The 288,358-nt window shown below is 34.1% G+C and overlaps 2 protein-coding genes across 2 annotated transcripts; one reads left to right on the top strand and one right to left on the bottom strand.

Moving 5' to 3' along the window:
- Positions 1-68,549: 68,549 nt before the first annotated feature.
- On the bottom strand, positions 68,550-125,040 carry LOC126881584 (uncharacterized). The gene is made up of 7 exons (XM_050645930.1): positions 124,856-125,040; positions 118,096-118,346; positions 113,798-113,940; positions 113,510-113,737; positions 73,000-73,504; positions 69,581-69,710; positions 68,550-68,647 (listed from the first exon to the last, which is right to left on the bottom strand). Exons 1-7 carry the CDS (start codon positions 124,944-124,946, stop codon positions 68,598-68,600), a joined length of 1,398 nt encoding a protein of 465 aa, XP_050501887.1. The 5' UTR covers positions 124,947-125,040; the 3' UTR covers positions 68,550-68,597.
- A 61-nt stretch (positions 125,041-125,101) lies between these two features.
- On the top strand, positions 125,102-287,388 carry LOC126881583 (ankyrin repeat domain-containing protein 50). The gene is made up of 16 exons (XM_050645929.1): positions 125,102-125,232; positions 140,046-142,534; positions 224,049-224,168; positions 230,135-230,224; positions 230,321-230,724; positions 238,965-239,155; positions 241,689-241,787; positions 245,488-245,671; positions 254,611-254,791; positions 260,272-260,488; positions 262,705-262,914; positions 264,486-264,685; positions 267,368-267,521; positions 270,453-270,639; positions 275,385-275,600; positions 287,109-287,388. The coding sequence occupies exons 2-15, from the start codon at positions 140,303-140,305 to the stop codon at positions 275,554-275,556; spliced, it is 4,641 nt and encodes a 1,546-aa protein (XP_050501886.1). The 5' UTR covers positions 125,102-125,232; positions 140,046-140,302; the 3' UTR covers positions 275,557-275,600; positions 287,109-287,388.
- Positions 287,389-288,358: the final 970 nt, after the last annotated feature.

Below are 288,358 nucleotides of genomic sequence, written 5' to 3'. Positions count from 1 at the left end.
ACGCATAAATTCATTATTTCGTAAACCGGAGACTTTAAGGAAAAATCCCGAAATAGGTCGATTTTTATTTTTAAATTACGATTTTTTGGCATACATATTATACTAGTGACGTCATCCATCTGGGCGTGATGACGTAATCGATGATTTTTTTAAATAAGAATAGGAGTCATGTAATAGCTCATTTGAAAGGGTATGTAATTCTCTATTCAATAATATAAACAATAATATAATTATTTATACAGGGTGTCCAAAAAATGTTCTTTTAAATTAAATTAATTGGTACAAAAAGATGAATGTATGTAATTTGTTTAATTCTAAATATATTTTATTAGTGCCAGAAAACATAAAAATGTTTTATTTAAATATAAACATTGATTTTCGCATAAGCGTAATGTTAAACTTCCAAGAGGTAGTGGCAATATATAATAAAAGCAATATTTATTATTTTTCAAATAAACATGTATTCCTGTTTTCTGACAAAAGTAAAACGAATTTTTTAATTAAATAAGTTACATACATTCTTCTTTTTGTCTCAATTAATTTAATTAAAAAATTCTTTTTGGACACCCTGTATAAGTAATTATGTTATTGTTTGTATTACTAAATACAGAATTAAATACCCTTTCAAATGAGCTATCATATAACCCCTAATCTCATTTAAAAAGATCATCGATTACGTTACCAAGCCCAGATGGATGACGTCACTAGTATGATATATATGCCAAAAAATTGTAATTTAAAAATAAAAATAGACCTGTTTCATAATTTTTTCTTAAAGTCGCCGGTTTACGAAATAATGAATTTATGCGTTACTTTATGGACGCACTGTATTATTCCATAGGTAGTTTCCCCACTGAATAATGATTTGACTAAAGAACAATTTTTATCAAATAAAACTGTTGTAAGTCCACCCCTGTAGTGTTGCTCTAACTGCGATTCATGACCACGCACGATTTACATACAAAGATCCGTCAATTTATCATCAATTAGAACCCTTGAACCCTTTGGCCCTTTGTGTTTTCTCTCCAATTTTCAACACGGATGCTTCCGAAGAATAAACGATACTCAAATTATGTAACATACCGAATGGGATCGAGATCTCTTTAAAATAATCTGCCAAGCACGTTTTTTTATAAAAATATATTGGACCCCTGGAAGGGCTCGTTTTTGTTAGGTGGTTTGTTAAAAGGGTAGACAGCTACGAAATAAATACTGAGATATGTTTTTATGTTTAAATTGCGTATCTGAATTCTCCAATTAAAAACAAGGTAATTGGAATTTGACAAGGCAGTAATAAATTTATTTTCGAATGTTATCGGTATATCGCTATTATCACTTTTTATTTGTATATGTATAATATGTACATATCGCGTTAAAACGTGCGCCGACGTCTTGCGATTAATAATCTTCATTCTTCCCTATTTGTCCAGATGTCATCCTCCAGGCCAGTGGCGTAGCGTGAGTGTCGGCTGCCCGGGGCGGAGGACAATTTTGCCGCCCTCTTATTAAGGTATTTTAATTTAATGTATACTATACATGACATACATTAATTATAGAAAACTTTTCGGCGAGAACAGTCATCATTATTTTGCATTATACAGGTTAGATTTTAAATAAAAAAGGTTATCTAAGTTTTACAATCACGTTTAATAATTCTCTGTCAATATGACCTGTAAAGCATTTACTTTCTGAGCGCACAATTTTATGCCAAGTCTCCTTGTTTGTACATATTTTTGTGCATCATTCACTTCATGTAGCACCGGTTGCCACGGGCCGAAAAAACAAAGAAATGAAAATGACTGTATCGAAACTAGTAAATTACGGCATCGCCTCTTGCACTCCACCGCGTGTCTTGAACCCTTTTTAAGAAGCTTTTGCCTGTAGCTGCTATCATAACTTCTCAACGATGTGCCGATGAGGAAAAAAATAGCAATGTTCTAAAATGCCGAAAAAAATTACTGAATCCACCTCAACTGAGGCAGCGTGTAAACAAACTAGGTTTAACGAATGATTTGAGCAAAGTACGAATTCAGTTTTGGGGTTTATTTCTTGAATTCTTTGCTGAACTCCTGAATACTTTCCAGCCATAACAGCAGCATTATCATATGCATGGCCTCTACAGTTGCTTATATGTAGGCCATCAGCTTGAATCTAGTCCCAAATCATCTTTGAAATTCCTTCAGCAGTTTTGTCTTTAGTTTCAATGAAATCTATAAAATATTCTTCTTTTTCTTCATGTGCTATCTCCTCTAAGAAGGTTGGCAACCATCACGGCAATTCGCATTTTCGATACCGCTGCTCTAAAGAGATCAGCAGAAGTGCAATTGAACCAAGCTCTCAAGTTGTTTAACCAGGAGATGCGTCTTCTTCCGCGACTCCTTCTACCCTGTATTCTTCCTTGTATTATTAATTGTAACAAGTTATAACGCTCGCCCCTCATAACATGTCCCAGATATTGCAGTTTTCTGACTTTAATTGTATTTAAAACCTCTTTATCTTTTCCCATTCTTCTCAACACCTCGATATTCGTGATGCTATCCACCCAACTTATTCTTAATATTCTTCTGTAGGCCCATAACTCGAAGGCTTCTAATCGGTCCGAAACATCCTTTTTTAATGTACAAGTCTCCAACCCATAGAATAATACGGAGAACACGTAGCATCTCAGAAGTCTTATCTTTAAAGAAATTGTAATGTCCCTGCTACAGAGTACTTTTTTCAGTTTGTTGAAAGCATTTCTTACCTGTCCTATTAGATTCCTGACTCGTTTAATCTTTATGAGAAAGATCTGGAGTGCTGTCGAATATAATTGAATAATACTTAGCCTTTTTTATTCGCCCGATGATACGTTGGCGAACATTATTTCCCAAAATGGCAATAAATTCGTTTTGTATTTGTGGTGACATATAAGTGATTGAAATTTTGCCATACATTTTAAAACTTACAAGATGTTCAGGAAGTACAGGAACGTATTTTGCAATTAAATTAATAAATTCTAAACAGTTTCCTTTATTAGTACTGGTGTCGTTTTCTATATGTCCACGTAAAGCCAAATTTTGTTGGGCAAGGAATCTTATAATATCAAACATTCTGATAAGAATTTTCTGCCATTTCTTTATTTCTTTTGCCACTATGTCTTGCTCTTTTTTGTCAATAGTCTGTCCTTTTTGAAGTCTGCTCTCCAACTCCTTCCACTTGCAATACTTTTGGATGTGTAGTGCACTTGACTCGTGACTTGAAACCTTAGGATTTAATTTACACCAAGTATTAAATCCATCAGATGAGCAAAATTTAGATCCATTTGGTGTATTACGTGTTCTCAAATAAACGACAACAAAAGCAAAATAATGATGCTTTAGATGGAGAATAAGCCATCCAAGTACGTAAAACTTTTTCGCCGTTAGTCAATGTACGGTAAAACCATTCCTTAGTAAGCCGTCTTGTCTCTCCTTTTGATTTTAAAGATTCCGTGCTCCTTTCAATCGGTCCGAATTTGTAGTTGCGATAAAAATATAAAATGGTTCAAATATTTACAAAATATTTTTATTATTTATTGTTAAATTTTGCCGCCCCCTAAAAAGTGTCGCCCGGGGCGGACCGCCCCTGCCGCCCCCACTACGCTACGCCACTGCTCCAGGCCTCCTTCTATCATCTCCTTGTCAATACCTTCTCGCCAACTCTTTCGTCGTCTTCCTCGTCTTCTTTTGCCTCTTGGGCTGCACTGTTACATTTTACAATGTAAAGTAGAAATGGCACTTAGAAATTCACTTAAAACATGAAACATAAAACGTGAAACACGTTTCATGAAAATAAAACAATGCTGAACAAATAGAAGTACGCATATAAATGAAACCAGTGTGATTCATGCGTGTGAAACATTTTTATCTTCCGAAGGCGCACACCAAAGAAACATGAAACGTGAAACACGTTTCATGGAAATAAAACACTGCTAAACAAATAAACGTCCGTATATCTATGAAACGAATGTGATTCATGCCCATGAAACATTTTTATCTTCTTGAAACATGTTTCATGAAATAGGACGTTTTCTATTTTTCGATATCAGTTTCATTGTTTTGAATAATTAATTACGTGCGTAAAATAAATGCCGACCAAGAATTTAATATTGCATTGGTTTCTGTGGTGGAGCAGAACGAAGAGTTGTACAATTATAACCTGGAGTGGTACTCGAATAGACAATAACAAGAAACCATCGTTTTTTTTAAACCAGGACCCACAATTAAACAATGTAAATGTTTGAATATTCGTTCGATAAAATTATTGAAATATAGCAAGATGATTATTTAATTCGTTTGATTCGTTATGATTTTTGGACAGTAATAAAAGAGTTTCCACAACAGCAACGACCTCATCACCATCACTTTCTATTATTTACTATACACATTTTATTTTTGTTTCTTTGATTAGTATATTAGTGTAGGCAACAGAGGTTAAACTTCCCAAACTCGACACAAGTCCGGTTTTACTTTTTTTTCTGGTATATCAAAGGGTGTTTATTATGAGACTAACATTTTCTTAAAAGATTTGCCCCGGAACACCCATTTTCATTCCTTTAAAGGGGGTAGGGAAAAATCCTACTCCATCAGTAGGATTTTTTATAAATATGTATTGTGGTTATTGCAGCATCCCTGCGGAAACTACCCTTATCCCTGAAAATAAGTTTGGCGAGCATGTTTTTACGAATTTTCCATTACCTACATATTTTTTGAAACAACGCTTATATACAGAATTAAAGACCACTATTTGCTCTACAAATAAGGTCCTATGCATTTTTTTCGTATAAGCAACCGTTACGGCACAGTGGAGCCGCAAACCTCAGAAATGCTTTGGCGGGCTCCAGTTTTTGTTTTTATTTTCGTCGCCTATTAATTTTATTAATAACATACTTATGACAAATAAAAGAACACACTGTCTGCTACATATTATGACCTATACATATTTTACTTTCTTTGCACCCTAAAGCCGCAGTGGTGACCCAGAATCAATTTTTGCATATTTTCTTTATTCATTTTGATTTGTTTTGGGGTGGTTTCGGGGAAAATTTGGGGGTGAATTATACAAATTTTTAAATAACACTTATACATGGGTAATCATTGAAAGTTTTTTTACGTTAGCATAAGCGGTTCAGATGGTATAAAAAGGGACATTTTAAAATTTAACAACTTGTAAAAAATGGACAATGCCCTTAACCTTCCGATGGCCAACCTTTTTTTGTTACAAGGATGACCAAGAAGGGGAAAATGACCCCAGGTCAAAAATGCCAAAAATGACAATTAACAAAAACAGAAAGTTTTTTTTTTAATTTTTAATTTTTTTTTTTGGTATGGGCTTTATGTCATTCAGCCAGTCACAACATGAGTATTAGTGTCATGTGTAGTGTGTATGTTGAGTAAGTGTCTTGTTACTTTGCAAAGTTGACGTCATTAGCGTAAAACTACTTGTAATTACACATAATAGACGCTATTTTACTAAACATCAACTTCAGAATATATTTTTTATTCGTAAAATATAGGGAATTTTTTTTATTTCAAAATATGAGGATATCTAGAATGATATTAAAGTCAAATAAAAAAATAATGAGTTAAAAATTAAAAATACTTTTGAATTTATTAAAGAAAAACATACGCTGGGGTCACAATTTCCCCCGCTTGGTCATCCGAAGATTAAATGAAACCTATACCAAAAAATCAGACATTTATTCGTGATTAATTGCCGCTGTGATTCCCATTACGGTTAGGAAAAAAAAATTTTTTTTAAAACATCTTTTTTAAAATATTGTCAACTTTAAAGCGCCACTTCCGCTCAACGGTGTGTGATAGATATATGCTGTCGCGGAATAAATTGTAGGAAATATAGTCCTCTTCATATTTCTATTAAGGAATTTTTTACAATAACGTACAGGAAGGGCTACGTTTCGCAAAAACCACAAACTACCCACTTTAAAGGGATGAAAATGGGTGTTCGGGGGCGAAATATTTTAAGGAAAAGTTAGTCTCATTAAAAGCACCCCTTCATATACTAGAAAAAAAAATTAAATCGGACTTGTGTCATGTTTGCGAAGTTCAATCTCTGTTTCCTACACTATATAACGTGAAACGGTTTCGTTCTTCACAATTTATTTGTTTCATGTTTCACGTTTTATGTTTCACGTTTCTTTAATACAGTGGAACCTCGATTATCCGTCTCTCCATTAACCGTCACCTCTGTTAACCGTCAGGGTACATACATACGTTGTATTGACTACATAAGCAAAAAATTTTAATGTAAAAAAATATAAAAAAAAGTTAATTTGATTTGTGATGAGGACACAAACGGCTATCCATTGCTGACAGATAAAGAAATCGTTGAAGTGGCAACAAAGGCGGACCAAACAGATTCAGAAGCTGACACAGACTTGGAATTTGACTGTAGATATTATTATGTTGGGTTGGTGAAACTATTGTAACTGACAAAGATTTGCGTAAATAATCTACAGAAGCTGCATCGCACATGCAGTAATTTATCGAGTGGTATTCTTAACAAGAAGAATCCAATAAAGTAGATTGCATGATCTTATGCCGATTAAGAAATTCAGCCGTCGCAAAATGTGAAGCAACAGTAAAACAAACAAAGATTTCAGAATATTTTAAATTGATTCGATTGTATAAACGGTTAATTTTTTTACAATAATTTATTTGTTTCATGTTTCACGTTTAATGTTTCACGTTTCATGTTTATTTGATGTGCGGCCTGCCATAAGGTTCCTACTGAATTGCTAACGATCTTGAATGATGAATCAATAGGTATAATATTGCACTTATTAAACACAGTATACAATACTGGTATTATACCTCAAGAGTGGCTGTTGCCTAAGTACATTCGTTACACTGCCAAAGAAATCCAATGCAAAAGAATGTTCAGAACATCGAAAAATATCTTGAATGGGCCATCTACTAAAGATATTTCTAAAAATCATCTACAATCGAGTTTATCAGAAGTTGGAGTCAGATATTAGTAATACACAGATGGGGTTCAGAAAAGGACTAGGTACTCGAGAAGCTCTCTTCGGTTTGAATGTTCTTACACAAAAATGCCTAGACGTTAATCAAGAAGTATATGCATCTTTTATCGATTTTGAAAAAGCGTTTGACAGAGTTCGCCACGATAAGCTAAGAGACATTATTGAAAGGAAAGACATAGATAATAAAGATCTGCGAATAATTCTCAATTTATGTTGGAATCAGAAAGCTGACATCAAAATAGAAAAATGAGACATCACAAGCAATAGAAATACGTAGAAAAGTACGAGATGGATGCATTTTGTCACCACTGCTATTTAATGTATATAGTGAAAGCATCTACCAGGAAGCCCTTTTGCAAGCCAACAAAGGAATCGTAATCAATGGAGAGGTTGTAAATAATATTCGATACGCGGACGACACTGTACTAGTTGTAAGAACAGTAGAAGAATTTACAGCGATTACTTACAAACAAAAATATTGCTTGCAACAATTATGGCATAAACATCAATATAAAAAAACCAAATATATGGTCTTCAGTAAAAACATGACACAACCAGCACATATTAATCTAAACGGCATTCAAATTGAAAAAGTATCAAGTTACAAATAGTTGAGAACTTTAATAAACGAAACTGGAAACCAAAACAATGAAATAAAAAGACATTCGAAATTTCCAGGGCCACATTCATAAAGATTAGACAATTCTTCTGCAACAGAGATACAGTAAATCCCCACAAATCCGAACCCCGCTAATCCGAATGTTCGGCAAATCCAAACCAACGGAAAGTGAAAAAAATTTAAAAAATTCAGGACAAAATTTTTTTAAAAATGAATACTAGGTCTGGATCCCGCGTATGAAAAAAAAGTTGATTAATAGCAAGCTGATTTGTTAATAGCTTAAGGGTGTCTAGTCGGACAAACTTTGATATATTGGAACACTGGAAGAGGAAAAGTTTTAATTGTGGAACAGGTTAAAAATTTGAAACGGTCAGACCACGAAAACGGCACATGTATTTTGTCCGACAGAACAGACTTAAACTCTCCGAACAGAGATTAAACTCTCATGCAAAAGTCAGACTGCTATTTATCACCAAATGGGCGTTTTAATGAGTGGAACATTTAGAATATGTCAAATGACAGGAATTATGACAGGTGATAAATAGCAGTCTGATTTTTGCATGAGAGTTTAATCTCTGTTCGGAGAGTTTAAGTCTATTCTGTCGGACAAAATAAATGTGCCGTTCTCGTGGTCTGACCGTTCCAAATTTTTAACCTGTTCCACAATTAAAACTGCCCCTGTTCCAGTGTTCCCATATATCAAGATTTATCCGACTAGACACTCTTAAGCTATTAACAAATTTTCAGCTTGCTATTAATCAACTTTTTTTTCATACGCGGGATCCAGACCTATAAGTACTTGATACGTAGTGCTTATAAAGCTTAAATATAAACTTACGTAGGTTTTCTTGTAGACAACTTGAGTCCAAAAATATTGTCGATACTCTTGCCAGAACATTTCCAGTCCTAAGGAGCATTCTTAAAGAAGTCGGTCACTTTCTTCTGACACACGGAGGTGTAGAGAATTGACGTAGCTATGTTAAACCATTTACGTATAAGCATTACATCGACCTGCAACGCAGCAGATTTCTGCTACACGTAACGTAGACCCACATCCAGAGCTTTAGGGCATCTGCGTGTGACACTCGATATGGCAGGGAAACTTCTTCCTTGCTTTCTTCATCTTCATTAGGGTTGCCTTAAGGTTGAATTAAGTCTACAATTTCTTCAATTCTTGGTGGACAGTGTCGTCAGCTTCAATCCATTCTGTAGTTGCACTTTCTTCTATGCTTTCCCATTATGTTATTATACGACTTTTAGGAGGTCACCTTGTAATAAAGCGTTGAAAAATGGAGCTTCTTCAAATTGTAAATCTAGCCAGCGCGTTAGCGACTAAATACAAACAATGACACTGCCTCGGCATCAGTGACATCAATCTAAGATGGGTGGAAGAGGGAGAGAGTGAGACAGGTGCAGCGACTCAAAATAAACGACAACAAAAGCTTTGAATTATTAGTTAGGCTAACTTTCGGCTATCCGAACTTTTTGGAATCCGAACAGGCTGTCTCCCCAATTAGTTCGGATTTGCGGGGTCCTACTGTATAAGCATTCCTCTACGATTAAGAATGCTAAGAAGCTACGTATTTAACACACTATTACACGGTGTAGAGGCCTGGACTCTCAAAGAGAACAACTTAAAAAATATTTAAAGTTTCGAGATGTGGTGCTACCGTCGAATGCTGAAGATAAGTTGGGTTGAAAGAGTCGCAAACCTTGAAGTAATACGAAGGATAGGAAAAGACCAAGAAATTTTGATAACGATAAAATAAAGAAAACTCGAATAATTAGGTCACCTGATGAGAGGACATAAATACGCATTACTTCCAAATATAATGCAAGGAAAAATAGAAGGAAAACGAAATCCAGGCCGTAGAAAAATGTCATGGTTGCGGAACTTGAGAGTGGTTTGGCTGCACCACTAATGAAGTGAGAAGGATTGGTCCAGAGTCCAGGTGACCTCGTGGGATTTTGCTTTATTTGAACATCCAATGGAAATGTCGAACATTCCTAGTTGTTCAGCTGGTACGCCGCGTTTTCTTCTTAAATATCACTGCTTGGGGTTTTCGAGATCTACTGCAATTTTCCAATGTATGCACCATTCTTTTAGAGCGCCTGTCTGAAGGTTTCTAGTTGCAATGTCTTGTTCAATGTGCTTGTCCACTATTGACCTGTTGTCTGTATAAAGGCCAATCATGGTGCCTGGTATTCAGGGGACATCAACTGTGTATATGCTATACAGAAGCGGAGACAGAAGAGCTCTTTGTGGTACTCCTGCTTTTGGACTTCCGACTTCGGATAGGACTTGTCCTATGCAAGTCCTGATTTTTGGTTTGCAAGATACAAGGAGAGTAGTAGAGTAGCTCTGTCATGCCATTGCTGTATCCATAGTTCTTTATTTTATAGATCAATCCTTTGTGCCAAACTCTGTCGAATACTTTGCTTACATCTAGGAAGGCTGGTGTACTCTATATCGTTGAAGCTTCCTAGTTGTTTCTGGGATTGTAGTGCAGGCTATGGTATGCTTTCTCCGAGTCGATAAAAGTCATATATGTTTCAATATTTTTCTCCTTGTTCTTTTCTATCACTTGTCTCATGATGAATATATTATCCAGACATGATCTGGCTTTTCGAAATCCAGCTTGTTCTTCACCGTAATGATCCATGTGCTGCTCTATTTTTCTTATATCTGTGGAAAAGATTATTGCTATTGAAGGCATTACACTGGTCCCTCTGGTCAATTGTTATTTGTATACCTTTTGTCACCTTTGAAATGACAAGTCTGATAGATCCCACTCATATGAAATTTCCTTCCCTGCTTCAATTTTATTGAACAAACAAACAACGAAGATGAAGCTATTATTTTGTTTGAACTGTTCCTATTCCAAATAGATTTGGGTGATTCCATTTCAAATCACTCAATTTTGGATCAAAAAAACTTTTGGATCTCCGATTTGTCTGAAAATTGGTATATAGCATCTGCGGGATGTAGAATTAAAACATTTAAGGTCGAATTGTCTTCTTCTTCGTCTTCTTATTTTTTTTTTCTCAAAATATTATTTTAAGCGATTTTACAGTGATTTGGTACAAGGGCGGATCCAGGACCGATTTTCGGGAGGGGCCATGAACTTTTTTTGGGGAGGTGGACCGGGGGCCAGGGGGTAATTTTTAAAAATTACGGTTAAAATGGTGAGTTTGAAGGCACTTTTTACACACTTTTGAGTTCTATAAAGACATTCAAAAGGCATCGTTATTAAAGTATTATTAAAGTTGTTACCGATTCATCCACATTTCTTCGGATCCAAGTGCAGTTCTTTCAACAACTTTAATACTATTTTTTCCAATGCTTCTCCTGTCACTCTGTCAGGCCTTGTTCTTCCCCTTTTTCTTGATTTTCACTAATAATTGTTTTTATGTTCTCATACGCGTCAATTAACTTGACAAAGTTTTCACCAATGTTGTTATTGTGTATGTATTTCAAATTTAGATAAAGCTGTTCTACGTGGGATACGTCGCGCGTCGGATATTTCGTCAAATATGACAGAGTAATAATTTACACTTTGAACCTGATTCATGTTTTGTTCAATTATTTCTTCACCACAACATGTTATTAATTATTGATTTTGACTGGTGTTACTAATTAATATATGCTGCTGTGGATAGGTGTCGTTGAATAGTCTTATCTTCTGATGAGATTTTAAATCTTAACAAGTCCCCTCACTGCTAGGTCCAGCACCTTCGTCGAGAAGCAGAAGGCCATCATCACGACAGCCTCTTAGAGGAATATTTTGTCGACCTAAGAACACTATAGACTCTACTATTGGTCGTAGTCTTTCTTTATTTTCTTGTATCTGTTTAGACCTTTGAGGGTCTTTCTGGTTTGACTGACTTTTGCGGGTTGTGATAACTTTGTAGAAAATCCACCTATACCTCAACGCACTCCTTGTGATATGATGTTTTTTCATGGATTTGTATGGCTCCGTCTTTGCCCATGAGTTTGGCGAAAGATGTTTAAGGTTTCATGACAAGGCTTTCGGCTGTCATCCCTTTATTATGACCATATTTTTCATTAGAAAAATAAAATTCAATACTTGTAAAACAATCCCTTTTGACTGTTCGAAAATACCAACCAACTCCTTTGTTGTAAGTTCTGGTGATCCAAGTAACGCTTCATTTCTTTTTAATTCTTTGTGTGTATAGAATATGGAAATTGATAGGACTCTGATAGCTGCCAAGATCATTCTAATAATTGGCACTTATCTATATTTTGATTTATAAAACATCCTATGTCATTCTTGAAACTTCTGTTACTGCTTTTAATCAATTCTAGTCCAGAAAACATATTTATCCCCTGTTTTATACATATTATATGTGTTTGAAACTATTAAGAACATTTGAACTGCCAATATTTAAATTTATATTTTTTTAAATTCTTGGAGGGGGCCATGGCCCCCGTGGCCCCCTCCCTGGATCCGCCCTTGATTTGGTATTTTGTTAATGCAAATTTAAACAAATTTGCATTTTCTATCATAAAGTTTCAATGGAAAACAATATTTTAATAGAAGGGACTCAAAAATGTCATTATATGGCATTATATCAAGCTTTTTTGATTCAAAACACGTTTTTGATCAAATTTTATAGTGTAGAAAACGTTAAAATACATTTTCCTCCATTCTCAAAATACATCATAATCGATTTGGCTGAAAATTTTCCCACAGATAGCCAAAACATAGGACTTTAAGTAGTGAGAAGAATTTGAATTATATTACAATACCAAAAAAGTTACATGCAATATCATAGTTAAAAATATAGGCATCTACTGTAAGTACAATTAACTCGAAAAATATCGACCTCATGAAAAAAATTGTTAAAAAGAAATTGTATCTAATAATTGTAAATACGATTTATTTGGAACAATTTCAGCTCCTACCATTTTTGTCGAGAAGTTAAAAATGGCGGAGATACTGAGCAAAAACGGTTCTTCTTTAAAATCAAGATGGCGGCTAACGTAACGAAGGAATTCATTCACAATTTTAAATTTAGGCTACTATTGACCCACTAAAGATTCGAAAAATAAAATTTTGGGCAGCTCGGCATGCAAGGTCAAATGCTATCCCGACTGGACTAATAGATATATTTTTGAGTCTGATATTATTGCATGTCCCTTTTTTGGTATTGTAATATAATTCAAATCCTTCTAACCACGTAAAGTCCTATGTTTTGGCTATCTGTGTTAAAATTTTCAGCCAAATCGATTATGATGTATTTTGGGAATGGAGGAAAATGTAAAAAACGGTATATTAACGTTTTCTACACTATAAAATTTGATCAAAAACTTGTTTTGAATAAAAATAAATTTTTTCCATTGATACTTTACGATAGAAAATGCAAATTTGTTTAAATAAACACCAAATCACTGTAAAATCTCTTAAAATAACATTTTGAGAAAAAAAGAAGAAGATTTTTGACCTTAAATATCTTATTTTTAAGTCCCACAGAAGCTGTACACCAAGTTTCAGAAAAATCGGAGATCCAAAAGTTTTTGCCTGAGTGATTTGACATGGAATGTACTACCATTTACAAAATATTATGTTGGTTCTCTTCATATTTTTCCATTTAAATAAAAGAAAATAATTAAATATCTTTAATGAATTACTTATTTATATTCGTTAAATTTGCTCTCGTTTAAATATACGAAAAAAGTACGACAGACATCGTTAAAATCTCGGCGATTTTAAGTTAATTGGATCCGAAAAGAACTTTTCCACTCAGCGATTTTTCCGCACAGTTTATGTCAAGATAATTAAATTTTTAAACTGTTTTCCTCCAGCCAGGAGGCCTGTCACTTTCTTTTCACTCTTTTCATTATTTCGATCCGCGTCTGACTTGTTTCCTGCCTACAAATCTTAATCATTCTTTGCTCCGTGCTTTATTCTTTCGTCCAATAAAGATGATTAAACGGTTTGAGAGTTTTAAGGAAAAATGCATTGTACAAATTAGATTTTTCTGAATTTTGGACCTAAAAGCGTGTTTTGATTCATGCTATATTTGAATCGTTTTCATTTCATTTTAAAATTAATTTTAATATATTATGATTGAGATGGCAATTTAAAAAAATAATTATTTACCTAACAAATTTGATGATATAAAAACAATTAAACATCAAAAATATTTTGGATCACTTTTTGGAAACTTTTACCACAGAACACAGATAATCTGTGCTTATAATAATATTTGGAAACAACTTGAGTGCAAAATCACCAGAACCTGATGTAAGTAATAAAGCCATATATAAAACCATAATAAACCAATAAAACAAGATGTAAAGCGCACATAAAATAAAGCTTATTTTTTCAGTTTTCAGTAGTTGTAAACTAATAGGTCTGGATCCCGCGTATAAAAAAAAGTTGATTAATAGCAAGCTGAAAATTTCTTAATAGCTTAAGGGTGTCTAGTCGGATAAACTTTTATATATGGGAACACTGGAACAGGGGCAGTTTTAATTTTGGAACAGGTTAAAAATTTGGAACGGTCAGACCACGAAAACGGCTCATTTATTTTGTCCGACAGAACAGACTTAAACTCTCCGAACAGAGATTAAATTCTCATGCAAAAATCAGACTGCTATTTATCACCTGTCATAATTCCTGTTGTCATTTGACATATTCTACATGTTCCACTCATTAAAACGCCCATTTGGTGATAAATAGCAGTCTGATTTTTGCATGAGAGTTTAATCTCTGTTCGGAGAGTTTAAGTCTGTTCTGTCGGACAAAATACATGTGCCATTTTCGTGGTCTGACCGTTCCAAATTTTTAACCTGTTCCACAATTAAAACTTCCCCTGTTCCAGTGTTCCCATATATCAAAGTTTGTCCGACTAGACACCCTTAAGCTATTAACAAATTTTCAGCTTGCTATGAATCAACTTTTTTCCATACGCGGGATCCAGACATATATTGCCTTTTTCTTTCATAGAAAATTTCAGCTTCCAGTATTTCATCAAAAAGGAAAACGAAACAAAAAAATATGATAACTTATAGTTTTTCCTGCTTTCACCAAAATCCTCATAGACTAGAAGCACACTTAAACCGGCATACTGCAAATCGGATCTTTGAAGAATATCTGGCCGGCAAATATTTGATTGCGTCGCACTATTTTGTTGACTGCATTGCATACTATCACCGTACAACACTGCTGCCACAGATACGTTTAATCTCCAAAAACATACTCAAACATCGCTGTACATCTCCTGTATAGCGCCGCTTGGTACTATTGTACCTCGGTTAACAGAATACTGACTCGTGGTCGAAATTATTTTCACTCATTTCGTCATTCCCCGTTAGAGGACAGTCTAACCACACTCTGCTGCAGTTCTTCTTCGTTTCGTTATGGTTCAATTCAGTCTCTTTGCAAAGCCTCTTTGAAAAAGGGTAGACCCCGAAACACGGTGTCAGAGGATGGCAAGAGACTCGAATTGAATCAAAACGAAAACGATTATTTTCTTTTCTTTTTTTCATACCTTACTCGGTTTAGAGTACAAAATGACCACGTTTCATTAAAGTAATCTGAGACGCATTATAGGAGTGTTCTCCTAGCGGCGCCGCTTGGTACTATTGTACCTCGGTTAACAGAATACTGACTCGTGGTCGAAATTATTTTCACTCATTTCGTCATTCCCCGTTAGAGGACAGTCTAACCACACTCCGCTGCAAATATTTTAATATTTGCAGTTCTTCTTCGTTTCGTTATGGTTCAATTCAGTCTCCTTGCAAAGCCTCTTTGAAAAAGGGTAGACCCCGAAACAGGTGTCAGAGGATGGCAAGAGACTCGAATTGAATCAAAACGAAAACGATTATTTTCTTTTCTTTTTTTCATACCTTACTCGGTTTAGAGTACAAAATGACCACGTTTCATTAAAGTAATCTGAGACGCATTATAGGAGTGTTCTCCTAGCGGCGCCGCTTGGTACTACTGTACCTCGGTTAACAGAATACTGACTCGTGGTCGAAATTATTTTCACTCATTTCGTCATTCCCCGTTAGAGGACAGTCTAACCACACTCTGCTGCAGTTCTTCTTCGTTTCGTTATGGTTCAATTCAGTCTCCTTGCAAAGCCTCTTTGAAAAAGGGTAGACCCCGAAACACGGTGTCAGAGGATGGCAAGAGACTCGAATTGAATCAAAACGAAAACGATTATTTTCTTTTCTTTTTTTCATACCTTAATCGGTTTAGAGTACAAAATGACCACGTTTCATTAAAGTAATCTGAGACGCATTATAGGAGTGTTCTCCTAGCGGCGCCGCTTGGTACTATTGTACCTCGGTTAACAGAATACTGACTCGTGGTCGAAATTATTTTCACTCATTTCGTCATTCCCCGTTAGAGGACAGTCTAACCACACTCCGCTGCAAATATTTTAATATTTGCAGTTCTTCTTCGTTTCGTTATGGTTCAATTCAGTCTCCTTGCAAAGCCTCTTTGAAAAAGGGTAGACCCCGAAACAGGTGTCAGAGGATGGCAAGAGACTCGAATTGAATCAAAACGAAAACGATTATTTTCTTTTCTTTTTTTCATACCTTACTCGGTTTAGAGTACAAAATGACCACGTTTCATTAAAGTAATCTGAGACGCATTATAGGAGTGTTCTCCTAGCGGCGCCGCTTGGTACTACTGTACCTCGGTTAACAGAATACTGACTCGTGGTCGAAATTATTTTCACTCATTTCGTCATTCCCCGTTAGAGGACAGTCTAACCACACTCTGCTGCAGTTCTTCTTCGTTTCGTTATGGTTCAATTCAGTCTCCTTGCAAAGCCTCTTTGAAAAAGGGTAGACCCCGAAACACGGTGTCAGAGGATGGCAAGAGACTCGAATTGAATCAAAACGAAAACGATTATTTTCTTTTCTTTTTTTCATACCTTACTCGGTTTAGAGTACAAAATGACCACGTTTCATTAAAGTAATCTGAGACGCATTATAGGAGTGTTCTCCTAGCGGCGCCGCTTGGTACTATTGTACCTCGGTTAACAGAATACTGACTCGTGGTCGAAATTATTTTCACTCATTTCGTCATTCCCCGTTAGAGGACAGTCTAACCACACCCCGCTGCAAATATTTTAATATTTGCAGTTCTTCTTCGTTTCGTTATGGTTCAATTCAGTCTCCTTGCAAAGCCTCTTTGAAAAAGGGTAGACCCCGAAACAGGTGTCAGAGGATGGCAAGAGACTCGAATTGAATCAAAACGAAAACGATTATTTTCTTTTCTTTTTTTCATACCTTACTCGGTTTAGAGTACAAAATGACCACGTTTCATTAAAGTAATCTGAGACGCATTATAGGAGTGTTCTCCTAGCGGCGCCGCTTGGTACTACTGTACCTCGGTTAACAGAATACTGACTCGTGGTCGAAATTATTTTCACTCATTTCGTCATTCCCCGTTAGAGGACAGTCTAACCACACTCTGCTGCAGTTCTTCTTCGTTTCGTTATGGTTCAATTCAGTCTCCTTGCAAAGCCTCTTTGAAAAAGGGTAGACCCCGAAACACGGTGTCAGAGGATGGCAAGAGACTCGAATTGAATCAAAACGAAAACGATTATTTTCTTTTCTTTTTTGCATACCTTACTCGGTTTAGAGTACAAAATGACCACGTTTCATTAAAGTAATCTGAGACGCATTATAGGAGTGTTCTCCTAGCGGCGCCGCTTGGTACTATTGTACCTCGGTTAACAGAATACTGACTCGTGGTCGAAATTATTTTCACTCATTTCGTCATTCCCCGTTAGAGGACAGTCTAACCACACTCCGCTGCAAATATTTTAATATTTGCAGTTCTTCTTCGTTTCGTTATGGTTCAATTCAGTCTCCTTGCAAAGCGTCTTTGAAAAAGGGTAGACCCCGAAACACGCTGTCAGAGAATGGCAAGATACTCGAATTGAATCAAAACGAAAACGATTATTTTCTTTTCTTTTTTTCATACCTTACTCGCTTTAGGCCCGGTACTTTATTAGTATTATTATAATTATAAATAAGTATAATAGACACAATAACAGAATTCGAAACAACTGAAGGACTAAGGCAAGGAGGGGTCATGAGCCCAACCCTCTTCAACATCTTTATGGACGAAATCATGATAGAGTGCACACCACAACTAAAGAAATTGCATGTAGGGTACAGGAATCTCCATAGCGTAACCATTTCGGAATGTGCATTCGCAGATGATGTAGTAGTTATCTCAGAAAAAGAAGAAGACCTGCAAAATAACCTGCAAGCATGGAATCACGCATTATGTAAACAGGGTATGAAGATAAATACACATAAGACGAAGACCATGGTAATATCGCAAGAACCAGTCGTAATAAATATGCAAATTAATGAGGAGGCAATAGAACAAGTAAACCATTTCCAATACTTGGGCGTTACAATCGAAAATAATGGAAGGCAGGACAAAGATGTTGAAGAGAGGATAAGTAAAACATCAAAACTATTTCATGCAATAAAAAATAGCTTCTTAAACAAAAAGGAAATCACAAGAAAAACCAAACTAACTGTATTTAACACCATATATAGACCAGTGCTTACATACGGCTGTGAATCATGGATACTAACTAGAAAACTAAAAAGCAAGATACAAGCCCTAGAAATGAAGTATTTACGAAGAGTTAGAGGAGTGACAATGAGAGACATAATAAGAAGCACAGATATACGCACAGATCTTAAGACGAAATCTGTACTTGAGTATATTGAAGAAAAACAACTAAGTTGGTGGGGACACATGAAAAGAATGAAAGACAACATACCGGTGAAGAAAATATGGGAAGCCAGGATACAAAAGAAAAGAAGTAGAGGAAGACCTAGAGAAGATTGGGATACAGTAGTCGCTAACATCATCCAAAGGATGGGGAAAACAATAGCAGAAGCAAGCCGATTAGCATACAATAAGAAACAATGGTCAACATTTGTACACACGTGAAAGGATGTGCCAGTCCCGACACTGAAAAGTAAAAGGGACTCAAAAGACTATATATATATATATATATATATATATATATATATATATATATATATATATATATATATATATATATATATATATATATATAAGTATAATAATAATTATAATTGCATTTATTACAACGCAAGAGACCCTAAAGAGGTCCCGATTAAACCTCCGTTAACTAACGGGCTGTTAATCGAGACATAAAGTACCGGGCCTTAGAGTACAGAATGACCACGTTTCATTAAAATAATCTGAGACGCATTATAGGAGTGTTCTCCTAGCGGCGCCGCTTGGTACTATTGTACCTCGGTTAACAGAATACTGACTCGTGGTCGAAATTATTTTCACTCACTTTTTTTATTTGTGTTCATTCGCACACCGTACGTTGCATTTTCTTCTAATGTCTTTACTCCTCTTTCGATCTCTCAGCGTATCCATTTATTGTAATTCTTCTCAGTGTTCTCATCCCTGTCGTTTCCAATAGTCTTTGTGTTGTAGCCATATAGTGTTATTATACCTATTATTATACCTGTATAGGATGCCTTCTGCCAGTATATTTTCTTTTTGTACTTGATTTCTCACTTCTTTGTCCAGATCTCCAAAGCTGAACAGTGTAATTCCAAGGAATTTTATTTCTATTACTTGTTCAATACTTCTTCTTCTTCTTTTTCTTTTATATAGGCAGTACTGCATATTTTTCTTCAACGGTGCCTTTCATTCTGTCCCTAAATTGCCATTCCATCTTTTCCCTGTGCCTTCTTCTGCCTAACGGTGACTTGTACCTGGCTATTCTTACTATCCTTGATTCAGACATCCTGCTTATGTGTTGATTCCCCTCTGGTGTGATTCTGGTTCAATACTGATTCCATCAATTTCTATTTTACATCTGAACTGATTGTATCTGAATCAATAATATGAGTGGCGGAAATTACAGACAAAGCCTCGTCAAATACCAGATCTCCACCGAGCTTAATAATATCTTTAAGCCGACAATTTGATTCAATTTCGCTCTCTGTGAATTTTAAATAAACAAATACTTTATTTGTGCTAGCGACAACTCTCATATAAATAAATGATGATTTGGGTCCCGGTGAATTCGTAACTATTTTAATCCCCCATCCTAATTACAGGCCAACTGGTAACTCTTGCGCGCAGGTAATTTCGCGGTAACCCATCAAGTACCGGTGAATTTGTAACTTACTTTTCTAAGTAATTACTAACGATGTTGATAATCTAATACCGGTATTCCAGGTATGTACCTGTATAAATTACCCTCTGTGAAGGTGGTGTAAAAGTTATTTATCATTTATGTATTATGTATTATCTCTTGGACGAGTTACATGAAAAAGTCGAAATAAATTTTGTTAAAATGGCTGAAATACTTGTAGCAGATTTCGTAATGAGTAAACGTGGATAAAGTTAGGTGACAACTTCAATAATTATAATCGACTTATGATCCTTCTCAAATATGCTGGGAACATTAATAAAAAAATTAAAATATTAAAAAATTTTGAAAAACATCGATTTTTTTCTACTTTCATTACTTATAACTTTAAAACGATTCATTTTGGAACAAAGTCGTAGTGAAATAAAATAAAGATAATTGAATTTTGTATGATATACGACTGGTTAAAAATGTCTTAAATTATTACCCTTAGTGCAAAATAGCAATAAATACAAAGTAAGGGGGTAAAATAAGCATGTTTTTATTCAGTGTTTTTCAACAACTTTGGTTGCATTTAGAACCTTATCATATCTGTATATCATACAAAATTCAATTATCGTTATTTTATTTCCCTACGACTTTGCTCCAAGATGAATCGTTTTAAAGTTATAAGCAAAGAAAGTAGAAAAAATCAATGTTTTTCGAAATATTTTAATTTTTTTAATAATGCTCCGGGCATATTTGAATTATTATTATTGAAGTTGTCACCTAACTTCATCTGCAAACATCCGAATGACACCTCGCTAGACAATGTGCAGTCACTCGAGCGTTATGGGTACCTATTGGGTTGTGAAGAGTACGTCCTAAAACCAAAAAAAGTTAAGTAAAGTTTCCCATTTTAGTGGGGACTTTTCATTTTTAATTAAATTTTCCATTTCCAACAATCGTTTTTTTTAGCTCATGGGCCATCTATCCATAATTCAAAAAAATATCTCGAATAAAAGTTACTTATTTTTACGTAAGGAATCCAAATCTGCAATAAAAAATGGGGGATCTGCAATAAAATATTGAATGTGTATTTTTCAGTTTTTCAATCTGATGTTCATTTCGCGAAATATCGCGGGATTCGCATTTGAAATATTTAATTTACCCCCGCCCCTCTCCGTGGGAAGTCTTGTTTGGCATCATTCGATAGATTTTTAAAGAATATGGAGCACGCATTTTTTAATTTTTCGATCGGTCATTCATTTCGCGAAATATTCCCATTTTTCTTGTGAAACTTTGGAACTCACCCATTTCCTTACCCCGCTCAAATCGTCAGATTTTTGAAATATACACTGTTTCTCATGTACTTAACTTACCTTATCTTAATCTGACGATTTCGAGTTTTTCTACGGATAGATTTTTTTCGGCTCCCCCTTAACGAACTACCCTGCATTAAGAGCCAATATATGGCAGAGGTACATTTTCAGGGTACTAGGTTTCTCCCCATGTAATAATCTAATGCACTCGAGTAACTACAAAAATCACGCTTGGGCTCCCCTACTATGTGTTTTTATATGTCTTCAACTTAAAAATAAATAGGTCTGGATCCCGCGTACCAAAGAAAAGTTGATTAACAGCAAGCTGAAAATTTGTTAATAGCTTAACGGTGTCTAGTCGGACAAACTTTGATATATGGGAACACTGGAACAGGGGAAGTTTTAATGGTGGAACAGGTTAAAAATTTGGAACGTCAGACTACGAAAGCGTCAGATGTATTTTTTCGGACAGAACATGCAATTGATTTGTTGCCCTTTCGTTAAACTCTCATGCAAAAATCAGACTGGTGTCTATCACCAACTGGGCGTTTTAATGAGTGGAACACGAAGAACATGTCAAATGACAGGAATCATGTTGGTTAGTATTAGCAGTCCGATTTTTGCATGAGAGTTTAATGAAAGGGTAACAAATCAATTGGATGTTCTGTCGGACAAAATACATCTGACGTTTTCGTAGTCTGACGTTCCAAATTTTTAACCTGTTCCCCAATTAAAGCTTCCCCTATTCCAGTGTTCCAATATATCAAAGTTTGTCCGACTAGACACCCTTAAGTATTAACAAATTTTCAGCTTGCTATTAATCAACTTTCTTTTGGTACGCGGGATCCAGACCTAAAACTATCGTGTATGAATAATTTACAATTTGAACAAAATATCCGCCTACGCCGCAGGCTGTGTGTTATCTTGCTTTTGACTAAGAATTAAACTAATCTCAATGCTTTAGCTTTGGTGTTTTCTCTTCCAATGATACTAATAGTAAAACACACATTAAAAATAGGGATATCATAAGATTTCCTTCCGGTTAAGACGCACCAAACAAACGTTGTTTCAAAGGCTCCTGTCTTCTGTTTGCTACATATATAATTAATTTAATTTTGTGAGAGTAGAAAACGGATTGCTGGGTTCCTGCATCTCGTAGTATCGTCATCTTGGGAGTGAAATGGGAGAAACAGAAATACCTTCAGGAAACAATTTAATCTAGAGTAAGCGGTATATATCGAGATCGCTCTGAACGGATCATTTATTCTTGATTTGTTATTCGCCTTTTCGCAGTGGCTCACAAGAAGGAATTCTAATGCGTTGATTTGTTGTAATTTGTAAAAGACAGGAATCAAAACAAGTCAAGTCGTGACTGAACAATCAGAGAGACGTTAATTCGATAATTTGGCTGCTAAAAAGTTAATTGGAACAGCTAAAATATTGAAAGCCATGCGTGAACCATTTGAAAACCATTCCTGAATATAGCCAAAGGAATTATCCAAATGCTGACATGTAATCAACAATTTATAATGGGAAATAAGCCACAATTTTACCAAAAAAAGATTTTATTAACGTTTCCAAGCCCAAATCGGGTTTCGTTGTCAAAATACAAAATACTACTAAAATAAACAAAAATTTTGTTGCTAAGTAAAAAAATTTTTCTAATAATTTATTTAATCTGACTCATTTATATTGGCAATTCAGACGTATATTATACATTTTAAAGTAGAAAACTTTAAAATCATATCGTCAATATTTATGAGTTGCGTTTCTGGGACGACTTTACTAAAAGATAGTTCATTCGATTACATGAAATCAATCTCAACTCAAGAATATCCGTCACAAAAAAATATCATAGCATGTGATCTGTCTTTAAAAAGATAACCAAATGCAACGATGACAGTAAAATTCTTGCGTGAGAGATTCCATAGTAAATCACGAGGGAAAACCAGGAAAAAACGTCGTGATACTATCCCGACATCGTAAGTATTTGGTCTTACATTTAATTTACTTTCAAAAAACTAATACGAAATTCTGACTTTAATAATATGTTTAAATTATAAATAATATTAATAATACATAGATATACAATAAGTAAAACTAAAATATAAAATTTGTACTAACTCGATATGTTATTGACTTACTGATCGTGGTATTTTCTTTCTATTGACTTCCTCTTTCAGTATGGGTAACCACATCCTACTACATTCTACCGAGGAATTTGCGACACAATTGGTTTCATTTAGCATAATTAAAGCCGCTTCTTTGATTTTTCTCTTTTTACTATCTGATTCTTTCATAGTCCAGAGAAATAAGATTTTTCTCGTGACATATCCCCCTCCAGGCCGAAACCAAATTTTTTGAGTAGTATGGACATCTATATTAATAACCTATATGTTTCCTGCAGCCGAGTTTGATGATATACATAGTTATAAACAAATGAAGATCAAAAAACGCTAAATTTTCGCTTTTTTCGTCTATTACTAAAAAGTGAAGCATTTTAAACAAATTTGAGAGTAGGAAACTGATAAACCATATAAAAAACTTCAATATGGCGTTCACTGCATATGTATACCCTTATTTGTTGCTTAGAAAATTGCAAAATAAATCATAAATTTTGAGATTTTATAAATGTTCATAACTTATGTAAAAATTAAGTTAGAACTTTCTTATTACACGAAATGCTGAGACTTCTGGTGCTTAAATTATATTATAAATTTCAAAGGAATTGGTCAAATAGTTTAAAAGTTACTTAATTTGTTTATTAATTTTTTTTGCAACACTATAAGTCAGAAAACGATGAGGCTACAGTAATACTTCGGACAGTTTATGAAAGAAGAAGATTTATACTATTACCTTAATTTAAAAAAAAATGACAAAAAATAATTATAAATAGTGTAAAATTATTTTGCAAAATCATGTCGATTTTTTGCTTATAAACAATTAGAATAACTTTTTAACCGTTACCCGTAGAACAATTATTTTTCCATATTTAGAAAGACTAAATTTTTATACACATTTAGAAAGAAAAACAATTGTCCTAGGGCAATTAGGGACGAAGTTAGCCCCCTTCTTTTTTAATTCACAGCAGCTTTGTTTATAACAATTAAGAAATAAAATTAGCCGCATTTGAAAGAACATATTTCAAAGTTTTAACATACCAAGTATACAAAAGATTTGCTTTCAAGAAAATCGTCCACAAAGCTTAAAAATGTGGCCCTTAAAATCGGCCGGCGTTGAAACTTGGGATAGCGATGAGAGGGGGGAAGGAGCTGTTAACTGTATCTCTGGTTCTCGATTATTTATTTCGTTGTTTCTTTTTTTAATTTGTATGTACTTTTTACGTACATTACGAATATGCGTTATTTAAATAAACTAATTGTTATTAGTCCTGTCGCCAGGGGGGGTACAACGGCCTCGTTAATTCAGATGGACTTACCCAAGTTTTTTTTATGTATTTTGACCCGTAGAACACGAATTTTTTGGGTAACAGTTGATCCGGATGTCGATAAGATTGTTATAGACCAAGAACTTGAGGAATCAAATAACAGCGATTTTTGGCAAAACAAAACAATATTTTGTATTTTTTGGGTCATTTTAAGCAAAAAATATTTCTACAAGTTTTTTAGTAGGATGCACAGTTTTCGAGATAAACGCGGTTGAACTTTCAAAAAATCGAAAAACTGCAATTTTTAAACCCGAATAACTTTTGATTAAAAAGTAAAACAGCAATTCTGCTTAGCGCCTTTGAAAGTTCAAGTCAAATTATGTCGGTTTTGATTATTTGCATTGCTAAAAATTTATTGTGTTACTGTTAAACAAAGCTACAAACAACTAGTGCGTGAGTGATGTTTCTATGATTTCTCATTTAAAATCGAACGAGTAGGTAGAATAGGTACTAGTGCAATCAAGACTATTTCTACGTTACATGCGTTAAAACGCATGTAAAAGCACGGGAAACCCTACGTGTTTATAGCTTTGTTAAACAATAAAAAAATAAATTTTTACCAATGCAAATAATCAAAACCGATATAATTTGACTTAAACTTTCAAATGCGGTAAGCAGACTTGCTATTTTATTTTTTAATCAAAAGTTATTCGGGTTCAAAAATTGCAATTTTTCGATTTTTTTAAAGTTCAACCGCGTTTATCTCGAAAACTGTGCATCCTACGAAAAAACTTGTAGAAATATTTTTTACTTAAAATGGCCCAAAAAATACAAAATATTGTTTTGTTTTGCCAAAAATCGCTGTTATTTGATTCCTCAAGTTCTTGGTCTATAACAATCTTATCGACATCCGGATCAACTGTTACCCAAAAAATTCGTGTTCTACGGGTCAAAATACATAAAAAAAACTTGAGTAAGTCCATCTGAATTAACGAGGCCGTTGTACCCCCCCTGGCGACAGGACTATATATACAAGATCAAAGTTTAAACAATTTATTTTCAATTTTTTTAATAATATTTGATGTAACTTTTATTGTAAAACGTACATATTAGTTATACAGGGCGTAACAAAAATACAGGTCATAAATTAAATCACATATTCTGGGACCAAAAATAGATCGATTGGTCCTAACTTACCTTAATACAAATGTGCACATAAAAAAAGTTATCGCCCTTTGAAGTTACAAAATGAAAATCGATTTTTCCAATATATCGAAAACTATTAGAGATTTTTTATTGAAAATGGACATGTATCATTCTTATGACAGGAACATCTTAAAGAAAAATTATAGTGAAATTTTTGCATCCCATAAAAATTTTATGGGGGTTTTGTTCCCTTAAACCCCCCAAAATTTTGTGTACAACCCAATTAAATTATTATTGTGGTACCATTAGTTAAACTCTCTGTTTTTAAAACTTTTTTGCCTCTTAGTATTTTTTCGATAAGGCAGTTTTTATCGAGTTGCGGCTTCTTTTTTAATATGTTTACATTAAAATTTTATGGGGGTTTGTTCCTTTACACCCCTTGTGTACGTTCCAATTGAACTATTACTGCGGTACCATTAGTTAAACACAATGTTTCTAAAACTTTTTTGTCTCTTAGTATTTTTTCGATAAGGCACCTTTTATCAAGATGTGGCTTCTTTTTTAATATGATTCAAAATATGTCTAAAAATGTAAATTATAAATAATAAATTTTCATACGATTACCAAGTCTTCATAATCGTACTTAACCATATTATACAAATATGTGGTGGATTTGACGAATATTTAAAATATCTCAATAAAAACTGACTTTTCGAAAAAGTACTAAGAGGCAAAATATTTTAAAAACATTGTGGTTAACTAATAGTACTACATTAATAATTTAATTGGAACGAACACAAAAGTTTGGGGGAGTTTAAAGGAACAAAACCCCCATAAAATTTTTATGGGGTGTCAAAATTTTACTATAATTTTTTTGTAAGATGCTCCTACCATAAAAATACCACATGTCTATTTTCAATAAAAAATCTCTTCTATATATTGGACAAAATCGATTTTCATTTTGTAAATTCAAAGGGCTGTAACTTTTTTTAAGTGCATATTTATACTAAGGTAAGTTAGGTTCAGTTGAACTATTTTTGGTCCCAGAATATGCGATTAAATTTATGACCTGTATTTTTGTTACACCCTGTAATTATTATATTACTAATCTTATTCAATTATTCCTAAATCTAAAATTGGCTTATAATATTAAATTGAAAATAAAAAATCTCAAATAAACTAGGATTTATTTCTTGATAAAAATGCTACTAGATAAACGAAAAATGAAATGTAACAAAATTAGAGAGAGGATAAAAAGAACAAAATTATTTTCAGAAATTTTCTACAATATTGTAATAATTGTATCTTACAACATTGAAAGTTATAATTTTAAGATTGCCAAAAAAACAAAAATTAAGATATTTCATACATTTTGGTATGACAGCAAGACTATTAAAATAAAATTAAAGGAGGTTTATCTAGGAATACTTGTATTTTTATGAAAAACGTAACAATTATCAGTTACCCATTTATTATAAGTTTTTGTAAAGTCAAGTGCATATGATCCACTCCTATAATTGCCAACAAAGTCATCCTAAAAATATCGTAAAAGAATTTCCAAAAATTGTTTACACAATTTACATAGTTAATTAAATAACCACTTTATTAACAAAAAACATATCCGAAACGTACGCAAAGAGTACATACAGATTAAAAAAGGAACTCCAAAATAGATAATAGAGAAAGATTGAGGTTTTGATAATCGAAGTCCATAAACAATTTATATATCTGTACTAACAAGTACTCGGTGCAACCAGTTTTGCAAGAGTTTATTTTTATTTTAATAAAATATCTGATATAAAGAAGATCTGTTGATCGGATCGGCACTAACGGTTCTTAGCTTAATATCCAACCCCAATCAATTACGTTTATCTCTTTTTTGGTGGTTCTGTAACTTCAGTTTTTCATTCATCTAATAGCATGTTTACTAAAAAAATAAAACCTAGTTTATTTGAGATTTTCTGATTTCCATAGACCAATACTATTTTTAGAAACCATCGAATGGGATAATTTGTTTTTTCATACTTTAAAATATTACTAAGTTTAATAAAAACTATGTATTATTATATTATTTATAGATATGTATGTTTTGTGATTAAAATTACTTCAAATTTTATCAAAAAAAATTGAAAAAAAAGTTGTTTAAACAAATTTGATGGTGTATATAACAATTAATTTATTTAAATAATGCATACTCGTACTGTACGCAAAAAGTACATACAAATTAAAAAAAGAAACGTCGAAATTCATAGGCGAGAATAAGAGATACAGCTAACATTTCCTTTCCCCTTCTCATCGATCTCCCAAGTTTCGAAGCCGGCCGATTTTAAGGGTCACATTTTGAAGCTTTGTGGATGATTTGTTTGAAAGTATGTATTTTTTATATTTGGTACATTAAAACTCTGAAGTATGTTCTTTCCAATGTGATTGATTTGATTTCGTAATTGTTATAAAGAAAGCTGCTGTGAATTAAAAAACGGGGGACGGCAACTTCGTCCCTAATTGTCCTAGGACAATTTTTTCTTTTTTAAATTTGTATAAAAATTCAGTCTTTCTAAATGCGAAAAAATAATTTTTCTACGGGTAATGGTTAAAAAGTTATTCTAATTGTTTATAAGCAAAAAATCGACATCTTCTTGCAAAATAATTTTGCGATACTTAGAATTATTTTTTGTCATTCTTTTTTAATTAAGTTATTAGTATGAATCTTCTTCTTTCATAAACTATCCAAAGTATTACTGTAACTTCATCATTTTCTGACTTATAGTGTTACAAATAAAATTAATTTGGGATAAACAAATTAAATAACTTTTAAACTATTTTACCAATTATTATGAAATTTAGTGTATAATTTAAGCACCAGAAGTATCAGCAATCCGTGTAATAAGAAGATTCTAAGTTCATTTTTACATAAGTTATGAATATTTATAAAAACTCAAAATTTATGAATTATTTTGCAATTTTCTAAGCAACCAATAAGGATAGACATATTCAGCGGGAGCCATATTGAAGCTTTTTATATGGTTTATGAGTTTCTTACTTCCAAATTTGTTTAAAATGCTTAGCCATTTGGTAATAAACGAAAAAAGCGAAAAGTTACCGTTTTTTGATCTTCAATTGTTTATAACTATGTATATCATCAAAATCGGCTGCAGGAAACATATAGGTGATTATTATAGATGTCGATACTACTCAAAAAATTTGGTTTCGGCCTGGAGGGGGTTGTGTCACCAACAGGCTATTTTTTTTTTCCTTATTTCTCTGAACTAACAGGACTATACTTGAATCTCTTCATTGAACTCTATGTTCATTATCCCATGCGTGTTGACATATTTAAGATCTATCGAATTCTCTATTTTTAATATAAGACTGATGTTCATTTATTCTAACGTTTAATGGTCTTGATGTTTCACCTAAATAAAATTGTTCGCATTCACAAGGTTTTTTATAAATGCAATTATTTGTTCTTTCTTGTTCATTGTTAGGTTTAGTTTTAGATAGAATAGATCTCAATGTATTTGTTGTTTTGAATGTTGTTGAAATGTTGAATTTATTTCCTATTGTTTTAAGTTTCTCGGATAGTCCTTTTATATATGGTATATCAATACCATATTATGGTATTGATATTTTCCTCGTATTATTTCTCGTGAATGTTGTAGGATCCCGTTCTAAGTTGTTCTGTTCCATTCGATCCAATCTTGACAATTCCTTATTTATAAACGATAAAGAATAATCATTTTTTAATAAAACAGATGTTAACAATTTTTTTTTCTTCTAAAAATGAATTTTCGTTAGAACAAGTAATTTTGGCTCTATCATATAAGGATTTAATGATTCCCTTTTATATGATCAGATCATAATCCCGTAGTAGCCAAAATCAGGGTTAAGATGAAAAAGATAAATCGGAAATTAAAGACGCACTAATTGATACATATAAATTAAGGAAACCAAGTATAAAACAACGCCTGGAAGAGGAAATAAACGATTTCTTCTTCTTTAGGTGCCGCGTCCATATTCAGACATTGGCCTCATCATATTTACAATTTCCTGAAACCTGTCTCTATTGACTGCTGCGCGAAATAATTCTTCTACTGCGGAACCCCACTATTGTCTAACATTACACAACCATGAAAGTTTCTTTCGAGCAATACATCTCTTTCCTCCACTATTTCTTGTATTATAAGGCGAAGTAGATGGTATTTAGGTACCCTAATTATACGGTCGAAGTATATTTTGCTTTCTCCTCTTATGATGTTTATGAGTAGACGTTATGAATTCACCATTGGAATTGTACGAAACTCACGATATATGTAGGATCCGTCGATAGCATCACAATTCGAATGCTTCTAATTTATTTAGCATTATGGTTTTGAACGTCCATGGTTGTCCATGTCTCACAACCATATAATAAGATAGACCATACACAAAAATTCAGGACCTTCTTGCAATTATGTATCGACAAGTTTCATCTAAGTTACATAAAACTATTTTCCAGGCATAAAATATTGCGAGATATTTCAGTCCTAGTTGTTATTTCTTCATTAGTCACAATTTTTAGACCACTCCGATAATTTTGTGTAAGAATGGCCATATCGTCAGCGTATTTGATATTGTTGATTAGTTATCCGCCTAGTCTTACTCCCTCTTGTCTGTCATTCAAAGCCTCTCTGAAGGTTTCTTCAGACTACACAGACAGTCTCTTCAGACAAAACACTATGCTGTCGTACTTCTTGATGGGTAATTTTTCAGTATAACTATTTCCAATTTGGTTGGAGGCTAATTGATTTTAATATAAGAATTTTAGCAGACTTATATCGTGAAGGTCAATTCCTGCTGCTTGTAGGCAATGAAAAAGTGTTGTGCTCGGTCGAATGCATTCTCGAAGTTAATGAAACAAACATAAACGTTATTGTGGAACTTGGGAAAAGTGAGCAAAACATAGGTAATTGTCAGACTCTGACGCAGAAATATACAGAGAGAGTCTGTAAAGTGGAATAAATTCAATATCTCAAATACTAATTGTTTTTTTGGAAAATGCTCAGACCCGTCGATTAGTATTTCAAATTGTCCTTTTTGACATTCAATAATAATGTATACAGGGTGTCCCAATTTAAAGATATGACGTCATCGTCGATTTTCTTAAATGGCAACACTGTCATTTTGATAGCTAATTTGATAGGGTTTGTAAAGTTATACACAACTGCAAAATTTCAAATTTGTATTCTCTACCATTTACAAGATAATAGAAAATAACAAAGTTATATCTGTAATTTGGAATATATTCAATAATTAAAATACTAACTGTTTTTTTGAAAAATTCTCAGATCCGTCGATTAGTATATCAAATTGTCCTTTTTGACATATAATAATAATGTATACAGGGTGTCCCAATTTAGAGATATGACGTCATCGTAGCTATTTTGATAGGGTGTGTAAAGTTATACACAACAGCAAAATTTCAAATTTGTATTCTCTACCATTTAGATGATAATAAAAAATAACAAAGTTATGAAAAAGAAGTAATCAACTAATAATTGAATTTAATTATTTCAATAAATTAAGCAAAAACTCATAATGTTGCCCTCAATTATTGTCAAATTGTCAATGGGCAACGTTATGAGCATTTTCTTAATTTAAATAAATAAATTCAATTATTGTTTGATTACTTTTTGTTCTTCATAACTTTGTTATTTTTTATTATCTTGTAAATGGTAGGGAATAAAAATTTGAAATTTTTCAGATGTGTATAACCTTACACACGCTATCAAAATAGCTATCAAAATGATAGTGTTGCCATTTAAGAAAATCAACGATGACGCCATATCTCTAAATTGGGACACCCTGTATATATTATTATTGTATGTCAAAATGACAATTTGAAACACTAATCGACGGGTCTGAGCATTTTTCAAAAAAACAGTTAGTATTTTAATTATTGAATATATTCCAAATTACAGATATAACTTTGTTATTTTCTCTTATCTTGTAAATGGTAGAGAATAAAAATTTGATATTTTGCAGTTATGTATAACTTTACAAACCCTATCAAATTGGCTATCAAAATGACAGTGTTGCCATTTAAGAAAATCGACGATGACGTCATATCTCTAAATTGGGACACCCTGTATACATTTTTATTGAATGTCAAAAAGGACAATTTGAAATACTAATCGACGGGTCTGAGCATTTTCCAAAAAAACAATTAGTATTTGAGATATTGAATTTATTCCACTTTACAGACTCTCTCTGTATATTTAAATTGAACATTTGAGAGGACTATGTTTAGATCTGTCGAGTCTGTAAGCTAACCTATCCTTACTCAATAGTCTATGTGTACTAGAATGTAGGTGAAACAGAAATAAAAGCAGTCATTAAAAATTCATTAGCATTTGTTTTCGGAGAAAATGTATAAAAGGGTACCATGATGCTAGTTCGAGTAAGCTAGTTCCAACATCGCATGCTAATCCTGGGTTTAAACAGATGAATCTTTAGACACAACACCACATGGTGATCCTGTTCCTAAATAATGAAATTTTCTGAACCGCAAGAAAAAAAGGAAAAGAAATATCCAGCAGCAAACCACTAACACCCAGACTTTATGGTTTACCTAAGATACACAAAAAGGGAACCCTCATTCGTCCAGTTGTTAGCTTCATACGAGTAAGTACTCCAGTTTCCATTCTTTTAAAATGTATACTCAATTTTATTAACAACATGACGAACTTCACCCCTCGTTTGTCAGTCAAAAACACTACTTATCTTGTCAATAATCTCCAACAAATCCAGCTTTATCCAAACACTATCTTGCTTTAATTTGATGTTAGCAATCTTTTGACCTCAGTTTCAAAACAAGAAACTATTAATCTGATACACTCTCTTCCAAGAGCATGTTATATTCCTATTTCCACCACTAATTCAATTAGAAAAAAATACCAAAGTTTTCAATCTAATAGCACATAAAACAACATCCAAAAATGTCATTCTACATCCTACCACACTGAAAACAATGGGAATCTTCTCTGGTAACACCTCCGAGGCTTTTACAATTTGCAAGCCATAACGGATGCTGAGACTAAGGAAGATGAGGGAATTTTACAATTTATAATTCACGTCCCATCTGCTCAGCGCGGTAAAGTTCCAACGAGAATAGTTCCCTTCGTACTCCAATCAGAGTAAACATGTAAATCAAAAATGAATAACCATTTTTAATTTCGTTGCAACACGAAACTACAGCCGCAACATTATTCCAATTCAGTCAGAGAGTGCAGCAAGCTCCTCTACCGGTTTCGAAACTTATTAGTCTCTCATCAGGAGGCACATATGCTGCTCTCTCTGACCCAACTAGGACAAACCCCGGCGTGCAGTCACGGATTGCAACGAACAAAATGGCAGGGATGTCCTAGGCCCTAGAGGCAACTGCTAGCAAAAAATCTAAGTTTTCAATCTAATAGCACATAAAACAACATCCAAAAATGTTATTCTACATCCTACCAGACTGAAAACAATGGGAACCTTCGGTTCCCAAGCCATAACGGATGCCGAGACTAAGGAAGAGGGAATTTTACAATTTATAATTCACGTCCCATCTGCTCAGCGCGGTAAAGTTCCAACGAGAATGGTTCCCTTCGTACTCCAATCAGAGTAAACATGTAAATCAAAAATGGGATGTGAAGATGGGACGTGAAATCTAAATTGTAAAATTCCCTCATCTTCCTTAGTCTCAGCATCCGTTATGGCTTGCAAATTGTAGAAGTCTCGGAGGTGTTACCAGAGAAGTTTCCCATTGTTTTCAGTCTGGTAGGATGTAGAATAACATTTTTGGATGTTGTTTTGTGTGCTATTAGATTGAAAACTTAGTTTTTTTTGCTAGCCTTGCTCCTAGTTGCCGCTAGGGCATCCCTGCCATTTCGTTCGTTGAAATCCGTGACTGCACGCCAGGGTTTGTCCTAATTGGGTCAGAGAGAGCAGCATATGTGCCTCCTGATGAGAGACTAATAAGGTTCGAAACCGGTAGAGGTGCTTGCTGCACTCTCTGATTGAACTGGAATAATGATGCGGCTGTAGTTTCGTGTTGCAACGAAATTAAAAATGGTTATTCATTTTTGACTTACATGTTTACTCTGATTGGGATACGAAGGGAACCATTCAAGTTTGAATTTTACCGCGCTGAGCAGATGGGACGTGAATTATAAATTGTAAAATTCCCTCATCTTCCTTGGTCTCAGCATCCGTTATGGCTTGCAAATTGTAGAAGCCTCGGAGGTATTACCAGAGAAGGTTCCCATTGTTTTCAGTCTGGTAGGATGTATAATAACATTTTTGGATGTTGTTTTATGTGCTATTAGATTGAAAACTTAGTTTTTTTGCTAGCAGTTGCCGCTAGGGCATCCCTGCCATTTCGTTCGTTGCAATCCGTGACTGCACGCCGGGGTTTGTCCTAGTTGTGTCAGAGAGAGCAGCATATGTGCCTCCTGATGAGAGACTAATAAGTTTCGAAACCGGTGGAGGTGCTTGCTGCACTCTCTGATTGAACTGCAATAATGATGCGGCTGTAGTTTCGTGTTTCAACGAAATTAAAAATGGTTATTTATTTTTAATCCAATTAGGTGTTCAATTATTGCAACTTTGTCTAGTTCAAGACTTCTTTGTATTCAATAATAAATATTATAGACAACCTGATGGTTTAGCCAAGGGTAGCTGCCTATCTCCTCTCCTAGCTGACATCTTCATGGATCATTTAGAATCCGTACATATCATGAAAAATCCTGAAATTCTCCATTGGTATCGATATGTTGACGATTGTTTGGTCTTCATTTCAGGTAACTCGAACTCAGTTGATTTATTACTTTCTAAAATCAATCAAATTCACCCCCATATTAAGTTCACCATGGAACTATAGTCATCCCAATAAATTAATTTTCTCGACCTCATTATCACTAGATTAAACGACCACTTCGATTTCAGTATCTATAGCAAATCGGGAAATCGACACACACCGATCATGTCATATTACTATCATTCAACCACCCCATGTCACACAAATTTGCGGCCTTTCATAGTTACATACACCGTCTTGAAATCACCCCCTTATCACAATCTAACTACAAGAAAGAATTAAATATCCTTCGTCAAATAGCCTTCAATAATGGGTATAATCCAAACATCATAAAAAAGCTCATTTACAAAAGACAGATTAGGGTCTTAAGACAAGCTGCGTTACCTGGGGATTTGTCAACCAAGGCAACTTATACATCTTTACCTTTTTGCCAAGTTAGACTATCTGGGGATATTGCAAATATTATCAAAAGATCGGATGATAACATTCAAATTTCTTTTAAAGCATCCAATAAATTAGGACAATCTTTATATAACTCAAAAGATATTATCAACTACATGAATCGTAGTGGTGTCTACAAATTGCAATGCTCTGATTGCGATGCTATGGATACAGTTAGAACCGGTAGATCACTTGCTTCTCGCTCTCTTGAACACACCAAAAGAGAGAACACATCTACTTTCTCCCAACATCTGAAACAAAAAAATCATACTCTGAATATGCCAGATGTCTCTCTGCTTCACAATATCCCACAGAACGACTTCTTAAAATTGGAACTGTAGGAGGACCTAGAAATAATCAAAGAAAAGCAAAAAGTCCTAAATTTGTTAACCGCCATGTATCTTTCAATAGGGACTTTCAACCACTTTACCGACAACTTTTTTCTTAACACTTATTACAATTACACTCTATTCTTTTATTGCTTTCTTTCACATTCTCCATCTACTTATGTACTTATATGTAATTGATTTGCTGCAATCCACAATTATTTACTTTCCATTATTATTCACCAGTTTCAGTTTTCCAAGAATATTTTGGCAGCCAAAAGAGATAGGAAGGATTGTTGGAACATTTGACCTAGGTTCCGTGTAAACAGAACAAAGAAAGGAGTTTTTACTAGAGAATTTTAATAAAAGAACATTTCATATAGAAAACAGGGGACAGGGACAGTTTAGAGTTGAAATAATAATAATTGTTAACTGGTTTTTCGAGACCAATGTTGCAAAGGCTTAAAATTTTGAAACGAAACAATAGAATAAAGTTATAACATTATTTTGTAGCTCGTAGAGGACATTTATGTTAAGTATTCACAGAGTAAACGGAAAAAAGGTCAAGCTACCACTGTCTTTTCTGCTCTAAAACACATCTCTGATATTTGAGTGAATCGCACTGAGAAAAACTAAAACATATATTCGAATCGTTTCAATTTCTGTTTCTGGCATATTTGAACGTTAACTCTCTATATAATATGAATGCTTTAACTTTAGCGGGGCTTTTCCAGTTGTTCAGTTCATTCTTTCTCTCGCAGACCGAGATCCTCGCAAATCAAGTGCTCTGGACCGCATTATAATGCATATATAATGTTATATTGCAAAAAAGTTTGAGGCTGTGTTCCAACTCCATCAAGGACATTTAATGGAGTCGGGCATTACGATAGGAGGAAGAAGCTGCCGTTTAATATTCCGGAATTGTGGTTGGCTCGTTGTTATTGCGAATTGCGATGGTGATGGTGATGCTGAATGGCGAATAGTTAAAAGCACATTTCATGGCTGTATTCCTATTGTGTATGAGCATAATAGAGCTACCGAAACAGTAGTAGATGCATTCGGGTTGGTAACGCAAATTAATTTATCCTCATTTAATCTGTTTATAAGTTTACAATTATGTATCCAGATTATCTGATGATATCTAATATACTATTTTTTCTAGGACTTGTATCAGGGAAGAGAAAATTTTTATAGTTGCTGTAGAATTTTTTCCCAGTATTCTTTATTTGTCTTCGTATCCAGCCTCTTAATCGGTCTCTGATTGTACTTCTGGGCACTCCCAGTGCCGGTTCTGGATCGAAGAATCTTGTTGCTGATCCTCGTCTAGCAAGTTCGTCAGCTTTCTTATTGCCAGCGATCCCTTGATGTCCAGGCACCCAAATGAGTTTTACTTCATATGTTCCGCCAGGGTGTCAAGTTCTTCGCGGTATTTCCATACAAGCCTTGAGGTTATCTTTAGGTTCTTTAGAGCCTTCAAGGCCGCTTGGCTGTCTGAAGAGACATTGATTCTCTTATTAGTATAAGTCATCACTATGTTTATCCGCGCACAGTGCAGGATTGCATATACCTCTGCCTGAAATAGAGAGGTATATTCTCCTAGTGGGATGGAACCTGATCCCGAACCATCTTCTGTCTTGGAACCATCTCTGTACCAGATGTGGCCCTCATATTTCAGATGTCTGCCAGGATCTCCCCATACCTCCCTGGAGTGTATTTCCAACTGGAAAGGTATTTCCATTTTATATTTGGTGATTGAATGGTCTGCTATCATCTCAGATATCAGATCACGCATATATTCTTGATGCTGCAGTGTTCTTTGCCCACTGCAATTTTACTTTGATTTTTACTTTTTTTACTACGTTCAGGGCCTGTTGCATATTATCCCTGACCGTTGTATTGAACTTGCCCTGTGCCAGAATTACGAAATCATCTGCATAGCTCAAGAAATTATATCTTTTCCTGTTGAGCATTCCAATAAGTCCGTCCATAACCAGATTCCACACTAACGGAGATAATACACCTACCTGTGTACATCCTCTGGCAACCCGTGCTGACATGGTCTAGCCCATTAATGTTGAATATACCACGCGTCTTCTATCCACCTGCAGCTTATTTCATCCACTCCATTCAGACGAATGGCCTTTGTGATTGCATCGAATGAGGTGTTGTTGAGGCTTTTACAGTTGTTCAGTTCATTCTTTCTCTCACAGACAGAGATTCTCGCAAATCAAGTGCTCTGGACCGCCTTATAATGCATATATAATGTTATATTGCAAAAAAGTTTGAGGCTGTGTTCCAACTCCATCAAGGACATCTTGTCGTCCCATCAAGCAACTCGAAAGAAGCATAACTAGAGAGAAATCGAGTCGTCAAGATGCCAAAATTTTACAGCCTACCCAAGGTACATAAGGCAGGATTACCACTGCGGCCAATTATATTAGCTCCATCGGATCTCCTCTACAACCACTGGCAACATTTCTAGTTGGACAGCTACAACTATACGAAGAGGAAGCGGATTCTTACGTCAAGAACGCGAGCCACTTCATCGAGCGAATAAAAGATATGACCCTTCAGCCGGGACATTTGCTAGTCAGCTTCGATGTGATCCCACTTTTCACGAATAGAATCACTGGACATCATAAACAAAAGGTATCCAATACTACAGGATACTCCAAACCTAACCAAACACTGCTAAAATAATACACATTTTCTCTATAATGAACAAAGATATAAACAAACTAAAGTAGCACCGATAGATTCCCCACTGTCACCAGTAATAGCGAACTTATTTATGAAGGAAATAGAACAGCGGGCATTAGAAACAGCTGAATACAAACCCAAACTTTAGCGTAGATACGTGGTTGACACTTTTCTGATCTGGATCCACGTAGAGGAAAAACTAAAGATATTTTTAGAACACATCAACAATATCCACAATAAAATTCTGTTTACAATGGAATTGGAAGAAAACAATCAAATACCATTCTTAGATGTGTTAATAATAAAGAAACAAGACGGGCACATAGGCCGTACAGTGTATCGGAAACCGACACATACCGACAGATATCTAAATGCTGCTTCACATCACTATCCTGCACAATTACATTCAGTCATCAAAACCTTGACTACAAGATCCAAAAAACTGACAGAGCAAGAACATCAAAATAAAGAAATGCATAATGTGAAAATAAAAGAAATGCAAACAGCGTTAAGAAAAAAACGGCTTCAACATGCAGAAGCTACTCGCAGATGAATTAAGTATCCAACAGAAGACGAAAAACCGATTGGCAAAACCATTCTACCATATGTGAAGGGTACAACAGAGAAAATAAAAAGAATACTGAGAAAACACAAAATAGAAACGATATTTAACACGGACAGAAAAATCTCAACTATTTTACCAACAGCAAAAACCAAAATATTGTTGAAAAATCAAGGAATAGATGAGGGAATTGTGAAAAGTCGTACATCGGGCATATCAACCGAAGAATTCATATTAGACGAGAAGATCACCGAAATGCCATCGAAAGGCGAGAAACAACAGCATCCCTAGCACAACATGTTGCAAATACAGGACTGTATGTGCGAACCTGATATAAACCTGAACCAAACGGCGATGCTAGCTAACATAGAAATCAAAAGAAAGCATGAAATCAGATAATCGATAGAAATAGAAAAGAAGTCTAACAGTCTAAACCAAAGAGACGATGCTCAAAGGCTTTCTACAACATGGAAAACGGTACTGAAGAAAAAGAGCAAAGTAACTCAGGCAAAGACATCGACACGTATAACCCCTCCTGCCCCTCCAACTTATACAGGACCAATAACAGGAACCGCGCGTGCGGAGGAAGCGCATCACGGTCGACTATATAAGTGACCGTATCGTGAATAAAAATTCATGTACCGTCCGCTCTAATGCAAACATGCATTGACGAACTCCCGGTGGAGTACGAAAACATCCTTGAGGCTACCCCGTTAGCCTACCGTACCCACCTCTAACATTTCCTCTTCCCTACCCCGAACAGGGAGAAGTTGGTTTTTTGCGGTTTCCCAACTTCATTGCACAATTATACCTGTTCGACCCAAGAAAATAGCCGCAACTATTTTCTCCACTCGAACGCTCACTGTCCACGCTGCGCTCAAAGCCACCTCCTGACCGCCGACGAGGGACGCAGGTTCGCCTGTCGTTGTACAATGGTTTCTAGGGAGACTGGTCGAGAGCAAAGCACGGACAGTACACGTAAATGTCTATGGAACCAACAACAACCCACCAAACTTTCTTCTCTGTTGTCTTCTTAGCCTTCTGGACACCACCGTCCGGCATAACCAAGGACCCAAGAACACCAGGACACGGCGCTTGCCCCAGTGTGTTTTTCGGACTGTTTGCTTTTGCTGCCAACACTAAACATTCACCACAAACCCTGAAGAGGACAAAATCCTAAACAGGGACACACATTGTTCGCATTTCTTCTAAGCATTTTTCTAGACAAGCAAATCAAACAATGAGATGATGATGAATAAAAATTCAGTTTACTTCAAGCAGAAACGAGAAGCGGAACTACCTGACTCGACAAGGGCAAGTGACACCTTGCCGAAACGTCGTAAAAATAATGGTTTATCTAAAAACCAAAACTATTCAACGCAGAGTCAAAGTCAAAATATAAACAATGCGGCTTGTTGGCACACAGCCTTGCGTTCGCCTTACAACGAGTATGATATTAATCTTCAAGCTTCTGCGGTTGATGTATATTATATTGGATATTATAACCGAGGAAAAACCAAAGCTGGAGCTATAGGTATATAATGCCGTCTCCCTCTCTCGTCGCTCGTAGTCCTGCTTTTCCTTCCTTCCTGCATACATATACAACAGACAAAAGCTCTCACTTAGTTTTATTGTGTCTATATTAATTAACAGCTTTGTAATTGAATAAACTGCGAAGCTTTTAGAACAGAAGTTCGAGGTATACAGGGTGGTTGTTTGTTTCAACGATTTGAAAACTATCCGATCTATTTTTACCACAATTTATTTTCAGTACTTATTAAAAATGTAGTTTTATTACAAAATATTCAGTGCTAACTCCCTGTATGTTATAACTAATCATTATTTATTATATTGTATGTTCATATAAAAGATGTCTATTTTTCTTGAAAATCCATTGCAATTTATTTGTCAATTATATTCTCTTTTTATTATTTACTATAATTTTATTATACTTAGTGGGCGTGGTCCATTGTGTTCTATTTTGAGCACTTTGCATCCAATTTCTTGACATTTTCTTGAGATCGTCATTCCAACGAGTAGGGGGTCTTCCTCTACTTCTTTTGTCTAATCTCGGCCTCCACTCAAGTAATCTCTTCATCCACCTCCCATTATTGATTCGGTTGACGTGTCCGGCCCAGTCCCATTTGAGGGTGGCAATTCGAGAAATTACATCGGTAACTCCTGTTCTTCGTCTTATGTCTTCATTTCTAACTCGGTCACGAAGCGGTATACTCAGCATTGCCCTTTCCATTTTCCTCTGAGCTATTTGCAGCATTTTACAAGTTGCTATTAGTGTAGGAAACAGAGGTTGAACCTTGCAAAATGGACACAAGTCCGGTTTTATTTTTTTTCTGGCATATCAAGGGGTGCTTATTATAAGACTAACTTTTTCTGAAAAAATTTCGCCCCGGAACCCCCATTTTCACCCCATTAAAGGGGGTAATTTATGGTTTTTGCAGAACGTAGCCCTTCCTGTACCTTTTACAAAAAATTTCTTTTATAGAAATATAAAGAGGACTATATTTTCTACGATATATTTCCAACAGCATCTCTCTATCATCCACCGTTTAGCAAGGGTGGCGCCCCAAAGTTGACAAGTTTTAAAAAAAGATGTTTTTAGAAAAAATATATTTTTCGCTAACTGTAACGGAAATTAAAAAGAAATGCTACGGAGATTATTCACAAATATATGATTGATTTTTTCGTATAGGTTTCACTTAAGGGTAATTGCCCTTTTTTTAATTACAGGGTGTTACATTTTAAAAAACCCCTTTTTATACCATCTGAACCGTTTATGCTAGAGTAAAAAGACTTTCAGCGATTACCCATGTACTGGTGTTATTTATAAATTTGTATAATGCACCCCCATTTTTTCCCCGGAACCACCCAAAAAAGAAGAAGAATTAATAAATAAACTGATTTTCTTGGAATTCTTCACACACAATGCCCTTCATTAATATGCTTCATATATCATTTTGTGCAAGTTATTATTACCCATGCATGGACACTAAACGCGATTTCCTAGTGCAACCCTTGTAGCCAAAAACAATAAATAAAATGGGGGGTTAAATTTCTTTTTTGTTTTTTGCTTTTTGATCCATATGGGCGTATGCTTCATCAATAGTGCTTTTCAAAAATATATATAATTATTGCAACATCCCTGCGCAAACCACCCCTATCCTTGAAAATATACTGCAGAAACTACCCCTATACCTTATCCAGCATGTTTTTACGATTTTCTCATTACCTATTCATTTTTTTTAAACAAAACTTATACAAGGTTAAAGATCACTATTTACTCTAAAAATTAGGTCCTATTCATTTTTTTCGTTTAAGCAACCGTTACGGCACAGTGGCGCCGTAAACCTCATATATGCTTTGACGGGCTCCAGTTTTTGTTTATTTTTTCGTCATCTGTTTGTTTTATTGATAAAGTACTTATGTAAAATAAAACAACACAGTGTAACCTACAAATCATGACCTATGCACATTTTACATTCTTTGCTCCCCAAAGCTACAGTGGTGGCCCAAAATAAATTTTTTCATATTTTCGCCACCTACACGCATTTTATTGCGTTAATGCTACCTTAATAGCACAATATTCACCCCTAAGTGGTCGCTAAGCAGTGGCGGATCCAGGGAGGGGTGATGGGGGCGATCACCCCCACCCCTCTCAAACCAAGTGATATTATATTTGAAGATTATAAAAATATTAATTTATTTTTATAGAAATACTTATATAATATTAATATTATTTTTATAAGAATGACTTTTTATGCTTTAGCGACAGTGGCGGATCCAGCATCGTTAAGAGGGGGGTGCCAATTGGTTAAATTTCTATAAAAATAAATGAATATTTTTATAATCTTTGAATATAATATGACTTGGTTTGAGAGGGGGGGGAGGTGTTCACCCCCATCACCCCTCCCTGGATCCGCCACTACGTAGCGACCACCTAAGGGTAAATATTGTGCTGTTAAGGGAGCATTAATGCAATAAAATGCATGTAGGTGGCGAAAATATGCAAAAATTTATTTTGGGCCACCACTGTGGCTTTGGGGAGCAAAGAATGTAAAATGTGCATAAGTCATAATTTGTAGGTTACACTGTGTTGTTTTATTTTGCATAAGTACTTTATCAATAGAACGAACAGATGACGAAAAAAAAACAAAAACTGGAGCCAGCCAAAGCATATATGAGGTTTACGGCGCCACTGTGCCGTAACCGTTGCTTATACGAAAAAATGAATAAAACATAATTTTTAGAGTAAATAGTGGTCTTTAACCTTGTATAAGTTTTGTTTAAAAATAATACATAGGTAATGAGAAAATCGTAAAAACATGCTCGCCAAGGGATAGGGGTAGTTTCTGCAGTACATTTTCAAGGATAGGGGTGCTTAAACGAAAAAAATGAATAGGACCTAATTTTTAGAGTAAATAGTGATCTTTAACCTTGTATAAGTTTTGTTTAAAAAAAATGAATAGGTAATGAGAAAATCGTAAAAACATGCTGGATAAGGTATAGGGGTAGTTTCTGCAGTATATTTTCAAGGATAGGGGTGGTTTGCGCAGGGATGTTGCAATAATTATATATATTTTTGAAAAGCACTATTGATGAAGCATACGCCCATATGGATCAAAAAGCAAAAAACAAAAAAAAAAATTTAACCCCCCATTTTATTTATTGTTTTTGGCTACAAGGGTTGCACTAGGAAATCGCGTTTAGTGTCCATGCATGGGTAATAATAACTTGCACAAAATGATATATGAAGCATATTAATGAAGGGCATTGTGTGTGAAGAATTCCAAGAAAATCACTTTATTTATTAATTCTTCTTCTTTTTTGGGTGGTTCCGGGGAAAAAATGGGGGTGCATTATACAAATTTATAAATAACACCAGTACATGGGTAATCGCTGAAAGTCTTTTTACTCTAGCATAAACGGTTCAGATGGTATAAAAAGGGGTTTTTTAAAATGTAACACCCTGTAATTAAAAAAAGGGCAATTACCCTTAAGTAAAACCTATACGAAAAAATCAATCATATATTTGTGAATAATCTCCGTAGCATTTCTTTTTAATTTCCGTTACAGTTAGCGAAAAATATATTTTTTCTAAAAACATCTTTTTTAAAAACTTGTCAACTTTAGGGCGCCACCCCCGCTAAACTGTGGATGATAGAGAGATGGTGTTGGAAATAAATCGTAGAAAATATAGTCCTCTTCATATTTCTATAAAAGAAATTTTTTGTAAAAGTTACAGGAAGGGCTACGTTCCGCAAAAACCACAAATTACCCCCTTCAAAGGGGTGAAAAGGGAGGTTCCGGGGCGAAATTTTTTCAGAAAAAGTTAGTCTTATAATAAGCACCCCTTGATATACCAGAAAAAAAATAAAACCGGACTTGTGTCCATTTTGCAAGGTTCAACCTTTGTTTCCTACACTATATCAATGTTACAGTTTAGGCACCATAAGTCATCACAGGCAACACACATTGGTCAAATGTTTTACGTTTTAAGAGAAATTGGTATATCGCTTTTAAAGATGTCTTTGACTTTTCCATAGGCTACCCATTCTAGGTTTATTCTTCGTCGTAGTTCGCATGTTTGGTTGTCTCTTGTGATCTTTATTTCGTGTCAAAGGTATATGTATTTTTTCACTAGCTCTACTTCGTTGTCTCCAATATTGATATTTTCGCTAGGTACTAGCAGTGGTGTCATGGTGTGGGAACGCGTGGGAACGCCGTTCCCGCACTGGTTAAGAAAAGAAAAAAAAATAATAGAGAATTTAGGTTTTGTAAACAAAAATTAGCAGTGCGTTCCGGCACTGCGTTCCCGCACTGCTAATTTTGCCATGACACCACTGGGTACTAGGTTTGTCATGAATTTTGTTTTGGAGATCTTTATTTCACTGGTGAAGGAGAAGACTTACACTGGCACACACTAACTGAAGTTCATGTAGCATTGTATATATCTCCTTTAGGTTGTCAGAGAACAAAACTATATCGTCTGCGAATGATTAGGATGCAGGGAGAGAATTCTAGAAATTTTTAGATATAGGATGAACTCAGACAAGTTAATACCCTGGTTTGCCTCCTACAGAGGCGTAGCTACCGCCGTATCAGCCGTATTAATTATACGGGGCCCCCGATATTCAGGGGCTCCAGCGCGACATGTCGAAACAAAATTCCATTTAAAAAAATTTCACAAAATATTCTACAATTATTTCACTATTAAAACGCTTTGAAATAGTGTATATTGTTTGGATATCGACATTTTTGTGTAATGGATTCTTTATCTATATAAAACTATATTTATGTACAGGTACCTATCTATTTTTTGCCGTTTGCCTTTATTCCATAACAACAGAGCTTTTTTGTTTTCAAGCTAATGTTTATTGTCTCTTCACCTTTGGCTGTGTGTGAGACATTATACAATAAAGTATAATGCCAAATTGCAATTTTTGTAATCGCGTTGTGTTTGAATACATGAAACCTTGTGTATTGTTTGCGTATAATTTCGTGTAATCGGTTCTTTATCTATAAATTGTATTTAGCTATATCTATTTACCGGCCGCTCGCATCGTAAGAACACAGCTTCTTTGTTACGCTTATTTCCAATGTCCAATAACTCTTGGCTTGAAAAAACTGAATCTATTTTCAAACAATGGATCTCTACAATTTAAATCTATTTTTCGACTTTGGTATATTGAGTTTCTTAGCTTAATTATTTATATCTATATTTGGGTGTTATACGCAGAAGTTTTTAGTTCCTAAGGTTGTATGCATTATGCAATTTATTTAAATTTTGCAATATGTATACGGGGTGTTTCATTAATAATTGTAAATATTTTAACTGCAGATTCCTGGGCTCAAAACATTAAAATTTAACCCAAATCACCTAGTCCGAATATGCTTCCTAGGGGAGATAGAGCTCTTTGAAGAAGGCGCCTTGTAATTAGTTTTTTTAAATACCTCCAGAACGCTTCAATTTAGAGAAACGAAAACTGGTACGTCTATTTATCTTCCAGAGATAAATCGATTCCATAAATTTAGAATTTCTAGTGCCGGTCATAGACATAAGTTTTGGGTAGGGCAATGATTATTTTTTTATCGATAACTTTTTTGTCTTTAACCTTGAAGTCTTTTTGACACTGGATTATTAAATTGTGAGGCATTTTAGTAATGAATGGTACTCTTGCGTCGGCATCGGTAGTATACATCGTTTTCTAGAACCGTCGATTTGAAAATTTTGCGTTTTTTAATTTGAAAAAAGCTATGAAAAGAAAACGGAAACTGGTACTTTTATTCCAGAGATGAATCTATTTCATCAATTGCGAATTTCTAGTACCGGTTGTAATCGTCCTTTTTGGGTAGGTCCACGGTTATTTTATCGCATTATTTTTTGTGTCTTTAATTTTTAAGCATTTTTGACACTAGATTATTCAATTATGAGGTATTCTAATACTAAAAGTTACTCTTGCTTTAAGTCGGTAAAATACACAGTTTTTTTTAATTTTTTTTTTTTTCAAATTTTGTTCAAATTCAAAAAACGAAAAATTTTCAAATACATTTTTCTAGAAAACGGTGTATTCCACCGACTTAAAGCAAGAGTAACTTTTAGTACTAGAATACCTTACAATTTAATAATCCAGTGTTAAAAATAAAAGTTAAAGACAAAAAAGTTATGCGATAAAATAACCGCCGCGCTACCCAAAAAGGACACATATGACCCGTACTAGAAATTCGCAATTTATGAAATCGATTTATCTCTGGAAGATAAATAGACCAGTTTTAGTTTTTCTAAATAGAAAGCGTTCTAGAGGTATTTAAAAAGAAACTAATTAAAAGACACCATCTTCAAAGAACTTAAGTTCCCTTAGGAAGTATTTTCGGAGTAGGTGCTTTGGGTTATACCTTAATTTATTTCATTATATTTTATTTTGTAATAATATTGACGATTTATGTACTTTTAGTAAACTGTACTTGTTGTTCTTTTTTTTCGACTCTTTGTGAGCTTTCTTTGTCCATAAAATTGTAAAATTTTCAGTGACAATAAAGTATATTTCTATTATATTCTATACAAACGTGTTTGCTTCTTTTGTTTAACATTTTTTAGCACTATCCCACATCAGTCGTCGAAAAGGGCCCCGCAACAAGCCTTGATATGGGGCCCCTGTGGGGCTAGCTACGCCACTGCTCCTATTTAATATTGCCTTGGAGAAGGCAGTTCGAGGCACACGAATGAATTAGAGACGGCAGTACTATTTACAATAGATCGATACAAATCGTAGCATACGATGATGACATTTGCATAATAAGGCGTAGCAAGCGAGATGTTGATCATTATTTCCTAGCATTGGGAACGGCAGCAAAACAGATCGGTCTAGTCATCAATTTAGATAAAGCCAAGTACATGTTAGTTACTAAGGATCAACTAGCAAATGAGGAATGAGAAACAGTCTTTGGAAATTCTATCTTTGAACTTGTTGAGCTTCATACACCTTAGCTCGCTTGTGACTACTCCCAACACAAAAAGCGAAGAAATTAAAAGACGAATAAACTTTACAAAGTGGGTATACTATTGACTCCAAAAACAGTTCCATTCAAGAAACATCCATAAAATTATTATATACAAAACACTGCTGAGGACGATGTTCCTATATGGGACAGAGACATGGACCCAACGCAGAAGGATGAAAGACTTTTGAGAATATTTGAGCGTAAAATACTCCACAGTGTATTCAGAACTATAAACGACCAAGGACAAGTGGTGAAAAAGATATAACTTCGAATGATACCAAATCTTTAATGAACTAGTCGTTCACTAAAACATAGAGAGGGTACGAACATGCCAAAGATACATATGGATGTGCGCGGTGTAGGTCGCGATCGCGGTCCATAGATCGATGTCAAAACAAACCTTCATTTTGTTATGAGATCGCACATACCAAGGATGCGTCACCCGTTCATCCTCGCGAGTGAAAGGGCAGCACGGGAACGGGATATTTTCTCATGTAAAATCCCATAAGAAATCGCTAAGGTCCATTCTAGTCATTTTTGACGCATTTTGCGCAAAGCTGACTACAGGCTGACTCAACCTGACTACAGGCTGACTCAACCTGACTTCAGGCTGACTCGACGCCGACTCACCGCTGACTTGACTCAGCGTCGAGTCAGCCTGTAGTCAGGAAGGTATCTTCGGTATGTTCTGCCCGTCATCGATGTAAATCTCGACCGCGATCGCGACTTACACCGCTCTCATCCATGTATCTTCGGCATGTTCGTACCCTTAAATGGGCTGTGTACATAATACACCTGCAGGAAGAAGAAATATAGGCCAACCGCGTATTAGGTGGTTAGATGAAGTTAAGACCGGATTGGGATATTATAAATCGGAAGATGGCAACATGTCGCCAGAAACCTAGAGCAGAGCAGGCCATGATTCACAAAGGATTATCGAGCCAAAGATAATGAGGATGATAATTATTGTATTTAGTATATTTTAAAACAAAAGAGAAAAATTCCTGAAAAACAAAATTTGAAAACTTGAAAAACAAAATAGTACAATCGAAGGATGTGAGTTTATACAGAGCGTTAAGAACGAGAAGATTCGCAGATTAACGGGAATAGAGGACATAGAGAAAATGTCAAGGCTAATATGCAGATTTGCAGAACATGTATCATGGCTTAGAGACAATAGATGGAGTAAGATATTGTTGGAATAGAGACCCCGTAAAGATACGAGAAGCCGGGAAAACCACGACGTCATTTACAGACGACAGGAGACAACGGAGAAGATAGAAGAAGAGCATAACTGGATGCAACTTGCGCAAAATAGAATTTCCTGGATACATATGGAGAAGATTTATGGCCATCAGTAGACGTGAGAAGCTAGATGATGATGATGATGATGATGATGATGATGAATCTAGCGGAATATGAAGCAAAAATACAAAAATAACGGAACGATAGCACAACGGAACTTTAAGAATTTTTCGACTAAAGAGCCAATTAAGTCCGTATCAAACCTAAAGGTAAAGGTATATAGTGATGAACGTGCTAATAATCTGCAAACTAACGCAAAAATGAAAAACAGAATACGTTGTGAAATAAAAAGAGATAAACCGTCAAAATATGGCAAGGTAGTAGCTGAACTTTTTTGCCTTAGGGATTGGGAAAACTGTGTCTGTTTAATTTTTAGGGCCGGTTGTTCGAACGCTAATCAAAAATGGAATCAACTAATCATTATCAAATATTTAATTACTATCACCAACTGTCAATGTCAACTTTGAATGGGTTGCTGAAAACATAATTGATTACAATTATGTTAATAATTGTTATGTTAATTACTAATTAATAATTAATTATTCAATCAATTATGTTAATTATCATAAAGATAATTGGTTACAATCAACTGATTGGAGTACGAACAACGGATTTTGTTATTTGATGGTTGTTAAGAGAACTTAATTATAATCAACTTCTTGATTAGCGTTCGAACAACCGGCCCTAAAATTAGTTTTTAAATACAAGTATTTTAAAAATAAAAGTAAAGTCGTCGTATAAAAAAGGTTAAGACTCTATTAATCATTATCTTTGTTTTTGCTTTATTTATGAACAGCCTTGCTTCCAAACTCACATACTCTATTCGTTCTAACAGCTCTGTTAAAATTATTTCAAATTAAAAAAATGATGATGATGATGATGATGATGGTGATGTTTGGCATGGAAAGTAGTCCATTTGCCAAAGATTTTTGAATGTTTAGGTATATTATCATATTTTATATTATGGTATATAGTCCAGTATAAAAATATTCCGATCCGGATTTTTTGCACAATCTTACTCAAAAAGACCCCTTTTAACAAATTTGCATGTGGCCAGGACCAAAAAGTGGGCCAAAAGTAGGTTTTTTGGCCAAAAGTTCTTAGTTTTTGACATATAAGCGACTAAAAATTGAAAAATTGCGAAATTTACCCTCAAAAACTATGTGAAAAACTGAAAATTTGAATGTTGCCAAGGTAGGTAGATATTCTTTAAACATCGATTGATGAAATCCCGAAGAGTTTTTTGCAATACAATATTCAAAACTCCTTTGTTTTTTAATTGCTAATCAAGCGTGCGCCACACTATTTTCCACCGTTGCATGTGTATACAGTATGATGAAAATGAAAAGAATAAATTCGTTATTTCGTAAACCGGCGACTTTAACCCAGATATGCCCATTATGTCTACTTGTGATTTTAATTATTTTTTTTCTTATAATTGTTTAATTTAGGGTAAACTAAAATATATTAGACGAAAATAAAATTTATTTTTTTGATAAATATACAAAATTTTGGGTGTCCTATATGTAGGACGATGGGCACTTAAGGGTACCTACATTAACTATACACTTTTTGTATGGTATACCAAAAAACATTTTCATGGCAATGTTCACAGCGTGTTTGCTTATTTTGAGGAATAACCAAATGATCCATACGATCAAACCTAATGTCTAAACCTTCGGTAGATGACTTATTACCTTTAGAATGTGTTTCTTTTTTTTTATTTTGTAATAATAGCGTAGTTGCTACTCGTCTTCGGAACCTTAACTGATCAAGGTCCCCACCTCTTTGTCTATGCAACTGCCAAGCATTTTGCAGAGCTACATCAATACAGTGTGCCACTAGCGGGAAATACCATTTCTTGCTCCTCAGTGAAATTCTATAAAGACTCAAATTTTGGTCACATCTGTCTACTCTGCCCATGTTTGCATTGTACAAGTTTATCATATGTGGCTGCGACACCTAAAATATTATAAAATGTCATGAAACTAAGCATGTTGTTGAAAATAAAAAATAAATGCGTTTGTAATAATAATCTAAAAAACTATAACTTACCTGAATATTTGTCCGTTCTTTTCGTGAAAATCTTTTCACCCTATGCAGGGGGTTTACGCCTACTGCATTTGAGCACAGGGTGACAATGCTGTTGTCATGCCACTTCACGACAATAATGTTCTGGTTTTCTGTTTTTTTTTGAAATCGAAAACGCCTCGAGCTTCCTTTTTTATTTCTTTTGAGTTTGTCAGTGGCCCATTAGATATGCGATTTTCACGTATTGTTCCGGTAGCGTTAAAATTTTTCTCCGATAGCAATTCTAACAAAGATAACGCGGAAAAGAAATTATCAAAAAATAGGTGCATCCGTTTATTAGGCCACCTAGTACTTAAAACGTCAGCATACTCCAAAACAACAGATGGCCCTACTCCATAATCAATATACTTTTCGCTAATATTTGTGGTAGCACCTTGGTAAGGTTCCATCCAATTTACGTAGCCTAATCTACTTGCTCCTACCCAAAGTTTGTAACCATAGCGAATTGGCTTATTGTGAATAAATTGTTTGCAGCCATGGCGGCCGTAATATGGTACCATGGCTTCGTCAACACAGTGCATTTCCTCACATTTACCAAATTTCAAAAATGCAGCATTGAGGTGATCGAACAATGGCCTAACTTTAGCAAATTTGTCGGATGTATTTATAGTGAGGTTGTCAGTTAGGTGAAAGTGAGATAAAATATATTCAAATTTATTTCTTGACAAAGCTTCAGAAACCAGTACATTGTGACTGTCTCTTTCGTTTTCCCAGAACATTCTCCGCCTCGGAACTGGCACATATCCACTGAGTAATAACACTCCCATGAATGCTTTTATATCATGTTTTTCTATTTTCAGGCAATGGTTTTGTTGCCCTGCATATCGATTTGATTCGACAACTATTAGTTCCAATATTTTGTCATCAAAAAATAAAGAAAACATATCTAAAGGGGTTTGCAGAGGCATTTCTTCTTCATCGTTACTAAATTCTTCACCATCATACACCAAATCTTCGGTTTCCCATTTATAAATCTTTTTTCTCTTTATTGTTTTTGTTCTCTTTGATGGCGTTTCATATTCTTCCACTGATGGGGCATTTTTGTCATCTTTTAGATTAGAGGAATTAGAGGAATTAGAGGAAATGTTTTGCCTTGTATTATATTTATGAAAATTCATTTCAGCAGTCGCTCTAAGCTATTTAGCAGGTAGATTATTTATGGTAAGCGTGTCTTCGTCACCAGAATCTTCATCAGTTTGAGAATCCGTGGCATTTTCGGGCGGAGAAATAGTCAATGACTCAACGTGCTCTATCATATCTTCCTCCTCCTCCAGCATAGCCAGTGCATCATTTAAAGAAAAACCCCTGGAAGTGTAAATATACATGACATATGCTAAAATATTGATATATTTTGTATAAAAGCATGTAATTTACGCAAAAATAAAGTTATGTATGTAGTACTGTTATGTGCCCAACGTCCTACATGTAGGACGCTGTGGAAAAGAGGTTCAAAAATATATTATAACATATTTGTACATTACGGTTGATCCTATATTGCTAAATATACTTCTTTTTACGTTAAAATGCACATATTAAAATATTATTTATATAGTTTTAAAAATACAAATTTTGCTTACTTTGCGAACGAAACACCATACTCCGCCATTTTAAAATTTACACAATTTTTGATGTTAACTACACAAATATTATGGTGTGACTAAATAGTCGTTTTATATTTTATTACATCGGGTGGTTCCTAGAGATCGATTACCTGTTTTCAGCATTTAGTTATTGGGCAAGAATGAGACAGGATCGGACTTGCTTCAGGCGTTCTATATGTAGGACGTTGGGCATATCTGGGTTAAGGAAAAATCCCGAAATAGATCGATTTTTATTTTTAATTTATGATATTATGGCATATATGGTATACTAGTGACGTCATCCATCTGGGCGTGATGACGTAATCGATGATTTTTTTAAATGAGAATAGGGGTCGTGTGCTAGCTCATTTGAAAGGTTCTTCAATTCCTTATTCAGTAATATAAACATTTACATAATTATTTATACAGGGTTTTAATTAAATTATTTGAAAATAAAAGAAGAATGTATGTTATTTATTTAATTCAAAATACATTTTACTGTTATCCGAAAACTAAAAAATGTTCATTTCACAAATAAACATTGCTTTTCGATTATATTCAATGTTCAAGCCAGCTCCCGCCAGCCACCTGCCTCTTGGAAGTTTGAACATTTAATTTAAGCGAAAAGCAATGTTTATTTGTGAAATAAACTTTGTTTTCTGATTTCTGAAAGCAGTAAATTGTATTTTGAATTAAATAAATTACATACATTCTTCTTTTTTTGTCAAATAATTTAATTTAATAAACATTGTTTGGACACCCTGAATAAATAATTATGTAAATGTTTATATTACTGAGTAGAGAATTGAAGAACCTTTCAAATGAGCTAGAACATGACCCCTATTCTCATTTAAAAAAATCAACGATTACGTCATCACGCTCAGATGGAGCCATATATGCCACAATATCATAACTTAAAAATAAAAATCGACCTGTTTCGGGATTTTTACTTAAAGTCGCCGGTTTACGAAATAACGAATTTTTTCCATATATGGAACCATATATGCCACAATATCATAACTTAAAAATAAAAATCGACCTGTTTCGGGATTTTTACTTAAAGTCGCCGGTTTACGAAATAACGAATTTTTTCCTTTCATTTGCACCATACTGTATACACATGCAACGGTGGAAAATAGTGTCGCGCACGCTTGATTAGCATTTAAAAAACAAAGGAGTTTTGAATATTGTATTGCAAAAAACTCTTCAGGATTTCATCAATCGATGTTTAAAGAATATCTACCTATCTTGGCAACATTCAAATTTTCAGTTTTTCGCATAGTTTTTGAGGATTAAAAACGGCCGATTTCGCTTATATTATGTCAAAATCTATCAACTTTAGAGAAAAGTCACTAAAGACCTTTTCTGTTTGGAATGATCCAAGAAACCTAAAAAAACTTTGTTCCATGCAAAAAAACATTTTTGGTCCTGGCAACATGCAAATTTGTTAAAAGGGGTCCTTTTTGAGTAAGATTGTGCAAAAAATCCGAATTTGAATATTTTTCCTAGCGGATGCGCCGTGGCTTTCTGCACTAATATTTAGGAATTGAAACATGACTGTTACAAATTTAAATTATTACATGCTAGTTTAAATATTGATTTCTGATTAAGTGACAGAAATTTAAAAAATGTTAATGTCACATTAACGTCATACGTATGACTAAAATAAGCCCTTAGCAAACGTCTAAAGGTGGGAATCGTAAGTGGTCTTGTTTTATAGGTCAATACCGATAATTTCCCACCTCCACTATTTTCATCCCCTTTTATTTCACAACGCGTTATTTTGTCCATATTTCGCGTTATTGTGTCGGTTTAGGTATAGCGCGCTCATTACTGTATTAAAATGACAAAATCTAGTAGGTTGCGTTACAAATTTGAAAAAACAAATTATAAAATTAAACACTGGAAATATTACCAACAATGGGAGTTTAAACTGTCAATTTAAATTAATTTAGTTTTAATTTACAAAAAAATTAAAATGCAAAACAGGATAATGTAATTCTATCGTTATATAAATATACTCGTTTTGGATTTTGTTTTTTAGTATTCGTTATGAACATGTGTTATACAGTCTATGCTGTGAGGTCACTCACGTATGAAAAATTTTCTGATTCGGTTTCTTTGCGGATATCTCTTCAAAAATGTCCTCTTTAAACAACTCAGAAGGGTACCAGGCAGAGGCGTAATCAGGGGGCTTTTGGAGGTTGTAAACCCCCATTGGCCATTACTATTCCATACCTCTCAGCGACCCTCCAGTAGTTGTAACCCCCCCCCCCCTTAGGATCATCCTGGTGACGCCGTTGGTACCAGGCGACATTGTCGGGCAGAAATTGCTTAAGCAATATTTTTAAATAAATTCAAAGTATGTATCTCCTTTTTTTTCTCTGGAAACCACCTGGTGGACGAAACGTAAGTTAACGCTATCAAAATAAGTCACGCGCAAGTTTTCCGCTTCTCCAAAAAAATATATCATGCTCTGTGACTGGCGAATAATTAGTATCCTTTTGTTGATTGTAGGAACCACATCGCGATGGCAGCGCAGCTCCATCGCTCCCAGAATTGATAGGGAGAAGACGCACAATTGAATGGCCCGCGCGTTCACCAGATTTGTAGCCCTGTGATTTTGCCTTGAGGGAAGTACTTAAAGATAAAGTTTTTGCCACCCCAATACGGGATATGCAGCATTTAAAAGACAGGATTGCAGAAGAATTAGAAGTTCTTCGTGCCAACTTGGAATTCTGTAGAAAGACTTGTTTTACTGTGTATAAGCGTTGCCAAAAATGTATTGATGAAGATGGTTAACACTTTGAACATAAAATGTAAAACATGCACTTTTTTGTACCTATTTAAAAACAATACACTTTTTTTTACTCTAGTTATTTTTGCTTTTATTAATGTACAAAACGGTTAACTGACTTTTGGTCCACCTGGTATTTAGGTTTTTTGGGTAATTTTAAACAAAAAAGGTCTCTTGTTATTTTTAGTTATAAGCACTTAGAAGCGACGAGTGGCACTATATGGCATATATAAGGCATATACATATATATATAATCTGTGGCATTACAAATATGATTGTCGTATTTAATTAGCACATTGTCAAGAATTAATTGAATAAATAAATAAATTATAAATAAAAAATTATGTTAATAATAGAGACCTAAATTATAAAATTTTATTAAATGTCACGAATTTGTTGGGAATTTTCTTGGAAATGTAAGTATATGTATGATTTATGTATAAGTGCAACAGAGACACACCATATAGTGCGACGCGCGGTGACAAGCAGCTGCGGCGCGGTAGGCGTCGAGTGGAGGCGCATAATTAACAATTAAAAAACAAAGCTCTATAAAGAAGCCCAGATTATTCGTCAGAATCTTGAAATTGAATTACCTTTTTTTTATTTTTTATTTGATACACTGCATTTTTACGATCTACTCTATATACAAAGTAATAAGTAAATGGTATTTAAGTCAATTAAAATGAGTTAGGTACCATCCAGTGACGGTTCTCTAAGTATGATTGTGGTAGGTCGTCTGGCCATACTCTCTTCAGTCTTCTTTCGGCAAGTTGTTGGGTGAATAAATTATTTATCAATTCGTTGGTGTAGTCAGTGGTGCGATTTTTATATTTTATTAAACGATTCTTTATTATATCCTTGATTAGTGGTATGTCCAGATCATTGTGAAGTGTCTGGTTCAATACGTACCATGCAGCTTTACTTATCATACGGAGAATTTTGGACTGGAATGTTTAGAGTATCTTCGTATTTGAAGGTTTACTTCAGCTCCATAGTTCTATTCCGTATGACCAAATTCGTATGAGTATAGCTTTGTACAGAAGCAGTTTATTTTCAAGAGATAACTGAGACCTCTTGTTAAATAGCCAATTCATATTTTTTAGTTTAAGATCTAATTCAAGCGTTTATTTGAAAAACAACACTTGTCCAAAAATTAAAATTTTGGCAAATCAAGAAAAACTTCCCAGACATCCGTTGTTTTTCTAAAACTATCCAAATGTTCTATGTAGTTTACTCCGAACATCTGAGATTTTTACACAACTGAATGTGTGAGAGTGAGATAGATAAACTACTATTCTATGAGAATAATAATGGTAGGAGAGCCCAAGCGACAATTTTTGCAGTTACTCGAGCGCGACAGATTATGGTGTGGGGAGAAACCTTGTACCCTGTAAATGTACCCCTACCATATATTTAATCTTAATGCAGAGGCGTTGGTTAAGGGGGGCCCGAAAAAAAAATGTTAGCCTTAGAAAAAGTCGAAATTGTCAGATTAAGATAAGGTAAGTTAAGTACATGCAAAACAGTTCATATTTCAAAAACCTGACGATTTGAGCGGGGCGTAAGGTAATGGGCGAGTCACAAAGTTTACAAGAAAAAAGCGAATATTTCGCGAAATGAATGACAGATCGAAAAACTAAAAAATATGTATTCAATATTTTCCAAAAATCTATCGAATGATACCAAACACGACTTCCCAAGGAGATGGGTGGGGGATTAATTTAATATTTTAAATACAACTCCCGCGATATTTCGCGAAATGAACATCAGATCGAAAAACTGAAAAATACACTTATACAATATTTTTGAAAAATCTATCGAATGGCACCAAACACGACCCCCAACGAAGGGGGGTGGGGTGTTACTTTAAAATCTTAAATGGGAGCCCCCATTTTTTATTGCAGATTTCAATTTCTTGCGTAAAAATAAGTAACTTTTATTCGAGACATTTTTTCGAATTAGGGATATATGGCGCTATAATCTAAAAAAACGATTGTTGTAAATGGAAAATTAAATTAAAAATGGAAAGTCCCCACTAAAATGGAAAACTTTACTTAACTTTTTTTGGTTTTAGGACCTACTTGTCACAACCCAATAGGTCCCCAAAGCGCTCGAGTGACTGCACATTTAGCATACTTTGCTCCCCTACTATAAGTCGAATTTGCAAAAAATGGACATGTGTTGTTTTTTAAATAAACGCTTCAATTGGTTACGTTTAGTTTTAATGTGCATTTTCCATATGAGTTTTTCATCCAGATGCAATCCCAAATATTTGACAACTGGTTCGATGGAAATCGGAGTATTATTTATAGAAATTTGAGGACATGCAGATTTTATTGTTGTAAAAGTAATTTGTACTGATTTGCAGACATTAACATTTATTTTTCATCGCTTAAGCCAGTTTTGTAATTGGTCTAAGTGATTTTGTACTTTTTATGATGCTACATTAGGGTCGACATCCACTGCTAAGATTCCCGCATCATCGGCAAAAGTAGCTAAATAGTTATCATTTGTGGTTGGAATGTCAGCTGTAAATATCAGTAAATAATTGAAATATTAAACTTGATCAAAAATGAATAACCATTTTCAATTTCGTTTCAACACGAACCTACAGCCGCATCATTATTCCAGTTCAGTCAGAGAGTGCAGCAAGCACCTCTACCGGTTTCGAAACTTATTAGTCTCTCATCAGGAGGCACATGTGCTGCTCTCTCTGACCCAACTAGGACAAACCCCGGCGTGCAGTCACGGATTGCAACGAACGAAATGGCAGGGATGTCCTAGCGGCAACTTCTAGCAAAAGACTAAGTTTTCAATCTAATAGCACATAAAACAAGGGGTTGCTGCACTCAGAGGTGCTTGCTGCAATAAAGATGGTTGCTGCACTCTCTGATTGAACTGGAATAATGATGCGGCTGTAGTTTCGTGTTGCAACGAAATTGAGAATGGTTATTCATTTTTGATTTACATGTTTACTCTGATTGGAGTATGAAGGGAACCATTCTCGTTGGAACTTTACCGCGCTGAACAGATGGGACGTGAATTATAAATTGTAAAATTCCCACATCTTCCTTAGTCTCAGCATCCGTTATGGCTTGCAAATTGTAGAAGCCTCGGAGGTGTTACCAGAGAAGGTTCCCATTGTTGTCAGTCTGGTAGGATGTGGAACAGCATTTTTTGGTGTTGTTTTATGTGCTATTAGATTGAAAACTTAGTCTTTTTTATTAAACTTTAATTTAGACACTTGGCAATCTCAAAAATAATAATTTAAATAAAATAGACGGTTTCGTTTTGATTAAATTCTAGTCTCTTACCATCCCCTGACACGTGTTTCTAGGTTTACCCGTTATAAAAGAGGCTTTGCAAGATGATAAAATTTACATATGAGTTTTGAAGCCTCGAATGTACGTATTTTTGCATTTATCAGCTTTTAAATCGTTTATAACTCGAAATATATCAACTTTCGAGGAAAATGAAAAGATACCTTTTTTCTGGTCCAACATTTCGCCTGACACCCTTCTTTAAAAGACACGATGAACAGGAATCTGCAAAGAAACCTTCTTCTTCTTCCTTCTTGTATGTAGGCTTTAAAGCCTGTTTCTTCTTCAATATTAGCCTCCTAAATTATTTAAGTTATCGCACCATCTTTTTCTTGGTCTGCCAATACTTCTTCGTTCATTTGGTGACTTATCTCGTACTATTCGTACTATCCTATCCTCTGCTATTCTACTACTGTGTTCGTTCCACTCCTGTTTCCGTTTTGTCACCCATCCATTTATGTCTTCTACATTGCATGATCTTCTTATGTTTCCGCTTCTCTCCCTATCCAACAGACTTTTCCCTGATATTCGTCGGAGTATTTTCATCTCTGTTGTTTCTAGTAGTCGTCTCGTTTTAGATGTGTCAGGTCTTGTCTCCGCCGTGTATGTTAATATAGGTCTAATTGCTGCTTTATAGATTCTTGCTTTTGTGTCTTGTCTTAGGTGTTTGTTCTTCCAGATTGTGTCATTAAGGGATCCCGCCGCTTTACTTTTAAGCTTTGTTGACGTACTTTCTCTTCAACATCTCCGTGACTAGTTATACTTATCTATTCCCAGATATCTAAACCTTGCTTCCTGCTTTATTATTTTCCCATCAATTTCGATTTTACATCGGAGTGGGTATTTAGATGTTGTCGTACATTTGGTTTTTTCTGCTGATATTATCATATTGTATTTCTTAGCTGTTGTATTGAAGATGTGTGTTAATCTTTGGAGATCGTCTTCTGTCTCGGCGATTATTGCGGCGTCGTCTGCATATTTGGATTTCTTTGTTCCTCATTCTATAACCATGACCTTTACGTACTGCTTCTATTATTTCGTCCATTATTATATTAAAGAGCAGTGGGCTTAACGAGTCACCTTGTCTGACTCCGCTTTGTACTGGTATAAACTGCGTTAGTTTTCCATTTATCTTTGCCTGTATTCGATTATGAAAATAGATGTTTTCGATGGTTTGTATAATATTGATTGGTATGTTTCTTCTATACAGTAAATGTAAGACGTCTTCGACTTGGATGCGATCTAAAGCCTTTCTCAGGTCTATAAAACATAGATATGCTGGTTTATTGTACTCAATGGCCTTTTCTGTGATTTGTCTCAGTACAAATAAGGCGTCTACGCAGAGTCTTCCGGATCTGAATCCTTTCTGTTCATCTGATAAAGTTGTTAGTTTATTGATTTTGTTGGTTAGGACTTTTGTGGTTAGCTTAAGTGCGGTGTTCGGTAGATTTATACCTCTATAATTGTTGGGGACTTCTTTGTCTCCTTTCTTGAACATTGGTATCATTATGCTGTTTCTCCATGGGTCTGGTATCTTGCAGTGCAATATTAGTTTTGTATAAGTTTTGTCATCTCTAGGGTTATACTTTCTACTCCGTATTTTAGAAGCTAGTTGGTTATTCCGTCTGGTCCTGGTGACTTTCTGTTTTTGAGTGAGTTTATGGCTATCTCTACTTCCTGAAAACTGATTTCTATTTCGTGTCTTAATTCAGGTAGATTATTGTTTTGATTATTCTTTTGCTGGTATGTTATTGTATTCCTTCAATTCTGCCAGTTCTTTCCATTGGTTTCTTGTAAATCTCCATATTTGTTTTTGTGTTCCATAGAAGTCACAAAAAGAAACCGAATCAGAAATATTTTTTCATACGGGAGAAATCTCACAACATGGACTAATATAAATGTACAAAACATGTACAAAACAAGCAGTATTACTAAATCAGTGATTTTCCCCTTTTTTGTAAAATGGCTATTAAGGGGCGGTAACCGATATGATGAATCGTCTCCATAGTATACAACTGGCCCCATTTAATTGAAAAAATGTTAGATTATGTACATATCTTACCCACGTTTTTACAAAAGAACGTGTTATTTAACTGTATTAATAAACTACGCCTTTTCAAACATTTTTAGGGTTGCGGTACAATAGGTTTCCTAAAAAATTTCCATTCAATGTCGTTGCATAAAAACTGGAAGAATTGATGAATACAAAAAATGACAATATACTTATTAAAACGGAGAAAGATTATGAGAAAAATCAGAAATTTTACATAATTTATTTATTTCCGTAGTATTATGCTTATGATTTCGAAGGCATCTGGTACACATTGTTCAATCATATACTCCAATTAACCATAAAAATTTCGAATATATCTTATATACAGGGTGTCCCGAAAAGATTGGTAATAAATTATACCACACATTCTGGGGTCAAAAATAGTTCGATTCAACATAACTTACCTTAGTACAAATGTGCTCATAAAAAAAGTTACAGCCTTTTGAAGTTACAAAATAAAAATCGATTTTTTTCAATATATCGAAAACTATTAGAGATTTTTTATTGAAAATGGACATGTATCATTCTTATGACAGACACATCTTAAAACAAAATTATAGTGAAATTTGTCTACCACATAAAAAATTTATGGGGATTTTGTTCTCTTAAACCCCTCAAACTTTTGTGTACGTTCCAATTAATTCATTATTGTGGTACCATTAGTTAACCACAATGTTTTTAAAACTTTTTTGCCTCTTATTATTTTTTCGATAAGCCAGTTTTTATTGAGATTATTGATATTCAATATATTTATGTAAAAATTTTATGGGGGTTTTGTTCCTTTAAACCCCCCAAATGTTTGTGTACGTTTCAATTAAACTATTATTGTGGTACCATTAGTTAAACACAGTGTTTTTAAAACTTTTGCCTCTTAGTCTTTTTTTCATGTCACCTTTTATCGAGATGTAGCTTCTTTTTCAAAATATACCTAAAAATGTAAATTATAAATAAATTTTCAGATTATTAACAGGTCTCTATAATCGAACTTAACCATAATATAGAAATATATGTGGTGGATTCGACAAATATTCAAAATATCTCGATAAACACTGGCTTATCGAAAAGGTACTAAGGGGCAAAAAGTTTTAAAAATAATGTGTTTAACTAATGGTGCCACAATAGTAATTTAATTGCAACGTACACAAAAGTTTGGGGGGTTTAAGGGAACAAAACACCCATAAAATTTTTATGGGATGCACAAATTTTACTTAATTTTTTTTAAGATGTTGCTGCCATAAAAATGCCACATAACCATTTTCAATAAAAAAATCCGAGAGTTTTCGATATATGAAAAAAAATCGATTTTCATTTTGTAATTTCAAAGGGCTGTAACTTTTTTGTGTGCACTATCGTATATAGGTAAGTGAGGTTCAATCAACCTATTTTTGACCCCAGAATCTGTGGTATAATTTATGACCAATCTTTTCGGGACACCCTGTATAAAATCCTGTTTCAACTGGAGAAACAAAATTCTGGAGTAAATTCTCAATATAGACGAATGAATTAGTTTTCTTCCGCTTAGCCTTCTCTCGTCCATTTTTGGACATAGGTAGGTATCTCCCAACTTCTTCGATCCACTTCTATCCTGAGCAACAATTTCTTCCGGCTCTACCAATCTCATGTGTAGTCCTCCCCTTGGTTATCTACATTTCAAAGATATAGCCACAGAAGGTGCTATGTCAAAATAATAATAAGTTTCGAGAAAATGGTTTTAAAGGTAAAGACTCTCTTGTGTTTGTTTATTATTTATGCACTGACGAAAACTCTTTTATTATTTATTAAATTGCATTTTTTTAGCATTTTTTTCACCGGGACCGCGCGGACTAGGCACCTTCTTAGCCTGACTAGAGAAATTAAAAAAGCTAGGACAAATAATCCCCGGACAAATAATCCCGGACAAAAAATCCCCACAAATTATCCCTGGACAAAAAATCCCCAGACAAAAAATCCCCGGACAAACAATCCCCACAAAAAATCCCGGACAAATAATCCCCACAAATTTTTTTGGACAAAATATCCCCACAAAAAATCCCGGACAAAAAATCCCCAAGAAATATTTGTTGTCGAATAGTTCTCTAAAAGTTCTCTAAAACGCGCGTTAGCATGTGAACGGTCTTCAGTAAAATGTATGTAGAGGCCTTAGCTCATTCCCCATATCTTCCACGAATTTTGAAAAAACTTACACTCTTTTGTCATGTAAAATTTGAAGTTTTCAGCTTGGAATTGGAATTCTAAATTTTTTAAAATTCCGGGAAAACTTTTAGATAGCTATTCGGCAGCAAATATTTCTTGGGAATTTTTTGTCTGGGGTTTTTTATGAGGATATTTTGCCCAAAAAATTTGTGAGGTTTATTTGTCTGGGATTTTTTGTGGGGATTTTTTGTCCGGAGATTTTTTGTCCGGGGATTTTTTGTCCAGGGATAATTTGTGGAGATTTTTTGTCCGAGATTATTTGTCCGGGGATTATTTGTCCGGACCCCCTGGCTAACAGAGGGGACCAGAAACACATTTTCTGCAAAAATTGACATAGCACCTTCTTAGCCTGTACCCTTCATTTGTAAGGACTCCAATGGTTTATTGTGACAACTCCAACGTTGGTATTTTTGTCTAGCAGTGTGATCTGCGAAGCTTCATTTGAATTTGACAATTTTTGTACTTGGGTTTTTGCACTTTTGTATTTGGAACTTTGGTTGTATACCTAATTTTGCCCTTTCCATTGCTCTGTCTGTTGTGGCTACTTTGATCGTATTTGCCTTGGTTAGGGTCCATGTTTGACATCCATATGTCATGCTAGGTAGGATGCACGGTTTGAGCATTTTGCTCCTCAGTTATTGAGGATTTTACGGTTTTTAAGTATTCAACTGAGTTTTCCAAATCCTGTCCATGCCAGTCTAATTATTCTAGTAATATCTGCACTTTGGTTCTCTTTGTCAAATTTCAGAATTTGACCTAGGTAGATATATTCTTGGAACTGTTCTATCTCATTGCCATTTATGGATATTTTCATTGTCTTTGTTTTTGTCATATTCATTTTTAGTCGAACGTATTGAGTTACGTCACCATAATTGGTAGTTCCTTGATTGGGCTCGCTATAATCATGATGTCATCAGCGAATCTGAGATTGAGATGGTTTAACTTATTGTCAATAACGTTGATACCTTATGTTGACCAATTTATCGTTTTTGAAAACGTCGCCGTCGTCTAGGGCTAGATTAAACAGCTTTGGCGATATTATCAGTGGCGGATCCAGGAGAGGGCGATGGGGGCGATCGGCCCCGCCTCTCAAACCAAGTTTTACGGGGTAGCGAGAAAGTATGGAAACACGATATTTTCTCGGGAACTGCTTGAACGATTTTTATAAATTTTGGTGAGTAAGAGTGTTCTAATGCGGCCGATATTATAGTGGTAATTACATTTTTGTCAAATCTTCCGTTTTTCTGGAAATCTAATGAACTTTCTTATTTTTTGCGTTTTGAAGTCCCTAAGAAAGAGTGACTATTTTTCATAATATAAGTATTCCCTATACCTAAATGCCATAATTTCGGAGTTATTGCTACATTTATAAAAAAAATTATCAAATTATAAAAATCAACTTTTTCGGCCCGAGTAGACATTATTTTAGGTCCTTTGAATCATTGGGAACAAAAAGGTCTTTTGTAATTTTCCTCAAAAGTTAATCGTTTCCGAGTTATAAACAATTTAAAACGGAAAAAATCGAAAAATAACGATTTACTAGGTTCAAAAACATTAGTAAAAAATATTATTTTTGAAACTACGAAGTGCCTAAATTCAAGTTCAAACCTTATTGAAGTTATACTTCTTTACCGGCGATAGAGGGTGATTTTTTTATATGTTAAAACCTATCAGCCCGGCGCATGCGCATTATAACTTTGTTCTGATTGGATGTTCAAATGACATGTCAAAAATTATCCGATATGGCAGCTGTGGTTTGGAGGTAAAGGTAAACAAATGTATAATATATTAGTTTTATTGTTGTGAGGACAGAAACAAAAAAGTTTATAATATTGTAGTGACTTTTAAATAGTTTTTAAAAGCAACAGGTACGTAATAATTATTAATGTATCATGGGTATAAACCTACCTATTTGATCTGCCAAAATACATAGTATGTAATACTTTTATTTATATAATTTGATTACCATCAAAATTTCTATCAATATTCACCTAATATATTGGTTTTTTGCTCTATGTTTTGTTGTATTTTTTCAATTCTAAATCATTTCAATTCAAAATTAAAATAATTTGATCAATTTTCAAAATATCAAAATATCACAAGTTTAATCCGTTTAGTTAGTCGATCTTCGTAAATAATGACACATAGTGTCCGTGGCTAAGCGGAGAAGGCGAGTGAATTCCAATACCAACCGCTCTTATCAGCGCTGGTTCGAGTCCCAATAGAAACTTTCTTTTTTGTTTTTTTTAATACATTATATGATTGTAAGTATATTTATTATATAATTGTATTTTCAGAAAATACGTATTTAGTTCAAAAAAATTTCGACAATTAATTTTCAGACATCATTTGTGGCTTGTTTAATGTGTTTGTGTGTGTTTTATTCTTTTATTATTTTAATTTTTGGCACTGTTCTAATAAAAATGTTTGAGAAGTAGTAAGTATAAATTAGTTTAATATTTAAACAAAATATAAATAAAAAGTATATTAATTTCGTTTAAATCATATAATAGAAGTATAACTTCTTACGTGCGTACAAAGTACACACACATTCTTTTTTGTATCAGATACCTATACCTAAGTGATTTCGTCTTGTTTTATATTAAAATATTATTTTTTAGTTGTTAATGCAGCCCGATCGCTCGTCCTCTCATATGACCTTTATTTATAATTAAAAAAAAACAATGTTTTAAAATAAAATATGCCAAAACTGATAGAAAAAGGTTTTAGCTTGAATTTATATACTTCCTAATTTTTTTTTTTTTTTTTTTTTTTTTTTTTTATTTAATGTTGTAATATTTACAATCTGTCCTCAACTGAGAACAATAGGTAAATTATTTGACAAAAATTGAAAATTTTGTCCTGTAGAGGGAGATCCAGTGATCACCCTCTTTACATAAATTAAATTAAAACAAATTAAAATAAGTTTAGTTATCACAGATTATTCGAATCTTCTTGCTAGATCCACTACTTTGAATCTCTTCAGGCGTCGTACATCATTGTGGTCCTCAGTAAGGTTGCTGGCTAACTCATTTGGATGAGATTCTAGTCTCTTGGAATATTTTTTGTAATATTCCGTTATTACTGTTTTTATGGATGGCACATTGAGGTCTTGCTCTATCACATAGTTTGGCACGTACCAAGGGGCATTCAGCATTGTTCTAAGGACTTTGTTCTGGAATCTCTGCAATATTTCTAGGTTAGTTTGACTGGCTGTCCCCCAAAGTTGGATACCATAGGTCCACACTGGTTTTAATATAGTTTTATATATCAGCAGTTTGTTTTCAAGTGATAGTTGAGATTTACGACCGATGATCCAGTACATTTCTCGAAATTTTATTCCTAGTTGTTTTCTTTTTGTAAAAATGTGTTTTTGCCAAGTTAATCTCCTATCAAGATGGATTCCTAGGTACTTGACAGTATCGGTTTGTGGGAGACGAGTTTCATTTAGTGTTACAGATGGACATGTTTGTCTTCTCATGGTGAAGGTTACATGGATGGATTTACTCTCATTCGCCTTTATCTTCCATTTTTTAAGCCATATTTGTATATTATTAAGGTCTTTCTGAAGGGTTCTGGATGCTGTATTTGGATCATGGTGAGAGGCTAGTACAGCAGTGTCATCAGCAAAAGTTGCACACGTTGTTTTGTTACTTGTGGGTAGGTCAGCAGTGTAGAGCAAGTACAATATCGGTCCCAAGACACTTCCTTGTGGTACTCCGGCTTTTATTGGTCTTAGGCTTGTGTATTCATTATCCTGCTTGACTAGGAAATGTCGGTTGGAAATATAGCTTTTTAGGATTTGATAAAAAGGATGAGGAAGGTTTTTCTTTAGTTTAAAGAGCATACCAGCATGCCATACCTTGTCGAAGGCCTGACCAATGTCCATGAATGCAGCAGAACAATACCTTTTATTTTCTAGATCACTTCTGATGTGTTTTACCAGTCTATGTACCTGTTCTATCGTTCCGTGTTGTGTTCTGAACCCAAATTGGTGTTGGGGAATTAGTTTCCTTTCTTCTATAACTGGGGATAATTGTTTAAGGAGAAGTTTTTCCAAAATTTTTGATAGAACAGGTAGCAGGCTTATTGGTCTGTATGAAGTCACCTGAGTTTTATTTTTCCCTGGCTTAGGTATGAGAATAATTTGAGCAACTTTCCATTGTTCTGGGTAGTAACCTAGCCTAAATATTGCATTAAATACTTGCGTTATCATTTTCAGACCTTTGCATGTCAATTGCTGCAGTACTTTCCCGTTGATCAGGTCATACCCTGGAGCTTTTTTTGGACTGATTTCATGCTGGATCATATTTCTAACTTCTTTAGTGGTGATTTTTTGTATAGGTAAATCCATCTGGTAGGGCGATTCCAGGAAGTCATTTATTTCTTCCTCTGTGTCACCATCTTCCATGGGATGTGGCTGGAATACATTAGTGAGGTGATTTGCAAATGCTTCGGCTTTTTCCTTATTATTTCTACACCAGTTTCCCTCTTGGTTTCGTATTGGTGGTATTTGTTGTTTCGGGTGTTTGATTTTTCTCGTGGCCTTCCAAAGGGTATATTCACTATCTGCGTTTGCTGATAAACCTGTAAGATATTCTTGTATTTTGTTATTTTTGATATTATGCAATTGTAGTTTAATTTCCTTAAATAAAATAAAAATAAAAAAAAAATAAATAAAATTATATTAATTTCGTTTAAATCATATAATAGAAGTATAACTTCTTACGTGCGTACAAAGTACACACACATTCTTTTTTGTATCAGATACCTATACCTAAGTGATTTCGTCTTGTTTTATATTAAAATATTATTTTTTAGTTGTTAGTGCAGCCCGATCGCTCGTCCTCTCATATGACCTTTATTTATAATTAAAAAAAAACAATGTTTTAAAATAAAATATGCCAAAACTGATAGAAAAAGGTTTTAGCTTGAATTTATATACTTCCTAATTTTAAAAATGATTTTTTTACTTGTGGTTTCGAACCTAGAAAATCGTCATTTTTCGATTTATTTCAGTTTTAAATTGTTTATAAGTCGGAAACGATTAACTTTTGAGGAAAATTACAAAAGACCTTTTTTGTTACCAATGATCCAAAAACCTAAAATAATGTCTACCCATGCCGAAAAAATTGATTTTTATAATTTGATAAACATTTTTTTTAATGAATGCAGCAATACCTTCGAAATTATGGAATTTAGGTATAGGGAATAAAACAATATAGAGTGTTCTATTTAAAATAAGAAAGTTGATTAGATTTCCAGAAAAAGGGAAGATTTGACAACAATGTAGTTATGACTATAATATCGGCCGCATTAGAACACCATTACTTACCAAAATTTACAAAAATCGTTCAAGCGGTTTCCGAGAAATTACCGTGTTTCCAAACTTTCTCTCTACCCTGCATATAACGATTATAAAAACATTAATTTATTTATTTATTTTTAATGGAAATTTAGCCAATCGGCCCCCCTCTTGACGATGCTGGATCCTGCTGGATCCGCCACTGGATATTATACTTTATCAAACGCTTTGTTATAATCTAGAAAACAAACTTATGGATCTGATGGTATGCTGTTAGGAGCTTGCTTTGCTTGTGGCTTTTTCTTCTTCTTCTTGTAGTTCCTTGCTCTATCGGAGGTTGGCTATCATCACAGCTATCCGTACCTTATTGGCGGCTGCTCTGAAATATGTATGGCTTTTTAAGTATGGTTAATATCGTCATTTTTAACCATTAATTAGGTTAATTTAGGTATGATTAGGTATGAATAGTTCCACTTTCTACATAAATATTTTTAATGAGATTTATTATTCCTGTTGCCAAGGAATCTGGACCTGTAGCTTTGCGATTCTTGATTCCTTTATTTGTATGTTCCACTTCTTACTATTTTTTGTCATATCTAACTGTCCATACATTTGTTATCTGCTCATGACGTTGATAGTTATACAGTGTTTGTATCTAATTTTCTAAAAGCTATAACTTTTCTATATATCTATCTATGTAAGAATTTTACAGCTGTATTCCCATCGCTTCACATTTCCTTTGCTAAGGAAATATTTTTTCTTTCGCGTCAAATATAATCTTTCTTTTTTCATGCTTGTGTATTATGCTATGTGAAAAAACACCATCAACCTGAAAAAAAAACTGAATAACGCGCATATTTTTATTGTCATTACAATAAGGAAGAGAGACTTTACTTTTAAAACAGCTTTATTTATTTTGTACAGATTAACAATATTGTCATGATCCATATCCATAATATTGATTGCCCGTAAAACTGTTATAACAATCTAAAACAAAAAAAATCAACAAGTAACATTAAAGCTACAATTTTTAGAATATTGATAGTCCAATTAATAGCCTTTTTTGATGGTCTTTTTGATGTATTAAGAGCTTTTTAGTTTATAATTGTTGCTGTATTTGAAATTGTTCGTTCCATCTTCTTCTTCTTATATTAGGCCTCTTGACCTGTTCTTAACCGATTTTGAGCTTGTATTCGTAACTGTGATGTTGACTGCCAGCTATCTCTCCACCTTTTCAAGGGCCTTTCTATTGGCCTCTTGCCTGTTGGCTTGAATCTCTGCCTATACGAGCTATTCTCTCGCTGTCCATTCTCGTCACATGCTGATTCCACTCTCGTCTTCTCTGTCTTCCCCACCGTACTATATCTTTTACAATGGGTCTTATACTATGTCTTTACATAGATCTCTTATTATGTCTTTCGGTATTCTATCTCTCAGTGTTTGTTTTTCCAGCTAATGAAATCAACTTTCTGATGTTCTCAGTATCCTCTTGCTGTCTGCTGTATCACATCTTTTTTCTATCTCGTACGCCATGATCGGTCTTACACATGACTTGTATATGTGTACTTTTCCTTCCAGTCTCATATCTTCATTCCTTAATATGACATCCCTTAGACATCCTAACACGTAATTGTCTTTATTTGCCTTCTTTCGGCCGCTCTATTTACCATCTCCATAACTAAATATTTCGACTCCCAGATATTCGCATCTCGAGACTTGTTCAATTAGTTCGTATTAATTGACAAACGGTTTGTTCCGAACAAATAAATTGTATTACAATATTATTTTTTTAACCCGTTTTCAGCTCTTGATATTGTATTTGCTAGACTATTTCTAAAATCATTGGTTACTTTGGCACTAAAATATGCTTTCAAAACTAATTAAACACCAAGATTCTAGAATAATTTTTTAAATACTTACTTTTACAATATATTTCGCCTTTATGCTCATAGACATGCCTAACATCCAACAACTTATTGCAACAATAACAAGAAAAACAACTGGTATGAAACGGTCCACTAGATATATAGATTTTTTCTGCAGCGTAAACCTGAAAGAAGATATATGGATACAATTTACATTCTAGTCTAATATTCAAGTATAATTAAACCTTGTTTTTAAACTAGGAGGAGTAATTCAAATTTACCCGTAAAGCTTGTTTGTAATTGGTCCAACCGCAGGCAAGTTTACTCCACTAAATTGTACATTTTTGACACTATTGACATTTATGAAATTTTGGCACTATTAGCAATTAAAATTCAGGGGTTAATTAAGATATATCAGCGATTTTTTGTGTTTTATACGTTATTCCTTTAATTTTTAGATTTTTAGTGTGTATTTATATAAAAAGAACAGTTGTTTTTAGAACTCTTTAGCGACATGACCAATCAAAAAAGAAGACGAATCTGATGATTTTTCTAGTAATTATATTGGATGTGAATCTATCTTTTATGTTTACTCCTCCTAGTTTAAAAACAGGGTATAGGTAATTTTGATTCTATTAGGTATAGTCTAGATACCTAATAGAATAAGACATATTACAAAGTAGAAAACCACGTGTATCTCTAATCAGACCGTGTGAAAACTATATATGTCTAGGCATACGTAATATTACTAATGATGGCACAACGGGCCACGCAATATGGTACAGAAACATACAGGGTAGGAGAGCAATATCGATACTAAATCAGATCCTTTGGGTTCACATGATATCGAAACCTAATAAACAAAAAATATGTAACGCCATAATCCGGAGCATTCATTATAACTTATGGAAGTGAAGTCTATCAAATAAAAACTAGAACAGAGAAATGCTAAAAGCCATAGAATTGAACTTTTGGCGAAGATATGCAGGAAAGTCCAGGAGGAGAGAACGAATAACAAATGACTGTATCAGAGAAATACAGAAAGTAGATCACACAATTGTAGACGATATTAGGACACAACATCTTATATGGCACTGTAATGTACAGAGGATGATAGAAGATAGACTAGCAAAGCAACTGTTCAATTGGGTACCGCTGGAACCCAGTAAATGTGAAAGATCAAGAAGAAGCTGGAGAGAAGGCGTAGTCAGAGAAATTTAGAGACAGCAACTTAGATGAAGACGCATGGAGGGATAGAGATGGATGGCGACTGGGTATCGAAAGACATCGTAGAACGTTGTAAATCGATTTATTTATTTTGCATGATGTGATGGCCTGGAGAAGTCATTATGAGAAGCTATTAGCAGAAGCAATCTCAGAATGGGAAGGGGACATATCCATTGGCGGCAGAATAATCATCAACTTAAGTTATGCAAATGATACAAGGCTTTTCGCCGAATCCTTGGCATAATTGACAGCTGTTAGATTGAATAGAACGAGTGAGTTTGGAAGCAGGGCTGTCCATAAATAAATTAAAAACGAAGATTATAATCATAGATAGAAGAAATAATAATTAAACAGACATTGTCAGAATCAATGACATCGAAGTGGTAAATCAATTTCTGTATCTAGGCACCCTCATAAATAACCAATTCCGAAGCATGCACCAAAGAAATAAAAAGAAGTCAGCCGTGGCGAAGGGAGCAATGACAAAACTCACCAAAATGTGGGAAAGCCACAACATCACCATGGATACAAAGATAAGGCTTGTAAAAACAATAGTCTTCTCCATTTTTCTATATGAATCTGAATGCTGGTTTTTGAAGGAAGTTAATAAACGGACTGTAGACGCGTTTGAAATATTTTGCTGACGAAGAATGTTGCGAATACCCTGGACCGCTAGAAAAACCAACGAGTCTATTCTTAGAGAGCTACACGTTATAAGTAGGCTTAGAAACATTTTGATCAAAAAAATCATAGGGTTCGGAGAGAGGGTCTGGAAAAGCTAACATTGCAGGTGATGGTTCAAGGAGCGAGAGCACGGGGAAGATCACCAGCAAGGTATTCACATTAAAAAAGAGGCCGGAGCACCAGTAAACCTTTGCTTCAGAGTTGCAGAGTATAGAGACAAATGAAGACAGATGGAGACAGTTTAAAAGAAATCATTAAAAATTCAAGGTGGCCAATGGTGTAGTGATGTTGAAAAAGTAACTATTCGTTACGAAGTACTCGTTACTTACGAATAACGAAAGTAACGATTACTATACAGAGAGGTAAATCGTTAGGTACTTTAATTACTTTGATTACTCTGATTACTTCGTTACTTCGTACCAATCGTATCCGAGTGAGTAGGTACCTATTTTGATTTTGAGTATTGTATCTACTCGGTTGATATCGGTTGATGTCGGACTGGTATTCCACGAGTGTTCGGTATCAGTACACTTAACTAAAATTTTATCTATGAAGGACGAAGGCTATGAAGAGTTTTACAGGATTACAGGGCGCTGAGAAGTAGCTGAAACAGAGGGAGGTATATCATTTAACAAAGCGTGCACCCAGAAACAGATGTCTATACGGCAGATAATTCATAGAATTTCACAGATGTTAGTTCTTTTGAAAATAAAAATGCAACACATTAAATTTTAATAATAAATACACACTATTCTTATTAGGCCTAGAAAAAAAATAGCTTAGATTGGCCGGAAAATATGTAGAAATGATAATATTTCTAGACTATGATCATCAACTTTAATTTTACATGTAGGTATGGCATTGTTTTTATTAGACCAGGGCATTTAACACTAAAAACACAGGAATAAATATATTTTTAAATATAGTAGATACATAGAGACTTGCAACTTTTTGCATTGTATTTAGGATTAAGATGACGTCTGGAAAAAAGTTTGCAATAAAAAAATAGATGGAAATGCATTATTAGATTTTAAAGTGTATAAAACGCATTGAAAAATGCATAAACTATAAACATGTTAAAATCAGTATATTAAGGGCCAGATTTTCTTATTTCGGGGTATTTGGGGTCACTGAACACGAATTTGCAATCAGAACCGACCTCCGAAGCACCTGGGTGCCCAGGGTTACTGTCAAGGTACGTCATCTAGAGTTTCGAGGGTTTGTTTTTGGCACAATTGATGCAAACAGATTACTCGAGATTACTGATATTGTGCAGCAGCAATGACAGAACATTACATATCATTTAATTTTTATCCATTAAATAGATCGGTGAAGATCGTTTATATCGGATCTTATACGAAATGCTGAGAAATGTGATTCTCGATATTTTACCGGTACTTAAATACATAAGTAACAAAAGTAATTAAGTAATTAAAGTAACGAATACTTTAAATGATTACTTTATACAAAAGTAACGACTTGTAACGAATACTCGAAAGTAACTATAATCAACATCACTACAATGGTGGCACAACGAAGTGTGTTATATTATAATGCTATTACCTTTCTTTTGCACCGTACACAATTTGATGTACATTCATCTCTAACTTGACTAATTTTACAACGACAAGGCATCACATTGCCACAAAAACAAAAATTGCCATTACGATCAATGTTTTCAAAATTATTGTATGGTTTTCTATTGTGTATAGGACAACACAAACATTGTACACCACTTGGATATTCATTGTCATTCTTTTCTTCTGCATGGCCTGGAAAATTCCTAAAAATAGGACATTCTTCTTCGTGATTCTCTTCTGTATAATCCGAATGTTTTGTAAATACGGGACAATCGTTATTATTACGATGATATTCTCGGCATTTTGGGCATTTGTGGTAATTGCAGCATATCTTGCAACCTGGACAAAGTTCGCAGTTATCGTGGCTAGCTTCATCTGTATTGCTGTAAAGTTCTTGCTCAGGAAGACTTCTTCGGAAAATCTGGCGATGATATCGAGGTTCTAGATGGCAATTGCACGGTGGATCACGCTTTGAAGGAGAATGTTTCCTAAAACAATAACATAAATGCTATTGCTAACAATTTTTTTTGTATCAATATATGGAGCAAAACACATATCTAGTTTTTGATGCCAAAGACAGAGGAACATTTAAATCAGCTGCATGGAAAAAAATATAACCCAGACAGGCGCGGATACAGAGGGGGTCAAGGGGTCCATAGACCCGCCTATTGTATTTAGTTTATAAGTATTATCCTTTTTTTATTATTTATTATTGTTTTGTGTCAATCAGAGCTTAATTCTTTTGATACCATAGGTATCTGAGATGACTGAATTTTATCCTTAGAGTAAGTGTAAGTCGTATGGCTAAATCTGGACAAAAAAATATTTGCGGTACGTCTGACCCCCCAAAGTTTTGTCTCAAAAGATACCAATGACAGACCACTAACAACTGCGAGAAGTGTCCTTGCAGACTTCCCACATACTCAACGACCTGTGCTTACCACCATCGGAATATCAATTCCAATAAATAGACCATATCCTCGACACAGATGGAATCTTAGAAAAGCCAAATTGGAAGAAGTTTTCTGAACAACTAGACCGGACCTTGAGCTGGGTCCCACCAACCAGCAAACATTACGAGAGGTTTGTGGGTGCAGTAATAAGCGCTGCCAAGGAAACCATTCCTAGGGAGTATCGCAAAGAATATGTGCCCGGATGGACTGAAACATGTGAAGACTTATACGCGAAGTTTCTCGAAAGTTGTGACCGAGAAATAGCCGACGGGCTTTTACACAACATCGATACAGCTAGACGCCAAAAATGGATAAAGACTCTCGAAAACCTTGACTTCAAAAAATCAAGCCGGCAGGCATGGTCCCTGTTGCGGAAAATTGGCGGAGCTAAGCAGCTGGAATCCAGAGGGTCTAAAATGGCTCCTAACAAAGTTGCCTCCCATATAGATACTATCTCTATCCAGAGCTCCACGAGATCGAACACATACTACCAACGTGAAAAGAGACTTAAGGGCATTAAAACAAATGAACAGAACGAACTCCGAATATTCAGCAAGAATACTTATTTCTGAAATCACACATGCGCTAAAAGAAATGAAATCAGGTAGAGCACCTGGGTTTGATGGTATCCATCCTGAGTTCTTGATACACAGTTGCATACACGAAACAGTGGATTGCAATGTTCTTTAGTGATATACTTCAGTCAGGTAACATTCCTTTCTCACTTAAGCGAACAAAGATAATTGCAATTCCGAAACCGGGCAAATCAAACGATAAGCCAGAAAACTACCGCCCCATAGCTCTACTCAGCATGGTATATAAACTATTAGAAAAGCTTCTCCTCAACAGAATTGGTCACTGGATACTAGAAAACGTCCCCATTGAGCAAGCTGGCTTCCGCCCTCATCGAAGCTGTACGGACCAGGTGCTGTCCGTACAAAAAAAAAACAAAAGACAGCAACAGTATTCATAGATCTAACAGCAGCATATGATACTGTTTAAAGACAGGGATTAATATATAAACTGGCCCGTATTATCCCCTGGAGAAAGATAATTAACATCATTGACAACATGCTGACAAACAGAGCCTTCCAGGTTATAATGGAAAAGGAGACGAGTAGACAGATGAAACTTAACAACGGCCTTTCACAGGGTTCTGTCCTTGCCCCTTTACTTTTCAGCCTCTATATTGCTGACATGCCTGAAACCGAATCTCGGAAGTTTTAATATGCTGACGACTGGACCCCTGCAACAAGCCACCAATCTTTAGAAACTACAGAAATCACTCTCACGAATGACTTATCCATCCTCAGCGAATACCTTAAGAAATGGAGACTACAACCAAGTACTACAAAAACTGAAGTATCAGCTTTTCATCTCAACAACAAGCTGGCAAACAGAGAATTGCGAGTGTATTTTAATAACAAGCTGTTGAAACACAATAAATACCCGAAATACATTGGGGTTACTCTAGACAGAACGCTCACATTCAGAGAACACCTGACGAAAACAGCAGCAAAATTGAAAACACGCAACAATATAATACAGAAACTCTGCGGCACTACATGGGGTCCACAGCATCAACTTTAAGATCCTCTGCTCTTGGCCTGATATATCCGGTGGCAGAATACTGTGCACCAGTGTGACTAAATAGCAGGCATACCCACCTGGTCGACACTCAACTAAACTGTGCTATGAGTATGATAACAGGCACAATTAAGCCCACCCCTACAATGTGGCTACCTACCCTTAGTAATATAGCACCACCCAACCTACGCCGCGAACATGCACTGGTTAAAGAATATAACAAAATAATGAACAGTCGCCATCTTCTAATCCACAACGACATCCTCGATATTCTTGGAATCCGTCTCCGATCCAGGTTACCCCCCGCGCTGCAGCGCTGCAGCAATCCAACTTTGACTTAAATACCCGATGGAGAGAAGATTGTGAAAGTACGACAGATCCGCATTACCATAGTCTACCGGACATCATAGAAAAACCTGGCGAATTTGAACGTCCCGTAAGATTTGGGCAGCCCTTAATCGAATTCGAACAAACTGTGGAAGATGCGCCGACTCCCTCTACAGATGGGGTAAACTTCCCTCGTCTTCTTGTGACTGCGGCGCTGTAAGACAGACGATCAGTCACATTGTTCAGGACTGCCCACGCAGAGCATACACAGGCGACCCTATAGACTTTGTAATGGCAACCGAAGGGTCAATCGAATATATAAAAAAAAACTGGACATCTGTTTGTGATTCATTGTATAACGCATACTCTGTGATGTACTTAAGCCATACGCTAAATAAATAAATTGTTTTATAAAATCAGAAAATTATTTTTACTTATCACAAATGGAGAGTTTGATTGGAAATCATAATTATAAAGAAAGACAGTTAAGATTTAATTTCGATGTAGAGTACCACCATTCACTTATGAGCATTTCATCCTTTTGGAATCCAAAGAGGGAGCTGTGATGTGCTCTCTGGATCACTTCGATTCTCTCAATTTTTAGATTCCTCGCGGCAATGCATTTATCGTTTGTTTGCTTTGCAAATTATAGAAAGCACAGAGGTATATCCCAGTATAATGGAAATTATTTTATGCGGGCTGTTTCTTAGCTCTAAAATTTTCCATATAGCAGCATGAGATAAGCTGTCAAAGGCACGTTCGAAATCAACAAAAACCATGTATTAGTCCAAGTAATGAAGCTAAAATAGTACAAAACCTCGCAATTTTTACAGAATGGATCGATTTGCTTGAACATTTTTGAGAATAAGTAGTGGATAGTCCAAGGATCAAAATCTATATTATACCGAAAGGCGCTTTTACCATGGGGGTGGTTGCCACCCCATCTCGGGAGTGAAAATTATATTTTGACCACAAAAGTTGGTAAAAACATTAATTCTAAGCAAAACATGTTCTATACATTTTTTTGATAAAATTAATAGTTTTCGATTTATTTGCTAAGGAAAGTGTTAGTTTTATATCAAAAAAATCAATGTTTTTAATAACTTTTCTGCTAATAACTCCAAAAGTTTTCGTTTTATCAAAACAACTTTACTTAACAAAAATGTAGCTTTTGAAAAAATAAACAAAACCGTATTTTTTAACTTTCTTTGACCAATAGTAATCGAGCTATAAATATGTTAGCTCTTCTTCGTCAAATGCTAAATATTGTAGTATCAAAGTCAAAACACGGGAAAAGTATGCATTTTTCGAGGATAACTTATTCAAACTAATTTAAAGTATTTAAAAATATTTATCTCCAGAAATAAAAAAAGTCTTTAGCTCAAAAATTGAGTGACTTATAATGAAAATAGTGTCAGTCCCTATTTTTTTCAGCGAAAAAGTGACCGGAAGCAACCTCCTAATCAGCACCCTAATTAAAATTAGTCATTGACCTTATTTGTTCTTCTTTATTTATGTATTATTAACAGGTTCTAGAAGTTTGACCGGCTTAGAATGATTAGTTTTTTAAAAAATAGAGTTAAAAGTGAATATCGAATTTTTGTAGTTTGGAAAAAAAATGGCATTTTCTTCAGAATATAAAGATTAGCATCAGAGATAGGAAAAAATGTTTAAATATGAAATTGTAGTTTATTTAATTTGCAAGAACCTGGTTTGCAAAAATTTTTTCTATGGCAAAAATTGAGTCATCTATTGACAATCAAAACTTGTAATAACATGCAAGAACCACCAAGAACCATGCAAGAACCAGAGTTAAAAGTGAATAACGAATTTTTGTAGTTTGGAAAAAATGGCTTTTTCTTCAGAATATAAAGATTAGCATCAGAGATAGGAAAAAATTTTTAAATATGAAATTGTAGTTAATTTAATTTGCAAGAACCTGGTTTGCAAAAATTTTTTCTATGGCAAAAATTGAGTCATCTATTGACAATTAAAACTTGTAATAACATGCAAGAACCACCTTTACTAACCCTTTCAAAGTCACCTCTTTTTGCGACTGAGAATTTTAACAAGATTTAATATTAATAGTCTTATAGATCTTTTAAAATCCTACAAAATTCTCTTTAACAAACTTTCTAAGATAAAAAATAATAAAGTTACAGTTAAAAGTCTATATATTTTTTTGAAAAAAAAAAGGAGAAATCCAATTGGAAGCATAATAATGTAAGTTAGCGGTGTTTTTAGTCATTGGCCTTATTCATTCTTCTTTATTTATGTATTATAACAGATTCTAGAAGTTTGACTGGCTTAGAGTGTTTAGTTTTTAAAAAACTGGAGTTAAAAACGGATAACGAATTTTTGTAGTTTGGTAAAAATTGCCATTTTCTTCAGAATAGAAAGATTAGCATCAGAGATACGGAAAAATGTTTAAATATGAAATTGTAGGTTATTTAATTCCCAAGATTTTGGTTTGAAAAAAATTTTTCTACGGCAAAAATTGAGTGAATCATAAATGACTATTATCGAAAAACATTGATTTTTTCGATATAAAATTAACTTTCGATAGCGAATAAATCGAAATCTATTAATTTTATCAAAAAAATGTATAAAACATTTTCTGCTTAGAATGAATGTTTTTATCAACCTTTGCGGTCAAAATATAATAAAAAATTTTCACCCCCGAGATGGGGTGGCAACCACCCCCATGGTAAAAGCGCCTTTCAGCATCATATATATTTTGATCCTTGAACTATCCACTACGTATTCTTTTAAATTTTCAAGCAAAAATTGCGCAGGTGAAAAGCTTTGGTTCCTGGAATATATAGGGGTGTGTTCCATTCTTACCCATCACAGTATTAATGTGGTCTATGCAGGAGGATTCTGGTCAAAAGCCTGCTTGATTAGCTCGAAATTTAACCTTGTTTATTAATCTTTTAAGTATGATGACAATTTAATTTATGGCGGTAAGCAAGGTTATTCCTCTCTAATTTTTGCACAGTGTGAGGTTACCCTTTTTGGGAAAATTAATAATGTTACCTTTTTCCAGCCGCTGAAATGCGGTTTGTTTCCCATATCTCTCGGATTATGGGGAGTTGGGTAGCAAAAGTTCAGCAGTTATATGAGGATCAGTTTTAAGTTGTTAAGATGCAGAACAAGTATCAAATCTCTGAGAAATAACAGATACCCAGGAATCGATAACATTCCTGCCGAAATACTTAAAACTGATCCGCATAAAGTAAATTTTTTAACGTTTTTATTGTTTGTATTATGTAAATCGATTATAGATTTGTATAAATAAAATTTTTTTCTAATGGACAATGTCCGTTGAAATGATGTATTTCTAACAGACTAAGAAATAAAAGGCAAAACTATTCTAAATAATATTTATTATTGCAAAAATTAATTAATATAAGTAGATTAATCGTTTTTCCAATGCCTCCACCAAAAGAGATAATAATGGTTTTCGCTTACAATCAAACTATCCACACCTGAAACACATAATTATAGATATTCAGTTTCGATAATCTGGCCTATTCTGTAATTTTTAAGAAATCAAATAGAAATGACTCAAATAGAAAAAGTCGAATCTTAATTACCCGAAATTGGAATGCTGGATATACAGGGTGTCCCGAAAATAATGGTCATAAATTCTACCACACATTCTGGGGTCAAAAATAGTTCGGTTGAACCTAACTTACCTTAGTAGAAATATGCTCATAAAAAAAGTTACAGCCCTCCGAAGTTACAAAATGAAAATCGATTTTTTTCAATATATCGAAAACTCTCAGAGATTTTTTATTGAAAACGGCATGTATCATTCTTATGGCAGGACCACCTTAAAACAAAATTATAGTGAAATTTGTCCACCCCATAAAAAATTTATGGGGATTTTGTTCCCTTAAACCCCCCCCCCCCAAACTTTTGTGTACGTTCCAATTAATTCATTATTGTGGTACCATTAGTTGAACACAACATTTTTAAAACTTTTTTGCCTCCTAGTATTTTTTCAATAAGCCAGTTTTTATCGAGATGCGGCTTCTTTTTTACTATATTTACATAAAAAATTTATGGGGGTTTTGTTCCTTTAAACCCCCCAAATGTTTGTGTACGTTCCAATTAAGCTATTATTGTGGTACCATTAGTTAAACACAGTGTTTTTAAAACTTTTTCGCCTCTTAGTCTTTTTTTGATAAGTCAACTTTTATCGAGATATGGCTTCTTTTTCAAAATATACCAAAAAATTTAAGTTATAAATAAATTTTCAAATTATTAACAGGTGTCTATAATCATACTTAACCATATACAAATATGTGGTGGATACGACAAATATTCAAAATATCTCGATAAAAACTGGCTTATCAATAAAGTACTAAGAGGCAAGAAAGTTTTAAAAATATTGTGTTTAACTAATGGTGCCACAATAATAATTTAATTGGAACGTACATAAAAGTTTGGGGGGGTTTAAGGGAACAAAACCCCCATAAAATTTTTATGGGGTGCACAAATTTCACTATAATTTTTTTTTAAGATATGCTGCGATAAAAATTCCTCATGTCCATTTTCAATAAAAAACCTCTAGGAGTTTTCGATATATGAAAAAAAATCGATTTTCATTTTGTAACTTCAAAGGGCTGTAACTTTTTTTATGTGCACTATTGTATATAGGTAAGTGAGGTTCAATCAACCTATTTTTGACCCCAGAATCTGTGGTATAATTTATGACCAATCTTTTCGGGACACCCTGTATATCGCGTCGTTTTGTGTTTAAATTGGGATTTTGTAACTCACATCGTAATCATTGTAAATCGAAAACGCTAATTTGACGCGCTCAGGAGGAGGTGGTAACACCGCACTGAAAAGTAAAATAAGTGTTCTGTTCGAGGAATTCATCAAGAAAAGAAGAAATTTTGGTTTGTTTTGGATGGTTTTGGTTAAGTTTGACAAATTCAACAAAACAAGAATAAAAGTGGCAAGTGGAACACCGATTGGGAACACGAACACCAAAGAAAAAAACTGCTAAGCATTTAAATTACATAGCAAACTTTATCTCTGAACATAAAATATTGTTGCACCGTAAAAGTAAGTCTCTTCTCTAATAAAAATTTTGATTTTTGTGTGAAACACACTAGATACATTCAAATCTACACATTCTTCCAGTAAATTAATTATTAGAGTCTAGAGTAGCAATTCTTAAAATGTCTAATGATTTTTATTAACCTTGATGCTGTATAATTATTGGTATATAAAATTAAATATACAATTATCTTATATAAACGAACTGTATAATGATGATAGACCCGAAGAACTGGAGACTCTAGATGAAGGTGAAGGACCAGAAATACTAAAACCAGAAATACTACATGCTATAAAATTGGCAGAAAACAAGAAAGCCGTTGGTCCCGACAACATACGTACAGAAATGTTAAAGCTCATAAATAAGGAAAACATTGGAATACTAGTCAAACTTTTCAATGATGTTTATTCGACTGGTGATATCCCTGAAGATTGGTTAAAGTCCGAATTCATAACCCTACCAAAAAAACAAAGTCCGAAAAACTGTTGCGATTATAGAATGATAAGCCTTATGAGCCACACTTTGAAAATCTATCTACGTATCATCCACAGTAGAATCAGAGATAAATGTGAAGAAGACCAGGATGAAACACAATTTGGCTTCAGAAATGGACTGGGAACCCGGGACGCACTCTTTGCACTGAATGTGTTATTGCAGAAACGCCGAAATCAAAGGAAAGACGTCTTTGCTGTATTTATTGACTATGATAAGGCCTTTGATCGAGTACAACATCACAAATTAATTAAAATATTAAAGGATAAAGGAGTTGATAGTCAAGATGTACGAATCATAGAAAAATTATACTGGCGTCAAACACCGACAGCTTGCATAAATGGAAAATCAACAGAAATATGCAAAATACAAAGAGGTGTCAAACAGGGTTGTATGCTGTCCCCACTGTTATTCAATTTATATTCAGATAGAATATTTTAAGGAAGCGCTGCATAATTTGGAATGGGGTGTGAAAGTTAATGGAATTCTGATAAATACAATCAGATATGCAGACGATACAGTTATTCTAAGGGATGATATGAATGGATTACAACACTTTTTAAATGCCATTGACACAGTGGGAAGAGAGTTTGGCCTAAATATAAACTGTTATTTCAATACATGGTATTTAGCCGTTTGGCCCATCAAGATTCACGGTTATATGTTGATGGTCATATAATTCAAAGAGTACCCAGTTTTAAATATCTTGGTTGCCATATTACTGAACAACTAGATACAGATAAAGAGATAAAATGTAGAATCGAGATAGCCCGCACGACATTTTTAAAAATGAGGTCATTCTTCTGTAATGATACCTTGCAACTTCAACTTCAAAAGCGCATGATTAAATGCTACATTTGGTCAGTCCTCTTGTATGGTGTCGAAGCATGGACATTAAAAATATCCACCATTAACCGTTTGGAGGCCTTTGAAATGTGGCTGCACAGACGTATACTGAAAATACCATGGACGGCTATGCTGACAAATGTGGCAGTCCTTAAGAGAGCAAATGCTACCCACGAGCTGCTTGATAACATCAAATATAGAAAGATGGCCTATTTTGGACACGTAGTAAGGGGAGACCGGTATAATATTCTTCAACTTATTATGGTGGGTAAAATCGAAGGACGCAGAGGAATTGGTAGAAAGCAGGCCTCTTGGTTGAAGAATATCCGGGAGTGAACAGGAATAAAGAAAGCAGAACACCTATTTAGAATAGCTCGAGACAGAGACAGTTTCGCCATGTTAATCGCCAACGTCAAGGGGACTTGATAGGGCACGTTAAGAAGAAGATACAATTATATAAACAAATAACAACACAAACTAAAATCGCTAATTAATTTAACAAATAAACATCAAAACAACAATAATAATGCAATTCGCAAGCGTCAAGATAAGAAATGTGATGACAGGGTTTGTGTGGTCGAAATCAATTTCTACCCAACGTTCCGATAGTAGAGGTCGAGATGAGACAGATGAGTTGCATAATACCAATTCCTACAAATTCCCGATCCGACTTGCTTACCTTTATTCGATTTGACTCATTTTTATTCGATTTGAAGTTACAGAATAGGCCTGAATATTTCGAACAATCTGCCAAGATGGACGACGGCAGTGGGGTGCAAGGGGATGCAATTTAGGGATAGGAAAAACCTACCGGTTATAACCTAAAACCGGTTTTTTACTTCGCAATAAACGGTTTTGTCGGTTGTTTTTTGTCCCGGTTATTACCGGTTTTTGTCTTTTTAAAGGAACAACCGGTGAAAAACCGGTAGTTAACTCTGAAAAATATTCGTTTTTTTTTTAGAAAAAACATTATTTGCTTAAATTCATTAATAACTTTCGCTTTTTTTAATGTTTATATTCGTTAATGACTCTCACACTCACTGATATATATGTTTAAACTGAATTGACTGTTTTGATGAACTCGAGAATAATAATTTACGGCCACACGGGCGATAATTTACGGCGCCGTAAGAGCAGTAGGTCTGGATCCCGCGTATGAAAAAAAAAGTTGATTAATAGCAAACTGAAAATTTGTTAATAGCTTAAGGGTGTCTAGTCGGATAAACTTTGGTATATGGGAACACTGTAACAGGGGCAGTTTTATTTGTGGAACAGGTTAAAAATTTGGAACGGTCAGAACACGAAAATGGCACATTTATTTTGTCCGTCAGAACAGACATAAACTCCCCGAACAGAGATTAAACTCTCATGCAAAAATCAGACTGCTATTTATCACCTGTCATAATTCCTGTCATTTGACATATTCTACATGTTCCACTCATTAAAACGCCAATTTGGTGATAAATACCAGTCTGATTTTTGCATGAGAGTTTAATCTCTGTTTGGAGAGTTTAAGTCTGTTTTGTCGGACAAAATACATGTGCCGTTTTCGTGGTCTGACCGTTCCAAATTTTTAACCTGTTCCACAGTTAAAACTTCCCCTGTTTCAATGTTCCCATATATTAGTGTTTGTCCGACTAGACACCCTTAAGCTAATAACAAATTTTCAGCTTGCTATTAATCAACTTTTTTTTCATACGCGGGATCCAGAACTACAGTAAACACGAGGTATTGGTTGACTAACTCCCTATTTCATCTACAACTGGTTAGTCAAATGCCTCGTCAGGTTTACTGCTATTACGGCGCCGTAAATGATCGCCCGTGTGGCCTTTCGCTAAGCACGTCTTGTTTGTTGAACTGGGGAATCTTAGTAAAAATAGATACATATTAGTATAATATATCAATCATCTAATAATCTAATCTATGCACTCATAGCTGTATTATTATAATATAATTATTGTATAGATGCTGTACTACACAAACGAGAATAAACTTATATTTTATCATTAAGAGGAAACAGTAGCGATCAACAGGTAGCAAAAACGCGTTCCAAGATTGCGGCTGTAATTTTGAATATTTTTTTGAGATATTTGGCACACGTATTCGTAATATAATAAAGAATGGCGGTACAGAGCCCAATTTGAAAAATATATTAATATGTGGAAATTACTCTGTAATTAAATACAATATTAAAAAAAACGAGCCTGTACCGCCATTAAGAAGCACAAAAAAATACACTTTCTTCAAATAAACTTTTTTATCCGATCTAGATTTTGTGTCATTTTGGAACTACTAAAATTTTTTATTTCATTAGTAGTTCCAAAATGACACAAAATCTAGGCATCGGATAAAAAAGTTTATTTGAAGAAAGTGTATTTTTTTGTTTTTCTTAATGACGGTACAGGCTCGTTTTTTTTAATATTGTATTTAATTACAGAGTAATTTCCACATATTAATATATTTTTCAAATTGGGCTCTACACCGCTATTCTTTATTATATTACGAATACGTGTGCCAAATATCTTGAAAAAATATTCAAAATTACAGCCGCAATCTTGGAACGCGTTTTCGCTACCTGCTGATCGCTACTGTTTCACCTTAATAAATCCAGGAGAAAAAATCATTCCTGTGGAATCACTAAAAAAAATGAAAAAAAAAGTTTTGTGTTTGTTGTGTAAAAAGGAGTTTTTTTTTCAGAAATACAAGTTACGTATTTTACGTAATTTACTTCATATTACGTATATGTATTAAATATTCTAGAAAGTGGAAAACTTCTATATATTGGAAAAAACATGAAATATGTTTTTTCCAATATATCGGGATTTTCTATGGAAAACCTATTGGGTATTGAATACCTATTGGTTCAAAAAACCGAAAACCGGATTTTGAAACAACCGGTTTTTTGACCGGTTATAACCGCCAGGTTAAACCGTAAGTGAAAAAAACCGGTTTAACCGAAAACCGGTGTTTTGTCAACAACCGCCATCCCTAATGCAATTGCACCTCTCTGTCCGGAAAGAAAGTACACAGTTACACATGTCAGTCCGCTATAACTTTTTTTTTCCAAGCGGTACGATTCATTTTCAATCAAATTAAGTCAAAAAACAAAGTGAAACGTACGCCGATGTGTGTAGTATATAGTATACAGTATACAAAATGTATATACACATCGACGTTCGTTTCAATTTATGTTTTGACTTAATTTGATTGAAAATAAATCGTACCGCATGGGAAAAGTTATAGCGGACGGACTATATAGTTCGATATTTTGTAATGTATACCGTATATCCTACTAAATTCTGTTAAATAAACGATTCTGGGTACCTACTACCAGAGTCGTACGACAGGTGAAACTAAATGGTTGACCTTTTGCAAATTCTACGCCACTGGCGTAATTGTTATTTTAGTGCAATTTTCCGATTCTCCAATACTTTCTATGTAAATAATATACTCTTCATTCTGCTTGAGATGCAGGGGAATCTCTTCTCCTCTGAGAGCGAACTTCACTTCAGGTGGTTTCGTTTTAATTACGCAGTAAAACTAACGAATAAAACTTTTAGCTGTTTTTTCCTGCTCTTAATTTAGCAAGTAATTTATGAAAAATTTTTTATTATTTTATTCTAGTATTCTTACATTTCTTTAAATGTTTACAGGTACACTTACAAATGTTACCTAACTGTGACATCAAGTGACTTGGAAAAAACTGAATAAAGTATGTGGCCTTTTTCCAAGTTTTGTGTAACTTAAAGTTAAATTATTAGAACATACAATAAGAATAAACAATTAAAAACAATAGAAAACGTTACATGGAGTAATTTATAAACGATCTTCTAATGATCAACATGATCAAATATTTTCGGTCGTATTCAGAAACTCATCAAAAATTCCAGGGAACCGCTTTGTATGTTCTACTCTCTACTGGGTATTATTTAATTATTCATTATTATAAGGTGACTTGCCCAGCGCAATCTGTATTTTTGAATAATTTGCTATAGAGGATTCTTTGTAATATTGGTATAACTCGCGGATGAACCTTATTCTCCATATAACGTTGTCGCAAATGGGTCCCAATATCCTCCTTAACACATTTAGCGCCACGCTGTAATTGGTTATTCACTCCCTGGGACCAAACATATGAAATGCCTTTTTTTCTATAAATCTATTTTGTAAATGATAATTATTATATTTTAAACCATACTTTCTTTTTCCAACTCTGTTTTTTGTGATTTTTTTAATGTCCACCTTTGGTCACGTGGTCCCAGGATGTAATTTTACAGTGTGGGACCAAATGTCCACCAGTGGTCATGCATTTTATTGTTTCTTTTGTTGCAGATTTTAAACAATAATGGCAAAAAGAGGTCTTACAGAAGAAGAATTGCTTCGGGAGTTGGAAAATTTGTCTGATGTTGAAGCAGAAGACTATTCCGACGACGACTCCACTGCAGATCGGAATTACTCATATGAAGGAAGCTCCTATTCAAGTGAGGATGAATTAGCTGTATCTGATGTCGAGGACGAAGCTGCTGAAGTTGTTCCTCTGGCCGATATTATAACCGAGAGTAAGTGGGAGCCTGTGGCAGGAGACAGATTGAAATTTAATTTTCTTGCTGCCCACACCGGTGTACACGAAAATATAATCCAGAAACTTAGTGGTGCATCTCCTATAACTTATTTTGAACACTTCATAGACGACGAGATTATCTCATTGTTAGTGGAAGAAACCAATAGATTTGCTGCGCAAAGAAATACTGCGAATGATGCTGCCACAGCAGGAAGCCGAACTCCAAGACTGAATAAATGGGTTGACACTGATCCTATAGAGATGCGCAAGTTTTTGGGTATCGTTGTATGGATGGGACTTATGCATTTGCCAAAATTGAGGGATTACTGGAGCACAAAAAGAATTTATGAAAATGGAATTCCAAAAATAATGAGCCGCAATAGATTTGAGATGTTACTTTCGATGTTTCATCTATCAAATAATGAGCAGCCAATTAATCCAGAAGACAGGCTTCACAAAATTTCAAATTTTTTGAACTTGCTAGAAAAGAAATTCAAAGAATCTTATAATCCCGAAGAAGTTTGTATTGACGAAAGCAACGTACCATTTCGAGGACGTATTTACTTCCGACAGTATATTCCTAATAAAAGGCATAAGTATGGGATAAAGGTTTTCAAACTCTGTGTTTCTGGAGGCTATACATGGTCGTTTAAAGTCTACACAGGCAAAGAAAGAGCAGACGATGTATCAGTTGCCGAAAAAATTGTCACGACACTGATGGAGGGACTTTTTGATACAGGTAGAACTTTATATACCGATAACTGGTACACTAGTGTTTCGCTGTCTAATAGTCTTATTCAACGGCAAACACATTTAGTAGGAACCCTAAGGACAAACACAAAATATAATCTCCCAGATATGGTAAAAACTAAACTAAGAAAGGGTGAAGTCGTGGCCCAACAAAACGAAAATAAAACAGTTGTCTGCAAATGGAAAGATAAAAGAGATGTTCTTATGCTCAGTACCAAACATGACGACTCTATGGTGACAGTAACTCGCAGAGGAGGACAAGAAGTTAATAAACCAGCGATAGTTGTAGATTACAACAAAGGAAAAGCTTTTGTCGACCAGTCTGACCAGATGTCATCAATGCGCCATACGTGAGAAGAACCGTCAAGTGGTATAAGCGACTCGTTTTTCATTTTGTTACTGCAACAGCTATGGTAAATGATCTGCATCTATATCACAAAATTAATAATAACAAAATGGGCATAATAGAATTCAAAGAAAATATCATCGAGGCTCTGGTTTATCAAGATTTAAATCCAATTCTATCAAGGCCTTCCACTTCCAAGATAAAACACTTCCTGAAAGAATACGAGGGACAAAAGAGGGTTACCAGAAAAAGGTGCAGTGCATGCTACAAGACTATGTCTCAGCGACAAAATCCAGCTTATGCTCGTAAAAATGCAAAAAAATAAATACATATCGCGATACATGTAACCTGCCAATGTGCCTCGAATGTTTTCAAAAACATCTGGCAACTATCTCATTTCCAGAAGTTTAATTTTTATTATTTTTGTTGTATTACGTTAACATTGCTGGTTTTTTAATATATTGCTCACTTTGTTCGTTTATTTGTATTAATATTAGGATAAAATTCCATTTATTTTTGTAATATACTATCTAAAAATACAAAATTGTATCAGTTTTTTGCACTGTTCAAAATCACAACTGATATATTCATTCTGCTCGGTCCATGTAAAATTCTGTTATTTCCTGGGACCACTGAATACGTCAACATACGTCAAACTAATATAAATCGTGTCCACGGGTGCCCACGGTGACTTGAAGCAACCGACATCAAATGCTCACCGGTGGGCACTCGGTCTTAATGGAAATAATGAAAATGCCCACCGGTGGGCACAAGGCACTAAATGTGTTAATATCTTTCTTTCAAAAGTATTAATAAAGTTTATTGTCTTTTCTGTCATAATCCATGTTTTATACGCCATAGGTTGATATTGGTCGTATGGTGGTATTATATTAAACTTTACTTCTATATGTAATATCTTTGGAGCCAAACACCTGTGACAGAGAGAAAGAAGTATGCTTTGTTAGCAAGCATTATCCGTTTCCGTATTTCCTCCTCCTCGCTGCCGTCCTCACTTATCTGTACAATTACGTAGGTATGTGAATGTGAGTTGTTTTATTACTTCAATATTAGCGTCGTCTATAATATTAATAACTGAGCCGGAGTAAGTCGGGTCAGTCCATCTACCTGTTTTAGCGCTTTAGTTATCTAGAAGGCATCTGTCAATAATTGATTTTGAACTCGTACTTGAGCTTCTATGTGAGTCAACGTGGCTTGAACTAACTTTACCAATTTCCTTGGTATACCAAATCCTTGCATAATTAAATATATTTTATCTCTATTTATGTTATCATAGGCTTGTCGAAAATCTACAAATACGCCAGTAAATGGCAGCAAGGATAGGATATTACCTCCGAATTCTATCCTACTGCATGAATTTTAATGAAATTTTGGGCCTAGCCTCTACTTATCTCCCAATTCAAAGTCTACCCTATACCTACCGATGTGTGCTTTTATCTTGGGGCTGGTTTATTTTTTGGTTAAAATAGCCACGGAATATGCTAGAGACCTAATTCTAAGCAAAAACTGTTCTATAATTTTTTTAAACTCAAAACTTTTTGAGATATTCGTGGTTGAAAAATGGTTTTTTTATTGAAACATAATACCTTTTCGAAAGGTTTTTTGAGAATACCTTAAAAACTATGCATCTAACTAAAAAAAAACTATATTCAACATTTTTGTAAGTTATAAAAAAAGAAAGAGACACTTGCCTCCATAACTCTTCTAGTTATAATACAAAAAGAGATATGGTAGGTGAAAATAGTTTGTTTTTCGGTACATTCTCAAATTGGTGTATTCACCTTGAAATAACAGAGAAACGGTCGATTTTAGGTGTATAATGCTACCAATACCTTTTGTAGTGCTTGAAAAGATCTTTAAAATGAGCTACATTAAATGTCCATTACATTAAAACTAAGCGAGATATGCTGCAAACAAAATTGATAACTAATGTGTTTTAAAAAAAAAATGAGAAGTAATTTTAACCCCCATCCACCACAATGTAAATGCATCGTTTTCCTTCTACAATGCCTTTTACTATAGCGTTATTTCTATGTTCAGAAAGTTGGACGGTTTAAAATGAATGGTTGTTGAAAAAAAAAAGATCAAATTATAGAGAGCATTTTTAAATTTTCTTAAAAATCTTTTTTTCTCCATGTAACTTGAAAATAATAAGAGATACAGTGATGACAAATAAAAAAGAAGTTTTTATTTATCTGAAAAATCCCTACATTTTTGTGTGGTATCTTTTTTTGTGTGGTATCTCTTATCATTTTCGAGTTACATGGAGAAAAAAGAAGATTTTTAAGAAAATTTAAAAATGCGTTCTATAATTTGATCTTATTTTGTTAAAAAACCATTCACTTTAAACCAGTCCAACTTTTTGAACATATAAATAACACTATAATAAAAAGTATTGTAGAAGGAAAACGATGTATTTAAATTCTGATGGATGAGGGGTTAAATAATATACTTCTCATTTCTTCTTAAAATGCATTTGTTATCAACTTTTTTGCAGAATATCTCGCTTAGTTTGAATGTAATCGACATTTAGTATTGCTCATTTTAAAGGTATTTTCAAGCCCTATAAAAGTTGTAAGTATCATTTTACACCTAAAATCGACCGTTTCGGTTATTTTAAGTTGAATACACGGATTTGAGCATGCAGCAAAAAAACAAACTCTTCTTACCTGCCATATCCCTCTTTCTGTTTTAACTAGAAGATTTATGATGGAACGAATCTCTTTGTTTTTTTATAACATACAGAAACATTTTATATAGTTTTTTTGTTAGATGCATAGTTTTTAAGGTATTCACAAAAATCCGTCCGCAAATTTTTCAATGAAAATGGTCAATTTTCGACCACAAATAACTCAAAAAGTATGAGTCGTCAAAAAATAATTATAGAAAAGTTTTTGCTTGAAATTAGGTTCTCTAGCCTCTTCCGTGGCTAATTTAAGCAAAACATTTTTCACTTCCGAGAAAGGGTGGGAACCACCCCCAAGATAAAAGTTCACATCGGCATAGGGTAGACTTTGTTTTATGAGCTATTCGCTACTTACTGTGAAAATGTCAAGTAAATCGATGTAGTAAAATGGAATTCGGAGCCAAATACCCTCATTGACTGTCCTAAAAAATTTGGCAGATATCTATGTCGTGTTCCAGGCTTTAACTGTTTGTTTTCTTCACTCTTGCTTAAACTATTTACCATACGTAAGTATTTAGTACTAAAGCAATGTTATTATGGCGGCTAATGACATATCAATAAAATGTGATAATTTTGATTTCATTAACAATAATCTGAGTAATGTTTTTGGTGAATCTTCTATGAATATATATTACAATAATATTAGACTTACCAACTGGAGACAGTTGACATTCCGTTGGTGGATTCCTCATATCAGGTGCATCAGTTAGATTGTAAATAAACCAATATATATTCTCTTTTACATTTTCACGAACTCCAGCTATTTTAGTAATGTAATGGCCAAACGTTGTATTTGTTGCCTTAAACTTAAAAAACCTATTTTGTTTGGCCGCTATCAACATGATTTGGTAAAACGTTGAATTTGGTTCTGCATACACTTCTATTGTTGACCCATAGTTAATTCCATCGCCGATCCAGACTGTGTATGGTATCTTTATGGTGTCAGGCTTGCAGTTTACTTTAAAAATACATAATGTACAGTTGAGTCCCTGATTCTTTACCCGTGCGTCATCATTTAAAGCCTACGGAATAAGTCGATGATAAGTCGGAAATTGAAATTTACTCAACGCAAAAGCAAGTGACAGTAACTGACTTGCTGTTGTGTTTAGTAAATTTCAATTTCCGACTTATCATCGACTTATTTCGTATGCTTTAAATGATGACGCACGGGTAAAGATTCAGTGACTCAACTGTAAATAGACAAATGTTTTAATAAGTCTAAATTATTGTTTTATACAAAAAAATGGTGCAAATTTTAATATCGGTATACATTCCCAAAATGACACTTATTTTTCTAGACACCGACCATGGTGATGAATGGATAATTTTGGTCTTACTTATTGTTTTTGAAGGTGGTGAAAACGAAAATGAGGTTTATTTTGAATTTTAAGTGGGTAAACATTGTTAAAATCGCAATTTACCCTAAAAATAAAAAATATCACGTTTTTCTTCATCTAACTCGCTGTAACTCTGTTCGGTTTGAATATTTTTTTCTTAAATTTTTACAATATATACTTTTCACCTTTCTGAAGACTATTGGGTATGTTGCAAGGCTCCATTTTTATTATAATAAAGGTTATGATTTTTTTTAAGTAAAAGCTGCAGATTCGTGAATTGTAAAGTTTAATCGCAAAAGTTAAGTGGCAAAATTTGAAATTTACGTTTTTAATCACGTTTATATTAAAGTATAGATAGAGTACAAGGAAGTTTTGTAGGGAGTTTTAGATCAAAACGTTTTATAGAAAAAATAATGGTGTGATTTTGACAATGTTCCCACTTAAATTTTTTTCGTTTTCAGCACCATTAAAAACATAAAGTAGATAAGACCAAAATTAGCCATTCACCAACCATGGTCAGTATCTCGAAAAATAAGCGTTATTTTGGGGATGTATAAAGTCGATATTAAAAGTTGCACCATTTTTTTCTATAAAACATATTGATCTAAAACTTTCCAGAATTAGTTATTTGTATAACAAAGGAGGAAAGTGCTACTTTTCCTTCCGAGAATGAAGAAGTTTACTGCCCGACGCGTAGCGGAGGGCAGTAATCATTCAAGGGAGGAAAAGGCACTTTACTCCCATGATGTGCCTCGCTTGATTTGTGGCAACAAACTTCTGCGCTCGTGAGAAATATGTATTTTTTCTCACTTGTACAATATACTGTTGTTCTCTATGTTTTAACATAAACATGATTAAAAAGCTAAATTTCAAATTTCACTCAACTTTTGCGATTAAACTTTGCAATTCAGGAATCTACACTTTTTATTTTAAAAAATTAATAACTTTTATTAGGAAGATAGACTTAAAACAGGTCCAATTATCTTCAGAAAGGCGAGAAATATATACTATAAAAATTTCAAAAAAAAATATTAAAATGGAACAGAGTTATATTAAATTTATACAACTTATACAACATTATTAAAAATATTAAAATAGAACGCAAAAAAACGTGACTTAATTTTTTTATTTTTAGAGTAAAATTGTGATTTTGAGAATGGTTCCCCACATATAATTTAAAATAAACCTCATTTTCAGCAGCACCGCCATCAAAAACATAACGTATGACCACAATTAGCCATTCACAACACCGTGGTTAGTACCTGAACCCCGATTTTTGACCCTTCGCTTCATATACAGATAGCGAGTGATCGATAACGAAGCGAAGGGTCAAAAATCGGGGTCCTGGTCATTTTGGGGGTTCGTGTCGTTCGCCTAAAGAGTTTTGAATGTCTAGGTCTAGCAATGGACTAAATTGTAAATTTGACTTACCTGTATTATCAGTATTTCCGAATACGAATACCGCAATTCCTGACAGCAAGAAGAAAATAGCGACTCGATACATGTCAATGGTTCATCACTAAATAACACATTATTATTTCACGATATAAAGTTGCAAACCAAAAACAAGTTATACGTTATCTTTGAATTAATACTTGAGATTATATTCCGATGTATGTAATGACGCTTAAACAAGTCATGGGATTGGTTGGAAGAATTGTGTAATACAAAATACAATAATTAATACTAATATAATTATAATGTATGTAATATTATACAAAATACTAACTTATCAATAATAATCAACTTTTAAAAAGTAAAATTTTAATTCGTGAGATATATTAATAATTTATGGCTAGCTTACTTAAATACACCTTGACTTTTACTGATGATTTCTATAGAATTATTTATTGTAAAAAATCACTTACAAGTTTTTTCATAAAAAATAATCAAATACGCAACCCAGGGATGGTATTAAAGGTGAAAAATTTGACCTAAGACTTTCGGTTTTATTTGACCAAGTTGCAACCGGAAGTAATGTTTTAAAGTCGCGTTTTAAAGTACTGTTATAAAGGTATATTATTCTACGCGCCTTAGTAAGACGAAAACAAATATGTATATACAGTTGAGTCCGCGAATCTTTACCCGTGCGTCATCATTTAATGTATACGAAATAAGTCGATGATAAGTCGGAAATTGAAATTTACTAAACGCAACAGCAAGTGACAGTAAGTGACTTGGCATCGACTTATTTCGTATGCCTGCTTTAAATGATGACGCACGGGCAAATATTCGCGGACTCAACTGTAATTCCGGTTTCATGCCTGTCTGTCCATCTGTCTGTCTATACGCGAATATAACTCCTACGTTATTAAAACAGATAAAATGACAAATGAAGTGTCGAATGAAAGCCCAAAGATGGTATTAGAGGTGAGAAATTTGATCTCGGACTTCCGTTTTTTAGATGTACAGCTGGTTCCTAAAAAAACTGATACGACTATTAGAACGCTATTAGTAAGATTTGATCATTTTGAGCAGTGTATTTGATTGGTTTGACATTATATTATATTTATTATGACAGACAAATAGTAAAATAAACAAACAAACAAACAACAAACAACTGATTACATAATGTTAATTCATAAATTGTAATAATTATTAAGGTCTAGAATTTGATATTATTTTGAATTCCTGCATTGTATAAAGAGTATACCTACCTATAAATGATGGTTTTTACATAAATAGGTTTGTTATTATTATTTTTTGAGGTTGAACAGAATAAGTTATCTGACAAATTTTAAAATTTGGCAGTGACAGTGACAGTAGGTAAATAATAAGTATTTATCCTTCAAAATATACACTGCACAATTTTCTACAAAATACGCTTTAAGAGTAAACAGTAGCGATCAACAGGTAGCAACAAAATATACCATCGGGAAATAGTATCATAAACTTTGGCAACAGTGGTAATCTTTGACATTATCTAAGATTAATATTTTGACAATATCATAGTCGCGCTAAATGGAAGTAATAGAAAACGATTTTATTATTAATAAATAGATATTTATAAAAATATACCAAAATGGTTGAAAATTTTATGTTAAGATAGTAGCCCAGTAAATGAACGGGAAATTCGGCGATACCGTGTAATTTTCAGGGGCAACTCCGAATTGCATGAAAATTTGGATTTAGGTTCTACTTACCCTCCACTCCAAAGTTGAAATTGTACCGTTGGCTGCTTTTACTTGGGGGTGCCAGTCACCCCTTGTCGGGGGTGAAAAAACATACGTTCAAGGTAAGACCGAAAATGGATAAATTGACTGATTTTAAGCAACTTTTGTTCTATAGAGCTTTTTACGTAAGTCAATACTTTTAGAGTTATTTGCCATTGAAAATGTTGATTTTTCGACAAAAAAACTACGTTTTCAAACCGTTTTTCGCAAATAACTCAAAAAGTAAATATTCTATCGAAAAAAATACCCTTAGCAAAATTGTAGTTTATAAAAATCCCAAAAAAATGGTGTATCAGTAAAGTCTATCAATCAAATAAAAACAAAGTTGTAGCTCATGAAAAATACGTTCTTATTCTTCTAATTCCAAATCGAATATTTCAAGGTGAAATCACCGAAAAATTAAGCACTTTTCGGGAAAAACCCATTTAAACTTTTTTGAAGTGTTTCTAAAAAGCTTTGATTTAACTGTTAACAAAAGTTTTAGCATTAAAAATAAGCGAGTTACGCTCAAAATAAAATTTGCCCTCTTTTTTTTTGTAAAAAATCATGAAAATCTCTCCGTGTTTAGCTCCCCAAATGAAATGAATCGCTACCGCTTTACAAACAATATACTTACCTATCTATTTTTTATATGATCTGTCAGTCCCACCGGTTTAAAGTGTTTATTTTTGAAAGGGTTATAACTGAGAAAGCTTGAATGGGTCACTAATCACGAGTGTATGCAAATTTTGAACAGCCATATCTTAACCAATTTTTGTCTTACAGAGAAACAAAATAAACTAGCATATTTACAATAGCAAAACCTACATTTTTTTACACTTTAAGATTTTTCTTATCACTAATACTTTTTAAGTTATTTTGAAAAAATGAAATTTTTAGAAAATTTGTTTTTACTATAAAACCAAATGTTTTCAAAAATAAGCACTTCAAACCAATCAAACTTACAGATCATATAAACAATACACATTTACACATTTTACACATACAGTTAAAATAGATAGTAAACTCAAACGATGAATTTCATTTAGGGTGCTAAATAGAGGGAGGATTTACGATTTTTTTTACCAAAAAAAAAGGGGCCAACTTTTTTTTTGTGTAACTCGTTTATTTTTGATGCTGTAAAATTTTGTAAAAAACAAATAATAAGCTTTTTGTCGATACTTTAAAAATGTTAATAAGGTTTTCCCGAAAAACGCTTCTTTCTTTGGTGATTTCGCGTTGAATTATTCGATTTGGAATTAGACGAATAAGAACGTATTTTTCATGAGCTACAACTTTGCTTCTACTCAATTTGTAGACTTTACTGGTATACCATTTTTTTCATTTTTTTATAGGCTACACTTTGCTAAAAATATTTTTTTCGATAAAATATTTACTTTTTGAGTTATTTGCGAAAACGGTCTGAAAACGTGGTTTTTTGTCGAAAAATCAACATTTTAAATCGCGAGTAACACGAAAAGTATTGACTTACGTAAAAAACTTTATGGAACAAAAGGTGCTTAAAATAAGTCAATTTATCCATTTCCGGCCTTATTGTAAACACGCGTTTTTCACCCCGCGAGAAGGGGTAAATGTCACCTCCCAAGTAAAAGCAACCAACGGCACAAATTCAACTTTGAAGTAAAGGGTAAGTAGAACCTAAATCCAAATTTTCATGCAATTCGGAGTTGCCCCTGGAAATTACACTCCAAAACGGTCATTTATTGGGCTATAGGTATTTAGAAAGGTATTTGCATGAAATATCTAATAATAAAACAATAATAAATAATCATTTTTTGTTGTGAAGCGAAACAAATTTCGATTTTCGCATAATTTTGGCACGGTTTTTAATGGACTTTTTCTTGGAAGGTTTCACGTTATTTTTCGTTTGATTTACTTTTTCCATTTTGTTAAACTATTGATAATATTTTTAGAATAAAAAATCCTCCTAGAGCTTTATATACTCGCATTAGAATTCGAAATATGTTTACGTAAAATATACTTACCTACCTACATATAACTAAAACTCACAATTAACAACAATCTATTCTTTCAAAGAGGCGAACAACTTATACAACAACAACAAATATATAATACATTAACTATCAATAAACACTACTTTCCTATGAAACAACAAAAACGAATTCTTAAATTAACACACTACTGCACTGAACAGATATCGAAAAAGATGACAGAACAGACTAGAGAAAATCTGACGCAGGTTTGTTAAAATGACAGTGATTATTTCATTTATAGGAGATTCTGACCAATATAAAGCTACATAAATCTAAATTAAATGGATAATTTTTGATAATTTCCCGTCGTCAAGTATATTACGTCAGATGCCCTTCGTTGCTACGAAAAAATACATTCAGTGACATTAATGACAATTAATGTTTTAAAAATTATAAAAGTGATGACTTTCAACCGTCAAATTAATATTTATAACAACTGTGTGTTTAATTGTACTAATTTGTACTTACATAAATAAATTACAATAAAATTTTGGTGTTAACAGTTTTATTCATGAAATAATCGCAACAAATTGCACTCGATCTCTAAAATTAATATAGAATTTTAGAGCTCTTGTGCAAATACTACTGATAATTTCTCTATGTTGCCTAATTAGTTATTTAGTTATAATATGTTCGATTTCTTGTTAAAAATAAAAAAAAATTAGTAGTTCCAAGATTACACAAAATCTAGGCATGGGATAAAAAAGTTTATTTGAAGAAAGTTTTTTTTTTCTTCTTAATGGCGGTACAGGCTCTTTTTTTCAATATTTTATTTAGTTATAAAGTAATTTCCACGTACTAACATATTTCTGAAATTGGGCCCTGTACCGCCATTCTTTATTATATTACGAATATGTGTGCCAAATATCTCGACAAAATATTCAAAATTAGAGCCGCAATCTTGAAACGCGTTTGTTGCTACCTGTTGATCGCTACTGTAGCCTCTTAAGAGTCATATCAGTTTTTTTTTAGGAACCAGATGTACAATCCAAGTCCTGTAAGTCCAGCTTGACTCAAAATTAGTGAAATCGTATATCAATCGACGCAAAGTTACACGAATAGACTTCCAATTCTACTTCCGATCACGTTGGGTAAAAACCAAACACTTACGAAGTCCAATTGCTTGTAATTCAGAGAAATGAGAATTCCTATACCTAAACAATAAATCTGAAAATTCTCTTGGAACCACTTTCTACTAACATCCTTAATCTGCCCTTTTACAATTTATAAGCCAAGGAGACGACGAATAAAGAAGACGAAAGGGACTCTACAATATGCAGTCACATTCCGTCTATTCGTCTATAAAAAATTCAAACCAAAGTTGATTCCGTGTACTCATAATAATATGAGTAAAATAAAAAATGTAATAACAGCTTATGTTTCAAATAAAATAAAAATTCCATTTTTATTCAGTTGCAATGCGAAGACAAAACCGTCTTATTTTTCACTTAGAACAGGGAGCGCAGACCAGCACTCTAAATCGACGATCTTCGACTCTATTTGGAGTCATCATCAGAGAGGCGTAGGCCTGCTGCTCTCTGCCCGAAGTGACAAAATCACGAAAGCTTATCCCCGCATTGCAACTGACGTTTATGGAGTAGGTGACTAGCGTCATCTGGCAACTGAAAGGCAAAGTAAGTTTTCAACTCCATTTCCCTGGTAACACCTCCATGGCTTCTAAAAATTGCAAGCCAGATGGATGGTGAAGCGAAGAAGACAAGAGGGAATTCAAAAAATTTACAATTCACGACCTCGTCTGTTCAGCTGGTAAATTCCAACGGAAAATGGACCTAGTTACTCAAAGGAGTAAAGACCAATATAAAAATAAAATAAAAATTCAGCACTCTACATCGACGATTTTCGACTCTATTAGGTTGAAAACTTTAGGTCTATTAGGTTGAAATAAGTTTTGACGAGAGGCGAATAAGTGAGATATATTGTATGAGACAGACTGTGGGAAAGAAGCTCTAATTAAAAAAAAACCCAATCTTGGGACCAAAAAAAAAGGGGGGACGGGGAAAATGAAGGGCCTCCTTGCTTACAGTCTGTGGATAAATGAAGGTAAAGTGCTTCGGAAGCGATGTCGACCTTGCAGCTGCCATTCCGCTGTCGGAGCGCTGGATGAGAGAGGAGGGTCTGGTTTAGCAGGTAGGCATTCGGCGTAGCCTCGGCGACGAGAGAGCGTTTTAAAGCACCTCGGGAACTATCGCTGGTACCACGAAGAATGAATCCTGCACTAAGGTCAGTCAGGCGGCGTTCTGGACTGAGGTGTCTTTTGAAGATTCCAGACCCCCCTCTTTAAAGACGAAAAAAAAAAGGTTGAAAACTTACTTTGTCTTTCAGTTGCCAGATGACACTAGTCACCTACTCCATAAACTTCAGTCGCAATGCGGGGAAAAGCTTTCGTGATTTTGTCACTTCGGGCAGAGGTCATCAGGCCTACGGCTCTCTGATGATGACTCCAAATAGAGTCGAAAATCGTCGATTTAGAGTGCTGGTCTGCGCTCCGTGTTCTAAGTGAAAAATAAGACGGTTTTGCCTTCGCATTGCAACAGAATAAAAATGGAATTTTTATTTTATTTTATATTGGTCTTTACTCCTTTGAGTAAGTAGGTTCATTTTCCGTTGGAATTTACGACCTGAACAGACGGGGTCGTGAATTATAAATTTTTTTTAATTCCCTCTTGTCCTCTTCGCTTCAGCATCCATCTGACTTGCAATTTTTAAAAGCCATGGAGGTGTTACCAGGGAAATGGACCAATAAGTTTTCAATTAGAAATATTTTAGTAATATTTTTCAATATTATTAATAGACCTGGATCCCGCGTAAGAAAAAAAAGTTTATTAATAGCAAGCTGAAAATTTGTTAATAGCTTAACGGTGTCTAGTCGGACAAACTTTGATGGACGGGAACACTGGAACAGGGGAAGTTTTAATTGTGGAGCATGATAAACGTGTCGTCCTGACAAGTTTATGATTGTGAAAAATAGCAAGTTGTTTTTAAGTTTATTCAATAACCAACGTTATATAATATACGAAAAAATGTTTGTCCGACAAAAATGTTGGGCATTTTAACGAGTCCGACACGTAGAAGATGTCACATCACAGGAATTATGTTGGTTATAAATAGCAGTCTGATTTTTGCATGAGAGTTTAATGAAAGGTTAAAAAATCAATTGAAAGTTCTGTCCGACAAAATTAATGGGAAGTTTTCCTAGTCCGACGTTCTAAACATGTAAGATATAGACAAAAATGTTGGTGATAAATAGCAAGCTAATTTTGATTTTTTTATGTACAAATTATATTTTGTAACGCAAAAAGTTATATGTCGGACAAAAATTTTGGGAAAATCCAAGTACTCCATTCTTTCACGGTTTTTGCTCTAAATTTTAAAGAACCGCTTGGTTTGACATGAAATTTGGCATACGTATAGCTTACATGTCAAAGAAAAAAAGTGATATTGTGCCGATGTGTGCTTTTGCCCTGAGGGTGACTTTCACCCCCTTTTGGGGGTGAAAAAATATATGTCCAAAATAAGTCCGGAAATGGGTAAACTGACTAATTTTAAGTAACTTTTGTTCTATAGAGCTTTTTCGCCAAGTCAACACTTTTCGAGTTATTTGCGAGTGAATATGTTCATTTTTCAACAAAATAACCACATTTTTGGACGGTTTTTCGCAAATAACTCAAAATAAGTATTTTGTCGAAAAAAACGTTCTTAGCAAAATTATAGTACATAAAAAAGTAAAAAAAAATGGTATACTCGTTAGGTCTCTGGATTTCGTAGAACCAGAGTTATAGCCAATGAGAAATAGATTCATATTCACCAAATTTCAAATAGATTATTTCGACGTGAAATATCCAAAAAATTAAGCACTTTTTGAGGAAAATCTATTTCAAATTTTTTAAAGTATTTAAAAAAAGCTTTATTTCTGTTTTTACAAAAAGTTTATAGCATGAAATTTAAGCAAGTTACGCTCAAAATAAAGTTGGTCCCTTTTGTTTTTGCAAAAAAAATCGGGAAGACCACCCCCTAATTAGCAACTTAAATGAAATTAATCGTTACCGCTCTACAAATTATTTTACTTATATTGTGTTTATATGATCTGTAAGTTTGATCGAGTCAAAGTGCTTATTTTTGAAACAATTTGGTTTCAAAGTAAAATTTTTAAAAATTTAAATTTTGAAAAATATGCTTTTTTTTCAAAGTAACTTAAAAATTGCTAGAGATACCAAAAATCTCGAAAAACAAAAAAAGTCAGATTTGCCTTTCTGAATATCATGTATTTTTTGTTTTTCTGTTAGACAAAAATTGATTAAGATTTGGTGTTTCTAAATTTGCATACATTCGTGATCAGTGACTCGTTCAACCCCTTTTAACTACATTCCTTTCAATAATAAGGACTTTGAACCGATGAAACTTACAGAGCATATAAACAATATATACACGAGTCAAGAAACTTGTGAAATCGTAACGATTAAGTTCATTTAAGATACTAATTAGGGGGTGATTTTCTCGATTTTTTTACCAAAACCAAAAGGGACTAACTTTATTTTGAGCGTAACTTGTTTAATTTTGATGTTAGAAATTTTTTTTATAAAACAAAAATGAAGCTTGTTTGAAACACTTTAAATAAGTTGTAATGAATTTTCCCCGAAAAGTGCTTAATTTTTGGTTATTTCACGTTAAAGTATTCCATTTGGAATTTGACGAATATGAACCTATTTTTCATTAGCTATAACTCTGCTTCTACTAGGTGCAGAGACGTGATATATACACCATTTTTTAAAATTTTTTAAAGGCTATATTTTTGCTAAAAATGTTTTTTCGACAAAATACTTACTATTTGAGTTATTTACGAAAAACCTTCTAAAAGCGTGGTTATTTTGTTGAAAAAATGAACATAGTCACTGTCAAATAACACGAAAAGTATTGACTTAGTGAAAAAACTCTACAGAAGAAAAGTTACTTAAAATTAGCCAGTTTATCCATTTCCTGACTTTCTTTGGACGAATATTTTTTCACCCCCAAGAGGGGGTGAAAACCACCCCCAGGGCAAAAGCACATATCGGCACAATATCACTTTTTTTCTTTGACTTATTAGCTACGTGTATGCTAAATTTCATGTCAATCCAAGCGGTTCTTTAAAATTTAGAGGTTTTACAATATTTTACCGTTAAAGAAATGGCTAAAGGAAATAAATAAAAAATCATTTTTTCAGAATGACTTAGTCGCATATTGATAAAGCTATTTTAGTTGTATATTATTATTTATATTCACATACTTGCACATGTATATATACATGCACATTCCAAAAACAGTGAGGTATTCTAGATGTGTTCTAGATATTCTCAAAATGATAATAAAAAAATGTTATAGAACATATTAAAGCAACGACTTACGGTTTTCTTATTAGGCGCATCAGAAAGTATGGAAAATTTCCTACAAAAAACGTTGTATACATTTTTTTCCATATCCAAATCTTAGCCCTGTAAAATGACGTTGAAAAATGTGAAGAGTGTAAAAAGTCGGTGCTTATAAGCATATTATAGACGTAAGTATGTGTATGTAGAAGGCTGCATTATTTGTCTGTCTGACATTTTGTACTCTGTACAAATTATTATTTGAAAGCACATATTATGGTCTCTGACTTTCTGTTTGCCTCGTGTGTTGGAAATTAAAATTTATATTAACTATGGAGTGTTTTGTGTTTATTTTTGAGTGTGAACAGTTTAAATTTTAAGAAATCAAATGAAAAAGTGAAACAATTCAACGGAACATTTTTGAGTGATTGTCGAACATTTTACAAAGTTCGTATTTACAAAATTCTATTGGATATCATTCTTCATGCTATAATGCTTTTTGAGTTAAAAAGGGCTTCATTGAAGTAGGGTACCTAAATAAATTTTTTATTAAAATTGTTTATCTTAATTTTTCTCAAATTTCTACAAATGAGATATACAGAGAGAGTCTGTAAAGTGGAATAAATTCAATATCTCAAATACTAATTGTTTTTTTGGAAAATGCTCAGACCCGTCGATTAGTATTTCAAATTGTCCTTTTTGACATTCAATAAAAATATATATACAGAGTGTCCCAATTTAGAGATATGACGTCATCGTCGATTTTCTTAAATGGCAACACTGTCATTTTGATAGCTAATTTGATAGGGTTTGTAAAGTTATACATAACTGCAAAATATCAAATTTTTATTCTCTACCATTTACAAGATAATAGAAAATAACAAAGTTATATCTGTAATTTGGAATATATTCAATAATTAAAATACTAACTGTTTTTTTGAAAAATGCTCAGACCCGTCGATTAGTATATCAAATTGTCATTTTTGACATATAATAATAATGTATACAGGGTGTCCCAATTTAGAGATATGACGTCATCGTTGATTTTCTTAAATGGCAACACTATCATTTTGATAGCTATTTTGATAGCGTGTGTAAAGTTATACACATCTGAAAAATTTCAAAATTTTATTCCCTACCATTTACAAGATAATAAAAAATAACAAAGTTATGAAGAACAAGAAGTAATCAAATAATAATTGAATTTATTTATTTCAATTAAGCAAATGCTCATAACGTTGCCCATTGACAATTTGACAATAATTGAGGGCAACATTATGAGTTTTTGCTTAATTTATTGAAATAATTAAATTCAATTATTAGTTGATTACTTCTTTTTCATAACTTTGTTATTTTTTATTATCATCTAAATGGTAGAGAATACAAATTTGAAATTTTGCAGTTGTGTATAACTTTACACACCCTATCAAAATAGCTATCAAAATGACAGTGTTGCCATTTAAGAAAATCAACGATGACGTCATATCTCTAAATTGGGACACCCTGTATACATTATTATTATATGTCAAAAAGGACAATTTGATATACTAATCGACGGGTCTGAGCATTTTTCAAAAAAACAGTTAGTATTTTAATTATTGAATATATTCCAAATTACAGATATAACTTTGTTATTTTCTATTATCTTGTAAATGGTAGAGAATAAAAATTTGATATTTTGCAGTTATGTATAACTTTACAAACCCTATCAAATTAGCTATCAAAATGACAGTGTTGCCATTTAAGAAAATCGACGATGACGTCATATCTCTAAATTGGGACACCCTGTATATATTTTTATTGAATGTCAAAAAGGACAATTTGAAATACTAATCGACGGGTCTGAGCATTTTCCAAAAAAACAATTAGTATTTGAGATATTGAATTTATTCCACTTTACAGACTCTCTCTGTATAATGTAATATGTAGCACGGCTAGAAATAATTAGCTGCCAAAATAAATCGATTAATTTAAATTTGAAGTTACGATTGCAATTTATTATGAATTATTGTCAAAAGTGACATTCTTAAATGGCAATGTATTCATAGACATATTATTAAGGGTAGACACGGAATACAGAGCAAACAGTCTGTCGGTGGTCTATCTATCTCTTTAACCAAGCGATCCCGCGCATGTGACAGACAAAGATGGCATAATATTGGCGTTACACCGGTTACACCTAGATGCACAGAGTGGCCCATACTTTGCCTAATCTACTAGTTAGAATGTATTGCAGTAAGGTAACTAACCCGTTGTCCTAGGTGAACGACAAACGCGACAACGCGACACGACGCGACGCGACGCGAAAATATCAAGTAATGGTTGTATGTGTGTATGGCCTACGTTTTCGGGTTAATCAGTCTACGACAAGACGCGACGAAGTGCGAACTTGATTTGTTCGCGACGAGACACGACACAGTGTGACGCCCCATTGCTTTTTTCAATTCAAATTATGCTACGCAATAGTTTATTAAATAAATAAAAACTAATAATAACTATATAGTACCAGTGTTTTTTCATTAACATACCTTAAAGTCAGTAACAGCCTCTCCTCAATAGAATTTGGTTTTTGAAAATTACTTATTGATAGCTCAGTTATTAATACTGAGTTTAACAGCTGCAATGATATAATCGAAAGTGAATAAGCCACAATACTCTTTAAACCAACGTGGATTATTTCATTAATTTCGGATATAAATTATTAAACTCTCCAAATTTACTCGTTCTAAATATATGACATATGTTGTCTTTCTTTTTCGTTTATGGAATTTTTTAGTTAAGTATTTAAAATATGAATTTTCTAGTAACACTGCCGTATACTTCCCCACACTTAAGAATAGGAATGAATAATTGACATCGTCACGTTTGTCCTGGTTTGAGTGATGGAAAGCGACGCGATGCGACGCTACATAAGCCACACGTCGCGTGAATTACTGGTCGCATCGCATCGCAACGCATCGCATCGCGTCGCGTCGCGTCGCGTCGTTTTCCGTCGCTTACCTAGGACAACGGGTAATAAATGATGTTGAAATAAATCGAAAGATATCGACTGTAATTGATTGTAGGTACTTTTGACATAGAATAATCACCCATTATTAAAATTTCAAAAATTATTTTTTTAAATTGTCCGACCACGAAATCTACCCCTTAATTTTTTCCGACAACAGTCATTCTTTGTAAGGAATAATTTACTTAATTTAATTTCGTTTTTGTCGGAAAGCTATTTATCACCAGCATTTTTGTCTATATCTTACATGTTTAGAATGTCGGACTACGAAAACTTCCCATTCATTTTGTCGGACAGAACTTCCAATTGATTTTTTAACCTTTCATTAAACTCTCATGCAAAAATCAGACTGCTATTTATCACCAACATAATTCCTGTGATGTGACATCTTCTACGTGCCGGTCTCGTTAAAATGCCCAACATTTTTGTCGGACGAACATTTTTTCATATATTATATAACGTTGGTTATTCAATAAACTTAAAAACAACTTGCTATTTTTCACAATCATAAACTTGTCAGGACGACACGTTTATCATGCTCCACAATTAAAACTTCCCCTGTTCCAGTGTTCCCGTGCATCAAAGTTTGTCCGACTAGACACCGTTAAGCTATTAACAAATTTTCAGCTTGCTATTAATCAACTTTTCTTTCTTATGCGGGATCCAGGTCTATAATGTTTCTATTAGGTTGAAAACTTACTTTGCCTTACTTTGCTTATGTTTCATTTTGGTTCAGAGGTGATCCACCATTCCCATACACACATTTCTGTCTCTCCAGACGTCTTCTCTGCCTTTTACAATTTATAAGGCAAGGAGACGACGAATAAAGAAGAAGAAAGGGACTCTCCAATATACAGTCACATTTCGTCTATTAGTCTAGGAATATCTTCTGTATTCGTCGTGTCCTAGCCTTATAAATTGTAAAAGGCAGAGATTAAGGATGTTACCAAAAAGTGGTTCCAAGAGAATTTTCAGATTTATTGTTTAGATCTGGGAATTCTCATTTCTCTGTAATAGATATCGCTACCCCTTGAGCGTCCGATACGTAGAATTATTTTTACAATTCTGCTTAAATAGGCAGCTTGGTTTCGTTTCGATTCATAGGAGTTTATGTAGCCCCACTGAAGACGTCAAGTGAGACAGAAACGTACGTATGGGGATGGTGGATAACCTCTGAACCGAAATGAAACATAATAAGCTGTTTTTTAATTTAAATAATGCTTGTAATTCAATTACAAGCTACAAGTTAATTTTAGCTACCTTGAAATAATTTATAACTCTAATAAAGGCGTGCCTTAATAAGACAAGAATTAAACAAGCTGAAAATGCGAGCATTATCATAACGAAAACTTTGTTTATATACGTATTTAAATTCATAATATGGAAAATTGCTATTACGAAAAGTTGTTTAGAATTAAAAGTTATGTTTTAATGTGCAAATATATCATTCTAATTTAAATGTTGTGAACTACACTGCGCGTCATAGAAAACGGGCACCCCAAAAATGGGTCATTTTTCATGTCTCGTATCTCGTAAACCTGTGGTCCGCTTTAAGTAATTTTTTCAATATCTTATGGCTTTATTCTTTAACAATATCGCTGTATATAGTAATAATGTTGTTGCTAAACAGGTAAATTTTCATTGTATACCTACCGGGTGTACCAATCAAACTGTGTTTTTTCCTTAAAGTTTGCAACACCCTGTGAAATATTCTAGTATTTATAAAACACTGAAATTAAAGCCCTACAATAGCCTCAGGTTTTCTTAACATTCTGTTTCATGATTCATTCGCTTATGTTGGATATTACAAAAGTTATTAGGTACTTTAATAATTAGGCATGGTCTTTATCAGTACAGGGTGTTTCTAAATGCGAGAACCAGTGCGGCAAACTTTAAGGGGTAATTCTGCAATAAAAAATAATGACAGTTTGCTCTACAATCGTATGCCCGCAAATGCTTCGTTGCCGAGATACGGGATGTTGAATTTTTTCTTACAAATTGACGATTTATTTATTGCTTAAAAATTGGTTGAAATATTCAAATAAAATTTGGTGGGTTTCATGACGTAGTTATTGCACATTTTTTAACATAGAATTAAAAATTTTATATTCACCATTGGCGTGCATACGTGAATATAAAATTCTTAATTGCATGTCAAAAAATGGGCAATAACTATTTCTTAAAATCCACCAAATTTCATTTGCATATCTCAACCGGTTTTAATGCAATAAATAAATAGTCGGTTTGTAAGAAAAAATTCAACATCCTGTATCTCAGAGGCGAAGCACTTGCCGACATATGTTTATAAAGCAAATGGTCATTATTTTTTCATGCAGAATTACCCCTTAAAGTTTGTCGTACTTATTTAGAAACACCCTGTACTGATGAAGAACATGGCTTGTTGTTAAAGTACCTAACTTTTGTATTATCCAATATAAGCGAATGTATCAATAAACAGAATGTTAAGAGAACCTGAGGCTATAGTTGTATTTTAATTTCAGTATTTTATAAATGCTAGAATATGCCACAGGGTGTTGCAAACTTTGAGGAAAAAACACAGTTTGATTCGTACACCCGGTATACAATCAAAATTTACGTGTTTAGCAACAATATTATTACAGCGAAATTATTAAAGAACAAAGCTATAAGATATTGAAAAAATTAGGTACTTAAATCGGACGACAGGTTTAGGAGACACTTGACATCAAACATGACCCATTTTTTGGGGTGCCCGTTTTCTATGACGCGCAGTGTATAAAGATACTTTACTCGAAATTCATATTTTTTATATACCTCGTATAAAATTAATAAAATTTGATTCGTGATAGTTGCATCATAAATCTTAGACCAAGAAGAGCTTTTTATGAAGAATAACTTTTCTTCGTCAAATTAAAAATACAAGATTTATAAATGAAAATGATGTTGGTATCCATAATTTGAGAAAATTCGTCAAATTTTATAATTTTTTATTCCAAACAACATTTTAAGAACAATTTTCAAATATTGTGAAATACATAATACAAAGATACTTTTTACTGATGAACTGTAGTAGCGTAGTAGTACTTATGGAACAGTCTATTTATCATTAAAGGGGAGGCCGTATACTTACTCGTACAAACCTTTTGAAAGTTATTAATACATTATTGCTTTCAAAATATACTCAAATTGTATTTTTATACATTTATTACACATATTATTTTATATAATAATTAAATTCACTATAAAATGTTTATATTTTATTAATAGCTAAATAATTTAAAATTTAGTTTGACATTCACGAAGTGTCAAACTCAAATGTAAATAATAACATTTGCTTTGCTTAACATATTCAGATTAAAAAAAAGTAGCCTACTTCCTAATCAAAGATTTCAGCTGACGTTTCGTGCGTGGTATGAAATAACCGGATTGTGACGTCACATTTTAGATTTTGAGGTCGATTATCTCGAAGACGGTTAGAGATATCGAAATGCCGTTTTCAGATTTGGATTCAGAAGACAAAACTACATAAGAATCCATCGATACATCTGCTCTAAGTATTGCAGTAGCGGCAACGCAATAACACACAGACTTTTGCAAATTTATTAACGAAAAGTTTTCGTTGAAGACCGCTAAACGCCCTAAAAATGAGTGGCGCATACAATATTCCAGCTACAAAATAGCTGATATGAATATTACGTGGCGCGAAAATGTATTTTCATTTTGATGCAAAACAAAATTCTAGTTTTATTTTAAAATATTTTTCCATAATATTTGCTAAATTTGAAGTAAAACGCGCCACAAAAGAGTAACTTTGATACAGTTTGAATTTTGAAACTCTTTTGTGGCGCGTTTACTTTAAATTTAGCAAATATTATGGAAAAATCTTTTAAAATAAAACTAGAATTTTGTTTTGCATCAAAATTAAAATACATTTTCGCGCCACGTAATATTCATATCAGATCTTTTGTAGCTGGAATATTGTATGTGCCACTCATTTTTACGGCGCTTAGCGGTTTTTTATTCTTGTATCAGGAGTTTTTCAAAGTTTTTTATAAATTAAATGTATGAAGTTAATTGCAATGTTTCTCGATTACACGTTAAGCTTTATAAATGGTCTAGTTATCGAATGTACGCTAGATTAATTTTCTATTCGAAATAGATTGAAAAAAAAATATTGGGATGGCCGGTAAATGAACTCGGATTACCCGTTGCCAGATCAAATTTAGCGTCGTAATCACTACAACTACTTTAAAATAAACAAAAATGTTTATTATGGAATTTGCTATGAAATTTCTAACGCGAGAATTTTACTGTCATCGTTGCATTTGGTTGTCTTTTTAAAGACAGATCATATGCTATGATTTTTTGCGACGGATATTCTTGAGTTGGGATTGATTTCATGTAATCGAATGAACTATCTTTTAGTAAAGTCGTCCCAGGAACGCAACTCATAAATATTGGCGATATCATTTTAAAGTCTTCTACTTTAAAATGTATAATATACGTCTGAATTGCCAATATAAATGAGTCAGATTAAATAAATTATTAGAAGAATTTTTTTTACTTAGCAACAACATTTTTGTTTATTTTAATAGTATTTTGTATTTTGACAACGAAACCCGATTTGGGCTTCGAAACGTTAATAAATTCATTTTTTAGTAAAATTGTGGCTTATTTCCCATAGAAATACTTAATTATAAAAATGCCACAAGGATATAGCTTCAGAACAACACTACAACTACATAAACCATTTCGGAAATAATCGTTAATTGGATTATACTTTTGTAGTTTAATAACTTCTAAACGGTTTAACCGATTTGATCACTAAACATAAGTTTGAAACGTATTGAAAAGTAGTATCTGATGCATATAAGGTCGAGTATGATAACTGAAGCTATTACAGGAATTATTGAGATTGAAAAACAGTTTTTTCCCGTAGGAAATAGATTTGATCATACTTATGAAGCCTATAACTTAAAAATTCGAATTTTTCCGGATATGAGGTATACACAGTTAGATTCGTCTAGAGTCTTTCTACAAACGCTCAGTTATTGACGCAATTCGTAGGTTGAAATTTTGAGTAATTGTCGAAAAACCAAAATTTTCAAAGTTTAGTTTTTCAGTTTTTCGGCTATACTGAACCATGTGTATGTCTGATCCTTACGGCTTAGACACCATTTAAAAGCTTAACTCAACACATTTGGTGTATTTGCGGTTCTCTTGTCTCTTCTTGAACCAAAGATATATACCCCCAAAAAATATGCCGTTTTGTACCTACCAAGTCCTATAGCTGGCTTATGGGTGGTCAAAAGTAACAAACTACACCGGTTCTGAATCGGCTCTCACCCCCTCTTCACACAGAAAAAAAAATTTTAATCGGTGTAACTTTTCCACACACATACATACATATCCACAAACATTTTTCCCTTTTTAAATAAAAATTGAGTCATATTTCTGAGCACGGTTACTTTTGAATGGTATAACCGATTTTCAAAATTAGACATGCGTTGGAAAGGTAATGATCAGTACTATCAGAAGCCGAAAAGATCGGACTTAAATTTTCAAAAATTTTGGGAGTTTTGGGGACGAGAACGAAAAACAGACCATAAATAGAAAGGGTCGTAAAATCCACAGCCTTGGACCAAAATGGATAATTGACATATGGATGGGTGAGTCTTTTCCTGAACTTTAAGATGGGAGTTGGCCCAATTTTCAATTCAGTCAGATTTAGAAAATCGAAAGTTTCAAAAAAAATACAATACAATACAAAAAGTTTATTTTGCCAAAAAAACAGAATATTACAATATACAACAGAGAATATACAAAACTTTTTAGACAAAAAAGGATCTTCTCACGATTATAAAACCGATTACAAAAAGTCCACCACAAAGGTAGACCTTTGCGAAAAGACCCCAATGAGAAGTAATATTTAATATAAGACAAAAGAAAAAATTAATAAACTAAACCAAAACTGAACTGTGTTGAAGGAGAAGGGCATTAACAAATCAAATACGATAATATTTATAATATAACTTCTAGACCCAACGAAAAAGTGCCAAGGACAAGAAGCCGGACAGTGTGCAGATTCTCGACAGCTGGATCGATGGTAGAAAAATAGTTGTTAATAATTTAATTTAGTTAAGTTGTTCTTGTAATAACATGTTTCTTATATACTTTCTAAATTTAACCAGAGACAAGTTTTTTGTTCTTTTTGACAGCCCGTTCCACATTTTGACAGCTAGATAAGAAAATGATTTTTGGAAAGCCGCAGTTCTGTGACGCGGAAGAAGAAATGTTCCAGTGTTCCGTGTAGTATGTATTCTAGACAAATCTGAAAATTTTTCATTTAAATATGGAGGTTTCCCAGTCTTAACAATTTTGTATATAAAATTATACATATGTTGCCTCCTTCGATAAACCATTTTGAGGATGTTATGTTGATTAAGGTAAGGTGTTATATGGCGATTATACGGAATTCTATATGAAAATCTTACACAACTATTTTGGATTTTTTGGATTGACTTTTTAAGTAACCAAGATATAGAGTCGCCATAAACAACGTCACCATAATCAAACAGGGACAAGACAAGAGTATTGCAAAGATAATATTTTTGTTTAGATGTTAAGTATTTTTTTATTTTATATAAATTTTTTAATCTGAGATATCCTGCAGTTAACTTTTTCTTTACATGTTTTTGGAAAGAAAGTTCATTATCAAAGATAATACCCAAATTTTTTGCATGTTTTACAATGGGGATTGGATTGTTATTAATGTTAATTTGTAATGTATTTTCGATAAGCTCTCTGGCATTTTTATTTTTATTTATAATTATTATTTGCGATTTTCTGCATACGAAGATATACATTTAAGGTCCGCATTTAATTTATTTTGAGTGTCTATTATAGTGTGTCTATTTATAGGTATTTTTAACTGGGAGTCATCAGCAAACTGCTTAAATTTGCAGAATTTAATGCAGTTTTTCATGTCAGCAACATAAATGGAAAATAACAGAGGTGAAATTACCGAACCTTGTGGGACGCCATTTTTAACTAATTTAAATTCTGACTTATCAACACTTGAGTCTTTATTAACAAGAACACAACTAAATCTATTCGTCAGTAGGTTTTGCATGAGATTGACTGCACTGTTGGAAAAGCCAAAGTAATGAAGTTTGGCCAACAGCATCTCGTGACCAATAGTATCAAATGCTTTACTAAAATCCAAAAGTGTCATGCAAGTACTATTTTGTTTTTCTTCATTTTCTCTGATGTCATTCAAAATGCTGACAAGTGTTGTAGTGCTACTAAAATTTTTCCGGAAACCCGACTGGCAATCAGGTATTATTTTGTTAATTTCAACAAATGACTCAATTTGATTATATAAGTGCTTTTCAAAAATTTTAGATAAGACAGGAAGTATACTTATTGGTCTCAGATCTTTCAGCTCCTTTGGTTCAGGTATTTTAGGTAATGGTTTAATTATAGCTTTTTTCCAGACAGATGGATAGAATGAATTCAAAATACACGAATTAATTATATTCAATAATGCATCTGCACAAAAAGGGTAGCATAATTTTATATCTTTTATTGTTAACCCATCATCACCAGCTGCATTAGACGATATTTTGGAGACGATTTTATTTAAATTTTCCCTGTCCAATAGTGTAAAATTAAACTCGTCAGTATTGTCTGTAAGCCTGTTGCTTTTATAAAATTCTATCAAATCTGTAGAAACTGTGTTGTTTTTGTTATCGATTTCTGAAAAAAAGTTGTGTATATTTGTCGCATTGTTAAGATTATCTGGTATATAGAAAAGATCTGTGTGTGTATACACACGAAAATATATACACACGAAAAAATTTCGTGTGTGTATATAATGTCGCGTGTAGGGGGTTGTGCGCCACTGGCGAGAACTACCGTTCTCTGGTAATGCGTAGCATATTGTTCTATCTTAATGGTAATAACTTTCTTCAAATATTTTTTTAATATAGGTACAGTACCTTCTACGATGTGGAGAATGTCTACGACTATGGCAATATCCAACTGGTCCAGGAGTTGAGTCCGTACAACGATCACACTGAACAAACAAACGTGGAGGTGAATTTTGTGTCATAAAGCAACAACCACGTCTTGGTGGTGATAAAGTACGGACAGTAATTCTTGGACACCTTCCACCCATCCTGAGAATTGAACAAGGTGTTTCTGCTAAATTACTCGTCTTATGATACCTGTAATAGATATAGAAACGTATATATTACATGGGTAGTCATAAGAAATATCGTATTTACTCGTGTATGGCTTTCTTTTTCATGCCGTTTCTGTTTAAATAGTTTGCTACCTCTCTTGGAAGAGGAAACTCACAGCAATTGTGCCTATCTTCACTAATATCTGGTGGACAACTACAAGATTTAGTTTTCTCTAAAACACCTTGCTAAAACAGTTTGGTATCTAATAATATAGATCAATATTTTGTTGAATATAATGCATCAGAGGATAGGTTTAGCAGATGAACAACACGGTTTCGTACTGGAAGATTGTGTACAGATGCAATATTCGAGATAAAGTAATTTACTGAGAAATCACTAGAGTATAATAGACCAACATTTACATGTCTGATTGACTTGAAGAAAACATTTAACGGAGTAAGACTCAAAGATGTAATCCATCTTATGTATAATATAGAAATAGAAGTCACACTAGATATCATAATAACCATTGAAAACATCTACCAAGACAAAATAATGGAAGTCAGAATAGATGGCCAACTTACAGAACCTATAGACATAGGGCAGCGGAATAAGACGGAGACTCATTGAGTTCTGTGCTCTTCAATTTAATCATGGATGAAATAATCAAAAACGACAACAAACGAAGATGATACAAAATGGGAAACAAATAAGTAAAATTACGCAGACGACGCAATTTTGATAGCCCAAGATGAAGGTAGTCTGCAATGATTAGTACACAAAGGACCCCGCACAAACCTTATGAAAAATAGGTCCCAGTGGATTTAGTTCATACTTTGGGAAAATACTCTTTGAAGCATCCTGATAAAAAGTTCTCATGGGCTCAACTCAATCGTATGAAGGATTTTCAAGATATAGAGGCCCAAACTCGGAAAATTATAAGATTTACGGGATATTCCAATTCCGTGAGTTACTGGTTATTTGGCAACATGTAGAAGTTTGGATCAAGGAAACGTACTAGTAGTCGATGATTTTTTCCTGGCTATCAACCATATATACCTTGACCTTCAACGGACGTCATCTTCTAGAGTTTCGAGGGTTTTCGGCATTCAATTGATATAAACAGATTACTCATGGGTTTTTAGGATCGCTAAACACGAATATGCCATCAGAATTGCCCTCCGGATGACGTGGTGGCCAGGGCCTCTGCAAGGGACGCCATCTTCTAGAGTTTCGATGGTTTTCGGCATTTAATTGATGCAAATGAATTACTGGAGGGTTTTTTGAGGTCGCTATACGCGAATATGCCACCAGAACCAACTCCCGGAGCACCTGATTTCCAAGGTCAATGAAAGGGGCTCCTGGAGTTTCGAGGGTCTTTGGTACTACATTAATGCAAACAGATTAGTTATAGGTTTTTGGGGTTGCTGAACACGAATACGTGATCAGCACAGACACAGGAGCACCTGGTGCCTAAGACAGGTTATCTTCTGGAGTTTCGGAGTAATCAAATTGATTACTCTTAGGTTTTTGGGGTTGCTGAACATGCATACATTATCAGACCCGATCCATGAATCACATTGTGCCTACGGCACAATGTGATCACGTATTCGTGTTCAACAACCCCAAAAACCTATAATTAATCCGTTTGCATCAATGTAGTACCAAAGACCCTCGAAACTTCAGGAGCCCCTTTCATTGACCTTGGAAACCAGGTGCTCCGGGAGTCGGTTCTGGTGGCATATTCGTGTTTAGCGACCTCAAAAAACCCTCCAGTAATTCATGTGCATCAATTAAATGCCGAAAATCATCAAAACTCTAGAAGATGACGTCTGTTTAAGGTCAAGGTCAAAGTAAAGGTCACCATTGGATAGCCAGGAAAAAATCCTAGGCTACTAGTACTTTTCCTTGATCCAAACTTCTACATGTTGCCAAATAACCAATAACTCACGGAATTGGAATACCCCGTAAATCTTATAATTTTCCGAGTTTGGGCCTTTATATCTTGAAAATCCTTCATACGATCGAGTTGAGCCCATGAGAACTTTTTATCAGGATGCTTCAAAGAGTATTTTCCCAAAGTATGAACGAAATCCACGGGGACCTATTTTCCATAAGGTTTGTGCGGTGTCCTTTAACATAAAAACCAAAAAATTCAATATGACAATTCCATCTCAGAAAACTAAAACAATAGTAATCAGTAAAGAACCAATCAGATGTAAAATAAAAATTTATGGTATCAGTATTGAAAAAGTAATGGAAATAAAATACCTTGGAATTGCATTGTCAACATAAGGAGACCTAACCTCAGGGGTGGGCAAAAGCCGGCCCGCGGGCTGGATCCGGCCCTTTTGCTTACTTTATTCGGCCCGTTGCCCTGCCAATTTTTTTAAGAGCATAGTCGCAATGCTTTTTAAATGCATTCATTTTTTTTTCGAATCCTGAGAAAACTAATAAGTACCTATTTCTGAAAAATTTAACCGCTGAATAAAGATATTAAATTATTGTCTAGGGCCGAAAGACCCTGAAAACTTCTATGTTTATTTTAATAAGTCACAAGTGTGAAAAAAAGAGAAAATTTAATGTGTTTTTTAATTTAAAATATCTCATTCAAAAGAAACTGTTTGTTTTTTCTAAGGGATTTTCGACCCTCGGTAATAATGTAATCTTTCATTCTGCGTTTAAATTTTTCAAAAATATTTCTTAGTTTTCTCAGGATTCGAAAAAAAGTAATGCATTTAAAAAGCATTGGCCCGAAATTTTGCGCCTCTCTTAGCTTCATCTCTTTTATGCGATTTTGTTGAAAACAACAGTATTAGTATTCGTAGTGTTCAATGAAATGAATCTCTATCTTCTGATTTTCTTAAAAGAATCTATGTTTAACACGGTCCAGGCGCGAATATTTTTCGGCCAGGGTATTTCTCGTCTACCAGGACCCTTTTCTGTCGATTTTACCCTTCATAATCAGCTGCTGCCATAACTTACAACAACGTACTTATAATTTCTAAGTATTATTTCTCACCATTTCGTTCGTAATATGATCGGTCCATGGTATTTTCAAAATTCTCCTAAAAAGCCACATCTCAAAAGCTTCCAGGTTTCTCATTAAGTCAGCAGTAACAATCCAATAAACGAGAATAGAGTGGACATACCATTTTTATTATTATCCCGGTTTTTTATAGGGTTCACTGCCTTCCGGTTCCCAGTTTCCAGCTTCGTTCGTCCGTCGTTGCGTTCGCCAGGGTGAAGGTTCCTTTTTGACATTACCCTCTGAATGCCACAGAGCTAGGATTGTTTCGGCCCTCCTCTCTTCATTCCCTTGGCGTCAATTTTAAAATTTGTTTTGGCAGCCTGTCGTCGTCCATTCTTGATACATGACCATACCAGATCAGTTGCCTCCTTTGAATTTCGTCGATGATGGTTGACTTGACATAACGTTTTACCATTCGATGTCAGATTTGCAGATTGAATCTTGGGTTACTCAGAAATTTCCTTATCTTCATAAAGGCTGCTCTTGAATTTCTGAATTTCATTTTTTATCTGGATCCTTGTTATGGCTTAATATAATGGACCACATTAAAAATTTCGTAATTTTACTGGGAACAAATGGTTCGCATGTACACCCACACCTAACTATGACAATTTATTATTAGTATTATCTATTATTAATAGTCAAATGTCTTTGTCCAAATTCTTTAAAATGATACTTATAGTATTGTTGTCAAAAAAATTTCTTGGGCAGAGAAAAACATCCACCAAAACATTAGCGTGTGCGCAGCGTACATACTGGTTATGGTATAGGTCTCCGGCCCGGGAGAAATTTTGAAAATTTCATTTTGGCCCGCGCTTGAAAGTATTTGCCCACCCCTGGCCTAACCTGGACAAAGAAGTGAGAATCAAGTACAAAAAGCAAATATAATGGCAGGATGCTTTAAAAACACTATATGGCGAAACCGACATATTAACATTGAGATGAAGTCAAGAATTTATAAAGCCAGTGTACGACCAATAATGACATATACATCAGAAACAAGACCCGATACAGCCACAACACAAAGACTACTGGAAACAGCAGAGATGAGAGTAATGAGAAAAATTACAGGAAATACGCTGAGAGATCGAAAGAGGAGTGAATGCATTAGAAGATAATGTAACGTACTGTGTATAATAAACGAATGGACACTAAATGAAAAAAGAATGGAATAACCACATAAGCAGAATGGCAGAGACACGTGTGGTCAAAATAGCGAGAGATAAATCACCAATCGGCAGAATAAGTATCGGCCGACCGCGCAAAACATGGAGTGACAACCTTCCATAGAGGTATCAAGCCGCCAATGAACAAGCAGAATTGCTTATAAATAGAAAGATAAAGAAGAATATTTTGTTAATTTAGTTACTTTTGCTTCTGCTGAAATCTCAATATCATTCGGCTTGTGGCTATTCACTGAAGGCACTGTCTTGATTTTTATTTGTTTCTCATCGTCCGTGCATGTACAACTGGGTAAAGATACTGCTTTATGGGGCCTGCATTCGGGGTTGGATGTAAAGTTTTCTAGGTCATTCAGGACCAAGCCATGGCATCTCTCGCAAAATAAATCCCCTTGAAAAAACCTCGCTGAGCTGGTACTCAAGATATTACCGCAATTACCTAGATAAGAAATATGTCACTAAAAATTTGGAGAAATTATTAAATAAATGTCACAAGTCTGTCTTTATCAGTAACGGATCTACGGGGAGGGAAAGTGGCGAAATTTACCCACTAGCAAGGTTCACTTTTCAAACACGTCTGAAATTTTATTTTCCATTTTAATGGCACTTTTTGCATTTATGTACATGTTCGCTATAGCGTTGATGTATGCATTACTTAGACCTGCCTTCGTCAATATTTCAAATAATCTTTACTCGATACTATACTACAGTGGTGCACTCAGAATTATCCTCTAGGGGGGGTTGGCTTGGGCGGGGTTCGGACAAAAAATCCCCACAAATTATCTCTGGACAAAAATTCCCAGACAAAAAATCCCCGGAAAAATAATCCCCACACACTTTTTTCGACAAAATTTCTCCATAAAAAATCCCCATGAAATATTTGCTACCGAATAGTTCTCTAAAAAAAAATACCAAGTTTTTTGTAAAAGGTATATATTAAAATACCCTAAATAAGGGTCACAATACAAAACGTTTTCGGATTAAGGAATCCATCATCAGTGTTTAAAAGCCAAAATTTGCATGCCTGAGCCACCAAAATGTATAGGGTAAAAACCCTTTAAATGTAAATCATAAAGTTATTTTACATATTTATCTAAAATTCATCGGATGTTATAGATAAACTTTGATGTTACCCAGGGCAACACAGGACTCTTGAGAGTGTTGCCCTGGGTAACATCCAGGTTTATCTATAACATCCGATGAATTTTATAAAAATATGTAAAATAACTTTATGATTTACTATTAAGATTAAAAAGGGTTCAAGGCAGGTTTTGTTTATATTCGATTCAGAGTTGGACTACCATCTCCATATAGCAACTATTTCAGCATCCTTATGCATCATCAGTGAAGTTTATGCAGTCACAACTCTGAAGGGAATACAAACATTCTGCCTCTTTTAAGGCAAACCATTGCGATGCACAGTGGCGGCTCGTGATTTTTACAATAGGGGAGGCTATACCTAACTGTAAAATATCTAGACAAATTTGCACTAGCAAAAAAATGCGCCAAAAAATGTAATTTAAGGCTCCATTTTTTGACCATTTTTCATAATATCATCCTAATTCATAATTTAATGATATCATATCATTTTAAAAATAGTTAGTCTAATTGTAAAAGTTTAATACCAAAGTTTGTGTCGTTTATTTGTTAACAATTCCATCTATTTGTAAATAGATACCTATGCATATCAAAATAAATACAGATTTGAAGTTTTGCAGTCCATACATAATGAAGCTTCAATTTTTTTAAGATACTCAACTGAATTTTTTTAATTCTAAACGCGGTCTACTGCGAATTCAAAAACACGATAAATTACCGATATTTTGCTTTGAGTTAGAGATATCGGAAAAAGTTATTTGAGCAAGTTGTTCCAAATATTGTTATAACTCCACATACCAAATTTCATAACAAAATTCGTACTTTTAGATTTTTCATTATTTTTAGTCAGGACCCTAAAATTCGTTGTCCCGAGACGCACGCAACCACGCAACGGAGCCAAAAAGCTACTCTGCCTCCCTTGGTATATCTCCGGGCAGCGTGTGATGGCGCCGGAGATGCCACTGTTAGGAGACCGGGTCTCCTTAAACGCCTGCTGCGCTGCACGGAGCATTAGCAACGGAGACTGCTGGGATTCTCGGCTCCGTCCATGCATCTCGGGATAACCCAGGGTCTTGCTACAATAATATTTAATAAAACTGAGACGCGATCATGCGTTCTAATGCTAATGCTCCGTGCGTATGGATATTTAGTGATAATATGGAATTTACACGTTGTATAATAGTGAGAGTGCTTATTGTTTTCGCGATTCATGATAAACAAAACAGTGTAGAATGTGTAAAAAATTTATGGGGAGGCTGAGCCTCCCTTGCCTCCTCTGACGAGCCGCCACTGGCGATGCAATGAACCCACCTTTTGAGACGCAATACAGCGACATCTCTCGTATTACGAGGAAAACAACGAAAAGCCCCAGATACAAAGTTTACTACTTTTTAAACAATTAGAATAATTGAAATAAAAATATAATAAACAATATTTTAAATCTAAGACTTTTCGTATTGCGTCTCAAAAGGTGGGTTCATTGCATCGCGATGGTTTGCCTTAAAAGAGGCAGAATGTTTGTATTCCCTTCAGAGTTGTGACTGCATAAACTTCACTGATGATGCATAAGGATGCTGAAATAGTTGCTATATGGAGATGGTAGTCCAACTCTGAATCGAATATAAACAAAACCTGCCTTGAACCCTTTTTAATCTTTTTCATTTTACTCAGTTTTTGAGTATTTAGAAACTGTCTTTCGGTCCTTTTCCTAGACGAAGAGAAGGTAAATGCGTGGCCTAAGTGTCCTCTATTTGCTTTCTCCTATTTTCGTCGTCTCTACGTGATTATATATTGTAAAATCCGGAGATATGGGATGCAGCCAGAAAGCAGTTTATTAACGAACAGTCTTAGATTTAAAATATTGTTTATTATATTTTTATTTCAATTATTCTAATTGTTTAAAAAGTAGTAAACTTTGTATCTGGGGCTTTTCGTTGTTTATGATTTACATTTAAAGGGTTTTCACCCTTTTGGTGGCTCAGGCATGCAAATTTTGGCTTTTAAACACTGATGATGGATTCCTTAATCCGAAAACGTTTTGTATTGTGACCCTTATTTAGGGTATTTTAATATATACCTTTTACAAAAAACTTGGTATTTTTGTGAGTTATGGTATACAGCCAGCTACAGGAAGTTTATTTTCCTCGTGGAGTTCTCTAAAAGTTTTCCCGTGAACGCAATCGACTCAAATGTTATTCAGCCTCAGTGCATAAGAGTTATAGCAATGGCCATGAAACAGCTTTTCGGCACTACAATATTGATTAGTATGTAATTAAGATTAAGCATGAATTATTGTAATTTCGATTAACAAATTTCGAATTCCAATTACATGCCGAAAACTTCAAATTTTACATGACAAACGAGTGACAGTTTTCTCAAAAATCGTGGAAGATATGGGGAATGAGCTAAGTCTGTGGGAATAATGTAATTATTCGCTTAAATCTTTTGCTCATTCTGCCTTGAATAACTAATTTCAAAACATTGCCTATTATCTGTGTGCATCCACGAAAAATTTTTGAGTTATTAAGGATGTTTAGCTTTGTTATGAAAACGCAGAACACAGGTTTTTGACATAGCTTTTGAAAGCTTTTGAAGCAGGTTTCTGAAATTTCTAGCATCAAATGTAAGCAAGTTACGCTCAAAATAAAGTTGGTCTCTTTTGTTTTGGCAAAGATCACCCCCCTCAGGGCCCCCGTAAGAGGTACTGGCGCCTGCGTGCAAAAAAGGATTTTGGCGCCCCTTAAGGCATTTTGGATCATGTTTTTTATTTATTTTTTGAAAGGTAGGTAGGTGCTTGAAATAAACCAGAAAACTGAACTTTAGAATGTGAGTTTCACCCCTTCTCGGGGGTGAAAAAACATACGTTCAAAAAAGTCCGGAATAGGATAAAATGACTAATTTTAAATAACTTTTCTTCTATAAAGATTTTTTTCTGTCAGTACTTTTCAATAGTTTTCAAGTTATTTGCGAGTAAATTTATGTTCATTTTTCAACAAAAGAAAACAAGTTTTTAGACGGATTTTCGCAAATAACTCAAAAAGTAAGTATTATATCAAAAAAATATAGCTTATAAAAAAGTGAAAAAAAATGGTGTAAGTACCTATGTATGAAGTCTGCAGACCCAGTAGAAGCAGAGTTGTAGCTGATGAAAAGGGGGTTGTTATTCGTCATATTACAAAACAAATATTTCAACGTAAAATAACCAAAAAATCAAGCACTTATCAGGGAAAAATCATTACAACTTTTTTAAAGTGTTTAAAAGAAGCTATATTTTTTTAACATCAAAAGTAAGTAAGTTAAAAATAATGTTGGTCCTTTTCTTGGTAAAAAAAACATGAAAACACCCCCTAATTAGCCGTTTAGCTAATGAAAAACCGTCTAAAAACGGTTTTTTTTTTTAAATGAACATACTCACTCGCAGATAACTCGAAAAGAATTGACTTAGTGAAAATCTCTACACAACCAAAGTTGCTTAGAATTAGTCAGTTTATCCAATTCCGGACTTATTTTGAACGAATGTTTTGTCACCCCCGAGAATACCTCCAGGTGTATGACAAATTGTATGTCAATATAAGCGGTTCTTTAAAATTCACAACAAAAACCGTGAGTAAATGGACTATTATTAGTAGGCTAAAATATCAAAATGAAACAAACAGAATAAAAGCATAACAAAATAAATTAAAATGCCTGACTACCTGAGTTTACTAATAAAATTTCGTGTTTGTTTAAGCTGAATCCTATTTAATTTCTCAACTTTTATTTTAAAATTATTTTTTTTTTGTTTCTTTGCTTTTTTTGTAATTTTTGACGCCGGGTTTTGGCGCCCCTAAAGGATGGCGCCCGTGTGCATTGCACACTTTGCACATATGGTAGCGGGGGCCCTGCACCCCCTAATTAACAACTTAAATGAAATTAATCGTTACCGCTTCACAAATTATTTTAATTATGTTATGTTTATATCATCTGTAAGTTTCATCGATTCAAAGTGCTTATTTTGGAAAAATTTGGTTTTCAAGTAAGATTTTTAATTTTGGAAATAAAAGTTTTTTTTTCAAAATAAATTAAAAATTGTTAGAGATACAAAAATCTCAAACAACAAAAAAAGTCAGCATTGCCTTTCTGAATATCTTGTATTTTGTTGTTTTTCTGTAAGACAAAAATTGATTAAGATTTCGTGTTTCTAAATTTGCATACACTTGTGGTCAGTGACTCGTTCAAGCCCATTTTAACTACAGCCCTTTCAAAAATAAGGACGTTGAAACGATGAAACTTACAGATCACATTAAACAATACATACGCGAGTAAAGAAACTTGTGAAGTGGTAACGATTAAGTTCATTTGAGATAATAATTAGTAATTAGGAGGTGATTTTCCCGATTTTTTTACCAAAAAAAAAACGGGACTAACTTTATTTTGAGCATAACTTGTTTACTTTTGATGCTACAAATTTTTTTTATAAAACAAAAATTAAGCTTTTTTAAACAGTTTAAATAAGTTGTAATACGTTTTCCCCAAAAAGTGCTTTATTTTTTGGTTATTTCACGTTGAAGTATTCCATTTGGAATTTGACGAATATGAACCTATTTTTCATTACCTATAACTCTGCTTCTACTAGGCAATGAGACCTAATATATACACAATTTTTTTCAATTTTTTACAGGCTATATTTTTGCTAAGAATGTTTTTTTTTACTAAATACTTACTTTTTGAGTTGTTTGCGAAAAAAAAGTCTAAAAGCGTGTTTATTTTGTTGAAAAATGAACATATTCACTCGCAAATGACTCGAAAAGTACCTATTGACTTAATGAAAAAACTCTATAGAACAAAAGTTACTTAAAATTCGTCAGTTTATCCATTTCCGGAATTACTTTGTACGTATATTTTTTCACCCCCGAGAAGGGGTGAAACGCACCCCCAGGGCAAAAGCACACATCGGCACAGTATCACTTTTTTTTTCTTTGACTTGTTAGCTATGTGTATGGCAAATTTCATATCAATCCAAGCGGTTCTCTAAAATTTAGAGGTTTTGAAATACTTATTTTACCGTTAAAGAACGTACGTACTATGGTTACATGGACGCTACACCAGTGGAAACTAAACTCAAATCCGACACCTGAAAGGGTATAAGGAATGGGAGAAATAAAGAATGTCTTTTGGTTGGTGTTTCATTGGAAGTTACTTATTTACCCCCTAAATGTCTAATTCCGATACTGCTCTTTATAGGTATGATGGAAAATATTTTAAAATTCTAAATGCCATCTTTGAAAAAATCGTTTATGATTTAAGGCACATTTGAGAATAACAATTTCGATATTCTGGAAGTAAAAAAAAGAATAGGAAAAAGGGAAAATACATAATAATTTTAAATTACTGTTCAAATTATTTACGATATTACCTATAGCAGCGACATCTAGAATAAAATAGTTAAACTTATGTAGTTTCAAATACAGGATACGACACTTGGCAATATTTTCAAACATTATTTGAGATTTAGTCATTGTTAGACAATTTAATAACACACGAAAATAATAATAATAAAAACATTGTACTTTTAAATAATTCAGACACAGATTCAGATATCGCCCTGCAGCGAAGCCATGAAAAACAATAATAATTATTCATCTATTTCATAGCTATTTATTGTTGACTACTGCCCTCTGTCAGCTAAAACAGAAATCTCAGCTGCCTTCTAACGCCATATTTTATCCCGAATAAATAAACATTTAGCAAAAAGTGAAAGGTTGTGAAAGTATTGATTTATTTATTGTTACGTTAGTTAGTTAATTAGGCAATTAAGAGAAAAACCTTTCACTGAATTGTTTAAAGTTAGGATGATATTAAGCAACTTACAACATCGGAAACAACATTTATGCCATACTTTGGTCATTACAATTTGATCTTCTGCTTTAAGAACTCCATAGCCACAACGAGCACAAGTCATTTCTTCATAAAAAAGACTATGTCAGGAAGTTTAACAAATGTTATTGTTTTTGTACTTCAAATTTGGATACCAGAAACTGACATAAGTTGAAAATCCCGCCGTGAACGTCAAATTATTCTTAAAAGCGACATCTTCTGGTGAACTTGGTGAATACACATTGACAGTGAATTTTGTCATAACCATGAAATAATAAAACAATCTGAACTAAAAGTGCTCGTTTTCCTCAAAATACTGTGATTTATTGGTGTTTTTTGTGTTTCAAGTGACCTATATAAATGTTATTTAGGTAAGTTTGATACAGAATATCACATTTTATTTTATAAAATTGTCTTGGTGTGGGTGTTGTGGATCTGTTCTCCTACAACTGCAAGACAAGACAAAGTTATTTTTAGATTGTATTTACGTTAAATAGACACAATTTATTTACTTGTTATATTTTCAATGAAAACACCGAGCAGTGGAATCAGTTTTCATTGCGGAAGTTCCGCAAAAATATAAGGAAAGTGTGCCTGAAGTTTTGTTTTTCCCCAAGCTGCATAAAATAAACTTTATTTACATTAATAAGTTATGTGGGTATCAACTTCACTCATCATATGTTTTTAAAGTGACCAAGTGCTAGGACAATTGCCTATTTTGGACTGAATAATTAGGTAATATTTGTTTGCTACACATTGAGCTTTTTTCTGATGTGATGACTCATATTGACCTAAAAAAATACGTTTTCACAATCATTCTCACTGCAGCTCGTAAATCAGAAAGTTTATTGCCACTAAATCTTCATTTATTGGAATTTATATCAGCAACAAACTGAGTGTTACACTGTTTACTTAATATTTTAGTTTTTACAGAAATTTTCCTCACTACACTGTTTTATTTTCAAAATTGTAACATAGAATATTTCCAGATATCCAGATGACATGTTTAGGTGTTAATATTATTATTATTCAACCTTATATCTTATAATTTTATGCCAGTTGTGTTTAGAGTTATTCATATACTGAAGAAATCAGCAGTTTTTGTGATTACTATAGTTAACACACAGACAGAGAAACTTTTAAAATATTTGCATAAAAACAATTTTATATTGTGGGAAAATTGAATTGAAAAGCTTAAAATAATTTTACTATTGTTAGCATAGTTTGATCAGTCTATGAGTGCTTCTCTGTTCTTTGGAAATTTTCTATACAATACTGTCCTAAGCAAAATTGGATTAAATATTGAGAATGTTTGTAATAAAATGAAGAGAAATAGTAAAAATCTTTTAAAATCCCTGGGGCCAGATAGCTCAGGCTGTAGGATGTCTGACTTCCACACAGAAGACCAGGGATCGAATCCCAGCACTAGCGAAAACATCTAGATATTTTTAAAAATGTCTACATGCCCCAGGTCGACTCAGGCTGAATAAAATGAGTACTGTTGCTAAAACCAGGGGTAATAATAGATGGTTGAAGCGTAGTTGGCCCTCTTACCTTCCTTGGATACCATAGGCCCAGAGATAGCATACTTCTTCTTCTTCAGCCTGTTTGCTGCTAGATGGACACAATGGCGGATCTAGCAACCTTGCAAGGTGGGGGCAATGAAATAAAAAATTTCTCATCACTGGCGTACGCAGAATTCTTTTTCGGGATTGGCTGTTATTTTCTTCCTCCTGTACCATATCCTTTCAGAGAGGTGGCTACTGTCATAGCTATCTTAATTTTATTCACTGCCACCCTAACCAACCATGAAGTTCTTCTTCGTTTGCGTTTGCCTGCTATTCTCACTTGCATAATATTTTGTAGCAACCTATATTTGGGACCTCTCATTACATGTCCTAAATACTCCAACTCCAACTTTCTCTTCTTGATACTTTTTATAATCGCAGTAGTCTTGCTGAGAGGTTCTAGTATTGTGGATTTTTTAATCTTCTCCCATCATCATCATCATCATCTTGGTGCTACAGCCCTTAGAAGGCCTCGACATTCTCAAGCTTTCTATGCCATTCTGTTCTTCTCCTATCAAGAAACTCTTAAAATTCTTCTGTAGCACCACATCTCGTGAGCCTCAAGGCGATTTAGATCGATTTTATTCACAGTCCAAGACTCGACACCATACAGTAAGACCAGTACCGGCGCTAGGGTATAAGGCGCCCGCCTGCAAAACTAGCATAGGCGCACTTTAGTCTCTTTTAAATTAATATTTTGTATCGCACCAGCAGAAAAAAGGTCATTTTGGCGCCCCCCAAACAGGAGCGCCCGCCTGCAGTGCATCCCTTGCAGGCCCGTTATCGCCGGCCCTGAGTAAGACCGAGAAACTTAGGTATACTTAATGCCAATTTTAAGTATCTATTACATGATACTTTGGACATCCTTCTAAAAGTGGCTCTTATTAGGGCTCTTTGTTTTAGAATTACAATGATGCTGTACGCAGCCTACAGTGTCTATTGGAGACCACCGGCTTACTTTATTGCAGTCAACAATACAAACCTTTCTAGAAAACAATTTACCATAACATAGCAGCGGAAATTACTATTTTTATCTGGTCTTTGGCATTGAATAGATGGTAATAAACAGATTTATTGTGGAAATTTTTCATTTGTTATGTTCCGTAGACTTTTAATAATTTTTGATTCCAAGGAATTCTGCCATATTTTTAAGTATGTTATTTATTTATTTATTTATTTATTTACGGGCCTTACCCATTATTACAGAATAATTTAAGAGCTAAAATATACATTAAACCTCAAAATAAATTATAAAAATATGTAAATATACTTAATTACAATCACAAAATGGTAACATTACACAGACATTATCACAGGTAATAAATTGACAAATATTATTTGGACACTAAACACTAAATCACCTAGCTACCCATAAATATACTTATAAGTTTATAAATTAGTGTTCTTCCCCAAGCGTTAAATCCTTAATAAAGCACACAAAGCGACTTTGACTTATACTGAAATCAATGTTCGGAGATAAGTTATTGGCTGTCCTTACAGACCTTGAACTAAAACTATTAAAGGTTGTTGAAACATGAGGTGAAATCTAGTATTCCTTGACGGCACTGCCAAACCAATACAGTACAGTAGATCTGGGCAATCAGCAATACCATTAAAAACTTTGTATAAATTCTGTAAGTCCCTACATTGCCTGCGAATCTGGAGAGGAGGGAGAGAAAATCTCGTGTGAAGTGAATCATAGTTGTAATGGTAGTTGTCAGGGGGATCCACACCAGCCTTAAAGGCCAAATACCGCAAGAATCTTCTTTGCACTTGTTCTAATTTGTGTACATGGCATGTATAGAGGGGATTCCAGACTGAAGAAGCATACTCCAATAGGGGTCTGACCAATGAACAATACAATAGGCGGATTGCCGAGAGATTTGTGAAATCTCTTGTAGATCTCTTGACAAAGCCAACCATTTTAAGGACTCTAGAAACAATCTCTGCGATATGAAATCTGAAGGATAGAGCATTGTCAAATAAGACTCCAAGATCCTTAGTAGCTGACATATTGATCAAGATGGTGTTAGAAATTTCATAGGGAAAAGCCAAGGGGATACGCCTTTTAGAGAAATACATAGTGAGGCATTTTTTTGGGTTTAAATCCATGCAATTTCTTTCACACCAGTCCACAAGTCTGGACAAATCTGACTGCAAGTTGATACAATCAGTGGTAGAAGAGACAGTTTTGAAGCATTTTAGGTCATCAGCAAAACATAGAAATTCGGAATATTGAAAGCAACTCGATGTCATTTATAAAGATGTTAAATAACAAGGGTCCCAAATGAGACCCTTGAGGCACACCAGAAGGTACTTTTATCTCCTTAGATTTAAAGCCTTTGACCTTTACTATTTGAGATCTATCAGACAAATAGCTGCCGATCCAGCTCAACAAACTACCACCCAAACCTGCTGTCCTCAGCTTATCCAATAAAATTGTATGATTTACCCTGTCAAATGCCTTAGAAAAGTCAGTGTATATACTGTGTACCTCACCACCACCATCCAAGACACCTGACAGAAACTCACTGTAAACTAGTAAATTAAGCTCAGTAGACCTTCCATTTAGAAATCCATACTGCTGGGGTATTATTGTTGATGATAACACTGATGTAAGATATTTTGTTACTATTTTTTCAAATAGTTTTGGAATTACATTTAAATTGTAAACTGGCCTATAATTGCACACATCAATTTCCTGATTTGTATATGGGGGTCAAGAAGCTAGTCTTCCAAAACTCAGGAAAATAACCAGACTTTAAAGAAGAGTTAAATATCATATAGAGAGGACGAGAAAGTATGAAAATACATGATTTTAGAATAATGGGGGGTATTCCATCTGGCCCTGGACTCTTGTTGGTATTTAGATTACAAATCTCTTCATAAATTGTTGAAATACTGATTTGAAGATCATTTATGCTGATATCATTAAAAGATAAAGATTCAACCGCCTGACAAACTTTTGTTGAGTAAACAGTTTTAAAATAATCTGCAAATAGATCTGGAAGATCAGGCCCCAGTTGGCAACTCACCTCGTTGTAAAACATTTCAGATGGTAAATCATTAGATTTTTGTTGTGAGTTGACATAGGACCAGAATTTTTTCATATTACTCTCATTGACAATAGCATTTTCCGAGCTGGACACAAATTCATTGTAACAAGTTTTAGATAGGACTTTACATTGTGATCTTAATCTTGAAAAAGTAATATAATCATACCTACTCCCAGATTCTTTAAATGCTTTGTGTGCTTGCTTTTTTAAAATAATAGCATTTTTTAATTCTTGAGAGAACCATCTTGGAAAGTATCCTTGAGACACTTTCTTTTGTGGTACTACCATGTGTATAACTGTGTAAAGAACATCATAAAAAATATTAAGCATGTCATTGATAGAATGTTTTAATAATATCATGTACCAATTAACCTCTCCAAGATAGCTATTTAACAAATTAAAGTCTGCTAACTTGAAGTCATAATAATATTCATCCTTGGTTGCAATAACTAAATTAGTACGACTATCTGATATTCTTAATGTTATATTCAGGGGTGGATGGTAACTATCCTCGGGGACCAGAGCATCATCTGCCAAAGTCACAACTACTGAAAGGGCATTCGAACCAAAAACCAGGTCCAGGGTTTTGCCCAAATGGTTGGGAACATTGTTAAGTTGGTACAAATTGTGAAAAGCACATAAGTTTGACATTACTTACATTATTTGATGTTGCAGTTATTCAGTTATCAGCAGGACACAAAACTCACTATTATTTTTTCAACCTTAATCTCTTTCTTGAAAAAAGTGTCAGTAGACACCAGGTGATGTCTCAAGGAGGGGGCAATTGACTCCATTGACCCCCCTTGGATCCGCACCTGGATGGACAAAGGCTTCCCCATGAGTTCTCCATTCTTCTCTGTTTTGTGTTATTTGGTGCCAGTTTCTCCCCAATTTGCTTTGATCCCATCTATCGTTTTTGTGGTCTTCCTCTACTACAACTGTTCGCTTGGTCTACAATGTACAATTTTTCTTGTCCACCCGTGGTTGGTTTGCCATGCCACATGTCCTACCCAGGTCCATTTAATTTGCGCAATTCTTCCAATTACATCTTCCACCTTTGTCCTGCTTTGCATATCCTCGTTTTGTATATATGATCTCTCAGAGCTACTCCCAACATAGCTTGTTCAATGGCCCTCTGTGTTGTTCTCAATCTATGGCCCTCTGTGTTGTTCTCAATCTATTGGCTTACAACTCTGTAAGTGTCATGATCTTCATTCCACGATTCTAGATCAATTGCTCGAAATCAACTACTCAAAAATGAACTGCTTGACATGAAAATTGCTCGAATAAAAAAGAAAATTATATATCCAAATATTTATTCACAATAGTGCAAAATATATACATAAATATACATAAGAAAGATACTTTTAATATGACAAATTATGTGATATTCCAGGTATATAATCACAGATATTAATTTGTGGTTCATATTTGTTTATTACTTGCAATAACCTATCAGCACTATATCTATATCTTCTATATCAGGGGTCACCAATTAGCGGACCGTGGTCTGGATCCGGACCGCGAGCTAGTTTTGTGCGGACTGTCAATAAATTCAGAATAAACCTAGTTTTTGGCAATTTTGAAAATGTTTAGGCATGAAATTGTGTACTATTTTGGGCTCATGTGTGCGAAGCCGCTTTATCAAGAATGAACTTTATTAAAAAATCGGTAGAGATCTCACTTAACAGATGAATATCTCAAGTCCCTAATGAGACTCAGCTGCACTAAACTCGCTTTAAACTTCAGACAGGTTGTACATAAAAAAATGTCATTTTTCTCTCTGATAATTTAATTTTGTAAAGAGTTTTCCCCCTTATTGTTTTACTTCCTAATCATTAATTTTGAAATTAAGTAAGCTGTAATATAAAATTGTCATGTGCATTTTTTTATATTCATTTCCTCTCTACTATATATTAAGTAGGAGTACTTTTCAGATGTACATTTAATTAAAATAATTTTCAGATTTAATAAGTTTGCAACAAACACCTTGCATTGAAACATTAGTTTTCTTTATTCTTCAGTTTCCTTTCTTCAAAATTGAAGATGTCTAAAAACTGCATTAGCATTCAAAATATAAATTCCTAATTTTTAAAATATGCTCAGTAACAATTTACAATACTGCTGTTTTCAAAACATACTGATGATAGGTTTGTTCTAGCAAACAGTCAAACTAGTCAGAAACCGTCAGCAAACAGTTGGTCAGTGAGAGAACATAATACAGTCACCAGTGCTATCCCCTCTACTCGCGCTGGTCGACTATTCGCTGATGGTTTCAAACCGTTTGAAACTGATGCTAGAACAAACCTAATAGCATCAAAACAATACACAATGAATTTATATTTTATTTATTGTACCAAGAAAACTTACAGAAAAGTATACAGTAACCAAAAAACAATCAGATATTATTAGTTTTCCTTTCCATATTAGTCCATGTATGAGGACACTTTCGTATGAAAAATGTTTCTGGCTCGATTTCTTTGCAAATTCCTGTTCAAAAATGTCCCTTTTAAACAAATCAGAAGAGTGCCGGGTGAAACCATTTTTTAAGCAAATTCAAAATTACTTTTTTGCCTGGAAAAATGGATTTTTAGGTTTCTTTCTATAAACAATAAAGGTCTCTTGTCATATTTCTGAAAAGTTGATAGTTTTCGAGTTATAAGCGATTTAAAATCTGAAAAATGCGAAAATATGCATTTGCGATGCTTGAAAACTCTTAAGTTTTAATAAAATAACAGATCTTTTTTATTTAAGATGACCCAAAAATGCTAAAAAAATATTATCGCGGTCAAAAAGGTGATGTTTTGAATTTGTTAAAAAATATATTAAACAATTTCTGCCCAAAAATTTCGCCCGGCACCCTTCTGATTTGTTTATAGGGGATATTTTTTAACAAGAATCCACAAAGAAACCGTATCAGAACAGTCAGACACAGGCAGCATAAATCCGGACCCCGGAAGTGTCATAGGTTTTCGAAACGGACCCTCAGGGAAACTAATTGGTGACCCCTGTTCTATATGACCCACTTAAGGTTGTTCTAAGGTTGCTCTAAGTTGAATTTCCAAATGCTTGTATGGTCAGCACTTATTTGCATTTGGAATCCGTGATGCAAACCTTCGTTAAAATTATTTGTTTTAGGAAGTCCATTCTGTACTCTTTCTTATGTCTATATTTTGTATTATTGTGAATAAATATATGGATATATAATTTTCCTTTTTATTCAAGCAATTCGTTTTTGAGCATTTGATTTCAAGTAATTGTGTTCGAGCAATTCACTGTTACCCCATTCCATAAGTCACAACTGGTAGAATACAACTGTTGAACAACCTTTTCTTTAGATTTATTGGTATTTTTTGTTTTTCAACACATCACTGAGTCTTCCGAGACAAAAACAATTATTTTGTTTAAGTTTAATTTCATAGTCTACAACTGCAAGACAAGACCAAGATATTTTTAGATTGTAATTACGTTAAATCTCTCTTTTTTGTCGTTTCCCCATTACTGAGGATCGTGATTTCTTCCAATATTCCTAACAATGTTTCTCCATTGGTCTCTATCTTCAGCGGCTCTAAGAGCTTCGCAGAATGAGTTTCCAGCTGAATTCTTTATTTGGTCGGACTATCTAGTTGGCGATCGTCCTCTTGATCTTCTCCCCGGAACGTTTGCAGAAACAATTAATCTCTCCAAACTGTCGTCACCTCTGCGAACCACGTGACATAAGAATTGCAGAATTCGTTGCAGACATATTACGTTAAATAGACCCAATTTATTTACTTGTTGTATTTTCAATGAAAACACCTAACAGGAGAATCAGTTTTCATCGCAGAAGTTCCACATGAATATAAAAAAAAGTGTGATTGAAGTTTTGTTTTTCCCTAAGCTGTATAAAGTAAACTTTATTTACATTAATAAGTTATGTGGGTATAGTTGATTCGGTAATCTGAGACACAACTGTCTACACTACAATGACAATAAAGATGCACTAGAAATAAACAAGCACGAGGAGCACCCCCCAAGTCATGATTTGGGAGTGCTCCTCGAACATTCAACGTGTCTTGGTTTGTTTATTTCTATATAAGTAGTGCATTTTTATTGTGATTGTAGTGTAGACAGTTGTGTCTCAGATTAGCGAATCGACCATATTAACTTCACTCATCATATGTTTTTAAAGTGACCAAGTGCTAGGACAATTGCCTATTTTGGACTGAATAATTAGGTAATATCTGTTTGCTACAAATTGAGTTTTTTACTGATGTTATGACTCATATTGACCTAAAAAAATACATTTTCGCATCATTGTTACTGCACCTCATAAATCAGAAAGTTTATGGCCACTAAATCTTCATTTATTGGAATTTATATCAGCAACAACCTGAATGTTACACTGTTTACTTAATATTTTAGTTTTTACAGGTTTATTATTACATCTCCAGTTTTGTTTTGAAATTGTTAAATAGAAGTTTCCAGATATCCAGATAACATATTTAGATCCTAATTTAAATAATTATCAATCAGTCTTATTTCATTTGTGTCTAGATTTATTCATAATGCTAAATAAATGAGCAGTTTTAGTGATTGTTAGGTACAGTTAACACACAGACAGAGTAACTTTCAAGACATTTGCATAAAAATAATTTTATACTTACTGTGGGAAAATTGAATTGAAAAGCTTAAACCAATTTTTCTGTTGTTAGCATAGTTGGATCATTATATAAATATAATCATAAAGAGATATTGTATATATCTGTTATACAGGGTGTCCCGAAAAGATTGGTCATAAATTATACCACACATTCTGGGGTCAAAAATAGTTCGATTGAACCTAACTTACCTTAGTGCAAATGTGCTCATAAAAAAAGTTACAGCCCTTTGAAGTTACAAAATGAAAATCGGTTTTTTTCAATATATCGAAAACTATTAGAGATATTTTATTGAAAATGGACATGTATTATTCTTATGGCAGAAGCATGTTAAAACAAAATTAAAGTGAAATTTGTCCACCCATAAAAATTTTATGGGGGTTTTGTTCCCTTAAACCAACCCCACCCCCCCAAACTTTTGTGTACGTTCCAATTAATTCATTATTGTGGTACCATTAGTTAAACACAACGTTTTTAAAACTTTTTTGCCTCTTAGTATTTTTTCGATAAGCCAATTTTTATCGAGATGCGCCTTCTTTTTTATTATGTTTACATAAAAATTTTGTGGGGGTTTTGTTCCTTTAAACCCCCCAAATGTTTGTTTACGTTCCAATTAAAGTATTATGGCGGTACCATTAGTTAAACACAGTGTTTTTAAAACTTTTTTGTCTCTTAGTCTTTTTTAATAAGTCACCTTTTATCGAGATGTAGCTTCTTTTTCAAAATATACCTAAAAATATAAATTATAAATAAATTTTCAGATTATTAACAAGTTTCTATAATCGTACTTAACCATATAAAAATATGTGGTGGATTCGACAAATATTCAAAATATCTCGATAAACACTGCCTTATCGAAAAAGTACTAAGAGGCAAATAAGTTTTAAAAACATTGTGTTTAACTAACGGTGCCACAATAATAATTTAATTGGAACGTACACAAAAGTTTGGGGGGTTTAAGGGAACAAAACCCCCATAAAATTTTTATGGGGTGCACAAATTTCACCTTTAATTTTTTTTAAGATGTTGCTTCGATAAAAATGCCACATGTCCATTTTCAATAAAAAATCTCTAAGAGTTTTCGATATATGAAAATAATTAAACGATTTTCATTTTGTGACTTCAAAGGGCTGTAACTTTTTTTGTGTGCACTATTGTATATAGGTAAGTCAGGTTCAAACAACCTATTTTTGATCCCAGAATCTGTGGTATAATTTATGACCAATCTTTTCGGGACACCCTGTATTTTAAGATTGTGGTATAAATAAATATTAGTATTTTCCTCAGTTGGGTGCCTTTATTCATTTATTAATATTCCCGGCACTAGTGTATATAAGGTGTCCATCGTCAAAACTAGCATAGGCCCCCTTAGATTTGTTTAAATTAGAATTTTGTATAACACCAGCAGAAACAAAAGCTAATTTTGGCGCCCATTATCTTCTGCGGTATCTCTAGCTCAGGAGATTGTGACAGTTATATAATATGTTATTTGTATTAGAGCTGGAGATTATTTTGCTCAATGTTTTTAAAATTCTTATCTGCTTTTTATGTTTTCATTGTTTCTTCGTTTTTGGGCTATTTATCTGCTATTGCTCATGGTTCTTTTTTAATAAATATTTGCAATTAACTAGTTTTGATGGGAAGTAAGCCACAAGTTTACTAAAAAAATGATTTTATTAACGTTTCGACGCCCAAATCGGGTGTCGAAAAAATTAATTAATTAATTCACCTAAAACTAATTAATTGCAAAAAAATACCACAAGAAAATAGCTTCACAACAACATTAAATAAATAAAGTAATTTATTTTTTTATTTAGCGTATGGCTTAAGTATATCACAGAATATATTTAGATTTATGCATTATACAATGCATCACAAACAGATGTCCAATTTTTTTTATATATTCGATTGACCCTTCGGTTGCCATTACAAAGTCTATAGGGTCACCTGTGTATGCTCTGCGTGGGCAGTCCTGAACAATGTGACTGATCGTCTGTCTTGCAGCGCCGCAGTCACAAGAAGGCGAGGGGAGTTTACCCCATCTGTGGAGGGAATCGGCGCATCTTCCACAGTTTGTTCGAATTCGATTAAGGGCTGCCCAAATCTTACGGGGACGTTCAAATTCGCCAGGTTTCCCTATGATGTCCGGTAGACTATGGTAATGCGGATCTGTCCTACTTTCCCAATCTTCTCTCCATCGGGTATTTAAGTCAAAGTTGGATTGCTGCAGCGCTTGAGCAGATTGTAGAGGGGGTAACCTGGATCGGAGACGGTTTCCAAGAATATCGGGGATGTCGTTGTGGACTAGAAGCTGGTGACTGTCCATTATTTTGTTATATTCTTTAACCAATGCATGTTCGCGGCGTAGGTTGGGTGGTGCTATATTACTAAGGGTAGGTAGCCACATTGTAGGGGTGGGCTTAATTGTGCCTGTTATCATACGCATAGTACGGTTTAGTTGGGTGTCGACCAGGTGGGTATGCCTGCTATTTAGCCACACTGGAGCACAGTATTCTGCCACCGGATATATCAGGCCAAGAGCAGAGGATCTTAATGTTGATGCTGTGGACCCCCATGTAGTGCCGCAGAGTTTCTGTATTATATTGTTGCGTGTTTTCAATTTTGCTGCTGTTTTCGTCAGGTGTTCTCTGAATGTGAGCGTTCTGTCTAGACTAGAGTAACCCCAAGGTATTTCGGGTATTTATTGTGTTTTAACAGCTTGTTATTAAAATACACTCGCAATTCTCTGTTTGCCAACTTGTTGTTTAGATGAAAAGCTGATACTTCAGTTTTTGTAGTACTTGGCTGTAGTCTCCATTTCTTAAGGTATTCGCTGAGGATGGATAAGTCATTCGTGAGAGTGATTTCTGTAGTTTCTAAAGATTGGTGGCTTGTTGCAAGGGTCCAGTCGTCAGCATATCCAAACTTCCGAGATTCGGTTTCAGGCATGTCAGCAATATAGAGGCTGAACAGTAAAGGGGCAAGGACAGAACCCTGTGGAAGACCATTGTTAAGTTTCATCTGTCTACTCGTCTCCTTTCCCATTATAACCTGGAAGGCTCTGTTGGTCAGCATGTTGTCAATGAGGTTAATTATCTTTCTGCAGGGGATAATGCGGGCCAGTTTATATATTAATCCCTGTCTCCAAACAGTATCATATGCTGCTGTTAGATCTATAAATACTGTTGCTGTCTTTTGTTTCTTTTGAAAACTAGCTTCTATAAAAGTTGTTAATGACAGCACTTGGTCCGTACAGCTTCGATGAGGGCGGAAGCCAGCTTGTTCAATGGGGACATTTTCTAGTATCCTGTGACTAATTCTGTTGAGGAGAAGCTTTTCTAATAGTTTATATACCATGCTGAGTAGAGCTATGGGGCGGTAGTTTTCTGGCTTATCGTTTGATTTGCCCGGTTTCGGAATTGCAATTATCTTTGTTCGCTTAAGTGAGAAAGGAATGTTACCTGACTGAAGTATATCATTAAAGGACATTGCAAGCCACTGTTTCGTGTATGCACCACTGTGTATCAAGAACTCTGGATGGATACCATCAAAGCCAGGTGCTTTACCTGATTTCATTTCTTTCAGCGCATGTGTGATTTCAGAAATAAGTATTCTTGCTGAATATTCGGAGTTCGTTCTGTTCATTTGTTTTAATGCCCTTAAGTCTCTTTTCACGTTGGTAGTATGTGTTCGATCTCGTGGAGCTCTGGATAGAGATACTATATGGGAGGCAACCTCTCATAATGTTTGCTGGTTGGAGGGACCCAGCTCAAGGTCCGGTCTAGTTGTTCAGAGAACTTCTTCCAGTTTGCTTTTCTAAGATTCCACCTGGGTCGAGGATATGATCTAATTATTGGAATTGATATTCCGATGGTGATAAGCACCGGACGATGTTGAGTATGTGGGAAGTCTGCAAGGACACTTCTCGCAGTTGTTAGTGGTCTGGCATTGGTATCTTTTGAGACAAAACATAGGTCTGGGTTATATTCTTTTCTCCATGCAGCTGATTTAAATGTTCCTCTGTCTTTGGCATCAAAAACTAGATATGTGTTTTGCTCTTCGGACCATTCTACTAGTGCCTCCCCATTTTCATCATTCGTGGTGTACTTCCACATTTCGTGGTGGCTGTTGAAGTCGCCGATGTATATAGTAGGATGTGGATGAGTCTTTAGCACTTCTGGGTTCCATGTAGTGGCTGGAGGTTTGTATATGTTAACTACGGTAATATCTCCAATCTTGGTGACTACTTCATGTATATTATTTTCATTGGAAGCAGAAAGTAGGAAACCATTTTCTATATTGCAGCGAATGTAGGTTGCGACGCCGTAATGTTTATCATAGGTGGCTCCCAGTAAATCGTAGCCAGGTATCTTTCCCCTTAAATCAAGCTGGACTTTGTCTTCAGTATGGGTCTCTTGTATGGCAACCAGGTCAATGTCGTTATCGTGTAGGATTTTTTGCAACACTTGGCATTTTGCCTGGCTTATGCCCTCGATGTTAATGTGACAGACTCGGATACACGGTCCGAGATCTCTAGTCAGTTGGTTCTGAGAAGAACCTTTATTTGTTCCCATCGTATGTTTACGTATAGATAAGATTTCTGTTTGTGATCTGTGATGTTGGCAGGATATTGTTTTTTGTTTTTCGTTCGTCTGCCGCCAAATTTTTGCTAGTTCATTTAGCGTTACCCAGGGTGCACCACATGGAGGCGAACTAGCATTACACCCCTAAATAAAGTAAAGTAAGTTATCAATCGAAGTAGCACAGAAAACGACAATAAATATCGTCTCCATACCACCAGATTGACAACAGGTGGAATACTTTCTTTGGTTACAACCTCCTGAGATTTTCAAAATTTATAAATCATACAGGATCCCGAGGAAATTAAGATGAGAGAATTTTAAATAATTCACAACTCATCTGCCAGCTTGGTAAAAGCTCCAACAAGAAAGATTCCTTAATACTCAAACAAAATAGTAAATGAATTAAAAATGTATGAACATTCTCAATTTCTTTGCAACACGAAAATGCAGCAGCTGCATAATACTATTGTCAAATCTGAGAGTGCAGGAAAAGTCTATACCGGTTTCGGGGGTTGTTCCCCCGCGGTATAGACTGTGAGATATGTGAGACGCAAAAGTCGCTGTAGGAAAGATGGGCAAGATATGGAAGAACTCTCACATTTCATGAACACTAAAAATCAGGTTGATCAACTGCTTAATATTCCCAATACTGGTATACGGATGTGAAACTTGGACCATAAGACAAGTGGAAAGAAGAAATATAGATGCCACTGAACTATTCTGTTATAGAAGAATGTTGCGAATTCCGTGGACTGAGGACAAATAATTTAATTTTAATTAAGTTAAAGGTCAGACAACGTCTCTCTAGCAAAGTCATCTCCAACAATTGAAATACGTTAGACATATTATTAGAGCAGACACAGAAAATATGGAAAGACTTACTATCGAAGAAAAAGTATAAGGCCGAAGATCACGAGGAAGATCCCATCAAAATGGATCAAAAAAATTACAGGAATATGTAAAAGATCTGTGTATGAGTTAAAAAAAATAGCCGGAGACTGAGATCTTTAGAGAGAGACAATACACAATACAGGGGGTCAAGACAAAAGAGAGAGATCTGTTTTTATTTTCCTGTGAATTTTTTGCACCTCTTTGGGATTTATTTCTTTAGCTTTCAATTAACTCGCTCGCCATCAGACTAAGAAATTCGACTTCGTGGGTGTGACTTCGGAATGAAAAAGGGGCTTCGAAAATTGTTAATTATTATTATTTTAGTCTGTTTAAGTCTTCATGGAAATAATTTTGAAAAGTTATAACTCCATTTTTAATGATAAATATCAATGTTTACTTGTCTGTATCAAATATAAATGTCTAAATATATATTCTTCTTGTTTCAGATCAAATACAATATCGAACCGATCATGGCAGCATTTCAAAAGAACGGAAGTCAAATTACAAAATTTAATAAAGTATGCGCTAGTAGATGAAAAGTTGATCTAAAAAAATGTAGTTTGTTACACATCTATCTGTTAGTTTTCATGAAATACGTAACAGAAACGTTAAGACTGTACAAAAAAAGAAAAAGATTGAACCCAACGTCCTATTAGAGACAAATAACATTAAGTAAATATATTTTTCTGGAATACTTCTAGAAATGGCGACTCAAGACGACAAGAAGAAGTTTTATTGCAGAGAGTGGGCGTTTCAAAAGTTAGCGCACTGCTTGGACCAACGACCAGTGTCCAAGACGTGTGGGGCTCTACTTCTCGGAGGCCCTGGATGTGGGAAAACGACATTTTGTTCCGAACTTTGCTGGCCGTCGCAAGGACCGGCTAGCAGGCAACAAAGGGCCTTAAATAGACGCCTATTATGTTACCACTTCCTTCAAGGCCACAACGAGAAAAGTCTATCGTTGAGCGAATTCGTACGATCTCTAGTAACTCAAATTCTGAATCATTCCACAGAAAGCCACAGGGAGCGCAGCATAAGACGTAGAATAGCTCAGGAAGCACAGAAAACGGACGAAGCTGGCAAGTCTTTGAGTCCCAAACTTGTTAAGAATATATCCTATGAACAGAACCTATCGGATAATTGTAGTTTACCTCCTGAAAATCTATATAGTAATGTTTATTCGGAAAATCTGCTCTCGCCTTCGTTAGAATCTAAAAAATCTCATGAAACTCCACCTATACCGAGTCTACCTATAAATCCGCGAACTGTTATCGCGGACGCGTATTTAGAGAAGCTAAAATCGGATCCTGAAATCCAGATAGCTCTCAGAGCCAAAAACATCGAGCTCAACCCAGACGACTGCCTTAAAAGAGCACTATTATTTCCCCTGCTCGAAATAGACCCTCCCAAAACGTCCCTATTTATTCTTATAGACTCTATAGACGAACATTCCTTTGTGTACTCAAATTCCACTCTGACGAGATGTAAACCACGCGAAAGGTCGTCTCAGAGCAAGACGATCGCTGAATTGTTGGCCAACCATCACCATCTCTTTCCTCAGTGGTTGTTGTTAGTGTGTACGGCCAGGAAACAATCTAAAAGTATCGCGAAAATGTTCACGGGTTTCAGGAAACTTAGTCTGGACGATTTACGAAAATCTCAGGTTGTTCGTGATGTTCAACAGTATATTTTAGCTCGACTAGACCAGGAGAATAGCCTAAGACAACACATTAGTCGAGATACTGCAGAAATGCTCAATCAACTACATATTAAAAGCAACGGATGTTTTCTTTATCTAGAGAAAGTGCTAGATGGTGTCTCGGATAATTTTATCGTTCTAAGAGAAGTGAGGGAAATACCCGGTACGTTAAATGGGCTGTATCTATGGCTGTGTCAGAGGCTATTTAACAGACGACAGTTCGCAAAAGTGCAACCACTATTAAACGTGATTTTAGCGGCTAAGTGTGCATTGAACGACGCGCTTCTCTACGACATCATAAAAGTTTATAACCCTAAAGTAACTTCGGAAGATTTCAAAAAGAGGTATCATTTGTTGAGAAGAGTTGTTGTAGTGTCAAAAGGAGGTACAATAAGATTATTCCACCATTCGTTCGCCGAGTGGCTATTAGATATCAAACATTGTACTCAAAAGTATTTATGTAATATTTTTCACGGGCATTGTATACTAGCGATGTACTACACCTTGCACGCCAAAGTCTTGAACAATCAGGAAATCTACGACTACGCGTTTCATTTGACGAGGATGGAGCAGTATTTATCGGAAAAACCGAATCAAAAGTGTCCCACTCTCATGTGTAAATTGACACAAGAAAAAAACAATGCAATCTCTCAGGGCGATAATAGTTTAGAAAAAACTTCAACTGAAATATATTCAGACTTGAAAGCTTTACAAGAATTAACGAAAAATTACGAACGAGAGCTGAATCTTGACGGCGATAATCTAGAAACGAGCTTTGTAGAAACTGAAGCCAGCCAAAACAACTTAGATGATTGTCAATTCAATTTAGACTTAAGTTTAAACAAGCTGGAACAGAAATACGAAAATATAAACATTAAAAGTCCGGTTTCGGACAAGAACCCGATCTACGCCGAGATCAACAAGAGTAAAAAGGGTAAGCATCATCCCAAAGGCAAAGATATGGCTCAAAGCATCGAGAATAACGCTCTTCAAAACGACTTGAGCTTGAGCACGTCCCAAGACGCGGCTAAAAGTGCGTTGGATAACCATACGTTGACTGTTCTTTGGCTTATCAACAGTGGGTGCAATGTGGAGGAGTGTCTGTTAGAAGGTAACGAAATGGCCGGAGTGAATTTCGGAGCTTTTCTTCCCACCGACCAAAAAGTGTTGAAGCTACTGCTGGAGGCTGGAGCTGTGGAGCAGTCTGATGCAGATGGGTGCGACTATGAGAGCCAGGTGAGTAATAACTTTTCCATTTAAGAACTGTGTTCTAATCGGTTGAGCTTAAGTTTGAGTTTTAAAAGAAATTACACTCGGAAAAATGAAAGAATACCCATGAACGATCACATCAATCACTTATTTTGTATTTGCTCTCTTTTTCTATAACAAACGTTTGTTATTTATGAAAAAAGACAGCAAATACAAAATAAGTGATTGATATGATCGTTCATGGGTATTCTTTCATTTTTCCGACTGTACTTATTTTATTCCTTTACTCTTGTTTCCAAGATACTTATTCTTAAGATGCCGTGCATTTCTGCGTAGGCATCCATCGTAGATCGTCTTTTCAGGTGAGATGTTAGATGATCAGGATTGAATTATCCTATTTATAGCATCTATAGCGGTACGCGTACGCTTTAATTACTATTTTTGCTAATTTTATTTTCTTAATTTTTAATAACTTTTCTCAAAACGAAATAATATGGGTCATATAGGAAATTCACATGTAAAATACAAACCAGATGCTAAGAGGGGCACGGTTTTACGAAACGAAATGTATCCTTAACCATATGTTTTTGGTGTGTTCAGTTTAACAAACTGAATTCCCCATAAATCAATTACCTTATCAGACCTTATGTCAATAACTCACAATTGGACATGCATTCGAAAACGTTTCCTAAAACTGCAGAAATGTTTCAACTTTTAAACGCCAGATCTAAATAATTTATTGCCTTCTGGTCAGATGGTAGAAACACAAACATATTAGCGTCTGTGGTTTATTTCAGCCACTCAGTCGGTTACCACACCCCAGCAAGCATCGGCCGCTCGCTGGGCTGAAACAATAACAAACCCTCTTTCGAGATATAAGCAAACACACCGCTTGTTCACACAAAATAAATAAATATATTACTGTTCGTTGTTGTTGTTACACATTATTTTTATTATTTTTAATTAATTCCGAACACCCACAAACGGAATACATCATTGCGAAGCATTTTATCATTGTAGAATCATTTCCATTGGTGAATATTACGCAGCCATGATATCTTGTTACGTGCTAGACCACTCTTAACCTTTATCTGTCCTTCTAGTACTAGTGACTGAAAAGTGTATCGTTCTCCTCGAAATATGTGCCGTAAATATGCAGTCTTCTTACTTTTGACATAATCAAAAAGTTCCTTATACATATTAAGTTCCCACTCTTCTTAATAGCTCCTCATTTCTGACTCTTGTCTTTCCTTGGTATTCTAAATATTCGGCGCAGGCACTACATTTCAAAAGCATCAACTTTGTTTATGGATTAGGTATTTAATGTCCACGCTTCCATTCCGTACAAGAGAACAGTCTAAACGTAACACGTAACACTTTAACGTCTTGTATCTCGGGTTGAAATTCATCTTGTATCATTCAGAAATTTACGAAGTTTCAATAAAGCATTTCTGGTTTGTTCCACTCTGCTCCGTATTTTAGTCTCAGAGTTCCAACTATCGTTTAGCAGTCAACCTAAGTATTTAAGGTGCCTGACTTGCTCGATTTCTTCTCCAGCTACATATATTTTTGCATTAGGTAATTATTTCTACCTATAATCATTGTTTTGTCTTCTTAATAATGTATTTTCAAACATAAAGCTTCATTTGCAAGAGTTAGATAGTTTAAAAAACATTGACGATTTTCGATGTTATCTGCTGTTAATAATGTTGTTATTGCTCTTCGATGTTATTAATGTTCTTAATAAATATGCCGTTTACTTTAACCCATTTGATCCCACGACATTTTTTTTTCGATAATACAAGATTTTTTTGAATGTCCTTTTAGTATCGTATAACTAGACCCAAACCCAGACATCCAAAGTGAAAGTTATCCTCCAACACCAAATTGTTCTATATGGTCCACATAATGTTCAGAAAAAAGTCACACCATTTTGGGCGTCGGGTTTGGGGGGGGGGGGGGAGAGGGGGAGAAATCGGTAAATTCGTAGTTTTTTGCGTTTTTCGTCAATATTTCTAAAACTATGCGGTTTAGCATGAAAAACCGTCTATACAAAAATGTTATACATTAAACTTGAAATAAAAAAGACCCTATGGATAATCCTTCTAAAATGAACGGTTCCAAAGTTACGGAGGTAGTATAGTATAATTGGTCCAAAAAAAGGCCTAACCCAGACATGAAAAGTAAAAGTTTTCCTTCAACACCAAATTGTTCTATATGGTCCACATATTGTTCAGTAAAAAGTTACACCATTTTGAGCGTCCAGTTTGGGGGGGAGATGTCGGTAAATTAGTAGTTTTTTTACGTGTTTCGTCAATATTTCTAAAACTATGCTTTAGCGTAAACAATGTTTTATACAAGAATGTTCTACATAAAATTCAAAACAAAAAAGGTCCTATACATAATTGTTATAAAATCAACGGTTCCAGAGTTATGAAGGGTAAAAAGTGGAGGTTTTCGATACTTTTTATATTTTTTTGGCCAATTTATAATATTATTACTCATGAAAAAAATTTTCTTTATCAGGATTGTGTTTTGTAAATAAAATTTGCTATTTCAGTGGCCGATGGTATGTTAGTGATAAGCCCTTGTAGAAACGTCAACCTCACCACCCAAAATCATCATCAATTGCCCAAAAAATATAAAAAGTATTGAAACCTCCACATTTCACCCTCCGTAACTCCGTATAGAACCTTTTTTGTTTTAAATTTCATGTAGAACATTTTTGTATACAACATTGTTTATGCTAAAGCATAGTTTTAGAAATATTGACGAAAAACGTAAAAAACTACTAATTTACCGACTTCTCCCCCATCTCCCCTCCAAACCGGACGGTCAAAATGATGTAACTTTTTACTGAACAATATGTGGACCATATAGAACAATTTGGTGTTGGAGGAAAACTTTTACTTTGGATGTCTGCGTTAGGCCTTTTTTTGGACGAATTATACTATACTACTTTCGTAACTTTGGAACCGTTTATTTTAGGATTATGCATAGGGCCTTTTTTATTTCAAATTTAATTTAGAACATTTTTGTATAGAAGGTTGTTCATGCTAAACCGCATAGTTTTAGAAATATTGACGAAAAACGTAAAGAACTACGAATTTACCGATTTTTCCCCCGTGTCCCCCCCAATCCCGACGCTCAAAATGGTGTGACTTTTTTCTGAACATTATGTGGACTGTGGACCATATAGAACAATTTGGTGTTGGAGGATAACTTTCACTTTGGATGTCTGGGTTATGCCATCTTTTGGATCAATTGTATCATACTATTTTTGGATATGGGTTATTTGACATAAAAAAATTACATTTTTAGCAAAAAGTAGGTGTACTCATACGAGTACAATGGGCTGATCGGGAGTCAAAAATATAAAACATTGTGTAAAAATGAAAATATTTTATTTTCTTACATTATAGGTATATACTGGGTATATCCTGTATTATAATCTAACTAGTATGAAATTGCACAAAACAATCACGTTCAATACACAGAGTAACTTCACACTTTATACAAGTCCAACGTACTCTTTGATGGCATAAGCGACATCGAAGTTGTTTGTCTATTTTCTTTGGAAAATGACCGCTTCCATCCATTTTTAGACTAATTGGTACATATTCTGCTAGTGGTTTTCTAGAATAAGTAGATTTCCCGAAACTTCTTAAATAATGACGTACTACATCCTACGTCTCCTTGAAAAGCCAAAAGATTCATTTCTTTATTTCCAGCAAATATTTGTAACCTCCACGAGTTAACAAGAGCTGAGTTGAGCATGTGGGTAAAAATGGGCCACCACCATTTTTTACCTTGTATACTGATTCGATCATTAACCGATTAGTCAAAGAGATCAACACCGCCCATTGAAGCATTGTATGATGGGCATTGGGGTACATCAATTTTTCGTTTGGCAGCAGCACACCAACAATTGACTTTTGAAAGTGGTTCAATACTATCGTAATTTGATGCCATTGTGACCACGTTGTTGTCCTTCCATTTTACAAAAAGTAGTAGACTTGTTTTGTCAAAGCGGTATTCGAAATATCCACGATTCTTCTTTTTCATTACAGCGCAAGGTAGCAAAGGACATTTTTATACTATTTTCTCTTGCTGTGCCTGTTGCTCTAAAGCCCTTCTCTTTTAAAGTTTCCATCAAATTGTAACTAATAAAATAATTGTCAAAAAATACTTCGTGGTCAGTAGGCACATCAACGACATCAAGCATTTTTAGAACAACTTGTGATCCTAAACGCAACGCCGCCGCGACTTTCGATTTATCCACTGATGCTCCACAATATGTGTCAAAATTGTAGCAATAACCAGTTAAACTAAAAAGCATCCAGTCATTGTACCCAAATCTTACTGGCTTTCCCCTTGTGAACTGTTTAGATGAGTGATGCCCAAAATACTTTATCATCGCTTCATCAATTGATAAGTCTTTGTGGAATATGCCAAATTGTTGAAATTTTTTATTTGGTTTGTTCATGAAAGGCCATTGTATGATTGAAATAATGGGAACCTTCTCTGGTTACACCTCCGAGGCTTCTAAAATTTGCAAGCCATAACGGATGCTGAGACTAAGGAAGATGAGGGAATTTTAATTTTATAATTATTTATAATTCACGTTCCATCTGCTCAGCGCGCTCAAGTTCCAACGGGAATGGTTCTCTTGAACTCCAATTAGAGTAATCATGTAAATCAAAAATGAATAACCATTTTCAATTTCGTTGCAACACGAAACTACAGCCGCATCATATTCTAGTTTTATCAGAGAGTGCACGTTTTTTTAACTTAAGATAAACTGATAGAAGGGGAGTCAAGTATGCTAAATGCAGTTACCCGAGCGTTATGGGGACCTATTGGGTAGTAAAGATTAGGTCAAAAACCCAAAATACATTGTTAAGTTTTCCATTTTAGTGGGGACTTTCCATTTTTAATTTAATTTTCCATTTCCAACAATCGTTTTTTCCGATTAGAGCGCCATCTATCCATAATTCGAAAAAAATGTCTCGAATTAATGTTACTTATTTTTACGTAAGAAATCCAAATCTGCAATAAAAAATGGGGCTCCTGTGTAACATTTTAAAGCAACCCCCCATCCCACTTCCGTGGGTGGTCGTGTTTGATGTCATTCGATAGATTTTTAAAAAATATTAAACGCATATTTTTCAGTTTTTTATCTGATGTTCATTTTGCGAAATATCCCCGGGTTACTATTTAAAATTTTAAAGTTGCCCCCCCCCCACTCCTCTCCATGCAGGGTCGTGTTTGGTATCATTCGATAGATTTTTGAAAATAATTGAACACGTTTATTTCAAGTTTTTCGATGTGACGTTCATTTCGCGAAATATTCGTTTTTTTTTTACTTTGTGACTCACCCATTTCCTTACGCCCCGCTCAAATCGTCAGATTTTTTAATACACTTTTCTGTATGTACTTACCTTACCTTAATCTGACGATTTCTAGCTTTTCTAAGAATACATTTTTTTTTTCAAGTCTCCCTTAACGAACTCCCCTGTATTAAGAGCCAATATATGGTAGAGGTATATTTACAGGGTACAAGGTTTCTCCCCATGTGATTTTCAACAACCCTAAAATATACTTTATAATTACAGTAGAACGTCGATAATCCGGACGTCAAAAATCCGGATCGTCAATAATCCGGATTTGTATCTAGCAGAAATATCTGATTCTTTTAAAATAAATTAAGAACTTCGCTGCGAAAAACGAACCTCTACCGCAGTTCAAAAATATTTTACACATTTTTTTAAAAGCCCAAATTGTGTCTGATGTTTTACTGTACACATGGTGCTATTATAAATTAATTACAATACAAAGTTTAAACATAAAAAAATGTTTTGATTAATTTCACCTCTAGACACTTTACTGTACAAGAGAAAACATAAAATTTTAAAACGTTTGTTGTACTTTAATGTGTATACTGGCCTTTTTTTTTAGGTAATTTCGATAATCCGGATAATTTGATAATCCGGATGGGACCCGGTCCCAATTAATCCGGATTATTGACGTTCTACTGTAATTGAATGCTTAATTCTACGGGAGTACTAAAACTATAATCACGTCAGATACCATACAACAAAGAGTATAACTATTTCAATATCGTTTCTTATTTTGTTCATCATCATCATTCTCTTTGCCTTATCCCTATGCGGGGTCGGCTTCCCTAATTGCATTTCTCCACACAATTCTGTCTTGGGTCATATCAATGTTAATCCCCTTTACCAACATGTCCTGCCTTATCGCCTCCCCCCAGGTCTTCTTTGGTCTTCCTCTCCTACTCCTTCCAGGAATCTGCACTTCAGCTATTCTTCGTATTGGGTGATTAACGTCTCGACGTTGAACATGACCGAACCATCTTAACCTATGCTCTCTCATTTTGGCATCAATTGGTGCCACACCTAGACTTCCCCTAATATACTCATTTCTAATTTTATCCTTCTTTGTCACTCCACTCATCCATCTAAGCATTCTCATTTCCGCCACATGCATTCGTTGTTCCTCTTTCTTTTTCACTGCCCAACATTCAGTTCCGTACATCATAGCCGGTCTTATGGCTGTTTTATAGAATTTTCCCTTCAGCTTCATTGGAATTTTTCTGTCACACAACACACCACTCGCTTCTTTCCACTTCATCCATCCAGCCCTAATTCTACTGCATGCATCTCCATCTATTTCTCCATTACTCTGTAATACCGATCCTAGGTACTTAAAACTATTGCTTTTCACAATCATTTCACCATCCAAAGATACCATTTTATTTGTAGTAGCTCCATCTTTAAATGAACATTCCAAATACTCTGTTTTTGTCCTACTAAGTTTTAAACCTTTTTCCTCCAGAGCTTGTCTCCACTGTTCCAGTTTTTGTTCTAAGTCTCTTTCACTATTTCCTACTAACACGACATCATCAGCATACATTAAGCACCATGGAATGTTACCCTGTAGTTTCGCTGTTATCTGGTCCAAAACTAATGAGAATAAATACGGACTAAGCACAGAGCCTTGGTGCAATCCTACTTTCACATGAAATTTATCAGTCTCTCCCACACCTGTCCTAACACTAGTCGTTACTCCCTCATACATATCCCTCACAATCTTTACATATTCACCAGGGACTCCTTTCTTATTGAGTGCCCACCACAGAATCTCTCGAGGAACTCTATCATATGCTTTCTCAAGATCAATGAATACCATATGAGCGTTTGTTTCTTTACTCCTGTATTTTTCCATCAACTGCCTTATAATGAAAATTGCATCTGTTGTTGATCTACCCTGCATAAAGCCAAATTGATTCTCGGATATTTCGGTCTCTTCACGTATCCGTCTGTCAATTACTCTTTCCCATATTTTCATGGTGTGGCTAAGCAGTTTTATAGCCCTGTAGTTTGTACATTGTTGTATATCTCCCTTGTTTTTGTAAACAGGTACCAGTATACTGCTTCTCCATTCGTCTGGCATTTGTCCGACTTCCATAATTCTATTAAATAGACCTGCTAGCCACCTTGTTCCTGTCTCTCCCAATGCTCTCCATACTTCCCCAGGAATATCATCTGGTCCTACCGCTTTTCCTTTCTTTATTTTTTGAAGCGCTTGAGCCACTTCCTCGTTGGTTATTTTGGTGACCATTGCTGCTACTGTCTCCGTTGACTCTACAGGCTGTCTGTCAAATTCTTCATTTAATAAGCTGTCAAAGTACTTTCTCCATCTCTTTTTGACTTCCCTTTCGTGAACTAGTATTTTATTATTTTCATCTCGGATACATCTAATCTGATTAAAATCTTTTGCTTTCCTTGCTCTCTGTTTGGCTATTTTATATATCTTCGTTTCGCCTTCCCTGGTATCAAGTTGATCATATAGGTTTGAATACGCTTCTGCTTTGGCTTTTGCTACTGCTACTTTCGCTTCCTTTTTCGCCACCATATAGTTTTGAAGATCTGTGTCGGATCTGGTTTCTTGCCACTTTTTATATAATTTTCTCTTCTCTTTTATTTTTCCTTGTACTTCGTTTGACCACCACCAAGTCTCTTTATCCTCAAACTTTTTTCCTGACGTTTTCCCAAGTATTTCAATAGCAGTCTCTCTAATACTACTGGCCATTTTTCTCCAAATTGTATTAGGGCTTCCTTTCACGTTCCAACATATTTTTTCTACTATTCTTCTCCTGAATAGACCTTCTTTCTCATCTTTCAGCAGCCACCATTTGATTTTTTGTGGTCCTCTCCGATATTTTTGTTTAGTTTCGCTTTTTACTTCGATGTCCAGAACAAGCAGCTTATGTTGTTGGCTTACTGTCTCACTCACTATTACCTTGCAGTCCTTGCATTCACGTATGTCTTCTTTTCTTATCATGAAGTAGTCTATTTGGGATTGATGTTGTCCACTTTTGTAGGTAATAAGTTGAGTTTCTCTCTTTTTAAAGAATGTGTTAACAATCGCCATATCCAATGCTGTTGCTAATTCAAGCATGTCATCTCCAGCTTCATTTCTAGTTCCAAAGCCTAATCCCCCATGTATTGTTTCATATCCTGTCTTGGTTTGGCCCACATGTGCATTGAAATCACCTCCTATTATAACTTTCTCCTCTGCTGGAATATCACTCAGTACGTCTCCTAATTGATCATAGAAAGCTCTTCTTTCATTCTCACCCAGACCTGTTTGGGGAGCATACACACAAACAACATTCAATACCTCTTTATCAATTACAAATTTCACTGACATCATTCTATCACTCGTTCTTACAACTTCTACTACGTTACCTTTCATTTCACTATCAGCAATTATACCAACTCCATTTCTAGTGTTACTACTCCCTACATACCACAATTTGTATCCTTCACCTAGTTCTTTCGCCCTTTGTCCTTTCCACCTAGTTTCTTGAATACAAGCAATTTGAACTCTTCTTCGTTTGAGCGCATCCACTAACTCCAGACTCTTACCTGTAAGACTACCAAGATTCCAAGACCCTATCCTGATTTTTCTAACCTGCAATGGTGTTCCCCCTGAGATAGTCCTCACCCGGAGATCCGAACGGAGGCTCATTTTACTTCCGGAACATTTTACCTCAGGAGATGCCATCATTTCAGTATAAGTTTTTACTGCGTTTGGAGAAGGTCTTTTCATTATTATGGCCTGAAAAGATTTTTGGATATTTGATGCCTGAATGCCTTTTCTATCAGCACCATACCCTGCCCTGCACGTTTAGCCAATACACCACCAATGCAACCAAAGTGCAGTATTACCCCACACCCGCCTGCATTTTTCTGTATAGGCCAGGATCCCTACTGTAAGGACTGCCCTATAAGCCAATGTATTGTTGCCCGTATCCCGCCGCTAGGAGGCACGTACTTTGGTTATTTCGGGATACCCCGAAATTTATATTTTGTTCATGTTTATTTTAAATATCCAATTTACATAATTCATTTTACTTATACAGTGCAGTCATTGTTGGAGGCTAAAGGATGTATTCGGAGACCATATCGTTAAGTTTTACTGAATTAATCATTACTGGTTCCTTATTTAAAAATAAATAATTTGTTATGATCAATGAATAATTCAAAAGTTGTATGATACCGAAGTTATTACTATCTATTAAGAGTGTAGGCGCAAATATTTTACGGCTATCCCTACGTTTCTGTCTTTACACGACAAATTACGTGTAGTAAAATTCTCACTGGTATGGATATGTAAACATTACTTGACAATGTCATTATTAACTTTAAAGAGATGGCTTTTGAATGTTCTTGGATAATTGTTATTAGTATAATTGCTTCTTCTTCTTCTTCTTCTTCTTCGCGCGACTAGGATTACTCGTATTTGTCTGCCTCTTATTCTGTTTCAGTTGTTGTTGACTGTACATTGTCTTTCCACCTTTTCGGCGGCCTTCCAACGGGTCTTCTGCTATACGGCTTGTTGTTTTTACAGATGTTCGTTAATCTATCTGGTTCCATTCGGTTTACATGTTCGTTCCAGTTTTTCTTTCTTGTTTTTATCCACCTGTTAATATTTTGAATTTTGCATCGTTCTCGTATACTTCTGTTGCTTTGTCTGTCTCTTAATGATATGCCCGCTATTGATCTTAATACTTTCATTTCGATGTTGTTGATTTGTTGTTTCGTCTTTCTTGTATCGGTCCTTGTCTCCGCTGCATATGTTAGGATAGGTCTTAGCCAGGGCCGGATTTAAGGAAGGCAGGCTGGGCAGCTGCCTGGGGCCCCCACAAAGCCACAAACTAAAAAAAATTAGCACATTATTCACATAGAATAATTTTTCAATCAATTAACTGTGATATTTTATTACATGGAAGGTTTCACTCATGTTTAAAGGTTTCTCTTATTTTTGTAAAATCACGGTCATAAAGCAGAAAGATATATTTAATTCTCTCATGACATTATTGCAAGAAGATGATGTTGATATGAAAAACTGCAGGGGACAGTCCTACGACAACACGTCAGTTATGAGTGAATAATACAATGGTGTTTAGACTAAAATTAGAGATAGCATAATATCCTGGTGTTGTGCTCCTGCCATACCATTCTTTGATTTCTTGGAAGAACTATAATATGAACTATATGTATTTTTCAATTCCTCTACATATATATACAACTTGTTAATCAAATGTTTAAAAGCTGCATCTTTAAGCGAGAGGAACGCTCAAAGAGTAAATACTACTAGATGGTTTTCAAGAAGTGACGCCGCAAAAGCACTAGTTAAAGGTTGTAATCAGATTAAAGGAGCATTATCCGAAATTTCAACAACAATTTTTTTAATGGTAGGAGGTAGGGCCCCCACACCAATTCTGCCCAGGGGCCCCCACTGCCTTAAATCCGGCTCTGGGTCTTACTGTTGTCTTGTATACTTTTATTTTGCTTTCCGTGGTCAGATATGTGTTTCTCCATATGGTTTCTCGGAGGCAACCACTTACTCTTGCCGCTTTTGTTGCTTGTGTTGTGGTCTCTGTTCTTATATTCCTTTCACTAGTGATCTCTACTCCTAGGTAATTGAATTTCATTACTTGTTCTACAATTTTGCCGTCTATTTATAACTTGCATCTACGCGGCTCTTTACTTATCACTATATATTTAGTTTTTTCTACTGATATTCTCATATTAAGTTTATTTGCTGTGATGTTGAAAGTGTGGAGCTGCCTTTGTAGGTCATCCTCGTTATCAGCAATTAGTACTGCATCATCGGCATAGCATAGTATCGTGATTTTATGCGCTCCCATGTGGTATCCATGTCGTTTTCTTACTTCGTTAATTATTTGATTCATCACCATATTGAATAACAATGGGCTGAGCGCGTCTCCTTGACGGATTCCTCCTTTTAGTTCTATGCGTTCTGTTTCTCCTGTTGACATTATAACTCTGGTCTTGTTGTTCTTGTAAATTTCATTAATTGGCCTTATTATCTGGTGGTCTATTTGTTCAGCTTGTAATAAATTTAAGATATCATTTCGCCTCACCCTGTCAAAAGCACTTTTTAAGTAGTATATATATTTTAGTATAGACTTCTTCTCATGAGCATTTTTCAGTGCGTCACAGTTTTTCGATTTCTTTCTAACGCATTAAATTGTATATGACAGAAAAAAAGGCACGTCGGTGATTACTTTGGTAATTATGCTAGTTCGGTGATTATTCTAGTTGTCGATAGATGGCGCTATAATAGAAAAAAATTTATTTACTAATTATATAATATACCTATCTACGAATATAATCTGTACAATTTATAAGACTATACAAATAAAAGAAAATACTATTTTATAAATGCAATTGATTTGTTTTTATGCCCAATTGCAAATAAAATTTGACAACTGTCAGATTTAACTAAAATGTCATGTTAGAATAAATCTAAATAAATGTATATTATCACGGACTTACCTTTTTTTCTATCATTTGTGACGCACTGAAAAATCCTCATGAAAAGAACCATATAATTTTAGTATAATTGCTAAATTATTAATTAAGTTAATTAATATAATAATTTTTTCACTATGTAATCAGTGATTGTAATAATTTATAATCGAGAAAAAGAAAAATTTATTATCAATCGAGAAAAGAGGAAAAGTGATAAAAGTGATTTTTTAATAATATATTGTTATTGTGGAACGCCTAGAATTTTGAACATCTTTAACAACAAAATACTTGGATCACAGAATATATCCTGGTGTATTCTCTGCTTGGATCTTCCATAAATAATAAACAATAAATAACTTTTTATTAAGTTCACGTCTTAAATCAATTATTTATCAAATACACTATAAATATTATTTAATCAACAACTCAAAATATTCCCGATGCCATGTCAAATATTTAAAATTGTCACTGTCTTGTCACCATATTCTATTCGACGGTACCCCGTCAAAATAGCCCCGTCAAAAAAGCTCCGACAAAATAGCCCCGACATAATATCCCGCACACAAAATAGCTCCGACAAAATAGCCGCGGAATAATAGCCCGCCGACAATATAGCCCCGACAAAATAGCCCCGACAAAATAGCCCCGACAAAAAAACTCCCTTCAGAATTCATCATGAAATAATTCCTTAAAAATAAATTTTTTCGGAAATGGTAATTATCCTCTATTCAGATGTTTATCTTAACCACATTAAATAAAAATGGTCTTTTCAGAGAACTCGAGTCCTGTCTTTAAATACATTCTTCCTTTTTGTCAAATAATTTAAATAAAAAAAAAGTTTTTGGACACTTTGTATAAATAATTATGTTATTGTTTATATTACTAAATAGAGAATTAAATAACCTTTCAAATGAGATTAAAAATAAAAATCTATTTATTTCAGGATTTTTCCTTAACGTCGAGGGTTTACGAAATAACGAATTTATTCCTTCCATTTGCACCATACTGTACGTTTGAGTTGATGATATGAATGAGTCAGATTAAATTAAATTATTAGAAGAATTTTTTTACTGAGCAACAACATTTTTGTGTAGTTTATCAATATTTTGTATTTTGACAACGACGTCTGAAGTGGAAGTCGAAACTTTAATAAAATAATTTTTTTAAGTAAATTCTGGCTTATTTCTTAATTATAATAGTAATTTAAAATAAATGGTACTCCGTTAAAAGGTAAAACTTTTTATTGGAGGTGTTTTCTAAGAGGCTGTTTTAGCCGGGGCTGTTTTGACCGGGGCTATTTTGTGTGCGATCTATTTTGTCGGGGCTATTTTGTTTGCGGGCTATTTTGTCGAGGCTATTTTGTGTCCGGGCTATTTTGACGGGGCTTTTTTGACGGGGCTGTTTTGACCGGGCTATTTTGACGGGTCACGCTATTCGACTCAGTGCGTTGTATGGCAAATATAGCAAATGTTCGATTTGGAAAATAGCACTACGGACATGGTGTCCATTTTTTTCGATTCCTGAAAAAACTAATAATTTATTTCATGTAATGTCGCTAGAAAAATCATTATTTTTCAAAATATTCTTACAATTTTTTTATATAAATAGTCCTCTTACATGAACAATTGAAGAACAAGAACAGTGTATATTATTTCAAAAATCTGACGATTTGAGCGGGGGTAAGGAAATGAGTGAGTCTCAAAGTTTCACAATAAAAAGATAATATTTCGCGAAATGAACTCAGATCGAAAAACTGAAAAATACGTGTTCAATATTTTGAAAAATCTATCGAATCACACCAAACACGACCCTCAGGGAGGTCGGGTGGGGGTTACTTTAAAATCTTAAATAGGAGCCCCGTTTTTTATTGCAGATTTGGATTCTTTACGTAAAAATAAGTAGCTTTTATACGGGACATTTTTTCGAATTATTGATAGATGGCGTTATAATCGGAGAAAACGATTTTTGGAAAAAGAAAATTAAATTAAAATATGGAAAATCCCCACTAAAATGAAAACTTAACTTTTTTGGTTTTAGGACCTAATCTTCACAACCCAATAAGTCCCCATAACGCTTTAATAATTGCAAATTTAGCATCCTTGCCTCTACTACTATTATATATTTTCTTCATATACTTTCTTGAAAATATCTTTTTTCTACGGCCGTGCTAAAAGAGCCACTTTCCCGCACGCATTTCGTGTCCGAAAGTTGCACTTTACCACACGGCGTGCGTGGTAGTAAATTTTCCCGCACAGCGTGCGGGAAAGTAAAATACCTTGTAATATGGCATACCTTGTAATATATTATAATACATACAATAAACCAATATTTAGATATTATTTACTAATTTATTTCAAATGTATCTTATTGTGTTCATGTTTTAATGAAACAAGTGCGATTATTTCATTCATAGGAGATTCTGACCAATTGCACATACATAAAAATTAAACTGATAATTGTTGATAATTTCCCGTCGTCAAGTATATTACGTCAGATGCCCTTCGTTGCTATGAAAAAATACATTCAGTGACATTAATGACAATTAATGTTTTAAAAATTATAAAAGTGATGACTTTCAACCATCAAATATTTATTACAACTGTGTGTTTAATTCTACTAATTTGTACTTACATAAATAAATTACAATAAAATTTTGGTTTTGAACAGTTTTATTCATGAAATAGTCGCAACAAATTGTACTCGATCTCTAAAATTAATATAGAATTTTAGAGCTCTTGTGCAATTACTACTGATTATTTAATTCTTGGAGATTCCGACCAATAGAAAGCTACAGGAATAAAAATTAAACTGATAATTTTTGATAAATTCCCGTCGTCAAGTATATTACGTCAGATGGCCTTCGTTGCTACGAAAAAATACATTCAGTGACATTAATGACAATTAATGTTTTAAAAATTATAAAAGTGATGACTTTCAACCGTCAAATATTTATAATAACTGTGTGTTTAATTGTACTAATTTGTACTTACATAAATAAATTACAATAACATTTTGGTTTTGAACAGTTTTATTCATGAAATAATCGCAACAAATTGCACTTGATCTCTAAAATTAATATAGGAATAATTCCATTTCAAATCACTCAATTTTGGAGCAAAAAAAATTTTGGACCTCCGATTTGTCTGAAAATTGGTATATAGCTTCTACGGGACGTAAAAATAAGATATTTAAGGTGATACAGTAGCGATCAACAGGTAGCAAAAACGCGTTCCAAGATTGCGGATGTAATTTTGAATATTTTTTCGAGATATTTGGCACACGTATTGATATATATAAAGAATGGCGGTATAGAGCCCAATTTGAAAAATATATTAATATGTGGAAATTACTCTGTAATTAAATACAATATTAAAAAACGAGCCTGTACCGCCATTAAGAAGAACAAAAAAATACACTTTCTTCAAATAAACTTTTTTATCCGATGCCTAGATTTTGTGTTTTGTGTTTTGGAACTACTAAAATTTTTTATTTCATTAGTAGTTCCAAAATGACACAAAATCTAGGCATCGGATAAAAAAGTTTATTTGAAGAAAGTGTATTTTTTTGTTCTTCTTAATGGCGGTACAGGCTCGTTTTTTAATATTGTATTTAATTACAGAGTAATTTCCACATATTAATATATTTTTCAAATTGGGCTCTGTACCGCCATTCTTTATTATATTACGAATACGTGTGCCAAATATTTCGAAAAAATATTCAAAATTACAGCCGCAATCTTGGAACGCGTTTTCGCTACCTGTTGATCGCTACTGTTTCCTCTTAAGGTCAAAAAATTTTCTTCTTCTTTTTTTCTCAAAATGTTATTTTATGCGATTTTACAGTGATTTGGTGTTTATTTATACAAATTTGCATTTTCTATCGTAAAGGATCAATGGAAAACATAATATTTTAATAGAAGGGACTCAAAAATCTCATTATATGGCATTATAACAAGTTACTTTGATTCAAAACAAGCTTTTGATCAAATTTTATAGTGTAGAAAACGTTAAAATACCGTTTTTTACATTTTTCTCCATTCCCAAAATACATCATAATCGATTTGGCTGAAAATTTGCCCACAGATAGACAAAACATAGGACTTTAAGTGGTGAGAAGGATTTGAATTATATTACAATACCAAAAAAGTTACATGCAATATTATAGTCTAAAATATAGGCGTCTACTGTAAGTACAATTAACTCGAAAATATCGACCTCACGACAAAAATTGTTAAAAAGAAATTGTAATAATTGTAAATACGATTTATTTGGAATAATTTCAGTTCCTACCATTTTTGTCGAAAATTTAAAAATGGCGGAGATATTGAGCAAAACAGGTTCTCCTTTAAAATCAAGATGGCTGCTAACGTAACGGAGGAATTCATTCGTGATTTTAAATTTAGGCTACTATTGACTCCCCTAAAGATCAGAAAAATAAAATTTTGGGCAGCTCGGCATTCAAGGTCAAATGCTATCCCGACTGGACTAATATATACTTTTGAGTCTGATATTACTGCATGAACTTTTTTGGTATTGTAATATAATTCAAATCCTTCTAACCACTTAAAGTCCTATCTTTTGGCTATCTGTGGGCAAATTTCCAGCCAAATCGATGATAATGTATTTTGGGAATGGAGGAAAATGCAAAAAACGGTATTTTAACGTTTTTTACACTATAAAATTTGATTAAAAACTTGTTTTGATTCAAAATAACTTGTTATAATGCCATATAATGACATTTTTGAGTCCTTTCTATTAAAATATTATGTTTTTCATTGATACTTTACGACAGAAAATGCAAATTTGTTTAAATAAACACCAAATCACTGTAAAATCGCATAAAATAACATTTTGAGAAAAAAAGAAGAAGAAGATTTTTTGACCTTAAATATCTTATTTTTACGTTCCGCAGAAGCTATATACCAATTTTCAGACAAATCGGAGATCCAAAATTTTTTGCTTGAGTGATTTGACATGGAATGCACCATAGATATTTTGCCCTCGTGACACTTTGACATAATTTCAAATTTCCCGCACGCTGTGCGGGAAAATTTACTTTCACGCACGCCGTGCGGGAAAGTGCAACTTTCGGAAACGAAATGCGTGCGGGAAAGTGGCATTTTTAGCACGGCCGTAGAAAAATAACTATTGTTTTCATTTAAACTTTGATATATAATTTGTTCCAACCTGTAACAATTTACATTTTGATTTACGTATATTGTAATTTTATTTGATCAGACTATAAGACAGAACCTAACAAAAGTATGGATATTCCGGTATACGCTGTGAGCTTCGCTGGTGTCGCTCCTGGCGGATTACTAATCAACTTTCACTGGTAATTCTTAAATTTATTATTTAATTGTTATCGCTTAATATTTACAACGCAAAAAAGTAATTAAATTATAATCGATTTTTTTAAGATTTTGCTAATCATTTTGACGTTCTATTGATAAAATATGAATTTCGTACTTCGGATACTTTCACAATTATCGTGTAGATGGCGGTAAGATTAATATATTAATTTATAATTAGATATTACGGAACATTAAAAAAACTTAAATTCAGTATTTAAAACGTATTGTATATTTAAGGTAAAAATATATAACACAGCTTTGACAAACTAATACTTTTTATAATTAATGTTTTTAATTTTAATTTTAAATTAATCACTTTGACATTTACGTCAAATTTCCAGTAATCGTTTACAGACTTGTCACTACTGGCGCTCGCGAATTTGTAAATATCCCTTCTACGTACGAGCTCACAGCGTATACGCTGTGAGCTTCGCTGGTGTCGCTCCTAGCGGTTACTAATTCAACTTTTACCGGTAATTTTTAAATTTATTATTTAATTGTTATCGCTTAATATGTACAACGCAAAAAAGTAATTAAATTGTAATCGATTTTTTTAAGATTTTTCTAATCATTTTGACGTTCTATTGATAAAATATCAATTTCTTACTTCGGATACTTTGACAATAATCGTGTAGATGGCGCTAAGATTATAATATATTATTTATAATTGGATATTACGGAACATTAAAAAAACTTAAATTCAGTATTTAAAACGTAAGTATATTTAAGGTAAAAATATATACCACAGCTTTGACCAACTAATATTGTTTATAATTAATGTTTTTAATTTTAATTTTAAATTAATCACTTTGACATTTATGTCAAATTTCCAGTAAACGTTTACAAAATTGTCACTACTGGCGTTCGCGAATTTGTAAATATCCCCTCTACGTACGAGCTCACAGCGTAAGAAATATAGTTCACATTTAGAAATAGTCTAGTAAAATAAAATTACACTACATGTAAATCAAAATGTAAATTCGTACAGGTTGAAACAAATTTTATATCAAAGTTTAGGTGGGTACAAAAGATATTTTCAAGAAAGTATCCAAATCATACAAAGGGATCATTGTTTAAATAATTAAAAAGGGGTCATTTTTGCAAAAAAATTACTTTTTTAACTGCTGAGGTCATTCAATTACTAATGAAGGTCTATAGTAATATTTTCTGCAAAGTTAAAGGGTAAATCTGTCACATAAGACTTACTAAATTAAATTTGACCCCCTATTTATTTAAATAATTATACATAAAACTTTAAAAACAAATTTGCAAAAAAATATTTTTAGCGTTTTAAATAAGCACTATAAAATATCTTATTTTACAGGAGAAGTTGCGCTATGTTATCAGTATTAATCAAAAAAAAAATTGGTCCAAAAATATTTAATATTTTTTAAGATATGGAATTTGTTTCTCAAATGTTACTCTATTTTCAATCGCAAAAACGCGGTTGTTGCCAAAGAAATATTCACCTGTATTAAATCTTATTATTTTTATTCTTATGTATGTTTTCGATAAATGTATTGATAAATTCAAATTTTAATTAAACTTCCCCCTAAAATGGCATTTGAAAATTATTCAAATTTGTTTATAATTTGTTTTTTAATAACGTCACGGGTATTAAATATTTTGAAATGCCGTTTCGATAATTGGGTTCCTGGTAATTTTTGACTAATTAACAAATATTTTTGTCTTTTTTTCCTCTTCTTTTTTTTTTCTTGGAGTTATATTACTATGGGCCCTTTTAGGGTTAAGTTTCATTAAAAATGTCGAATATCTAAGTTGTAGATTCTATACCTAAAAATATTAAGATTGGTCTAAAATCACTTAAATAAAATGTGACTACTTACTGAGTTACAGGGTGTTTTATTTAAAAATTTAAAAATTATTTTTACCAAGTACTTTCAAACTATTTGACGTATCCTTATCATACTTGGCAAAAAGTGTGGGTACTATGCAGTCTACTAAATTGTGATAAATAAAAGTTTCTAGCTACTACCAGAGGCGTACGACATAGGATAGTTAATGGTTAACCCTTCCCAAATTCTACGCCACTGAGGTAATTACTATTTTAGCGAAATTTTTCTATTCTCCAATACTTTCTAAGTAAATAATATACTCTTTACTGGTAACGCTTAAGTCATTAGTTTTCGAGATATTGGACGTTAAAAATGAAACGGCATAGCTATTTTGATTCATTCATTCATTCATTTTAAACTTCCAATATCTCTCAAACTGATGACTTTATCGATACCAATAAAGCTACTTACATACAAAGTATTGGAGAATCGAAAAATTTCGCTAAAATAGTAATTCACTCAGTGGCGTAGAATTTGAGAAGGGTCAATCATTCACTATCCCCTGTCGTACGCCTCTGGAACTAGCTAGAAACGTTTATTAATCACAATTTAGTAGGGTGTATAATAGCCACACTTTCTGCCAAGTATGATAAGGATACGTCAAATAGTTTTAAAGTACTTGGCAACAATAATTTTTAAATTTTTAAATAAAACACCCTGTAACTCAGTAAGTAGCCACATTTTATTTAAGAGATTTTAGTTAAATCTTAATATTTTTAGGTCTACAATCTACAACTTAGAGATTCGATATTCTTAATAAAATTTAGCCCTAAAAGGACCCGTAGTAATATAACTACAAGAAAAAAAAAGAAGAAAAAACGACAAAAAAATTTTGTTAATTAGTAAAAAATTCCCAGGAACCCAATTATCGAAACGGAATTTCAAAATACTTAATCCCCGCGACGTTATTAAAAAAAAACAAATTATAAACAAATTTGAATAATTTTCAAATGCCATTTTAGGGGGGAGTTTAACTGAAATTTAAATTTATCAATACATTTATCGAAAATATACATAAAAATAAAAATAATGAGATCTTAAGCAGGTGAATATTTCTTTGGCAACAACCGCGTTTTTGCAATTGAAAATATAGTAACATTTAATAAACAAATTCAATATCTCAAAAAATATTAAATATTTTCCGACCAATTTTTTTTTGCTTAATACTGGTAAAATAGCGCATCTTAATCTGTAAAACAAGATATTTCATAGTGCTTATCTAAAACGCTAAAAATAATTTTTTGCAAATTTGTTTTTAAAGTTTTATATACAATTATTTAAATAAATAGGGGGTCAAATTTAATATAGTAAGTCTTATGTGAAAGATTTACCCTTCAACTTTGCAGAAAAGAATCCCATAGACCTTCATTAATAAGTTAATTACCTCAGCAGTTAAAAAAGTATTTTTTTTGCAAAAATGACCCCTTTTTAATAATTTAAACAATGATCTCCTTGTAGCCCAATAAAATAAAATAAAATCAAAATGTAATTCCGTACAGGTTGGAATAATTTTTTTTTTTTTAAGTTTAGGTCAAAACAAAAGATATTTTAAAGAAAGTATATGATTCATATGAGGGGATCATCGTTTAAATAATTAAAAATTGGTAATTTTTGCATAAAATTTACTTTTTTAACTACTGCGGCAATTCTTGTTTTTATTAAGGATTTTATAATTTTTTCCTGCAAAGATGAAGACACAGTCTTTTACATGAGACTTACTAAATTAAATTTGACCCTTAATTTATTTAAATAATTGTAAATCAAAATTAAAAAACAAATTTCCAAAAAAATATTATTTTCAATATAAATAAGCACTATAAAATATTTTGATTTGTACAAAAAGTTGCGCTAAGATATCACTATAAATTGTCAAAAAAATTGGTTGATAAATATTGAGTAGTTTATAGGATATTTAATTTGTTTATAAAAAATTACCATTTTTTCAATTGCAAAAACGCGGTTGTTGCCGACAGAGTATACAAGTTTTTAAGGTGTCCTTTTTTTTTGCTTTTATGTATATTTTCGATAAATGTATTGACTAATTAAAATTTTAATTAAACACCCCTTCAAAATGGCGTTTGAAAATTGGTGTAATTTGTTTAGAACTTGTTTTTTTTTTTAATAACATCACCGGGATTAAAAATTTTTGAAATTATTTTTCGATATTTGTGTTCCTGGTAGTTTTTGACACATTTACAAAAGAAAAAAGTTTTTTAGATCCAATTTTTTGATAGCTTTTCCAAGTTTAAAAATTCATAATTTGTTTATTTATCAATGTTAACATTTAAGTGCGTGACTATATCTATCTACGCTACTACTTAACAATGTCATTTATACATAGAGTTAAAATTTTAGAATATTTTAAAAAATAATATTTTTCGTAGCGACCTTAACGGAAAACCTTTTACATAAAGAGTGGTGCAGTAGTACTTTGCAATACCTTCGTTAATAATGGACCAATTTCAATGTTTTTTTTTTTTAGTTTATGGTAGCTTATAAAAATAGTAAATGACACTTTTAACAATAAAAATATGCGTCAATTTGTTATAAACAACTTTTTTTTCATTTTTTTTCTATAGATGTGATAAAAAAAATTGAGACAAAAGATTTTTTATAAAAAAAATAAAAAAATATTACTGAATTAGCATTAAAAATTTATTAAAGACTTTTTTCTGTGTAGAATAATAAAATATATACAGTGTGGCCCAAAGAAAACAATCCACCTTGATATTTGGCAGTATTTATTAGATTTTAAGAAAATGACGAAATAGGTCGATTTTTGATCTAAGGAGGACAAATTTTTACGGTACATACATCTGTCATTTGTCAACCCCCTCCCTTCCACATCCCCCACCCGTTATTTTTAAATAGGGAATAGGGATCGTGTTCTAGCTCATTTGAAAGGTTATTCAATTCTCTATTCAGTAATATTAACGTTGACATAATTATTTATATTGCAAATAATATTTTTTTGGAAATATGTTTTTCAATTTTGATTAACAATTATTTAAATAAATTAAGGGTCAAAATTAATTTAGTAAGTCTCATATAAAAGACTGTTTCATCATCTTTGCAGAAACAAATTGTAAAATCCTTAATAAAACACGAATTACCGCAACAGCTAAAAAACGTAAATTTTGTACAAAATTACCTATTTTGAATTATTTAAACAATGATCCCCCCATATGAATCATATACTTTCTTGAAAATATCTCTTGCTTGGACCTAAACTTTAATAAAAAAATTATTCCAACCTGTACGGAATTACATTTTGATTTACATGTATTGTAGAGGAAAGGCTGCAAATATGGGCTTGTCTTGTAATATGGGCTAGGTGGGTTTCACAGCTATTCGTTGCAGATCTCTACATTTTGACTATTGCAAACGGTATTTGACGAAGTTAAACTATCACCGTAGCGATGGCGCCACTGTGGTAGATATTTCCCAGTTTATAATAATTGTTTGTCGGTTGGTGTGAGTGTCAAAACTTTTTCAGGTAAGTTGATAAATTCCAGTATTTAAAAATAAACACGAATTTTAAAAAAACATCTGTGTCACGTTGAAGCTCTATTATTAGTCTTTGATATATGCTAATGAGTTTTCTTCAAATTGTCTGCTTTTAGACATAACTTCTTTTGTTGTGCAAAGCAAGAGTGTTTACAATATGGGCTATGACTCTGTTTTCATTATGGGCTAGTGGCCCATATTTAGAACAATGTAGCAATGTAGGCAAAACGAAGTAGGAAAAGGCAAAGAAAAAAGGAAAGGAAAAGAAATAAAAAAAGGAAAACGTAAGCAGGTTACCAAAGTCACAAAGGACCAAAAAAAGAAATCGGGTTCTAGTAGCGAGGATGAGGAGGAATATGTGCCTGCAGATGATGAGAGCGATTACAATGAGTTTCCTTCTACACAGCCTCCACAAGACGCAGCTGACGTAACGTGTATGTTTTGCGAAGCACTTTTTTCAGAGGATAATCTTGGTGAAATATCGGTCAAGTGCTTCATGTGTCATTTTTGGGCACATAACGAGTGCGCTGGGGCCGAAAAAGAAGAATACCTATGTGTGTGACTTTTGCAAATAGTTTTAGCCTATGAGTTATTTAATGGACTTTTTGTATTTTAGATATTAAAATATATTTGTCACGCATTTATCTCACTTCACACAAATTTAAGACACATTTTTCGGGGTAGCCCATATTTAGGATCATTATTCAAACGAGGCAAAAGTACAATTTTTCATTATTTGTACATTTAAAACAGTTGTATATTTTTTAATCAATTTGGACTTTGGGCAGGTTATAAGTAACTAAATGTAGGTATTCTTACGTACCTTTGGAAATAAAATAGAATTTTTATTCTTTTTTACAAAGAAAAACAAAATGGGTAGCCCATATTTGCATCCTTTCCTCTAATTTTATTTGATCGGTCTATTGTATGATTTGGATACTTTCTTGAAAATATCTTTTGTACCCACCTAAACTTTGATATAAAATTTGTTTTAACCTGTACGAATTTACATTTTGACTTTTTTTTATTTTATTAGGCTAAAAGTAAACTAGACACAGACACGAGAACAGAACGATTTTTTTCCTTCCCTTGAATATCGGCACTTTAATAAAAGCAGCTCGATTCGACGATCGCAGATAATTACAATATCGACGGGAATTGTAGCCAGAATGGATAGCAATATTCGACTTTGTGTATTATTGCGCGTACTTACTGCAAGTGCTTTTATGGCAGGATGAATATGAAGTGCATGGATAGAGTATGCATATTCTGATGAATATTCATTACTTCGTCAGTTCAGTTTGTAGCGAACTTTGTAAACCAGCGAAATAAAGTAAACGTCATGGACAATAATTGTCAAGTGTTGTTAATGTATGAAGTACATGGCATAAATTTGTATCATTTCTTTTTTGTATGATGGGTTCTTTTTTGCACCAGGTTGGTAAAAATATAACAAATAGTTCCTATTGTCGATATTTACGAATAGTCCATGAACCGAAGCTTTTCACCTCGCAATTTTTACAGAATGGATCGATTTGCTTGAAAATTTGAGAATAAGTAATGGATAGTCCAACGATCAAAATCTATATGATGATGAAAGGCGCTTTTACCATGGGGGTGGCTGCCACCCCATGACGAGGTGGAAATTTTTTATTATATTTTGACCGTAAAAGTTGATAAAATAGTTATTTTCCTAACTAGTGCGGAAAGTGATACTTTCACGCACGAGACTATCGTTGACCCGAACGATGCGACAGCGGAGTTCGGGCAAGCAGTCGAGTGCGGGGAAGACACTTTCCGCATGAGTTAGGAACAATATTTTTTCTAGGGCTGTACGTTTGGAAAAAAGCCACAACAAATAGAGTTATATCAATTTCTATTTAGGAGTGAAAATACACAAATTAATTTTTTGACAAGGTTGTCAAAACCGAACTTTCAATATAATGGGTTACTACGACGACGATATTGGTTTCCATGACGACGATTCAAAACCATTGTAATTGTCTACTTAATAATATGACTTTTAAATATGTCAAAATAATTTTATTTCATCGAATTATCGCGCTGAATTATTTATTTCATTAAAACATGAACACAATAAGATAAATTTGAAATAAATTAGTAAATAATATCTAAATATTAGTTTATTACATGTATTGTAATATATTATAATGTCATATTACAAGGTATTTTACTTTCCCGCACGCCGTGCGGGAAAAACTTTCACGCACGCCGTGCTGGAAAGTGCAACTTTCCGAAACAAAATGCGTGCGGGAAAGTGGTTCTTTTAGCACGGCCGTAGAAAAACGTTTATTCTAAGCAAAAAATGTTCTATACATTTCTTTGACAGAATTAATAGTTTTCGATTTATTCGCTATCGAAAGTGCTGATTTTACAATATATCGAAAACATCAATGTTTTTCGATATACTCATTTACGATTCATTCAATTTCTGCCGTAAAAAAATTATTTTTTAACCAGGTTCTTGGGAATTAAATAACCTACAATTTCATATTTAAACATTTTTTCGTATCTCTGATGCTAACCTTTCTATTCTGAAGAAAATGGCATTTTTTACCAAACTACAAAAATTCGTTTTTCGCTTTTAACTCCAGTTTTTTTTTAAACTGATCTTTCTAAGCCAGTGAAACTTCGAGAATCTATTAATAATACATAAATATAGAAGAATGAATAAGGCCAATGACTAAAAACAACCGCTAACTTACATTATTATGCTTCCAATTGGATTCATATTGATTTTTTAACCGTGACTTTTTTATTTTTTATCTTAGAAAGTTTGCTTGAAAAGGCTTGTGTAGGTTTTTAATACTAAATTCTTTTAAAATCCTCAGTCGCAAAAAGGGGTGACTTTGAAATGGTTGGTAAAGGTGGTTTTTGTATGATATTACAAGTTTTAATTATCAATAGCTCACTCAATTTTTGCCGTAGAAAAAAAATTTGCAAACCAAGTTCTCTTGGGAATTAAATAAGCTACAATTTCATATTTAAATATTTTTTTCTACAACCGTGTTAAAAATGCAATTTTTAGCACTTTATACGAGCGTTAAAAATGCTACTTTAAGGCACTAGTGCTTTAAAATATTTTTAAGGCACTGTAGTTCGTATTGGGCAATTTTGATGTAATGTCAAAAAAATATAAAAATGGAATGTCAGACAAGTTGAAGTAAAAGTTTTTGTAGATATTGTCCTGTAATTACGTTTGTAGAAAAAATATTGTATGATATGCGTGTTAAAAAGTACATTTTTAAGGCACTCATGTGAACTGCAGAACTCGCTATCGCTCATTCTGCAAACTTTCACATGCGTGCCTTAAACGTGTACTTTTAACACTTATATCATAAATAACTATTTCGTATCTTTGATACTAATATTTCTTTTCTGAAAAAAAAAATGTATTTTTTACCAAACTATAAAAATTCGTTATTCGCTTTTAACTCCAGTGTTTTAAAAACTAATCAATCTAAGCCCGTCAAACTTCTAGAACCTCTTACCAATACATAGATAAAGAAGGCCGAATAATATCAATGACTAATTTTAATTAGGGTGGTGATTAGAGGGTTGTTTCCAATCACTTTTTCGCTGAAAAAAATACGGACTGACATTCTATTTATTATGTCACTTAATTTTTGAGCTAGACTTTTTTTATTTCAGGAGATAAATATTTTTAAATAGATTAAATTAGTTTAAACAAGTTATCCTCTAAAAATGCATAATTTGCCCGGCTTTTGACTTCGAAACTACAATATTTAGCATTTGACGAAGAAGAGCTAGCATATAATATAGTATAGCTCTGGGGTGGGCAAATACTTTTAAGCGCGGGACAAAATAAAATTTTTAAAATGTCTCCCGGGCCGGAGGACCATAACTCAGTATGTACAATGTGCACATTCGAATTTTTTTGCTGTAGTTTTTTCCCTGTCCAAGAAACTTTTTTGAGAAATACTATAAGTATCATTTTAAAGCAGTTGGACAAGGAAATTTGACTTTAGTAGATAATAATGGTAATAATAAATAATAAATTGTCTTACTTGGGTATATGTACATGCGAACAATTTGTGCCCAGTAAAATATGTCAGTAATTTTTAAAGAAATATGTTCCATTATATTACTCGTAACAAGGATCCTGATAAAAAGTAAAGATATTGAACAAGTGAACAAAATAAAATACTTACGAACCTGGATTAGGGAATATCTAATTTCGAAATCAGACATTCGGTCAAGAGAAGAGCAGTCTTTTTGAAGATGAGAAAATTTCTGAGTAACTAAAGACTCAATCTGCAAATCCGATATGGTAGAATGTTATATCTACTCTATTCTTCTTTATGATGCCGAAGTTTGGACTATTATGTTAACTTAATGAGTAGCACAGAATGGGAAGAGACAGATCACCATTAAAAGGAGAAAAACAACATATTTGGGGCACATACTTACAAATGATAAGTACGAGTTGTTCCAGGAAGGAATAGGTCCTGGCAGACGATAAATATCCTGGTTGAAAAACATTCGCGCCTGGACTAGGTTAAATACACATACACTACAAGAAAACCAGAAGATAGAGACGGATCTGCCACGAAGAGAAATGCACGTTCTATTCTATGTAGTGAGTCGACCCCCGCTTTATAAAAGTATGTTGCATATTTTAAATTAGGCTTGTGGTTACAGATATTCTGAATTGTAGTACTCTCTGTTGTTTATATATCTCATTATTTATATGAACACTACATACACTAATACTGTTTATTTCAACAAAATCGCATCAAAAATATTAAAAAAAATTGTTAGCTGGTATTTTTCAACGGGCCGGATAAAGTAAACAAAAGGGCCGGACCAGGCTCGCGGGCCGGCTTTTGCCCACCCCTGGATAGCTCAATTACTATTAGTCTTAAAGAAAATTTAAAAATGCAGTTTTGTTTATTTTTTCAAAAGGTACATTTTTGTTAAGCAAAGTTGAAACGAAACCTTTTTGACATATTAGCAGAAAACTGAATAAAAACATTGATTTTTTCGATATAAAACTAACACCTTCGATAGCGAATAAATCGAAAACTATTAATTTTATCAAAAGAATGTATAGAACGTTTTTTGCTTAGAATGAACGTTTTTATCAACTTTTGTGGTAAAAATAAAATAAAAAATTTCCATGGTAAAAGCGCCTTTCGACCTCATATAGATTTTGATCCTTGAACTATCCATTACTTATTCTCAAATTTTCAAGCATATCGATTCATTCTGTAAAAATTGCGAGGTTTTGTCCTATTTTAAGCTTCATTACTTGGACTAGAAGGGCAGAGAAAAAGTCTCATCTCGAAAAGTAAATAACAATGAGTTTTTTATTTAAAATAGTTATTTATGTATTAAGAGCGAAAAGTGATACATTATTACTTGAGAGTAATAGTTACCGCGCGACGTGTAGCAGAGCGCGGTAATTACTCGAAAGCAATAATGTAACTTTATGCTTGTAATACATACAACATTTTTTCTACAATCACTTAATAAAATGAAACTACTCTTAAATCATTAAGTTTATGAGTTTGAATATTCAATTTGTTTGTATTGTACGGATCTATGGTTGCTACGGACTACGCGCGTTTATGTTTAATTTGTTTGTATTGTATGGTGGTATGGTTGCTACGGACGACGCACGTTTTTTAAACTTCAACGCGCTAGAGCGATAAAGTGACGGTACTCAGTAAAGGGACGTTTCCGAACAAGACCGCAAACCGCAGACCGCAGCAACAGACCTACTGGTTCATATGGTTTCTTATGAGCTGTATGTCGAGAAGAGCGGCACTGTCGCCGCCGCACGCAGAACGTCGCCACCGCAGACCGCAGTACTGCACCAGAACAGAACCAGGAGTGTCGCTGACCGCAGAGCGACAACACGTATTTTTGCTGTTTCCAAATTGACTGAAAAGTGAAAAGAATTTAATTTCTTTTGAAAATGGGTATTTCAAATGAATAAGAAGAGCAATTAATTAATTATATAGCAAAATATTCAGTTATGTTCGACGCAAGCTTCCTTCAAATTGTCTATTTTTAATAGAGACCTAGTTGACTTCCTTTTTCTTTTATAATGCAAAAGTAAACGATCGTCGTCATCTTCTTCTTCCTTAAAAAAATATAATATTAATTCATCGTTGTTCATTGCGTCTGACGTCATACTGATACGACTTTTAATATTATACTATTATAAATTCCCATCGTGCAATGCTGTTGTCGCTATTATGTAGATGCAGTGCAGTTCTGCTCGGAATTGGTCTGACCGCAGACGACACTGTCGCTGCAGTCTGCGGTTTGCAGTCTGCAGCCACTTTCGGAATCATACCTTAAACGTCAACTTTTCGTTGCCATTGACAAGCGAAAAAGTCTTATCAAGTGATTGTATACTTTGAGAAAAAATATACAGTTTGATTCGTACACCCGGTATACAACGAAAATTTACCTGTTTAGCAAAAATATTTTACAGCGATATAGTTAAAGAATAAGGCTGTAACATATTAGAAAAATTACTTAAATCGGCCAACAGTTTTAGGAGATACGAGACATCAAAAATGACCCATTTTTTGGGGTGTCCGTTTTCTCTGACGCACAGTGTAGAAGACGCCTGTAGATGCAAATTTTTCTTGAGAATATGGTTATCGAAAGCTTCAAAAATTTGCATTTCTTAATCGCCGTGTCGAGTATATTTTTGGTAACTCTTATTGATCTTTTCCGAATAGCTTTGATGTTTGGTAATGAACAAATATAAATATTTAAATTAAGAATTAAGAAATTGTTATATGTATAAATATATTATAAATGTGCCACGAATCGGTAATTTATTTAGTATCTCTAGAGTGTTCTGTGAAATCTTCTCATATTTGATGAAATTAAATAACTCTTTAGATCTCATTTCATACGAAAATAGATTATGAACTGTAGCTGCCAAACTTTCATTATTTTAAAATTATTACTCAACAATGAAAATGCGTTATTTCAATTATTTTAAAATTATTGTAGACCAGTAAGGATCTGTTTATGGGTGGATGTGAGAGGTGGCATTCAGATTTTTGCGGATAAAGTTAGGTGATAACTTCGTTAATAATAATTGATTTTTGCTCCTTCTCAAATATGCCCGGAGCATTAATAAAAAAAAAATAAAATATTTAAAAATTTCAAAAAATTTCTTTTTTTTCTACTTTTTTTGCTTATAACTTTAAAACGATTAATTTTGGAAGAAAGTCGTATATGAATAAAACAAAGATAATTAAATTTTCTATCAGATGCGATTGGTTAAAAACGTCTTAATTTATGACCCTTGCTGCAAAATAGCAATAAATATAAAATAAGGGGGCAAAACAAGCCTGTCTTTATTCAATGATTTTCCATCACTTAGGTTACACTTGGAACCTTCCTAATTCGCTTAGAAAATTTTTGTAATGTGCTAAAACCGTACACCAAATTTCATTAAAATTGACTTACTAGATTTTGAATAATAATTTTGCAATCTAAACTTTTTTTACAAAATTAAAATTTTTAAAATCTTGCACAACAAAAACTAGAACATACAAAGATTTGTCAATTTTTTTACATATAAAGAAGCAGTCCACCTATCTAATGCACTTTACAGAATTGAAATCGGATTGTTTAAGCAGCCTCAGCAATGTATTAAAGTTATAAACAATTTTTTGGCTTATAAACAAATTAGTCCTGTGGCCAGGAGGGGGTGCTACGGGCTCCTTTATTTAGATGGACTTACCCAAGATTTTCATGTAATTTTTGACCCGTGGAACACGATTTTTTTGGGTAACAGTTGATCCGGATATCGATAAGATTGTTATAAACAAAGAACTTGAGGAATTACATAACATCGATTTTTCGCAAAATAAAACATTTTTTGTATTTCTTTGGTAATTCTAAGCAAAAAATGTTCTTACAAGTTTTTTCGTAGGATGCATAGTTTTCGAGATAAACGCAGTAAAACTTTCAAAAATTCGAAAAATTGCAATTTTTGAACGCGAATAACTTGATTAAAAAATAAAATACCAATTCTGCTGACAGCTTTTGAAAGTTTAAGTCAAATTATACCGGTTTTAATTATTTGCATTGCTAAAAATTAATTTTTTTATTATTAAACAAAGCTATTTGTTTATATGCCAAAAAATTGTTTATAAGTTTAAAACATTGCTGAGGCCCCTTAAATAATCCGATTTTAATTCTGTAAAGTGTATTAGATAGGTAGAGCACCTCTTTATATGTAAAAAAATTAGACGACTTCTAAATGGTCTACTTTTTGTTCAGAAAGATTTAAAAAAATTTGAACTTTTTTAAAAACATTTAGATTGCAAATTTATTATGCAAAATATATTAGGTCGATTTTAATGAAATTTGGTACACGGTTTAATTATGTTACAAAGAATTTGCTAAGCGAATTACTAAGGTTCTAAGTACCACCAAAGTGGTTAAAAACATTGAATAACAACAGGCGTATTTTGCCCCCTTATTTTGTATTTATTGCTATATTGCAGAAAAGGTAATACGTTAAGACATTTTTGACCAGTCGTATATCATACAAAATTCAATTATCTTTACTTTATATCCATACGACTTTGTTCCAAAACGAATCGTTTTAAAGTTATAAGCAAAGAAAGCAGAAAAAAATCGACGTTTTTAGAAATTTTTAAATATTTTAATTTTTTTATTAATGTTCCGGGCATATTTGAGAAGGAGCGTAAGTCAATTATTATTACGGAAGGTGTCACCTAACTTTATCTGCAAAAATCCGAATGCCACCTCTCACATCCAAAAATAGACGTTTTTTCACAGATCCTTACTGGTCTATTGCTCAACAATGAAAATTCGTTATTCTTTCGTGTAGCACCTCATTTGTAATAACCCTGAACTATCACGCTGAATTTATTTTGTATTTACATTTACACGCAAATGGCGCCAAAATCAAGTCTTGCGTGAATTTTGGGACACTCTTAATAAAAATTCACAATAATAGTACAATCTTCGTTAGATGATATTATTGCAGAAAAAAATATATACGGGGAGAAGGGAAAGTTTTTTGTTTATTAAACTGTATATTATACTTTATCAAATGAAATAATATGTAATTGATGGATTCGATCGTTACTTGATGGAAGTTCATTTTATCTAACAATAAAACACTAAAAACGTTTGTTTTCTATACTTCCACAAAATTTATTACAACTATGTGACTACAGCTGTTTCGGCAGAGTGCCTTTCTCAAGTGATTTAGATTACTATGGGTTTGCCTTTTTAAAGTCTTTAGCTGAAGAGGTTGAGGATTGGGGAGCTGTTTGTCTCGAGTTGGTCATTCAGAATAATATCTGTATTTTTCAATTTATTAATTTCCATAGATTCTAATAAAGATAGCTTAAAGCCTTTATTTTGAATATGCAGAATTTGAAACTGTTCATTAAAAGAATGATTATGATCTAGAAGGTGAAGTGCGTATGTAGAAGTGTCTGTTTTTCTATTGTTGAAAGCCGTTTTGTGTTCTGCTATTCGTTTGTCAAAGGTTCTGCCAGTTTGATCGATGTGAGTTTTCGGACAGTCACCACAAGTTAGTTTGTACCTAAACACCACTCTGTAGTTGTTTTCTCTTTCGGCTCTTATTGTTCTTAATATATTTGCTTAAGTTGTTGTTAGTTCTGAAAGCTGGTGTTATTCCTTTCTTTTTTATGTATCTGGCTATTTTTGTTGTTATCTTGCCAGTATATGTGATAGAGTAGAATGTACTGGGTTCTTTCTGTGGTGGTGGATAAACTAATTCCAGGGCTTTCTTATGGAGTGTTTGGTTTAAAATTTTGTTAATTGTTTGTCCCTGAAAGACAGCCCTGAAATTAGTCTATCCACCACCACAGAAAGAACCCAGTACCTTCTGCTCTATCAGATATACTGGCAAGATAACAAAAATAGCCAGATACATAAAAAAGAAAGGAATAACACCAGCTTTCAGAACTAACAACAACTTAAGCAAAAATATTAAGAACAATAAGAGCCGAAAGAGAAAACAACTACAGAGTGGTGTATACAAACTAACTTGTGGTGACTGTCCGAAAACTTACATCGGTCAAACTTGCAGAACCTTTGACAAACTGATAGCAGAACACAAAAGGGCTTTCAACAATAGAAAAACAGACACTTCTACATACACACTTCACCTTCTAGATCATAATCATTCTTTTAATGAACAGTTTCAAATTCTGCATGTTCAAAATAAAGGCTTTAAGCTATCTTTATTAGAATCTATGGAAATTAATAAATTGAAAAATACAGATATAATTCTGAATGACCAACTCGAGACAAACAGCTCCCCACCCCTCAACCTCTCCAGCTAAAGACTTTAAAAAGGCAAACCCATAGTAATCTAAATCACTTGAGAAAGGCATTCTGCCTAAACAGCTGTAGTCACATAGTTGTAATAAATTTTGTGGAAGTATAGAAAACAAACGTTTTCAGTGTTTTATTGTTAGATGAAATAACATGTATTTTGTTCCTCAAAAATATTCGAAAAAAAAACAGGTATTCACAATATTGAATTCATAATATTGAATCGTCTGCTATATCCTACAGTTTTGATGACTGATTCAAAAAATATGCTTGACGAATTAAATAGTTTAAATAGCTAAGACGAAAAAATAGGTCTTAGTAACATGGCGATTGTGAAAACACAATATGATAGCAAGTTGTTTATCTTTAAAGCTCTATAAATAAGCCTCGTACATGGATTATCTGCTAGTTTTTTCCTTATACTCCTCTATTTAATGATTTTTTATATTTGTGGTGGGGGATGTCTATATTATTTTTATGTAGCCTTAAATATGTTAATAAATATAGGTAATAATAATAATATCGTATGGCATTTTTGCCGGGGAGATCCTTTCGGACAGGTTCCAGCGCCATTTACATCTTAACCCTGTTTTAAGTAACTAGTGTTGATGTACACTAGCCCAGGGGCACCGACGGATTAACGTGCTCTCCGAGGCACGGTGAAACGGCTCGTATCATTTTTAGAAATGAAAAATTGATTGTCGTTGGCAGGGCTCGAATTCGCGTGCTCTGGCGTATTAGGCCAGTGATCATGCCGTTGAGCTACGACCGTTCACATAAATACTGTGTTATGTAATATAAGAATCATCATGAAATACAACACAACCAAGAGAGCGGCACCTCTAGGAATAATCGAAAATATATACAAGAACGGCACAATAAAAGTAAAAGTAGAAAAAGACCCAACCCAAGACTAACCAACCCAATTGAGGCTGATAATGAGATAAGACGGTGATTTTCTGAAAAAAGAGAAATTTTAACCAGAAGAAAATTTAAAGCTATTGCTTTCAATTTTAATTTTAATTGCCATAATTTCACCAAGAAAGACAACATGCAAGCTGGAGGGACGGATAATAGAACATTAGATGATGGTTATTAAATGGTCATCACACTGTCTAATTACGGAAACCTCGAAACGGAAGTGGACGATCAAGGGAATAGAGCAAACAGAGCCGCAGGATGCCTGAGGTAAACAATATAAATTAATACAAATATTGGGAAAGAATGGGAAAATTTAAAAAACAGTTGTTAGACCAATAACGAAATACGCGACAAAAACACAATCTGATACAGAGAGAACAAAAAGAATGCTACAAACAGCAGAAGTGAAACACGAAACACCCCTTAGAAAAATTGATGATGAACCATTGTGGAACAGAACTGGTACTACAGATATTCGACAGAGATGCAACGTGGACAACGTAAAGGACTGGATAAGAAACAGAAGAGTAGAATGGAACGAGCATATAGGCAGCATGACGCTTCTCTGATAGGAAAAAGAAAAAGTATTGTAAATAGTGCATATGGGTAAGGGTCTGTCATAATTGAACATAACTGAGGTGATCTAGTCGTTTCCTGGAATTTTGTTAGTTTTAAGTCTTTGTATTTCTTCTATGCCCTACCTGCGAGAGGAGGTGTGTTGCTGTTTGGTTTTGATTTCTAAAATAAAAAAAATGAACGCATTATATAAGAAACAAAATCATAAGAGAAAAAAGAAGACTTTAAGAGAAAGTGGTAAAACAAATGGACTTACTTTAATTTATCGTGTCCGGACTTGTCATTTATAAAATTTCGGCCCAGTATCGGGCTACGTCGGTTCCATGTTCGTTGGCGAGCCACAAATCTTCGAGGGTACACCGATAAGGACAGTTCCTGCATGTAAAAAGATGTTCCATATTCTGCGTTTCTCCACAGTCACAGTTCACATCATCTTGGTCTATTTTCCCCCATTTTACCATGTTTGATTTCACTGGAGCGACCCCCGTTCTTATCCTATTCATAGTTTTCCAAGTTTTAAAGTCTAAAGACTGGCCGGTCCATTGAACCTGATGAAGAGGAAAATACTCAGGCGGTTCATCCTGCACTGTTCCAAGGAAGCTTTTTCTGGATTTTAATCGCTTTCGTGGTGTTCGAGCTTTGTATAGGGCATGCCGCTCGTCCGCAATCTGTTTAATTTTCTCTATAGTCCATTCTTTCACGGTTTGTGCTCTAAATTTTAAAGAACCGTTTGGATTGACATGAAATTTGGCATACGTATAGCTTACATGTCAAAGAAAAAAAGTGATATTGTGCCGATGTGTGCCTTTGCCCTGGGGGTGATTTTCACCCCCTTTTGGGGGTGAAAAAATATATGTCCAAAATAAGTCCGGAAATGGGTAAACTGACTAGTTTTAAGTAACTTTTGTTCTATAGAGCTTTTTCTCCAAGTCAACACTTTTCGAGTTATTTGCGAGTGAATATGTTCATTTTTCAACAAAATAACCACATTTTTAGACGGTTTTTCGCAAATAACTCAAAAAGTAAGTATTTTGTCGAAAAAACGTTCTTAACAAAAATATAGCCTATAAAAATGTAAAAAAAATGGTATAGCCAATGAAAAATAGATTCATATTCACCAAATTTCAAATAGAATATTTCGACGTGAAATATCCAAAAAATTAAGCACTTTTTGGGGAAAACCTTTTATAACTTTTTTAAAGTGTTGAAAAAAATATTTATTTTTCTTTTTACAAAAAGTTTCTAGCATTAAATTTAAGCAAGTTACGCTCAAAATAAAGTTGGTCCCTTTTGTTTTTGCAAAAAAAAAAAATCGGAAAGACCACCCCCTAATTAGCAACTTAAATGAAATTAATCGTTACCGCTCCACAAATTATTTTACTTATGTTGTGTTTATATGATCTGTAAGTTTCATCGATTCAAAGTGCTTATTTTTGAAAAAATTTGGTTTCAAAGTAAAATTTTTAAAAATTTAAATTTTGAAAAATATGCTTTTTTTCAAAATAACTTAAAAAATTGTTAGAGATACCAAAAATCTCGAAACACAAAAAAAGTCAGATTTGCTTTTCTGAATATCATGTATTTTTTTGTTCTTCTCTTAGACAAAAATTGATTAAGATTTGGTGTTTCTAAATTTGCATACATTCGTGATCAGTGACTCGTTCAACCCCTTTTAACTACATCCCTTTTAAAAATAAGGACTTTGAACCGATGAAACTTACAGATCATATAAACAATATATACACGAGTCAAGAAACTTGTGAAGTCGTAACGATTAAGTTCATTTAAGATACTAATTAGGGGGTGAATTTCTCGATTTTTTTACCAAAACCAAAAGGGACTAACATTATTTTGAGCGTAACTTGTTTAATTTTGATGCTAGAAACTTTTTTTTTTATAAAACAAAAATGAAGCTTTTTTTAAACACTTTAAATAAGTTGAAATGAGTTTTTCCCGAAATGTGCTTCATTTTTGGTTATTTCACGTTAAAGTATTCCATTTGGAATTTGACAAATATGAACCTATTTTTCATTAGCTATAACGCTGCTTCTACTAGGTGTAGAGACGTGATATATACACCATTTTTTTAAATTTTTTACAGGCTATATTTTTGATAAGAATGATTTTTCGACAAAATACTTACTATTTGAGTTATTTGCGAAAAACCGTCTAAAAGCGTGGTTATTTTGTTGAAAAAATGAACATATTCACTGCCAAATAACTCGAAAAGTATTGACTTAGTGAACAAACTCTATGAAACAAAAGTTACTTTAAATTAGCCAGTTTATCCATTTCCTGACTTTCTTTGGACGAATATTTTTTCACCCCCAAGAGGGGTTGAAAACCACCCCCAGGGCAAAAGCACATATCGGCACAATATCACTTTTTTTCTTTGACTTGTTAGGTATGTGTATGCCAAATTTCATGTCAATCCAAGCGGTTCTTTAAAATTTAGAGGTTTTGCAATATTTTACCGTTAAAGAACGGACTACTATGTGCTCTGCAACGCCTCTGCGTGTTGGGGGTTTTGCAAAACCCGCTGCTTTATACAAGCTTGAGAGTGGTGTTGGTTTCATGCACCCCGTTACTATCCTGCATGTTTCATTTAGCGCGGTATTGAACTGTTTAGCGTGGGTAGATCTGCCCCAAACTGGGCACGCATATTCAGCAGTTGAGAAACACAGTGCCTGTGCCGTTGTTCTTAAGACAACAAGACATGCACCCCATCACCGGACCAAACCAAAACAAATGGAGATTTGCAGACCATACCATTTGAGACAATGTGGAGAGAGGATAAGTATTCTATTACTGCATTGACTAACACGAAGGCCTCAGGTGGATTACAATAATTGCACTTGATACTTGATAAAGAGCAGCGGAAAAGACAAGGCAATACCTATTTCCAGAAATGGATTTAATAAGACCGGGTAGAAAGAAGTACAGAGAATAGAAAGCTACATAGGCAATTTTTTTTTGTAAACTCATGTAACTTTTAAGTTACATGAGCCTCTGTAACTCTCATGTAACTTTTTTTTCGTCTTAAAATCCCAATGTCTAATTTTTTTCTGTAAAATTCTTTCCTGGCACTACAAACATTCATATTACAAAACATAGCTAACTAAAATTGTATCTATTTATATCCTTTCGATTTGAATATAACCCTGATTCTTTAAACATTCAAATGTTTGGTTTACTAATTAGCAATATCGGAACACAATATGAATGAGTGTTTTTTGTTTGAATTTGTCATTAATTTAGTCAGTAAGGTCAAAAACCTACTCCAGCTGCTAACCTTCAAAAACTATACCTGTAGTATTATTCCAATTATATTTCTAAAAATATAGTCCAGACTTTTATGAGAATTGGTAGACGATAATAAATTAAAATATTTGACCTAGTCGCATGCAAAAAAAAAACAAAAAAAACTTAGAATCACATACAAGCGATGAATCATTTATGAACTTTATATACAGGACGTGCAAGAAATATATTTACAAATTCAAAGAATCATTAGCCTGATCAAATAAAATAAATTAAAATGTAATTGGGTAGAGGTGTTTATTTGATAAATAAATATTTCTTTTCGATTAAATTCAATGTTTAAGCTGTCACCCTGCCCCTTCGCCGGCTTACGGCATAACGAATGTATTCTTTTCATTTGCACCATACTGTATATAATTATACAGTGAGGAGGTAAAGGTTTTCATAAATTCATATTTTTACGAATGGGTGATTTTGAAAATAAATCCTGAAACAAGTCGATTTTTATTTTTAAATTATGATTTTTTGGCATATTTATCATACTAGTGACGTTATCCATGTGGGCGTGATGACGTAATCGATGTTTTTTTAAAGGAGAAAAAAAAATTAAAAAGTTATTCAATTCTCTATTCAGTAATATATAGTTCAACATGATTATTTATACAGGGTGTCCAAAAAATTTTTTGAATTAAAGTAATTGAGACAAAAAGAAGAATGTACAGTGAAACCTTGATTATCCGTCTCTCTATTAACCGTCACCTCTGTTAACCGTCAGGGTCCATACCTACATAAGTAGTTATATTGACTACATAAGTAAAAATTTAGTCATCAATTCAGTTTGTTTGAGCATTGCGATAAGCCAAACGAAATTCGTTGAAATGTACAAATGTACACGTGCAGTTATGCCACCACCGCATTTTTTTATGTAAATAATTTTTGTTCTTATTCAGGGCTCTGGATTAAATTTTAATTTAAATAGGTGATAAATGATAAGGTGCTTTTGAAGTTCTATTTTTAGAATCGCAAGCCGAAAATAAAAATGCACAGCACAATAATTATTTCAGTCGCAGTCAATATCTGTGTGTCACCATAATTAAGTTTGATTCAAATTCGAACATTGTTTGTTCACTTACTTAGTCGTTTGATCAATTAAGTTTTGTTAGGCTAAGGCTCCACGGGCGAGAAATTGACGCTAGCAGTAGCCGTAAAACGAACTTAAAGTTCCGCGGAACGGAATAGGAATAGGCGAACTGAACCGACTACGCACAAGTCCTGTAGTCGGTACAGTTCGGCTATTCCTATTCCGTTCCGCGGAACCTTAAGTTCGTTTTACGGCTACTGCTAGCGTCAATTTCCAGCCCGTGGAGCCGTAGCCTTAATGTTCTGTTAACCGTCTTTTCGATTATCCGTCATACCCTTGGTCCGGTGCCCTGACGGATAATCGAGGTTCCACTGTATATAATTTATTTAATGCAAAATACATATTACTGCTGTTAGAAAACAGCAAAAAATGTTTATTTGGCAAATAAATATTTATTTTTGCTTAAATTTAATGTTAAAGCTGGCACCCACCTGCCTCTTGGCAGTTTGACCATTTAATTTAAGCGAAAAGCAATGTTTATTTGTGAAATGAACATTTTTTTCTGTTTTCTGACAGCAGCAAAATGTATTGCGAATTAAATAAAAATTAAATACATTCCGCTTTTTGTGTCAATTAATTTAATTTAAAAAAAAAATTAGGCACCCTGTACAAATTATTATGTTAATGATTAATTATAATATATATAATATATGCCAAAATATCGTAATCTATAAATAAAAATCGACCTGTTTCAAGATTTATTTCCAAAATCGCCGATTCGCGAAAAAATTAATTTATGCCAACCATATCCTCACTACATAGCAAAAATTGTACAATATTTCGAAAAATAATGATTTTTTTTTTTAATTTGGGGTTGCCTATAAAAATAATAGCATCAACTTCAAAACTCCAACTTTAAATTCTTTGTGCAGAACACTTCATTCTTTGACTGTGCATTTTATATGCTGATTTTGATTTCCTGGAAATAACCATTTGTGGAGTTAATCATTGTTCCAAGATATGAATATTTTTCCACTCGTTCCACATTGATTCCGTTTATTGGAACATTCTCATTGTTTCTTTTTGAGTTTTTGATATATGTACTCATAAATTTAGTCTTTTTGACGTTCATTCTTAGATTGTATTCTTGTAAATAAATACTTCGCTGAGTCAATGAGAGCAAGAAGATATTACCTCCGAATTCTATCCTACTGCATGGATTTTAATGAAATTTTGGGCCTAGCCTCTACTTATCTCCTTATTCAAAGTCTACCCTATGCCGATGTGTGCATCTTGGGGGTGGTTCCCACCTCCTTCTTAGGGTGGAAAATTTTTTGGTTAAATTTTTCCCGGAATTCGCTAGAGAACCTAATTCTAAGCAAAAACTGTTCCATATTTTTTTTTTTTTGAAAACTCAATACTTTTTGAGATATTCGTGGTTGAAAATTGGCCATTTTCATTGAAACATAATACCTTTTCGAACGGTTTTTTGCGAATACCTTAAAAACTATGCATCTAACTAAAAAAACTATATTAAACATTTTTGTAGGTTATAAAAAACAAAGAGACACTTGCCTTCACAAATGTTCTAGTTATAATACAAAAAGAGATATGGTAGGTGAAAATAGCTTGTTTTTTTTGGTACATTCTCAAATTGGTGTATTCAACTTGAAATAACAGAGAAACGGTCGATTTTAGGTGTATAATGCTACTAACACCTTTTGTAGTGCTTGAAAAGACCTATAAAATGAGCTGTATTAAAGGTCCATTACATTAAAACTAAGCTAGATATGCTGCAAACAAAATTGATAACTAATGTATTTTAAGAAAAAATGAGAAATAATTTTAACTCCCATCCACCCAAAATGTAAATGCATCGTTTTCCTCCACAATACCTTTTATTATAGTGTTATTTCTATGTTCAAAAAGTTGGACGGGTTTAAAATGAATGGTTTTTGAAAAAAAAAAGATCAAATTATAGAGAGCATTTTTAAATTTTCTTAAAAATCTTCCTTCTTCTCCATGTAACTTGAAAATGATAAGAGATACAGTAATGAAAAATAGAAAGGAAATTTTTATCCGAAAAAGCTCTATATTCTTGTGTGGTATCTTTTTTTCGTATCTCTTATCTTTTTCGAGTTACATGGAGGAAAAGGAAGATTTTTAAGAAACTTTAAAAATGCGCTCTATAATTTGATTTTATTTTTTTCAAAAACCATTCATTTTAATCCAGTCCAACTTTTTAAACATAGAAATAACACTATAATAAAAAGTATTGTAGAAGGAAAACGATTTATTTAAAAATTCTGATGGATGAGGGATTAAATATACCTCATTTCTTCTTAAAATACATTAGTCATCAACTTTTTTGCAGAATATCTCGCTTAGTATGAATGTAATCGAGATTTAGTATCGCTCATTTTAAAGATCTTTTCAAGAACTACAAAAGTTATTAGTATAATTATACACCTAAAATCGACAGTTTATCTGTTATTTCAAGTTGAATACATCGATTTGAGTATGCAGCAAAAAAAAACAAACTCTTCTTACCTACCATATCCCTGTTTGTATTTTAACTAGAAGATTTGTGAAGGAACGAATCTCTTTGTTTTTTAATAACCTACAGAAATAGTTTATATAGTTTTTTTGTTAGATGCATAGTTTTTAAGGTATTCGAAAAAATCCATCCGGAAAGGTGTAATTTTTCAATAAAAATGGCCAATTTTCAACCACGAATAACTCAAAAACTATTGCGTTTACAAAAAATAATTATAAATCAGTTTTTGCTTAAAATTAGGTTCTCTTGCCTGTTCCGTAGCTATTTTAAGCAAAACATTTTTCACTCCCGAGAAGGGGTGGGAACCACCCCCAAAATAAAAGCGCACATCGGCATAGGGAAGACTTTGTTTCTTGAGCTATACCCTACGTACTGTAAAAATATCAAGTAAATCGATGTAGTAGGATGGAATTCGGAGCCAAATACCCTCATTGACTGCCCTATATTCTGGCCACCAGCCTCTGATAATCTTCAATATTTTCCCTTATCATGACATTGTCATCTGCATAGCTAATGGTGTCCATAAGAGCTTTTATTTACCGAAAATATATTAATATATTGTGTGACATTTTGAATGTCAGATATATCATTAACAATTGGAAATAAAACAATGCTTTGAAGTTTTTGCTTTTCTCTTATTAAAATTAGACCATTGAACCATCGTAACAATCATCGTAACTATCGAAACCAGATAAATTGATCGTTTAATGCATTTACAATGAACGAATATGTATGCAAAATTGAAATAATTGAGCAACTAAGCCAACCAACATGCATGGATATTATTTATTGTTTAATAAAGCTTAATAATCAACCTTCGCACATTTTATTTCTGTCCAACGGCCTTCGTTCATTGTTTATAGATGTGTATATCTTTCTTCCATTCAGTGTCATCTAAATTTAATTCTAAATTAACGTTGCCAAGTTTGCAGATCTTGCCGAAGATACGCTGTATATTACGCGAATAGCCAAGAAAAACATAATTTAGGTTAACTGACTAACAAAAGATATGTAGAATTTATATTGTGGGAGTTATAACCGTTATACCTAATAGGTTACTTTTCCAAGTGTCATCTTCGTACGAATATTTCAGATCATTAAATTCGTATAAACAAAAACCACAATACAACTAAAAAGTGTTTAAAATATTTGATAAATACTATATTCGTGCGCAAATATCGGAGAAATCTTCTGAAATAATTCATATTGTCAATTGAAATTGTCAAATTGACGTATATTTCATACCTACTGTCATTGAAGAAGAAAAATTATATGTTGCTCCACAATATTGATATGATATGCAAATATTATATAAAATTAAATTTAATTAATTGTATTTTGCTTGCAGTACTGCATTCATAATTAATTTTGTTTCCTACATACAATTGTTTACCTTTTAATAACATAACCTCAGTCTTAATTTTTCTTCTTATAACTTTTTTGGGCTGTGGCCTTGACAATTATCCAGCAACCAGGACTAATGCAATTGGCCAATACAATTAAAAGTGCGAAAAAAGTTGCTGAGCTATGAAACCAGGTATCGCTTTTCCGAACTTGCACTGTCCCAATAGACTTCAACATTTTGGTATTCTCTTCCTCATATTCTTCTGGTGTTTCTATGCTACTGAGTAAGCACTCAACCAATATTGAGTCAATGACTCAATGAGTCAATGAATGGCCGTCAATGACTCAACATTGATGATTTCAACTTTGATGATTTCCCAATTCCAGTAACTAGTGGCTACTCAATAAGTTTTGCGGTTAGATAAGAAAGGGCGTTGCTGCTAGGCTAATTTTTTTATTGCTAATTTATACGCAACTAATAACTATTTTGGCAATATCATTTTAAAGTCTTCTATTTTAAAATGTATAATATATGTCTGAATTGCCGATATAAATGAGTCAGATTAAATTAAATTATTAGAAGAATTTTTTACTAAGCAACTTGTTTAATTTAATTTAATTTTATTTCATTTGATTTAATTTTTTCATTTTTATTTAAGTTTATTTAGTTTTATTTAATTTTATTTAATACCGGGTGTCCCCTTATATTTTCCCCCATTTCAACTGCCTATAACTTCTAAACGGCTCAAGATAGAAATATGCGGTTTTCGCTGAAATGTTTTATTTTAGTAAAAGTTTTGTCTGAATGGATTGAATTTTTTATATCGCTTTCAAATACGAAAAAAATGGCGGATTTTTGAAAAAAACGTTGTTGACTTTTTTTTAATGGGACACTCAGTATATTTTTTTGTAAATTGAAAGAAAGGTCATTCACATATCCAGCGATATAAAGTTTTTTAAAATCGGTTGTCAAATCACTGAGTAATTAATTTTTAAAATGAGGGGTGCAACGTGGATATCACATACCTAAATAGCATAACTGAGCAAAATGATATTATGTTATGTGATTTCCACATTGCATCTCTCATTTTTGTTTATGCTCCCACTACAGATGCAGATGAGCAGAAAATGGAAGAATTCTACCATCAAATAGAAGAAGTGCTAAAAACAACAAAGAAACACGAAACAACAATAATTATGGGAGACTTTAACGCTAAAGTTGGACAAAAGATGACACAAAACATCACCGGAAAGTTCGGCTTGGGAGAGAGAAATCAAAGAGGTGAGCGTCTAATAGAATTCTGCCAAGAAAATGACTTCGTCATTACAAATACCTGGTTTCAACTTCCAGAAAGGCGTCTCTACACGTGGAAATCCCCTCAAGATGGACATCAAGGTAAAATAGTACGGAATCAAATAGACTACATCCTAATAAACCATCGATTTCGGAACAATATTAAAGATGTAAGAACTTACCCCGGCGCCGACATAAACTCAAATCATAATTTACTCTGCTCCAAAATACAAATTAAATTAAAGAAACTAACAAAGCCAACTAAGCCTAGTAAGATATATCTCGACCCCCTTAAAAACACCCAAACGCGCGAACACATAGCACAGCAGATAAATAGTAAAATGCACAGAATATCAAATATACCAAACGAAAACAGAACTATTAACGAATGTTGGTACGATATTCAAAACTCGATTTTAGAGGACGTAAGGGAATCTTTAAAAACACCTACAATGTTGGCAAAAAATGAATGGATGAATAGTGTGACCAACTCCAATTCAGTCGAATTCGGGACAAGGCTAAAAAAAATACCTGAAATCCGGGACTTTTCAATGAAAATCGGGCCATTGCTTTTTTCAGGAGACGACAATTAAAATATTTTTCTTATTCTTCTTCTTATCGTTATATTCTTCTATATATTCATATATATTCGTATATATTCTTCTTCTTCTCGTTGTCCTCATGCCCAATAAGAGCGTCGGACTTTAGTATCACTTGTCTTTTACCCATTTCTTCCACGCCTTGCGGTCTATTGCCATTTCCTTCATCTATTGCACTGTTTTCCCTCTCTTTCTCCCGATTTCCTCGATTTGTTCCATCCACCCCTTTCTTGGTCTGCCCCTTCTTCTTTTCCCCTGTCTTTTGGCATCTGTCACCTTCTTTACTAGTCTGTTCTCGTTCATTCTAGTTATATGTCCAAATCAATTCAGTTTTCTTTTTTCAATTTTTTTCTCTATTCGTTCCTATCTTAAGACATTTCTGATGTTTTCGTTCCTTTCCCTGTCCAGCTATGTCTTTCCAACTATTTTTCTCAGCTGCTACATTACTGCTGCATTTATGGCACTTTCATGTCTTTTATTTGTAACCCATGTCTCGCCTGCATATAGAAGAGTTGGTACTGTGATTGTATTATATACAAGTATTTTTGTTTCCTGGCGATTTACTTTTTTCCCAGTATCATATTATTAATCGCATAATAATATATTCTCGTAGCTTTCTTTGTCCGATCTGCCATTTCTACATCTAGCTTTCCGTCGTTCGATAAAAATTGAAATTAAATTAAAATACAGAAACGAAAAAAAGTCAACCCTTTTAGTTTTCGTGGAACTAAAATACCACGATATAAAATGCATGTGTTTTGGATGTGGTATTAGTAATACACTCTAGAAATTGTCGACTTTTTCGTTCCACCAATTCAATTAGATGTGATTTCTTAGAAGAATAAATAACGCATTCAAAATTTTAAAAAAGAATTTTACCAAAACGGTGAAAATTCGGATGGCCCGGAAGACTTGTCCGGGACGCCGGGACACGACTTTGTATTTCGGGCCATGTCCCGGATTTTTCGGACTAGTTGGTCACACTATGGATGAACCAAGAAATTCTAGACTTGATGGAAGTTCGACGAAAATACAAAAATAGAAATATTATCAAATACCGTGAAATTAACAAACTCATAAAAAGAAAAATTAAACAGGCCAAAGAATCCTGGCTCGAGAATTCATGTAAAGAAATAGAAGACCTCCAAAAAAAGCATGACAGTTTCAACCTCCACAAGAAACTTAAATATACCTCCGGAATTAGAAAACAGAAAAATGCTCACGTACTTAAAACCACAGACGGAAAAATTTGTGATCACGAACAACAGTGCAAAGAATGGGAGAGACACATCAGTGACCTTTTTGACGATGCTTCTCGAGAAAATGCTCCAAATACTACCTGTGACAACCAATTAGACAGAGGTCCCAGTATACTGAAGTCAGAAGTCATAAAAGCAATACAACAAGCCAAAAACAATAAAGCATCTGGACCAGATCAAATCCCTGTTGAGCTACTTAAACTTTTGGATGAGGAAAACATTACCTACTTGACTACTTTCTTAAACAAAATTTACAACGAAGGAAAAATACCAGATGATTGGTTGGAGTCACTGTTTATAACATTACCAAAGAAAAGCAGGCCCACCAAATGCAGCGATTTTAGACTAATCTGTTTGATGAGTCACACACTTAAGATACTTTTACGTATTATACAAAACCGAGTATTCCTTCTGTGCGAAACTAGAATGGGTAATAAGCAATTTGGATTTAGAAATGGTCTAGGAACTAGAGAAGCACTATTTTGTATGCGCGTTCTATTACAAAAAAGTTGTGAATTTCGAAAGAACGTTTATGTTTGTTTCATCGACTTCGAGAAGGCATTCGACCGAGTACAACATGATACACTTTTCGATTGCCTGCAGGCAGCAGGACTTGACCACTACGATATACTGAATATACTTATATTACAATCAAGTAGCCTCTATCCAAATTGGAGACAGTCGTACTGAAAAACTGCCGATAAAACGTGGAGTACGACAAGGTTGTGTTTTATCACCCACCCTTTTTAATCTGTACTCTGAAGAAATCTTTAGGGAGGCTTTGGATGACAGACAAGAGGGAGTAAGGCTAGGCGGAGAAGTAATCAACAATATTAGATACGCTGACGATACAGCCATTCTTGCTGAAAATTTACAAGATCTTCAGACACTACTAAATCTAGTCAGTGAAGCAAGCTATCGGAGAGGCCTTAAAATCAACATTTCAAAAACAAAGTTAATGGCAGTTGGAAAGATTAATATAGATCAAGGTCAGCTTTCTCTTGATGGAGAGGAGTTAGAACGGGTAAATCATTTCAAGTACCTTGGCAGCTGGTTAAATGTAAATTGTGACTCTGATGAAGAGATAATAACTAGGATCGAAATATCACGGAAGGCTTTTATGACCTGGAAACCAGTTTTATGTAATAGAAACCTGTCGATGAATATTCGAAAGAAGGTGCTGAAATGTTATGTGTGGTCTATCCTATTGTATGGTTGTGAGACATGGACGTTAAAAACCACAATGCTAAACAAAATAAAAGCATTCGAATTGTGGTGCTATCGACGAATCCTAAAGATATCGTGGGTTTCGCACACTTCCATTGAAGATGTTCTTCAAATGATGAATTCGGAACGTCTGCTCATAAGCATCATAAAGAGGAGAAAAACAGAATACTTCGGCCATATAATTAGAGGACCTAAATACCATCTGCTTCGCCTTATAATACAAGGAAAAGTGGAGAGAAAGAGATGGATTGGTCGAAAGAAACTTTCATGGCTGCGTAATATTAGACAGTGGTGTGGCTGCACAGTAGAAGAATTATTTCGCGCAGCAGCCGATAGAGAGAGATTTCAGGAAATTGTAAACATGATGACGGCCAACGTCTGAATACAGACACGGCACCTAAAGAAGAAGATCTCTCATTTTAAAAATTAATAGCTCAGTCATTTGGCAACCGATTTTAAAATTTTTTATATCTCTGGATAGGTAAATGACCGTTATTTCAAGATACAAAAAAATTTACTGGGTGTTTTAATAAAAAAAGTCAACAACGTTTTTTTTCAAAAATCCGCCATTTTTTATTTAAAAGCGATATAAAAAATGGTCACTTACCTAAAAACTTGAAAAAACGGTCATTTATCTATCCAGAGATATAAAAAAATTTAAAATCGGTTGTCAAATGACTGAGCAATTAATTTTTAAAATGAGAGATGCAATGTGGAAATCACATAACTTGGTTAGTTATGCTATTTAGGTATGTGATATCCACGTTGCATCTCTCATTTTAAAAATTAATTACTCAGTGATTTGACAACTGATTTTGAAAAGCTTTATATCGCTAGATAGGTGAATGACCTTTCTTTCAATTTACAAAAGAATATACTGGGTGTTCCATTAAAAAAAATTCAACAACGTTTTTTTCAAAAATCTGCCCTATTTTATTTCGTATTTGAAACCGATATAAAAAATTCAATCCATTCAGACAAAACTTTTGCTAAAATAAAACATTTCAGTGAAAACCGCATATTTTTATCTTGAGCCGTTTAGAAGTTATAGGCAGTTAAAATGGGGGAAAATATAAGTGGACACCGGGTATTATGTAATTTATTTTATTTAGTTTAATTTTATTGTTTTTTTTTTGTAATTTAGTTAATTTATTTAATTTTGTTTAATTTTATCAACTTTCGCACATTTTATTTCTGTCCAACGGCCTTCGTTCATTGTTTATAGATGTGTAAATCTTTCTTCCATTCAGTGTCATCTAAATTTAATTCTAAATTATCGTTGCCAAGATTGCAGATCTTTCCGAAGATTGCCGTATATTATGCGAATAGCCAAGAAAAACATAGTTTAGGTTAACTGACTAACAAAAGATAGTTAGGAATTAAGATATAAATTATGTTACTTTTTCGAGTAGTGTAGTCTTGGTAAAAATGCAATTCATTGGACGTAAAAGGAAAAACCAAAATCCAACTAAAAAGTGTTTAAAATATTAAAAAAATAGAATGAGTGAATGATATACGACTTCATCATTTTATGTATCCTCATATACTGACTTGTATTGTTTCTATGCTACTCAACCAATATTGAGTTAATGACTCAACATTGGTCAATTGGTCATTGGTCAATGATTTCCTCATACTAGTAACTAATAGACTCTTCAATAAGTGTTGCGGTTCGATAAGAAAGGGGGTTGCTGCTAGCCTATTCATTCTTTGTTCACAAGCCATTTAGTATAGACGTGTTATAGTATTTTTTGGAAGTGAAAAAAATCAAATATCGTGCATTGATGAGTTTCAACTGTGTCAACTGTGTCAAAGGCTTTATGAACACAGTTGACACAGTTGAACTTAGCAAAATATTACAGGCGCTTAAAGAATGCAGGCTAGATTATAGGTATACAAAATTATTACACAAAATATACTTACAGGCAACAACCACTGTCAAATTACATACTAACAGTAATCGCATAAAATAGAACGGGGGGTTAGACAAGGAGACCCAATGTCACCTAAACTTTTTAATACGGTCTTAGAACATGCTTTCAAGAGTTTGGATTGGATGAAAAAGGGAATAAAAATAGATGGAGAATACCTAAACAACTTACGTTTCGCCGATGATATAGTCATAGTAGCTGAAGATCTAGGTATGGCAAGAGAGATGGTACAAGAACTCGTTGTAGCTACAGAAAATGTAGGTTTAAATATAAACATCTCAAAAACAAAAATAATGACAACTTTGGTACCCAACCAGAACATCAGTATTGGTGGGAAGGAATAGAACTCGTAGATAGATATAAATACCTGGGACATGAAATTACGATTGGCAGGGATAACCAGACTCATGAGCTGAAGAGAAGAATCGGTCTTGGGTGGGCAGCATTTGGAAAACTGAGAGAAACTTTTAAAAGTGAGTTACCCACATGTCTAAAGAGAAAGGTATTCGATCAGTGCGTCCTCCCAGTCTTGACGTACGGATCAGAAACACTTACCTTAACTAAAGCCTCGGCTACCAAACTAAGAGTCACGCAGAGAAGAATGGAGCGGTCAATGTTAGGAATAACTCTGCGAGACAAAATCAGAAACGAAGACATCAGGAGAAGAACAAAGGTGACTGACGTCATCGAGAGGATAGCCAGGTTGAAGTGGAGATGGGCAGGACACGTAGCCAGAATGACAGATGGGCGATGGACGAAGAGGTTATTGGAATGGAGGCCAAGAGAAGACAAGAGAAGCGTCGGTCGACCGCCTACAAGATGGACTGACGACTTAAGAAAGGTAAATAAAAACTGGATGAGGGCGGCGCAGGATAGATGGGGTTGGAAACGAGGGGAGGAGGCCTATGTTCAGCAGTGGACTTTTGAGGCTGGATGATGATGATGATGAGTTTCTATTTTTGGAAGGTTTAAAGCAAAGGAAATTTATTAAAGAAAGTTGAAAGGGTATAAGGACTCTTCGCCTTAAAATCATAGAGAGAAAATGGAGCCTTTAGAGTTCTGTGAATCTGGTCATACGGCTCCGAAACGAGTTCGTGTCCAGAAATCGGGCAATAAGGTGTTGGCAAACTCGTAAAACAAGAAATTCTGAATATTATTGTAAACTTTTAGACCAGCTGAAGAAAAAAATTCATGAAAAAAACACCCGGTTTGCAGAAGAAAAAAAATCCTTTTTCATCACGTCAATGCTCCGTGTCATATAAATATTTTGATAATTGCTAGAATCCATTAATTAAAGTTCGAATTGTTGGAGCATCCACGATATTTACCAGATTTGGACCCTAGCGATTTTCATCTATTTCAATACCTAAAAAAATTCAGGCGTGGAAAGAAAAGTTTCAGATTTAAATAACTATGTATTTACCATTTTAATTTTATTATAATGGTGAATTCTGCATCTGAGACTTTTCAATTTATTTATATTATATCGATCTCTTTAGCCATCTTTTCCTGGACGTCGTAATTTTCTTGAATATTTACATCTGATAGTTTAGCGGTAATTATTTTGCGGTAATCTGGATTCATCATTTTTTCAGTGTGTTGAAAGTTGGGATGTAATTGTTTTATATTGACAAGAGATGGAAAAAACAGCGTTTTTATCATGTCTCACTCTCTTTTAATTGCGTATATGAAATGAATGGTTTTAAGTAGCCTTGATTCTCGATAACAGTCCACAGAATATTTTTTATTTGCATTATCAATTACTTTTTCCAACTAGCAAAGTCCTTGAAGTAAATGCGTGTTTCTCTATTCAATTTCAACTTTTTTCGTTTGTAATGTGAAAGTTCAAATTCGTCATTTTTTTAGGCATATTTCAAATGGCTCATATTTGTTGCCAAAACTCAAAATTTTCCTAAGTTTTTTTATTTATTCAATTCTTTTATTGTACGTAGTGAATAAAGAGGTATGCCGTACGACCGCTGTCGACAACAACACTTCAGGGTTTGATGTGCCTACAAATAGGGAGGATGCTAAGAAGTCGGAATCTGGAGTAGGAATGGGAAAAACCTACCGGTTTAAACCTAAATCCGGTTTTTTTACTTCGCAATAACCGGTTTTACCGGTTATTTTTTTGTCCCGGTTATAACCGGTTTTTTCTTTTTAAAGTAAAAACCGGTTATTAGGTTTTTACGGTGATTAGGATTAGGTTAGGTATTATTTCGGATCCCAATCATAATTATTATTCTCAAGTCATTATTCCAAACAAAACCACAATTCATATTTTATTTTATTTTATAAAATACAGAAGCAAACTGAAAGTGCAATCTCACATCAGCCAGAAACAATTATTAAGTTTTATTATAATATTTCCTTGAAAAGGTATTTGTAATCATAATATTTACATAAGAAGTGATCTGGCTGAATTAGACGCAAACATCATATATTTTTCACACTTAACTCTTGAGATTTAAAGTGGGTGAATGACTTTTTCTGATTACCAAAAATAATGCTCTGGCTATGAATATCGAATTACTGATTACGAATACGAATCTCCAAATATTTCGCTACGTTTTCAAAACGATACACTCATACAGGAAGTATTAAATGAGTTAAAAGGTACCTATTCTACAAATATACAAACGAGTTAAAATAATACATGTTCTTTCGATAGTACTAATTTTGATCATATTGATATCGAGTCGAATGGAGTATCGCAAACTAAAGTGTATTGTAAATGTAACTTTGTAACCTATTGGATTAAAAAAACCGAAAACCGGTTTTTCCAAAAACCGTTTTTTTTGGCCGGTTATAACCGCCAGGTTAAACCGTAAGCAAAAAAAACCGGTATAACCGAAAACCGGTGTTTTGTCAAAAACCGCCATCCCTAATCTGGAGTGGCCGCGGGAATATTTGTTTTATTATGGAAGGTTTGGCGATCATTGTTAGGATGTCTCCAGTTTTGATTAGAAGAAGAGTTATCTTGGTCAGAGTGATGACCTCGTGTCGTGATGATCTATTCTACTCTGAATATTTGTTATTAGTCATTATAATTAAAACTAAAAAAGTTATTTTATTTAAAAAAATATTAAAATAAAAAAGATAACATACATAAAATAAACAAACCAAAATTGATTATATAGGAACTTACTTCAGGTAATCTATATTCTTATAATAGTATTAAAGTAGAAACTTTTTTCTTAACTAATAATAACAAAAGACATTACAAAATTCTTAGGAAATATAATTATAAAATATTTAAATAAGTAAGAGTCTATTCTTATGAGTCAGAGAAATTTTCTTCACACAAGCTGGACTGTATTATGAAGAGTATATTAAGAGTCTCTCTCCGTCTCGCTTAATCTTTCATTTTCTGATATGGATTTAGAGTCTTGCCCTAGTTCCAACAGATGAGTTATAGAAACGACTCTCATCACATACCATTTTTCCAAAGAGTATGTGCTATAACTACGCTCTGTTTCAGCATAGGAAGCTGGTAACCCCAGTATGGTAATTGCCAAATCTTTTAAAGTTTTGGTGCACATTCCTTGTCACCAGCTTATACAATCTACTGATCGTGCTGAAAGCGAAATAAAATCCATTAACCAAAGGTCTGCTTTTGCACAGAACTTTGTTAGTTCTGTAAAAATGTTTTCTTTTTGGTCAATAAACTTGGGATGATTGGTTAATAATATCTTGTCTATACACTGCATAGCTAATATATGCTCTTCACCAATGAGGCTTTGTCCTGTTTTTAGATAAGCATTCCTTTTCCCCAGACTTACTGATTGGAAGTAATGGAATATTCTCGGTAAAAATATTTTCTGTATCCTTAAATGCCTTGACAACCTGGGATATTTTAAATATGTACTTCCAATAAAGTACCTAATCCATTTCACAATAATTGGTGTTAGCACAACTGCTACTTTTTGCAACTTTATCCAAAATATTTCATCATCCAGACAGTTCTGTTTAAAATTCTTGAAAATTTTAAATTTTCTCCCTCTATGACCATAAGCATTGGTAAAGCACTTTTAGATGCAATAATGTTATTTATACAATTAAGGATTGAACCACATAATCTAGTTTTTACAGGAAGTTTTAATGATATAACTTTATTGTAGTTTTGAATTTTTTCTTTTTATTTATTATTTCTCTTTTGAAATATTCCCAGGCATGATACTTATACTACAATCACAATAAAGATGCACTAGAAATAAACAAACCAAGACACATTGAATGTTCGAGGAGGACTCCCAAATCATGATTTGCAAAGTTTATACATTGTAAATCATGATTCGGGAGTACTCCTCGTAACATTAAACGTGTCTTGGTTTGTTTATTTCTACATAGTACATCTTTACTGTGATTTTAGCATAGCTTTGTTCCTTTTGTACTTGGCAGTGGTATAGGTTCGCCGGCCGTGTGAATTAAATAGCGCTACTTCCATGTAAATTCAAATAACGTCACTGCATCTTATGTCCAAAAGGCTCTTGGAAATATGCTCAAATGTTCCCAGAAATATTATGGAAAGTTCAAGTAAACGTTCTTGAAAGTTCTCGGAAATATTCTCGAGAATTTTCCATTGAAAATTTCCGGGAATATTCGCGGTCAGGAGAATATTTCCATTTTTTATAGGCGAATATTCTCGGAAACTTTCCAATGTTCGCGAATATTCGCTTGGAAATATTCTATCACTACCCAGAGGGGTGGCGTCTTCAGCAAGATAATGCAAGATGCCATACTTCTGCTTATACTCAAGCTTAGATGCAAGAATACGAATTGACAACAATTCCGTGGCCAGCAGCATCTCCAGATCTTAGCCCCATTGAAAACATATGGGAACTGAGGAAGATTGAAGTGGAACGAGCAGCGCCACGAGATAAAGAAGGTTTGATTCGGTCAGTTTTACAGGCCTGGAACACCATTACCGAAAATTATGGCCTTGACCTAGTTTCAAGTGTACCTGGACGTTTAGTTAAGTGTTTAGATTTAAATGGAGGTTGTATAAGTAAATGAGATGAATTATTTGTTGAAATGTTATATTTCAAGTGATAGAAATAAATACCGTAAAATTATGATTCTGTTTTCTTTTTTCCGGATACTTTCTACACCTAGACGGACTATATATTCCCAGATATACATATTCATTGCAGCTTGAGTGTTTCTTTCCCCCCTACAACGATTATGAATAAAAAATATATGTTTACACACTGAAAACTCTATCGTATCGTGATTAAATTTTATATAGGTTTGCGAACCGTTTCAGACACAATGTATTATCTCAAGAAAATAAAAAAGGAAATAACACGAGAGTCGGTTCATGGCATGGTACAGGAAACGCAATAATGAACAGCTGGAATAATGATAAGTAATGACATGACACTAATGATATTATTGAGTTCAAAGGAACGATATCTATTTTACGCTAAAACATGCGGAGAATCTTTCACAAAGACCTACATACACGATAAAGTTCGTTTTTTACTTAATATATCAGTTTTCGACATTGTTGTAAATGTGGGAGAAATGTTTAACTGTTTTTAATGCATTTTCGAAGTAGGTGGGCGAGGTGACAAGTTCTCAGCTTAGCAAATACCAACGCAATTACTGTTCTGTTGCGTTTACGCATTTGTTGCAACAATAAATACCCATTTAGTCCAGTCATCTAGAGATTTGGGCTCGAAAAACAAGACAAACAAGCTGACTTTTGCTAATTTGCAAAACCTCTCTTCCTCTAAAACCTCCCCTCATAGGGGGAGAAAACGAAAACATCGATTTACCAAGAATCTGTACACCGTAGAAAAAAAATGTTTAAAAATAATCTAGCTGAGATAATTTTAAAAAAAGGTTAATTGACACTTTTTGTTTAGAATGAACTGTTCTCACAGAAATAATGCTTGAAGTGACCGGTGATTTTAAACGTCAGTTACGCCAGCGAAATCAATTTTTAAACCCAATTTGTATCAAACTTATTCAGTTTCTATAAAGCTGTTAAATAAATAAATTTTCCGCGATTTTTGCCATCTTCGAGTATTCTGTAATCTGTAATGCTGTTTCATTACGACTAAGATTCCCGCGGATATTAACTTTGGATATTGCTGCATGCAACAAGTGGTTGAACAATAGTGCTGGTGCTGATAGGGCGTCTCCTTGTCCTTACATTGGTATTGATTTCAAAGTTGTCAGTCTTCATATTTTATATTACTATAGCTTTGGTGTCACTGGGAGTAAGCTGTACTTACCGCCAACAGAACGGAAAGGTGGTGCAAGCTGGTCACGAGTCTGGACATGAAACAAAACAGCAGACGTGCCTGGAAGCTGATTCGGAATCTTGGCAACGATCAACATGGTCACACCCGATCAGATAGCCCATCGTCTTCTAATGAACGGTAAGACGACATCAAGAAAGAACAAGGTGAGAGCTCAACGGAATATCGACGAAGAAAGAGATGTTCTAGGTACCTCTTTTTGTCTAGAGAAGATGAGAGGCGCGATCCACCAAATGAAAGATAATAAAGCGGCTGGCCTGGACGACATGCGAACAGAACAAATAAAGAACTTTGGACTAAAAACCATAGAGTGGCTCGTAAAAATGATGAATTGCTGCATCCGTACATTACAAATCCCCAAAATCTGGAGGAAAGCTAGAGTGGTAGCCCTCTTAAAACCAGGGAAGGATCCGGCGGATACAAAGAGTTTTAGACCTGTCTCTCTTTTGTACCACCTTTTTGAGGCATTTGAAAGAATGATACTGAACCGGATCGCTGAATATGTGGAAACTAAAATTATTCCAGAACAAGCAGGATTCGGACGCGGAAAGTGCTGCTGCAGTCAAATTCTTAATCTCACCCAGCATATTGAAGATGGTTTTGAACGGAAAGAAATAACAGGAGTAGCGTTCATAGACCTAACTGCCGCCTATGACACAGTTAACCATCAACGGCTACTCGCAAAACTCTACGAAACTACAAAGGATTTCCGACTAACAAGGTTAGTGAAATGTCTCCTCCAGAATAGACGCTTCTACGTAACGCTCCAGTCCAAGAACAGTGGGTGGAGGGACCAAAAAAATGGGCCACCACAGGGAAGTGTGCTCGCGCCGATTCTATACAACATATACACCAACGACCAACCCATACACCAACAAACAAGGCATTTTATTTACGCTGATGATACAGCTGTGGCAGCTCAGGGAAGAACCTTCAATGAAGTCGAAGTGAAACTGACAGATGTCCTGGGAGACTTAGCTCTATACTACGATAAAAACCATCTGAAACCCAATCCCACAAAAACCCAGGTATGTGCTTTCCACCTTAAAAACAAGCATGCCCGAAGGCCGCTGGAGGTGGAATGGCGTGGTCGCTGGAACACAACGAGACGCCAAAATACCTTGGCGTCCGTCTGGATACAACTCTGTCTTACCGATACCACTGTCAAGATGTGAAGAAGAAAGTAAGTGCCAGAAATAATATCATCCGCAAGCTAACTAATACCAAAATGGACAACCACAAACTCTCCGCACTTCTGCCTTAGCATTATGTTTTTCGGCCGCGGAGTTTGGAGCACCAGTATGGGCAAACTCTGCTCATGCAAAGAACGTCGACGTGGCTCTAAATGAATCGGTTCGTATAATATCGGGTTGCCTGAAACCGACACCTATCGAGGAGTATACCCCATAGCTGGGATTGCTCCACCACCTATCAGGAGGAAGGTCACGTCAGAGGTAGAACGAAAAAAGCAGGAGACGGACCGAAGACATATGACCACCAAACTCAGCCAAACAGACTAAGATCTCGGAAAAGCTTCCTGAAAACATCAAGATCCATCCCCGAAGCGCCAGAGACGCGCCGAATACACCTATGGCAAGCGTCAGCTACCGCGACACATTTTCCTCCCTCAGAGGAAATGGCTGCTGGACACAATTTACCGTATCCGACTCGAAAAGCGCTAAACAGACTAAGAACCGGCGTTTCACGTTGTACTAGTAACCTGAAAAAATGGGGATACCAGGAGGACGATGCCTGCGACTGTGGCGCGGTTCAGACCAGCCGGCATCTACTATCATGCAGAGATGTGGCCAACCATTGGAAATACAGAATTTAAAGTTGTTGGTGTTCCGGACACGGAAAGTAAGCAAGTAGCTGTACCTACTTATCTGACTAGTTTTTTGGGTATACTTGTAAGCACCTTCTTCTTTCAGTACCCTATCTATCCTATATATTATCAATACCCTACCCTACCCTATGTATTATTAATAATAACTTTGTTTACGGCTGCTCGAAACAGATTAGCGGATGTCTCTTGATATCACTCTCAAGGATATCGGAGCCAGAATGTCCTTTTTCGGCCTGGCCTCTTCTTCCGGTGATCTTGCCCTGTATTATAAGGTCTAGACTAGAAGGTTATACATTTATTGTTTTTGTTATTTCTGTGCTCTTTTTTATTCGGTGTAAAACCTTTTTATTTCTTATTCGGTCAAACCCACTAATCCGCAATATTCGTGGGTAGAACCACACCTCACAGGCCTCCAATGTTTTCATTAGTGTCTCGGTAAGGGTCCTGCTCTCCATGTTATACAGCAATGTGAAGAATATGTAGCACCGTATTAATATAATATAAGGTTTAATGTAGTATTTCTATTAATCAAAATTTTCTTTAGTTTATAGAAGGCGACTCTACAGTCGAAGCAATACGGTGTATACGGAGTACCTGGTGCCCATAGTACCAACTGTTAACCTCGTCTTGTGGAGTTTTCGGCAAAAAATTAAAAAACTAGTCAAAAATCATTACTCGGGCGGTTTTTGGGGTCGGTAACGACGAATGTGACATCGGAAGTGATCTCAAGATAAACCGGGAGATATTAACAGAAGTTCAACCACGATTTTCTAAGTCCTGCCCTTTGCAATACTGGAAGGTTAGAGAAGATACTTACAATTTGTGGAATAATCCACGGGTTTCCTGTGACATTTTCCTGTGAAAATTAGATTTTTAGTGAAAAAAAAATTGGGAGTTGCGATGAATTTTTAAGTCCTGCCATATCCATAGAATAACAGGATACTATCTATTTTATGAAGAAAATTTTTTGGGCAGGACGGTTGCAAAAGGACCAAGGGAGTATACAGATATACAAACATGTAATGAAAATAATGAAATTTTCATAATTTTCTAAGTCCTGCCAACTTAATAAATTAATCATATTTATTTCAAAATTACCAAAAAAAATGTTGGCATGACGTCACCTAATGTTTAACTGCACTTGTTTCTTGGAAAATTCTGTATAAAATTTTCACTCTGGTTCCGTGATTTTCTAAGTAATAAAATAAATTTTGTTATAAAATAAATAATTTCAGTAGATATTATTCAAAATGGCAGGATGTTTAGTTACACCTTTTTTACTATATATAGTTAAAAAATTTGTAAGAAAATTCGTGGAAAATTACACGATTTTCTAAGTCATGCCATTTCGCACATATCTCAAGAAGGTTAATATAAATCTATTTTCAAAGAGGCAGGATGGTTGTATAGTTATATCGTATAAAAAAATTAAATTGTGTGTCTGTAAAATTATTTCAGGGTGTTATACAAACATATTCATATCACCACAATTTTCTGAGTCATACCATGTCGAGTATGCTTAAAAAACACTAATCTAAAACCGTTTACAACTTGGCAGGATAACCGCAAAGATGGATAATACAAAAAATAATTTGTATATCATTAAAACAATCGTATCCTATTAAATATTATTTTCCTGAATAATGTCTCGGAATTTTTACACACTTTTCAAATCTAATAGCAAACTGTAACATCTTTATTTTAAGTGATTAGATCATATTTTTATCTAAGTAAACGCAATAAAAGTAAATAAACAATTTTTACAATTTATTGGTTATAGTAGGGAATTTACCTACCCATTATATTATACAGGGTGTCCAGAAGCTCTCATAACAAACGAAAACCGGAGATTCCTCAGATTATTTTAAGAAAATTTAACTCAATTCACCTATTTCAAAAATGCTTCCGTGGAAAGCTAGAGCTCTTTAAAGATGGCGTCTTGTAATTCATCATCGTCATAATTCAACCCGGATCTATCCAATGCTGGATATAGGTGTCCCTCAGTCTTCTCCATGCATTTCTGTCCTGTGCTGTCTGCATTAAGTTTCTGTCGATCCGTTTGATGTCATCAGACCATCTGGTTGTCGGACGACCTCTACTTCGATATGCTTCGTCTAGAAGACTGAAAATGATTTGTACTAAAAGGTACTTTTGCTTTAACTCGGAGGAATACGCAGTGTTCTAGAAAAATTGATTTGAAAGATTTTTCGTTTTTTGAGTTTAAAAGAATTTAGAAAAATTCTATTTAGGAAAACGAAAACTGCTACGTTTATTTCTCTTCCAGAGATGAATCGATTTTATCAATTGTGAATTTCTAGTACTGGTCATAGGCATCCGTCTTGGGTAGATCAACGGATATTTTATCTCATAACTTATTGGTCTTTAAATTTTTAGACATTTTTGAAAGTAGAGTATTAAATTATGAGGTATTCTAGTACTAAACGTTACTCTTGCTTTAAGTCGGCAAATACACCGTTTTTTTTTTCTTTAAAATTTTTTTCAAATTCAACAAACGAAAAATGTTAAAATGGATTTTTCCAGAAAACCGTGCATCCTACTGACTTACAGCAGGAGTACCTTTTAGTACTAGAATACCTCACAATTTAATAATCTAGTCTCAAAAATGATGTTCACAACGTGTTTGTAGACTTCAAACAGGCATACGACTCAGTCAAAAGGAACAAACTACTATATATTGGCTGAATTGGCAATACCACACAAGTTAATAAGACTCATTAAAGCCACAATGGATGAAACTCAGGCATGTGTACGAATACAAAACCACCGGACAGACTTTTTTAACATTTCGCAGGGACTAAAACAGGGAGATGGGCTGGCCCCAACATTGTTTAACCTGGCACTGGAGTATGCGGGTAGGCAAATGCAAACTGGACGAGTAAATCTACTGACCAACCGAACGGTTCAACTGGCCGCTTATGCTGATGATATTAATATTATGAGTAGAACATCAACAGGAGCACAGGAAACATATGCAGAGTTAAAAACACAAACAAAAATGCTAGGTCTGGAAATTAACACAGAAAAAACAAAAATAATGACTCAGACGAGAAGAAATATAGTCCCAGAAAACATCATACATGAAGATGACATTGAAACGGTTGAAAAGTTTACATACCTGGGAGTAGAAATATATGCCGACGGATCAGAAGATGGAGAAATAAGGAAGAGAATAACGCAGGCAAACAGAGCTTATTTTGCCCTCTCCCATATATTTCGGTCAAAAAGTGTCCACCGAAATACAAAGATGAGAATCTATAAAACCTTAATTCGACCAATAACATGCTATGGCAGTGAAGTCTGGGTGCTGAAAGAAACATCCAAAAACAAACTCGACACATTCGAAAGGAAAGTACTTAGGAGAATACTAGGACCTGTGAGGGAAAACGGAATCTTCAGAAGTCGATACAACAACGAGCTTTATCAACTTTATAAGGAAACGCCCCTGTCAGACTTCATTAGATTACAAAGATTGCAATGGGCCGGACATGTGATAAGAATGGGAGAGGATAGGCTACCAAAACGAGCACTGAATGCTAGAATGCAAGGAAAGAGACCGGTTGGGAAGCCACGAAAGCGCTGGGAAGACACAGTAAACAGCGACGCACAAGCCCTTTTAGGAGTCCGTGTATGGAGAAGAGCAGCCACAGACAGGCAAGGGTGGAGGCAAAAAATAAAGGAGGCCAAGGCTCAATTTGGGCTGTAGTGCCGTAGAAGAAGAAGAAGTCTCAAAAATACCTAAAAGGGAAAGACAAAAAAGATTCCTATGACCGGTACTAGAGATTCGCAATTGATGGAATCGATTTATCTCTGGAAGAAAAAAAGGCGGACCAGTTTTTGTCTTTCGAATTGCAAGCGTTCTGGAGATATAAAAAACTAATTACAACGCGCCATCTGTAAAGAGCTTTAGCCTCCTTAGGCAGGCCCTCACACATCAAAGAAACATGAAACGTAAATCACGTTTCATGGAAATAAAACATTGCTAAACAAATAGACGTCGCGTCGGGCCATTTATGCGACTCTCCGAAAATAAAAATGTTTTATGAGCATGAATTACACTCGTTTCATTGGTAGGCGGACTTTAAGATTTGTTTAGCCGTGTTTTATTTTCATGAAACGTGTTTTACGTTTCATGTTTAATGTTTTACGTTTCATGTTTCGTTGGTGTGCGGCTCGCCTTAGGGAAGCCGCACACCAAAGAAAGATGAAACGTAAAAGATGAAACATAAAACGTAAAATACGTTTCATGAAAATAAAACCCTGCTAATTAAATAGTAGAAGTCAGCCCACCAATGAAACGAGTGTGATTCATGTGCGTGAAACATTTTTATCTTCGAGACGCCCCACACTAAAGAAACATGAAACATAAAACATGAAACGTAAAATACGTTTCATGAAAATAAAACACAGCTAGACAAATAGAAGTCCGCACACACAAGAAGCGAGTGTGATTCATGCACATAAAACATTTTTATCTTGGTGAAATCTGTTTCAGGAAATAGATCGTGTTGTATTTTTTATCCCGCCTTCTTACTTGTTCGAACACAAAATACACACGCATGTAACAGGCGCTAAGTTGCCGCACTCAACTGGTTTTTCTGATATTGTAGGATTGTAGATATTGTCCTGATATTGTTTCCTATATTTGATAGCAAAATGTACTAACACTAACAACACCAGAATAAATCGATTTTTAAATACAGCATCTATCTACTTGCAACTTTTTGCATTGTGTTCAGGATAACATCAGGAAAAGGTGTACAATATAAAAATGGGTGGAAATTGCATTTTAGTGCATAACATGCATCCAAAAGTGCATAAACCTGTCAAAATCAGTGTATTAAGGGCAAAATTTTGTTATTTGGGAGGTTTATGGAATTACGAATACGCAAGCAGAACCGACCTCCGAATCACCTAGTGCCCAGAGTTGCTGCTAAGGCACGTCATCTGGAGTCTCGTGGGATATCGGCAATAAATTAAAGAAAACAGATTATTTGAGGGTTTTTGGGATGGCCGAACACGAATATGACATTACAACCGACCCTCGGAGCACCTGGTGCCCAGGGTGACTGATCTCGAATTTAGAGAGTTTTTGGAGGTCGATTCTGATGGCGTATTCATGTTCAGCAACCACAAAACTCCTCGAGTAATCTACTTGCATCACTTTAGTGTCTGAAAGCCTCGAAATTTAAGAATATGGCGTGTATATTAGTCACCCCGAGCACTAGGTAAAGATCTGTTCTAATGTGACATTCTTGTTCAGAAACCCCAAAAACCACCTGAGTAATCTGTCTGTATCAGTTTACTGCCGAAATTAATATATAAATAAGGTATAGAAAATGCTTAACAAATAAAAAGGTACCATAAAATATCATTTTATTATAATACTAAAATACAGGGTGTCCCATTTAAGAAAACACAGAAAATACTCATTCCGAGTTTCAACCAACCCCGTATACTAAAATTAAACATTTTGGTATACTATTAATAACTGACAATAGTGGACTATATTAAAAATCGTTTAAACATAAATTAATAGAAGTTTGGATATCGAATCACTAACAATATGTATAGGGTGTAAATGTTCCTACAAAATTAACAAAAAAACGTAATTATATTTTAAACTAACTCGTATAATATTTCAAAACACTATATTTTATTAAAGAGAACATCGAGTAGAATCCAAAAATGTAAAAATATACAGGGTATTCCATTTAAAAAAACATAAATTTGTGTCACCCTGTGAAAACGGGTAGCCCTGTATATTAGAAAATACTGTTAAATCATAGTCCTATCTGTGGCCCATGTTTTACCTAAATAACTTTTTTCGTATATCTTACGACAAACGAGTAATTGGACTTTGTCACACTAATGCCCCAACCTGTATACAAAATAACCATAAAACCATCCTACCTCTTTGTAAATAGAATAATATTAAGATTTTGAAACATGTGCAAAATGGCATGACTCAGAAAATCGTTGACTATTTCACGAATTTTCTTACAAATCTAGGACTCCTGCCGTCTTACAAGAACCGTTTAACCTTCCTGCCGAGTACCGAAAAGGTATTGATTGTATTTGAGTATTATAACTTTTTAAAGGCAGGACTAAGAAAATCATGGAATCAGGGTGAAAATTTTCCGCAGAATTTTCCAAGGGACAAGTATACTTAAACATTAGGAGACGTCATGCCAATATTTTTTTTGATCATTTTGAAATAAATATGTTTTGTTTATTTAGTTGGCAGGACCTAGAAAATCATGAAAATTTCATTATTTTCCTTACATGTTTGTATACATATATACTCCGTTACCCCGTTTGCAACCCTCCTGCTCAAAAAATGTTCTTCATAAAATCGATAGTATCCTGTCTATCTACGGATATGGCAGGACTTAGAAATTCATCGCAAAACCCTATTTTTATTTTTTGGGAAAATCTAATTTTTACAGGAAAATGTCACAGGAAATTTGTGGATGTTTCCACAGATTGTAAGTACATCGTCTACCCTTCCAGTATTGCAAAAGGCAGGACTTAGAAAATCGTGGCTGAACTTCTGTATAATATCTCCCGGTCTAAGAATACTTGGTGCCCACGTGTGTGTAGAGTGTAGAGAGGGTACTTCGGACTTCGGTCAACTTAGGCGAAGTAACTTCGCCGAGAGTGTGGTGCGCGCTATAGAAACTGACTTCATTTGTGCCAAAATGAAAAAAATGCATACGAAAGCTACACTTCACCCTTAAACCAGCGTTTAGAGCCTCTATAAATCGCAGCAATTTATCGTAATGATCGAGTTGTTTCAATTTATCGTTGTGTGTAAACGGTACAAGGCAGCGGTTTATCGCTGGTTTAGACGCTGCGATAAATGCGAGCAATTTATTGTTATGATCGCGTTGTTTCAATTTATAATCAATCGCGACAATGACAATATATCGCAGCATCTAAATAAGCTTTAAAAAAAATCAAGAAATCGAAGCAATTTATCGTCATTATAAATTGCTCGCATTTATCGCGCGTCTAAACGCTGCTTAAAACTCATTTTGACTTTTGTCGATAGGACACTCTGATCAAAAGATAGGGTATTGAATTTTTGCAGTTGAGTTGATACAAATTTTATTTGAAAAATAGATTTCGCGGACGTAACTGACATTCAAAATCGCCGGTCGCTTCAAGCGTTGTTTCTGAGAACGGTTCTAGACCGGGCTGTATCGTCATCCCCGCTAGCGAAATTATTCCGATTCGATTTTTTTGCACAAACCTACTCAAAAAGAGGTTATTATAACATATCCACATGGAGCCGGGCGGTGCCGTGGTCGAAAAATTGTTAAAATAATTTTTTTTAAACAAATTTACAAAAATATTTTTTTTATTTCGAACAATTTTTTTAGATAATTTGGGTCATTCTGAGCAAAAAAGGTCTTTTGTCATTTTTTTCTAAAATCGATTGTTGTCGAGTTTATGCGATTAAAAATTTGAAAAATGCGAAAATGACCATTTTCAAGGCTTAATAACTCAATTAAAAATTATTATGAAATTCAAGAAGTGACCAAATCAAGTTTCAAACCCCTACTTCCAGGTCCTGAAGAGATTTTTGTCATTATTTTATTACAAAGCTGTTATTTTTAATTATTAACAATTAGTGCTATAGTCCAGGATGTATCGTCGCCCCCGTTAGTGAAATTATTCCGATTAGATTTTTTTGCACAAACTTACTCAAAAAGAGGTCCTTATAACATATCCACAGGGTGCCGGGCGGTGCCGTGGTCGAAAAATTTTTTAAACAATTTTTTTTTAAACAAATTCACAAAAATAATTTTTTCACTTCGAACATTCTGAGCAAAAAAGGTCTCTTGTAATTTTTCTATAAAATTGATTGTTGTCGAGTTATACGCGATTTAAAATTTGAAAAATGCGAATATGGCCATATAACTCGACAACAATCAATTTTAGAGAAAAATCACAAGAGACCTTTTTTTGCTCAGAATAACCCAAATTATCTAAAAAAAAATCGTTCGCCATAAAAACATTATTTTTTGAATTTGTTTAAAAAAAATATTAATCAATTTTTCGACTACGGCACCGCCCGGCACCCTGTGGATGTGTTATTAAACATTTTTTTAAACAAATTCACAAAAATAATTTTTTCATTTCCAACAATATTTTTTTTTAGATAATTTGGGTTATTCTGAGCAAAACAGGTCTCTTGTCATTTTTCTCACAAAATTGATTGTTGTCGAGTTATATGCGATTAAAAATTTGAAAAATGCGAAAATGGCCATTTTCAATGCTTAATAACTCGATTAAAATTTATTATTATGAAATTCAAAAAGTGACCAAATCAAGTTTCAAACCCCTTCCTCAGGGTCCTGAAGAGATTTTTGTCCTTATGTATTTTATTACAATGCTGTTTTTTTTAATTATTAACAATTAGCGCTATAGTCCAACTGTATCGTTGCCCTCGTTGGCGAAACTATTTCGATTAGATTTTTTTGCACAAACTTACTCAAAGAAATATGTACATCCGTATAACAATCCTTATAACAAATACACAGGGTGTCACGCGGTACCGCGGTCGAAAAATTGTTTAACCAATTTTTGTTAACCCAATTCACAAAAATAATTTTATCTACTCTATCTCATATTATGTAGTAAAGGTTTTATTGTGTGAAAATTGTAAATATAGATAGCAGTACATGAAGGGTTTAAAGTGTGTCTGAAGTAACAATGTATTTTAAATGGGTTTTACTTTTTCGCACTGTTTTTTAGCACACTGTCATATAATTAAACATCCTTAACTTTCGCCTTCGGGAGGAAATCAGACACGCCCTTGCAACGGCAACTGAAATGCTCACAAAACAGCGACCACGGAAGCAAAGATGGATGACAGGAAATATTGGATTTAATGGATGAAAGAAGAAAATGAATATTACCATCCTTGGATTATAAACTTTCATTTGACACATCATTTGTCATATCGGAAAAGAAATGAAAGGCAGAATTTACAAATCAGTCATCAGACCAATAATGACATACGCGGCAGAAACACAACCCGACACAGAGAGGACAAAAAGATTGCTCGAAACAGCCGAGATGAAAACCCTTCGAAAAATCGATAGTAAGACTCTATGGGACAGAGCTAGAAGTACAGATATACGACGGAGATGCAAGGTGGATAACATTAATAACTGGGTAAGAAACAGAAGAATAGAATAGAATGTAGTCAGGACAGCGAGAGACAGTTCCCCAATAGGAGGACGTTCAGTGGGAAGACTACGAAAACGATGGAACGACAACTTACTAGAGGCACATTGAAAAAACAGACAAAGTAATGTCTATACAAAAAAAAAGAAGAAGAAGATTTGTCATTCTACCTGTTATAATGACGGAGGAGTTATATTCGCGGACGGACGGATAGACAGCCTAGGTTAAAGGACATCGCACACATCTTATGGAAAATATAATGTCACTCAAATTCAATAAAATTTATATGAATATATTCGTTTCAATTTAACGATCAATTCTTATCATTGCGCCAAGTCTTAATTTTCAATAATAAGAGCAGAAATTGATATAAATCAATCTGAAATCAAATGGGTAGGTACATAAGTTAGAGAGAGAAAAAATATTTTAAAATACCCAAATTATAGTTAGTTCATAAATCTTCTCGAACTCTTAAGCATCTTATTATAATAGTTTCACTAATCCGCTTAGGCCCAGCGGGGTTTAACCTGTTTTGAATAGCACCCAGAGCAATAGTGATTATAACTGACACGTTTATAGACTTCAAAAATGTGATTTCGATAAGCAATTTGCGCCGTAATTAATCATAATTAAGAGTTGGCGCAATGATAAGAATTGACAGTTAATTTAAAACGAATCTATTCGTATAAATTTTATTGAATGTGAGTGACATTATATTTTCCATAAGATGTGTGCGATGTCCATTTGTCACCTTTAGTACCATCCTTGGATATTAATCTTTCCTTTGACACCTCCTTTGTCATTCTACCTGTTATAACTAACGAGTAGTTATAGAGATAGTTATCAATATTGTATACCTACCTAATTACTAAATCTGTAAAGTTTTGATTTATTTTGTATGAATATAATTGCGAAACACTACAGAATTTTACTTTTTGACATAAATTTTATTAATAATAAGATAAATTTTGTACAATATTTTTAATAATTAAAGTAAATAAATTTTAATTTCACTCAAATAAATAATCGATTGCTGCCATTGACCACTTACATTCAATCTCGGTTAATTTGATTAATAATCGCGGCAGGTAAAGTAACATTCTTCTTTCAGTACTACAAAGTGATACTTTACTGCCGAAAATGAGGGCAAATGAGTACAATAATGAATGATTTTAGTGACGTTTGGCGATAAACAATGATTTTAAACAAATTCGCAAAAATAATTTTTTCACTTCGTACAAATTTTTTTTAGATCCTTTGGGCCTTTTTTCTGTAAAATTGACTGTTGTCGAGTTATTAGCGACTTAAAATTTGAAAATCGCCAAAATAACCATTTTCAATGTTTAATAACTCGGTTAAAGATAATTATTGTGAAAGTCGAGCGAGCGGCCGTGGAGTAACGGCATAATCACTGGCCTCATACGCCAGTGCACGTGGGTTCGAGCCCTGCCAAAGACAAACCATTTTCATTTCCAATAATGACACGAGCCGTCTCACCGTGCCTCGGAGAGCACGTTAAGCCGTAGGTCCCCCTGGGCTAGTGTACATCGACACTAGTTACTTGAAACAGGGTTAAAGGTGTAATTGGAGCCGGAACTGTCCGAAAGGCAAAAATGCCATACGATATTATATATTATGAAAGTCAGAAACTAAAAAAAAAAATCAAAGATTAAAGCTACCTCTATAAGATCCTGAAGAAATTTTTGTCATTATTTCATTAATAAGATATTATTTTTAATTATCAACAATGAGCGCTAACCGTGTATTGAGGCGGCCGTCAATGTGAGTGCGAGTGAGATTCACCATTGGACGGCTGGAATGGTGCATCTCTTTAGCACTCACCATTGACGGCCGCCTAATACGCACTTAGCGCTCATTGTTAATAATTAAAGATAAAGCTTAGTAATAAAATAGTGACAAAAATTTCTGCTGGATCTTGTAGAGGGGGCTATAAACTTGGTCACTTTCTGACTTTCATAATAATGGATTTTAACCGAGTTATTAAGCCTTGAAAATGGATATTTTCGCATTTTTCAAATTTTAAATCGCGTATAACTCGACAACAATCAATTTTAGAGAAAAATCACAAAATACCTTTTTTCTACGAGCGTGCAAAAATGTCTACTTTCGCGAACGCGTTTTAGTTTAGAAAGTTTTACTTTTCCGCACGCGTGTTACTTTTCCGCACGCGTTTTACTTTTCCGCACGCGTTTTACTTTTCCGCACGCGTGTTAATTTAGATATGTTAATATGGCCTTAAAGTAATTATAATACATACAATAAACTAATATTTAGATATTATTTACTAATTTATTTCAAATATATCTTATTGTGTTCATGTTTTAATGAAATTAACACGAGAATTCGATGAAATAAAATAATTTTGACATAATATTCGAAAGTCAAATCAGTACATAATAACAGTGATTTTGAATCGTCGTCATGGAAACCAAGATCGTCGTCATGCTAACCAATTATGCTGAAAGTTTGGTTTTGACAACCTTGTCAAAGAATTAATTTGTGTATGTATTTTCAGTAGAAATTGCACAAGAGCTCTGAAATTATTGAATTTTTCCCGAGTGACACTTTGACAGTTTTAATTTCACGAGCCGAAGGCGAGTGAAATTATGTCAAAGTGTCACGAGAGCAAAAATTCTATATTAATTTCAGAGGTCGAGTGCAATTTGTTGCGATTATTTCATGAATAAAACTGTTCAAAACCAAAATTTTATTGTAATTTATTTATGTAAGTACCATTAAACACACAGTTTTTATAAATATTTGACGATTGAAAGTCATCACTTTTATAATTTTTAAAACATTAATTGTCATTAATGTCACTGAATGTATTTTTTCGTAGCAACGAAGGGCATCTGACGTAATATACTTAACGACGGGAGATTATGAAAAATTATCGATTTAATTCAGATTTCATATTAATTAAATTAATTGATTAAGATTTGGTCATTTTTTAAAGACTCGTAGAAAAAATATTGTTCCTAACGCTTGCAGAAAGTCTCTTTTCCGCACTCGACTGCTTGCCGAACTCCGCGTCGTTCGGCAAACTGCAGTCGCGTGCGGAAAAGTATGACTTTCTGCACTTGTTAGGAAAATTATTTTGTGAAGTGGAAAAATTATTTGTGTGAATTTGTCCAAAAAAAATTGTTTAAACAATTTATCGATCAAGGTACTGCCTGGCACCCAGTAGATTTGTTATAAGGACCTCTTTTTGAGTAAGTTTGTGCAAAAAATTCGAATCGGAGTAATTTACCTAACGGGGGCGACGATACAGCCTAGACTAATTTGAACATATTCAGTAATATTTAATTTCTAGAATCGGCTGTTTGTGTGAATCAGAATCAACTTTTACTAAATGGCATTGGGAAAAGTATACTTTTCCTAGTTGGAGTCTACTTTTACTAGTAAATGTTGAATATAAATCTTCATTTTATATTTATAATCAACTTTTACTGAAACCAGCCGTTAGAGTTGACTCCAACTAGTTGGAGTCAACTCCAACTGGATAATCAACTTGAACTGTAACATATACAAAAAGTGATAACAAACATTTTTATCCAAAATTATCTCAGCTACGGGATAATTAAAAATCGATGTTTTGTGTTTCCCTTCTACGAGAGGGGGGATCTTAGGATGGAGCCTGGGATAGGAGTGGCAAACTTTTTGCGCCTTTTCGGGTCCCAAAATTGACATTCTCAGTAAAACTCGGCGTGTTCGTTCCTTTTTAGAGACCAAATCTTTGACGACTGGGCTATTTAAGTAACTTATAACTGGGGAATGGGCCAGCTAAAGTTCAGTACATTCAACTAATTTACTCCTCTAGATTAAATTATTAATTAATTATAAATTTGTAAACTACTTGTATATAACATAGAACATATCCTCTCCTTGGATACGCATATCGAATTAACATTCAACCAGCAGTCACACACGAGATTATAAATAAAAAATTATTGACGTTCACTATTTACACAGCGTTATCAAAAATAACAATAGAAAAATAAACAGGGGCACACTCTTTTCACGCTAAGGTGGCTGGCTGTAAATAGACGTCGTTATGCGGTAATGAACCGAATTCAACGACCGTGCCATGCCATGCCGCGCCGTTTAGAATAATGTCGAAAGAAAAATGTTATGAGTACGATTACGTGCTCGTTTGCATACGTAAATGAAAGAAGGTGGTTGTTTTTAATACCTACGTCGCGTCGTCTAATGTCGTCTAATCTTATATAGCTTTGAGCACCTTTAGGTAAAAGTTCGCCAATGCATATTGAAAACAGTTTTAAACATTTATTGCTAATAACTTGCTAATAAAGATATAACTGAACAGAATTTGACAGTATTGATCTGCGAATAAGCCAGTTCTTGGGTGGAGATGATTCGAAAAACATTCTGTATAGCATGAATCAATCTTAAGAAATCTTACTTTATGGTGTAGATTCCTGGACAGTAAATAAAATCGATCTAAATCGCCTTCATACTAGTGATGTTGATTACAGTTACTTTCGAGTATTCGTTACAAATCGTTACTTTTGTATAAAGTAATCATTTACAGTATGTATTCGTTTTCTTTGATTACTATGATTACTTTTGTTACTTTTGTATTTGAGTACCGGTAATTATATCAATAATCGTATTTCTCAGTAGGTAGGTATTTTGTATAGGTATTCCCATATAACAACGACCTTCACCGATCTGTTTATAAGGGATAAAAATGATTTGATTACTATGATTACTTTTGTTACTTTTGTATTTGAGTACCGATAATCATATCGAGAATCGTATTTCTCAGTCCTCACCCTCAAAGTAATCAAGTGTACTGGTTGTAGATACAATAGTCGTTACTCGCTCTGATACGATTGGTACGAAGTATTCAAAGTAGATAGATACAATAGTCGTTACTCGCTCTGATACGATTAGTACGAAGTAATCAGAGTAATCAAAGTAACGATTTGCATCTCTGTATAGTAATCGTTACTTTCGGTATTCGTAAGTAACGAATACTTTGTAACGAATGCATACTTTTTCAACATCTCTACTTCAAAATTTAGAAATGCGGTGCTATAGAAGAATTTTAAAAGTTTCTTGGGTGCAGAGGATTCGAAACTCCACAATACTAGAACGTCTCAAAAGAGATTATAAAAAGCATCAAGAAGAGGAAGTTGGAGTATTTCGGACATGTAATGAGAGGTCCGAAATATAGGTTGCTACAAAATATTATGCAAGGAAAAATAGCAGGCAAACGCAGTCCAGGACGAAAGAGAACCTCATGGTTGAAGAACTTGCGAGATTTGTACGGTGTTGATACAAGCATGCTATTTAGGGTGGCAGTGAATAAAATTAAGATAGCTATGATGGTAACCAACGTTCTGAAAGGACATGGTACATGAAGAAGAATCTTAAAAAGGCGATAAAGCATAAACAATATCTTGCAATTCTTCTAAACAACAAAAATCAAATCAAGCAAATTAAACAGAATAGCTATTTGTATAACAAGGGAGGAAAGTGCTACTTTTCCTCCCGAGAATGAAGTTTACTGCCCGACGCGTAGCGGAGGGCAGTAATCATTCAAGGGAGGAAAAGGCACTTTACTCCCATGTTATACATATGGTTTTTCCACCTTCCTCAAATAACAAGTCATGTTTTCATTTTTACTTAATTTATTTATGTAACTAACCAACAAAATTTATTAGAACTAAAACTAACAAGTACGTACAATGTAACTGTCAACTGTCAAATATAAGTCAAATTAATAATGTAAACATTGTTAAATCAAAATAACAATTTACTGTTTTTTACCATTCTGCAAAATACAGAGTGTTTTATAAATAAACGTTAAAATGTATAGAAACTTACGTAATAGAAAATAGATATTGTACAGGGCGTCAATAAGTTACATTTCATGAATGAAATACCATGACGTCACTTTTACTTTTCCTCCCTAGGGAGGAAAAATATTTTCCTCCCTAGGGAGGAAAAGTACAACTTTGCTCCCTACAATCATGTCCGGAAAAGTATACTTTCGGTAGAGGTAGGTGGAAAAATGATTTTCATTTGCATCTTCCTGGAGTTATTTTCATATCTCGTTTGGATCTCTCCATTTTTTCCATCCTTTGTAACTTGTACTGTCTTACAGTACTTGAATCTAACATCGTATACTGGACTGTATTTTCCTTCAAATTTCTTTTAATTTTTTCTATGTTTCACATCATAAAACAAGCAATGACAATATTCTTCACACACTCTTATTTAGCGTTTCGTAACACCATCTATTTATTTATTATAGCACATTTATAATTTATGCAAATGTACAAACTTTCTACCAGTTTTCGCATGGTGTCATCTGTCTGCACTGTTTAAACATTCAACTTATTCATCAATGGTCGTTAACTTATAATTTATGCAAACAAAATAATACCCCATTTAGTAAAAACATTCTTTATTATTTCCGTGAAATTAAATTACCGTTGGAGCCTGTTTTATATACAGAGTGGCTGAATGGCGAAACATTTAAATAAATAATATTCACTCAAAAGTAGAAACGTTTAACCTATGAAGAGGGTCCAAAAAGTAGAGATCGAAAATTGATAATATGTATTTCAGTAGATTATTGAAATCTTTCAAACCAGGTAAAAAACCCAGGGCCCTGATTCTAATTCAGATTTCGACTCAAAACAAGTCGCAATCAATATGGCGACGTTGAAATGCGACTGTACGAGCCTTGTGGATTTTAGTTTAACTAACGAAATGACGTCACAAAATAGCAACATATCGAAATTAATAGCGACTCTAAAAAAGTGGTTGATATTAGGTTTGTTCCAACTCGATACAAAACCGTTCTTGAACCGTTACGAGTATGCGCAGTAATGAAAAACGTGTTACTGGCATAATTATTCGTTATTGCGCATGCGCGTAACGATTCAAGAACGATTTTGTATCGAGTTGGAACAAACCTATTATAATTTCGAGTCGAAATTATTGTGACACGGACATGAATGAATATGAATAGCCGAAAGCGAGGTTAGGTTTAATTTAGGAAATATGTTTTGTTTGTTTCTTGCAAGGAAAACTAAAGCAAAAGGTATTAATATGGCTGGGTTTTATGGAAATTTGCTGGTTTTGGAGGAATTAGATAGAATAGTATTAAATTAGAAATATAATAATTGAGAATTTCCACAACGTGAATTATCAACACAATGAAAGATGTAATGTAATAATCTGGGAAAATTAGTATACAACAAGGAAAATTATGTACCAGCTATTTTATTGCTGGATATGCTGGAATCAAATATTAAGATTTCATATATTAGTAATATAGCTATGCAAAGTCCTCAGAAAGTGTGCTATTTGGTTTATAAACAAATTAGCGCTCCGAAATCTTTTTTTCAATTATTGCTCTGTAACTCAGAAGATTTTAACGTTAAACCAATGACACTCACATAAAAATTCACTGTAATTTAATTCTGCACATAGATATTTTTTTCCGATTTCCTTCGGCGGAAATTTTCCTCGAAAAATTCAGGTTTTCCAAACAAAATCTTTAATTTTCAACTCAATTTTTAGGGAAGTAATTATTTATCAATAATTAAATAACTTGGTGACATAATCTTTTTCGTTATGAGTGTCTTGAAGATATGAAAATTTGTATGTACAAAGAGGACCGGAATAAAAAGGTAATGAAAGGATTGAACTCTGTCACAAATGCCGGTCAAATCTGACCGGTTATACCTGGAACCACTCCTCGCAATTCAATTTTTTTTTTCTTCGAAAAGGGCACAGCACAGAAGCCTTACCTTGTCAGCAGCGTTAACTTAATTTAATTTATTCTAATGTTTTCTGAGGGGTTCTATTTGTTTATAAACCAAAAAATTGTTTCTTAACATTTCTGAGACCGCTCAAATAGTCCAATTTCAATTCTGTAAAGTACGTTGAATAGGTATAGTGCTTTTTTATACGAAAATCATAGTTATTCTGGTGTATCATAATCTTTCTGGTTATTATTTCGACCGAAATTTTTTAGTTAACATTTTAATTATTGCTAAACTATTGTTTAGATTGTCGCCGGCCTCCTGATATATAATCTACTATACAAAATCTTTCATGTCATCAATTTATTTAATTGTTGATAAATAATTACTTCCCTAAAATTTTAATTGAGAATTGCAGATTTTTTTTGGGAAAACTCGGATTTTCTGAGTAAAATTTTTGTTGAAGGAAATCGGAAAAAATAACTTTGTGCAGAACTAAATTACGGTGAATTTTTATTTGAGTGTTTTTGGTTTAAAGGAAAAATCTCAGGAGTTACAGAGTACTAATTAAAAAAAAAGAAGATTTAGGAGTGCTAATTTGTTTATAAATAAAATAACACACTTTCTGCGGACTTGTCATACCCCATATTACTAATATATGCAATCTTAAGATTCGATTGTAGCAATAAAATAGCTGGTAAATAACTTCTCCCAAAAAATGGCATTTTTTCGATAATTTTCCCAGGCTATCAACAAATGTTTCGGTGGTTGCGTAGCCAATAAATTCAATAAACCGGAGCACCAACCCAAATTTTGAGCAGTGTCAAAATGATAACGTTAATATTCCCAGTTGTAACTAATATCGAAATGAATAAGAATCGCTATAAATTGCGACCATCATGGCGGCGTCGAAATTAAATAGCGACCTCGAAATGAATTAGAATCAGGGCCTAGATCACAACTTTTCAAAAAGTCACGTGATCCGACGAGAACTCTATGAGGGCTTTTATTTTTATAGACGTGAGAATTTGGGTACCATTTGTTGGTTCCACAGTTTTTGATACGGTAGTTGACGCCCACCATTCTACCCCAATATCTAAATTATTAGATGGCTGATTGTTATACCAACTGGCTTTGCTATGTAAGATTTTGGGGCACAACATTCTGCACCTAGTCCTATATTATGTATAATGTAGTTAGCGAACGCAGAAAACTGCACCTATATCTATATAGTAGGCCAATTGTGAGATGAAACAAAATCAGACGATACTAATATAGTCCTGTCGCCAAGGGGGGTACAACGGTCTTCTTAATTCAGATGGACTTACCCAAGTTTTTTATGTACTTTGACCCGTAGAACACGAATTTTTTGGGTAACAGTTGATCCGGATGTCGATAAGTTTGTTATAAACAAAGAACTTGAGGAATCACATAACAGCGATTTTTCGCAAAACAAAACATTGTTTTGTATTTTTTGGGTCATTCTAAGCAAAAAATGTTTTTAGAAGTTTTTTCGTAGGATGCATAGTTTTCGACATAAACGCGGTTGAACTTTCAAAAAATCGAAAAATTGCAATTTTTGAACCCGAATAGCTTTTGATTGAAAAATAAAATAGCAATTCTGCTTACCGCATTTGAAAGTTCAAGTCAAATTCTATCGATTTTAATTACTTTCATTGCTAAAAATTAATTTTTTTATTGTTAAACAAAGCTGATAAACACATGGTGATTGAATGATATTTTCAATGCATTTCCCATTTGAAATCGAACGAGTAGGCGCGCATACAGACAATTTTTACGTAGATTACGTACATTAAAACGCATGCATTGGGCACGGTAAACACTATGTGTTTATGGCTTTGTTTAACAAATAAAAACTTAATTTTTAGCAATGCAAATAATCAAAACCGATAGAATTTGACTTGAACTTTCAAATGCAGTAAGCAGAATTGCCATTTTATTTTTTAATTAAATGTTATTCGGGTTCAAAAATTGCACTTTTTCGATTTTTTGAAAGTTCAACCGCGTTTATCTCTAAAACTATGCATCCTACGAAAAAACTTGTAAGACCGTTTTTTGCTGAGAAGCACCCAAAAAATACAAAAATGTGTTTTGTTTTGCGAAAAATCGCTGTTATGTAATTCCTCAAGTTCTTTGTTTATAACAAACTTATCGACATCCGGATCAACTGTTACCCAAAAAATTCGTGTTCTACGGGTCAAAATACATAAAATAACTTGGGTTAGTCCATCTGAATTAAGGAGGCCGTTGTACCCCCTGGCGACAGGACTAATACTAATGGCGCCCGAATCATGGCACCCGTCGAGGGCGCTGCACGTCGTATCTAAGCTGTCAACACAAAACACTGGATGCAATTTTCGGTTATCTCATACCTAAGTTGTAATTCGGTAAAGGGAAAATCGGGAGCATGTTAAAAATATCTTGGGTTCAACGCATTTCAAACAGAGAAGTCTTAAACAGAATAGGTCAAAGCTAATGTGACTTAATGAAGATGATAAAAAAGAGAAAACTTGAATATCTGGGGCATATAATGAGAGGTAGCAGATACAGGATGCTGCAGTTAATACTCAATGGAAAGATCGACGGAAAAAGAGGAATTGGTCGAAAGAAATATTCATGGCTCCGAAACCTTCGTCAATGGACTGGCTTATCAGCAGATCAATTGTTACATGCCGCACAAGATCGAGAACGATATTGGCAAATTGTTATGGAAGCTACCCACGCCTAAAAATTTGGGCACGGTACTTAAAGAAGAAGTTAAAAATTTCTCTAGGGTAATGGGAGCTGCATCATTTTTAGGTAAAGGTTCAAACATTTTTCAGCGTAATTTTTTTTATGGATAGATGCTCACAAAGGCGCACCGGCCCGCGGGCCAGTCCGGTCTTGTGTCTATTATAATCTTACACAATAAAAATAATTGTTCAATAATTTATATAAATCTGGTAACTCTGTATATTAAATGAGCGTCTTAGTATATTTTTAGTACAATTTTTTATTTTCGAATCAATGCACACCTAATGCCTTCTAGGAAGTTAATAAAGTTTATTCAGTAGCTTGAATAATATTTTCAGGAATGTGTGTGTCATTTTTTATTCGGTGTTAACGAGTGAACATTTTTAAGATTCTTTCGTCTACAAACACTGTCATAAGCAGTTGCAAATATTTGCAATGTTTAAATGGTTCTGTAGATAACAGTCAGTGTTTTGTGAGTAATTTGGAAACCATAATGCAGTTTATATAAGAAAGTTAATTACTACGATCGCTGTTTTAAAGTTTAGTTAGTGGTTGGTAAGTGAACTTAAGATGAAGATAAGATACAGTTGCTGCTTTGATGTAATTATTTTTATCTGGTATTAATTTTGTCGCGACTCTTCTAGTTTTACGGAAAATTTACACATTTTTAGACCACCTTTTATATGGACATCCCCTTGTCCTTCCTTATCCAGTCATTTATCTCTTACTGTTCTTACAACTTGCATCTTTGGAATTTATTTCCATGTGTTTTCCATTCTATTCATTACTGAGGTTATGATGTCAGTGATGGCTGCCAGTTCATGGTGATGAAATAGTTTTATTATCTTCTGATATTTCAGTTAGACCACCGTAAGATTTTCCAGTTTCTCTCTTGTGACTGTTGTGGTGGGTAACTTCTCCCTTAACTTGAGTCCAAGTCAATTACATATATTGACGGTGTATCTCATCCACATCTACCTTTTTAAATACATCATTTTGCCTATTATCAATATTCTAAACTAATTTTGTGATAGCCTCTTTCCAAAGAGTATTAAGAAATTAAGTATTACAAAGTATTAAGTAAATGTGTTACTGGTTTTGGGCGTGAAGGAGAGACATCCAATGATGTCTCACCTTATTCCCTTACTAACTAAGTGAGACGTTGATCTAGATGGACGCAACGTATGTAGCGTCTGTTGCTGTTGGTATTCTTACGTTGTCCATTCTTACAGGTGGTCATATGTTGTTCGGTCGTTATAAATGAGGTATAAAATTTGAACAAACCATTGCTCAAAAAATATCGGAATTCATGTTTTCCTCATAGGCACCCGTACGTTTTGAAATAAAGTTAACAATTTCCATTTTACAAAATCTTAAGGAAAAGAATTCCCTTCGTATTCAAGTTTCGTCCCATCGTCGGAAGTTGGAAATCAATGTTGCGACTAACCTTGTTTACCGCTGTTCTACACAGGTTAATTGTAAATCCAAACCAATCTCGCAAGTTTTTAAATCAGAATGTTCTTCTTCTGCATTGACTCAGTCTGTCTTTTGTTTTTTCCTGCATTATGTTTTGCAGTATTATTTATTTAGATCCCCCAATGACGTGTCCAAAGTATTCAAAATTTCTTATTTTCAAGGTGCTGATTATTTCTTACTTTTTTTCATTCTCTTGAGAAGTTCTACATTTTTGTTACTCGGTCAGTCCATGATTTTATTAACGGTAGATATTTTAAAGGGCCAAGCTTATTCATTTCAGTTTTCCTGAGTGTTCAAGCCTCTGATCCATAAAGCTAGGCCTTCTTCTTCGGATCGTTAGGTTGAGGCTCCCACAACAAAGAAATTTGATCTTTGTAGATGCTGATCGTGCTATTTCTATTCGGACATTTATTTATTGGATCTTGTTATGTATCTTAGGATCTATACTTTTATGTATAGGATCTAGTGTTTGGGCTAACCAGCTACCAAGATATTTGTACCAAGATACCAGCTACCAAGATATGTAGGTCGCGATCGCGGTCGAGGTTTACATCTATGACGGGCAGAACATACGGAAGATACCTTCCTTTCAGCGTTCTTTGCGGTTTCCATATAACCAAAACTTGTCGCAACCTGATTACTAGAAATGAATAAATATGTACACCAGCCGTATCTCCGGCGAATGTCACGTGGTTTAAAAACCACCAATAAACTTTAATTTACCACGCCATCAGCAGCTCGATCGCGATGTAAAACAAACTATTTTGTTTTGGCATCGACATCGCTGTAAATCGCGATGATAGGTCGCGAGGGTGAACGGGTGACACATACTTGGTATGTGCGATCTCATAAGAAAATGAAGGTTTGTGAAATGGTATGAAATGGAACTGGGTAGGCCATGTTGCCCGAGCCAGAGATAGAAGTTGGACCAAGAAAATTTTAGGATTTCCAATTTTTCACTGATTAATACTCCGTTATACTTACATATTTTTGTTCTTTTAATAAATTGAGTTTGTCGTTTGGTTTCTTCGCAACATTTCCTGGACTACTTTTATTATCGGTTGTATTTCTCCGCGAAACATTTCTTTCTTTTTCGTTCTGCGTGCTCGTAGTGTTGCTTCTTTTCTTTTGCTATTTATACTTTCCTATTTACTCAGAATCCCATTGCAAAACTAGTCTACCTGTTCGAATTTATTGTTTGTTGTCGTTCTTGATCAAACTGTTTACCTTTTCTTTTCCCCCTAGTTATCGTTTAGAATAAGTGCCTTACATTAAGAGGATCGGTACGTATTTTCGGCTGCAATGCTATTCAAATGGGGATTCATTTTTTTCGAATCCTGAGAAAACTAATAAGTATTTTTGAAAAATTTAAACTTAGAATGAAAGATAACGTTATTAGCGAGGGCCGAAAGTCCCTGAGAACTTCTATAATGTTTATTTTAATAAGTTACAGGGGTGAAAAACTAAGAGAAAATTTAGTGTGATTTTTAATTTCAACTATATCATTCAAAATAAACTTTTTATTTATTCTAAGGGACTTTCGGCCCTCGGTAATAATTTAGTCTTTCATTCTGCGTTTAAATTTTTCAAAAATATTTATTGGTTTTTCAGGATTCGAAAAAAATAAACACAATGCCGTGGTAATATTTTCCAAATCTATCTTTGTCTTTCAACGCACTCAGCCGAATATAATATTGTCAGCATATATTGTCAGTCAGACACTGACAATCAGTGACAATTTTAAATATTTGACATTGCATCGGGAATATGTTGAGTTATTGATTAAATATTATTGAAATATAGTGTATTTGATAAATAATTGATTTAAGACGTGAATTTAATAAAAAGTTATTTATTGTGTATTATTTGTGGAAGATCCAAGCAGAGAATACATCAGTATAATATATTCTGTGATCCAAGTATTTTGTTGTTAAAAATGTTCAAAATTGTAAGCGGTCCATAACAATATATTATTAAAAAATCACTTTAACACTTTTCCTCTTTTCTCGATTGAGTATTAGTCTTTGTTGTACAAATAAATTATTACAATCACTGAATACATAGTTAGTGAAAAAATTATCACATTTATTAACTGAATTAATAATTTCCAATTATAAAAATAACAGTTATCCAAGAACATTCAAAACCCATCTCTTTAAATCAATGATGACATTTTCAAGTAGAATGACATTCTAGTAATGTTTACATACCCATACCAGTGTGAATTTTACTACACGTAATTTGCCGTGTAAAGACAGAAAAAGTAGGGATACACGTAAAATATTTGCGAATTATGTACCCATAGCCTTAAGACTAATGTGGCTAATAAAAGTGATTTTTTTTTTCAGTCTTATCATCGTTCCATCCTTTACGATGCTTCGTTTTTGTGTGATAAATTTCTTGTGCTAATATGTTTGTAGTATGTAGATTTATATTTTCACAAACCTCCCATGAACTAATACAATTATATCTATATCTTTATTAAAAGTTTCATAACAGTAAATAGCACTATATTTCATCCGTCATCAGTAATGGCTAAAAATAGATCATCTAGAATATTTTACTTTTACATGATATAAATTAATTTTATAGTACAATTTATGAATGCGAAATCATAATCCAACACTATTTTCTTTGTACTTATTATAAAACCCGTTTTAAACAAACTCAACTATTTGGGAACCGTCTGGTTTACTTTTTATGTGTAATAAACCCTACGAGGCCGCAATAACTTATTTTTTTATTTTTATCTACCTTTTATACCACATAAAACTAAAGGCAAAGTCTTGTTAATAAAACAAAGTTGTAATATTTCCTTCCACTTATGTATATCATTTCTGTATGATTATTTTGTTTACTTTCTCCTCCGTTTCATAGATCCATCTATTCTGTTTGATCTTATCATTTATATGACTTTGTTACCTTACTTTTACCTCTTTTCTTCTATCTTCCTCATCTTCCCTTCCACTATGTATTCATTCAACTTCAATACACTCTCCCATTCCTATCTTTATCTTCATTTCTTAAATCTCACTGTTTCTCTTTTCTCCCTCTCCCCCGCCAATCCATATTCTTCTTCTACCATATATCTATCGTCCTATCACCTCTCTTTCTTCACCTTCTTATCTCACACTGTCTATTTTTCCATGCCTCTATTGCTTCTAGTTAGTGTATGAGTATAGTTGTCAACAAAATTAAAGGATTAACATTTTTCAGATGTCATTGGCAAGTACTTCCAGCGAACAGAGTCCAGAACCTTTGTTTGACATCCACGATATGCATGGTCAAGCTGCTCTGCATGTTGCGGCTAGATTAGGACAGGCTCAAGTTGTCAAAGTAAGTAAAATTATTATAAAACACGTTTAAAGGTTATCATTGAATTTTATTAAAAATCTCAACTAATATACATAGTTATTTTCCTAACAAGTGCAGAAAAGTCATACTTTTCCGCACGCGACTGCAGTTTGCCGAACGACGCGAAGCGGGAGTTCGGCAAGCAGTCGAGTGCGGAAAAGAGACTTTCTGCAAGAGTTAGGAACAATATTTTTTCTACGAGTCTTTAAAAAATAGCCAAATTAATTCTTTGAAAAGGTTGTCAAAATCAAACTTTCAATATAATTAGTTAGCATGACGACGATCTTGGTTTCCATGACGATGATTCAAAACGACTGTTATTGTCTACCGATTTGATTTTCGAATATTATGTCAAAATAATTTTATTTCATCGAATTGTCGCGTTAATTTCATTAAAACAGGAACACAATAAGATACATTTTAAATAAAATAGTAAATAGTATCTAAATATTAGTTTATTGCATTGATTTTAATTATTTTAAGGCCATATTAAAATATCTACACGCGTGCGGAAAAGTAAAACGCGTGCGGAAAAGTAAAACGCGTGCGGAAAAGTGAAACTTTCTAAACTAAAACGCGTGCGCGAAAGGTGACATTTTTGCACGCTCGAGAAAAAATAATTTTCAAACAAATTTCATAAGTGTACCATAATAAGGACTTAAAACATCCAGTACAAACAAAGAATGGTTATTAAGAGAAAGCACGTAAAATGATGGGCATCGATTGGCTTGCTAATAGTAACCGAACAGGACATGGAAAGTGAAGATGAAACAGACATACAATGATAATATAATTATGTCATACGATGATAGTATAATTACGTAACATAAAACTTTGAGATGAAAGGCAAAAGTAAACATAACCGAGAAAAATTGTTTGGCGTAAAACCTAACTAAATACTCCTTCTTGGAGTGCTGTATTGGTTTTGCGGATGTTAGTTATAAAATTTGCAATTATCACATTATCACCTTAGTAGCTTCTTCTTCTTCTTCTTCTTCTACGGCACTACAGCCCAAATTGAGCCTTGGCCTCCTTTATTTTTTGCCTCCACCCTTGTCTGTCTGTGGCTGCTCTTCTCCATACGCGGACTCCTAAAAGGGCTTGTGCGTCACTGTTTACTGTGTCTTCCCAGCGCTTTCGTGGCTTCCCAATCGGTCTCTTTCCTTGCATTCTAGCATTCAGTGCTCGTTTTGGTAGCCTATCCTCTCCCATTCTTATCACATGTCCGGCCCATTGCAATCTTTGTAATCTAATGAAGTCTGACAGGGGCGTTTCCTTATAAAGTTGATAAAGCTCGTTGTTGTATCGACTTCTGAAGATTCCGTTTTCCCTCACAGGTCCTAGTATTCTCCTAAGTACTTTCCTTTCGAATGTGTCGAGTTTGTTTTTGGATGTTTCTTTCAGCACCCAGACTTCACTGCCATAGCATGTTATTGGTCGAATTAAGGTTTTATAGATTCTCATCTTTGTATTTCGGTGGACACTTTTTGACCGAAATATATGGGAGAGGGCAAAATAAGCTCTGTTTGCCTACGTTATTCTCTTCCTTATTTCTGCATCTTCTGATCCGTCGGCATATATTTCTACTCCCAGGTATGTAAACTTTTCAACCGTTTCAATGTCATCTTCATGTATAATGTTTTCTGGGACTATATTTCTTCTCGTGAGTCATTATTTTTGTTTTTTCTGTGTTAATTTACAGACCTAGCATTTTTGTTTGTGTTTTTAACTCTGCATATGTTTCCTGTGCTCCTGTTGATGTTCTACTCATAATATTAATATCATCAGCATAAGCGGCCAGTTGAACCGTTCGGTTGGTCAGTAGATTTCCTCGTCCAGTTTGCATTTGCCTAACCGCATACTCCAGTGCCAGGTTAAACAATGTTGGGGCCAGCCCATCTCCCTGTTTTAGTCCCTGCGAAATGTTAAAAAAGTCTGTCCGGTGGTTTTGTATTCGTACACATGCCTGAGTTTCATCCATTGTGGCTTTAATGAGTCTTATTAACTTGTGTGGTATTGCCAATTCAACCAATATATAGTATAGTTTGTTCCTTTTGACTGAGTCGTATGCCTGTTTGAAGTCTACAAACACGTTGTGAACATCAATATCGTGTTCCCATGCTTTGCTCAAGATCTGTTTTACTGTGCTTCCCCGTCGGAAGCCCGTCTGATACTCTCCAATAATATTTTCTGCTAGTGGTTGGAGCCGCTGGTTTATAATATACGTGAGGACTTTATATGCTGTACATAGTAGAGAGATTCCACGGTAGTTTTTGCACTGGAGTTTGTCTCCTTTTTTATAGATCGGGCATACTATACTTCTCTTCCAGTCGTCGGGTATTTTCTCTTCTTGCCATACGTCTCTGATGAGCGCGTGGATGTGACTTGCTAGGTGGTCGCCACCTACCTTATATAGTTCTGCTGGTATTTCATCAACTCCCGGAGCTTTATTGTTTTTCTGGGCCTTAATGGCTTCGACCTTAGTAGCTACCCGGTTCTTTGTGTTTACATTTCAAGCCAGTATGGGCCGCTGGAGAAATCAGAGAAATGGACTGCCTCAAGGAAGCGTGCTTGCACCTCTGCTCTATAATATTTATACCAACGACTTACCAGATCACTCTAAAATGAGGAGCTTTATTTATATTGATGATACGGTCTACACAGGGGAGAGATTTTGAAGACGTAGAAACCAACCTGTCGGTTGTATTGGAAGAACTAGCTGAGTACTAAAGGAAAAATTCGCTAAGACCAAACCAAAGAAAACTTTGTCCAAAGAAAGTCTTGGCCTATCGTCTGAACAAATATCAATCCAGAAAAAAGGCAACATAACATGGCGAAGAGAACTATTAGAGAACTGCACAGTACCAAAATACTTAAGGGTACAATTTTACCGCACACTTAAATTTAAAGTGAAGTCCAAAATCCCGAATATGAATTGATTTACATGGACTCATTCACTCACATATCCTTTAAGATGCTGCTGTACCTTTCGTACAGCAGCAGTAGTATCGGCAGTAGTATTGATATATGACACGGAAAGTAAGTAAGTAGCTACCCGAAAAGAGATTTGATTGTTTGTGCTTACTACTATCTTAGGTTTTAAGCCAGGATGTTTCTTCCTTTTTTTCTGGAATAATCTGCTTCCCAATGTTTTTCCTTGCATTACTATTTAATTTGGAGCCAGGTAACTTATTCGCCGTGTGCAAGTACTTGGAGGGTATACGAGAAACAATCGTGTGCGAATAGCGGAGAAATCTTGCAACTTTCTTAAATAACTCATTGTCAATTGAAATTGTCAAATTGACATATATTTTATATCTACTGTCAATGAAGAAAAAAAAATTATATGTTCCTGCACAATATTGATACGATATGCAATTATTATATAAAAATAAATTGAATTAACTTATGATTGGCCAATATAACTAAAAGTGCGAAAAATGTTGCCGAGCTATGAAACCAGTTGTCGCTTTTCCGAACTTGCACGGTCCCAATAGTCTAATAGTAAAGTCTAATAGATTGTAAGTCATTATTGCTACTACTAGTAGGACCATATTATCTGCAAATCATAACGTTAATAGGGACACCGTAGATTTTTATTCCAAGTAGGTTGTCCTCTAGGGCGTAGTCAAAAATGTTTTCCGAGTACATACAATTAAATATGATCAGAGATAAAATGCATCCCTGTTTGTTTGGCCCTCTTAATTGCTTTCGAAACTTTTATCCCGGTATAAGTTAGCAATATTCGTTTATATTAGTAGTAAATATTTGCAGCCTTCAGCAGCTGTTTCTATGTGTATATGTTATAGTCAAAGCCTGAATTTCAGGCACTCCTAGGTTTGACTAGGCAATCCTCAGGTCTGACTGACAGGCTTAGTCAAAGTCCGAAATAAATTACAGTTTCGGCATTTGACTAGTCAAACAAAAGTCATTTTTTGATTTTAATGTTTATTATTTTTATATTGTCGTAATCAAAATAAAAAAATAGTGTTTATTTTCACATGTTGAGGCATTATGGCATTTAGAGTTGCACAATACGTTAGACCTTTTACACTTACGCAATTTGAAACAGCATTTCTTATTGCAGTAGCATTTTATAAATCCTTGCCCTCCAAATTTAGAATCTTTTGTAGTAATTTCTCTTAGAGACAGAGGCAGCTTAACGTCTGGAACATCTTCGAAATTAGGAAATTTCTCTTTGCATTCTCTTATTTGATTTCTTGAAAAAAGTGTGTTTATTGTTCCGTATTTCGTACCAACTCGATATAAACCGTCAATTGTTTTATCTTGTATGCTACTCAAAATATTTCGAGCATCCTCTTTGGCTCTATCAAAGCTGGGGATAGGTATTGTTACAGTTTTTCCGATCGAGATTGGAGGATTTTTTTCACTTAATTGTTTCATAATATTAGCATGGACATGAAGACTTTCAATCGCATTTCCTTTATTTATTTTAATCTTTTCTGTCTGTGCACAACACATGCTCGAACTCGTGCCAAGGAGATGCTCGAAATATTTTGGGCATCATACAAGATAAAATAATAATTGACGGCTTATATAGAGTTGGTACGAAATACGGAACAATAAACACACTTTTTTCAAGAAATCAAATAAGAGATTGCAAAGAGAATTTTCCAAATTTCGAAGATGTTCCAGACGTTAAGCTGTCTCTAAGAGAAATCAGTACAAAAGATTCTAAATTTGCAGGACAAGGATTTATAAAATACCACTGCAATAAGAAGTGCTCTTCAAAACCATGTAAGTGTAAAAGGTCTAACGTATTGTGCAACTCTAAATGCCATAATACCTCAACATGCGAGAACAAACACTATTTTTTTAATTTTAATTAGGACAATATAAAAATAATAAACATTACAATTAAAAAATGACGTTCTATTAAACCTAATCTAACAAATTACGACATTTTAATAGCTGATCGGGGTTTGACTAGTCAAACCCTGATTTCATAAAATTAAATTTCGACCTTTGCCTGACCAACTTAGTCTCTCCTAGGTTTGACTAGTCAAAGGCCAAAACTATAATTTATTTCGGGCGTTGACTAAGATCGTCAGTCAGACCTGAGGATTGCCTAGTCAAACCTAGGAGTGCCTGAAATTCGGGCTTTGACTATAACGTATATATGCGTTCTATGTTAAAGAGCTTCTCGAAATATGGAAAGTATAGAAACATATCTTCATTGACGTTTCGGTATTATTATACTAGAACTTAAAAGCTGAATTCTCGCTCGTTCCCAATTCATTTCTAAGTCCGAACTTATCCTTTCTTTCAGTTTTTTCTTTATAAATATCTGTCATTAATAACCCTCAAAAATATATACAGTAGACATCATATTCTGATACTTCTATGATCTCGACACTCTTTGGCATTCACTTTTTGCCAGAGGATAAAGGTGAACTTGAGCCAATCGGTTGAAATCATGCCAGTGTTAAACATGGAATCAACATTAGAATGAATAGAAAAATTGAACATAGTCTGGAAATAATGATCCGATTAAATGAATTAATATAATATCATTAACAGTAGATGGCTTGTCTATTATCAAGGATTAATCCTCTGCTCCTCATTCCTTGAGCCCTTGTAAGGACGTGGTGACACTCTAAATATTGTTAGCTTGCTATGATGTCTCCATGCGATCCTGTGCCAGATGGACGGCATCATGTAGGAATTTTCCCACCAAAGTCTTCATTTGGTCTGCCAATCGTGTTGGAGATCTTGCTCTTCGGCCTTCTACATTTCCTTCTACTACCATTAGTTCCATGGTCCCCTTCTACTGGCTATGATGCCTGAGTAATTTAGGGATACAAGGATCTTATGTGATTTGTAAACAATGATAGATTGATATTCTCTGGTTATGAAATGAGAGAAAGCAGATTGTTAAATTACAGATAAAAAGTGTTAAATAACTAATGTTTCGCTTTGTCTTTTAGGTTCTTCTTGAAGCTGGTGCGAATTCAGATCAAGCGGATGTAGATGGCTGGACACCACTTAGAGCAGCAGCTTGGGGTGGTCACACAGAGGTAAATGATGATTATCTGAAACATACACTTCTTAATTCATTTATTTAATTTCCTTCGGATTATAAATAATACGGTAAATATCTAATTTCTTTTTAGGTAGTGGAATTACTCGTGAAGCATGGCTGTGTCCTCGACAGTGTAGACGCAGAAAACCGCACAGCACTCCGAGCAGCTGCGTGGTCGGGTCACGAAGAAATCGTCAAAATCCTCCTCCAAAATGGCGCCAGCGTTAATTTGACAGACCATGAAGGTCGAACGGCCTTGATAGCTGCCGCTTACATGGGCCACGCAGAAATCGTGGAACATCTGTTGAACTACGGAGCTGATATCAATCATGCTGATGCAGACGGGCGGACAGCATTGTCTGTTGCAGCCCTGTGTGCTCCCCGAACGCCTGGGGCCAGTGTCGTTGCCACTTTGCTGGAAAGGGGGGCTACGGTTGACCATAGGGACAAAGAAGGTATGACACCGTTGCTGGTTGCTTCATTTGAGGGACACAGGTATGTACAATATTAGAAATATGGCTTTGACATCCTATTTGACATATTTGTAGTAAATTTATGACTTTGTTTATAAATTGTTTAAACTGGTAGCTTGTTTTTAACTTTGTTTTTAATACACACACCGGCAAAATTAGCCGAACACCTTAAAAATGGGTCATGTTTGAGGTCTCGAATTTCCTAAACCAGTGGTCCGATTTGAGTGATTCTTTTAGTATGTTATAGCCTTATTATTTAAGAATATCGCTGTAATAATATTGTTGCTAGACAGGTACATATCATTTTATACCGGGTGTACCAATCATACTGTGTTTTCTTCTTAAAGTTTGGAACGCCCTGTGGAATATTCTAGCATATGTAAAATATTAAAATTAAAACTCGATTGTAGACTTAGGCTTTCTTAACATTCTCCTTTTTGACTCATTTAATTAAGTGGGATAATAAAAAAGTTATGTACGTTAACAACTATCCATGTTTTTCATCAATAAGTCCTCATAGTAGGAGAGAAAAGTATGCTAAATTTGCAGTTACTCGAGCGTTAATGGGGACCTATTGGATTGTGAAGAGTATGTGCTAAAACCAGAAACATGTTAAGTTAAGCTTTCCATAAAGTGGGGGACTTTTTATTTTTTAATTTAATTTTCCATTTGAAATAATCGTTTTTTCCAATTATAGCGCTATCTATCCATAATTCGAAAAAATGTGTCGAATTAAAGTTGCTTATTTTTATGTAAAGAATCCAAATCTGCAATAACAATTGGGGGCTCCTATTTAAGATTTTAAATTAAATCCCCCAGCCCACCTCCGCCTCCGTGAGGGCTCGTGTTTGGTGCCATTCGATAGATTTTTCAAAAATATTGAATACGTGTATTTTGGAGTTTTTCTATCTGATGTTCATTTCGCGAAATATCGCAGGGTTCGTATTTAAAATTTTTAATTTACCCCTCACCCCTTTCCGTGGGGGTTCGTTTTTGGTATCATTCGATAGACTTTTGAAAAATGTTGAACACGTATTTTTTAGTTTTTCGATCTGACGTTCATTTCGCGAAATATTCGCTTTTTTTAAACTTTGTGACTCACCCATTTTCCTAGGCCCCGTTCAAATCGTCAGATTTTTTAAATATACACTATTTTGGATGTACTTAACTTACCTTATCTTAATCTGACGATTTCGAATTTTTCTAAGGGTAGATTGTTTTTCGGATCCCCCTTAACGATCTCTCCTGTATTAAGAACCAACATTATGGTAGAGGTAAATTTACAGCGTACAAGGTTTCTCACTATTTGATTATGTTGGATAATAAAAAAGTTATGTGCGTTAACAACTAGCCATGTTTTCGATGTATAACTCCCCATTTTCTGCTTAGTTTAATAAACAATCCTAAACTACGCTATAAGAAAGTTTCACAAAAAAAGCGAATATTTCGCGAAATAAACGTCAGATCGAAAAACTAAAAAATACGTAAGAAAATCTACGGTTTCGTTTTGATTAAAATCTGTCTTCCTCCATCCCCCGATAGTACTATTTCTAGGTCTACCTGTTGTCAAGGAGGCTCTAAGGAAGAGAGATTTTTACCATTCCGACCGTAGATTGTCGATATAAATTAAAATAATTTATATCGCAGTATGGATAGAACGCCCTCTAACGGGGAATAAGCGAAATGAATTTCGACTCAATTCAAGCTTTCTGCTTAACCCAGGTATAACATACCAAAAGGCACCGCCAGGAAAATATTCCACTTTGCGGTTCAGAGAGCCCATTATGGGTTTAAAACAATAAAAGCCGAAAGAGAAAGCAACTACAGAGTGGTGTGTACAAACTAACTTGTGGTGACTGTCCGAAAACTTACATCGGTCAAACTGGCAGAACTTTTGACAAACGGATAGCAGAAAACAAAAGGGCTTTCAACAATAGAAAAACAGACACTTCTACATACGCACTTCACCTTCTAGATCATAATCATTCTTTCAATGAAGAGTTTCAAATTCTACATATTCAAAATAAAGGCCTTAAGCTATCACTTTTAGAATCAATGGAAATTAATAAATTGAAAAATACAGATATAATTCTGAATGACCAACTCGAGACAAACAGCTCCCCACTCCTCAACCTCTTCAGTTAAAGACTTAAAAAGGCAAACACATTGTAAAATATATCACTTGAGAAAGGCACTTTGCCGAAACAGCTGTAGTAATAACATAGTTGTAATAAATTTTGTGGAAGTATAGAAAAACAAACGTTTTTCAGTGTTTTATTGTGAGACTAAGGAAAAAGTTGCCGAAACATAAAAAATACATTAGCTGACATGAAACTTGTCCCGCATATCAAATATAAGACAAGTAGAGAACATGGACTTAATCTTAATACGAGAAAAACAAAGTACCTGGTAGTCAGTAAACGCTAAATATTAATTACAATTGTCTATGGAAAAATCGGGTTTACGTCATCTTCGTCTATCTGTACGTTAAGATGTATCATATGTCGTGTTAACTAACGACCTATCAGGATACTTAACATTGGGTTGATGTCTTGCATGCAAAGCCTAAAAACCATAACACACTGGTTATATCAGCACAAGTACCCACAGTTCTCGCACCAGATTGACAGGTACAGTAATACCCGCTTATCGGTTCTTCTGCAGGCACATCTTCATCAACCGTGTAGGAAATGAATATTTGGTGTTTTGTAGCTTGCCGAAACCTAGAAAATATTCGCACTCTTATGAATCCCGGTTCATCCATATTCTCATCAATTTGAAACTCTTCGTCATTGTCTCTAATTATTTTATCTTGTGTGTAAGACGGTGCCAGTTTAATTTGATATATCTCAATCGTAAGGTATTTTAGGTATTCTAAGTCGAAAACAGGAAAGTTTGCAAAATCATGATTATCAAGCCTTCCCTATTGACCATGTCTTCTAATTAGATCAGTCTCAACTCTAGCTTGTACAACATTGGGAATTAATAACCTCTGTAATAATTGTTGAACATCTTCAGCTGTAGCACCTTCCATTGTACAATATTTTGTATTAAAAAGTTCATCATCACTGGCTCTAGAACCCCTGGTGGACCTCGGCCTGTTCAAGAATCAGCTTCCATTCCTTCCTATCCTTCGCCTTGGTTTTCTAATTTCGTACTCTTAACACCCGTAACTCGTCTTCCACCTGGTCCTTAAACGGTACTCTGGGCCTACGTCTTTCTCACACCATCCGGTCTTTGGTGATAAATGTGTTTTGACGGCTCCATCTTGTTCATTCTCGTTAAATGAAGAACAATTTTTTCTTTAAGTCTGGAGCATGTTACGGGTGGAATTACCCCATTCCCCCTAGATCCGCCACTGTTCAGTAGTATTCTAAAGATAAGGCGTAACTGCAGCTTTGCTGGTATTGCATAACTGTGAAGTATTCATGAAAACATGATAATTCTTATATCGCCCTAGTAGCACATTTTATACCGCACCTCTTCAGTTTTCTAAGGACTTTTCGGAGGTTTTCGGAAGACTAAAATACGATACATATATTTTTGACCACGAATTCATATACAACACTCAAGTCTGCATGAAGGAAATAAGTCTTTCTGTTTCCAATAATAAATATTTTCGTTCACTTGACCGTGAATTAATGCACTTAACGTAAACCGAGCACTCGAATCCAATAACTTCAGAAGGCTGTAGCTCAACAATAGTAGTTATTCAGACCCAGGTCCCATGGACTTTTTTAATCTACACATCGAGAAGTATCATTGGACCAAACTTTCGTTAAATTTGATCGGGACCACTTTTTCATAAGTAGTGTTGCGGGGTCATTTTAAAACATTCAATTCTGAATATTATTGTAATCTTTTAGACCAGCTGAAAGAAAAAATTCGTGAAGGAAAAAATTCGTGAAAAAGACCCGATTTGCATTTTGACAATTGCTAAAATTCATAAACTAAAGTTCGAATTCATAGATTATCCACCGTATTTACCATATTTGGTCCCTAGCGACTTTCATCTGTTTCAATGCTTAAAAAAATTCATGCGTAGAAAGCGTTTTTCATCAAGTGATGAGGTCATAGCAGCCGTGGAAGTGTATTTTGCAGCCTTCCAGATTTCCACTTCGACGATGGAATTCATAAATTGGAATCTTGTTGGAACAAGTGTATTGATATTCAGGAAGAATATACTGAATAATAAAGTGTATTTTAACCCATTAAATTGCGTTTTTCTTATTGAACCACAAAACTTATTGAACAGTCTATTAACTCAGTAGTGTTAAAGTGTTACTACTTAGCAACAGTTTTAATTGCCTTATTGGCTGTTTTCCATTATCAAACTTTTTTTAATAAACCACTAGTTATAATTATACACTTCCAACAATATTTTCAAAAATATCTATTTTTAAAAATTACTGTTTCTATTACTGTCTTATCTGTCATATCTTTGGCATTCTCTCGTTATCCATTAATGGCCCCTATAAAAATAGAAATATTAAATGAAACAGCATACATCTTCTCATGCATTGATGAACAGATAATACAGTTATCTTAAATTACGCAGCCATATTCTTTTGTGTTTTGTATTGCGATATCCTGGAACTTTTTTCTGAATATGTATGTAGTTAATCACATCTATTTGTATTTTGTATATAATATTATGGTTCTTGAAGATTTTCTATTGGCTTATGGACAAAATTCATAAGTAGAGTTTCATTATTACCTATACCAATGCCTATTCGCGGTGTGCAAGTACTTGGAAAGGGAAACGAGAAACGACCGTGCGCGAGTCGCGGAGAAATATTGCAACTATCTTAAATAATTCATATTGTCAATTGAAATTGTCAAATTGACGTATATTTCATACCTTCTGTCATTGACTCAGAAAAATTATATATTGCTCCACAATATTGATATGATATGCAATTATTATATAAAGGTAAATTTAATTAATTGTATTTTGCTTGCAGTACTGCATTTTAATAACGGATTTTATTTACTACATACAATTGTTTACGTTTGCTAAACATAACCTGCATCTTATTTTTTTCTTCTTATTATTTTTTTGGACTATGGTCTTGACAATTATCCAGCAACCAGGACTAATATAATTGGCCAATATAATTAAAAGTGCGAATAAAAGTACAGAGCGTAGAAATAGAGGTCGCTTTGCCGAACTTGCACGGTCCCAATACATATTTTTATTCTTTTGTGCTGAACACACTTGGATCAAATTTGAAAAGTTAGCAAAGAAATTCACACAAGTAATAAAAAAATGTTATGAATGGTTGAAAACGGATTAAAACAAAGAAATTTTAAATATCTACAGATGAATGTTTATGACTGATTATCTAGGTTGATTGATGGTTGTATAATATAGAAACAAGTGGAAGAAAAATCTCTTAAGAAATAGACTGTTGAAATATTAAAATTTAATGAAGCTATAAAAACTTCAAAAAATACTGACAATGGTAGCAGATCAAATAAACTCCTGGACAAAATTAACGCACCACTTTAATTAATCTAAATATTTACAATATGAACACAAAATAAAACTAAGTTACATTGAAATAATAATAAACACCTACAAATAAGTCTAACATGACTTTATCATGACCTTAATTTGCCTTATTGTTTCTTTAAAAAATTGTTTTTGCCGGAAATGCTTAAATAAGCTAGCAGTACTCCAAATTGTAAAAAGAAAAAAATTAGTAAAGTAACACAATAAAATGCATCTGGGTCAACACTAATACCGTGTAGGCCCTCCTCTACTTCTTATGACTGCATTTATGCGTCTAGGCATGCTTGATATCAAATGTTCAACAAAAGCTTGCGGAATATTCTCCCATTCTTCAATAACGGCCTCGATGAGTTGGTTGTGATTGGCAATACGGGGTCTACGACTTCGAATCTTTTTTTTTTATATAGTTCCATAGAACTATACTATAACTCTATCTATAGGATTCATGTCCGGACTGTTAGGTGGCCACTCTAATAATGGAATATCAGCATCATTTAGGTAGCCAATAACCTGTCGAGCCACATGAGGACGAGCTTTGTCTTACATGAATAAAAAATTAGGTCCAAGAAACGGAGCAAAAGGCATTACATGTTCGACAATAATGTTGTCTAAGTAATAATGGGCATTCATAGACCTCGTACGTATAGGAACCAACTCCGTACGAGCTTCAAAACAAATTTCCCCCCAAAACATTTTAGAGCCACCACCAGAAGGTACTTTAGGAGAGATATTGCAGCTGGCAAACCTTTCTCCTCGCCTTCGTCAGACACGCACACGACCATCTGGAGCTTTTAGGCTTACTCTAGTCTCATCGGAGAAAAGAACTCGTTTCCAATCATCGATGGTCCAATTTTGATGCAACCTTGCAAAATTTAATCTCTGAACCCTGTGTTCTCTGGTAAGCAAGGGTTTTTTGGCCGGTTTCCTGTTGCTCAATTGTGCTTCATGTAAACGTCTTCTAACTGTTCGAGACGATATCGCGACATTTCGAACATCTGCTAGTTCATTTTTTAGCAAATTGCTGGTGACTCTCCTATCTCTGAGAGCACGTTGTCTCAAAAAACGATCATCAATTTGATTAGTGCAACGTTTTTGCCCTTGCCCTGGTCTTCGATGGTACGACCCTGTTTCATTATAATATCGCCTCACCTTGCAACTGATGCTGGAATTATGTCTTCCTAACAAACCTGCAACGTATCGCATTGAATATCCTTCATCTAGGGGAGTCGATGCTCGCACTGCCTCCTCCATTGACAAATTTCTTTGGCGGTTCATTTTTTTATTTGATTTTTATGCAAATGAACTTCCAAACATGCATGTGATGAAAAATATCACAATAAAAAGCTTGTTTCTCACAAGCACTTTGCTTTAATCGGCACTTTTTATGAAAAGTTTAACTCACTTTTAGTCTAAAACGAAGTTTAATACAAATTATTGTTAAAACAAGACTATTATTAGCTTACATAACAACTGTCACTGTCAAACAAGGTCCATAGGTAACTTGTCGTACAGTAAATTATCAATAAATAAAGATTATTGATAAAAATATGAGTGGTGCGTTAATTTTGTCCAGGAGTTTATATGCATTTCTACAACTTGTGTGAAAACAGTCGAGACTAATAAAAATGAATAACAAATACTGACAATGGTAGCAGATCAAATGTATACATTTTTACAAATTGTGTGAAAACAGTCGAGACTAATGAAAATGAATAAATTAAATTTATAATCAGAAGAAATAAACTCATTGAAGCAATTTTAAGATACTAACAGTCGGTTGGTACTAAGAATCTTCTGAAAAGTCAGCAGTGGGGTAATCTTTGAAATACGTGATCTTAGTTCGCTTTATGAGACTCTCTTTATAGATATGCCCAAGTAAGCAACTTTTTGAGCATGCAAAATATTAAATTGATAAATCATCCATAGTTCGGCCCTGACTTGGTACCAAATGACTTCTTTTTATTCCCGTCAATCAAAACAAATTATGTATCAATGTTTCTCAACGCATAGAGAAAATGTTGATATTATAAAAACACCTCGCTTGGTGTTAGCTACCTTAAAGGGCACCTTAGGTTTTAGACAGTACGGTTCTAGCCCGGGGCAGGGGGGGCAGGCGCTCCCAATTTTTACAGGACTTTTGTACTATAATCTTCGTTAAAAAGGCATATTATCTTTTTTATTCACCGGTTGTGTTCCCTTGCCCCTCCAGTTTTATTGGTGTAGAACCGCCACTGGTTTTAGACTACAAAAATTTGTTTTTACTTCTTCTTCTTCAGCCTTCAGTAATCCAACTTTGGACATAGACCTCCCCCAATTCAATCCAGTGTTGTCTATTTTGCGCCACCTGTTTCCAGTTGTGTCCTCCAAACTTTTTTATGTCATCGGCCCATCTCATTTGTGGCCTTCCTCTACTTCTTTTTCCTAACCACGGTCTCCATTGTTGTATTTCGTGATTCCATCTTTTATCCTTCAGTCGGGCATTGTGTCCTGCGAAGCTCCATTTTAATCTGGCAACATGTTCTCCTGCGTCTTTTACTTTGGTTTTGCTTCTAATCCATGTATTTGTTTTTTGTCTATGAACCCCCCCCCCCTAGCATTGATCTTTCCATCGCTCTCTGTGCCTTTACTATTTTATCCATAGTAATGTTGTATCCATATTGTTTTTACAAAATTATTTTTTCAAAATTGAATATGAATCTATATAGAAAATGCTTCTATTTAACTTTAAAAACATGGACTTTTTTTAGGGATGTGTGTGAACTCCTTCTGGAAAATGAAGCTGACGTAGATCACTGCGACCATGGAGGAAGAAGTCCTTTGTGGGCAGCGGCAAGTATGGGGCATGCACCAGTCGTAGCTCTTCTGTTATTCTGGGGCTGCTGTATAGATTCCATGGACTCGGAAGGTCGAACTGTATTGTCCGTTGCTGCAGCGCAAGGTAAGGGGAAAGTTTAATTTATTAGGTTAAATTAAGGTTAAGTTAAATAATTTAACTATTATTTAAAGTAATTTTTGTGTGTAAAGTTGATCTGATCATATCAGGGATAAAAATCGATGGAATGTAAATGGAATATGGTGAATCCGACACAGTAACACTAAGATGAAAACAAGAAGTTGCAAAGGCACTATAACATCAATGGTGAGGTCGAGATATAATAAAGTCAGTATAGAAAACCTATTTTCAATTATGAAAGACATCACACAAGCAATACGAGCACAACCAAATATCAAGGCTTCAGCTATTGGCAACTTATGAACTCTCTGAACTGTATGAATTAGGTGGCGAACAGGATAACCTATAAAAAAATGGATAAAGAGAAATATCTGAAGGCCACGGAGAAGGGGCGATGAAAATACTGAAAAGAATTACAGAAAATACGCTGGAGCTCGAATAAAAAGTTATCAGAATATTTAATGTACATGGTATAAACTATTGGCTGACTGTCCAAAAGAGGGAGTGAAATCTTTCCGTAGAGCCATTAATGATATAGACGTGATATAGACCGGTTTTCAAAGTGCTATGGAGGATGCAAAGTAAAAAATGATCTCATGTTACACCACACAACATCCTGATAAGAAAAGGAGTAGAACAGCATAAATACTAATTACTGCTTATATGTTCTGTCCCCGCTAATATGGAACCTTGTCATGGACGATTTGCTTGAGTCCCTGGAATTGAACGGCCATGAAACCCTGGGCTATGCAGACGACTTGGTAGTCCTGTTCAGGGAAAATTCCAAAACATAGTAAGGGAACGCATTCAGCAGGCCCTTAATATTGTCACCAAATGGTCTGAGGAAGAAGGGCTGAGAGTCAGTCCTTCCAAAACAGTCACAATTGCGTTCACAAGAAGAAGGAAGCTGGAGGACTTAAGGCCTCTGATCCTTAATGGTGAACGATTGGAGCTGTCTAAAGAGGTAAAGTATCTAGGGGTTATACTGGACCCAGAACTTACCTGGAACCGACAGCTTGAAAGAGTAATTAAAAGAGCGGAGGCGACATTAATGCTGACCAGACGCACACATGGAAAAACATGGGGACTCTGTCCGAAAATGGCGTACTGGACATATACAACGATAGTGAGACCCATGATAACATATGCATCCTTGGTATGGTGGACAAAGATGCAGCAAAGAACCGCTATAAACAAGATACGCAGGATACAAAGACTTGCATGCTTGGGAATAACGGGAGCAATAAAAACAACACCGACGGCGGCACTGGAAACCCTGTTAGACCTACCCCCTCTTGATATATTCATCAAAGGGGAAGCGGGGATGGGAGCATACAGGCTGCAAGGAAAACCAAGGGATAAATACGAGAACCTTGGACATAATCAGATTTGGAACCAAGGTGGGGTAAGTATATCTGATACATACACTGACCACATGGTACCAAAATACACATTTAATAGGAACTTCGGAATAGAAATCAATGACCGAAGGGAGTGGACCAGCATCAGTAGCAAAATCAGGGGAACGATCTGGTATACGGACGGATCAAAAACCGATGAAGGCACTGGAGCCGGTATTTTTAGTGAAACAGAGAATGTATGACTCAGTTTCTCACTAGGAACATACACAACTGTGTTTCAAGCGGAAATGTACGCAATTCTGCAGTGTGTCACAGTGAACAACTTGAAGGCCTATGAAAATAGACGGATCAATATACTCACAGAGAGCCAAGCATCACTGAAGGCACTAATGAGCCCGAAAGTGACGTCAAAGCTGGTATGGGAATGTCGGCAAGAACTGGAAGAACTGGCCGAAAGAAATAGTGTAACTCTATTCTGGGTGCCAGGACACACCGGGATAGACGGTAATGAGAAAGCAGATGAGCTGGCAAGGAACGGTTCATCAACTTCATATTTGGGCCCAGAACCTGCTCTAGGAGTACCTAAAACCATAATTAGGGGACAAGTCAGGGAATGGGTCAAAAACAAACACAAAGAATGCTGGGGGAACGTACCTGGTCAGCGACACGGGAGGCCCTTAATAAGGGAACCCTCAAAACGGAGAGCTGAGGAACTAATAAAATTACATAGGAGTCAGCTCCGCATAATTACAGGTCTTCTCACGGGTCACTGTGCTCTGAAAGGACACCTGAATAGAATTGGGCTGTACGAAGGGAACCTTAACTGCAGAATGTGCAATAGGGGAACTGAAACAGCATACCATGTACTGTACGAGTGTGAGGCTTTGGATCACAAGAGGCAGGCTATTTATGGACAACCAAAATTAAGTCCAGCAGAATATGCCACCCAACCCATGCTAGGGATGTACAATTTGGTACGTGGAACCAAGCTTGTGGATTGGGTGACATAAAAGGTAGAATGGCTAGCACAATAAGCCCATGAGGCTGCAGTGCCATCGGAGACATATGTCAGACGACCTCCAAAAAAAAATTACTGCTTACATGTATTTCGTTAAATTTTCACAATTTTAAAAATAATTAGTTTTTTTTTATTACAGGTTGTGTGGAAGTCGTCAGACAACTGCTGGACAGAGGTTTAGACGAACAGCATCGTGACAATTCGGGGTGGACGCCACTACATTATGCTGCCTTCGAAGGTATGTAGACAACGAAGAGACATCATCATCATCTTGCGCCTCTCTCATCCAGTTTTTATTTAGCCTTCTTAAATCGCCGGTCCATCTTGTAGGTCTGCCCATACCCTAATAATTTCTCAGTTGTTTGTAATCAAGATTTAAGTGCAGCACTCGTTTTCTGTAAAACTTTCCATTGAGTTTTCTTATTAGGGGCGTAAAGCATTAGTTAAATCACATATTACCTTCCATTTTCGATGATTTAAAACCATATTGTGTACCTTCTATAGATATTTTCTTCTGGAGCTTCTTTTTGATCCTTTTTACGGAGAATATCTTCAGTTGATTTACTAAAAATGTTCGCCTTATTCCTTTATACACGAGCGGGACACCCTCAAAAAAGCGCTTAGTTTTCGAGATACTGACCACGGAGGGCCGAAGGGCTAAGTTTATTCATACTTTATATTTTCGAGGGTGCTGAAAACGAAAATGAGGTTTATTTTGAATTTTGTGTGGGGGAACATTGTCAAAATCGCAATTTTATCCTAAAAATAAAAAATGAAATCACGTTCTTTTGCGTTTACCTCGCTACAACTCTGTTCCGTTTTATTATTTTTTTCTGAAATTTTTACAGTATATAGCTCTAATATTTCTGAAGACAACGGTACCTGTTTCAAGCTTTTATTCTTATCCTAACAAAGGTTATGAATTTTTCAAAGGAAAAGGTGCGGATTTGTACATTGCAAAGTTTAATTGCAAAAGTTGTGTGACGAAGTTTAAAATTTAGCTTTTTAATTACCTTTATGTTAAAATAAAGAGTACAAAGAAGTTTTCTGGAAAGTTTTAGATCAAAATGTTTTATAGAAAAAAAAATAGTGCACTTTTAATGTCGACATTAGAAATGCCCAATATAACGCTTATTTTTCGAGGTACTGACCATGGGAGGAGAATGGCTAATTTTGGTCTTAGATTATTTTTTTGACCGTGATGAAAACGAAAATAAAATTTATTTTAAATTTTAGGTGGGGGAATATTGTCAAAATTGTAATTGTACCCTAAAAATAAAAAAAAAATTAAATTATGTTTTTTGCGTTTAGCTCACTATAACTCTGGTCCGTTTTAATATTTTTTTCTAAAGTTTCTACATTATATATCACTCACTTTTTTTGAAGACAATGGTTTCTGCTTTAAGCTTTTAGTCTTATTCTAGTAAAAGTTATGAATCTTTTAAAGTACAAGGTGCAGATTCGTGAATTGCAAAGTTTAATTGCAAAATTTGACTGACAAAATTTGAAATATAGATTTTAAATCAAATTCAAAAATAAAAAATAAGTACAAACAAATTTTCTGGAAAGTTTTACATTAAAATGTTTTATAGAAAACAAATGGTGCAACGTTTAACATCTACGTTATAAATCCCCAAAATAACTCTAATTTTCGAGATACTGATCATTGGTGGTGAATGGCTAATTTTGGTCTTACTTTATGTTTTTGATGGTGCCGAAAACGAAAATCAAGTTTATTTTGAATTTTAGGTGGGAGAAAATTGTCAAAATCGCTATTTTGCCCTAAAAATAAAAAAGTTAAACCACGTTTTTCTTAAAATTTAAAGTTGCACCACACATCTAGACCTAAAACTCCCCATAAAACCTCTTTGAACTCTATGGTTTAACATAAATGTAATCAAATAGATCAATTTTAAATTTTGTCACTTAATTCTTGCGATTTAACTTTGCAACTCACGAATCTGCACCTTTAATTTTTTAAAATTCATAACTTTTACAAAAAAAAAAGACTGAAAGACTACAGTTACTTTCATAGTCTTCACAAAGGTAAGAAATATATGCCGTAGAAATTTTAGAAAAAAAATATTAAAATGGAAAAGAGTTGTAGCGAGTTAAACGTAAAAATTCGTGACTTCACTTTTTTTCATTTTTAGGCTAAAATTGCTATTTTGACAATGTTCCGTCACATAAAATTCAAAATAAACCTCTTTTTCATTGTCAGCACCATCGAAAACATAAAATAAGACCAAAACTAGCTATTCACCTCCCATGGTCAGTATGTCTAAAAATAAGCGCTATTTTGGGAACGTATAACGTCTATATTAAAAGTGGCGCAATTTTTGTTCTATTAAATATTTGTAACTAAAACTTTCCAGAAAACTTCCTTGTACTCTATGTTTTAACATAAACGTAATTAATAAGATAAATTTTAAATTTTGCCTCTTAACTTTTGCGATTAAACTTTGTAATTCAAGAAACTGTACCTTGTACTTTAAAAAATTCATAACTTTTACTAGAATAAGACTAAAATCTTAAAGCAGATACCGTTGTCTTCAAAAAAGTGAGCAACATATAGTGTACAAGCCTTAGATAAAAATATTAAAATCGACCAGAGTTGTAGCGAGTTAAACGCGAAAAAACGTGATTTTACTTTTTTTTTATTTCTATGGTAAAATTGTGATTTTGACAATATTCACCCACGTAAAATTTAAAATAAATTTCATTTTCGTTCTCAGCACCATCAAAAACATAATCTAAGATCAAAATTAGCCATTCACCACACATGGTCAGTATCTCGAAAAATAACCGTTATATCGGTGATTTCTAATGTCGATAATAAAAGTTGCACTATTTCTTTTTTCTATAAAACATTTTGATCTAAAACTTTCCAGAAATTCTTTCCAGATATCCTTTCTTTGTACTCTCTACTTTAACATAATGGTGATGAAGAAGCTAAATTTTAAACTTCGTCACACAACTTTTGCGATTAAACTTTGCAATGCACAAATCCGCACCTTTCCCTTTGAAAAATTCATAACCTTTATCAGAATAAGAATTAAAGCTTAAAACAAGACCGTTGTCTTCAGAAATGTTAGAGCTATATACTGTAAAAATTTCAGAAAAAAATATTAAAATTTAACAGTGTTGTATCGAGGTAAACGCAAAAAAACGTGATTTATTTATTTTTTATTTTTAGGTTAAAATTGCGATTTTGACAACGTTCCCCCAAATAAAATTCAAAATAAACCTCATTTTCATTTTCAGCACCCTCGAAAATATAAAGTATGAATAAAATTAGCCCTTCGGCCCTCCGGTCATTTTAGGGGTATCTCCTGCTCGCCTATTACTGTTGCTAACGAAGATGTATCGTTATCAATCAGCCCTGATTTGTCTATTGTTGAACATCGTGCTCCAGATATTTCCATCTATTTCTATTCTCCGCCTCTACTATCCAATTGGTCACAATTCTTTTGAGGTCGACATTCCATCGTATTGAGGTTCTTTCCCGACTTCTCTCGTCTGCTCGTGGTCTTCACTCAAGCAATTTTTTTGTCCACTTGTAATACCTTCGGTAATGTCTTTCACCCAGGTTCGTTTACCAACTTCGTTTCTTAGTCTATTTCTCAAGATTATTCCAAGCATTGATCTCTCCATTTTATGTTCTGTCCTTCTCAATTTTTCCGCTGATGTTTTTGTGATAGTTAAGATTTCTATACGAAGATGTATATTATTCCACTAATTTTAGATTAATTTCTGTTGGTAGTAAGCCAACAAAAAGGATTATTCAAGATTGTTATTTATATGAAAAGTATAGGTAGGTATACACTAACTTATTTTTCATCAAATGTTCCAGTATAAGAAGAGTATAGAAGAGTATTACATGGATGGCTGAAAACGTTTTTGAATGATAATTTTTAAATATAAATACTTTGTTTCAGGGCATCTTGATGTATGCGAAGCATTACTAGAAGCAGGAGCGAGAGTAGACGAGACTGATAATGAAGGAAAGGCCCCATTGGCTTTGGCTGCACAAGGAGGCCATACGGTTTTAGTCAATTTATTTATAGATAAATATAACGCACCAGTAGATCAAAGGCCTCACGACGGAAAAACTGCTTTAAGGTAAGGGTCCTGAAATCATTTGTCGTTTTGCTGTCTTACTGTTTGCTTGGTTGCTTAGGTTTCTAAACTTTGATTTTTTAAGTTCCCATTACAAAAAAACTACATTCTTTCTAAAGTCATTCTAACTTGCAGATGCGCCGCATATTTTCCGTGTCAAGTTTTTAATTTCACAATAGAAATATTAGTCCGATCAAAGAACAATCTGACCCCAAAAAAAATAAAAAAAGGATGAAAATTTGGGAATAGGTAGTTGAAATTGTCTATTATTATATAAGAAAAAGTTTACAATTCTACATCCCCTCCATTTTACAAAAAAGGAGGGGAAATTTTGTAAAATGGAGGGGAATACCCCCTCTCAACGGTAAAAAATATACATTCAAAATAAGTCCGGAATTGGATAAAATGACTAATTCTAAGCAACTTTTGTTCTATAGAGTTTTTTCCCTAACTCAATACTTTTCGAGTTATTTTCATGTGCATATGTTCATTTTTAACAGAAAAAAACAGGTTTTTGGACGGTTTTTCGGAGATAACTCAAAAAGTAAGTATTTGAGCAAAAAAAAAATATTCTTATCAAAAATATACCTTATAAAAAACTGAAAAAAATGTATGCTTGAGGTCTGTAGACCCAGTCACACACAGAAGCAGAGTTGTAGCTAATGAAAAGTAGGTTCTTCTTCATCAAATTCCAAATCGAATATTTCAATGTGAAATAACCCAAAGACGGAGCACTTTTCGGGGAAAATTCATTTCAACCTTTTTAAAGTGTTTAAAAAAGGTTTATTTTTGTTTTTTAAAAAAACTTGTAACATTAAAAGTAAGTGAGTTACGCTCAAAATATTTTTGGTCCCTTTTATTTTTTGGTAAAAAAATCGCGAAAATCACCCCCTAATTAGCATCACAAATAAATTTTATCGTTACCACTTCACAAGTTACTTTGTTTATGTATTATTTATATGATCTGTAAGTTTCATCGGTTCAAAGTACTTAATTTTGAAAAAGCTGTAGTTAAAATGGCTTGAACGAGTAACTAATCATGAGTTTAGGCAAATTTTGAACAGCCATAGCATAACCACTTTTTGTCTAAAAAGAAAACAAAAAAGCAAAAATATTCAGAAAAGCAAAACGTAGGTACTTTTTATTACTCTTTAAGATTTTTGGTATTACTAACAATTTTTAAGTTAATTCCATAAACAATTCCTTTTTTTTTCAAAATTAAAAAAAAATGTTTTATTTTAAACCCAATTTTTTTCAAAAATGAGCACTTTGAACCAATGAAACTTATAGATAATATAAACGATATAAAAGTAAAATATTTTGTGAAGCGGTAACAATTAATTTTATTTGGGAAGCTAATTAGGGGGTGATTTTCGCGATTTTTGTACCAAAAAATAAAAGGGATCAACAATATTTCGAGCGTAACTCACTTATTTTTAATGTAAGAAGTTTTTTTTAAACAAAAATAAACTTTTTTTTAAACACTTTAAAAAGTTGTAATGAATTTTCCCGAAAAGTGCTCTGTTTTTTGGTTATTTCACATTGAAATATTCGATTTGGAATTTGACGAAGAAGAACCTACTTTTCATTAGCTACAACTCTGCTTCTACTGGGTCTGCAGATGTCAAGCGTACACCATTTTTTAAATTTTTAATCCGGTCAACTTAGACATCAAAATGCTTGGCAAATAACAAAAATTGCCGGAGAGCCAAATTTTGGTGGAGAGCGAGGGTATACCATAACAAATAAAGTTTAAAAAGTCCCTATCGATCCCATGTGTGCGTCAAAAGTTATTCGGGGTCAAAGGTCAAAATTTGAGATTTTTTGGATTTTTTTCGAAAACGGTAAGTTTTATCAAAAAAAACCTCAAACCAAAGTTGTAAATCTTAACATTCTCTACAAAAATTGTCCTTACAATTTTTTTCCTAAGAGTTACCATTTCTGAGATATCGCGATTTTAAAAGTTACTTTATACATTATATGCACATTTAAGCCACGCAAGTATAAATGCCTATTTGTGTCTCTTTTATATAGTATATTATACTATTCTGAAAATATTTCTTCAAAAGGTAATCAGTCCCAAACTGAATTTCCTCTATCCACGTGGCCTTGAAAAACATTTGGCTATGCCATTGTTTAAAAAAGAACAGATTGTCTATTATAGGCAATGGCTACAGTATTGTCCGTAGGTCTGGTTCATAATATTATCTGTTTCTTTTAGTGCTAAAGGTTCAGTTCAAGTGAATATAAGTACTTATTACAAGCGTCTACCATTTAGTACCGTTACCGTTATTTGTACAATTTTATAGTTTTAAAAATGTCTCAGTTTTGCTTTATTTGCAATAAACTTTTACATATTGAATATTGAAGTGAAACAAGCTAAAAATGACGCAGATGTCCTTATAATTGAGACAGCAATTGAAAAATTTAAGGCAACAAACACAACAATAATTGTAGTTGGTGAAGATGTTGATTTGTTGGTACTGATTACTGCAAGGACTCCAGTAGATAAAGTTATTTATTTTCTGAAACTTGGAAGGGCTCAACAGCGAACAGAGATATATTCTTCGAATAGTTTATCGGCTTATCCCAAATACCAAAAGTACATTTTACTTTTACATGCGATAACCGGCTGCGACACTACGTCCGCAATGTACAGAAGGGGCAAAACGTCAGTACTTAAATTATTCGAAAAAAAAAAAAAAGATTTGACTGACTAAAGTTTTTACAGAACTTGATTTTACACCGCAAACAATAATTACGGAAGGAATTCGCTTTCTTCTTGCGGTTTATGGAGCTCCAAAAAAAAAATTATTTGTCTTGATAAATACCGATACTTAACTTTTGTAAAAACTAAGCGAAACAAGAAACAAGTACAACTATCATGTCTTCCTCCAACATCAGCATCTGCTTTTCAACATTTGTATCAAGTATATTATCAAGTTCAAACATGGCTAGGCAATGAACTGAATCCAGAAGACTGGGGTTGGAAATTAATAGATAATACTCTCGAACCGATTAAAACCTTACTCCCACCTGCTCCAGAAAAACTCCTTAACACTATTTTTTGCAATTGCAAAAAAGGTTGTAGTGCCAAATGTGGATGTAAAAAAGTCGGGTTGCTGTGTTCTCTAGTGTGTACCAACTGCCAAGGTCAGTCTTGCTCAAATGTCCAGTTTAGTACAACAGAGGAAGACTCCTGTGATTTTAATGAAGAGACCAATGACTCAGTCACATTTGAACAATTTTTGAACATCCAGCAAGAGGAACAGGAAGAAGATGAAATCGAAGAAGACTTGACTGTTGAAGTAGACTTTCAAGAATATGAATCTGATTAAAATATCTAAAGAAATCAAAACAATAGTTAACCTAATAATCAATAGCAATATCAATAATCAATATCAATAATAAGGTAATATCTAGAACTTGACCGGTATTGTTTCCTTAAATTATCCTAAAATTGTCAAAACAGTTAGTGGAGTAAGGCCTACAGGGGAAACCACGGTAAAAAAACGCGCCGAGTACACTACCTCACAGGTGGTGTGGAAACGTGTGCATATCATGTATAATGTGACTCTTTGAATCGCGATATCTCAGGAATGGCAACTCTTAGGAAAAAAATAGTAAAGACTATTTTTGTAGAGAATTTTAAAATCTACAACTTTGGTTTAAGGTTTTTTTTGATAAAACTTACCGTTTTCGAAAAAAATCCAAAAAATCTCAAATTTTGACCTTTGACCCCGAATAACTTTTGACGCACACATGGGATCGATGGGGACTTTTTAAACTTTATTTGTTATGGTATACCCTAGCTCTCCACGAAAATTTGGCTCTCCGGCAATTTTTGTTATTTGAAATGTCTATATAGACCGGGTTAATATATTTACAGTAGACTCGCGATTATCCGAGGTAACTGGGACCGTGACTACCTCGGATACGGAAAAACTCGGTTAACACTGAGATTGGTTATATTGATAGAAAAACAAGTAAACAATCATAACTGTGGATATTTTAATGACAAAATGAATACAGTACTGTCTACAAAAGATATAAACATTTACCTTATCAATATTACTGTTTAAAAAAGTCTTTGATTTTGCATAAGCTTTATTCCTCTTTTTGATTTTGAGGCGGCGATGTTACCTCAAGGTTGAAAATTGTAACTCACCTGTTATGACTTTTGCCTCGGTTAACCGAGGGGCTCGGATAACCGAGACTCGGATAATCGCGAGTCTACTGTACTAAGAATATTTTTTTCGCTAAAATACTTACTTTTTGAGTTATCTGCGAAAAACCGCCCAAAACATGTTTTTTTTATTAAAAATGAACATATTCACTCGCAAATAACTCGAAAAGCATTGACTTAGTGAAAAAGCTCTATAGAACAAAAGTTGCTTAGAATTTGTCATTTTATCCAATTCCGGGCCTAGTTTGAACGTATATTTTTTCACTCCCGAGAAAATATTTTTCACTCCGTATGTCCCAATTTTGTAGAATTGTAAACTTTTTCTTATATAATAATAGGCAATCTTAAGTACCTATTCACAAATTTTCATCCTTCCTTTATTTTTTTGGAGGATTTCGTAAAATTTTGTGTTCCCTGATCGGGCTTTGGTAGGTTATATTTAAATATACACACATCGAAAAAGTCTGGGGATATTTTTATAACCTAATAAAATTCATAAAATTAAATTCAAGTGATCGTTTAATTTCAATTGAATTTGTACAGTTGCTCATCTTGCAGATTTTTTTATGTAAAACATAACGGAAAAGTTATAACGAAAATTTCACAAAAGATTTTTATAGGAGAAGAAAAAACTACCGGTTTTATAATGCAGTAAATATTCTGCTAGTTTCGATTTTGTTCATGCTATAAAGTTCTTATTTACTTAGTGCATCGAAAATATTGTTCTTGATAATAGAATTTGTCATTTGAATATAGATGAGATAAATAAGGTTTTTGTGACAGTGGAAGTCCAGCTGAAGGTCATCTAGGACGTGAGCGCGCTACAGCTGCAGCTCAAGACCGATTTTTAGTGTTAACGGCTAGAAGATAACCAACAATTACAGCACCTGCATTGGTTAGCGACTTGCAGCGGGCGCACTAGGTAACCATAGGCCGTGATACTGTAAGAAATCGTCTCCATGAAGTCAATCTCCACAATCGAATGCCATTGAAATGTCCTCCTATCTACAAATGCCATCGCGCTGCAAGATTAGAGTGGTGTCAAGAATATCAAAACTGGGATGCAAATGATTGGGCCACAGTGTTATTCTCTAGTGTTATTATCGTGTGGAGACGATCTGGAAATGTAGAACGCTTAAAATATATTCAGGTCGTTTACACATACAGAGGTGATACAGTAATAGGGATGTTCACAAAAAATTAAAAAGTCATTTGAAACATGTAAAACGATTAAGAAACACCCTAGGAATAATTGTCTAAAATTTCAAAAGAATCAAAAAAGCCTGTCTATAAAAACTCTTGATTAGAAATCTAGCATTATTTTAAATTTTAAGAACGCTTCTCTATTGGCTTGACGTCACTAGTCGTATACCCCAGCGCGCGCCATTCCTCCCAGTGTTATTGTTTACGTGTTTGACGTTAGTTCAGGTCATTCTATTTTGTTCTCTTGTTGTTTTATCAGGATTAAAGTGGAGTTTAACAGGAATTTGTTTAGTTAACGAAATTATTAATGATTTTAATATAATATAAAGTCATAGCCATATCCACATGCAGTTATTTTAATGTTTATTTTTACTGTATGTATTATTAGAATCCCGGTTATAGGAATATCCCAGTTTAAAGAATATAAATTTGAGGTCCCGAAACGTTTCCATTTACTCCTTAAGGGAGTAGGGGCAAAATCTAGGTCCAATGCTATTTAAATTCATTCATTTTTTCGAATCCAGAGAATACTAATAAATATTTTTGAAAAATGTAAATGTAGAGTGAAAGATTACATTATTACCAAAAGCCAAAAGTCTCTGGAAAACTTCTATAATGTTTATTTTAATAAGTTACGGGATGAAAAAAATACAGAAAATTTAGTGTGATATTTATGGTAGGGGAGCAAAGTATGCTAAATGTGCAGTCGCTCGAGCGCTGTGGGGACCTATTGGGTTGTGATTATTAGGTAATAAAACCAAAACAAGTTGAGTAAAATTTTCCATTTTAGTGGGCCCTTGCCATTTTTTAATTTAATTTTCCATCTATCCATAACCCTAAAAAGTGTTTCGAATAAAAGTTGCTTATTTTTACATAAAGAATTCAAATATGCAATAAAAAATTGGGGCTAATATTTAAGATTTTAAAGTAACCCCCCACCTCACCTCCATGGGGGTCGTGTTTGGTACCATTCGATAGAGTTTTCAAAAATATTGAATAAGTGTATTTTGCAGTTTTTCGATCTGATGTTTATTTTGCGAAATATTGCGGGATTTGTATTTAAAATTTTAAATTTACCCCCACCTCTCTCTGTGAGGGGTCATGTTTGGTATCATTCGATAGATTTTTGAAAAATATTGAACACATAGTTTTTAGTTTTTTGATCTGACGTTCATTTCGCGAAATATTCGCTTTTTTGTGAAACTTTTTAACTCGCCCATTTCCTTACGCCCGCTCAACTCGTCAGATTTTTGAAATATACACTCTTTTGCATGTACTTAACTTACCTTATCTTAATCTGACAATTTCGAGCATTTTTTAAGGTTATATTTGTTTTTCGGGCCCCCCTTAACGAACTCCCCTGTGTTAAGAGCCAATATATGGTAGAGGTACATCTACAGGGTGCGAGGTTTCTCCCCATATGATAATCTGACGCGCTCGAGTAACTGCAAAAATCCCCGCTTGGGCTACCCTACTATTAATTTCAAATATTTCATTCAAAATAAACTTTTTGTTTTTTTGAACGGACTTTCGGCCCTCGGTAATAATGTAGTCTTTCATTCTGCGTTTAAATTTTTTAAAAATATTTTATAGTTTTCTCAGGATTCGAAAAAAATTAATCAAATAGTATTTGACCAAGATTTTGCGCCTACCCTCTTAATAAATTTATCCGCTTAGGTATAAGAATACGTTGTAATAAAATAGTTAACGCTTAATATATTTTTCAGTGAATCCAAAAACTTTTTATGTACAATTTACTACAAAGTTAATTGCTGTCTAGTTTATAGGGTCTGTCAAGTAATAAATAATATTTCATTACTATATTATGTTATGGGCACCGGTCTTTTTAGGGTCCCGACAAATTCAGAGATTATAAACTAATAGGTAGGTACTTTTTCATTTTTGTAAAAAGTTTTATTGCTATGCTAACCCATTTCTTTGAAATGATAACACATATTTAGAGAAGTTCAAAATACGACTGTATTAGAATTTTTAGAATTTAGTTTATAACCAAGCTAACTTAAATCTAAAACATATCATAGAATTGTGTAAAAATGAGTAATTTAAAAACTTTTTATTTAGAAAAAGATCCATAACTTACAATAAAGTGATCTTCACAACAGAAAAACTTGGTTTTTATTGACACTTCCTTGATGTCCCTTCTAGTTGCAACAAACCATTTCTTTTTCTGATTTAAATTGGTTGGAACGGTAATAAAAATCTTGTCAGAATAATTGTTTTTCGATGTATTTACACACCCAGGAACAAAACACCATTTATTTGGCTTCATTTTTTACTAATTAAATACGTAAAGAACTGCACACATTCAAATACACTTCGTAAATAAGTATACAGAACTAGCCCTCGATCACAGCCGATACGACTATTGACGTCACAGGCCGTAGCCTCGCTGCAGGGAGCTGTTTTCTAGCCTCCAAGAAAATCAACATTATGATCTCATTTATCTTAAAAAATATACATTTTTAAACAGTTTTATGATTGCTATATTTTTACCTTATCTATTGAATTTAACTATATTTAAAATTTAGTGAACATCCCTATTGGAATAATAGTCGATGGTAGAACAGATCTCGTTTTTCCAAACCGCTTCCTTACAGCTCAGCAGTACCTCTAAACCATTCTACAACCTATCGTTCGTTCGTTTGCTGATGCGGTTGGTCAATACTTACTTCCACCTCATGCTTGATAATGTTCGTCCACATGCCGCACGTCCAGTGACAACGAAGGTATTGATGTGTTGCCTTGGGCAGCACAATCCCTCGAGCTGAATCCCATCGAGCATGCATGGTACATGCTTTAACGAAGAATCGCTCCACATACGGGTAATATATACAAGTCGTTTCGTTTCCGATAAGGTCTGATAGAAGAACGGGCAAACGTACACCAACAGGATATTAGATTATAGAAGAAATTACATCTCTTTTTAAAAATATCCCTAGACTTTTCCGATGTGTATATATTCAGGTAGCGAAAGAAGTTCTTGATGCAAAGAAAAATATACATGCTTGAAATACTGTTCCATTATCAAATTTTGCCAAATTTTATATATTCTAGTTTTAACTTCATATATTGCATCATTCGATAAAATCTGAGTTCTTAGAATAACAAGGATCTCACTCCTTGTTATTCTATTTTTTACCAATCAGTCCACTGTCTCATTACCTATTATACCGACATGTCCTTTTGTCAATATAAATACCACTTCCACTTTTGACAAATAATTTTTTATATTACATAAAATTGTAGGTTAGTATGAACTGAAATCTGTGTTTTCAATTGCATATATTGCAGATTTAGATTTGATCTGTTATTACAGCTTTTTTAATATTTTTCTCTTGAATCCATTTTATTTTTGGATGACAATTTTTCGATGGCAATAAGTTCAGCTAAAAAGATGCGACTAATACTAGATAATTTGTAATTACTATATTACTATATATTGGTGGGTATTTTGCACATATATTATAAGCCTCATATATAGGGCAATTTGTCTAGACCTCGAAGTTTCAATATATATTTTGTCTGTTTTTAGGTTAGCGGCTTTGGAAGGTCATTACGATATAGTGCAAATATTGGTATCCAATGCAGCAGATATTGATTCAAAAGATGCCGATGGTAGAAGTACTTTATATGTATTAGCCTTGGATAATAGACTTGCGATGTCCAAGTATTTTTTGCAACAAGGAGCAGATGTAGAAACTAGAGATTTGGAGGTTTGTATACCAAAATTAAAATATATTTTCTAATATATGTGCCAGTTGGTACGTTTAGTTGATAAATTTTTTTTTAAATATCAACGCAATACTGAACGGAGTACCGAAGACTGAATAAGTCAAAAACTTCTGCGTTTAGAGGACTCTTCTTCCAACAATCAAGGTTTTTTTTTGCACAAACACCCAATAAAATGTGTATGAACATTAACAACCTGATCAAAATTAATCAATGAGCCATTTTTGTCTAGCTTAATTCTTACTAAAAAACTTACTATCACTGAACTCTACTCTACTTTTCATTTAATCAATTCAGGGGTGTTTTTTCTCTTGAGTTGCATAACCAAAGGGTCTAGCCCAGCGGTTCCCAACCTTTTTTAGGTTAAGGCACACTAACTTAAAACTGGTTACGCCACGGTACACTTGGGTAAATAATCTCTATAATGATAGTGCGTATAATCAAATTTCGCAGCACACCTACAGGGACCTCAGGGCACACCAGTGTGCCGCGGCTCACTGGTTGGGAACCTCTGGTCTAACCGGTTAAGATAGTGAAAAGTACCCCCAGCGATATTCCAAAATAAAAATAACTAACATGCTATTCTACATAAAAAAGTATTAAACCAAAACAATTTTTAGACCCCTAGCGAGCCCCACCCATAACACCCAAAATAATTAAAACGTGTTTTTTCGTTTTTTGGCGATATCTTCGGGTCCGATCTTCGTAGAAACTTCATTTTTATTTCATTTTGTAGGACTTTTTACTTTACTTTACTTTACTTAATCAGTAGACCCATTAGTACCTTTCGGTGTAGGGCCATTTATAATACAATTCATTAAATTACAATTCAATAAATTACAATATTTTACAATCTTCTGGATTGACCTAGCTCTTAACGAACTTTCTCCATTCCTTCCTATTGGATGCCATCTGTGTTGCTTCCTGCCAAGTCTTACCCTTACTCTGCAGTATCTGCGAAATGTCACTGTTCCATTCTTTGATGGGCCTTCCTCTTCTATTCTTACCTATTGGTTTGGCTTCCCACACTCTTTTCACTTGTCTATCATTGTCCATCCGGGTTAGATGTCCGAACCATGCCAATTTTTTCTTCTTGATTGAGTCGAGTATCGGCTTGATTTTGAGTCTTTCTCTTATTTCTTCATTTCTGATTCTATCTGTTCTTTTTACTCCTATCGTTCTTCTGAGGTATTTCATCTCTGCTGCCTGTATTCTGCTCTGGTGTCTTTTGTTTAATATCCAATTTTCTGCTCCATATGTCACCGTAGGTCTATATATTGTTTTGTATATTGTCATCTTGGTCTTTGTTGATATTTCTTTGTTATTAAGGAATCCTCTATTTAGTGCTTGGAATAGTTTTCCTGTGTTTTCCATTCTGTTGTTAAGATCGTCCTCTATGTCTCCTTTGTTGTTGATTACTGTTCCTAAGTATTTGTATGAATTTGTCTGTATTAATTGATGTTGGTCTATCATTATTTCTATTTGATCTTCCGTCCCTTGTTTCCTTGATATTTTCATTATCTGAGTCTTCTCTTTGTTTACGTTTAAGTTGTATTTGCTTGCTTCTGCTGTAGGACTTTTTATTGCCTGTAATTTTCAAAATTTTGACGCGAAATTCAAATTCTTTTTGCTTTTGAAATTTTTAAACTTTGTTTAAAATAGTTAGGCCGGTCAAAATTCCGAAAAAAAAATTATTTATTGGGTGTCATCTTATCTCCATGATTATTTTTATCAGATTTTTAATCGTCATGTGTCATCACGGTCAAAATAACGAAAAATCATTTTTCGGTATTTTCTTTAACCGTTTTGACCCCTGATTCAATTTTAAAATCATTCTCTGTCTTATTTTCCTTCAAATACATATCCCAAATAACATCAAAAAAATTTTAGACCCCTAGACCTGAACATAATCTCAAAAAAATCGGAACTTATTATTTGATTTTTTGACGATATTTTCGGTTCTATTCATCGTAGAAATTTATTTTTTCTTTTAATTTAGAATGTTTTTTATTGTCTACCTACAACATGTTACTTTAAAAAAATTGGCGCAAGATTCAAGTTTTTTAACGCTTTTGAATTTTTTATACAGGGTGTTTCTAAATAAATGTGACAAACTTTAAGAGGCAATTCTACATGACGAAATAATGACACTTTGCTTTATAAACGTATGTCGTTTCTGAGATACAGGGGGTTGAAATGTTCCTTACTAACCGACGATTTATTTATTGCTCTAAAAGCGGTTGAGATATGCAGATGAAATGTGGTAGGTTTTAAGAGGTAGTTAATGCGCATATTTTGACATACAATTAAGAATTCTATATTCACCATTGGCGCGCATACGGGTAAGGGTCTGAATGTTTTTAAAGAAAACAATAGTACGCCACTGACATATTTCAAATTAAAAATATTTTTGAATTCCTCGTTCAGTGGTCGCACAGTGGTCCAAAATCCCAAAACGCTAGTAAAAAAAATCGACTAGAGCTATACCTCCTATATCTGAATTTCCAGTTTAGTTCATGTTTAGTTGAAAGTTGACCTTCGTACGGAACAGACGAGCAGTTAAGAATAACGAATATCATATACGCACAATCATGTGCGTGTACCTCGAAAACGAAGTGAGCAAATCTTGGTATCAACCCCCGGATATCAAATTTTGACGGTATTTAATATATTTACATTGCATAAACCAGCCATATTACATCCCCCATTTTGTTTTTTGCAGTTTAGAATTCGGATTCTGGATGCTTAATTTCATGCAAATCAAAAACTGCTTTCATATTTTGGCCATCTTTTCGGGATTTTGGACCACTGTGCGACGATGTTATGCAAAAAATAAAACATCTTAATGCTTATAATGCGTAATGCTACAACTTCTAAAATGCTGCAAATAGCCCAGAGGAAAATAAAAAGGTCAATGCTGAGTATATCGCTTCGTGACCGAGTTAGAAATGAAGACTTAACACGAAGAACAGGAGTTACTGATGTAATTTCCCGAATTGCCACCCTGAAATGGAACTGGGCCGGACACGTCGCCTGAATCAGTGATGGGAGATGGACGAAGAGATTACTTGAGTGTAGGCCGAGATTAGACAAAAGAAGTAGAGGAAGAAAGACCACCTACTCGTTGGACTAACGATCTCAAGAAAATATCAAGAAATTGGATGCAAAGTGCTCAAAGTATAGCACAATCGACAAAAATGAGGGTGGCCTATATCCAGCAGTGGACGCAAAGGGCTGGATGATGATGATGATGATGAATGCTTACAAAGTATTTAATATGAATGTAACTATATGAATGTAATGTAAAAATAAACTGAAACTCGGTCAACACTGTAACAAGAAACTGTAAGTTGCCTAAATTTTGCGCAACACGGTGATATACAATAAAAGTCGGGCTTATATTTGTTTTTAAATTTAATTTTATAAAGAAAATATGTATTATTTCCAACAAACAGCTTATATTATGGTAAAAGATTTTATTTTAGCGGGTTTAAGTGTTTTTTAATTTGTTCCACTGTTCACTAATCGAAACGTATTATAGTTCCATATATTTTGTTTCCTATTATTAACTGTCTTACCTACGTAAGATCAGAGCCGGCCCGAGGGCCGTGCGAGCCGTGCGCCCGCACAGGGCGCCAAGGGTTTGGGGCGAATTTCCTTCCACCCCAAAAAAATTAAAATGCGATAAATTATTAAATTATGTCAATTTTTTAAGCCAATTATTCATTCATTTATAATGAATTAGTAATATTTCAGAAAGCCTTAGTAAGATTTAATTTTTTATAGACAAATAATTTCTATGTTCAGAATCATCCAGGAGGTCTACAATTTCTTCGCAGGATTACCACATCGTTGGGATGTTCTGAAACAACACGTAACAAACTTGACCCTGAAACCTTTGAGTGAGACTAGGTGGGAGGGTTGAATTAATGTGGTTGTGCCACTGATATATCAGCTTGGGGAAGTCTATGACGCGCTTTTTGAATGTAGTCAAGACCAAAAAAGGCTAGACGGATATGCAAGAAATACAGCTACAAGTTTGGCCAAAAAGTTGAAAGATTTCCGATTCATCTGCTGCTTAGCAACGTGGCATATGATTTTGTTTAAGTTAAACCTCATACGCAAGAAACTTCAAGAGGTTAACATGGACATAGCAAACTCTCTTGCTTTGATTTCTTCAACGAAGCAATTTTTTCAAGAAACAAGGAGTTGTGCAATATTCAACAGAATATTAGTCGATTGCAGGGAAGTGGCCGAAACGATTGAAGTTGACCCAGCATTCCCTAAAGAAAGTGAACTGCGGCCGAGAAAAAAGAAGAAAATGATTTCTTATGAATCAAGTGATGAAACAGTTCTTGATCCTGAGATCGTGTTCAAAACTAAATTCTTCTACGCGGTCTGGGATCAGTGTATTTCTTCTCTAGGAGACATATTTGAGCAGCTTCAAAACTATCACCAACTGTTTGGGTTTCTACATTCAAAGACCACAAGTGATGACAAAACCTTATTAACATGCTGCAAGGACCTACACATTGCTCTCACTAATGGCCACCACAGTGACAATGATAGTCTTCAACTATATTCTGAATTGAAACTTGTCAAAAACATGATTCAGAATGTCGAAAAAGAAGACAAAGGCAAAATCAAAGGCCCAGTTGACATGTTGAGCTACTTAGCAGACAACGGATTTGTGGAGAACTTTCCTAACCTGTGTGTAGCACTGCGAAACCTTCTTACTTTCCCAGTGTCTGTCGCGAGTGGAGAAATAAGGAGTTTCTCCAAGTTGAAAATAGTAAAAAATTATCTGAGGTCTTCCATGTCGCAAGACAGATTGGTGTGACTAGCTTTGATTTCAATTGAGTTTGCAGTGCTCGATGCAATATTGATGTTAATGCAATTGTAAATGAGTTTTCCCAAAGAAAATCTAGAAAAGTTAACTTTGTTCAACTTAGCCTATAATATAAAAACACAATGTCATGTCTCATTGCCTTACAAGGCCTACCATTTTATGTCCAAAGCTCAACATTGTTATTTTCAAGTTTAATTCATTTTAAAGCTATTTAAAAAGCTCTTATTAATTTAAAACTATTTTTTCATTGATAAATAACCATAGTCATTAAATTTGTATAACCATTTTCGAAACTATATTCAGGACTTGTAAATAAAATCTAATTGTGTATAACTTGTCAACTTAAGTTCAAATAAAACATGATACTTACAACCTTACTTTTACAACCATGATTTTACGATAAAGTTGAACTTTTGAATTGCCCCCTCGGGAGGGGGGGGCGCCAAAATAGTAATTCGCACAGGTGAAATATTACCCACGGGCCGGCTCTGCGTAAGATTGTTGGATTTTGTATTTATTAGTAGAAAAAAAACTATTCAGAACTATAAAAACTACAGCAGAATCAAAATTTTCGACTGTATTTACATGTATATATTAATATACTTTTTCTTGTAGGGTCGTACTCCATTACATGTGTCTTCGTGGCAAGGGCACACGGAAATGGTGTCTCTGTTGCTTACTTACGGTAAAGCACAAGTAGATGCTTGCGATTTAGAAAATAGAACAGCTCTACATTCGGCGAGTTGGCAGGGACATAGCGATATTGTAAAAATGCTTCTAGAACACGGAGCGATGCCCGACCATACTTGTAACCAAGGAGCTACAGCCTTAGGTGAGTAGCATTATTCATATTTTGCTCTTGAAGCACTGTAAAATATTTTAAGAATCTTGAAATACAATTTTCATTACAGAAATATATCTTTGATAGTTTTAGCTGTTTAGTTTTTAGTATTTGGCCAGGCTTCTGCAATTCTTCTCTATTCTAATGAATATACTTGTTGAATATACTTGTATGACAGCGTTGGTGGTATAATCCAGAATTACGTTACGTCGCTGATAAAAAAAGAGTGCGGCACTTGCAGAGTGCCGACAGAAGTGCCGACTTATATGAGGCGCTCAGAGCAACAGTGGCCTAACCCCAGAAACGAAGTTTTGAGGTGAATGCAATCTTTCCATTTGTATTTCCATTATGCTTATGGGATGGCGCTAAAAATTATGTAGCTCCATTTAGCCAAATATATAGGTAGATTGTGTAGACCCTTGTTAATCCGAAGATTTAATGTTGCTGCTTTTATTGATATATTAATCTAAAAATACCCAATTTGTGGCTTGGGCCACTGTTGCTTTGAGCGCATCATATATTCGATTATAATCGATTCAATTCGATTTATTTTATTTAGGTTTATTTAATTTCATTTATGTTTATTTGATTTCATTTAATTTTATTTAGTTTTATTTAATTTTGTTTATCGTTATTTCAATTTATTTAATTTTAATTTAATATAATTTTCTTTAATCAACGCCTATAGGGTTGAAACGACCCCGAGCCTAGTCAATAATAGAAAATTCTGAATCTATATGTAATTTTACCATAATTTATAAAAGTGTGTCGCACTATAGTTTTCGCAAAAACTGGACAAATAAACCCCTACAGGGTTAAAACCACCCGAAGCCAGTCCAAAATTGAAAATTCGGATTGCGCTCTATAATTTGATCTAATTTTTTTTTCAAAAACCATTCATTTTAAACCCGTTCAACTTTTTGAACATTGAAATAATACTATAATAAAAGGTATTGTAGAAGGAAAACGATGCATTTAAATTCTGGTGGATGAGAGGTTAAATATACTTCTCATTTTTTCTTAAAATACATTAGTCATCAATTTTTTGCAGCATATCTCGCTTAGTTTGAATGTAATCGACATTTAATACTGCCCATTTTAAAGGTCTTTTCAACCACTACAAAAGGTATTGGTAGCATTATACACCTAAAATCGACCGTTCTCTGTTATTTCAAGTTGAATACACCGATTTGAGCATCCACCAAAAAGAAACTCTTTTCTCTACGATATCTCTTTTTGTATTGTAACTAGAAGATTTATAAAGGAACGACTCTCCTTGTTTTTTATCAGATACAAAAATGTTTATATATACTTTTTCAGTAGTATTCGCAAAAAACCGTCCGAGAAGGTGTCATTTTTCAATGAAAATGGTTAATTTTCAAGCACGAATAACTCCAAAAGTTCTCTAGCATAGGTTCTCTAGCCACTTCCGTGGTTATTTTGACCAAAAAATTGTCCACCCCCTTGAAGGGGTGGGAACTGCCCCCAAGATCAAAGCGTCAAAGTATATAGGGTAGACTTGGAATTAGGAGATAAATAGAGGCTATTCCCAAAATTTCATTAAAATCCATGCGGTAGGATAAAATTCGGAGGTAATGTCCTGTTCTTGCTCTCATTGACTGGCGTATAAGTCCGGCCTCTTCGCTACTATCTACTATCTTATTCATCAGAATCTGCAATTATTCAATCGATTTTGCGATTACTAACGTATCATCGGCGTATTTGATGTTATAGGTTCTCCATTGACTTTAATTCCACTTGATGTTTCCTTTAGTGCTTTCTGAACTATCTCTTCTGAATATGGGTTAAAAAGCAGCTGAGAAAATTTGCTTCCCTGCCTTAAATTTGCATAATCTTCCCAGAGGATACATTTGTCGTTACATCTTCTAGTACTTGAGCTGTTATGACTCAGCTACAAAGTGGTGACACCATGTTTTATACATCAAAAGAAGTTGGCTCAGAGAATTTGATGGATTCTTCTTAAAACGGTATAAGTTGTAGTTTCTTGTGAGGTGGCCTATTATACCCTTAGTTGATTAATGATTCTTATAGGAAGTCTGTCAACATAACAGAACAGTAATTTTATTTGTAGCAATGTTATCTATGGACTAAGCCAATACTTTGTAACGTTGTCCCCGTAGTTCGACTATTTCAATCCCACGTAAAAGAATTATTTTCAGAAATGATACAAACGGTATTTTTTGTAGGCATAGCGGCTCAAGAGGGCCACGAACTTTGCGTAGTAGCATTATTAGAACACGGAGCGGATCCAAACCATTCAGACGCTTGTGGACGAAATGCCTTGAGGGTGGCCGCCAAATCCGGCCATAGGGGAGTTGTAAGACTGTTGGAGGAGTACAATGCTAGATCACACAAAGTGGCGCATACTAGTAGTAGCGCCAACTCAATTACCTCAGGTAAGATATGAAGATTTGAGTAGTTTTTTCACTTATTCAGCTATATTTTCTGCTCTTTTTACAATAGACTTGAGTTGAAAAGACAAAAACCGTAAATGGAGATACTGTCCTGAAGAAGCAGAAGGGTTATTACTTAAGCTGCTTCTTTGGTCCTTATTTATATACAACTATATTTCGGTTCAGATACATTATAAAGCGTGATTCATTTAGAGGTACTTTTTTTGGTGAGCATTTGTTGGGAGATCGTGCATGAATTGTATCACCTAAAGCTGCTTTCTTATTCAGTATTATTTCACATTTCATCCTGGAAAGACTTAACTCGGCAACGTCTAGAAATTGAATGGTGGGCTGCAACAATGTTGTAAGCGACAGAATTGAGATTATGCAGGAGATGAAAAAAATATATTGACAAGCTATTTATGAACATACGGATACCAACATTGCGGTACGAAAAACTCAGGGAAGGCAAAATGTTTTTAGCCAGATTGAAAGATGCTCGCATGGGTCTTTGGATATACAATAATATTGCATTAAAACTTCACTTTGACCCAATGTGTCGCTTACAACATTGTTGCAGCCCACCATTCAATTATTTAGCTGTACTACGAAAATAGGCGTTCAATGAGGAATGTGTTTCGTGCGCTTAGAGCAAAAAAATTGTTTTCCGATGAGGCCCATTTTTGACTTAATGAGGACGTGAATAAACAAAATGCCTGTATTTAGGTTGATGAGCAACTGAAAGAGGTTCAAGAGTTGCCATTACATTCAGAAAAAAACACTGTTTGGTGTGGTTTATGGGCCGGTGGCATCGTCGGTCCATGTCTTTAAAACAGAGGCCGGCCAGAATGTTACTGTGAATGGAGACCGTTATTGCACCATGATAACGGACCATTTGGTACCAGAAATTGAAGTTAATAATTTAAATGACATTTGGTTCCAAAAATATGGCGTCAGCAGCCATATATCCCATGAAAGCATGGCTTTACTGCAAAAACGATTCGTTGAGCAATTTATTTCACGCTTCGGACCAGTGAATTGGCCGCCTATATCCTGTGATATCACACCCCTAGCCGTTTTCCTTTGGGGCTACCTAAAGTCCAAAGTCTACATGAATAAACCGGCTACGATTAAGGCATTGAAGGTCAATATTACTCGTCACTGGTCAAATACCAATCAAAAAGCTCGAGCGCTTCATCGAGAATTAGATCTTCAGAATGGACCATCTTAACCGCAGTCATGATCAACATTTGAAAGAAATTATCTTTAAGAAGTAATTGTAAATCTTTTTTATGATAATAAAGATTTTCAAACAAAATTCATTTTTTTTTCATTGTTTTTTCTTTTTTAAAAAAGTACCTCTTCATTTTCTTCGTTTCTCTTCCTATGTTTTATTTTTTTTTTGTTTGAACATATTTTTTTAACTTAGGCATAAATTTGTCGCTAAATACAATAAAGCCGTACAAATAAATGGTTTAATTGCCCTCTCTAATTACAATGATTTTCGATAGATATACATTAAAAATCTTATCTTGGATTGTGGAAATTTGTTTCTAAATATAGTGATTTTTTAGCTTCCACTGCAGAAACCAAACCATCTTGTGCCATTCTTTATCCTTCCGGAAGTACAGGGGATTGGTCTGATCAACAGAGACGGTCGATGGTGTCGCTAGGTAATCACAGTTCCAATTCTAAATCTAGTTCCAATCTAACCGGTTCCAGCCAGTCCAGTAGGCATGGAGATAGGCAAAGGGAGAATGTGCAAAATATTCAGGTACGTTTTTAATTATATTACATTTACGTTGAGACTGTATAGATTGTAAGAAAAGTGGGATCAATAAAAAAAAATTAAGATTTTTTGATGAGACTACACTTAGCATCAAATGAACAAGAAATTCTAGATGTCTTGCGAAGAGTTGAGTTGAAAAGCATTAAAGTTGATCTAAAAAAATAATAAAACAAGACGAAAATAATGGTGATAGGCAGAGTCAACAGTATTCATAGGCCTGGATCTCGCGTACCAAAAAAAGTTGATTAACGGCAAGCTGAAAATTTGTTAATAGCTTGATAGATCTCAAATATGTCAACACGCATGGGATAATGAACATAGAGTTCAGTGGAGAGATTCAAGTATAGTCCTGAAAGAATCAGATAGTAAAAAGAGAAAAATCAAAGAAGCGGCTCTAATTATGCTAAATGAAACCAATTGTGTCGCAAATTCCTCTATAGAATGCAGTAGGACGTAGTTACCTATACTGAAAGAGGAAGTCAATAGCAAGAAAATACCACGATTAGTAAGTCAATAACATATCGAGTTAGTACGAATTTTTTTATTTTAGTATTACTTATTGTATATCTATGTATTATTAATATTATTTATAATTTAAACATATTAAAGTCAGAATTTGGTATTAGTTTTTTGAGAGTAAATTAAATGTAAGACCAAATACTTACGATGTCGGGATAGTATCACGAGGTTTTTTCCTGGTTTTCCCTCGTGATTAACTATGGAATCTCTAACGCGAGAATTTTACTGTCATCGTTGCATTTGGATGTCTTTTTAAAGACAGATCACATGCTATGATTTTTTTGTGACGGATATTCTTGAGTTGGGATTTATTTCATGTAATCGAATGAACTATCTTTTAGTAAAGTCGCCCCAGGAACGCAACTCATAAATATTGGCGATATCATTTTAAAGTCTTCTACTTTAAAACGTATATAAATGAGTCAGATTCAATAAATTATTAGAAGAATTTTTTTACTTAGCAACAACAATTTTGTTTAATTTAGTAGTATTTTGTATTTTGACAACGACACCCGATTTGGGCGTCGAAACGTTAATAAAATTATTTTTTCAATTTAATTGTGGCTTATTTCCCATCTAAATAGTTAATCATAAAAATGCCACAAGGAAATAGCTTCAGAACAACATGAATTTATATGATGTACCTAAATGCGTTTAGCATTTCAGCGGCCAATATTTTTTCGATTTTTAAATGATTTACTTCCTGGGGTAATTATTAATATACAGATAGTCTCTGGTTTGCTATACAGCGGCCAATAATTTTTCGATTTTTAAATGATTTACTTCCTGGGGTAATTATTAATATACAGATAGTCTCTGGTTTGCTACACATTTTTATATTAACAATTTAATTTTAACGATTTTGGTGAAAAACCTTGAAACAAATACATATTATTCTTAAACAAAACTTAAAATGTATAATGTGCATGTAATATGCAGCGTGTGTACTTTAGTTGGCCACGTATGGGAAGCTTTTTTAATATTACTTTTACGAAAAAAAGATACTCCATAAAAAGTTCTGCATACTAATTTAGATGGTCCAAAATCTAAGATGCAACCATCAGATATCAAATTTTATTAATCCTGTAGGAGCTATGTTAATAATATGAATAGACGTGGATCCCGCGTACCAAAAAAAGGTTGATTAATATCAAGCTGAAAATTTGTTAATAGCTTAACGGTGTCTAGTCGGACAAACTTTGATGTACGGGAACACTGGAACAGGGGAAGTTTTAATTGTGGAACAGTTTAATAATTAAGTTTAATAATTGTTAGGAGTATTGGAGAAAATCAGGCTCCTCGTAATGACGAAACGACAGGAGAGAGAGAGAGAGAGAGAGTGAGAGAGAAAGAGAGAGAGAGAGAAAGATATGCTCTAGCAGCCGTTATTTTGTATTGGGACCGTGCAAGTTCGGAAAAGCGAAGCCTGGTTTCTACGCTGTGAAACTTTATTCGCAATTTTAATTATATTGGCCAATCATATGGTCCTGGTTGTTGCATAATTGTCAAGGCTATAGTCCAAAAAAATAATAAGAAGAAAAAATTCAGATTCAGAAAAAGAAAGATTCAGGTTATGTTATTAAAACGTAAACAATTATATGTAGTAAATAAAATTGGTTATTAAAATGCAGTACTGCAAGCAAAATACAATTAATTACATTTACCATTATATAATAATTGCATATCATATCATATCAATATTGTGGAGCAATATATAATTTTTCTTCTTCAATGACAGTAGGTATGAAATATACGTCAATTTGACAATTTTAATTGACAATATGAATTATTTAAGAAAGATGCAATATTTCTCCGCTATTCGCGCACGATCGTTTCACGTATCCCCTCCAAGTACTTGCACACCGCGAATACGCTATGTTTGGGTGTATAATATGTGATACGTAACTGTTTTTTCCTGCCGTTTAGTCTTCAGCTGTGACAATCATTATCAAACATGATGTTGTAACGATCATAACTAACTCATCAGTGAGCGACAAAAGTTACCGACTTTTACCTTTCATAATGTCTGAAGAATCCATTCCAGACGATGGTCTATAAACCCCGTTAACAATGTATTAAAACATAATTATTTGTATTAATTCGTTCCAAATGTTGTTACTGTAGCATTTACTGTTTTATTCTTTGCAGCCCATGTCGTTCACGCAGCAACTTCAGCAGTGTACGAGAGGCGGCAAAACGAGACCTCTAAGTAAGTTGTTGTCGCCTCTCCAAAGCGAACCACAAAGCCCTATATACGCATCACCTCCCTTAAGTCCAGTGAACGATCCCCCTAACGTGTTTGGTAAGTAATTCTAATTGATATTCAATATAGTAGTGAACGTATTCAAAATAATAATTAGTGACTTGAGCGGTACCTAGACATTTAGAGAGGTAAAGCTAAAGTAATAGATGGAGTACATAGTAACGATTTAAAAAGTACCTAAGGCAAATTAGGTAAAAATAAAGAGAAACCTAAGAGAGTGGTTTAGTTGCAGCTCAGTAGATCTTTTCAGAGCAGCCGCCAATAAGGTGCGGATAGCTGTGATGAGAGCCAACCTCCGATAGGAGAAGGAACTACAAGAAGAGAAGAAAGGCAAATTATATATTTTACAAATTACCAAAACACGCATAACTGACTTACACAATTATTGTTAGAGGCGTATATATGATTTAGAAAGTTCTAACTTCGGAGATAAGTAGGAGGAAGTACTCGAGGATAATTTAGCTAGTGTCTAGTGTTGCATCAATGTACAGAATGTACATTAATGTATACATGTATTGTTAAGAGGGGAGGTATGGTCTGAAATCAACAAACCCTCGAAATTTCAGATGACGTGCCTAAGCAGTAACCCTGTTCACCAGGTGCTCCGGGGGTCGGTTCTGTTGTAGTATTCATGTTCCGCGACCCCAAAAACAACGACAACTTCTGGCCCTTAAGAGGGAGGGTATTTTTGTGAATTATTTTTGAAACTTTGGTAGAATTATTTTATTTTTTAATTAAATAAACATATTCAGTACAATTCACAACATATTAAAAAAATTTCAAGGCAAAATATTGAAAAATAAGCCAACGATGGCCAATTTTTACAGACACCTCAAAAAAAAATAGATTTTGCGGTGGATTATAACTGGTCATTGGATTATGTGGAACAAAAAATTCAAAAAGATTTTATTAGCTAACGCTGTCGAGTTTTTTAGTTTTACCGATTTTTGATTTTTTAGTATCACTCATATAGTATGATATAATTGATCCAAATAATGGCATAACCCAGACATCCAAAGTGAAAGTTATCCTCAAACACCAAATTGTTCTATATGGTCCACATAATGTTCAGAAAAAGTCACACCATTTTGAGCGTCGGGGTGGGGGAGAGGGGGAGAAATCGGTAAATTCGTAGTTTATTAGGATTTTCGTCAATATTTCTAAAACTATGCGGTTTAGCATGAACAATCTTCTATACAAAAATGTTCTAGATTAAATTTTCAATAAAAAAGGTCCTATGCATAATCCTTCTAAAATGAACGGTTCCAAAGTTACGGAGGTAGTATAGTATAATTGGTCCAAAAAAGGCCTAACCCAGACATCTAAAGTAAAAGTTTTCCTCCAACACCAAATTGTTTTATATGGTCCACATATTGTTCAGTAAAAAGGTACACCATTTTGAACGTCCGGTTTGGGGGGGGGGGGGGAGATGGGGAAGAAGTCGGTAAATTAGTAGTTTTTTTACGTTTTTCGTCAATATTTCTAAAACTATGCTTTAGCGTAAACAATGGTCTATACAAAAATGTTCTACATAAAATTTAAAACAAAAAAGGCCTTGTACATAATTGTTATAAAATCAACGGTTCCAGAGTTACGGAGGGTGAAAAGTGGAGGTTTTCGATACTTTTTATATTATCTGGGCAATTGATGATGATTTTGGGTGGTGAGGTTGACGTTGCTTCAAGGGCTTATCACTAACATATCATCGGCCACTGAAATAGCAACTTTTATTTACAAAACACAATCCTGTTAAAGAAATTTTTTATAAATTGCCCAAAGAACATAAAAAGTGTCGAAAACCTCCATTTTTTACCCTCCGTAACTCTGGAACCGTTGATTTTATAACAATTATGTATCGGACCTTTTTTGTTTTAAATTTCACGTAGATTTTTTTTGTATAGAACATTGTTTTTGCTAAACCATAGTTTTAGAAGTATTGACGAAAAACTTAAAAAAACTACTAATTTACCGACTTTTCCCCCATCCCCCCCCCCCCAAACCGGACGCTCAAAATGGTGTAACTTTTTAGTGAACAATATGTGGACCATATAGAACAATTTGGTGTTGAAGGAAAACTTTTACTCAGGATGTCTGGGTGAGGCCTTTTTTGGACCAATTATACTATACTACCTCTGTAACTTTTGAACCATTCATTTTAGAAGGATTATACATAGGACCTTTTTTATTTTAAATTGAATGTAGAACATTTTTGTATAGAAGGTTATTCATGCTAAACCGCATAGTTTTAGAAATATTGACGAAAAACGTAAAAAACTACGAATTTACCGATTTCTCCCCCTCTCCTCCCCAAACCCGACGCTCAAAATGGTGTGACTTTTTTCTGAACATTATGTGGACCATATAGAACAATTTGGTGTTGGAGGATAACTTTCACTTTGGATGTCTGGGTTTGGGTCTAGTTAGACCATACTAATAGTCAAAATAATGAAACTTTTTGTAAAAGGGTCAACATATTTATTATGATTAAACAAAAAATAAGCATAAAACAAAAAATATCTCGATCGCATTACATCACGAAATGCCTAAAGAAACTCTGCAAAATTTCAGGTGGGTTGGTCTAGTAGCTTTTGAGTTACAATCTCCATCACCTTTGAAGAAAGCAGTTTTGAGAAAAACGCGAGTTTAAAGTTTTGACAATTTTATTTTCAATTTCTTTTTTGTCTGTCAAATCGCAAAGTGATGCACACCGGAATATGTTTTTGAACGTTGAAGCAGCTGTTGAACGTTTCTCACTACACTCAAGCGCGCTGATGCGAATATGTTGCAAACCCAGTCGAAAGAAGATGTATTTTCATTTAAAATAATAAAAAAATCTAAAATTTCTAAATTTTCAAACCATACACCCATTTTAGGTAACTTATCAGGAAATAGCTTGAAGTCTGGTAATTTAAGAAATATTTTGTTTTTTTATAATAATAGAACATAATTCCTCATTCTGGTGTGTTCCAGATTCCTTTTTAGGCGCTATGAATATCTATCAACCAGTTCTTAGGCACAATAATTTTGCGAAAGCTCCCGACACCCATTTTGCCCGTGATACTCACATGAGAATCATCCTGGGCAACACCAGTGGGTCGCCTTTTAGCAAAGATAAGAAGCCAGAACCTGCTCAGGATACTCAGAATTCCAAATCAAGGTAATCAAATTTTTTTGTACAATTATATTATACAATACAATAAACAATATCTCACACTTGTATCAACTACAACGATTATAAAAAGGAGTAATGTCTGGTGCAAAAAGTCACCCTTACGTTTTAAAACGGCATAAATTCTCTTTGGTATATTGCCTAGTAATGTTTGGCAGTAATCTGGTTAAAAGTTGTGTTACAAAACTGTCTTGACTTTTCTATGATCTTTTAGGCACTAATGTTTAATTTTAGTTGACTTTATTTATTTTTAATAACTTACAACTAAACAAATGAAAAACACTGAATTTATATCTTGTATTTTACAAATTACGATATTTAATTTATTTATTACACCAAATCTACTAATTTATCTAATTACAAATTCAAAAATACCGCGCCCGTTACATATCAAAGTACACCGACGGTTTCAAATTCACCACTAAACTCTAATTCCAAAAATGTCTATTTATATAGTTATGTACAATTAGTCTACTGATTTCCAGATACATCGAAAGGTAAATATTATTTACAGAGCAATAAAAAGGTTAATCGATGGCCTTGTAATTACGCCGATTGTAAACAAGTTTCTCTCGCCCACAGAAAGGGTCTCAGACAGTCCGCCGCCAGAATCTTCCGGAATTGACAGGGCCGGACTGGGACCGTGACATTGCCCCCTCCTTAAGAAATGGTTCCTCCTGGAACCTTGTCGGGACTCGAACTGGATGCTGATACTGGCAAACGGACTCTCTTTTACAACTCCCAGTTGTATAAAAGTGGCAGGAGACGGTCTTCGCTCCGCACCAGTAACTATGCGGATTGCAACAGACTAACACCTGGACCTCGGTGTCTTTAAAAATTTCTTCTACCATATTTCGGATAACTCTCCAGTCTAATTGGCGGCATTCTAACTTTGGCATGGCTAACTTTTGCACGTCGGATTCCAACACGTGCTCTCTCAATTGAAATAATGCATCCCATACATCTTGGTAGGTAGGTTGGTCATGGACAGTGTCTTTTGTTACCAGATAGAATAGTGATCTATCTTGGAGTTTCAATGCTTTGCCAGGAGCTGGCAGTTGGCATTGAAGTTCTGCAACTCGACCAAACTTCCTTCGAAAGGCCGATGCCAACCCTCGTTCGTCTCGGATACTGGCCGGGATTGTATGGGCCAGTGAATAGTCATCAGGAAGTGCGAGTAGATCTCGCTTTTCTTCAGTGGTAACACCATGTCTCGCTCTATCGGTACCTCTATAGGCCCCCATGAACTCCTCAAACGTGAGGTCGGATACTTTTCGCACTTGGTTTACTTCCACTTCTTCATCTACGTCGTGGTCTCTCTCGTACGGTGCCGACCGGTTATGGTGGACTATCATCGGCTTTCCCCTAGGAATCTTGCTTATTCGGTAGATAACGTCATTAATCTTCTTGACAATGAGGTACGGGACTTCCCAGAACTGCTGCAACTTGGGAGAACAAATTGTTCGCTTCTTTGGATTATAAAGCCAGACTTTGTCGTTCTCCTTGAAACATCCCTTCTCGGCTTGGGTATCGTATCGTTTCTTCATTCGGTCGCTAGCGATCTGAAGATGAGAACGGACCAACTCGTGTATATCGTCCATTCTTCTTCGCAATTCATTCACATAATCCTCACCAGCCACATCTTCTCCAGGTCGACATCCAAACTCTAAATCACAGGGTAGACGCATCTTGCGTCCAAATAGGACTTTTGCTGGTGTTTGTCCCTTTGATTCATTAACAGCAGATCTATAGGCCATTGCGAAGAACGGAAGATACTGGTACCAGTCTCGCTGATGATTGGACACCACCTTTGTCAAATACTTGCCGACTGTCTTATTCATACGCTCCACCATTCCATCCGATTGCGGGTGATAGGCCGTGGTTCTTGTCTTCTTCATGCCTAGTTTATCACAGATCCCTGAAATAGATCGCTCTCAAAGCTATTCTTTCAAATGTACTTCCAACATTGTACTGTCTCATAGGAGCCTTTCTTTTCCGGTAGGGTCCAAAAACCGGTAAGGAAACATGTTTTTCCAACATAATTTCCCTCGTTATAACCAAATATGCCTCGTTATAGAGGTGTTATAGTTAATTTCATGGGACAATTAATGTACCTCGTTTTAAGCGAAACCCCGTAATACCCGTGTTCGTTATAGAGAGAGTATAATGTATTAAATCCTAATAGGGCTCCTTAGGAAACTCCACTTCTTCTTAGTTCAGGCGAGACTCGCTAATCTCTGGCACTTGGTATGACCTTTGTACTATACCCTTTTTTTTTTCATTACTCGTTAATAAGCACTGTGGCTTCAACAAAGGCCAATAGTTTCCTTATTGACAGTTTTAGGATCACACTGGTTCATTTCTCAGTTGGCCAGTAAATTCCTGCCTTATGTCACTTAGCACATTTCAATGACATAGGATGTGCATGACAGTACCTTCTTTCATTTTGTATTTTTTGCACCATGGTTCGTTCACCTTACCGAGTTTGAATAGAAGTTTTCTTAAAAATGTCAATGTCCAGTCACCATTTCGGTAGCCGTTCTAATATGTCGTTTATTGAGATTCATCAAATTGTCCGAGAGTTTTTTATCAATATTTTTGAATGCTTTATTGATCGGCCAATTCTGACCTTGTTTTTGTACCAGTGGCGTACTGAGAGGGGCCCGCTATACGCGCTTTTTGCTTCTTTTGTTTCTAATTTGTTTGGGACATGTTGAACTAGACAAGTACACACTACGAAATTGCTTAATAAATTTTAATTTTTGTGTAGGTATTTATAAATAAAAACAAAAAATATCTATTCATCAACAAATTTGAAAACCTTTATTAAGAAATACAGAGAACGCGATTGTAAGGTTACGTCGTTATACCTGCTAAACAAAACCCTTGTATCAACACTTGTTTAGAATAACCGCCGGTGCCTGCGTAAATACGTGTTAACACAAACACTTTTGTATTTTTTATATTAGCACGATCTATGAGTAAGAGTTGTAAATTGCAAAGTTACAGTAATTCGGGAACAGATATTCAATGTAAGTTTTATACGCTGGGTCATAAAAATAATCCCAAGAAGCTCGAGGATCCTTTTGTTCGTATTGATAGCACCCTCATAACACTCCATAAATATAGACAATTATAGCGGTAAGAATAATAACGGTAGGATTAACATTAATTTACTACTTTAATAGTCCATTCACTCTCGGTAAAATATTGCAAAACCTTCAAACCAACAAAATGTAAAGAACGGCTTGGATAGACATGAAATTTGGCATACACATAGCTAATATGTCAAAGAAAAAAAGTTATATTGTGCCGATGTGTGCTTTTGCCCAGGGGGTTTCGCCCCTTCTTGGGGTGAAAAAATTTACGTTCAAAATAAGTCCTGAATTGGATGAATTAACTAATAATTCTAGGCAACTTTTTTTCTATACTGTTTTTTCACTAAGTCATTACTTTTCGAGTTATTTGCGAATGAAAATGTAAGTAAATTACTATCAAAGTAATGTTGGTCTCTTTTTTTTGTTAGTAACAAAAATCGTGAAAATAACCCTCTAATTATCTGTAAGATTCATTTGTTCATAGGCTCCTTGGTTCATATTTTTGAAAAGGCTGCAGTTAAATGGGCTAAACGAGTCACTAATCACGAGTGTATACAAATTTTGAATAGTCATACCTTAACCAATTTTTGTCTTCAGGAAAACAAAAAGTCCAAAACATTTACAATAGCAAAACCTATATTTTTTTACTACTTGAGATTTTTGGTATCACCAATCATTGGTAAGTTATTTAAAGTTTTTTTTTTTCATAATTAAAAAGACAATCTTTACTCAACCAATTTTTTTCAAAAATGAGAACCGATAAAACTTACAAAAATGATATAAACACTACATAGGTAAATCAAGTAACTTGTGAAGCGGTAACTATTAGCTTCACTTGAGATGCTAATTAGGTGGTGATTTTTACTATTTTTTTTTACCAAGAAAAGGGACCAACTTTCTTTTGAGCGTACCTTGTTTACTTTTGATGCTAGAAACTTAAAAAAAAGAAATTCAGCTTTTTTAAATAGTTTTAAAAAAGGTGTGATGAGTTAAAATATTCGATTTGGAATTTGACGAATAAGAACCTACTTTTCATTACCTGCGACTCTGCTCCTACTGGGTCTACAGAGGACTTTTGAGTTATTTCCGAAAACCGTCTAGAAACGTAGTTTTTTTTGTTGAAAAATAAAAATATTCACTCGCAAATAACTCAAAAAGTATTGACTTAGTGAAAACAATCTATGAAACTAAAGTTGCTTAGAATTAGTTAGTTTATCCAATTCCGGACTTATCTTAGATATACAATGTGTGATTTTATTGGGCAAGCGGGCCCGCATCCCAACTGGAACCAGGGCCCGCTGCTATATCAGTACGCCACTGTTTTGTACCATCTTTGGATTAACAGGTTTGGTGTCTCTAAGGTGCCCCAGAAGAGAGTTTAAAGGTTGAGACAATTTATAGTAAATGGACTAATGAGTAATGTAAATGCGATTTTGAATAAAAATCTTGTTCTGGTCGTTTAAATGTATTTGCCGCATTCATAATGATAGTACAGAACAAATGATTGTGTTTATACTTAGGTGAAACTTCCAATACCGATTAATTTTAAATGATTTGTTTTAAATATGTATAAATAACATTTCCTTGTTTTTGTTTCTCACCCGTAACATTACATTGTATTTTCTTTATTTGTAGCAATCAGAAACCTAAGAGAAACGGAATAGTGACGAATCCGGCGCTACGGCTCGTCGCCAACGTGAAAAACGGACTCGATAGCGCCGCGGCGAACCTGCGCAAATCGACGTCGGGAGCGAATCCCGCCTCAAAAACCAATAGTTTCCATTGGCGTAAAGAAACACCTTTGTAAAAGGTAGAAGGGATTTAATTCACAGCCAACTAGTCAATACAATGGTAAGTTATCAGGGGTTTTTAATCTATTTTGTGGCAGAATCGACATTCAAATCAATAGAATAAACTATTTTCTTATGTAATTGTATGTTGTGTACACTGGGGATTCAAAACGAACGTGTATTATTACCTGCAGATTCGATACCAGAAAATATTAAGTTTTGCTTTGCTACCCCATACTAAAATCACAGTAAGGATGCACTAGAAATAATCAAACTAAGATACATTGAATGTTACGAGGAGCACTCCCAAGTCATGATTTACAATGTATATTATACTGTTGTGGTTTGCTCAAATGTATGTTTATAATATTTATTTTAAACTTCTCTCTCTACTTGGACTTATTTTTTAACAAATTAATATGATATCTCAGGGCTCTTTTACTAATTAAAACAAAACGTGGCTTTAAAGTATTTTTTGTTAGTTGCCTTTGAGGAAAGGGATAGACAATAGGAAAATAAATTTACAGCAAAATTATGAAATTATAAAGCAAATGTTATATTTTAAAAACCAATCAAATATTAAAAGTAAAAAGATTAAATAAACATATATCATATACAATGATCAGAATAATAAAAAATTTCAACCATCCATCAAATCATACATCCAAAATTATCAATAAAAATTAATTACACTTATATCCAAATCAAAGATTTCTTAATTTTAGTAATTCACGATAAATTATAATTTATTTTAATTCTCAATAAAAAAACCAACAAAACGAATAACACTAATTTAAATATGTGGTCGTGATTGATAGTCTCTGTTTACTAAAATGACAAAACTAACCTTTTGTCCCCAAAATTGATGACTCACTTTACTCTCCTTTGATTATGCCTTGTCCACCTTGCTCGTAATTTTCAGTTTCTCCTAATACTCCTGTTAATTCCTCTGCTCCAAATCTTAACTACATGAACAAACCCCTTCTCTTCAGACACAAGGATATCTCAACTAATCGACTTAGTCCAGTATAAAATTATACATCTGTTTATTACTTACAGCATGTCAGTTATTTCTTCTGTCTGTTACCACAGTTGGAACTCTTTCCACAAACACAAATATTACTTTTCACAACATACCTATACTTTTTTCAAAACTTGGCTAATTAGCAACGTCGTCTCCGCCGAAACTGTAGTGTACTCGCCCGGTATTCAACTCACAATGCCTTTACCTCTCTGGCAAAACTCCATCCAAATCATTAAATCTCTCTCCTCTTTTTTATTGAACCAATCAGGATGTATCTTCATCCAAGCAAATTTTACTGTCTTCTCAAAAAAAACCAACTTTCTACTATCCAAAAATCCGTAAGTCATTCTTAGTAAACACATAATAAAAATTTTTAATTTCTACGGAAAAAAGGATGATTACCTATCCCCCATGAACATTCACTAAACCTAAACTTTTGTATAATTCTTTTCATTTTTTGTGGTAATCCATACAATAGAAAGTTCCACGTTAAATGTTTACAAAATGTCTATCTAACTACTTACTTACTTACTTAGTCCTAAGCCTTTCTACCTTTAGGTGTAAAGCTGGTGGAGTTGAGTTTGGCATTGTAGTCTCCATGCTTTCCGATCTTGCGTTAGGTTTCTTGCACTTTCCAATGTCAATCCCTTCTTCTCGACTTCTCTATCTAACTAAACGGTAGAAAAACCAATATATTGTTTTCTTATTTTCTGGGAATGTCTTTAACCGAATAAGATTCACTAATTCCGAAAAACACTTTCTACATCTAATGCTTAATAGTATAATATACAGGGTGTTGCGATTTCTGTTGGTCGGTGATTTGATTTTTGTCTTAATATTTTCTGTTTTATTTACAATGTATTAATAAGGAACCTTATTAATACATTGTAAATCCCAAATCATGATTTACAAAGTTTATACATTGTAGATCATGATTCGGGAGTGCTTCTCGTAACATTCAATGTGTCTTGGTTTGTTTATTTCTAGTGCATCTTTATTGTGATTTTAGTATAATGATTTTGTTACGTTAGTACACTCTTAATATAGAAACGTATCTTGAGCACGGTATAGTGAGAATCCATAGGGCCACTAATCGATTGTTCTCTATGTTCCGACGGCGAAATGCTGTGTCTTATTTATTACTACCTACTAACTCTTCAGGCTTCGGGCTTCAGCTCTAAATTTGGTAATGCAGGTAACAACCACTGCGGAAACACATCAGCGTTTATATTCTAGTACTGGTTTGTTTATAAGGTGGAGGTATATGCCATGTGAATGCCATACCATGCTAATTTCTGATTTGTGTGTTGCGTTCGAATGTTTTTAAAACGAAGTACATGATTTTTTTGAAACAACATTGTCTAACTTCTTATTAGGCAATTATACCTGTTTATATTTTCTGGGGTTGTGCCTTAATGTCACTTCATCGTTTCTGTGGTCGGAACACTTTTTTATTCGACGAAAATTTGTCACTTGCTATCTTGACTACCCTATCGTTTGTCATTCTACCTACATGATCGTTCCATTCTCTGTTCCTATACAGTATCCACTCACCTATCATTTCCACCTTGCATTCTGTTACGATTTCGTCTTCTTACTTCTCAGTTTTCCTGTTCTTTTTGTCACCTTTTTCAGACATCAGAATTAGTATTAGGATTAGTAGGTTTCTGTTCTTTAAAGTACCCCGCACAAACCTTCTGGAAATTAGATCCCAGTGAATTTCGTTCATACTTTGGGAAAATACCCTTTGAAGCATCCTGATAAAAAGTTCTCATGGGCATAACTCAATCGTATAAAGGATTTTCAAGATATAGAGGCACAAACTCGGAAAATTATAAGATTTACTGGGTATTCCAATTCCCTGAGTTACTGGTTATCTGCCAACATGTAGAAGTTTGGATCAAGGAAAAGTACTAGTAGTCTAGGATTTTTTCCTGGCTATCCAATGGCGACCTTTACTTTTACCTTGACTTTCAACGGACGTCATCTTCTAGAGTTTCGAGGGTTTTCGGCATTCAATTGATATAAACAGATTACTCATGGGTTTTTGTGATCGCTAAACCCGAATATGCCATCAGAATTGACCTCCGGAGGACGTGGTGGCAAGGACCACTGCAAGGGACGTCATCTTCTAGAGTTTCGATGGTTTTCGGCATTTAAAAGGCGCTCCTGGAGTTTCGAGAGTCTTTGGTACTACATTAATGCAAACGGATTAGTTATAGGTGTTTGGGGTTGCTGGACACGAATACGTGATCAGCACAGACACAGGGGCACCTGGTGCCTAGGACAGGTTATCTTCTGGAGTTAAAAACCTAAGAGTCCATTTGATTCCTCCGAAACTCCAGAAGATAACCTGTCTTAGGCACCAGGTGGTCCTGTGTCTGTGCTGATTACGTATTCGTGTTCAGCAACCCCAAAAACCTATAACTAATCCGTTTGCATTAATGTAGTACCAAAGACCCTCGAAACTCCAGGAGCTCCTTTCATTGATTGACCTTGGAAACCAGGTGCTCCGGGAGTCGGTTCTGGTGGCATATTCGAGTTTAGCGACCTCAAAAAACCCTCCAGTAATTCATTTGCATCAATTAAATGCCGAAAACCATCGAAACTCTAGAAGATGACGTCCCTTGTAGTGGTCCTGGCCACCACGTCCTCCGGAGGTCAATTCTGATGGCATATTCGTGTTTAACGATCCCAAAAACCCATGAGTAATCTGTTTATATCAATTTAATGCCGAAAACCCTCGAAACTCTAGAAGATGACGTCCGTTGAAGGTCAAGGTCAAAGTAAAGTTCGCCATTGGATAGCCAGGAAAAAATCCTAGACTACTAGTACTTTTCCTTGATCCAAACTTCTACATGTTGCCAGATAACCAGTAACGCAGGGAATTGGAATAACCAGTAAATCTTATAATTTTCCTAGTTTGTGCGTCTCTATATCTTGAAAGTCCTTCATACGATTGAGTTGTGCCCATGAGAACTTCTTATCAGGATGCTTCAAAGAGTATTTTCCCAAAGTATGCACGAAATCCACTGGGACCTAATTTCCACAAGGTTTGTGCGGGGTACTTTCTTTGTATTTCCACTGTGCTTATTCTGTTTTGTTATCAATTGTAATTGTTGGTGTTTCTTGTTCGGCCGGTGTCGGTTGGTCTTCTGAGTAGTCTTTTCAAGTAATCTATCCACGTGTTTATCTGTATGGGTTTAACTTCTTCTGTTTCTCGCATTTCTTGTCTCCATCCTTATATAAATTTCCAAATTTCCTTTCGTAATTCGTAGAAGTCATGTTCCACATCTTTTGACAAGCGTTCCCAGTGGTTCTTTTGGTTATTCTAACAAGAATAAGTGTCTTATTTTGAATTATCTTTGCCGAAATACTTCTATTGCAATATTCGACGCGAGTACGTGTTCACATTCAGCCACTCTCGCTCACTTGCCGCCAGCAAAGCGGTGTGAGGACTGATGTGGACACTCACTCGCGTCGAAAATTGCAACAGAAGTATTTCTGGCAGTCTTCATATTTATTATTAGTTGTGGTATTTCTCAGTTCTGTTTACTGTCTTTTCACCGAGAGATTCTTTTGCAGCTTTTAAATTTATTATAACCAAAATTCTAATTTATATAACTGGCCGCATTAAGCAAGAAATTTATATTTATTCCTATGAAATCTGCAACTAATGCCCAATCGTTTATAGGCCTTGGGCCCGCATATACAATTATTATTTATGACCACACCGTTGAAACTTTTTGTACTTGTTATTTGGGTGGAGTCGGACAAATTTTGAGCTTGGCGCATTATGGTAGTGGGGCGTTTGTCTGTCAAGCGGTGACGAAGTTGTCAATTTTATGCAAGAAAAAAATTTATTACCACATTGGTCATTCTATTTTAATCAATGGATTTTGTCATATAAACAACGAAAACAATTTTGTCGGACAAAAATATTGGGGCATATGACGCGTCGGACACGCTAAATATGTCAAATTTATGAAAATAATAAATTTATTACCACATCGATAATTTTAACGGTATCTATCATAAAACCTTTTTACAATAATGTGGTAACCTTGTCGGACAATTTTCACGGGGCATATGCGCAGTCGGACGCGCCGAAGATGTCAATTTCCTGAAAATTTTTTATTTATTACCACAGATGTCATTTTTATTTTGTACTGTTCTTTTACATGTGTAATGCATATTGGATCACTTGTCGGACAAAAATAATGGGGCGTTTTGGTACAATTAAAATAAAAAGTAATTTTTATGCATACAGGGTGTTTGGTAAAGAATGGGCCATAGCTTAACCTCAGGTCCCTGAGGTTAAAATAGGCCGATTTAAGCTAACTTACCTTAGTACAAAGTTTATAATAGCCGAGATACAGGGTGTCAAAGTAAAACTTTTTTTTTTATTTATTATTGAATATTTCCTGATAGGTATGAGATAACAACATGAAATTTTATATCTGGGGGTTTCTTGGGTCGAGAAATCTACATTCCTTACCAAAAATTATGCATTGCCCAGAGGGCGCCACATATGCCTTTCAACACTCATTTATTACGTTCAATTTTTTTTATCCCTCACTCTGTATAATTTTGACATTAAAATTTTTATTTTCCTATTAGTTTTACTTAAAAAAGGTATACTTCTTTCATCTTCCTAAACTCAACCGTTTTCGAGATAAACGCATTTTAAATATGCGATACACCATCATTTTTAGCATAATATCATTGTAGTTACACCCGAAAAATAACTTAAAATTTATGAAAATAATAAATTTATTACCACATAGCTAATTTTAACGAAATCTACCATAAAACCTTTTTACAATAATGTGGTAACCTTGTCGGACAATTTTCACGGGGCATATGCGCAGTCGGACGCGCTGAAAATGTCAATTTCCTGAAAATTTTTTATTTATTACCACAGATGTTATTTTTATTTTGTACTGTTTTTTTACATATGTAATGCATATTGGATCACTTGTCGGACAAAAATAATGGGGAGTTTTGGTACAATTTAAAAAAAATTAATTTTTATACATTTTTGACTTCATATTAAATTACGTATTTTTCGGCTCATATTACCCGTATGCGCGCCAATGGTGAATATTAAATTCTTAACTGTAGTTAAAAAATGTAGTTAATAATGTAACTGTAGTTAATACCCAAAATTAATTTTGGGTACAACTCTAAGTCATCATCATCATCATCATCATTTGGCTCTACAACTCTATGTGAGTCTTGGCCGCGTTTACTATTTCCCTCCATTGTTGTCGGTCCTGAGCAGCTATTTCCTATTGCTGTACTCCCATTTTGCGTAGATCGCTGGCTACTGCGTCCTTCCATCTCTTTCTTTGGCGACCAACTGACCTTTTTCCATCGGGCCTTTCCCAGAATGTGGCGTTTAGAAGTCTTTCGTCACTTGATCTTAGTACGTGACCCGCCCATCGTATTCTGTTTGATTTAATGTAGCGTACTATGTTTTCATCTCCGTATATTGTCTGCAGTTCATCATTGTGTCTTCTTCTCCATTCTCCAAGTCATACCCTTTTAAATTTTTTACTTAATGTGTGTAAAAATTTTCAGCTAAATCGATCTAAAAATAACCGAGAAAAACTGTTTTAAAATTTTTTTTGATAATACCTCCTCGTCGATAGCCTAAAATAATGAAGTTTTCTGTTCGTTTGCCCCAACATTTTTGTCAGACAGTTTACATGTTTTGGTTAAGAATATAATTAGTTGTAACTTACTACTTTGTCGGAAAAATGGTTGTAAATATAAGGGATGCACGAACCCAGCATAATTTAAAAGTATAGTTTATTAATAAACATTAAATTTTTTGTCCGACTTTGGATTTGCCCCAATATTTTTGTCCGACACTTAGATTTTTTGATTTGGAATATAACTACTTATAACCCGATTTGTGTCGGAAATTTTTTTTATTTCGAGAAAAAAAACTACAGAACTATGTTTGTCGTTGTTCAAGGAGTATGTACGCAAATATCAGATCACAATTTTTCTAAAATGTTCCCTCTTGTCGGAAATTTTTTTGGAAAAATTTTGAGTACAGCTCTGCGTCTACCATTTTAAATGTTTTACTTAGTGTGTGTACCAATTTTGAGCTAAATCGATTCAAAAATAACCAAGAAAACTGTTTTAAAAATTTTTTTGATAATACCTTCTCGTCGATAGCCTAAAAGAATTAAGTTTTCTGTTCGTTTGCCCCAAGATTTTTGTCAGACAATTACATTTTTTGTTTAAGAGTATAATTACTTGTAACTTACTACTTTTGTCGGAAAAATGGTGGTAAAGATAAGGGATACACGAACCCAGCATAGTTTAAAAGTATAGTTTATCAATAAAAATTAAATTTTTTGTACGAATTTGGATTTGCCCCAATATTTTTGTCGGACACTTAGATTTTTTTATTTGTAATATAACTACTTATAACCTGATACTTGTGTCGGAAATTTTTTTTATTTCGAGAAAAAAAAACTACAGAACCATGTTTGTCGTTGTTCAAAGAGTATGTACGCAAATATCATATCACAATTTTTCTAAAATTTTCCCTCTTGTCGGAAATTTTTTTGGGAAAATTTTGGGTACAGCTCTACGTCATACCCTTTTAAATGTTTTACTTAGTGTTTGTACCAATTTTCAGCTAAATCGATTCAAAAATTACCGAGAAAACTGTTTTAAAATATTTTTGGATAATACCTCCTCGTCCATAGCCTAAAAGAATTAAGTTTCCTGTTCGTTTGCCCCAACATTTTTGTCAGACAATTACATTTTTTGTTTAAGAATATAATTACTTGTAACCTACTACTTTTGTCGGAAAAATGGTTGTAAAGATAAGGGATGCACGAACCCAGCATAATTTGAAAGTATAGTTTACTAATAAAAATTAAATTTTTTGTCCGACTGTCGAGTTGCCCCAATATTTTTGTCCGACACTTTGATTTTTTTATTAAGAATATAACTACTTATAACCTACTAATGTTGTCGGAAATATGGTTTTAAAGGTAAGGGTTGCACGAACCCAGTATTTTTTAAAAGACAGTTTATTAATAAAAATTAAATTTTTTGTCCGACTTTGGATTTGACCCAATATTTTTGTCGGACACTTAGATTTTTTGATTTACAATATAACTACTTATAACCTTATACTTGTGTCGGAAATTTTTTTTTATTTCGAGAAAAAAAACTACAGAACGATGTTTGTCGTTGTTCAAGGAGTATGTACGCAAATATCAGATCACAATTTTTCTAAAATTTTCGCTCTTGTCCGAAATTGTTTTGGGAAAATTTTGGGTACAGCTCTTCGTCATACCCTTTTAAATGTTTTACTTAGTGTGTGTACCAATTTTCAGCTAAATGGATTCAAAAATAACCGAGAAAAACTGTTTTAAAATATTTTTGGATAATACCTCCTCGTCCATAGCCCAAAAGAATTAAGTTTCCTGTTCGTTTGCCCCAACATTTTTGTCAGACAACTACATTTTTTGTTTAAGAGTATAATTACTTGTATCCTACTACTTTTATCGGAAAAATGGTTGTAAAGATAAGGGATGCACGAACCCAGAATAATTTAAAAGTATAGTTTATTAATAAAAATTAAATTTTTTGTCCGACTTTGGATGTGCCCCACTATTTATGTCGGGCACTTAGATTTTTTGATTTGGAATATAACTACTTATAACCTGATACATGTGCTGAAATTTTTTTTAATACGAGAAAAAAATACAGAACGATGTTTGTCGTTGTTCAAGGAGTATATACACAAATTATCAGATCACAATTTTTCTAAAATTTTCCCTCTTGTCGGAAAATTTTTTTAGAAAATTTTGGGTTCCGACCCACGTCATACCCTTTTAAATGCTTTACTTAGTGTGTGTACCAATTTTCAGCTAAATTGATTCAAAAGTAGCCGAGAAACACTCTTTTAAAATTTTTTTTTGATAATACCTCCTCGTCGATAGCCTAAAAGAATTAAGTTTTCTGTTCGTTTGCCCCAACATTTTTGTCAGACAATTACATTTTTTGTTTAAGAATATAATTACTTGTAACCTACTACTTTTGTCGGAAAAATGGTTGTAAAGATAAGGGATGCACGAACCCAGCATAATTTGAAAGTATAGTTTACTAATAAAAATTACATTTTTTGTCCGACCGTCGAGTTGCCCCAATATTTTTGTACGACACTTTGATTTTTTGATTAAGAATATAATTACTTATAACCTACTAATGTTGTCGGAAAAATGGTTTTAAAGGTAAGGGTTGCACGAACCCAGTATTTTTTAAAAGACAGTTTATTAATAAAAATTAAATTTTTTGTCCGACTTTGGATTTGACCCAATATTTTTGTCGGATACTTAGATTTTTTGATTTAGAATATAACTACTTATAACCTGATACTTGTGTCGGAAATTTTTTTTAATTGGAAAAAAAAACTACAGAACGATGTTTGTCGTTGTTCAAGGAGTATATAAGCAAATATCAGATCACAATTTTTCTAAAATTTTCCCTCTTGTCAGAAAATTTTTTAAGAAAATTTTGGGTACAGCTCTACGTCATACCCTTTTAAATGTTTTACTTAGTGTGTGTACCAATTTTGAGCTAAATCGATTCAAAAATAACCGAGAATACTCTTTTAAAATTTTTTGATATTACTTTCTCGTCGATAGCCTAAAAAATTAAGTTTTCTGTTCGTTTGACCCAAGATTTTTGTCAAACAATTACATTTTTTGTTTAAGAATCTAATTACTTGTAACTTACTACCTTTGTCGGAAAAATGGTTGTAAAGATAAGGGGTACACGAACCCAGCATAATTTAAAAGTATAGTTTATCAATAAAAATTAAATTTTTTGTCCGACTTTGGATTTGCCCCAATATTTTTGTCGGACACTTAGATTTTTTGATTTGGAATATAACTACTTATAACCTGATACTTGTGTCGGAAATTTTTTTTTATTTCGAGAAAAAAAACTACAGAGCGATGTTTGTCGTTGTTCAAGGAGTATGTACGCAAATATCAGATCACAATTTTTCTAAAATTTTCCCTCTTGTCCGAAATTTTTTTGGGAAAACTTTGGGTACAGCTCTACGTCATACCCTTTTAAATGTTTTACTTAGTGTGGGTACCAATTTTCAGCTAAATCGATTCAAAAATAACCGAGAAAAACTGTTTTAAAATATTTTTGGATAATACCTCCTCGTCCATAGCCTAAAGAATTAAGTTTCCTGTTCGTTTGCCCCAACATTTTTGTCAGATAATTACATTTTTTGTTTAAGAGTATAATTACTTTTATCCTACTACTTTTGTCGGAAAAATGGTTGTAAAAATAAGGGATGCACGAACCCAGAATAGTTTAAAAGTATAGTTTATTAATAAAAATTAAATTTTTTGTCCGACTTTGAATGTGCCCCACTATTTATGTCGGGCACTTAGATTTTTTGATTTGGAATATAACTACTTATAACCTGATACATGTGCTGAAAATTTTTTTCAATTCGAGAAAAAAATACAGAACGATGTTTGTCGTTGTTCAAGGAGTATATACAGACATTATCAGATCACAATTTTTCTAAAATTTTCCCTCTTGTCGGAAAATTTTTTAAGAAAATTTTGGGTTCCGACCTACGTCATACCCTTTTAAATGCTTTACTTAGTGTGTGTACCAATTTTCAGCTAAATCGATTCAAAAGTAACCGAGAAACTCTGTTTTAAAATTTTTTTTTGATAATACCTCCTCGTCGATAGCCTAAAAGAATTAAGTTTTCTGTTCGTTTGCCCCAACATTTTTGTCAGACAATTACATTTTTTGTTTAAGAATATAATTACTTGTAACCTACTACTTTTGTCGGAAAAATGGTTGTAAAATAAGGGATGCACGAACCCAGCATAATTGGAAAGTATAGTTTACTAATAAAAATTAAATTTTTTGTCCGACTGTCGAGTTGCCCCAATATTTTTGTCCGACACTTTGATTTTTTGATTAAGAATATAATTACTTATAACCTACTAATGTTGTCGGAAAAATGGTTGTAAATAAAAAAATTTCAGGAAATTGACATCTTCGGCGCGTCCGACTGCGCATATGCCCCGTGAAAATTGTCCGACAAGGTTACCACATTATTGTAAAAATGCTTTATGGTAGATACCGTTAAAATTATCCATGTGGTAATAAATTTATTATTTTCATAAATTTGACATATTTAGCGTGTCCGACGCGTCGTATGCCCCAATATTTTTGTCCGACAAAATTGTTTTCGTTGTTTATATGATAAAATCCATTGATTAAAATAGAATGACCAATGTGGTAATAAATTTTTTTCTTGCATAAAATTGACAACTTCGTCACCGCTTGACAGACAAACGCCCCACTACCATAATGCGCCAAGCTCAAAATTTGTCCGACTCCACCCAAATAACAAGTACAAAAAGTTTCAACGGTGTGGTCATAAATAATAATTGTATATGCGGGCCCAAGGCCTATTATGAATCATTGTAAATATTTTTATTAATTATATTTTATCTTTTGTTGCAGGTTATAACCTGGACTTTAAAATAAAATGAACAATGCTAACATATAACAACACTCACCTAGTCTTAACTATATCAAAGAAATAATTTTTAATAGAGTTTAATTTATACAATAGATTTTTTTCAGACTTATGTTCGACTACATGACTCATCACGCTGGTTTCGTTCTTTTTCTATACAGGATATTTCAAATTTTATATATAAAAAACTACTCTAAAAGCCTTCTTTATCGGCATATTAAAAACATTTAACAGATAAAAGTTAATTACTAAGCTTTTGCTTAAGGTGATACAGTAGCGATCAACAGGTAGCCAAAACGCGTTCCAAGATTGCGGCTGTAATTTTTAATATTTTTTCGAGATATTTGACACACATATTCGTAATATAATAAAGAATGGTGGTACAGAGCCCAATTTGAAAAATATATTAATATGTGGAAATTACTCTGTAATTAAATACAATATTAAAAAACGAGTCTGTACCGCCATTAAGCAGAACAAAAAAATACACTTTCTTTAAATAAACTTTTTTTCCGATGCCTAGATTTTGTGTCATTTTGGAACTACTAATGAAATAAAAAATTTTAGTAGTTCCAAAATGACACAAAATCTAGGCATCGGATAAAAAAGTTTATTTGAAGAAAGTGTATTTTTTTGTTCTTCTTAGTGGCGGTACAGGCTCGTTTTTTTAATATTGTATTTAATTACAGAGTAATTTCCACATATTAATATATTTTTCAAATTGGGCTCTGTACCGCCATTCTTTATTATATTACGAATACGTGTGCCAAATATCTCGAAAAAATATCCAAAATTACAGCCGTAATCTTGGAACGCGTTTTGGCTACCTGTTGATCGCTACTGCTTCCTCTTAAATAATAAAAATCAAATTTTATCTTGCCACGAAGCTTTTAAAATTAAGCATAAGCGTAGTTTAGCTCAAATCTATCCCTGTTATCATGTTTTTAAACCTCACCAAACATCTCATCAAAATTAAGCAGTTTTCGAAACTTTATTTTTTATTTTATTTTTTTGGCTTGGACTATAGTCATTTAGCCAGTAGTTTTCGAAGTGAAACTTAAAATTCAGACGCCGAATGTCAAAATGGAAATATGAAATACCAAAATATTTTTATCTGTCAAAATATATTTGACAAGAAGCAATCTTATTTTGACATTATCAACCGTATTTTGTACATTCCTTAGAAATGTTCGCTTATTTTTAATATAAAGCTGTTTGTCAAAATATAGTTACA

Source organism: Diabrotica virgifera, chromosome 3, assembly GCF_917563875.1.
Source record: "Diabrotica virgifera virgifera chromosome 3, PGI_DIABVI_V3a".
In the NCBI taxonomy this organism is placed as follows: Eukaryota; Metazoa; Arthropoda; class Insecta; order Coleoptera; family Chrysomelidae; genus Diabrotica; species Diabrotica virgifera.
Note: the sequence above shows the minus strand (reverse complement) of the source record. Positions and strands in the feature narration are given on the sequence as shown.

Bases quoted from the DNA above. Each gene is read 5' to 3' on its own strand.
- LOC126881584 (XM_050645930.1), bottom strand. From the start codon at position 124,946: ATGACTTGTGCTCGTTGTGGCTATGGAGTTCTTAAAGCAGAAGATCAA. The intron at 113,738-113,797 runs GTAAATACGATA...TATCTATTACAG, and splicing joins AAAAAGAAAGCCATACACGA to GTATCATAAGACGAGTAATT. The intron at 73,505-113,509 runs GTACTGTACCTA...TTATTGTTTTAG, and splicing joins CATTCTCCACATCGTAGAAG to GAAACATTCTCCTTCAAAGC.
- LOC126881583 (XM_050645929.1), top strand. From the start codon at position 140,303: ATGGCGACTCAAGACGACAAGAAGAAGTTTTATTGCAGAGAGTGGGCG. The intron at 142,535-224,048 runs GTGAGTAATAAC...AACATTTTTCAG, and splicing joins GGTGCGACTATGAGAGCCAG to ATGTCATTGGCAAGTACTTC. The intron at 230,725-238,964 runs GTATGTACAATA...GACTTTTTTTAG, and splicing joins GCTTCATTTGAGGGACACAG to GGATGTGTGTGAACTCCTTC.